The following is a 288,358-nucleotide window of genomic DNA, read 5'->3' on the forward strand; positions in this document are numbered from 1 at the left end:
CAGTCACTGTTGGACAGCAACCTTAAAATCTTATTTCTGCTGACCTCTACTGGGTTAAGTTCTCACTTCAATGCAATGATTTTAAAGGATTCTTCTCCTTTATTTTTTATCTTTTAATGCACCACTTTTCAACGACTTTCCCTCACTGCATATATAATCTCCTAAAAGTCCTGTTATTTATTTTGGTTTAGACAAGAGCAGCAATGTTCTTCACACCTAGCTGAAAACTTTCTGAACCGCTCTTTGATGGTAATGTCAAGAGCAAAAGAATAAAGAATTTATTATAAAATTAAACCGTGAAAACAAAATGCAGAGAAATGTCTAAATGCCATTTAATTGGGATGATTAATGGAACATCCATTTGTTTCAAAATTACTAATTTATGATTCACTGTGTTCTCATTCCCAATAATGAATGACTCATCATACCTGGTTTCAATTAACAAAAAAACATTGTGCATGCAAATGATGTCTGAGGAACAATAGAAATAGAAAGTTTTCTTTCCGCTCCTCTAATTGCATGCAGAAACATAAAAAAAAATCAGGAATTGATCCAGGACAGAAGATTAGCTAAAGCATTTTTCAGTCACATTTTATCACTTCTCGCCACATGTGATGCTGTTTCTTATAAATCGACAGAATGAAAACAGAACATGTTGCCACGTGACAGCCACAAACCTTCATGCTTTTTGTCGTTTTGTGTTAGAGCAGCTCAAAGGAAACCATAGTTGTGAAATAGAAGCACAACTTTGTTGAAAATAGATAAATAACCTAAAGATTCTGAATCTCTATTCTGATTCTTGTGAAGCCATTTCCCATCAGAAGTCACCTAATTAATATTTATTTATTTATTTTTTACCAGATTCTTCTTAGAGATCGTCAGTAAACAAACTGCATCATAAAAGCTATGAAACATTCAAAAAAAGAGCTGGCTCATAAAACGGTGTACCATGTTTTGGAAAATTCGGACAGTGCAGAGATCTACAGCTCAACTGGGTGGATCTGTTGAAAGGATCAGTCATCCACCCACTGAATCTGGCATTTTGAGCCATTAGAAATCCCATCGGGAGTTTGCCACGAGTCATGTAAGGAACAGAGCAAATGTGTGGTAAAAGATCTTCTGATTGGATGAAACCAAAATTGAACTTTTAGCCGATAGCTGCAAAATGTGTGTTGCGGAAAACTGAAAACTTGCATGCCGGTGAGAGAATCATGATTCTTTATATTCAGCAACACTGATGGGACGATAAGTAGGACTAAATACAGGACAACCCTGGAATAAAACCCTTTTAGAGGTTGCTATTGACTGGGGTGGGACACCATCCATTGGCATAGTCAGATCCAGACCTCAAGTCAATTGGCAAGGCTAGAACATGTATGAAGATGTATTTTCAAAGCGGTTCTTCATCTGGCTAACTGAGCTGTAGATATTTTGCAAAAAGAAAAAAGAAATAAAATATCCAGCAAAGCCGGTGGAGATGTGGACCAGAAGACTTGCAGTTGGATCTGTAGTTTCCACAAAGTATTGTCTCAGGAGGAATGAATTTAATTGCCATGCTTTTCAAATTGTGGTTTGGGAAAAGAACAAATTGAAAGCAATGTGTCATATTCATTCCACTTCACAATTATAAGCTTTGTTGTGTTGGTCTATCATAAAATTTTCCCATAAGCTAAACTGAAGCTTGTGACTGTAACATGACAACATTTGAAAAAACTCCAAGTGCAGAAACACATGTTAGTTTCGTATTGGTTTAATTAAAATAATGTGCAGCTTTTCCGTCACTCTGAGAGGGAATCTCTTCTCTCATGCTGCCCGATTTTCCGATTTGGCCTGTAATTAGTGCAAATTAGCAGTTTTAAAAAAATATAACATATGTTTGCTAATATTTATTTAGAGATTAAAAATCAACACGTTAGTGTACTTGTAAGAAGAAACAAAGATATATTTAAGTAATAAACAAATTCTGGTCCAGATGTTCTGATCAATACAGTATATGTACAACATACAGAACAGTAAATAACACTTATTTCAAATGTGAGCACCCATGGACAAATATATGTAGGTTTAGCTTAGTACAATATAATGATGCTGAATATAGTTACTTCAAGCAAACACATTTTGTAGAAAAAAAAAAATAAATCTTTGCTTTAGATTTTTTTCTCGGTATGTTTCCCAAAAGAGGATGTCCCAGATTTTTCCGAAGCTCTCTGGATAAAATCCTCCTGCAGAGTGTCTGTCTCTTCTCCATAACATCCTTCATCACTTCTCTCAGGACTCAGAAATGTGTTTCTTTCAACTCCTGCGAAGCAAGAAGGACACAGAAAAAAATTGGGAGCTGAGAAAGTAAAAGTCCTTGCACGGAAAAGGAAACTTGACTTTCTAAAATATGTTCTCAGTCGGCTTGATCTCAGAGTTTAATGAGGAGGAAAACCGAAGCTGCTGCTTGAAATTGTGACTCAGCATGAAACTGTCTCTGAAGTAATGGGTTGGAGTTAAGTTTTAAATCATCATCTGACACTCTTGGGTTGTTTTGAACTTTTTAAACTGCATTTCTAATAGCGAGCCCTTGAAGTAAATGTAACTATTTGCGAGTTGTTTTTTTTTTTATATGTCTGGATGTGTATATGTCTGATTTTATTGCACAAAACACCATATGTGTGTCTCTTTCATATTGCCTTTGAAAGAAACACAGGCATGGTTTGCATGTGAAGTTGAGCAATGATCTTCCCATTTGAATCTGCCTATTTCTTCTCATTGTTGTCATGTGCACGCACATATAATTATTTCAGTGCTGTTCTAGGTGTAAATCAAATCGATTGTCATTTATTTTATTAATTTATCTATTTTCTTGCATAATTCCTCTGTCATAACAGACACATGAGGCCACATGCATAACATAAACACAAGACAGAGCATGGACAAACAAAAGCGTTTGCATTCAAAGAGGATCACAGACATGCAGGGGAGAATTCACAGGTGTTGAAATGTGAGGAGATCAGCACAAATGCAAACCCAGCCAACGTGAGCCTTTAACTAGGCTATTTGTGTGTTTGTGCTGAACTCAGGGAGGATATTTGCAATCCTGGTCTGAGGTGGAATGAAGAGCAATCTTCCAGCAAACAGCAAAGGTTGTCTGCTAAATTGTGCACGGGGAAGCATGAGTAATTTAACATCAAACCCCATTTAAATACAATTATGCACATTGGTTGTGTGTGTTTAAATTGCAGTCTCGGTCAAGCCACTTGGACATGGCATGAGTAAAAGGGCCGAGCAAATGGGCCGTATTTTTATCACTGTTTATGGGGAGAAACCTAATGCATCAGTTTTGTAACACAAACTGCTAAGAGGAACTGAGTCACAGTCCCTCGCTTTAGTCTTGTGTTAGCTGGGGATTAAAGTCAACAAACCTTCAAGTTCTACAAGAACAAAAAAATCTGTCCTGTAAACAAAAATGGTGAATTTAGCAAACAAACTGAGACAGTAATAATACATCAACAACTTTGGAAGAATTACATAAAGTAATATTTTGACATGATTCTTAGTATTGAAATGTAATGAAAAATGGTAACACTTTATTTGATGGGGTGTGCGTAAGACTGACATGTGACTGTCATAAACATGATATAACACCTGTTATGAACATGAAGGAGTCTTTATGAAAGTTTAGAACTGTGGTCATAAAGTGTTTTTAGTTAAATAATGACACTTTTAATGCAAATATGCATTCAAAAGTATCAACTTAGCATTATTTGGTAAATTTTATGCAAATATACATTAAAACTTACATTAAAAGTCAATTAAAAGAGGCAACTTTGCATTAAAAGGGACACTATTTACCAAATGACACTTCATGACAATTGTCATAAACATTCATGTTTATGACAGGTATTATCTTTATGACAGTGTCATGTCCGTCTTATGCACAACCCTTAAAACAGTCGTACTTGAAATATTTTAGGTAATATGTATATTAGAAGGAAAGTAGATAATTTATGAGAGAAAATATTCTATTTAAATTACAAAAATCCTTCCTATACATAGTTTCAATTTTCTTTCTTAACCCATTTTGCCTCAGGATGGACACAATGTCGGTCGATGTGAACGCCTGCTCTTACGTCTTGTTCATGTACTTCATCATACTGATTCTCTGTTTTTGCAGACTGACAGTACAGGACCGCATCGTGGATGGAGTTGAAGAGGCAGGACTTTGTCACGTTGCTGCTGAAGAATCCCCCAGCCTGGAGGCTCTCCACCACACCGCCTAGGCACAACGATAACATTCAGAGCTCAAACGTTGCACTAAGAAGCGAGAGAAGCTGAAAAAGCACAGAGCAACTAGAAGGACGCAGCAGAAAGAAAATCTGCAGAGTTAAGACGAGAACAAACAACGGGAGGCTTTTTCTTGTCTTCAGTGAAATGCACTATATTTTATGAATGCAAGAATATTTTTGGCAGCTTTATTGTAGGGCTAAACACTTTAAATAAGCCGTTTTTCTTATCAAGTGCTATCAGCTCGGTGCAGGCTAATTAGTGCTGCTGATCCTTTGAAGTAATCTGGATGGCTCCCAGCTTTCTGCACCAGCAGATTGTTTGTCCCCCAGAGATCCGTGGGCTTTTTTCTCTGTATAACAAATTAGGTCTGAATTTGTCAACCATTATCGAAATATAAACTAGGAGTAAATTTGCGAGAATCACACTGACACACCAGATTTCACTAAGGAAATGCTTATTTTATAATGATACAGCAAAAAAAAATGCTCCTATAGTTTAACAAAAGAGAAACCCAAATATAAACCCTGCATGCTGACAAAGTCTCCTATAGAAACCACACCAATGCAATTTATGTAAAAAAAAAAAAAAAAAAGTTTTTTTCACTTTCAATTTGACCAAAATTACTACAGATATTTAGGTCCTGATTGTGATAGCACTGGTTTGTATTCTGGTAACAGACAGTACAAAACCCGAAGGCTGGACTTACTTTGGCAGCAAGCTAAAATAACCTCAATGTCGATCTCTCCGTAGTCTCGCTGAATCTGAAACCGAAGCACAGATGTCTGAATCATTTATTTAACCCAGTTCACAGTAACTGGAAGACTTAAAGTATAAATGGCAGGAAAATACTGAAGGAATTGATAAAGTATACTTCACAAAAGGTATGAAAAATGCTGGTTTAAAGTTAGAGAATATATGACATGTTGGTGTGTTTCCATCATGCTGCCCTGAGCATTTATCCCCGGGAACCTCTTCACGCTGAACCTTTATGCTCCCCTAGGCTGCTTGCTCCGATGTTCGGCTGTTTATGTTAATTACGTCTTCTAGTACTAGGAGGGTTGATCCTGCTTAGGCTACTGCCTGCAGTGAAGCTGCTGAGTGTGTAGGAGAGAGTTGAAAAAAAATTAAGAGCTGGGATTTTCAGCAAGAGACTGGTGCCATGGGAATATTTCACATTGGCTTTACTCCAAAATTTAAATCAAATCCCAAGATACTTCATGCAAAGGTGTGACTAGCAAGCTTTATGAAGTTCATACAGATAGAAACCTCTGGATTTGTTCTGATTTCTGATTGGTTTTCAATAGTGATTACAAGGGGTGCACTGATTGCAGTTTTTTGGCCAATCACTGATGACCAATTTTTAAAAACCCTGAGCTGCCAATTGCAATTTTGGATGATGGTGATTTTCTTTTTTTGTCTAAAATAACACTAAATATGGCAAGAAAGTCGTTGAGTTGGCAACAGTGTAGACAAGACCTGGTGGGTGGTCAGTCAGTCAGTCTGTCTGTCACAACATAACAAAATACAACAGTGGTTAATTTTTACATCTTTCAATTCTGTCAATCAGAAATTCCTACCAGCTTTCTACAAAGGATTCATTTTTATTTATGTGGTCAAATTCAACCTTATTTTTCTGATCTTACATGGACGTCTACTGTGGAGATATAAGAGGATAAATACAGGCAAGAAAACTTCTAAAAAAGTTTCTAAAGAGTAAAGACAGAACTTGGCCAATAGAGGACTAGACTTTCTAGTTTTTCTAACTTGAACTTTATGGATCCAAGAAATTCTAGGCTAAATAAACTGAAGTTGTAGATTTTCTTAAGAATTCAACAGGAGGTGACGATCTTATGTGCTGCTTAATTTTTAAAAATATATCTTAATAATCAATATTTTGCCTTTGTGCAGTCATTCGGGTCTTATTTTCTTACGCTTTTAATTGTCTTGACCCCGACTGTATCCAGGAAGTTCACAGGGCTCAGGTCAAGGATAATGACCCTTGGCAGTGAGGGGTCAGGATCGTTGTCCACGTCAATGATGGCGATGCCCTTCTGGTGCTCTGAATTTGGCTCCTCCTGCTGGATGGAAGGAGACACAACACTGCTAAGGTGAAAAATAAAAAATAAAATTATTGATAAATTATCAATTATCTCCCACAAAAAAATTTCAAACTGGGGAAACTCCAAGAGTTGCTCTTGAGCTTTTGCTCACCTTGTCGGCTTTATTCTTCTTGAGCTCTTTCTTCGCTTTCTTGGCCAGTTTCTTTTCGTGCCTCTTTCGTTTGGCTTCCAGTTTCTTCTTTATCGACAGGATTTTAGTGATGTCCATGCCACTCTAAAAGAAACAGCAAAGAAAATTATCCTAAGTTTATTTCAAAAGCTCCGTTGATAGGCAAGATCTATTATAAGTCAACAGAACACAGGTTTTAATATATCAGTCCAGAGAAATCCAACAAGCCGACTTCAACACCAGAATAAACAGACACACACACCAGGTTTGTTTGTATGACAGGAAGAAACCTCCTTTAAAGCAGCCCTCAGAATTTGAAGTGGCACAAATAAAAACTTGAACCAACAGCACAAAGTAGAGCTGAAAATAAATGCGAGGATTAAATATGCATAACATTAACTCCTTGTTTTATTCATGTAAGAAACTGAAGTATTCTCCACACTAGTCCAGCACAACAGTTTCATTCATTTTTATTTCCTGAAATACAAGTTTAACCAAGTCTTTTCTGTTGCTCCTGCTGGTTCAAGCGTTCAACTCAAACGACTTTATCAACAAAACTTTGCAAAACTACCAACTACATTCGCACAGGAAATGTAGTTGGCGGATTTCAACACCCATCACTTGAATCAGTTCAGGAGAGGTGCCGGAGGAATTATTGCAACATGCAAGGTAAAAGTAATAATGGATAAACATAAATTTGAAGCTACACTTTAGAACAAATAAAAACTGGGAGAAGAATTAGAACAAAACAATAAGGAAAACGCCTGCTGATATTTTGTATTTTGTGTCCTGCAGGAATGTGAGCGTTTTAAGTATGCATGAGGTTGTTGAGTTTATAACCAAATTCAGGCAGACAGATGGGAGGCAGAATAAATGCAAACATTAAAGGTTTTATGCCCAAAAGAAGCCCAAACACAGCAATCAGTCATATACAAGTAGGAATAGTTATACCTTTTCTCATCAAAATGAAAGCTTATTATTAATTAGATTTTTAAACATAGACGCTAATTATGCTTCATTAGCTTTCAAGTGCTCTTTGTGCAGACCATCATCTCTCTTCTCGCATTTTTCATTCATTATGGAAAAGACGATGAAATTGTCATTTTCAGATATTAATCATGCTAAAGCAATCACTTCTCCTCTGCAGGTCATGCCCCTGAAAGCAGATTGTGAACAACACTAAATTCCTCCATTATCTCCAATCCACTGAGTTGTCCAGAACCAAAGCCGGACCAGGATTTGTCTGGTGGTGATTTCTCACCCTGTAAACAATCCCTGCAGCCTGTGCATGACGGCTCAATGAGAGCTCATATTAGTGCCTCCGAGATAAGAAAGCAAAAGAGAAATACTTTGGCTTTGACATGCTGACATTTTAATGAATGAGACGTTCCATTATCTCCTTCCCTGATTCAGTCTCTGCACCCCTCTCCGCTCCCGTCTGCTGGCATCTATTGTCCACGTTCCCTCGATTTGTCTTCCCATGTGCAACAAGGAGACGTGAAAGAAGGAGGAGGAGGAAGAGGATGAAGATGAGGAGGGAGAAGAAGAAGAAGAAGAGGGGGAGGCAGAGGATGGGGTGTTGGAGGAAAAACTTAAAAAGAGGAGAAATTAGAGGGATGGCGTTTTTAACAATGTCTGTCACCGCTGTGATGTGTGAAAACGGTAACGTGCCTCATCTGTTGTTAGTGTGTCAGAAGTGATGTTTGTAAAAGAGAAGCTGATTGCACAGAAAAATGTGACAAGATGGTTTGTAGCTGCTGCTAGTTCTTCTATTTTGCTTGCATGTTGCATGTGTGTGTGTGTATGTGTGTGTGTGCATACGAGTCTGCTTGGTTCATTAAATCAGGGCTTAGTGTCCGTCATGGTGCACTCGTGACTCTGATACTGCTTTTGGGTGCAGACACATTAATATATCAGCATGCATGATTATGCGTTTTCCTTCAGGGAAAAAATTTAAAAAAGAGAGCATATTTTGTCGTCACTTTTTAAAATATTAGGGTTTGAAGCCAAGTTTTGAATTAGGAGCGGAGTGTCGCTTTAATGTTGTGTTTGTGTTGTTGCTGTCACCTTTTCTCCCAGAGCTTCTTGGTACATCTCAGCATTGGCAAAGTAGAGGGTGGCAGAGGAACGGAAGATTAATATTCCTGGCACTTGCTTCGCCTAAAATCAATTAATGAGGTAAACACAGAGAAACATTTAGTAAATGCTCCAACTAATGTCAGACTAAACATTAAAGCTAATATTGCAGCAAATATCTAATATTTGCACAATATTTTGTGCAAATGCAATCTGGTTGTTGTCCCACTGAGCTTGAAGTGATAGCTTGTAACTTGAATCTGGTGGTGAAGCTGAATGCGTATGAGGTGCTAAAGTGTATTAAAAAAGTATTAACACCAATCAGGATCTTCACATTTTGTCAGTTTATAGATTTATTTATTTATCTTTTTATTATAAATACAAATAGGGCTGCACAGTGGCGCAGTTGGTAGAGCTGTTGCCTTGCAGCAAGAAGGTCCTGGGTTCGATTCCCGGCCCGGGGTCTTTCTGCATGGAGTTTGCATGTTCTCCCTGTGCATGGTGGGTTCTCTGGTTTCCTCCCACAGTCCAAAAACATGACTGTCAGGTTAATTGGTCTCTCTAAATTCTCCCTAGGTGTGAGTGTGTGTGTGAATGGTTGTGTGTCTTTGTGTTGCCCTGCGACAGACTGGCGACCTGTCCAGGATGAACCCGCCTCTAAACCAGAACGTAACTGGAGATTGGCACCAGCAACCCTCCTGACCCCACTAGGGACAAGGGTAAACAAAAAATAGATGGATGGATGGATAAATAAAAATAGAATAGTGTGAAAATTTTGTATACAGTCCAACAGAATAATGCTTAAAAACAATAAAACCCGATCTTTCCCAACTTTGCTGAGCTCTGGACTTTGACAGGGCCATTCGAACATCCCTCTCTCTGTCCTTTCTTCACTACTAGCTGGAAGACCTGTCATTCTTCTTCTCAATTATAACAAGTCGGAGGGGTTTTGTTGTGTGAGACACATGAAGCAACATTTAAGTACAAAACTACTTGCATCCACTGGCTATGTAATGCATCACAGAAGCAGCAACTCATTGCATTTAGGCATCAAAATCCTGAATTGGTTGGTGAGTGTATTGTAAAAGAGTAAGCAGATTAAACTGATCAGGTTGGCCTATATCTCCTTCCACAGACAAATATCAGCACGAAAATGAAACTGGAAAGAAAATTAAAACATTTTTACATGGATAAATAAAGATGTAAAATAAAATCATTAAAAATATATCCTCGTTTCTTAAAATATCTTAGCTGGATGTCTTGTGCCAAATAGACTCACAAGATACAAACAGGCCAAATACATAGAAGTTACAGTACTGACTTTTTCCATGCATAAATGTTAGTTTTGCACTGACTTGTTTTTTATATATATTCTAAATTTATGAACCAAATCTCAATATGTCAATTATGTCAAAAGGTTTTTATAATTTACCTTATCATAGTCTTCCACCGGCTTATAAATATCAGTGTTTGCCACCTGTCCTAACAGAGAGTACTTGGGTCTGAAACACACACAAAACAAAGAAGTGATTGCCAAACTGCACTTCATGTTGATAAAGTATTGAATCATGTTGTGAATGTAAATAAAGTGCCTGGTAAATTTTAGATCTATATTATCATGTGGCTTACAAGGAGAAAAAAACATTCAGTGTTTCCTCTACTACCTCTTAGCTAAGACCCTCTCAGTAAGTGTCACATTTCTACTCCTTCGTGTATTTAGACTCTGTACTTCTTCATGTAGACGAATGCAACAAGATCTCCTTACAGCTGTGTCCTGAAGATGACAGTGAGCATGGAGAAAGCGATGGCAGCAGCCAGTCCCAGGTCAGGGTTCAACAACACGGTCAAGATGAAGGTGGCCACCCAGACCAGCTGGAGAAACAGAGAATTACATGTGAGGACCCAAAACAAAACAATGGCTGTATAGTAAAGTATGAGGTTTTAGTAGCAAAAACTATCAAGAAAAATTTGATTCCCTTATTGTGTACAGAAATGAAGTGTTATACGTGTAACAAGAAAGAGCTTCGGCAAAGATGGCCCCCATAAGAAAGTTTTTGGTAATCAAAAAAAAAAAAAAACAACAGCACAAAGACATGTCTCATGTTTTCCCTTAAAACTCCTTTGTAGTCGCTGAAATGCTATGAATTGACAAGACTAAACTGGAACATTGCACCATTACTTGTGGCATAAAACTAACACATTGTTTTACAAACGTCAAACATCTACATGTTCATTGTAGAGTCAGGGTTCTGGGCTGCTTTCCTGCTTGAGGATCTGAATGATTTATCATAATTCACTGAATCATGAATTCTGTTCACAAGCAGAAAGTCCTGAACGAAAAATATCCATCCATCAGTGTGAGATGTTAAACTCAAGAAGCACACCTGCAGATCTTCTGGTTGGCTCAAAAACTGCAAAATTAAGATTTTGACTAGACTTTGACTAGACTCGTTTAAAAAAATAACATTATGATTTGAAAACTTTGATGTTAATATTCTTGATAATAAAACATTTTACATGTATCAAAAAATATGTAAGAAATTCCCGAAGGGGATTTTTTTCAGCATGGTTCAGTGAACAAGCATTAAACGCCGATGTTTGGGGATTTACATTAAACTAGCAGAAAAGCAGGAGAGATGTTTTGAGTGAGAATATATTGCTAATGGAGACTAAATAACAAAAAATGCAAACATTTCGTCAAAATGAAAAGAGAAAGAAGAAAAAAGAATCTGTCTTTCCTAATAAACATCTTCCTTGCCAACATTTTGGCACACTCACCATGTCGACTTTATTGCTTCTCCACAGAGCGCGGATGTCCAAGAACTGCTTCATCATGCCATGGAGATTAACGAAGATGATGGCAGCCAGCACTGCCTGAAAAAAAATTTAAAATTAATCAAACAGAGCAATTTGTGTGGTGTGCTAAACTGGGTTTGATGAGATCAACACTGGAGTTAAAGAGCCACTAAAAGGTAACTTGGACATAAACTCAGACATTAAAGTTTATTTTCAGGATTTTAAAGGACCGACAGGCTTTATGAACGTGAACTGGTGACCTAACTGGATATTAGATGACGTAGTGAAAAGCATTTGGGCAGGATAAAAGCATCCCAAACCTTTAAACCTGAGCAATCTGGTTGCATTTTAGAGCACAATCCCCAGCTGTGAGGTAAATCTCTTCTGAGCCGGGCTCGGAGCGGGCCTTGTAATTCTGAACACATTCCTACATGGCTTTGGGTGTGTGTTCACCACAGTGTGTGTGGGGGTGTGTGTGTGTGTGGGGGTGTATGCGTGTGTGTGTGTGGGTGTGTGTGTGTGCGAACACACATGCGAATACCTTGGGTAGATCTTCAAAGAGAGATCCAATCCAGAGAGTGATGAAAAGGATGACCACTGCCGATATAACCCCAGCAACCTGCGGCGAACGGAAAGGGAACACAGGCACATGATGAATGGATGGATGTCAAGTGAAAAAGATCAGAGGAAAAACAGTAGAGAGTGACTTTAAAGAGATTAATGGGGCAGCAATTAGCAGTGTGAGCTGAAAGAGGGAGAAGAATTAGTGAAGCATCGGTAAATGTTCATGTTTTTTCGTTCAAAGGGGCTGGTTGGTTAATAATGACATGAATCTGGTATAAGGTGAAGTGTAGACAGTAGTAGGACTGATGGAGCTCTTTAGACGTTTTTAAATCTGTCAAGGAGACAAACTGTAAATACTGGATGACATTTCTGGGAATTTTTTTTCTTCAATGTGTTTCAAGTTTAATTTAAGAAGCTAATACTTTCCATAACGGTATTGAACTTCAGGTGAATAAGGCGGTGACGTATTGTGTTGTATCCACTGATAAAATCAGTAAAAATCAATTGAATAAATGTATCTTAACATATTTTTTGACCTCACTCTACGTGGTGGAAAGATAAACTCAGACCCTCATCTAACTTTGGTTGCCACCATTTCGAGTGTTTTAGTCGTTTAAATGAAACACCGACCGACATTTTGATGTATATTGATGGCATTAACAAATTACAACGCGTGTTCAATGACTTTTAATTTTTGTGTTTTTGTGATGTAAAGCACTTTGAACTGTCTTCTTGCTGAAATGAACAAACTTGATTGATTTATTTTAACTACTAGTCTGAATGTGCGTATGGGAAGGATAGGCATGTAGCTGTTTTCTTGTAGCCATTTACAAATGTCTCATCAGCACATCTGCCTTCTTTTAAAAAGCATGTTTTCTTCTATTTCCCATTTTGAATTGTGGCTACAGGACGTCAGATTCTGTCATTTTCTAACCACAGGGAAACGGGAAGACATAGATAACTTATTGAACTTTCCTAAGCACTTAGATCAACTCGAAACTGTAAATCAAAAGATGTTTCGGAAACATTTACTGGTGCTACTGGTTTAAGATCTATAGAAAGTGGTATTTTTCTTTTAGAAACGTATAGAAATTAAAGAATGCATCATTTAGTGCTCCATTCATTTAGTGCTCCATGCAATGGAGCACTTCACCTCTCTTCAAGAGGTGAAGAGAGGCCAGAGGTCAAAGGTCAAAGTAGAATTTCAATGGCCTGAAATGGAAGAGGGAATGAATAACATATCTGGAGCTATCATGCGACACTGTTTAACTAGTGCTGTCTGTAATGAACACTGTTCACAGGCTCTAATAGGCAACATATTGTGTGCTGCAAACCAGGCACAGACTTTTTTTTTCTTCTGTCAGGGAAGGTATTGCTTCTGTTTATAGCAGCAGAATGTCAGATCCCTTTCTAAACACGTTACAACAGCCTGCAAGAAGTAAATATTTAAACATTTCTCTTCTAGATCTAGAGTGTTTCCTCTCTTCATGTGACTCATGCATTTTTCTGTTTTGGCAAGTTATTGATGTTAAAGTTAAATCTATCATATTGTTTTATAAAACAAACTTGTCCATTTGACTGTTCATTACTAGCTTTGTTCTTCTGTTACTCGTTGCTAGAGACAAGCACATTTTGTCTCTAGATCTTAGCTTCATTTCTGAAGGAGCTGAATGGAACATCAGTAAAATCTCACAACATTATGACCACCTCTATAATAATGCTTGGTCGCCCCTCCCTGCCCTTTTGCTGCAAGAGCAATTCTGATATATTCCAACAGACTGCCGAATGAGTTCTGTGTCTGGTACTAACAGCAGATCCTTTAAGTCCTGCAAGCCACAAGGAGAGGCCTCTATGGCTCAAACCTGTCTGCTGGTTACTTTTACTAGAGACTGGTGTCTGGAAACTGCGAGTATTTTTGGATGTTGGTTGGGGAAAAGTTCCGCGTTTACACGGCACCGCCAAGACGCCTTGAATCCACTGTAGTTGTCATGCCAGGCCACTATACGGCGCTGTGGTTCAAGAATGTCACTGAACATGCACGCTCTATCGACCCTTAGTTTCCACTTCATTTAGAAAATAGCAAAACAGTAACTAGTCTCTCATGAACCAATGCTAATGTAACATTTATATCTTCTGTTTCAGAAGTTGTGTAGAATTCGAGGCATGCATTCCAACCTGGGTTTTTCCTCCGGTGCTTTCCTGAACCAAAGAGCGAGACATTGAGCAGCTGATGGCGAAACACTGGAAAACTCCTCCAATTGAATTGCTTAAGCCAAGGGCGATTAGCTCCTAAAACAAAAAAACCTGGCTTATACACTGTGGTCAACAGCGAAACACATCAGACGTTATTGATCGATCCTTCATCACGTTACCTGGTTGCTGTCCACTTTGTAGCCATATTTGAGTGCAAATATTCGTCCCAGGGAAATAGCGATGCCATAGCCTACAACAGCGAGAGCAAAGGCATCCCCAGCCACCTGGCCAAACAGGGACATAGCAGGTAGAGCAGGTGGCTGGAGACTGCCAAACAAAGTCGGCGGAGAGAAGAAGAGACATTACACACTCCTCTTACAGAGATGCCATGTAGTGTATGTGTTTTCCTCACCCAGAGGGAATGTCTCCCACTACATCCACTCCATATCTCTCCTCCAGGTTAACTTGCCAAGAGATAACTGTTGCTATGATTACCTAGAAAGACCATAACGGATCAATTAAATGGCCTAATGAGTGTTTTAAGTGATACAAACCTTCCTTTGTACTTACAGCAAGTAGCTCCATGGGCAGGGGGACAGGGAGCTTTTTACTCAAGTATGCATTGAGCTCCTTGGCAAGAATGAGGGCGACAATGGACACGATACTGACCACCAATGTGCCAATATTTGTCTCTGGAAGGAGATAGCAGATCTCCAGCACCGTCTGAGAAGGAAAAACAAAGGATTGTCATATAATCTTAGGTTATGACATTACATATAGAAATAAAAGTGGTTTTTCTTACATAAATCAAGGAAATGGGTCCACTGTGTCTATCTGGGTGGATACCAAAGGAATATTTCAGCTGGGAAACAATGACGTGTATGGCAGCTGCCGTTGTGTAGCCTCGGACGAGGGGTTCGGACAGGTAAGTTACCACGAAACCAAACTGGACCAAACCAAGCAGAATCTGCACACATGGCAAACAGAAATCTGAATGTCTGCAATCAGGACGTTTTGCAAATGTTTTTTCACGTTTACACAGATTTGCTTGCACCTGGGTTAGAAGACTTTAAGTTGAAATCCTGTTCTAATGTTTATTGGAACTGTTTAAATAAAAAAATTTGATTCAGGATCCTTATAGGGTATTCGTGTTTTTCTATTTTCTGCCCTTGAATCAACCAAGATGTGGCAATTTGGTGATTTTCAACCCCATTTGTCTTCCAATTGGTGAGATATTTAGTAGTACAAGGGCAAAAGACATTCAAAGCACTAAATTTTCCTGAAATTGCACAGCTTTCTCCTAAAGATAATGTTCTTCTAGAAAGGAGTTGTTCTGTGATCTTCATCCATCCATCCATTTTCTTTACACCCTTCTTCCCTAAATGGGGTCGGGAGGGTTGCTGGTTCCTCTCCAGCTGCGTCCCGGGCGAGAGGTGGGGTTCACCCTGGACAGGTCGCCAGTCTGTCACAGGGCAACACAGAGACATACAAGACAAACAACCATGCACACACACACTCACACCTAGGGAGAATTTAGAGAGACCAATCAACCTGACAGTCATGTTTTTGGACTGTGGGAGGAAGCCGGAGAACCCGGAGAGAACCCACCATGCACAGGGAGAACATGCAAACTCCATGCAGAAAGATTCCCGGCCGGGAATCGAACCCAGGACCTTCTTGCTGCAAGGCAACAGCTCTACCAACTGCGCCACTGTGCAGCCCCTGTGATCTTCACCTTTCATCCAAAACAAGAACATATAATTGCTCATGTATAATTTTTAAACTCTCAATAATTTGGGGCATTTCTACTTTTACACATCAAATTTCTAAGCATGCGCAGAGATTGGATATTTTACTTGTTAATTACAAAAATCTACTGGTTCAGTTCACATGTTGCATTCATGCTGACTCTGATTGTCAGATTGGAAATCTCTCCTAGACGATCAAGTCCCGTTGTGGATAAATACTCTTACCTCTGTAGACTCAGTATAAGTACTCATTTTTAGAGTCTATGAAGTGTTTTAAACTGTGTTGTTTAAAACATGTGTCTTACAGGGAGCATTTCATCAGCTGATGGCGCTGGTAGATAATTATGGTCCAGCATTCACTGATATGTAAATGTATGCTTTACAACGCACCTGAAACAAGCCCGATATAAAAGTGACTGCAACAGCTACTCGGACCCGCTCTTGATCCCGGGAAACGCTGTCGATGACACTGGAGTTGGTCACATTGTCCCAGATCTCAAAGTTAGAATCTGGTGCCAGGCGGTCGACCACCCCTCCTATCATTACGCTCATCACTGCGTATGTTCCTGAGGAAGGATGAAACAATTACAAAACATTGATCTTAACGATTTAATTGCAGCTCTGGCTCTTTTTATCAGTGGCTGTTGTCCTGTTGGAAGATCAATCTTAACCTCATTCTCTAGTGTTTTGTAGCCTCTGACAGGTTTTCTTCCAGGACTGTCTTGAATTTAGCTCCATCCATCTTCCCCACCCACTCTGACCAGCTCAGTCCGACCCCAGTGGTGTCGTTTTCCACCAACTGGGAATGATTAAAAGCAAACTTGAGGGATTAGATTATTTCATTCTCTTCTAAAAAGAAAGAAAGAAAGCCTCAGTCCCCTATAATTTTTTAACATAACAGATATTGAAGTTATTCAAGCTTTATTGTCATCTCCCCCAAAGCTGATTTAATCAAGAAACATGTGTCCCTACAGACAGAGTTTAAGATTTTATCCACCTTCAGTGTCAAATATCTTGTTTTCAAATGAACATTTCAATATTATGAATACGAAGAGAAGGCAGCTTGTTTATTTGTTCAACATTTAAAGCAAAATAAACCTGCCAAATAATTAACAAGGACTAACACATATCAATAGCTTAGGTTTGAACTCCTGCTTTAATAACTTTTACCAATCACTGCATTCTTCCAGTCCAACTTTGGATGCGTCAGATGTTTTTTAAGTCCCTAAATATTCCTTTTATCAACCTTGTTTTTTTGCTGCAATAGAATAGAAAGTGGTAAATCTTCAAGATATGATCGGTTTCAAAATAGATTTGGTTAATCACAACTTTCTCGCTATTATTGTCAAGTTCGAAGAGAAGTGATAATTTTTTTCTGGGAATTGGATCAGTTGCCAGTTATAAAAGTAAATTAACGGGTCAGTACAACAAACCCACCAATCGAGATGTGCTTCGACGTGCCAAAAATGAAGTAGATGAGGACGGGGTAGAAGGAGGAGTAAAGACCAAATACAGGAGGAACAGACGCCAGCAGTGCATAGGCCATACCTACAGGGATGCAAAGACAAAGAGAAATAATCGTTTCTGTCATCCTAAGACTTGAAGAAAAATACTTTTTATGGTTCTAGAAACTAATTGAGCTCTAACCCAATTCATCTCAAGAACGTGAATGCAGCACAAAATGAGTTAAAAGATCAGGGCTCACTTAGGAAAGGTTGTGCTGAAAACTGACTGTTTTAAGGTCAAACCAAAAGAAAGTCAAAGAAAGCTTGATTTGTTTATTAAAAGATTTACTGCCTTGCTACTAATTAACTTACCATCATAAACAAATCATTTATGGCTCAGTCTCTCCCTTCTGATTCTGCAACCAGCCCCACCTCCACCCACACCCACTGGCGCTCCGTCTCACCCTGTGGGAGCTGCATGATGCCCACACTGATTCCTGACACCAAGTCACCCAAAGCGTCTTCTTTGAAAGCGTAGCGAGGCAGCCATTTTGCAACAGGAAACGTCCCCAGCATACAGTTCTTCACCCTGGGTCCTGTACACCTGAGCGTGTTGAAGTGACAGAAAGAAAAAAAGAAAAAAAGCAAACAAGAAATTTAGAACATAACATTGATATCGGCCATGAAGTATTTTCCAGTACCTAATTTTAAAATTTGCTCCCAAGTTAACTGCACTGTAAAAAGTAATAAGTTCACTTTACTTAAAAAAAGTTAGGAAACCGATTGCCTCAAAATCTTCAAGTAAAGTAGCTAAAAATAACTATGTTTAGACCACTCAGATAAAGGCAGTAAACCTGAGTACCGTTAACTCAAAATCATTAATTGGGTTAACTGTAAAATATTCATTCAGACAACTCATGCAATGGCAGTAAACTTGAGTGCCGTTAACTCAAAATCATTAGTAAAGTTGACTATAAAATGTCAATTATGACTACTTCAAATTGTGAGTTATGTCAATTAAGCAGTACTCATAATTTGAATGGAAAAAAATGTTTAATAATTAAACAAGTTTACCTTAAATACAAGGTTCTCAAGTGTGGTTACATACACACTAACCTGGAAACAAAGTTTTCCATAGACTTTTTAGGGAAAAATGACATGACTTTTTTCTAGCGTAGCCTTCAATATAATATTGAATCCTTCAAATGGCCCTCAGTCTTTAAAACTTTGAGAATCCCTGCTTAAATGTCTTTGTTGACTGGTGTAACAAAAACTCAATTCTCAATACTAGAGCCCAACATTTATCATAACATTGATAAAGTAAATAATGAAGTAGTGAAGTGAAGTAATGTTTCTCCTCATTAACATAAAACCATTTAGTAGTCTGCAAGTGCAATGATGCTCTCTCCAACAAAAAAGAATCAAACAAGAAATAAAAATCACTTTTCCAATAAGGGTAAAGGTATCAACGTTGATCCATAATGTCACATCACATTCACTCATTGCATCAGAAGATTTTTGAGTGATTGTATTTTTGGTTTTAGGGATTTATGTCCAAGTGAGAGAAGCACCCTTTGGATGAAGTCAAAGGTGTACTTCAGTTGTTGAGGGTACTCCAAATTCAGAGAATAAATAAGTCCAAAGAGCAAGCACATGGCATGTGGAAGATTTCCAAGATCATTCATGACAAGACTTCCTTCCAAAATGATGGCAGTACTTGAAGACTGGAGGTGCAGTGAGTCAGTGGAGGCCTGCCTGTCCTCAGGAATGATGGTCAGGATCCCAATGGGGTGTGAGACACCTCTGGGTCTTGTGAGTCCTAACAACAATAGAAGCAACACCACAATTACATATCAACATAACACTTCTTTAGGGTGACCAGACGTCCTCTTTCCCGGACATGTCCTACTTTTCAGACCTAAAAAATGTCCGGGGAATTTAAAATCGGGATTTTGGTCAACTGCCTCAAAACACATTACATAGCTTACAGTGCATTGTGATTACATTGCCACTCCGTTCCACTACTCCATTCCAGGTTTCTTTGTATGGCAAAATCGGCAGCACATGTACACACATGTGCTACGATTCTTGTGCTACCTAGTTCTACCCCCACCCCCGTTTGCGCATGTGTGTCCGCCGATTCTACCCCCGCCAACAAAAAAGTGTCCTCCTTTTCAGAAACCCAAATCTGGTGACCCTACACTTCTTCATCACGGCTGCTTCTCCTACAGTTTACAGCTGTCCCACCTATGGCAGTCTACTCATCATAAGCCTTCTATAACAGTACAGCGGCTTTTTAACCCGCCAACATCTTTATCCTTATCCCTTTTCCTTTGGAGAGCTTTTTTGCTCTGCCGCTCCATCTTGTTGCCACTAAATAAACATGATATTTTCGACTAACGTTAGTCCCAGGCATCGCTAAATCATTACACATAAAGTTAACCTCAAAACCTGGACTTACGATTATCTTATACGAGATAATTGAATATAAGTTTGCTAAAAACAGTGGGACTTACCGTGACCAAGCGTAGCTGCAGCAACCGCCCGTATTGTTGACAGTTTGGCGTTTCTTTCAAACACGCCCACCGTCAGTGTCCAATGCGCATGCGTTCAACGAGAGCTGCCGAGCGATGCGAGTTTTTGCTGGTTATGCAGATGCGTTTTGCTCACTCATAACTCCAAGTTCGGGTTACTTGCTGCTGATGAGTTTGATTACTTGCCTCAGTAGAAAGTTGTCTTTGCTAAGTTTAAGTTAGTATAGTCAACAGAGTAAGCTGGAATGAGTTCAGGTCACTTTTCTTTTTGAGTACACTTTACTTTTACATTTTACAGTGTGGAAACGTCTTTGTGTTCAAGCTCATTTGGGATGTTGACTCGTCATGTTTCCCTCTTTTAGAAGGACTCGACGCCTTTAGTTTTAAGTAAACCGCATATATTCCACCAAACTTGGGGAATTTGATTCAAATGTAACTTTCCACATCCTCACTTGGCAGGATTTGTGATTCCGGGAACATGTGACTTTGCAGCTGCATTTATTTTTAGAGACCCACCATGTGATATGTTTTCCACAAGCACGTGTGTTTATTGCTGCTTTCTGTATTTATTACTGCAGAAAGTAGTTCTCTGAGTGTTAAAGAGTCAAAGTACTTTTATGATGTGAACAAATGAGTTCACTTCATAAAATGTTTTCATAATGAATGGCAAAAAAAATCTTTTTTAGGTATTTCACAATTTATTTAAGCATCATAAAAATAATTTTTAAAAGATAAACAAGGGTGTTTAGCTTTTCTTCTGCTCTTGTTCCTCTTGAGAACACGGGACACTGTAACTTTGAGAGGCCAAAGCTAATTGGAGCAAGTTTACCTTGAAAACACCAAAACATATTTGGAAGGTGAAACCTTGAACTGACTGAAAGCTGTACATAGTGACAGAATCACAGAACTTCACATGCAGAATAAATCTACGTTTTTTCTATTTAACCCTTTCACACATTATGCTGACAGCAGCTCATTCCTAATTAAAAGCTCTTTTCTTGCACGTGTGTGAATGTTGACTTGCATAAAGGCTTCGACATTAGGCTCTAATAAGGGATTTCATATTTTAGTAAGGTTCAGTGAAACCTTTTCTCCAACCCGGTGGCAGACAGTCCAATTGGACCAGCGGCCCCAAACAACTACTGGTGAAATGCATCATGAAATAATTCAGTAAACAGACCCCAGCATTTGATTGGTTAACCGGCACTGCAGCTCCACTTCAGACCTATTCAAATGAACAGAGTAGTAAACCACGTCCACTAAATTTGACGAATGCAGCTCGCAAAATAAAACTAATTCATGTGACCATGAAATAATTACCTTTAGTATTTCCATATGTGTTTTGTAAAATAAAATACAGACGGTTATTAGTGAGAATAAGATGTACATATTCTACATAAGTAATATTTAATAATTTGTTTCCAGTTTTATTTAATTATTGGTCGAAATGAGTTATGAATTTATTAAAACCCTGACCCACAGTCAGATGAGGCTGAAGTAACTAAAGAAGCTGAGGATGTACCACTTGATAAGTATGACGGGCAAAAGAAAGCAATTTGTTAAGAATTTGAAAAGTGCCTGCTTTTTAAAACTTTGTATTTTTCACTCAATTTGTTTGTCACACATTTATTTTAAAGTTCTTCTAAGTGGACATGTGCTTTTTGACGTGGGAGGGAAATAAGCAATGGCCTGGATTTACCTCACTGAGTCTTTTATTTTGTCACGCAGCGACGGTTTGGTGTCGCTCTTGTCTCCCATCTCATCCAGATCGCCTTCGTCCAGGACGTCCCTGTTGACTCTGTAGGTTGCTCGTCTTCTTTCCTCCATGGCTCCAATGAGCTGCCAGCAAATTCTCAATTAGTATTGGAAAACATTAGAGGCGGTCCCGTACGTATTGAGGCATATGTCATTGTTAATGCTGTCAAAGGATCAAAGCTCCTCGTCATTTTTTATAAATACAGTTGAGAGGCTTTTCTGTGACTGATTGACTTTTTATGAGTGAGTTATTGTTTCTGACTGATTCACTGTTTTGAATTTGAAGTTATGTAACTTGGTGAAAAAATTTTCTTCTGAAGGTGATCAGAACAGCTGATAAAGCAGTTTTTTTTTTTTTTTTTTTTTTTTTTAAAGGTTTATCTGACTGGTTTGCATCAAAATATGAGAAAATATTTTTCGAGACCCCAGCATGTGATTGGTTAGTTTAAAATGCAGGTTTTTATTTCAAACTTGTGATAAAAAAATACAACTAATAATTACCTTGGTGTATTTCAGTAAAAAAACAAAAATAAAATTCCAATCTTCAGCTCCCACGCTTAGACACAAATCCTGGTTTTCTTTGAAACTGATGACAACCATGCAGGTTTGTTGCTACTTAATATAAATATTTCTATCTGATGCTTAGTCTGGCTTTCTGTTCAGAAGCTCCAAATCCAAAAATAATCAGGAGTTTAATAAAAGGTTTTTAAATGTGTATTTTCCCCCAGTGAAGGCTCCCTCATAAGTCATACATTTGCACTTCTCTCTTCGTGGTGAATAAATCCAGCCTGAGCGCAGAGATGGTTCCTGGAGGACAAACTCAGTCTGCTGCAGAGTTGTCCATCAGCTCCAAGAGTCTCAAAGCTAAATGTCCTCGAGGCTGTCACTTGTACACCTGTGGACTAGCTGCTCTCCTGTTGTGGCTTAAGTGCCTCAGCAGAGAACTGATACGACACCAGACTTGGTTAAGGAGAGTCGGAGCAAAGTTCTTTGAATGCAAAGAACAAATGGAAACAGAGGAGGCAGAGGTAACTGTTGTCCATGCACGTTGTGTGTATGTGCGCGTGCGTGTGCGTGTGTGTGTGTGTGTGTTTGTTTGTTTGTAATATGTTGCGGGGACGATTTTTCTGACACATACAACATTGTGGGGACCAAAGCCTGGTCCTCACAAGGGCTGTTTTTGGGTCAGGGGTTGATTTATGACTAATGTGTGAATTGAGTTTTGGTTAGGATTAAGGTTAGGTATGTAAGGGTTAGGATAAAGATATGGTTTAGGTTGCAGAAGTGAATGGAAGTCAATGGAAAGTTCCCACAAAGATAGCCACGCAAATGTGTGTGTGTGTGTGCGTGGGTGTGGGTGTGTGTTTAAGTGTGAGTGTGTTTTATTACTAACTAAATGAGTCAGCACACTGCTTGTTTAAAACGACAATCCCAGTTTTCAAAATTTCAATAACTCACATGATGCAAAGACTTTGTTTGAAAAAATTTGCAAAAGTAAACCAAATAGATGTGAATTTCAGGACACGGATCTGTAGAATTTATCAAGCACTCTTTCAACTATGCAAAAGCTCTTAGAAGTGTTTTATCTGTTCGTCATTATTTATGATATGATTAGCGTGTAATTTCCCTCCTGTCAATGATGTCCTTGCTCATTTGTTTCTACGATTGCGCCGAAGGAATGTGGACAAGCCTTTTAAATAACTGACACCGCTTGTCTAAACAGGATTTAGACTTATCCACTCCAAGAGAGAAGGATTAATATCACTAAATTCTACTTGCAAACTGAATATGCAGAAAGCCGACTGCCATTTGGAACAATGTTCACTGTAAACTCTTTTATCGGCCAGACACGTTTCAAAGGTCACGTTGTATTTTCTTCAAAATTAGCCAGAGATTTTTACTCCAAGTTTCCACATCAGTTTCATGACGAGTTTCACCAGTGCCCCGACGCTGCCACGGAGGCCGCATGAATGCACAAGCACACAATGTTTACTGAGTAATTTATGATTAGCCTTAATGATTGAAAGGTTTAATGGACACATGGTTAATGATCAACGTCTTCAAGGGGTTCATCTCAACCATTGAGACATCTTGTTCAGTTCAGGTCCACTCATGATCAGTCACAGAGCAAGCATGTGTGAAAACATCTAAAGGGTTATTTACAATTCAGTAGTGATGTATTTCTTTTTAATTGTGTGTTGTTGTTTTTTTTTCAAATAAAGAAACAGATGTGCATCAGGATTAAAAATATAGTTGGGTAATGAGGCATGGATTTTAATAGTAGTATAATTCTTAAAAAGCTAACTGAGAACTAGTTAGCTTTGTAACCGAACTAGCTTAAAAAGCTTACCTGCCAGCAAGTAAGCTCATCGATTGATATTTGTAAAAAACTGTAGTGTATGTCTGTCCTGTATGTGGTGGACAAAATTAGCTTATTCTTTTTTTAATCATTATTAAAAACTCCTAATCTCTCTCTGCATTCACTATACTCTCTCACCTTCAGGTTACAAAACCAAACTCTGCACCGGTGGCTGCATAGTTCTGTTGCATCCTCATGAGGAGGAGACGGTTCTGGAGTTTTCTCAGCACTCCTGGTCAGTTTAAATTCTTCTTTTGGATAGTAAATGTGGCCCTATGACTTTTTGAATTTGGCTCGTGCTGATTTGATTTAGAACTGGATTTGTTTCTGTAGAGTAAAAAAAATTAAAAAATATCCCCCACGTTAGCGTCCCATAATTGCATGAGTCGACTTCCAGCACTTGTAATTTTCCCACTCGTAGCTCTGCCTAACATTGACACTGGTGTGTTGGCAGTTTCCAGTCCTGGGAAGATTTCAGTTTGTGTCACAGGTGACAGTTCAAGTTAAATGAGGGAAACTTTGACACCACGAGGTTTCCCAATAGGATAATGGTCCCAAACACAAACAAAAACTGTTTTTGGACTGAATAAACGTTAACCTTCCAGAACTGACTAGACCTTCAACCTTGTTGAAGATTTAACATCCCTGCTTAAAAAGCAGCACCTCACCAAACTACCAAGCACTCTCAGTGACCTCTACCAGCTCCCATAAGAGTGGACAAATATCCACCCGGAGCTGTGCAAGAAGCCAGATGATGGCTGCAAGGAATGTGCCTTATTAAAAATATTTAACTACATATCCATGAGGGTGTACATATATTTTTACGTTTGAGCATGATTACAACAGCACTTATTTAAAAACTATTTTGTACTTATTTTTACTGTGTATTAAATATAGCATCTGTTTTTATGTTATACTGTGTAAGGTGGCCTTGGGAGTCAGAAAAGGCACCTACAAATAAAATTTATTATTATTATTATTATTATTATTATTATTATTATTATTATTATTATTATTAAGAATGATTTTTTTTCTTGAGCGATAAATACATAACATATCTATCTATCTATCTATCTATCTATCTATCTATCTATCTATCTATCTATCTATCTATCTATCTATCTATCTATCTATCTATCTATCTATCTATCTATCTATCTATCTATCTATCTATCTATCTATCTATCTATCTATCTATCTATCTATCTATCTATCTATCATTAGAGAAATTGCACATAAATTCAAATGTGATCACCAAATTATTATTCCAACCTCTTTGTTAAAGTTTGTTACATAATCATTTCACCTCCAGTTAATATGTATCATTTAAAACTTTTAAAGGATTGTCAAGTGAAAGTCCATCTTGTATTGCCAAAGATTTTTACTCTAATGTAAAACACAGCCAGTGGAAAAGGGAGAACAGTTGGACCCTGACTAAACTGGCTGTTTTAAAATCCCAGATAGAGGTGCAAAGATAAACTGAGAAGCATAAACTTGTTTCTATGTCCTGTCCTACTTGTGAGCGGTGGTAAGACTTTGCACAGACAAAACTTTGGTTTGACCTGGTTTCCTTCCCCGACATAGTGAGACATTCAAATTAAAAAGGCATTAAAGTCTAACCTTTACCTTTATTCCCTTGGTTTTCGAGTCGTGTTTTGCTCGTTCAGCTACTCATTGACAGACAGCGCCAATGTGATACCGTTTCGTCTTGTTGATTTGTGAGGGAAGTTTCACTCAGCCTAAAATGTTCAATGAAAACAAAAAGGCCATTTCGCACATTGTGTAAATATTTTTTTCTGCAAACATGTTTTTTACAGCTTCCAGCTGGAACAGCTTGTTCCGTGTGTAAAAGGTGAACTTTGCCTAGACTTAAAAATCTGTTCTGATATGTACTGGTTTATAGAAACCAATGAGAAAAGAGATGTGTCATCATTGTAAAAATAACCGTAATAATATTTGTTTTAATCATTTATGGAAAGCAGAAGCAACCAATGAATTAGGATCTAAAAGTAGACCTTTACATCAACTTTATCTTTTATCTACTGTTTGATCTTGTTGTATCATCCAATGTCTTGGATAAACAGAAGCAAAATTAAAGTGTAATTTTTGACTAACATTTTGGAAAACATTACAAGAAAGATTAAAACTCTTAATGTCTTTAAAAAGAACCCGAGAGACAACAAACGTAATCCACACTACTCTGTTTTTAAAACTTTTTGTCAAATACTTTTTTTTGGTTCTATTTTGATGAGACAAAATGTAAATAATAAAAAAAAAAACCCAAGGTGCTCAAAAACTTTAGCAAGGCGATGTAGGTGTGTGAGTGAGCGATTGGAAACTGGACTTGGAAAAGACATCAAGAATCACAGCTGGATGTGGAAAGCTGACCTAAAAATGCCGCCACATCTACACGGACACCAAGCATGGCCCGTCCTTCCCTGAGCAGGTCCGTATGCGAACGCACAATAAGGAGAAAAAAATCACTGAGCACATCATAAATCTTCACGCACGTGTTTACACAGGAAGGCAAACAGGAAGAGGTAAAAGGTCTATCAGCATCTCTTATCTGCAAACTGAAGAGTGTGTTCAGTAGTGATGGTGAGATGAAGCCTCATGAGGCATTGAACCACTTGAGCCAACTGGTTTGAGAAAGGGTTCATTTCTTGAGGCTTCATGTGCACACGAAACCACCTACTGGCCAGGTGTATAATCACAACCAGCTGTATCTTAACACGTGTGATGAATTGAATTTTTGTCTATTATGGCTCTTGGGAATGACTTCACAAAAGGTGAAGAAAAAAAGAGACAAAGAGAGAGAAAGAGATATATAGAGATAGAGAAAGAGATATATAGAGATAGAGAGAAATATATATACAAAACAATCCTTTCCTGTCCCACAGCTATCTTAAAAATCCTAATATAAAAATTAAGAACTTTAAAACTAACTAACCAATCCTATTTATAATAGTGAGATTATTAGTAAAAAGCTCAAATTAAATAAATAACCCAATTATAAGTCCTGAAATAATAAAGTCTAAAAACATTAAATATTAATCCCAGAAAAATAAATAAAGGGGGAAGGGGGGAAAAATTCATTTAGATCAATACCTTGCTTATTCCAGAGCAAATCTGCTTATGATGTGTGTGATGATGGTATTGGAGTTCAAGGTAACTCAAGTTAAATCAAGTGGTGAAAACTCACGTATCCTTAATATTAGAATAAAAATTAAAATTAAAAATAGGATAGCTGTGGGACAGGATAGGATTTTCTCTTTTTTCCTTTCTCTGTCTCCCTCTCTCTCTGTATATATATATTTTTTTCTCTCTATCTCTATATATCTTTCTCTCTCTCTTTTTCTGTCTGTATGTATCTATCTCTTTCTCTCTGTAAATATCTATTTTTTATTTTTCTGTTTCTCTCTATCTCTAGATCTATATATTCTCTCTCTTTGCCTGTGTCTTTTTCTCTCCCTTTCTGTAGTCTCTGTTTCTGTCTCTCTCTATCTCTCTCTCAGAGGACGCCCGTGCTTTCCTATGACTTCCTAGTGAAACTGCCCTATTGGGTGGGGGAAGTTGTAGTGTTTATTTATTTATTCTCCCTACCTGTCTCAAACTAAATAACCACAATCCAAACTATCAAAACTCTATCCACTCTCTCAACTGACCGCAACTCGACTACAACAACCCACATTTTGAATGGAGCCTGTGGGGTTTATAAACCCAAAATCTGAGCCACTTCCCGAAGCAGTCACGTGGTACAGCCGGGCAGCGAGGCTTCGGACGTCATCGTTTTCGGCTCCTCCCCTAAATGAAGCAAGCCTCGATACGCGCTTTACGGAAACGCCCCCTCCATTACTCGACACACGCCTCGAAGCCTCGGCTCATCACGTAACATCACTAGTGTTCAGCCATGTGAGGATGTTTATCACACTTTGAGTTTACAGCATGAAGTCTAGTTTTGTCCTGTGTCATAAAAAGACGCAGAGGTGTTTGATGAATGGAGAGGAGCTACAGGGAGCAATCACGCTTACTTAGAATACCAACTTCTGGTTTGGACGACTGACAAAAGAGAACCGGAGGGTTTTGTTGGGGTAAAATCCTTGGCAAAAACTTAATCAAAAGGTCAGAAGGTATCATAAATAAAACCTTTTCTCTATTCTCTCATTTTACAAAGTGAAAGAACCAAAGAGACAGTTTGGCAAAGAGTGCCACTGAAAACAAAGCAGTGAGCATCTGTGTGACAAAAGTAACAAAGGCTGTGTTGCAAACACCACCTGGATTGTCTGTTCAGCAAGTTGTGGTTTGGATCAGCAAATAATAGAGAACACTCCAGGGAATCCAGAGGGGGGACATTAAGTTATTTTCTGATTTGGTCCCAAGGTTGCTGACGATCATACAAACTTTACTTGATGTTGTTATCTATTGACCTTACGTATATGCAACTCTGGAAAAAAAACATACTTCCTTTATATTAAAGAAATCCGATCTTAAACAGCTGTAAATTAAAAACATTTCTTACAGATTAATCTCTTTTTTCTTACGAACAATAGCAGATACAAAGAGAGCTCAATCAGCCATCTCTTTTGTGCCATCATTATTTAAACATTTAAAATAAAACATTCCAGAAAAAGATGTAAATGTGTTATTAATGTCAGGTTTAGATCATAAAAGAACAATATTTAATCAGTGCACAGTTAAATAAGTGGTTATTTCATCGCCTTTTGAGGTCTTTAGTAGTTAACTAGTTAGCTCTGGGATCAATCAAATAAAACAAATCCATGCCAAGTTTATCCATGGAAGGGCTTCCTCTAAGAAACCAGCAGTATGCAATGCAATTAATGCATAATGGACCAGCACCAGTGTGCAGCAGGGAGGATGGGAGTGAAAGAGAGAGCAGAACAGCAGCCACAAGTTAAACAGACTGAGGAGAAAATGAAATGCAGAGAACAGAGAGGACTGACAGAAACTCAGGGATCCTCTGAGCCCAGACAGACTGCCTGTGGTGACAGTTTGGTGTTTTGATGTGTGCCAGATGGAGGATTTAATCAGCTATACACTTGAAATCAGGTTGAACATTTGTTTCCAGAAATGAGCTGTAGAATAATCATTAGTGACCTTTTTCACACCAATGACATTTTATATAGCAGTCCACAGGAGATCAGGAGCTCCTGACAGTCTCAAGGCCTCTCAGCATATTAACTGTCTGAGTCCAATTAAGAGTTGTTATGTTATTAACTTCCTTCACTCCATAGCTAAATTTGCCACGCAGTATTTGCTCAGCTTTTTCTGCCTTAATTTTCTGCAGCAGGAGGAGAAGTGTTTTCTCCCCGTAAATATGCGGGTGCGTTGCCAAATACTTCATCTGACGAGAACAAGCTTGTGAGGCTTGAAAAATACCTAAAATTATTAGAAAACATGGGAAAATCTTTTTTTTTTTTCAAAGCTGCAAATAAAAGTTTCAGTTTGGTGTTTTTCAACATCCAGCGTCTTGAAAAGTGCTCTACCTGAATTATCTGGGAAAATTTTTTCTTGTCAGACGATAGATAACTTATACCCTATGTTTTTTGAACAAACAGAAGTGATGAAATGAAAGCAGACAAGCCAATTTGTCTTACTTCCTCGGTTTGCATTAGTACAAGTTCAGCTACATGCTGTCAGACTCCAAGCAGTTTTAAGATGTGAAAACGTATCTCACACAGACAGACTCCTGCTGGGAGTGAGTGGGAGCAGAGGAAGTTTGGATCTGATTTCTCTGACATTCTTCTCAAATGAAGACAGCATGGGTCTGGGCCCGCAGAAAAATCCCTGGAATTACATCTGATCTAATGTCTACTCCTTTCTTGTTTTTTATTGGATACGCCAGGAAGAGGAAATGATGCATGAACACCTGATACCAAGATTATTTCTCTCCGTTGTCTCACATATTCCAAACACAGCTCTAACCCGTCAGAGAGGGCGCCACCTGACAGGAATAATGAAAGATCTGCAGGAAATTAGTACCTCGTGTTTTCAGAGTGACCGTGGCTAACTGTGTAGATTTATTGAAATCTAAAAGTTGCTGATTCAGTTTCAGCTCTCTCCTGCCGCTTGGGCAAGGTACTTTTCTCTACTGAAGGTTGCCTAGTGATCTACGTGTCAGTGTATGGATGTGTGCGTGTTTGTGAGAGTGTATTCAAATATAGCTGCAATGTTCAGCTTCAAAACAGAGCGATGGACAACTTGAAGGAGGAAAAGGAAGGCATTCAGAACAATTCGCAAGTCACCAATCAATAAATGAATCCATCCAGTCAGAAGAAAACCCAGCAAACATGATGCTTTACTGATTTATTAGAATGATAAGAGTACATCAATAAAAACGTCATAAATAAAACACAACTTCACCTTGATCTCCTCACATAAGATCAGATAACGTTTAACTGAGTTATAGAAAAAACTTGCTTTAAAACAGCAGGTGGGACACATCTGATTAGTTCGTCATCATTTGTTTAATCACAGAGGAAACCAAACACAAACGTCTCCCGGAATGTCATTTAGTTTCAGTATAAATATACCTGTTGTGTGGAGACCTCAGAAGTTCATTATCATCATGTAAAATATAAACTAATAATTATTTTGCTCTTACGCAGCTCCTACATTATGTAGAGAGTATCACTTTGAATATAGCACACAGTATACCCACAGAAATCAAACTGTACTTATACATTCAAGTATGATGCAAATTAGCAACTTTAGGTATAATTTGTCATTATAACATTTAGTGTCAGGTATAAATATTATTGCTGCTATTTCCAAACAGTATTAGGAGACTCAATAACATCCAACAGTTTCCTGGTTTCTGGTCCATCATATTATTATCTTATATGCACCTCAGTACTTTAGAACTCCAGCCAGATGTTGTTCACCCTTTGACCGGTAGGTGGCAGCAAAAATATTTCTAATACAATCCTTGCTATGTGTCCAATATGCATCAATAGGCATCTTGGCTGCATTAAAATCAAAAGGTTTGATTGACATGCCACAGCAAAACCAGGAACAGAAATAGAGAAAAAATTAAAATAAGAACCATCAATTCCTGCTAAAATAATGATTTACTTCTTTTTTTTTTTAACAAAATATTCTAGTTGAAGTGGTGACGAAATCACCTCATGATTTAAATTGCAGTTAAGGATGTTTCCAATGGCAAATATTGTGTTTGAATTCAGCTTGTTTACAAAGAACATCAGGGGGAAACTCATAGCTGATTAACGTATCCAAGCCAATAACACACTTTGTTATTGGCTTTGTTCAATAAGCTGCACATTTGAAAGAAAAACATGCCAGTGTAGTGTTAAGTTAAGCTGCACTTCTCAAATCTGGTCTTCTTTGTATTGATCCAAAACATTAAAATAATGTGAGGTTAATGGTATATTAAAACTTTTGCAAGGATCTTTGGTCCAGGAACTGGACTTTGAGTGAAGAAAGTCAGACACACTGACTCAATGTCACAAATAGAAAAAATGTAAGCAGGGATAATATGATGTCTACTCCATGGTATTTAACAAATAAAGAGAAAGGAGCTACATTAACACGTTGATTGATATATTATTTAAACCATCCATCCGTCACCTGACACGTTTATCCCTAGAGGAGTCGCAAGCGGTTCTGGTGCCTTTCTCTAGAGGGCAACGGGTTACACTCTGGACAGGTCACCAGTCCATCGTAGGGCAACACAGTAAATATAAATAAAAACATTGACTTTACATGTATGTGTGTGTTCAAAATACAGCAAGTCAAAATCCAATAAAATATGACCAGAATGATAAAATCTTGTTGTGGAATGACAAAGCCAAACATAAAAAAATAACCCAGTTCTACTGACCCACTCGGTTTGCATCCCACCACCTGGACCGTCCATCTGCACTGACAAGATGGCACCCAGGATGAAACCAATGACTGTGACTATTTCTGACTTAAAAACAGAATATCAACTAGGCTGTCAGAAACATTAAATAAATCTGTCTGCGCACACTCGATGTGCCAACAAAATCCTTCTATTCGTCTGTCCATTCACTTAGGTACGTAACAGATCTACAGACAGTATGTTCTGTTTTCTCCATATTTAAGTTACAAGCCTCGAATCTAACCAAATTCTCCGCCCTGACTAAAACAAAGGCCACGCAGATTTAATTATCACCGGCCCCATCAGAGGAGATAATGATGACTAATAGGCGGCCAGGTGCAGATATCTATCGTATCTGCCCATTGGTGGTTATGGAGATAAAAACAGATTATTATATAATAATGAGTCACTCGTCAGTTTAACAGTGTGGCATCTGTCCATCTGGGTGCGTCTTGTGGACACGAGTCTCCTCGGTGTTTTTGAGAGTGTGTGTCTTTAGTAAAAGTTCCCAAGATATGGTGAAAGGCAGCTTCTTTTCAAAGCACTCATTCAGTACCTTGCATCAAATGAGGATAGAAGTAAATCTATCTTTCCACCATGTTCCTGATAAGGAACATGGCAGCATTGAGGATGCTTTATCAACTGGAGCATGAACCTGATAAGAGTAGCGGTAAACATGGAAGGAGCTAAATCCAAGGTAATCTTTAAAGAAAGTCTGTTCAAAGAAGCATGAATTCATAAAAGGTCATGGTCCTTCTGACAGGACCATGACCTAAACATTTTCAACACTACAATAGTTGTTTTGGTGGAAAAATATTCATAACTCAAGTTACAAGTTATGAATCAAAGTGCAGACCTCATGTGAGAATTTGTGGCAATCCTTGAAAATTGCTCCTACTTGTTGCAGTAACTTCATCTACAGCCAGCTGGATGATGATGAACACTGACTTCTGTTGTCAGATTGTCGCCACTGTTTTACCTTAACGAGCGTAAGGCAGCAATGACAGGATCAAAACAGACTCAAAGCCAGCAGAGCTTGGAATGTATGAAATGGTCTAGTTCAAAAGAAAAGGTTAGTCTGACCAGGAAGAACCTGCCAAGCAGCAAAGTTTTTGAGGTCCTTCATCTTCTACAAAAAGCTCCTGACCTGAGACATGCACCTGCTCATCATCGCAAATTACTGCCAGATTCTGCTGTTCACTATAAGAACTTCAGATTTCTATTTGGAACCCCTGGTCATTTTAAATGCAAACATTTTCTTTGCTTTACTAACAGTGAGGATTTCTTTCACAACACAAAAGGTAACTTTGAAAGAACTGAAGCGAAAAAACGGAGCCTGTGAGCAATATAGAGAAATATCCAACATAGAGAAACCGAATCAGTGCTGTGGGTTCACACATGTGACTGTGATAGTGCATAGTTCTGTTGCGTAGTTCACACACTGAACTACACAAGCTGTTACACGTGAATCAGGGAATGAGGAAGACAGCCTTGAACTCTGCACACTAATGCCATTTTACCGTCTCTTTCGTTCCCCTTCAGCAGTCTTTCAGAGCCAATGAATGGCTGCATTATCCCAACTCAGCTTTCAGGGATGTTTGTGCAAGAGTTGCAGAGGCAGACAAAACGAGTGAGGGGCTAAATGAGAAATAAGTTAATAAGTTTTAAGGTATTCCATAGGAGGGATTCATGAATCCACTCAATAGGTTTGTTAATGGGTATTTTACTGACACCAAAACCGAGTAAAGCATGCAAGGCTCAACACAATGTGCCCATATGATGGGAGTTAAGAGTTACGAGTTCAGAGTATTCATTGTTTTCTTAAGACATCACTTCACTGCCATTAATTTGACAATTCAGACATTTAGATTTGTTTCACAATCCTTTAATACAAGAGTCCTCAGTAGTGTATTTGCTTCAGCAGCTGAAAGAGGTTTCTGGCACGTTCTGCCCGACAGTGAGGGGAATGATGCAGCGGCAGCTCGAAGAAGGAAAACGTGAAGCTTCGAGAGAAGCTGAGCTCGGTGATTGGATTCAGCGGTGGCAGGCGTGGAAGGCGAGGAACCTGGCACTGAGGTATGACCCTGCTTCTCGCCTGCAGCCTTCTGCCCACTCCACCTACACACAAAATACCAGACAACTTAAAAAAAAAACTGTTACATTGATCACATCCTTCTGTTAACATGTCCGAGACACGTCATATTGACCAAAGTACTGAAACCTTTCGTGCTTTCTGGTGAGGCTACAAACGGTTCACCAGAAAGCTGTCCACAAAGTTTTAATTCATCTTAGTCCAAACATACTTTATTGATCCCAAAGGGAAATTAGGGCCTTTGGGGACTCTGTGGAAATATTTGATCAATATTCTTACATGGATCACAGTTTTGTTTTTAAATCCTCCCTAAGGTTCTCCGACAGGCTGATGTAAAGGGTCTTGGGATTTCCTCCATAGTTAACGCACTCATTATGTCCTTAAAGACCTTGCATTGCAAACTGGTGTGCAGTCATGTTGGAATGGGTAGGAAGCATTCCCAAGGTGTTTCCACAGAATCAAGAAAATTCAATCTAACAAAATGTCTCGGTTAGAGGAAGAATCAAGAGCTCCTTTCCTTGGAGCAAAGTCATCGACTTCAACCAGCCCCACCTTTTAAAAAAAACGAAACCTCCACACTCGGCAGAGTGGTAAAAGAAAATGTGGTTCTCCAGGCAACCACCCAACCCAGACCCTGTCCATTGGACATGTGTTGTCCAATGGACATATATTCACTCTTAGAAGTGTTCTTGAGCTAATCTGAAAGCCACATCAAGATTCGAAAGATCTGAGATGCATGTGAGCCACATTGTCCAGACAGCCAATGCAAAATCTGGATTCTACAATTTGTTTCTACTGGATTCTTAAGGACCTCAGATACTCTGATGCATTTCGCTCTCCAGAGGTCAGAGGAAATTGACTCAAAGTAGAAAGATATGTTTTTACAACCTCTTGCAAATACTTGGTGACAGAGTAAACTGCTTGGTGGGAAACTGAGTTTACATCAGACTGTTTCAAAAGTGACATCAAGCTGAAAAGTTTGAGAATCGGTGCAACCCGTCGCAAGGTCACACATTGATTAGACTGTCACTTTGTGCCACAATGTAATGGCTGCCCTAGTGGAGAATAAATGGGGCCAGGTGCCCAACTCACTTATCAAACTTGCCACCATCCATTTGGACTGTGGCAAATGAAGGAATTTGTCACAAGAAATGTATGCAATTAGTACACTTGTCCATGAAATCTCAACTGTCTGCGAACCTCATGGAATAAGCACAGTATCCCAAGTAGTTTAGCAAGATACCAAGAAGTTAAATAAAATATCTTTGAAGATAGGTTTAGCTGGGAATACATCTCACAAATGTTCTTATTATTGTACTTGAGGTTTCCTATCAACCTCTGGTCTTCGCTGAGCTCCGTTGTTTCACAAATGTTTGTAGAGGAAGTCTACAATCCCAGGTGATGGATACAAGTTGCAACGTTTTGGATTGTCTGAATTTAATGAGTCGGCTGTGTCACAAAATACTTTTGGGAATGTGACGTAGACACTTTAATGCTTAAAGGCATATTTTTCTTATCCTTTGCATCAATGAAAAGAAAGGAAATCAGTCATTCTTTAGTAACAGTCTGATATCACACCTGTGTTGTTCCGAGGGACCAACAGGCATGGAGAGGAGATTTCGGAGCTGAAACCTGAACATGAACATTCATCGTTTTCCTCCTCCTCCTCATGAGGAGTGGCAACTGTCGGCTGAGGACCAGGTGGGAGGGATGGGGGTCTTGTTGGTGGAATTGCTGGGGGGGTTATGGTAAAGGAGGATTCGGAGTGAGCAAGGCCACCCCACGGTGTTACGTTGTCTGAGAGGAGGATGCAGGAAGGTCCTGGGTGATGCTGAGAGGAGGATGAAGTCTGGGACTGCCTGTTAGGTTTCTTGCGATTCGTGAGGTGTGGTTGCTGGAGAGCAGTGGAATTGAAGGGAGGTGGACCTGAATACATTTGCAAAAAACACAGAAAAGAATGACATACTTTTAAGATACATCCTTGAAGAAGTTACATGCAAAATGTGCCTTGGTGAGTTATTGTGAGCTATTTCTCTGCATTTCATTTCTGCCAGAGTTTCAGAAGGAATCACAAGAATGTTACATTTAAAATCCATCTCACCACTTTCAAGAAATTACTGTAAAATCAACATCACGCAGTAATTTGTAAATAACAGATGTTGGTGCTGAATATATGATGAGTTATGATCTAAACCCCTAATTAGGTCTGAAATTAAACTTTTCCTTAAAAGAAAGAGTAGACATACTGTATTCACTTTTATGAGACTGTTGTTGTGAGCCTCATATTAGACTGTTAGATTCACAGACTATTCTTGAGCTGAAGATCCTGCTCTGTGTGGAAATCTCAGTATATAAAGCGTTACCTGTTCTGCTCCCAGATGAACCAATGACTGGCACTTCATCACTACAGATGGTGATGATTTCTCAGGCTCTATTCCATAAGTTATTTCTTCTCTCCACACATGTTAGAAGGCTGTAAAAGGACTACACAACACAGCCTTCTCCTAAGCCACAAAACGAAAAACAAACACAAATCCAGGCCTGGGCAAGCATCTTCCTCTGCATCTAGTCCCAAAATGTCTTGTTGATTTTTTTCCCTTTTCCTCTATTTTGATGCGGTTTCCAGAAAAACAACTGGGACTTTCAGCGCAGCAGGAAACTTCTCTACATCGACCTCTCTCTTCTTAACGTCACGTTTATGTTTTCAGGACCTCACCTCCTCACTCTTCTCCCATCCTTTATGTATGATAGAGCAGAGAACAAAGGCCACTGAAGGAAACCGGATCCAAGGAGCTTTCATCAACTTTCTGTTCATGTCCCTCCTCCAGAACCACTTGGCCCCATTTTCTCCGTCACTCAAGCTTCTCCTCGCGTTCTTTCTCCTCTTTCATTCCAAGTGCAGGTTAGTGAGATGGGCACGAGACAAAAAGTAATTTGAGATCAGAATAAAATATTCATATATTCATGAATACCTGCAGCCTGTCTGCTCTAACCTCCATAAAGCCCTCCATGCAGGCATGATAAAGTGGCATGGAAATTGGCACGTAACAGGGCTCCAGTGGTTAAAACTTGTCTTATCAAGAGCAGCCAAATGGATTAAAGGGCATGTACTGTACTGTCACCTTGGTAACTTTTCCTTTTCAATTGTGCTCTGCTTTATAGCTCGCTACATTTCTTTCATTTCAATGTCTAAAACTGAGTAAGAGGTACGGAAAGAAAGTTTAAATGGCAAATAAAAAAAAAGACAGATCACAAAACAGTTGCAAAAACATCCAAAAGATGAAGTGACAGGATGCCAAACCAATACAAAAGAAGCAAAGCAATTTCTCCAGTTTCGGTTTTAGTTCACAAAGTGATAATGTACTTAATGTCCCAAGTGAGGAAGAGGAAGTCAGGAGAAATGTTGTCTGAGGGCAGAGGTCTGGAGACCTAACGAACCAACACCTTTAAAAAAGATTTAAAAGCATTCTGGCCCAGACCCAGTCTGTTGATAATTCAACACACTGTGACAAGAACTGTAGCTTGAAACGCGGCATTCAGATTGGTGTAGTTTCTGCTCCAGTTCTGACTAGCATTGTCGTTCCAGTGTAAAACAGGCATGTGCCAACACAATCCTCCTGACTCTCTATAATAGCCTAACCATAGAATGGTTGTCTACGTTTTGCACATGGTTTAACAACGCTTACAGAAACGAAAACAACATAAACTATATAAATCTGCTTGAGGCAGGTTTTGTCACCATCAGCTCACGCTACACTTGTAACAGATGGAAGAAAAGTAAAAATACTGACATATTGTCAATCTACAACTACAGTCAGACAATCTCTAATTGTTTTCCATGTTCAACCACATAAACTGTAATTCAAAGGAATGAATTAGGATGATCTAATTCATTCCTTTGAAGCGATGGCTGTTTAGGATTTTCATCCTGGTGAATCTTCACAGAGATCGTTGTTGCAGCGTTGTGACTGTTAGAACACTTGTGACTTTTTTATTTGGAAAATTCAGTGGTGCAAAACAAATATATGACAAATTAGTATATTGATGTGTGTAACTAAATTTAGAAGTTAGCAATGCTGTTTTTCATTGGATTTAGTGATTTAGTTAATGATTAACAGAGGGGGACTTTCTCCATGTACTGCCTATTTAGTAGAGCCTGCAAAACCAGTTATGACACCACAAAATATCCACTGTAAAACTGCACTCACACAGAGGTGACGGTTTGAAATTCCTAGCAGATGACTTTAAGTTACCATATGCCTATGTTCACCCTCTTATCGGCGTTTGGCATGGCGCACACGAACAAGGTTCAAGCTGTGTGACGCAGCTACATTTGCATTCTGAGACGCACAGAGACAAGATATATGCAAAAGTCTGATTTTAACAACACAAATTAGAAGAAGGCGATGTTTTGAACTCACACAAACACAGTTTATCTCCTAGTTTGTGTTTTAACTCCTAAAACAAAGAGTTTTCTCTAGAGACTAAGAAACAAACATTATTTTTTGTGTTTGCAGAAATTGTGCAGGACGCTCTTATAAATGACGCCTGCATTAGTTGTGGCCTTGAGCTGGACATGTCACTGGTTAGTTTTGATATCTAATATCAGGAATGGATGGATGATTAATTTCTGTGTGGAATTCCAAGTGAACTGCATGTTTTCTGTCTAGCATTTAAGTAGATTAGATTAGCTATACACAGAATGCATCTGTCATACTTCATCATACTAAACACTTTGGGTACTCACTACAAGCAGTCCTGGATTTGTTTTAACTAGGACTAAACAGAACAGCCATAAATGAACAATCTGGCATCATTCCCTGTTGCACACCACAGATGGGCCAAGATAAATTTTAATAGGAATTTAAAAACGGCCAGAAAATGTTGGAGCAGCTCTTGATGAGAAATGTTTGTTGTGCTGATTACTGAAAGCAAAGGGATCATTTGGAGCACAAACCACATTTTACAAATTAGACCTACTGGCAAAAATCCAAACCGTTCAGGCTTTTGCAATAAAACCAGTTATGTAAAACTAAAACTAGGATTATATTGAAATTCAAAGCTAAATCCTACTTTCAAAGACAACTAGTCTCAGAATCTATTGAAGGGCCTGATTAGAGCCAACATTTAGCATAATCATTTAATAACAGCTTTATTATTTACAGGTGAGCCTCATATTAATCGAATGCTTAATGCTTCATTTCAAACATTTGTGAACTTTTCACATGAAAATAGGGTTAAAATTTTTCAAGAAAATCCTCCCACAAGCTGATGTCTGGCTGTAATGTTTGCAGCAGAGCAAGACAACAAAAGAGGGTCTTGAAGGAGTTTAATAATTTTAGGAACAAATTGTCTTTCATTTGATAAAACCTTGTAATATTAGTTGTGCTGGGTCATTTAATTCATCTACTAGTTTGTTTAATTTGCCAGTAAATCTAATTTGTAGTTGGGGTCGGATCATTCTTGGCTGAGCTGTACGTACGGTAATGTATTTGCATTAATTCTGTTAAAACTGTTTCTAAAACATATTCCCATCATCTTCATTCATCCACAAGCAACACATTGCTTTTGTAGCAAAAAACTAACGCACAAGAAATCAGGAAAATTTGTGACCTTTAATTAAAAATGGTTTGATTTATAAAACACCAGTCAAGATAAATATATCAACAAAAGTCTTTTAAAAATAAATTATGGACTGCTGTGATCCTCTCACTGTATTTTTGGCTTCTAATTCCGAAGTTACTTTTTCTTTTTCCACGTCTCTGTATCCATCCCAGCGTTCCTGAGTCGCAGAAGCTGGAGGCCCTGGCCGCAGACCAGGATCCATCCCACCTTCGCCGTCTTCTTCCTGCCCTCACAGGAAGCTGTGCTGGTGTCTCCGTTCTCTGCTGGATTCCTCGGATCATCGGTTGTCTTTTCCTCTTCGCTGGTCTTACAAACTGGGTCAACTATTTCCTTCAAAACTGCATTCGCCCGCTCTGTCTCAGAGCCCATCATTTCATCCACTTCTTCCTCCTCCTCCCACACTGCGAGCCCCGTGGCATCTGCAACGTGGGAGCACAGCGCCCCGTTGTGGCTGATGCCGGTACCGCTGACTCTCCACAGACAAACCCTCTGATCAGAGGAGGTGGAAACCAGGAGGCTGGGGCTCAGGAGCTTCAGGGCGGTGAGGGAGGCAGCGTGGGCCAGCGGGATGCTGAACTGGGAGTGCAGACGAAGCTGAAACTGGTTGGAAGGATTATCCTGCGCGGTATGATCATCACTTATCTGAGAAAACCCCTGGCTCCCCACCAGCTCCCCGTCTTCTGGGTGCTGCGCCCTCACTGTGGACACCGTCAGCTGCCCGTCATCTCCCCCGCTCGCAACTGTTACCAGGCAACCGTCCTCTTTTCGTCCCAGTTTCTCCACCCAAACAGCCAATGAGTTGATGCCGCTCTGGTGGGCGGGGATGACGAGGCAGGGGATTGGCGGGGCAGTGGCGCCACCTGAATTCTGGGCCGGTACGGACAGCCTTTCAGTCAAACGCCACACTGCGATGTTTCCGTCTGTGGCTGCGCTGAACAGGAGCCTGGACCTGTGGGAGGGAAACACATTCCTACGTCACGGCTAAAAAAACATCTGAAAAAGGCTTTTTTTTTTTTTTATTTTAATCAAGGTGGAATAATTATGCAAGACATTTATATATTTACACTTTCGGGGGGATTACTGTTGGAAAACTCATGCATGGAGAGAGAGAGAGAACATGCAAACTTCAAATAGAATGGGCTCGGCTGCGATTTGGATCAAAGAAATTTAGGTAACATTTTTTTGATGGGGTTTGCATAAGATTGATAAGACACTGTCATAAACATGTCATAACACCAGTTATGACCAAGAAGAAGTCTTTACGAATGTTTCTGACTGTTGTCATGAAGTGTCATTCGGTAAATAATGACAGTTTTAATAGAAAGGTGCTTTAAAAGCTGCATCTAAAGTCCATTAAAAGTGCCAATTTTGCATTATTTGGTAAATATGTATTTCTTTAGATCCCATGGAATTATGGCAATTCACAAACTTCTGGACCCAGTTCTTGTTTCAAAAATTTATTGAAATTGTTTTGTCATCATTCCAGACTGAAGAAAACTACTGTTGACGTAAATCATCACAAATACAATATGCATGGCAGTGCTGAATGTATGCAAGCATCTTAAAAATGTAGCTGTCCAGGAAGCAAAGACTTGATCACCTGTTGCCTTTGTCGTCCTGCAGGCTGCAAGTGGCGACACAGAGAACACAGCGCTGGTGGTAAAACGTCTCCCACAGCAGGTCGATCTGATTTTCACCTTCATTGACAGAAAACAATCTGGAGAAATAGCAACAAAATAAAAGCAAAAAGTGTGTAAAACACAAGAACAGCTAAAGCTCATGCAGATAGTTGATTGGTTTTATTCTAATTCACTGATCCTAATTGTGTGCGATTGTTCTGCAAAAGCAGAATAACCTGCAGGGTTCCCATTTCCAAAAAATTACAACATTCAAAACTTTTCCAGGTTCAAATGATCACATCCAAAATGTTTGTTTCTCGTGTTTTCCTGGCAAAATTATTCAAACTACAAGTCCAAACACTGCAAGGCACTACTCACTCTCTTGATTAAGTAAAGACACCATACCGACTCGTCTGACAGTCATCAACACGTTCAGATACATTACAGCACTTAAAAAGTCTTCAGCAACCAGACTGACCTGAGCGCCCCGTCGCTGCAGGACAGAGCCACCAGGATGCAGCCCGTCTCTTCCTGCAGAACCTCTATGGACATGTACCTGGAGAAGGCCAAACCCAAGAGGACAAACTTTATCCAGAACAACAACTCTGAAGAACAAATCCATTCATTTTCATTTGCTTGAACACATTTCAGCCCCACATCTTCTGAGAAAATCTTTCTGTTCTGGAAGCGCCTTGTTGTCCTTCCAGAGTGAGTAAAGTAATGAAGTCAGATGGGCTAAATGCTCAGTTAATTGTCTGACCAATCAGAGGGCTAATCTTAACACGCTAAGATGAGAGTGGAACTGAAACGATTAATCAGATTGTGACGAATCAATTATCAAAATGACAATTAACCAATTTATTAATTGATTAATCAATAATGGAGATTCAAAAAAGACTATTTTTGCTTAGAACAGTAATTAAATCAAGACTGTACAAAAAATCTATACATTTTGAATTTTGAGATACAGGAATAGTTGCATTGTTTAATTATGAGTCATGATGCAGACATGTCAAGATTTTGCTCACTTTTATTATTCTGTTCAAATTCTTGTTAATAAGTTCATTGAGAAAAAGAAACAGAAAAACATCCCTTTGGTCCATTTTAACTGGCGCCATCTGGTGGCCACAACTCAATCCATTCATTTTCTGTTCACCCTTGTCCCTAATGGGACAAGGGCCTCTCTGGTGCCTCTCTCCAGCTACGTTCTGGGTGAGAGGCGAGGTTCACCCTGGACAGGTCGCCAGTCTGTCGCAGGGCGACACAGAGATATACAGGACACACAACCATTCACACACACATACACACACCTAGGGAGAATTTAGAGAGACCAATTAACCTGACAGTCATGTTTTTGGACTGTGGGAGGAAACCGGAGAACCCGGAGAAAACCCACACATGCACAGGGAGAACATGTAAACTCCATACAGAAAGATCCCGGGCCGGGAATCAAACCCAAGGCAACAGTGCAACCAAGTGCACCACTGTGCAGCCCCACAACTGCATAAAATAAAACTGAACCTGGCTAGAATAGCAACATGACTCTGCTACCAGCACATTAAAAACATAAATAAATGGATTACCAAGAATCAACTCAATCTAAATCATCCTATCCAAACTTGCCTTGACTCTGGGTCCATTTTCACAGTTTTGTGTCGGTTCCGCTTCTTCTCCCACTGCGCGTCCAATCGGTGGCTCGCTACCTGGATCACCTGACAGGAAGGAGCCAGCCTCTGCCTGTCCCAGGCGACCAGCAGCCGATTACACTGAATCTGAGCCCGGCCTCCGGCGGACAGTACCAGGGCGGAGAGAGTCTCTCCCTGCGGCCGAGTTATCGCCGTCGCTGTTCGCACGCCTGAGATGTGGTCGGTAAGAACCGAGAGAACCTTGATGACCCCAGAAACTGGGTTTATAGCCAGGACCGCTAAGCTAGTGTCTTCCCCTCCTGTCACCACTACCTCCCAACATGATTTACTGCTTCCTGTACGTGCTTGAGAGTCAATTCCAGTCTCTTCTATCCTTCCCAGCCTGCACACACACCAGATCCCCCTGCCATGTATGCCCTCTCTCAAGCTCCATCCTCCAGTTCTCCCTGTATCCCCAGCATAGCCGAGCATCTCCCCTGGGGGCTGCGAAGTCAGGACGGCCCCCTGCTTGATGAAGACCAAAGCTCCCCGTCCGGGCCAAACCCCTGTGTGCGACGGCCAGAGACTCCAGGAGCGATGCCCGCCACCACAGGCCACTGCCATCAGCCTCTCCTGTCTCACAGGGTCCCACACCACAAAGTGGACAGCGTGGAAGCCGGCGATGACGAATCTGGCCTCCCTCGGCTCCTCTCCTATTGCATTTTCCGGTTCCTCTCCAATCTTAATTTCAGACTCCAGAATGAAGACTCTCTCCAGCCACTCCAAGCCCCGGCAGGCCCGTTGGACTCTGAGCACCTCCAGCCGAAACTCGCCGTCTTCATGCTGAGTCCTGAAGATCCTCACACAGCCATCCTTCCCGGTGCTGTAAAGCAACCCCTGGTATTCGCACACCGAGGTCACGCCGTGTTTCCCGTGCACGCCGAACAGACAGCTCAGAGGCTGAAGTGTAGAGTCACGCTCTTCTTCCTCTTTCCTCTGCAAGCCTTGACCGAGTTTTTCTTGATCGGTTTGGTTCAGCTCAACGTTTTTCTCTTCCTGGAACAACAGCAGTGACCCTCTCCTGTCTCCACACACCCACAGCACCTTGTTGGAGTGAAGCCGGAGGCGAACGGCGGCTGTGAGCCAGCGCTTGGAGCAGAGAGGGAGGAGGAAAGGTGGAAGCGGTTCCACACTTATGACTAATGAGCAGTTTTCAATCATTTTTACCTCCACACACCAGCGACAGACAAATCCTTCGGCACCTGATGCGAGTAAATACAGATTATCCGTTTCCTTTTTCCAAATGATACTATGGATCTTGCCTGGTCTGCCTGTAAGACGAACACCAGACAGAGGATGGGAAGTGGGAAACACCTGGATGGAGCCGCTGATGTTCCCAACAGCACACAATGTAACCAAGGGAGCTGCATTTCTCACCAACACAGTTGCTGTCTCCATCACACAATATGATGAAAACTCAGCTGGGCCTTCCCATATCGTCTCCCAGCTCCCACTGCTGTACTGGCAAACTGTCCCTCTGTCAGTACAAACCAAAATCCGACTCCAGTAAGTCTTTTCCTCCTCTCCTCCCACTAGACAAACCACTTTCGGAAGAGCAGGACCTGGAAACTTCAGGTCTGTTAGTTTCTCTTCTAGGCTCTCTTTCTCTTCGCTATCTCCTACTTTCCACAGCCTAACCCCTCCATCTGCTCCTCCTGTGGCCACCCATCTCTCACCATCTTCTGTTCCCCCACTGACAGCTAGGGAACGCACACCACCTGCGCGGTGTCCCTTCAGAGTGCGAATCACCTTCCCCCCTCCTAACAAGTCCCAGACTAAACAGGCGCCGTCCTCCCCTGCGCTGAACGCGTACCTGCCTGAGAGACGGACCGAGAACACTCTGGCCTGGTGGCCGTACAGGACCCTTAAACACGGCGGGTTAGATTCTCCACATTTCCCTCCAGGGCCGCCCAAGGCACCGACACCCCAAACCCGAACGCTGCGGTCATCTGACGCCGATGCGAGGAACCCGTTCTCCTGGAGGTAAGAGATGCTGAAGATGACCCCGCTGTGACCCAACAGTCGGCACTCAATTGGAGCCTTGCGACCAGAATTGATCATTTCATCACCTCGACCAGGCTTCCAGATGATGATCTGGTTGAAAACAGTCCCACCAACCAAGACGGTATCAGCCCAAGAGTCATGCACCAGAAGAAGGGCAGAGTACAGCAGACAGCCCTCCAGGCAGGAGCACTGAACCAGGGCGTTTCCTGTGGTAGAGTCCAGGAGAAGAGCAGCGTTGTGAGCAATAGCAGCACAGAGCAGAGGCTGCTTGTCTGAGGAGAGCCAGCGGACATCTAGGGCCCAGTCCCTGAGCTCCAACAAGGGCCCCAGGGCCTCCAAGCGAAGTGTCTCCACATCCTGGCACTCTAAATGAAGCCTAACGAGCCTCACTGCCTTTCCTCCAAATATGGCGAGGTCGTAGAAGCTGCTTGTAGAGGCAGAATTCTTCTCTAGAGATCAGAAATAGACAAACAGATCAAGGCAGCTGTGAGCTAGAAGGGAGTTAACTGTTTTTACAAGCAATGAACAAACATATTACAAATAACCCCTCCCACAGATAAAGATTAGGGATGCAACAACATCAGCCAGAATTTCCTTAATCGGCAAGTAAAACTTTTTTTTTTAATTTAAAAAAAAAAATCTGACAGGACAGATGCTTCAATGGCTAAAGAGGGATAATCTGACACACTTATATATTAGTTTTTTATTCCTTAGAGGACAAAATAAAACAAAAAACAATACATATGTGTCAGAACTGGCACTGCATCTCTAATAAAGATAGCATCACTTTCACCATTTATTTTTTTCAACAAGGGGAAAAAACTGATTTGTTTTAGGCTCAAAACAACATTTTAAGCCAAAAGAATTTGTAAATGTTGTAAGTGCAACTTTTACACTTACAACATTTAAGAACAACATTCCTCATTAGATTCAGAGGAAATTTGTTAGTGGCAAACCAATTTCCTGCTGTGTGAAAATGAATGCATAGCACCTGAGGCGGTGGAGCTCTGTGCTGGCACTGTGTCCCGACTCCTCACTCTGATCCCGTGGATTCTGTAATGTTGCAGGACACTCAGCGAGGCACAAACATTCGGGCGGGGCAGGAGACTATACACGGACAAGACTGGTCCTTCACCTGCCATGAAGAACAACGAGAAAACAGGCGTAGGCGTGTGCATGAGTCCATTAAACAAAAAATTATACAAACATATATATGTGTGTTATTTTTATTACCTTGAGTTTTTGCAAATCATTTCCCTTTTGCAAAAAATAGTAGTTAAAAGTTTGACCAAGCTAGTCATCAAAATCAATATTGACATTATTAAGATTGCAGCATCAAGTCATTACATTAAGTTTTGCTCTAATCTCTTTGCTCATCAGCTTCTCAGGTTTATTTGTTAATTACCTGATCCACTTTGTGTGGTAGTAAAAGAAGAATCCTGCCAACTGATGATATATGGTTTCCAAAATTATAAGTAAAAGTCTAAAAAGAAATGTGGAATGCATTTTCATTCAACACTGATGAGTCAATATTCAAACCACCTTTTTGCAACAGATATAGCTGCAGGTCTTCTGGGGTTTGTCTCTACCAGCTGTGCACACACAGAAACAGAATATTTTGACAATTATTCTTTGAAAAACTCAAGCTAAGCCAGTCTGGACAGAAAGCATGCAGGTGTGAAGAGCAATTTCATGTCTCGTCACTTGGTCTCATTTTGGTCTGGACTTTGACTAGGCCATTCCTTTGTAGATATGACTGGATGTTTAGTTTTGTCCCATTAGAAGGTGAACATTCAATCCAGTATCAAGTCTTTTGCAGCTTTTAAACTGGGTTTCTTGGCCTGTATTTAGCTTTATCCATCTGCTTATCAACTCTGACCAACATCCCTATCCCCACTGAAGAAAAGCATCAGCACAGCATGCGGCTACTACCACTCTTGACAGTGAGGATAGTGTGTTCACAGTGATGACCAGTGTTTATAATTTTGTCTTTTTTTTATTTTATTTAATCATACCCAAAACCATGTATCATTAATTGAAGTGTGTGGTTCTGACGTGGCAGAATAAGACTTACCTGTCAGCAGAAACCGATCCTGAAACAACTCCAAACCTGTGATAGGAGCCACCAGGGTAGCAGTCTCCATCTTTGCAAGTTACTGTTTAGTTTCTACTAGAAAAAACATTCTGTATGCTTCCTGAAAGACACAAAGCTACTACTTAGAATTTGTATTGTTGACGATAAAGTGGGTTTGGTGAACGCTGAAAGGGAACATTGTGTTTAGCTCATCTTAGCAATGAAAACAACCCAACACGAAAAAGCTTTCAGTTAGCAAAACATGCTAACAGTAGGAGCATTTATATTTAATAAACAGAGGAATAAAATGCTCCCTTTTCGTATGGAATGATAATCAATGCGTACCTCTTTAAAGCTTTAAATACAGCTGAAACATGTCTCTGACTTGTATTTTTACATTGCTATTCAGTTCTGAGAACAGTAATTTTGTCCACATGTGTTTCTGTACTAATTCCGGTCTAATTTAACCAATAAAACTACAGAATCCGATTTCTAGAGACTGATTGGCTGCAGAAATACTGAACTATGCTTATTGGCCAAAAAAACACACGTGATAAAAGGTGAAAAGTTGTGTTGCGTTGAGGTGTTTTCAGAAAAAAATACGTTAGTTGAAAAAGTGAGTTTTGTTCACTGTAATCAATACCGTTAAGCTCACATTATTTCAAACCTCTTGTGATTTAAAAAAAAATTGGTCTCAGATTGAAAATTAAGTGGTTTGAACTCTCAAAACAGTAAGAGACATGTCTTTTTAAAATTAAACTTTACACTTTAATGAAATAGATGCAGTTGCTATTTCTAGTAGTATTTATTAATATTTATAGTTTTCTCAATAATTAATAGGAAAATATTAATTACATTTTTTATATTTCCCATTAGATCAAGCAAAGTCTTATCATTGTTGAGTTTCTGTGGTTGGATTGGCTTTTTTGTCATCACCCAAATTTCTGGCTTCTTTCACAGATTGTTTTTTTATATGAATAATTATGAGTGATTGTGTGTAATAACAAGGTGTTTAATGTATGTGGTTTTATTTATCTTTTTAAAAATAATGACACATATGGAATAGTTGAAATAGGTATTATGTTTTATGAATCAATCGATTGTGCATTTATCTATTACATTACCTAAGTGTCATTTATATAATATTTTACGTGATATTATTATTATTATTATTATTATTATTATTATTATTATTATTATTATTATTATTATTATTATTATTATTATTATTAAATATCTGATTGAATACTACTTTGACCACACTTTCACAGAGGACCTAAACGCATCACATGGCAAAATACTGTAAATAGGATTCTTGTCCGCGTTAGGTAGCGGTCCAGCTAACTTTGAAGCTAACAATGCCTGGGAAATGTAAATTCCAGGACTCCTGGCTGACAAAGGACGCTTTTAAGGACTGGCTGGTCAAAGACGCCGATGACATTCATTTCGCTCGGTGCAGGGCCTGCTGTAAATCAATCAAACTTCAGACCATGGGCGAGGCTGCTCTCACCAGCCACGCAGGCGGAGCTGGCCACAAAGCTGCGGTCCGAAAGCTGCTGGAAGGTTAGTACGCCTCCCTCTGTGTTTTTGACAGAAAAATTACTTGTAATAACGTATGTTGAATGGGACGCGTTGTGTGTGTTTGTTTAACTCTTATCAGAAGTATTTGGTCGTCAATCACAACCAGAGTCTCTGCAGTGTTCAGTTGAGACGATGCACCAGCACCTTTGTCAGCACACATGCATACTAGGATGTGGAGGACTTGAGTTTTTGACCAAGTGGCATAACTCACGGCATGAACAAAGTCAGCGTGAATGCTGCGGCTTGCCTGTTTTCAAACTCATAATGATTTATGTTAAAACAGTTTTAGAAAAACAAATGCCAGCTGCTTTTTGCAATATTACCAATTCCCCTTAAATATGATTTAATAAAATATGATTTATAATTGGATTGAAGTCTAAAAAGATAGAGCGCTATGGATATGATGAGCAGGTGTGTCTATGGACACCAGCAGCCAGTAGATCAGAGATGGTTACACAGAATAAAGCTTGTAAAATAAACGTGATCATCAACAGAGAGAGACACCTGAGCAGCGGCTAGTAACAATCCCCCTTTGCCTAAGTCTTTCTGGGTTAAACTATTATGTTTATAAATAATAACTTGTAAAAACTATTATTTCTTAATATCTGATATTTTTTTCAGTAGGTTGTAGTTTTGTGAATTTTGACTGCAATTGTTTTTTATTGTAGTAAGCAATTGAATTGTTTACTGCAACAATTGTTTAAACCTAAGTATAATGTTATGCCTGCGTCCACCAGATGGAGGCGCTCTTTGCAAACTGTTCTGAGATACATTTTCCTTCAGACCTTCTCCATCTGTCTCTGTCCTTTTTGTCTATTATTGCAGGTGGTTTAATAGGCGATGCAAGACAGATGAACGGCAACACAAATCTGGTAAACATATAAGTTATTTTTTTCTGGTTTAAATTCATTTAAGTGATATTAATAAATTCTAAGTTGCTCATAAATCATAACTATTGGATTCGTAAGAGGGAATTTTATTGCCCGCTGCCTCCCTATTAGGTAGAGAAGAGCAAGGAGCAAATGGCCCTTGCCCTCCAGCGTGAAGCTTTGGACAGAATCACAGGCAGCGACTGGTCAGACCTGCATCAGAGTCCCTCTACGAACTCCAGCTCCCACAATGCAGAGCTGCAGGATGCAGCCTTCCCTGTTGCGTACTTCACAGTCCCAGGTACTGGCTGATAAAGACCTACAATAAAGATCAAGTATTTTAACCTTACTGTTGAGACATTTGTTTTTGTCTCACTAGCCAATCATTTACTAACCTGATTAGAAATGTTTATTTTATGTGAGAAATAATAAAAAACAAAAAAAAAAACTATGTTTGAATTTATTTAATGGATAGATTTCAGAATGAAAGAAAGCTGACTTTCACCAAAATGAATGCACTGAAGCTCTGCATGATATACAGCTCTACTAAATCAGACTTTGTTAAAGAATCTGTGTACAAAGGTTACTATTTCAGCTTAAGTCTGGAGAGTTTGAAGATCTGAATCACCCTGAACAGTGAACCACCAGTGAAATAGCCCCCCAGTTGTTTTGGCTTACACAACTTTATACCTGAGTTTCCTTTGTCACCTCCATCCACACAGGAACCTCGAGAACCATCAACCATCAGCTTCATGCGTCCGACATCAAGGAGGAGGAGGTCAGCCGCCGCCTGACCCCTCATGACTCTGTGGACTTTTCAAGACTGGAGCTTCAGCAGCGGACAGAAGCTTTGGAGCAGCTGGATCAGATGAAGATCCTGGAGTGGGAAAACCGGATGAAGGTACTTGCCTGGGAACAGGAGCTGGTCAGGGAGAAAAGGAAAGCAGCTCGACAGAAGGAGAAGGCCTTCAGGATGAAGAAGGCCTATTACAAGGCCAAACTAAAGAGGCTGGGTGAAGACGTGCCACCGTCCTCGTCCAGCAGTGGTGAAGAAGAGGAAAAAATTTCTGAGCTCAACGGTTGATCTGATCTGTTTCATACTTGTTTCATTCTCGTGGTGTTTGTCTATAATCTTTGGGACTATTTTTGATAGATTTCTATATCGGAGGTTCTGGTGTGGGTTAGTGAAAATAGACTGTGGGCATCAAAAGTCATTGATTGGACATTCACAATATGGAACACCACCTATGGGTTCCTAGCTGGTCTGGAAAAATCTGGAATTTGATTCAGTTTGTTTTTCCAAGAATGGAGACAACTAAAAAAAAAATCTAAATATTTGTCTTTCCTTCCCTCCCTCATGTCCTACCTTCCTTCATTCATCCTTCCTTCTGTCCTCGTGTCCTACCTCCTTCCTGTCTTTCCTGCGTCCTTGCATCCTTTATTCGGTTGTTTTTTTTTTTATCATCTCTTGTAGAATAATCTGCCATACAGTCTTAGCGAATGTTAGCATTTTATATTTTAAAGTGAAAGTAAAGGCTGAGTCTGGAAGTTTTACATGAATAACTTGTTGCAACAATGATGCCATATGCACTGTGACATACGGCAGTGACAGTTGTCGGTTTGAATCCTCACTCCGTCTGTCTCGGTCGTTGTGTTCTTGGCCAAAACGCTTCGCCTGCCCGGTGGCGGTCAGAGCTCCCGGTGGCGCTGAAGCACGTGAATGGGTGAATGATTGTAGTGTTTTGGAGTTCTCTGGACTTGATGAAGCTCTACACAAGTACAGAAATGCATGTGCACGTGCAGGAATGCATAGATTTGTGTGTGACGGCTGGTTGTGTGACTGCTTTCCTTTAAAAAAAAAAACAACACAACTCTTATTTGGAACCAAGCAGTTCTAAAGTGAATGTGGTACTAATGTTTAAACACAAAAAGGCACAATAATGTTGTGAAGTAGAAACAAATATATATTTGATTACTTTGTGAAATGCACATTAACCACAACAAAATGCTGCATCTGCATTTTTTTCTTTTTTTTTTACATAATGGCATTGTTTTGTTTTGTTGCATTTTTCTTTTAAGGTAATGTGTTCTTTATAGTTGCTTCAACTGATGCATTCGATTTATTCTGAATTCATCGATCGTCTCTAAATGCAGTTTTTAACACTCTTATTGAGCATGTTATTAGATTTTGCTGTTAAAATCAACATGTGTCGGTTCAAAAAGTGTAATCTTGATAAACAAAGGAATGAATAGTAAAATTTCCTTCAGAGACTTGACCATTTTTTTTGTGGGTCTGTTGCATCATTCTATTACTAAACTGACTTTAGTTACTTATTAGTGAAAACATGAATAACTTGGTGCAACCATGAAATTACTGAGATTGTGCGCTAGTATTTGCTGTTCCCACTTCAGTCGTTTTACTGACTTTAGGTCAAGAACCTGATAATGAAAGGAGTTATTTGCAGACATGAAAAGCGGCTGAATTTATTTGCACTTTGCAATTATGCACTACTTTTAGTGCATCTGCTGCACAAAATGGAACTGAATGTCAAAAAGTCCAAGTGATGTGAATCATTTTGCAAAGAGCTGCATTAAAAGTTTGCCTCACATGTTAATCTACTTTTTATCTGAGAAACGATGATATTGTAACAGAGCTGACTGTATTAAGTTGGCATCTGAGCACTTTGAGAACCAAAACAAGTCTACAAGAAGCACCTGCACGAGAAAAGGAAGAAAACAAACAAACAAAAAACCGCTCTGTCAGAATGTGTCCTCTCCTCACTCCCTAAAATGTCCTCATGAATATGAAACAATTACAGACAGAATATAAACACACACAGTCTGGTAGGAATAAGTCTTTTTTTTTTAATGTCCAACATTTCTCTTGTTTTTCTGCGAAAACAGGGGAACAGCTGTTTCTGTCCCGACGGCGGGACAGAAGGCATCTCATAATGAACACACAAGCCAACAAATACAATCTCTCATCATTCTGCCACCTTTCCCCTGCCGTTCTCCCCCCTCCCCTTTGTTTTCCTTTTCAGTCTCCAGAACAGATGACAACATTTTCGACTCAAATCTGCCCTCTCTGGCTCTTCTTCTATGGCTTCTGTTGGTTTAAAACAAATTATCTGGGAGTTGTAGTTTTGTTTTTCTGGTTCTCTCCCCTTTACTGATAAGTCGACAGAGTGTCTAAGCAGACAAATGATCAGTTTTGTGCAGGTTTGCGATGAGGCGTCGCTGCAATAGTAAATCACACATTCATCATACCCAAGTGAGCCATTTAAAGAAGATAAATATAACCTTAACTGACTGCAGTCTGTTGGTTTTGGCAGGTCCTTGCAGGTCCTGTACTTGTGCCTGGCATTAGATTTTATTTTTGCTGTTTACACATAAACATTTATCTTAACACATTCCCCCATTGTTCGTCAAACTGGGAACTTGTGGCCTTGAGAAACATAGTTAACATCATAATTAACAATAAATAAAAGTCACGTGTGTAAGAAAAAAAAGGGAACATTTGGGTTTAAAAAGGAAAGACATTAGTGATTAAAAATAAAAACAATTTAAAAGAAATTGTAAAAAAAAAAAAACCAACTCTTTCATAAAATGTCAATAAATTATCTCTAAATAAAATTGATCTCAGGAAAATGGTGAAAATGAAAAAAAAAATCATTATTACTTTTAGGTGGACTGTTTCTTTAACTAGCTGATAGGTGGCATTCCCCCAGCAGGAACATTTTTGGCAATAATCCTGTCAGGAACAGATTTGGTGTCACGTTCTGAGGAGACGGGGCTGACAGAGATACAGTCAGAGCGGGAAGATACGCGTTTGCTTGTGATGCGCGTCTTTATCTCCCCTGTCTGCATTTCCCTCCTCTTTTCTGTATTTCTGTCTCCGTGACGAGCGGTGTCCACGCCTTCCTCCCTGCAGCTACACGTTTTACAACACAGACATGATTTCTGACCCAGTTTATCCTCCTACTGATTATGTCTAGCTTTGTAACATCCATTGTCTTACGTGTCCATTCTGTTGGACTTGTATTTTGTGTCTATTCTTTGTTAAACTAAGATCTTGCTCATTCAGACAAACTTTGGCCAAATTGTTTTAACAAACACCTCTTTTTCATTCATACATCTGAAGATGTGTTTTTTGCTTTAAGGGTTCAAGATTGAGAGCATATTGGCAGTAACCATTTTACCTGATGCCCATAACCCTCTTATCATCATTTAGTGTAAATTAGATGAGCTGGTTCTGTAGGCCGAAGCTAACTTATAGTCTAAGAGGAATCAAGATCCAAATTTACCATCTTAAACATTTCAGATCTCAAAAATGTCAAAGCAGTGCATGCAAACAATACATCAGATTTATAATTCCACGTGTTTAAATTCCTGCTTTTTTTGTCATAAAGAATGGAGGCACTGTTGCCAGTGATCTTCCTATAAGAAGCATGAGTGCTACATCTAAAGTGTTTCAGATCAGATTAGCTGCCCAACACAAGAGTAAAGCGGAGTACACAGCAAACATTTTTATTTCCAACTGTATTTTTATTTTTGCACTGGTTTAACTTTTATTTCTCCAGTACTCTGAAAGAATTTTCATGTTTCACACAGGAAGATTAATGGCGGCGCACCACCTCCTGTTCATTTCATATCCTTCAGTCATTGGGTCACTGGTATCCACCTAATTGGAAAAAAAATGGCAGCAGTTGAGTGATTCAACATTTAAGAGTAATTGTTAGCTTGAGCCATTAGGACCAACTCATGTGAATTCATACTAAAAGAAGAAACCGAGACTGATATAACACAATGTGACTTTTCAAAAGAACCTCACTTAAGAATCCTGAACTCGTTGCTTTTGCAGACATCAGTGTGAAAGAATCAGCAGCTGATTCAAATACCTACATCTGAAAAAAAAAGATAGCTTTTAGCGCCGACACTGCTGACGCCTCTTCTTTCCTTTTGTTAGCCAACGCACGGCAGCAGATGCTTCGACTGACCTCAAATGATACCTCCTCTCCATTAGTCCTCCAAATGGAAGGAAAAGACAATCGGTCTGCAAGAGAAGGAAACACTTTATCTGAGCTCCCGGTGAACATTTTGAAGCCTGATTAGATTTGAAAATAAGTGCTTCCTGTATGGAATATTTCCTTTAGGGAGCGTCTGGGAGTGAAAAGATGCTAAAGACGTGAGCTGACATATTCAGGTAGAATGCTTTCATGTCTTCAATAAATATTTGAGCACCCCGGGATTCAACAGCATTGTTCTCGTTATTTGTTGTCTTTTCTTCCGTCATTCATAACCAAAATCAGTTTGCACAGTGAGATAAAACCCCAAACAGTTGTTCATATTCTAGTGAAGAACTAAGGCCTCCGTAACAAAAGATTTTTCATTTTGGTTCATATTTGTGTAAAAAATAAAAAAATAAAAAATCATAGCTATAACAAAAGCAGTTTACTTCTACAGCCATCACACCATGTAGAAAGCATTTTCTAAACGAAGAGCAACACACTGGTTTATGTCCCTTTGGCTTTAGATTTAGACGAGAGGCTTCTGCATGAGAAGCTTTAGAAATGAGTTTCCTGGTTGCTGCTGGAGAGACTCGGCTGCTCCTGTGCTACCCCTGGAGGCAGGTTGAGTCATGATGCATCAAAGTGTAAAAGGATACCTTGAGGGGTTCTTAAAAGTGGTTGTTACTCGATCCTGCCTCATGGAGAGAGGCAGACGGCGAGATCAACTTTCACCCAGCAGGTTTTCAAAACTGCGCTGATATGTTCCCGTTACGTCAGTGGATTGATACGGTCCGCTTCAGAGAGCACCGGGTCGTGATTAAATGCGCCAGCTCCAAAAAAAAAAAAAAAGACACATGTCACTGAGTTTTAGTAGTTAGGCAACCATCTTTGAATCTAATGTGTTGTTAGCAATCTTTCTTTGCACAATCATCTTGCTCCATCAGCTCTCCTCTCCTATAATAATTCCTTCCTCTGTTTACAATCACTTTTCGATACTTTGATATTACCCTATCAACCGAGTCTTTCCATAATCTCGTCACTCTATTGCCGGACCCCTGCCGCTTTACATGAACTTCAAAGGTTTGAGGACAACATTCTGAGGAAAATGTATTTCTGGGGAGAAATTTTTTTTCATTTTTTTATTTTTTCATTTTTTATTTTTTACTTTGTAGAGGAAATTTCTTCCATTGGCAACACACAAGACAGCACTCGCTTCACCCTTTTTCACAACCTCACACACGGACACGATTGCGTAAAAAAAAAAGAAAAAGAAACTTCACAAGATATTTTTTTCACCTTCAATGAAAAAGATAAAAAATGTATAAAAAGGCTATTTACAGACACTTTTCTTCTTCTGTTTTGACAGGTCTGGGTGGACTTAGGTCGTGTGTATGTGTGTGTAACATCTGAAGATTTTTTTTTGTCTGTAATTTTATTTTTTGTCTAACTGTTCTTAGGTAGTAGAATTAGGTGGTTTATTCAACGTCCGTGGAACAATAGATCGAGAGCAGTGGGACTTAAAAACTCGATATACACAAAATGACCCACTCACAAACTTCTTTTGCCACAGACTCTCTCTTTTGTCTGTAAAGTTTCTTTTTGCCTTCTCATCTTTTCCGTCTCCTTTGAGTCAATTCTGTTTCTTCTTCCCAGGGTGTCCATTTAGTTCAGGCCCATACTTGACCTCTGAGCTTTGTTCCAGCGCTGTTGCAATGCATTAATGGGTGTGGAGGCTGTCATCAAGACTGTCCCTCGCTCCTGTGGGCTCTGAGGCGAAGGGGAAAGGAAAGGAACATCAAAATGCTCATACGCCAATGCTCCCAATTTCAATTCACTAAAACAGAATGAAAAAAATACTAACTTACATTTTTTTCAGGTTTAAGAAAGGTGGCGTGTCCTTGTATCATGAACATTACCTGGAGCATATACTACAGCAATGCGAACAATTTCCGTTTGAAGAATCAAGCTAGCAAGAATTTAGTGTCAAGCTAAAAGCTACTAAGATTCAAGCTAAAAATGATTTGGACTCAAGCTAACAGCTAATTAGAGTCAAACTAAGAGCCACTGAGACTGAAATGATTATGAAGAGAATTTTCACACCTGTAGTTCATTTACTTTGGTTCAAATCAGTTGAAGAGTTTGTTAATTTGTAACTTTTTCTGATGAAGATTTGCCAACGTTGTTGATTAATTTCTTTAATTGCACCGCACCACGGGGTGAGACGAACCAAAGTTTGTTTTAAAAGGACTAAATACCACAGGTGTGAAACCACCTTCAGAGTTAATTGTTACTCAGAGTCAAGCTAACAGCTACTCATGTTATTGGTCACTGAAGTCGGGGTTAGACTGACTTCCCACCTGAGTTGAAAGCATTCTAGTTCTAAGTTGAAAAACAGCTGAATTTGTTTTGGTGCTAACTATTTGTACTATGTGTACAAAGCAGCTACATTCTCAAACAGGTATCCATACAACTATGTATAATTCCAGTTTAATGAGCAACAAACTTTCAAGACTGCACACTTTGTAAATTGCATTAGTTACTTAGAAACAAGTTGACAGTTCTTCAGAGGCGAGCTAAAGCCTGTAAGCCGAAAATTTAAAAAACTATTTCAGGACCACAAAATGCAGAGGAAAATGAAAACATAAGGAAGTCGGCCCTCAAGGGCCACTATCCTGCATGTTTTAGTTCTTTCCCTGGTTCAACACACCAGCAACGGTTCATTAGGAGAACCTCTGCAAAACATTGACATACTGAGAAGGTACTTCCTACCACCAGGGAGAGAATGAAAACATGGCAGATACCGAACCTTGAGGACTGACGTTGGTCACCTCTGGCTTGGAATGATGCACACAGACAAACTTACTCTGAATCGGGAGAGACTTCGGATATGCTGTGAGTGGTAGACTGGGGTGGGGAGGGGGAGGGTCCGTGGACAGAGCCATTAGGGCCGGGGTTAGAGGCAGCAGGAGGAGTAAGGACAGAGGAACTGAAGGATGCCAGGATGGAGGATAAAATGTCCAGCTGTTCACTGGACGGCTGTCGGACCAGAGGGTTTGGATTTGAACCTGCAAGCTGGGGGACAGTCTGACCAGGGTACCTACATGAAGGTGCAGAGTCCAGGCGTCCTCTGACATGAGCTGGAGGAGGTAGCTGTTCTTGTTGTGGCTCCTCTGAGATTGGCGGAGGAGGAGAGGCGGACAGAGGCTGGTCGGGGTGTGAGGGCTGCCGGGGGGGTAGACTGCGGAGCCACTCCCGACAAGGCTGAGCCTGAGCTCCCACCCCATTGGCCTCCAACTGCTCCCTCGACCTACTGCTCATCAGAGCTCCTCCGAGGTGCTCTCGCGACGAGGCCTGCCGCCGAGTTAATGTGTTCAACTGGGACCTGGAACCACTGAGGTATCCCTCCATCCCAGCTCCTACAGCTCCTCCATTCCCACTCAAGTCCTCCCTTGACGCATGGAAGCTGGCGGTGTGATGGTTGTCCAGTCGGTCCCTGGATCCTGACAAGTTTTCCCTGGACAATGAGACTCGTTGGTGATCCAAGCCCCCGAGCCCCACCCCTAGTCCCAATCCTAGTTCCCTCCTCCTGGGAAGAAGATCCAGGTTATCCCTGGAGCCGCGGGAGTCCAGACGCTCTCTCGACCCCCCGACTGTCTGTCTTCCGAGGGGATCTCTGGACAGCTGCCTCCTGGCAAGCGAGTCTAGGTGCTCCCTTGAGGAGTAGCGGGAAGCCGGCTGGGAGAGAGAGCCAGAGCCTCCTGTAGCACCGGCGGTGGCGGAGTACATGCGACCGTAGGAGGCTGCTGGAACACCTCTGTGGCCGAGTGTGGAGGTACGGTACCAGTTGAGCTCACTAGGGACCCGGCCCATGGTGGAGAGACCCTGCAGTGCTGGTTGGCAACCAAGGCGATTCTTCAGGATACCTGCCAAAGAAAAATAGGAAACTGGGAATAAACAATATGAGCTGAGGAGAATGTAAGAGAAGATTTAAAAGAGAAATGGGATGTTAGGTTTGTGCAGAAAATTACAGAATGAAAAGAAGAAGACAACAGTGACACTTTGAATATTTTAAGTGTGCCTTCAGTCGTTGTTAAAAGGCTATGAATCCTGATACCAGGATACCCTAACCCTGGTTTTGGTTGTGAAAAATGAACAGCCAGAGGCAGACATGAAAAGCAGTCGTTTCTTCTGCAAAGAGTTATACTTCCTAAGCTTACTTATGCGTCTGACTTTCAGACGTCCTATTGATGTCTTCAGTAGGAATTGAAGTTTTCATATTGACATTTTTGGGACAATACATTGAAGACATTAATATATGAATGAAAATCAAGCCAGACACAGATTGTGGAGGAAAATCTTGCAATGACGCAAATCAGATGCAACAAAAAAATCTAATTCTTTCTTCTGCATCTGATTAAACTATATGGCAGAAGACAAAACAGGGGAAGGAGTAGCTTCATGTCTCTCTCACCCTTGCGGTGCCTGTGTGGCTGGTGAGCGCTGCGTCAAGCTGGTTGTTGTTGGCGGCGTCTTTGTTGTAATCCCCCCCCAGGGGGCGCTCTGAGCCCCACTTCTGCAAGGTGTCACATTCATCCAAAGCAGGCCAGTAGGATAGAAGGTCATTGCCATCCAAATCTGTCGCATGAAAAACAGGAGCGACTTCGTTTAGGTTACAGTTGACCACTAGTCACTTACGGTAGGATGAGTTTTTGGTTTTCTGTTCTGGATCATGCATTATTGCTTTCAGGATTAGACTTTTACTAATTCATTCTCCTGGTTGACATTAAGCCGTCAACATATTTTACCAATAAAATCTGAAAAGCTTGACAAGCATTTGTGTTCAGTCTCCCTTACTCTACTTTTCTATCCACAAATAAAGCTCAGTGTCTTCAGAAGTTGTTTATCAATACATAGAGCCCATTTGTTTGTGATTAAATAAAACAGCATTGTGGAAAGCAGCAAACACGGCACACTGGTCAAAAAGAAAGTGATAAACATGTAAAATCGTCAGGAGATTTAATTGCGATTTGAAGGTGCCTCTACAGAGCACTATGTGGGGAACCGAATAAAAATACATGCCACACTTTTCAGATTTGTACTCGTAAAAAACAAAACAAAAACAAAAAATTATCTCTTTCTTAGGTCCCTTCAATTTTCAATTTGTCCTACTTTATGTTGCTCTGTCAAAATAGATTCAGAAAAGTGAAGAAGTTTGAAGGAATAAATAATTTTGCAAAGCACTGAAGCAGTTCTCGGCAAACTCAGTGTAAAATAGTAATTACAAGTCAGATTACGGCAAATAATCTATGAGTAGACACGTTTGTAATGCAGAAAATCAAATCAAACGAGACGCACTGTGCTTTTCATTAAAGTTCAAATACATTCAGTGTCAATAAGCTGTGTCATGAGAACGAGTCTGCAAACACAAGGTGAGAACTGAACTGTGGATTTGAAGGTTTGCTTTACATTCTGGTTTTCAACTCTCTGTTCACAGATCAAGGTTTAAAGAGCCTATTTTGATTTGTTGATGTGGTCATTTTTATTGATCTGATTTGCCTGGCCTGGGACATTTTCCCCGTCATTGTCTGAATGATGGAAGGTTAACTGCTGCCCAGCTGACAGCCTCCAACATATTATGTTCCTTCAGGGGTTAATGCTTTGTCGTAGTCAATGGATCCCTTCACACTGTGACCTTTCGGCCATCTCAGCGTTGCTCTTAGATTTGACTGCAGTGATGTATTGATTGGACCCGGCTGGCCATCTGGATCTCGCAACATACTGCTGCGTTCTGGTTAAAACCCAAATGACGTTCAACTGATCCAAACAGCTTATTAAGCTAAAAAAAATTATTACTTATATGGATTTATTGATTTAAACATATCTGGCCTTTCAGAAGAACAATTCAAGCATGGCATTTATTTCACCAATTGTCAAGAGGATGAGAAAATGATATAAGTTAACAAGCTTCGGAAAGAGAAGGGTATTCAATAGTGACAACTTGTGCTGACATTTTTCTTGCTTTGGGTGTTTGACGTTGTGCCAATCTCTGCTACGTGTTTTCATCATATGGCTTTTAGCTCAGTGAGGCGAGAGAATCGACTGACCAGGGAAGTTGCCAGAACGATTTCCATGGACTTTGCTGTTTTTAAATATCTGTCTTGAGTCTGCATGGACCCCAAAATAACAGCAAAAATGTACATCTGAATTTTATCAAGTTATATTCACAAACTTTATGTGAAAGTCCAACACGAGAAGGAAAATTATGTTTGCTGAGTTCATCATCAAACGTTATCATCAAATCCCACTTTTCATGAGGAAGTTTGCTCAGAAATTCAAAACAGGAACGGTGCTCGTCTACCTTTGGTGCCATTGTTGGTGGGTTCGGTGAGCAGGCGCTCGCTGTGATTGGAGCGCTTGAATCGCCGCTGGATGCGCCCCCGCAGACGCACATTGTCGTCGCTCTCAGAGGAAGGGATGGAGAGACTTCGCTCCTCATCCATGGAGAGGTCCGAGTCTGAATCTGAATCCCCGCCTGCACAGGGCCGGGTTGAAAAATGAGGAATAGACATAAACGTAAGACAGTGCACTGAAAACATTCTCCGTGGATGCACTGAAGGTGGTTTAACTTTTATAAAGAAATGGAGAGAGTTTGTCATAGAAACCAGAGTGTTGAATTCCAGCCCTCAGGGAGGTTCTGCATGTTTCCCTGCATCGCCACACCTGATTTAAACGAACAGCCCATTAGCAGGCACCTGCACAGCTTGGTGACATGCTGAGCAGGCAGTTTACCCACCCAATCAGGTGTGTTGTGGCAGGGACGCATCTAAAACATGCAACACACTTTCCTGAGGACTGGAATTAGACACTGCTGATGTGAACCCTTCCCTATTGGTGTGTGTGGGTGTGTGTGTGTGCGTGTGTGTGCGTGTGCGTGTGTGTGTGTCTGCACCCTAACCTCCATCTCTGTGGAACATGGCTACATCCAGGTCAGTCGCGCCGGTGTGGACGATGTTTTGCTCCAGATTCTGACGCGCCAACAGATTTTCTCTAACAGGCGGAGGAGACAAGCGAGGACAAATGAGTACATACACAACTCACAGCAGACCTACATATATTTAAAGCACATCCGACAATCTTGTGTGTGTGTGTGTGTGTGTGTTGTATACAAACTCTGAGACAATCATTGAGCCATAAAGACATCAACTACCATTTTAAAAGTCCATTAGTGTCGCTCTACATATAGTACAGTGCATTGTTCAATCCAATCTTCTTCATCTTTACTCCACTGACCCAAAAAAAGGACACAGTGGGGATTTTACTAACCAGGGAATTTCCTCTCTGAAGCAATCTAATCCTAAGTCAGACAGCAGCAGAGATGTGACAAACCCCCAATGCAGTCCCTTTTGAACGATGATCTCTTTGTCATTCAGAGTCGACATCGGTTTATCTTTTTAATGTTCTGTCTGCTATAGCTGATGCGGTAGACTTCTTGCAGCAATATCCCAAAGAGACAATTTGTTGTCACCACTGCTGAAGATGTATAAAAAAGCCTGAAAGCCATTTAATCTTTTAAAGAAGTCATATAATTTCCAAATGTTTACATCCATTCAGTGGAGGATCTCCCCTCCCACCATAAAAATATATATGTATGCAGTTAGAGTTGTTTTAAAATCCCAGATGGTAGAATTATTGGTTTCTGCTTTTTTCTTTCTATATCCACTCTTTCATTTAAACAGTATTTAAATGAAAGAGTTTCATGTACATCTGAACTGATTGTTCAGAAACTGAAGGTTTAAAAAGAATTTAAAACACATATACTATAAACACAGCTTTTATAAGGTGATATAAAGAAATGAAATAAACCAGAAATAAAATAGGACCAAGAACATAACCCTGTGGCACACAATGGTTAAGAATAACAAACTTACCTGAACTGTAAATTGAACATGGCAACAAAGATATTTCTGAATAATTGTACTCACATTACAGGACTTAATTTTAGAAAAATAATGCTACAGGAATAAAAATAAAACAAATAATTAATCTTGAGGCTTTGTGAACACCTTTATCAGGGTTATAATTAAACTACTCAAAGTCTGTAAGTGTTTCAAAGCAGACTGATTTCTAGTATGTTGGTAAAAGTGTGTAAACGGTTTGATGAATACCTGGCAGAGCTGACAGAGGAGACGGTGGAGGTTCCCAGGGTGATGCGGTGCAACCCACTCTGCTCCAACAGAGATGCATTATGGTAGGGATTCTGAGTCTGAACACACACAAAACATGACTGATTCACACTGGAGGACGTCAAGATTTCAAAAATGTCTTTAGTTGAATGAATAAAAGGATAAGCAAAATGCCAGTGTCAATGTGCTAAATAGTATTTTTTTCTTCCTGACTTTTCTTGCCATATATTAACATCTGGATATTATCTAGGAGTTTCATAAGATCTTGTGAAATTAACTCTTTGTAGCATGAAAGGAAGCCGTTCTTAAAATGCTCTGTTGTGTTAATGTGTCTGACAACATTTGTTTACATAAAGAAACCCTGCATAGCTTTTCATTTTTTTCCCCATATTTGTTTTGAAGCCATCATGTGCATAATTGGTTTATAAGCACATAAGTAAAGCATTACATTCCACATTAGATCTGGCCAACCTCCCTATATACTCTAAGCATCTGCGATGTTACTTCAGCACTAAAGTAAAATCCTTTCAGATAGTTTTAAAGGGATATCGACTTCATTTGATCCTCACTAAATATCAATATTGAGATAGGTAATTTTGCATGAACTGAGATTTATTTGCCTCTCAAAATCAAAAAGGGAGCCTTCAATTACTTGTTTTGCATTAGGGTCACCTCAGATTGAGACAGAACATAATAGACCTTTCAAACCTGGAGTTATTATTCTGCCTTGAGATTTTACAAATCACAGTGGATTTCAGTCAATCCAAATTTTTCTCAAAGCTTTTGTTAAGCTTTGTTAGCCCTACAGAACGCCACAGATGTATTTTTCCGTTACCTTCAGAACGTGTAGTTAGCCATTGTAACTAAAGTGGAGCATGAGCTCCAGCATTTAACTGACACAGCCCTTCCTACTCTGCACACTATAAGTAACTACTCATAAATAACATGCAGCAGGACATGAGTCAGGCAGGAAAAAAAGCACACTAATAAGCAGCCATTAATATATGTTGCCCATCAAAGATAAAAACCCCAAAGTATTCTTCTAATAATAGCTCCAGGCGTCTTCCCCAGATGACTCAGTGATGGAGAGGAAAAGCAAAAAGGGGAGTAAAACACACACACACACGCATGCACACAATTGCTCATCCAAGCCCATCCTACCATACAAATATCTCACAAATGCATTCATGCCTCTCTTGGGGCCATGTGCATATTGTATTCAAATTGTATACGAGGCATACAAAGCACATGAATGTGCTCACACACACACAAGAGAGAAAATCAAGAGTCCTTAGCTGAGAATAGCAGTGGCTAATGTGCACTGAGCTGAACTAATAAACACGCGAGGCAGAAGAGAGTAGAGAGGTTAAAGTAGGATAGGATTTTACTGACATGCACACACACTCACGCACACACACACACACACACACGCAGTCATGAAATAAGTACAGAGCAGAGCTTTCGCAGAAGAGGCTAAAGAACAGGCAGCGTCCCAGTGGCTGGTGCATTGTTTAATGTGGGTCAGCAGCAAATCCTGAGGGCAGCTGAAGAGGAGCAAAGGGAGGGCAGGAAAGATTGATGGATGGATTGAGGAAACTAGAAACGAAGGGCAGGAGAGTTTTTGTGTCGTCAAGTAATGGGACGTGGTGAAAATGTGTCTCAGAGAGACCGCGTTGGGATAAACCACAGACAAAAGCTCTGGGATCATGCAGAGAGATGATTTATGGCTTCACTTCAGGATTTTAGAGTCACTCTATGAGTCATTAAGATTCAATAATGGCCATCCTATTGGGACACTAAAGATTATTTCAGTGGTGCTTACAATGCTCCATCCTTATTTTCAGACTAATGCACATGAAAGTCCCTCTAATACCGACCAAGGATAAAACCTGTGTATGGTTTAGGAAAACCAAACGTGTGGGACTCACTGTGCTCTGCGTCGGCCTCGGCGGCTCTTCTCCAGGGCTCTTCTTACCCAAACAGGCAACTCTCCAGGCCTCCTGAACCTCAGAGTTGAACACAGTGAAGACCAGCATCACAGACAGGCCCTGAGAAAGAGAAAGCGATACGGTGAGGTGTAAGACTTGAGCTGTATCCGTGCAGATTTCATTCTGCGCTTTGTTCATACCTGCAGTAGGCAGAGAACGTCGAAGATGTAGTAGAAGGCGAGGATGCTGTTATTTACAGCCATCAGACCACACAGACAGGTGGACGTGGCAACCAGCAGCAGCAGAAAGGCATTTCGGATAGTGGCACTGAAACAGTGAAAGGCAGCACAGAGAAGAAGGAAATTTACATTAAACAGGAGGAAAGCTCTATTAAAGATATTCACAATCATTTATACAACTTGTCAGATTTTATAAATACAAACAAATCATTCATGTTTTATACAGGAATTTGTTTTTATTATAGAAAACCTGAATATTTAAGTAAGGCAGAGTGAATCAGGGACAGGCTATGTTCTGGTTCTGGTTCTGCCAGAGGTTTCTTTCTCAAGAATGGATCCACAGTCGTCACTTTCTTGATCCGGATGAGGGATTACAGCTCTATGAAGTCATCTCAGCTTTTTTAGATAAATAATTTATTTTTATTTTTTTTACCGAATATGATTATTTGATCAACCGGATTGGACTCTAAATTCTTCCAGTTGGGATTGTATTGGGTCATATGTACTTAGATCTGAATCTGGATCACACTGAAACATTTTCACATGCGTTCCACATTATATTCTGCAGCAACATGTGAAACAAGAGACCATGTTATGTTGGTTAAGAGATTGCCTCTTAACCTGTTTACCAGCTAGATAATTTAATTTCATTTCATTTAGTTTAGAGCACTCAATATATTGCATTGTGTCTGTAAATTGAAACCAGATTTGAGAAGGAAACTTACATGACAGGAAGTTTCTTCGTCTCCTTTTGCGATGGGTTACAGGACATCTTGGCTACAACTGTGAAAATCCCTCCATTCATCTGGATAAAGGGAGATCAATGGTAAGGTAACACACCGAATGCGTTTCAACAAATCCAATTGTGCTCCTGGGAACATCTGGGATCAGGGTAAACAGTTGACACGAAATCAATAGGGGATAAAACAGTTGCCCATCGGCAACCAATTCGGCTTCAGACAAATTTATCCACACCTCAAAGAGCAATCGTTCAGTAAAACTATTCATACCATGAAGAGATTTTATACTGAAGTGGAAGATTTATTTGAAGACTGGTAAAAGTGGACTTTTGTTTTCAAATTGAAAGGTGTTAGCACAATGAGAAAAGCAATTAAAACTGCGCTCCAGTAAAGTTCAAGTAGGCTCTCATCCTGAAATCAAGCGTAGCGCTGCCTCTTGTGGTGGAGGACAGAAACCTGCTTAGGAGTTAAGCTAGAGATTAAAAGCCAGGACAGTATGAAGCAAGTTTTCACCCAATGTTCAATGAACTAGACCTTATTTTTCTTAGGTGGTATTATTTTCACATCATTAGAGGCTGTTATTCTTTGAGACGAAGCCAAAAAAAAAAAGAAAAAGAAAAATAGAATTACTGGTAAGACTTTTTTTCTTTGCTGAACAATGATTATCAGCATCCTTTGCTTCACTGCTTTGATAATATTTCATTTAGATTTGGGTGCTTTCAGAGTTGAGTGCAGCATATGTGATGTGATGTGCAGGGAGATGGTTACCAGTAAGACGATTGCAACAGGGCCAGCGAAGCTCCAGATGAGTTTGTCATATAAGGAGATCCAACAGAAATCTGGGTTGCCGTAACCTTCAGGATCCAAACCGACAGCCAGGCCTGCAGGACAGAGACAGATAGATAAGACATCAAGGTTATGTCTGTGGTCGATCACAAAGATCTAAATGAAGCGCTGTCTGTGACATGCAGTTCATTTTTTACACTTCACTTCCCACGCTCAAAGTATTAAAGCATCTATTCAGGTGGCTTGAAAACAAATGGCACAATTTTTAGATTTTTAATTCTAAGAAAAGAACAAAAGGAAAACATGTATCCTTTTCTTTTTGACTCACAACTATGTACAAACTGGTGTTGGTCTGCCACATAAAATTCCAAAATATGCATTGAGGATTAAGGTTATAATATGACACAATGGGAGTAATACTCACTGTGATGCAGTATGGCTCAGTCTAGACTGACATTTTATTTTGTGATAAAACAATCATTACTTTAAGGGCTGTCAGCTCAAATTAAATATTATTTTGACTTTAATTACAATGGCATTTAATAAGGAAAAGTCCAAAGGCTCTTAAAAAACGGTTAAAGTGTGGTGTTACAATTAAAAAATAAAAAATTATCTGAAACACAACTTGCAGGTATTCATTTGACATTTTCCTCGTGTGCTAGACGGGGTTGCCAGGACATTGACAATGTTTTCAGTCCAGTCGTGTCCTTAGAGATCACTGTCAAGGTTCTGACATTCACGGATGTGTATATTTAAAATTGAATTGCAAAACCACAAGAGATGGGGAAAAGCCTAAACGAAGGCAGACAAGATTAGCGAATCGTTGCCTGAGGCGAACGGCACGCGCGTGTGTGAGTAGGTGTGTGTAAGGTAGTGGGAGACGGATCCATTCTCGAGGCGAAGGGAGACGGCAGCTTGCAGGTCTGACGGTGACAGAAGCAGCAGCAGATAGAGGTGAGCTGACAGCACATTACGGTTTCTGGATGGAAACTGCAAATGTACGTGTGTGAGGGGAGAGGAGAGGAAGTAAAGCCGGCAGATATTACATGTCTCAAAGCGGTAATTGCTTGCTTGTGGATTTCTGCTTCGCTATCGCAATATTAAAATGCCACCAAAATGGTTTTAATAGAAGTGTCAATAGGAAGGCCTTATCTCCACAGCCAAGCTGGCTCTGAACGAACGTGACGCATATGACGGTGCAGATCCTGTGGGAGGCGGCGTTTTGCCCCATGAAAGCGCCTAGCTGAGGCGACACCCGACTGCGTTTCCACACTACCTGTGATGATGGCAGGCACTCCCCAGCCGATGGCATAGTAGAACCTCATGGCTCCGTAGTTGATGTTGCGCTGTTCAGTCTGCATGCGGTAGATATGGAGACCCTCGACGAACATCCAAGCGAACGTTGACATGAAGAAGTAATGCAGCAGGATGGCGACGACCGTGCACAAGAACTGGAAAGAAACAGAGAAAAATGAAAAACCTGGGGGGGTGAATGGAAAATTTAATACAGCGGTAAGAACATGGATTTTTAAAAAGAAGTACAGAAATACTAGACATGGGAGCACAAATAAAAGTAGTGCTAAAAGAATAGAAAAGGGAAAAACTGAGTGCCTTGCTAATGCAAAGCAGGTTTCCCCGCAAATCAACATGATGTCTTCATTAAAGCACAGCGGCGCAGGTGTTAGCTGTGAAAGAGCAGCCGTTCATGATTCGATTACTAATGAACAGAGTTTAGGGCGAGGTGTTGCAGAAGATTTCCTGGAAAAGCACAAAAATGACTGAAAGTCAATATTGTGGAGGCGCTGTGATAAAGAAATTTGACCCAGTAGAGCCTTTTATCTGTGATTATGAGAAAAACAAGAAAGTTTCAGAGGCTGATGATTGTAAAAGCAGCATTTTATTTTACAGAAAAAAATGGTCATCCCAATAGCACAGTTTACAGTGCGTATAACTGGACCAGATAAAAGCTTCACAGTAATTCTTCAAAGTGAAGATCTGTTTGTCGTGGAAAAGTCATGTTGACTTCATATAAATAACGTGGAACACAAGCATTTAATATCTGTGAGAAATTGCTCTCAGACTGCAGGAGTGATGTTGGAACTGGTGGATTTGAGTCTTTTCTATCTTGTTCGTCTGATTTACAGCACCCACAAAGTTCTCTGAGAGAACTGTGGGTCTAAACCCAGAAAGACCATCAAAACAACTCGACAGTTCTCAAGTTTGGAAATTTTGCATAGAGTGATTATCAAGAAAAAGTTAAAAAATAAAGAGCAGTCGTGAGGCTTTGTATTCTTACTTGAAAAAATCTACAAATTTAAAACATTGAGGAGAAAATCCTACTCTGGATTAGGACTAACTCCTTCTGCCAAAATCCCGAGAGCCATTTTAACTTTTTATGTATTTTTTTTTATCAATTGGTGTTTCCTGAGAAAAGACTTTGAGAGGCTACATATATCAAAGTATACCATGTTTTAAATAGTTACATTTTCCAGATATTTCATCACACCATCTCTATGGTTTAACATCTTAAGAAGACAACACTTCTACCAGAGGTTGATTGGCTAGCTATGCAGAAAGCCAGAATAATCATTCTGGATTATTCCAGAATAATCATCAAATATCAACTAATTGTTCCTTTTTAACAAGATGTATGGATCAAATGGATACTATTTTGCCCGGTGATCCCTCAAAAAGCACTGCTAAGTTTAGCGAGTATTCATTTTTTGTCCAAGGCTCTGCATCAAAATCACAAAAATGTCACTGTAACATCATAACATAAAAGGCATTGTATTTATATTTAGGTATGTAAAATTGCAGTAAAAGTGCAATAAAATTACAGTACGGCTACTGTAAAAACTTACAGTAAAGTTACTGTAATTTTGTACTGTAAAACTTACAGTAACTGGCTGGCTGGCAACCCTGCTGCCAGTAAGTTACTGTAACTTCTACAGTGACTTTTTTTAACAGTGCAGATATTATAAACATTTACAAGCTTCACAACCGTTAATCAACCCTGGTGGAGTTTCTTCAGGATAGTTTTCTACCTTAAAATACTCTGCCTTTGTCTCAAAGGAAAGAAACTTGGAATGAGACTTTAGGATCTCTGAGATGTTGTAGATATGCTGAAATGAGTATGTATGGCTCTAAACCTTTGTGGCTGAGCTCTGTGTGTGTTTAGGTTAAAGAACGCAGAATGCTAAATCTCATATTTTGAGGCCAGAGAAGCTTAGCACAAATTGACACTGACAGCCAAGGACGATGCAGAAAAAAAAAGACAGCAGCCTTGGCAACGATACAGCCAGACGATGAATTTCACACTCCCACACACAAACAGGAGCGTGCTAACACAGAAAGAGGCAGAAATAGTAAAAAAAAAATAAAAATGAATATACAGCACAGCTGCGAGCACTAACATGCTTTCCGGAGCGTGATGTTCATGAGTTAGAGAACATATTGTTCAGCTAGAAGTTACCAATCGCTCTGCAAAGAGCCTTGCAGTCCACAGAGTGGTGGGATACAGCTTAATTAATTGGATTTCACGCAGAGTGAGCACATATTTGCACTTTCCTCTTCGCAAGATTCACTGCTCTTCAAACACACTCCAACATGAGAACATGTGTTATGTAACAAAGCAGACATGCTTAGGTTAGAAGAGGCGAGGGGGGGGGGAGAAACAGCAAAGTAGAGGTAACTATAGGAAGACAGGAGCCATGTTTTTCTGATTTCAGTCAGGGTTTGGTTAAAAACCTTCTCAAAACTTCAAGACTGAAACAGCTCAGCAACATAAATTTCAATAAAATTATTGAAAAAAAAGACATAAGCTTTTAAAAAAAAATTAAAATAGATGTAAATAATTGTTAATGTGTCTTGGAAATGACATATTGCACATGGACTGAACTAAAAAACATGCCTGTATTGAATACATTACAAAAAAAAATAAATAACACGACAGGTAAAGTTTTTCCATTGTAGGAGGAAAAAAGCTTGATGGACAGGCTTCAGGAAAATCGTGAAAGCAAGTCCAAAAGCATCTTAGAACAGACCAACATTCAGGAGAAAAAACACACCAAACTTCTCTACCTGTTGTTCAGTCTGATTGACCCCCAGTAAGTACACCAGCTCAGACAGAAACATGGCTGCCGCTGTGTTCGAGTGGATGCTTCTAGTGTTGGACTTCAGGCCCCGGAGGCAAGACAGCACCAGGACAGTGAGGAGGAGGGCCAGCATGGAGACGCACAAGGAGGAGTAAGTCACCATGGCCAGCGTCTCCAGATCCCCCTCCAGCTGCTGCTCACACAGAGAGGAGAGAGGAAAGAAGGGAAGGAACTTTGTCAGACTTTGTATATCAGCCTTGTGTGATCATGAGGCATGACAATATGACCAGATTCTGCACATAAACATCACTGAGTTAAAGTAGTAATGAGGATTCTGTTAATAAAGGGGAAAAACCCAGCCAACCTGGCTTCCATAACCATTTAAGATTTTCAGGTGAAAAGAGGAATGCGGCGCCAGACAGTTTTACACATAAGGGTTAGCGATGGTAGATTGATAGAGCACCATATCATGATTTATGGTGTAAATCAGCATTAAATATAAATGCTTGATGGGTGTGTAACCTCTGCGACAGACTGGCGACCTGTCCAGGGTGAACCCCGCCTCACACCCGGAACGTAGCTGGAGATTGGCACCAGCAACCCTCCTGACCCCATTAGGGACAAGGGTGAACAGAAAATGGATGGATGGATGGATGTCTGACCTCTCTATGGGAGCTGTCCATCAGCACACCGAAGGTGCCCAGTCTCTGGCACTGACAGCGGACGTGAGAGGTGTTCCTGTACACCACTGTACAGTCCCTCACCGTCCAGCAGCCTCCGCTCTCGTGTCTGCAAACAGAAGGGTTTCCATTACAGGAGGACTCCATGGGAAGTGATTCAAATTAAGTATTTTAGAAGTCTGTTAGTAAAGTTTGGACAGTTTCTCACTTCTGCAGTGGTAAAATTACGCTGGTGTGTCGCTACGAAATGTCTCAAACCCACTCAACAGCATCCATCAGCTCCGCTTCTTGCCCTTATACTCAGAATGAACTCTACTGGACTCCTAATAGAGCTCAGCTATCATTATTTTTGTCATATATATATATATATATATATTGATGTCCTCTCTGCTATGATAACTTAGCAGAAATTAAGGAGTACAGGGTTCTTACACAGCCTGGAAAATTGTAGAAATATATTTTCTGACATATGGGAAACACTCACTTTTTCAAATCAGGGTGTAAAATTAGGAAGATCAAATCATTAATGCGGCCTAAGAAAAGTACCGTCCAAAACAATGTTTCTAATACAGAATATTCTTATGAAAAAATGAGAAAATCAGCCCTATGAGCACACTCTGGTGTTGATGGTGCCGCGTTGCTCTGTCCACGCCTTCATGTGTCGATTTGCACTCACGGGCTGCTGTGGTTCCACTGCACACACAGAGGCTTGCTGCGATTGGCCGTCTCCAGCAGTTTAAACTCCAGCAGTATGGGCTGGTCCAAGTGACCGCCCACAAACGTCTGGTTGTTGAAGACGGAGATGGTCACCACCGGGGAGTTCATAACTGGGTGTCTGGGAAGCCTGGGGGTGGGGGGAGAGACAACGCAGCGTTGCCAACCAGTCACTTGGTCGGACTAATAGAGTTTTATATTCGGCGGTGAAGAAGAAAGGCAGCGGGATTTGCATTTTAGATTAGATATGAATGGCTTTTCATTGAAGCCAACTGCAAACTGGACAGCTCGTTACTGTGTAATTAAGCCCAGAGGAGAGGTGAGAGACGGCAGACGGGAGGGAAGGCCCCGAAAGAACGAGATAGAGAAAAAAAGGACAGATGTCAGATAAGGCAATATAGTAATTAGTGCTAAAGCAGTTTCTCTACTAATTTAGAAGCTAGCTGACATCTATGTTCATTCACGTCATCCATGAGGAACCAAATACCAAAATCATTTGCTTTAATTTTGAGAGCTTACGTTTTTGTTAGAAGATTAACAAACAGTAGAAAGAGGTCACAATTTGGTCCTGCTCTTTAGAAAGGCTATTAAAGAAATTGCAGCACATAGCACTTAAAACAATTTTGGGATAAAATTAATGAAAGACGGTTTAGTATTGAATAAAGGTAGTGATTTACTAATTACTTCAGTTATTGAATGGCCTCACTCAGTAAAGTATCCAAACATTTCAGGAGCAACTCATTCCCACCTCACTCCTCTCCGGTCTGCGTGGTACTTTGGAGGCAGCGCGGCCCCGAGGCTTCGATAGATCAACAAGATGACGATGGTGATGGGTGGGTCAGTCAACGAAACGCTGCGTCTAGCTGCTGTGTATTCCTTAGTCTGATTGGCTGAAATGCTGGCAGGGGCCGAGGCGACACTCTGAGGGGACGAGGCTGGAAAAGAGAAGCCAGAGTCAGAATATTTTTGTGGTTCTTGACCTCTGACGTTTCAGTGATTCCATTAGCGTGTCTAACGCTTACGTTCTTTCTCTGAGCGCTCCTTCTCTTTCCAGCTGTGCTGCTGCTGCTGCTGCTGGCGCTGCGGCACCAGGGCAGCAGGGGGCAGTATCACGTGAGTGTAAGGGTCCCACAAAGCTTGACCACGGAACAAGGTATTCTGATAACGTGGGAAGCGCCGCCGCACGTGGGTGTGGTTCTCCACGCGGTCCAGGTTCATGACTGAGTGACAAACAGATCAAATTCTGTAAGTGAAAGTTTTCAAAAACTAATAATGGAATCAAGTAGCATCAATGACAGCATCATAGTCTTCCAGTACTTCAGTTTTTGTATTCATCAGTGGATTTTCATATTGTACTCTCCTGTGAAAATACTACAGCACATACAACAGCAAAATCTGTTACAGGTAAAGTTGACTGAAAGTCTGAACTTGAGATTATTTAACTGAGATTACAGAATTTTAATGTTGAAAACTCAAACCTGTTTCATATGCTTAGCGCTCTCTCTTTACAACACTCTGTCTAAAAACTCCTGTGCAGGAAAGTTGTTTTTTGTTTTTTCTATCGGCCATTTTTGCCCTGGTAATCCATTTTGTCGTTTTGTTTTTGTTACACTGCTGTCTACTCTTTTTCATGCTTTTCTGATAGTTTTTTCCCCAGTAGGGCTGAAACAATTAATTGGATAAATTGTGATGAATTGATTATTAAAATAGTTGTCAACTGATTTAGTAACTGATTAACGTAATCAACTGCAAGTTTATTGACGGCATCTGACTTGATGTTGTGTTTTTATTGTTGATTCTATGTTGCATTGTGTTTTTGTGTTTGATTTGATGTAAAGCACTTTAAAATGCCTTGCTGCTGAAATGTGCTAAACAAATAAAGTTTGATTTGATTTAGTAATTGATTAAATCTCAAGTGGCGTAAACAGACATACAAAAGGCCACCTGATGAAAGAATTACACAGTCAGAGCGTGTTAAAGCAAAACTGTCCAAAAGATGTTGTGATGGTCACACCTGCAGCCACACAGTCGGTAACCACACTCACCAACACCTCTTCACTTTCAGTTTTCATATCTATTTTCATACAAATAACCTTTTGTTTCTATATTCGTTTGTTTGACAATGCTAAAATAGATTACTTCTAATGTTTGTTTTCTTATTAAAATGTTTTTTTATCTGTTTATTTGCATCTTTTAACGCTCAAGTGGGGAAATAAAAAACAGCAAAATGTGCCATTGTGCATCCAATTAATCGATTAATCGTAGTGTAATCGATTACTAAAATAATCAATAGTTGCAGCCCTATTCCCCAGATTGATTAAATATATATAAAAATTTTAAATAAATACAAAAATCCTGCTTTCCTATCAGGATGACCAACTTCCATGCAGGGCTGCCTGCAACATTCTGCATTTAAGTCCTTCTTTCCCACTCAACGTTTGCTATCAAGGACACATAAGATGTCAGAATTATACTGTTATCGACTCTCTGTCAGAAAAAAGATGGCCCCTGCTGCCCTCAGCGGATCTGACCACTGGAGTATTTCAATCGGACTAAAAATCAAACTTGATTTCAAGGACAGAATAAAATTACAAACCCTCTACGTTCCTCAGCTGGCAAACAGAAATGGAACAACCTTCGAAATGAACCGAATCGTTCTTTGTAGAGGATATGTAAAACATGTCTGGAGCTGCTGATGTGTTAAAAATGTTTTTTTGTTCTTTTTTTACCTGATTTTAAAAATCACATGGAGAAATTTGATTTTTTTTTAAAACTATTGCCAAATAAACATGTAAATGAGTGGAAATAACAGAAAAAGAGGGAAATCATTAACAGATATTTTGTCGAGATGGAATCTCATGGCATCTATTCAATCCTAGACAAAAAGACAAAAAGAAATGTTGCGTATGTGTGTGTAGGAGTGAGAAATATAGCATTAGTCATGGGTAGTCATGTCTACTGGTCCCTCTGCTTACACCAGTCATGGTATTTCTATAGTATACCCACCTACTGAGCATCAGGCTTCACTGACACTGCAACTTATATGATTTTCAACGTGAAGAGACACATCCACTTAATTAAGAGAAGAATACTTTGGGGGCAAAATATACTTGAAACCAGCAGAGACAGACAGGATAATTTCAGATGCATCATTTGGCTTGTTAGTAAACCCACTTTGGGAGGTGATGAGGCAGGAGTGGGTGACAGGTAACTCCAGTGTGTTTCATGAACACATTGTGAATGGGATAAAAAAAAAAAAAACAAAGCAAGAAAAAAATAAAAGACGTGCTAAATAAACTGGTTTTATTGTTTGGCAGCTCTATTAATTTCTTGTGTTGCAAATCAGTGTTTTACCCCTAAAAGTGGTTCCCAGCCACGACTGTGCATAAAGGTCTACATATATGAAATAGATTTTTCAGTCGCACATTAATCTGACTAATGTTAAAACTAATATTAGCTCTTACTAGTGTGTGTCTGCAACATGTTTGCACTCTGTCTCGTGTTCCTCAGCGTGTGTGTGTGTACGTTTGGCATCTGTTATTCTGAATGGTGCGTTGGCCAGAGCGTTTGCGCCTCAGGGTTTTTGCGCATGTGCTCATAGAATTAGCTGCTATGTTTGAGTGGGAGTGTGAAATTCAGTCGTTTTGTGCTCCTGCCAAGCACTCCGGCTGTGCCATCATCATTTGCATTAGCGCTCTTCGTCTCCCGCTTCACAATGAGTCATTCTGGTTGATTTCACAGCAGAGATTTTGAGAATTATAAGAAAACCAAATCATATTTTCTGCAAAGATTAGCACTTTAGAAGTGACTCGTTCGTTTTTACTGGTTTTAACGATGCCGTGCGTCAGCCTGCAAGTGCCATCAACCTATTCTCACCTATGTTGGGGGAGACCAAGGCCACAGGGTTGAGGTAGGTAAGCTTCATGTTCTGGGCTAGGTTCTTGGAGTACTGCTCCAGCAGCTCCGTCAGCTCAGCTGGACCACCGCCGAGAAGGTGATTCTGGTTTTGTGCGAGAGCCCGCCAAAGCCCGGAGGTAGTGGGACCCAACAGCACGCTGCAGCCTCGCAGGACGTTCTGAAAGCAGCAGGAACATGAACAATTGGAAAATGCAGATAAGAACATGGTGCAGGAAAATTTGGACCGTTGGAACACGGTCTCAACTGGAACTTTATGTTGCAGACCAACACAAAGCAGAGAAAAATTGTTAAGTGGAAGGAAAAATTAAACAGTCAAAATTTTTTACAAATCAAAATTTGGAAAGTGTGGAGCGGTTTTCTTTCAGGAGTGTCCTTGATTTGAGTCTGCCTGTATTTTAATGAACTATGAGACGATGATGGAAACACCCTTCAACCCCCACAGCCTGATACTGCCACCATTATGCTTCACTGTGGGAACTGTGATATTCCTTCTTGATGTTATTATGATTTGCATGCTGGCCAAAAAGTTTGATTTTGGTCTCCTCTCACCACAGCAACTCTTCCACAAATGTACATTGACCCATATATCAAGGGATGAACAACCAACAGTCTCTTGCACCTGAGCTGTGTACCTCTGCAGCTCTTCCAAAGCTACAATGGGCCTATTGGCTGATTCTCTGACTAACTGCTCCTTATTGGTTTATGTTGACGGCCGTCTCTCGGGTGGAGCTTACTTGTGTCAGACGCTTTACAGTTTCTGATCTTGGAATAAAGAAATATTCCTTCAAAGCTTGGAATTTCGTTTTATGACCAAGTTCTGTTTTAAAGATCTTCACAAGGTTCTCTCTGAGTTCCTTGGTCTTTATGGTGTTGTTTGTTCACTAATGTTCTCCAACAAACCCTCTGAGTCCTTCGCAGAAGAGCTGGATTCACATTAAGACTAAATTACACATAGATGGTCTCTCTTTATTACCCGTGACTTCATGAGTAGAAGCATAACACTTCCTTATTAAACACTTTAAAGTGTCAAACTTTTTCACATCAAATGTAAATGTAGGATGTATGAGCAGAGAAATGAAAAGGAGCCCTTTCTGTTCTTAAACAGCACTGCAAATCCTTTCATCTGTGTTTTACCATGAATTACAAAAATGCAAGCTGAACGTCAAACCAGACAAAATCTTCACTCCAATTAGAGCCGGCTTCACCACCGTCCGTGACGCCTGTAATTTCCTTTCGTGGCAACCCTGGACGGAAGGAAGCCTGTCAGAGGCATCACAGACAAAGGCCACAGCCTTGCAGACTCCTCTGAACAAAGAGTAATATTTGAGGCGCTGAATCTTTGCAGTCAGGCTGCACTAAAGCTAATAAACTACTGCAGTGTCATGCCAGGCTCAAGGGAGGAGGGAAAAAAAAAAATTACACACGGCAACCTCCAGACAAACAAGGGAAATTACAGACAGTGCAGTATGAGAAGAAGGTGATGAAATGCTCAGGGAATTAGGAAGGGTGTAGAAGAATGAAAAAAAATGAAAGAGATGGAAGGCAGACAGTTGGGATGAAATGGAAAAATTCAAACCAGCAAAGGAAATCTTTTGGGGGCAGAGACAAAATGCATGACTACTGAAGGGTTTGTATATTTGATGTTGCTGAAATGCAGTTTTGTAGGCAAGCCATGTGTCTTTTATTATCTTTACTGTTCTAGCTCCCTGGGGTCTGCTCATGTTTGGAAATATGGCTTTCAGAACATGATGAACTTGTTTATTTGTATTCCTACATCAGTCACCATCATTACGCGGTCTGCTAGTTATGATATATTTAGCACTAAAAGCAAATATGTAAGTTTGTGTTTATTGTGTTCATGGGCTGCTATGATAGTTTCAAAGTGAAATTGTTTTAAGAGGCAAAATTTAGGACAGGCAGGCCATGGCTCAAGGTGGGCTCAACTTTCCAGTCAATAGTTTTCATTTTTCAAACTGCAAATATTTAAACCACTATATACTTAAAAACAAGCATTCAAAAGGTTATTTTCAAAGTAAAGTCTCACAAAATCCCTTGGATAAAATACTCAAAATGAATAAAGCACTCTGTAGTGAATAAAGGAGAGAGGATGTGAAGAGTCTCACTAAATATAACAAGAAGTGCTTTTATTTTGACAAGCAGGAAGTGTCTGGATAATTAGCTCTGCCTGTTTAGATTTTATGTAGCTCATAAAAAAATACTTAGACTGATTAAATTTGAACTACATAAATCTACAATCAAAGTTCCTTAAACACAATGTCTAATATCACTGAACCCTGTTTCTATCTACAAAACAAAATAAAAAAACAATCATTTCCATGGTTATTTTGGCATTCGGTCAATCTTAGAATTAGACAAGCATTATAATAGCAACTAGAAAATTTCTGAAGAAATTTAAACGGGGCCTGCCAAAGCGCATGCGTCGGTCTGGACCCGGCGTTTCGACGCTGAAAGTTAGCGTCGACGCCACAGAAAGCTGCAGCGCGATCGACGACATAAGGAGAATCACGAGAACGTAAATATGGCTGGACCTCTTAATTCATTTTTTCTTTTTTTTTTTTTAAAACACAAGGTGCAGAATTCCAGAACACTGTCAAAGATCACCATGGACAATCCTATGATGTCACAAGACATGTTGTGATGTCACTACAGAACTTCACTTGAAGTTCAGTCGATTAGTTCTCTTGGTAGTCAGAAAGCAGAAGGTCAAGTGGAGACAGCTTCTAGAGATATCACTGTTTGGATCATTTGCAGAATATTTTCAAAACGTTTTATGAGAGAAATGGAGACTGAGATGAAGAAATTCTTCGAAGAGGAGGCTCAATGCCAGGACGATGGACGGAAGAACAGTCAAAATCAGGATGCCGGTAATTCTTCTGAGGAGGAAGTCAAAAGACTAAAGACTCTCTTGGATGCAGAAAGAGCCAAATTCATTGAGGAACACCAGAGAGCAAATGATTTGGAAGAGGAGCTGCAAAGAGTAAAACAGAAGCTAGAAAAATGCGACTTTAATGGAAACGACGTTGACTTATGTAGTGAGGCAAACAAAGGAACGAATGAACTTCTTATGGAAAACAAAGCCCTCCAAAAAGTTCTTGCCAAGCTTGAAACCGACATTATTAATCTAGCAGAACAGGTGGAAACGTTACAGGAAGAGCTGGAGGTAGAAAAATCTGCTAACGCTCAAACAAAGACAAACAACAGTTTTTTAAAGATCCTGAAAGGTGAAAATCCAGCTCAGACTACAGAAATAAAGAAGGCCATGACACTGCTGAAGAAGACGTCTGCAGAGAAGGAGAGGCATCTGAAAGAAGAACTGAAAAAGATGACAGATTCTTACCAAGACTTACAATCCAACTATGATACTTCTGTTAAAACCCTTGGACAACAAGTGGAGTCATTACAGATGAAGCTTAGAGACAATGAAGAAGCTCATGCTGAAGTTTTGAAAATGAACCAGATACTTTATTCAGATTTAGAATCAGAAAATGAGGCTCTTCGTGGACAATTGTCATCTCTGCAAAACGCCACCACAGAGAAAGAGACATGTCTCCAGAGAGAACTGGACCAAATGAAAGAGGAAAACCTGGAAATGACCAAAAAATTAGAGACAGATGTTTTAAGCCTTAAAAAACGGGTATGTTCACTGGAGCGGGAGCTGAAGGATGACAAAGAAGCTCATGATGAGATGGCGAAAATTAACAAACTGCTTTATGCACAGTTACAGGCAGAGAATGAAACGCTTCATCAAAAATTGGCTTCAACGCAAGATGCTTCCGAAGAGGCGGAGAGATGCATCCAGAAAGAGCTGGACCAAGTCAAAGATGCGACTCTAGAAATGGTCCAAAAATATGAAGTTGATATTTTAGCCCTTAGGGAGGAAATACAATCAATGGAGCAAGAACATAGAGACGAGAGATATCGTCACGCGGAGGTTGAGATACGGAATGGGAAGAGAGCAAAATTCCTCCATGCTGAGAAGAACCTGCTGCAAAAGGAACTGGACGAAATGAAACGAAAGCTCTTTTTAAACGAGGTAAAGCATAAAGAAGAACTGGATGCATCGACTGCTGAGATTGAACGGCAACTTGCACGCAATCATCAGATCTCAGAGGAGCTAAAACAGAAGGATCAAGAGATTGCAGAAGCAAAGGCTCCCCTCCCAGTGAAGAAGTCATTAATGAAAAAGTTTCGCCATGCTCTGGGTTTGAGAAAACCAGAAAAATGGAAGAGAAAGAAGGCATTTGAAGAAAACGTGTAACACTTCTTCACGTTACAGGTCAAAACCATCAGGCTTCTCACAATAATGGATGGATGAAGGTTTGGACTTCATTACAAATTACCAAGTGCGACCTACTTCCGAGGTTAGAATCAATTGACTTCATTTCAAGATAGACCACAACACAAAGATATAAGCTTAAAGATTTAGAAAAGAAGGCATGATGCACAGTGGCGCAGTTGGTAGAACTGTGGCCTTGCAGAAAGAAGGTTCTGGGTTCAATTCCAGGCCTTTTTTCTGCATGGAGTTTGCAGGTTCTCCCTGTGCAGGTGTGGGTTCTCTCAAGAGATTCAAGGCTCCACAGTCCAAAAACATGAGTGTCAGGTTAATTGGTTTCTCTAAATTCTCTTTAGGTCTCTGTTCGTGTGGATATGATTGTTTGTCTCTGTGATGGACTGGTGACCTGTCCAGGGTGAACACAGACTCTCACCCGTTGACCACTGGAGATGGGCACCAGCACAGATCTCAATGGGATAAGTGTGTAGGAAAATGGATGGATGGGACGAAGGGATGAAATTGGATAAATCCATATAATTAGAGGTGTGGTCTGGATGTGACCCTCCTCCTGAACTTAAGTTAACATATTGACTTCAATTCACAAGCACAGACCACAACACAAAGATATAAGTTTAAAGATTTAGAAAAGAAGGCATGATGCACAGTGGCGCAGTTGGTAGAACTGTTGCCTTGCAGAAAGAAGGTTCTGGGTTCAATTCCAGGACTTTTTTCTGCATGGAGTTTACATGTTCTCCCTGTGCATGGTGGGTTTTCTCCGGGTTCTCCGGCTTCCTCCCACAGTCCAAAAATATGAGTGTCAGGTTAATTGGTTTCTCTAAATTCTCCCTAGGTCGGTGTGTGAGTGTGTGTGCATGATTGTTCGTCATGTTAGAAGGGGATGAAAGGATGAAGGGCTGGAAGGATGAAGGAACGATTTAAACCCTAGTGGTGTTCTGGACTTCTGTGCTCGTCATTAATTATCCGTGAGAAGGTTAGTTTCCTAACCTGAGAGAAGAATAATTATTGCACCGCCTATGCATTAACCTGAGGGGAATATAAAGGCTTTTATTTTGAAAAATAAACATAAGCTTCATTTTAAATGCCCACACTAATCCAATGTCTAACAGTGTTTGGGTTAAATCCCTTATTTACTGGCCTAAACAGCCGGTAGTTCTAAATGGAAGCTCTGTTTTAACTGAGTGTTAGTTAGAACTACAGATATGGCGTTTTTGTAGTCCTTTTTTATTATCATTAGGTCAAAGGCCAATGCATTAGCCATAACCTGAGAGGAAAAGATAATACAGGCTAATATTATTGTCACTAACCTGACAGGAATATTGAGGCTTTTATTTTGAAATTTCCATTAAGCTTCATTTAAAATTGACACACTAATCCTGTGTGTAACAATGGTTGGTTAAAATCAGTTATAAAATGCCCAAAACACAAGTAGTTTTAAAGGCCAGGTCATTCCAGAGAGTTCTCCAATAAAAAGAACTACAGTGATGCGTTTTCGTAGAACAATAGGTGCCTGCTATGCAATGCCTGTATTGCTATGGGCAGGCCCCAATAAATGAAACCAGTAAACCACTCAAAAAGTGTGGAGGGACTGAACAGATTGACACTAATAAGGTGTGGTTTCCCATTCTGCTTCTTAAGTTACATCAAGTCTAACAGGAGGAAGAGGCTGGGAAACAAGGTAAAAGGTAAATCATTTTGCAGAGAAAATAAATGACAGGCTGAAAATGAGGTGGCGTGAACGTAATTGTTGACAAATTGCATGTGCCAGTCAAACAACAAGCTTTAATATTCGTGCTGTTTTGAGCAAAACAGTTTTAATCACATGATTTCTGGTTATACACAATGTATACTAAAACGACAATTAAGACCCCTAATACAACATTATCACATAGTGGCCATAATTATGCTAACATGCAGCTCTATAAACTGACACAAGATGTTTTTATTTTTTTTGCATAATGTGTATTGTAAAAATTATACAGTTTCAAATGTCTAACATTCAAATTTTAACAGCATGCGTACAGTAAGGACTCATTCACAGATTCAATTTTTAGCACAGCTTGATCATGAAATGTTTTACGTCTTCCTTTATTCGGAGTCTTATTCCTGATGTGAAAACTCTACTGTCAACCGAGCCTTTATTCGTTTTTCTTGCAGCTACAAATCTCTGCTGCCTCCACCGTGTTACTATAGAAACTGTCCTCTGCATCACCTGCTCTTGTGGCCTAATAGATGCTTTCTAAAGCGGGGTGTCACCTGTTAACAGATGTATATTCTTGGCCTTTTTTGAGAAAATAAAACAAACAAACACTAGGCTGTCTGTGATTATGCTTCAGAAATAATCATTAACTTTAAAGAGACAACAGGACTGATTCACACAGGGTGAGCTTCAGATTACAGAGCCAGAGATTTCAGGTTTTTGTTCAAGAATGAGCAAATATATATATAAACTACTATTCTATTACTGTGGGAATGCACAGCGGGTTTATGGCACTATAAAGCAGCTGAAGGTGTAATTGTGATTTATTGGCAGGTTAAACTAGATGTCAGATAGGAGGTTCTTTTTTGGTTCCTTTTGATTTCCCTCTGTATAGGATATAATTTATGCTGCTGCTGGGTTGGCATAGAAACTGCCTTTTGTCAGACAATCACATATTTGGCAACAGGGAGAATTTGATCTACATTTGGCATCAGCCTGGGCATCACACTGTAATTAACTGCACATTTACTCTTTAAAATGTAACAAAATTAAGTTTACCGACGTCTCTCGGTTTTAATAGGATAAATTTCTTTAACAAAAAATATACAGCACACAAATAATTGAACAATCCTGCCAGATTTAAAACAGAAATGTGAATTAGGTTTGAAATTAGGCACCCAAACTTGAAAATATAGGATGGATTCTTTTGCTTCATTGGATTAGAATCTCTTTGGGTTTTCAGCCTTTGTTTACCTCCACAGGGGTTTGGCTAAATCTATCAGGAGATGGATGAAATCTTGAGTTTTAGCAAAAACTAATTATTTTTACCAGATTTGTAAATCAGAGAAAATTATTTCCTTTTTTTTTTTCAAGCGCTATGAACCTTATTAAAATGAATAAACGACTCCCTGGAAACTGAACGGCTAAAGATTACAGAGTGAAAAATATGAGGTAGTGTTGGATCACTGCTAACGTGCATAAAATCTTAAATGTGTTAAGAAAAGCTGGATTAAACTGTAATAAGCTTCGTCACCACTGACATTGCTAGAAATAGATGGTGTGAACTGCTGTGATGTGTAAGAATGTTTTTGAGTGACAGTGATAAAGCAGAAAATGAAAATATCCTTTTGCATTTCATGAAAGAAGGCTAAATGTTTATATCTTTGCTACAGCAAACAATTTGGAACTACCTGGAGCATCAACTGATACCTTTCAAATGGGAAAAGTTACTTTAAAAAAAAAATTATGTTTAATTGACTTTTTCTGCTAAATTTGAGAAGCACATTAAATATTTCAAGAACCCAAAAGAAGTGTTCGTCAAACGGCTGTGATCGCCTCAGCTGGTGCGTCCTCAGCTGTCAGGGTTGCAGCAGGAGAAACGAGATTCTGATGTGGTTAGTTGACATGTTGCAATCTCTCATGGGTTATGTCAAAGCAGCAGCATTTCCCATTTCAGAGAGCTAGACATCTTATTTTAACATTGAGTCACCTACACTGTCCCTTACAATGGTGCAGCCTATCAATCATGTGCAGGCAGTGCTTAAAAAAAGCAGCTTTTTCAAACTCAAGGTAAAATATAAAGCAGGAAGATCGAGACGGGGTTTCAAAGTGAGAAATCTTAAAGCTAGCTAACATCAAAAACTAGCTTATTGTGACTGAAAGGTCTCATTAGCCTACTTGTTCAAATAAATTATTAACTATTGTTTTAAGCTGTGCTTAACTGGTATTTCAAAAATACCAGTTGTGCCAACTTTCAAGTTAAGTCTTGAACCTCAGTGTTGCAAAATTGCAACACTTAGCAAATAACAGAAATTACCTGTGCATATTGATGATTAGTTTTCACATTGCTTGAAGATTTGTGCAATTTCTTTTTATCATTTAGTAATTTATTAGTCTGAAGATTAAAGCATTATGATCAGTACGTTTCACACAGGAAAATAATTAATTGCGCACCAACTCCAACCTGCATTTCCTCTGTAAGTAACCATCAGCCACTTAACTCAACATAGCAACCTAGCTTTACATATCTAGAATTAAACAAGAATATACTTTCAATTTTATATAAATAGATGCTGATAAAACATTTTTTATAGAGAATGACAGAAGAACCTGTAACCAGGTTGCTGTGTATGGCAAACTTCTGCCCAGGTCCCTCTTGAAAATGAGATCCAGATGTCAACAGGGTTTACCTGGTTAAATAAAGGAAATAAAAAAAACAAACAAACGAACAAAAACCTCATCTTGCTATTTCTGTGAATGCACAAACTAGGGGTTGAACCAATTAGTCGACTAGTTGACTAGTCGACTCTAGGACGTCTCGCGAGTTTTTACATTTCATGTCGACTAGTCGCAGTCATGTGATTGCCGGTGGTGACAGCCTGTGCTGATCTGACAGCACAGTATACGTCACAAGACACAAGAAAAATAAGTTAATACATTAGTTTAAATGATATGTAGATGGATGCATATTTGTGGTTTTACAGTGTTTTTAAAAGGAGATGGAGTTGCAGCTGCAGTCGACTACAAAACACGAGCCGTCTAAAACTCGCCCCCTTCCCGCTAAGGATGTCACTTAGCCGGCTCGCGAGTGTCGCGAGTGCTCTGTACTGTGCTAATGACAGTGAACTTTATTTACCCCCCCGCCCCCGTGCCCCCTCTTTTTATTGTTTTTACATGCCATCTAAAAGATGTGCGTTTCCTTTTGAATGTTGGTTTCCCAGCAACTTATTATTTATCATAAACTATCCCGATGTTTTGTTGTTTCACTTGTTGCTGTTCTGTGTAAATGCCGTATTTTCCGTGAAAGCGGGTAATAGGCTAAAGCCTGTACGTTACTCAAAGCTTTGCGTCTTGCGTTGCTATGACGTCATTAACGGCTAGTCAACTCGACATCGACTCGACTTTTATCATGTTGGCGTTGACTAGAAAATATCTTAAATCGTTCAATCTGCTGAGTCAGCAGAGCTTCCTGCGCGCATAGGAGAAGTAGGTGGTTTCGTTGAATTCAGCTGTAACCAAACGGGATCCGTTCATAACAAGTTTGGCTTGTGATGTTCCAAAAGTACCATGTAGTCAGTGTGATAATTTGCTCCTATAGTAACTATCCAGAGATCATCAGCATCAGCCGGTGTTTAGAAAAAAAAAGTCAGACCCGACTTTGTGCAACAAACTTTTCCCCGCTGCTCACGAAGAATGATCTGTTTATTGCTCTTTTAATTCTCCATAATAGACTTAGTAAAAGCGCGTGTGTGTGTGTGTGTGTGTGTGTGAGGCGTCAATATGTGCCGTGAAAATAGCTAATGAAGCCTCCAAGTTGTGAAGGTTTTTTGCGCTTACGTCACTATGACGTCACCGCGACTAGTCGACATCGACTCGACTATTATCATGACGTAGTCGACCTTAAAAAATATGTAGTCGTTCAACCCCTAGCACAAACTAGCATCAGCACCTCAGTAAAGCAGCCTATGACAGAAAGTCCTAAAAGTAGCAGCTTAAAACTAGAACTAATAAAGGTAATAGCAATCTGCGTTCAACGTGTGCACATCACATGCACAGGAAATGCTGGAACCAAGCAGACAACAACAACGTGACTGTCCGTTACCTCATTGAAGTGAGCATCCTGAGTGGCGGTGAGGCCGAAACCACTCTGTTGGGTCTCAAATGTCAAGAGGCGGGAGAGGAGACGTTCGGCAATCTGCAGGTCATTGCCATAGAGCCGGCCGGTAGCCTCGGTAACATCCCTGAGCTGGTGAGCAAGCTTCTTCTCCATGATGGTGTTGAGCTCTGTCTCATTACGTTCCAGGGAATCAAGCTATACAAAACAACAACAATAACAATAAAAAAAGAAATACATCATTTACATCCTCGGAAATGTTAATAGGATTTCACACTCAAAAGATATTAGCACGGAAATCTTAAGGTACTGAAAGGATAAGTTACAACCCCTATCCTTGATCCTGAGAGAATTTAATTTGGTTCACCCAAAGTTATATTTCTGTTTCCTTCCCTTACTTTCAACACAGTAATAAAGTCACAGATTAGCATGTTGAGGTCTGAATGAGTTGGTGACCTTACAAAACAACTTTGAGCTTTAAAAGAGACACCCAAAGTTATATTTCTGTTTCCTTCCCAACACAGTAATAAAGTCACAGATTAGCATGTTGAGGTCTGAATGAGTTGGTGACCTTACAAAACAACTTTGAGCTTTAAAAAGAGACAAACTGAATCAGAATTATCAGACGCAAATTAATCTTTTTAGGTATCCCCCCATCCCCCGTTTTAAATGAATAATCTTGTACGATCGAATGAAACCTATAAACACAAGTATCTCATTGTATACGTCTGTAAAGTCGTCTACGTACAGCAATGTTGAGCTCTACAAACGGAGGCGAGGTGCAGTTGTAAAGGTCGGGTTCCAGCCACCCTCTCTCCACATCACAGTGTCTGATTGCTGCGCCTGACGGAGGCAGAAAAGGAAGCTTTAAAGACACTGTTTAAAACGGACAAGGATTATAATGGGACGGCATTAATATGAGTGTGCTAACCAACAGAGCCTTTGGGGCAGGGGACGGCAGCGGGAAGGTTAAACTTGGTTCGGGGCCACCAGATCCCCTGAGTGATGGTCTTTGGACAGCCATCGTAGATAACTGCAAGGAGAGCACAGTGAAAACGTTTTACGTATCAGGATAAAAAGCCAAGCCACTGAAATTCTACGATTCTTCTTTGACATGCTGAAAAAAAGATTTGGAGCTATTTAAAATTTGAAAATAAACCAACAAACACAGACACATTCAGAGACTTCCAAGCTTATGTTCACGGACAAGCAAACAAATCAGAAATAACAGATGCTCAGAGAAAAAGAAGGCAAAATGAAACAGATTTGAAAGGATTAGTTTCTTCCTTCTCACCTTCGCATCCTGAATTAGTGACTTCAGCGAAAGGGTTGTCGCACATGTTGCACTGGCGGCCAATCACGCCAGGCCTGCACTGGCACTGGCCCGTCTCGGGATCACACGATCGTGAAAAGGAGCCCACCGGGTAGCAGTCGCACGGGAGGCAGGTGTCAGAGGTTCGAGGTCGATAGTGAAACTCCTGAACAGAGAAGACGAGCTCCTGCAGTGACTGCACTCACCACACTCAGCCTGACTTTTGTCAAAAATGTTCTGCAGCTCAGTTTTGGAAACGGTTTCAACACATCAGGTATGTACATGTATGTGATGTGGGAAAATATCTGGAAATTTGGACAAATTTGCTGTGATGCAACATGATAAAGGTGAGACATTTTGATGTAATTATCTAATTCCCCTTTGCGAATAACAATAAGTATAATTGAAATTACAATACAGTTAAAAAAAATATTTTTTTTCCCACCATTTTTCTTTTTCCAGCTGCTGCTCCAGATCTCCACCTTCACATCTTTCCGTGTCAGCAGAAGCTTAACAATCGCCAGAAGTGCATTGACTATTGCTTTTTTTTTTTTCTGTGCACTCAAAAACAAAAGCAGCAATAACATGAATTACCAATTCAATGTCAAATTAGCTGTAAGAGCTGTATGAGCTGGATTTATTGGACATACAAGTGCCACTTTGTGGCAGGAATGGGGGGTGGGGGGCGTAATTATTATGGAAACAGTGGCCAGAAGAAACAGAGGAGAACCAAAGCAATGCTTAGACATTGATCTGGATCATCGTACAAAATCTGGAGAATCTCCAAGTCTCCAGGAACCATAATTAAGTCAACAAAATGTCTTCCTCTGGGATGGGGATGTGTGAGTGTGTAATGTGTGTGTCAGGGTCAGAGCCGAGGTCGATATCAGAGATTAAACATTGTGGTCAAAACATCAGATTAAGTGCAGGGTATATCTGGGTTAAGCATCCTGGCTGCACACAAACATTTTACGGCACAAATAAATGAACAGAAGGTAGATGTGTTGAAACAAAGGACTCATCTTAGAGTAGTGTGTCTTGATCAGTCTGTAATACTCTGTGAGGTCTGGCCTTTTCCCCTCTTTTCAGGTGAATTTTGAACCAAAGAGCTTGCAATTATTTAATACGTTTTTTGTTTTTTTTCCAGTCCATTTTTAATTCAAAAGGGTTCAAAGCTCTGTGTCTGATGTTGCCTGAGCTGCCGTGTAAATAATAAATTACTTTTGTTTCCTTCAACCGTCCTCTCGTATTTCTGCAATCAATACACACACTTTTCCACTCAATTTTTGATACTTTTCTTTTTCTTTTTGGAAATGCTGTAGATGCACAGGTTGCCCACCTCACGCTGTGAAACCAAGCTGTTGCGTTTGCGTTGATTACCTTGCAGTGACAGTGTCCACTGGTCTTGTTACAGTCGGGGTCAAAACCTTTGTTCATATCACAGTGACATGGTCCACAGGTGGGGGAGCCCCACCAGCCCCTGGGGCACTGGTGGTCAATCCTACGTGTTGAAAACACAGACACAGCAGACGAATGAAGCAGAACAACAATATGTATCAGTAGTAGTGTCAGTCTGGCAATTTTTTTATTCTGAAATGACTCGAAAAGAAGGAAATTTAAAGTAGCAGCTGAGTCTCTTACAAATAAATCTCAAGGCTTTACAATCAAATGCCACGTATGAAGTTTGAGAAGTCATTGGAAAACAGATTTTCATTGCTTGTCTGCATCTCTTTATTGCATCTGGCAGGAAGTTACTGTGAATTCCTTCAATATAACAAACACAAGATGTAGTTGATCTGGGAAGAAAAGCATTTATTGACTCATCCAATAGTGCATATTTGTTTTATAAAAGACAAACTGCTTTGTTTGACGATAATCCTTGAAGGGAGAACAGAGGCGAGGAAGAAAAGACTTTCCTCACAATCAAAACATTCGTACAAATTACAAGCCTTCCCTCGGGGAGAAATTTGATTCACCTGCCAACTTATTTAACGTTATTTATTATGTCAAGTTTAGAGAAATTGCATAACATAAAAAGAAATATAAGATCAGAAAATCTTCAAGCTGCATTTCTGATTTTTTATTTTTTTTTTACATTTCTTGTTCTCTCCACTTTATAGCTGATGCGATTAACGGGGCTTTGAAAGTGGCAGTACATGCATATATTTATGAACACTGATTATATGAAGTGTGTATTTTATTAGTATCTGCCAAAGAGCATCTTAAAGGAAAACACACACATTAGTTGAACTGCGAACGGTTGAAACTCCTGAACTCAAACAAAGAGCAGATCATGGGGAAAAGCTGAAGCTGGGTGGATTTCCCGGAGAGGCCGAGTGCTCGGTGTCAGGTCAGAGTCACTCTCGCTGTGAATAAAACTGAGCGCACGCGTGAAACCTTAACGCGCGAGAGTGTCTTCTGACTCCTGCCTGAACCTGTCCCGCAGTGAATTACAAGCAGTGTTGGAGATGTGGGGCAACAAGTCAGAGAGGGAGCTAACAAGACACACCGACGCTCACAGAGCTTAAATGGTTTTAGACTTCAAAGTACTTCAGACGCTGTTGACATCTCACAGGTAAATTGGGGTTCACTTGCTGAATCAATTAAGCTTGTTTGCGTGTCTCCGTGTGTGTGTGTGCGTGTACCTGTGCTGGCAGTACTGCCCGTAGTGATTGTCTCCACAGTCACAAATGTATCCGTGGGAAGAACTCGGCTTCCGGTGGCACTGAGCCTCGTTCTCACACGGGTTCAGGTGGCAGGCGTCGGTGCAGCTCTTCCCGTAGTACCCTGTGAAGCACAGAGGGAAACCGTTCTCAAGCAAAACATACAACTTTGTGAAGTAAACGGGTTCAATTACAAGTTATTTATATTAACAATGAAACCAAAATATTCACATTTTACAGATCAGTGAATATATTTCAGCGCTTGACGACAACACTTTTTAGTGTCGAAGATGCGACAGACCAAAGAAATCACAATTATTAGTCAGAAGAAGTGCAGAAGATGTGAGAGGTTCTTGCAGAAAAAAAATAGGTTTCATGATGGAATGAGACACATAGAGACTTGTTGAAACGTGTCTGCAGGCGTATTCAAACAGCTGCAACAATGAGACTTTCAGCAGAGTGTTGCAAACTTTTCATTCATATTTTACAGGTTTTCAGAGCCGTCTTTTAAAACGTTGGTCCAGTCGGAGTTGCTCTCTCCACTTCCAGACTGCTAATGATCTGAGCTTGCACGAAGCAATCGAGGGCTGATTGCTTTTGTCAAGGTGAGACATAAATACACATTTTTCTTTTTTATTGTGTTTTTATGATCAGCTTAGATTTCATTAAAAGTTATCCCTACACAAAAAGTGGTTTTGCTCCTTTACTTTCACTCACACATTAGACAGCTCTATATAACACCGTTCACACACAAGACAATCCACAGGGCTTTGCAGGAGATGAAAGGAAAGAGAAACAGAAATAGCAAAGCATAAGCATAAAAGCTATTCTTAAAAGAAATATAAGCTGCAATGCAGATATCAAAGATACACTTTGATATTTATTCATTAGTCTGATCGTTTGTGATCAAAAGCTGCAGTAAACAGTCCGGATTTGAAGGAACAAACCGTTTCTGTACATCTCAGGTTTTAAGGCGGTTTGTCCCACAGCTGATGGTCACAGAAACTAAAAACTGCCTCATCTTGATCAGCTCTGGTCCGAAGAACGCTGAGTAAGCAAGTCCCAGAAAGACCAAAACGGTCCACATGGTTCACACTTGAGAAAATTACAATTTACTGTTTTATACAACAATAGAAGAATTACTGTGCAAGCTCTTGAAATCAGAAGGAAGAAATAGTTTTGACATCCTAACTAACTATCAAACTTAAATTAAAAACACTTTCAGTTAATCAGACGTTAAATATTAAATTTGTTTAAAAAAAAAATAACATTGACTAAATATTACCTAAAAAAAAAAATCTTTATTTTATTGGGTCATTTCACTTATTAAATCCTTAAATTTTAAAATGACCCCCAACTACAAGCTTACATAGTAAAGCAGTGAGCTTGAGACAAAAACCAGCGGGAAGGAATAATTAATAAACATGAATTTATCTAAGCAACACAAACTTCTCTCTTTGGTAAGAGCCCCCAGATCTCCAGGGGCACAAGCAGCATATATACTTTAAAACACTCCAAGGTAGTTGAAAACACTTCTGCAACACACCAACTGCGCTCCCTTCAGAGCTGCACCTGTGCGCAGTGATGAATGAAGCCGTCACTCACTTCAGTGCGATCCACAGACACTCCACACAAAACACACTGCAGCCTCTCAGAGGCCCACACATGAAGCCCCTTTTTAATCTAATGACCAAAACAGAGTGCTTCATCAACACTTTGGGGTGTGTTCAGAACAAATGCAATCAGCTTCTCACCGAGGGCTTATTTTAATATGAAAACAACATAATTGGGCAATTTAGTCTTTAAGGAACGGTTATTTACAGAAGCAATAAATCAACTTTGAGGGAATAAACGGTAAAACACCTTTAATTTCCAACGGTGAATAAAAGTTCCTAGTATATTGAACAGTGAATAAAAAGACAATTTGAATCATTTTCCCTAAATGGAAAATAGGTGTTTAGAATAAAATATCCCAGGGATTTTACTTATGCTTAGGATAAAGCATTTCATTTTCTACTGATTCCAGAGCAAAAACAAATTCATATCATTGCATTATGCTCTGTGTTTATATGCTTATAAAGGCATCCACTTTTAGGAAAATCTTAAAGCATGACTTATTTGTTGATCTGCTATAATAAGCATATTTTGCTACAGGGCTCATTTTCCTGTTAAGAACATTTCCACCACTTACAGCGGTTCAGATGTGGAGGAATCTGGGACACAAATTATAATTGGCTGGTTTTAAAAGAAGTGATGGATTAATATGTGGTATTGCTGAGTTGTACTTGAACAAACTGAGATTAAACCAAAAGAAAATATTAAACTCACACCATCAGATTGTAACCATGCTAACACAACCATCAAGTGGAGGTTATTCTTCACACTTTTACAAAGTAGACTTGCCAATTACTTTAAAACTTACCGTAAATTTAGATACAATTTTTTCATATTTTCATTTATTTATGCTGAAACATCTAACTAATTATTTCCTTTCCTCAGAAAAGAAATACTAATCTTAGATCTATGGTATGTGTTAAAATTTATGAATTTACAAAAGGCCATTTGATGGTTTGGAGCCGCTACAAATAAGTTTAGTTTGGGCCGGCTCTTCATTTCACTGTTGAAGAATATAATATAAATGTGAACATCCAAGGAAACATACTTGTACAAAGAGAAGAAAGCAGCACAGTTGAACTCTTTGTTCTGTTCATAGACAATGTGAGAGAATCAAAATGCAGGTATGTACATATCGGGTTAAAAAGTGATGCGAGAAGATATCGCACTGTAGCCAAAGTGATATCTTAATCAATAAAACTCTCTGCTTTCACCTGCTTAAAGCAAACAACCACAACCTCCAGGCTCCCTTTTTAATTTCACAGCAATGAACTGAGGGATTTTCGTTATGGATTGAAGAGGCACTGACTGATGTGAGCAGCTCAGCCAGAGCTTCTCCCCTCCCTCTGGACCCGACAATGATGTGTGAGGTGGGCTTTTGTGTGTTTGTCTGTAGAAACTGCAGCAGAGAGTCTCCATTAAGCCTTTGGCCTTGGACTGCAGCTGCAGACCCACACAGCTTTTCAGCGACTTCTGCTTATTATCTCCTACCTTCATTCTTCATGAAATTTAAAAAGAATTTACATATATAAATTAAAAGAAGAGAAACCGAGCAGCATTGATTTTATATTACGGTCTGTGTGACATTTCTTTTAAGTTCTCCTGTCTAAAGGTGGTGAGTTATGCAAAGAAAAAACTGAGGCGTTTATACTTTTGGTTTTCACTTCTGGATTTTTTCCCCACCAAATATAAACAGGAGTTCAAGCAAAATAACGGCTAAAGAAACGTAACGTAATTATCTTCCTTTTTCCCTTTCATCTCCTCCTGTGGGCTCATCATGTACACACTCAGTTATTGTGTCAAACGTATACATATTCACACTCTCACCATGGAAACCGGCTAAGGGAGGAACCGGCGGCCTTGGCCGTTTTCAGATTCTCATAATGACAGTGGCCTTGTCAGTAGACAACAGACGATATAGACACAGATAGGAAGAGTTAGAGTTTGGAAAAACAAAGAGGCGTACATCATTTGAAGTTAAATATGTTTCTGACTTCCCAAGTCAAGGTCCATAAGTTTGTTTCAAAAGTTATGCCCACCGAGCTTTGCTTGCATCCGGTGTGACTCACCGTTTCTCATCTGACTTTGTTGAACCACAACAGCAGGTTGACTTTCCCCAAAAGACTTTAATCAGGATAGATCAATAGGCCATCTGTTCGCTGAACCAGCCTTTCTTCTCATGTGTTTCCAGCAGCATCTTTGACTCTACAAAGATTGCGAATGTCACACTGATTTCACTACTTGAATCAAAATCTCTAATCTTAAAACACATCTAGCTCACACGTGAAGAAGAGACCACACGTGAAATGGGCTTAAGAGAACAAGACGTGAGAAGACTTTAGCTACATTACTTGGGAACATTACCCTAATTTTTTTGGTTCACAGAGGTTTCATGAAGTGCGAACTGTGTGTTAAAGACTCTGCAGTCAGTGCCTGTTGATCCAGTCCAGGGTTTGACCGGTTCATAAAGCTTCTGTGTTGGTCTGAAGTCTGAAGTCGTCCTAAAGCGAGTTCACAGCAGCACTAGCTGCTCACTCAGCAGTTACTGCAGAGCGATTGGTGCTTTCACATGTTTTCACTGAGGTTTCCATCAACACAGAAAATAATTGCTAAATTTGTTGCTGAAAAGTTGCTAGATATAGCGACAAATTTGCTAAGTTGGCAACGTTGCTTACCCTCGTCCTGATGCTCCGCTCATCCCCACACTTGGCCAGGACCCTCGGTGTCTCTTGGCTCGTTCCACTTAACCTCTCCCCCTTTATGAATGAGGAGTAATGCTTTCACTTTGGAAAATAAGGAAAAAATCCACCAAAGTCTTGACAGGGCCGGAGAGATGCCTCATAACTGTATGTTGAGGGCTTGAGTTGAGAGCTTACTTTAAATTACCTTGTTGCTTTTGAAATATTATTTGCCTTCTTTTCACCTTCATCAAATGATTTTATCTTTGGAAATTTTAAAGGATTCAAGAAAAAAATGCAAGCAAATTGTGTGTCTACAGTAAACAAACTGTAAGAACCAATCTTAAATGACACAAAGCTGCTTCAGGTTTTACAGAAGCATAATTCATATATAACTGGATAACAATTGCCGGCTGATAAATTTCTAATCTTCATAATCAATTCTGGTCAATAAATGCCATTCTCAGGTGTGGAGTCGTTTGTCACAAAGTACAACGTTATCCTGATTCAGCACCTCCTGCAGGTTCCAACACAGAAAATGTAGCTCGAAACTCATAAATCATTTCTCCATCCCATTTTCTCCCTGAGGAATGGAGCCAAACAAACTGCAGCTGCACACCACACACAAAAAAATAATAACATTCATTCAGTTCTTCCCAGGAAAAAGAATATATCCTCAGGTACAAATAGGCATATACGTTTTGATTTTTAGTTGTTTTCAATCACCGACATTGTAACAAATAGTCCCACTTCCACTAAATGACTCGTCCCTCCACAGAAGGACTCAAGAGATTGTAACCGAGTTGGTTTTTAACCAACTCTGGGAACTCAATTCAGTGAATTACATGGCTGTAATTTATTATTTTAGGCCAAATTTTCCTACAGCGGAAAATTAGCCAGTGGCAACTGTCTGTCCCTGTCATGCCAAGTAAGCAAACGCCAGTGTGAATAAACTTCCAGACACACAAAGCGAGGAGGTCTGAAAAGCTCACATCTTCGTGCTTCCTCGCGCAGAGGCTCGTCTCGGTGTGAGAGTGCGTTACACAGAAGGCGTCTGTTCTCCACGTAGGAGGCCGTATTGCTCAAATCTGAATAACTGTCAGCAGTGTGAAACTTATTAAGCTTGGCCCAGCACCAGGCTAAAAACACACACACCTAAATGAAAGGGAATTATTCACACGGCACCTCTTCTCTCTCAACCCATCTACACTTATTAAAGTCTGATTTGTCTCCAAGCAGCATTCATCGTATAACACTTTTAAATTTTAATCCTTATTGTGCTGATGAAACGTAATGATAATGAGAACGACACCCTGAGCGAGATTACAGTAAATAGGTGCGCACATCCAGCTTGCAGATCTGTGTGTGTGTTCATGTATCTGTAATCCCATCTAGGTGTGGAAACATCCGTGTGCGTTCCCATCTTAATGAGTCACGGTGTTAGCATTTGCTTGCAGGCTAGCAGAGGATGCTACAGGGATTCAGCGCCTCTCTGCTTCCTCCCCACGCTCCCAGACCCGGGGCTCTACTACAATTACACTCTTGTTCATTTTTCCTTCACGCCATCCTCTCTTACTTTCATCTTTTACTTCCTTTTGATCAACTTCTCCTCTGTTGCTAACTTTGTTTTAAGTTTCCTCTCCATCCACTAAACTTAGGTGCCGCTGTAGCAGCAGCAACTTTTGCTAGAGCTGTTGAGGATGGGCCTTCAGTCGCAGCAGAATATTTTCTTAAATGATATCTACCAATAGGAAGTTACTGACAGTGGGGGTTTTTTGTGTGATCTGGGCTCCAAATGTTTATTGGAGTTGCACAATCGCAGTTCTTTGTAATAGAATATCCGCAGAAAAGGACATTTGAAATCCAAAAACAAATTCTGTTTGAAATGTTTTAGACTCACATTGGTGAGACTCAAACCACCAATGTAAGCAAGCCAGCTCCTAACCACCTTCAAATCCAAAACAATGGTCATGAACCGGACAAAGGTGGGGTGCCGTCTCTGTGTCAGTGACGGTTCTGCCCCAGATGGAGGCTGCTCGGGGAAGAAGACTGATAGATTGATAAGTGGATTGATGCAGCGTCTGCAGTGATGCAAGAGCTGCACCGGTGTGTCACAGTAAAGAGAGAGTCAAAAGGCGTTCCTATCCTCATCTATGCTCACTAACTCTGTGTAGTGACTGAAAGCAGACAATTGCAGACCAACAACATGTTAGCTTAGCTGCTTACTGCTCCAGCTGGAGGAAAAAAAAGAGTCGATTTTATTCAAAACTGGATGGGAAAACATTTGATTTTAACTAATAAAGACATGATTCAAGGTAATAAATGGTTCATCCAATACGTTTGCTATTGGATCCAGTGAAAATGTTGCCAGCACAAGGTTGATGTTTATCTGTGGCTGTTTCTTTTATAAGTGGCAGCTGAACAGTTTGGTTGGTTAACTCTACTTATTTTTTCATTTAAATAAAAATAGTTTTAAGATAACTTAGGAAGACAAATACTGAGAATATGAAGAGAGGCAACTAAAAAGAGAACCAGCTTTCTGATTGAATAATGGAGACATCTTTTCTTCCTGTTCTCCTTTTTTCATTAATATCCCATCAGACCTTTGGTTCCCCGTTCTCCTTTAATCATAAGTATGAATAACATGCCTTAATCATCTCTGCTCAGTTGGTCTTGCATGTTTAATCAATACCTGCAGAACTGAACTGCAGCTGTCGTTAATAAATCTCTGAATTATTACCAGATGTCTGTTCATCAGCTTTCACATTCACCTTTTATTTTTCCTGTTCGGTGTGAAGCTGTCATCTTAATTTTTCTGCACTTTTGTGTGGGCTTTTAATGCATCTATTCACAAATGTGTCACAAGAGTTTTCAGGCTATTTGATGTGATTTTATGTGCCCTTGCGTTGCCTCAAAACTTTCTTTTTTGCACCATTTCTGCCATGTGCTTTTTTCCCCCCCCAACTCATTAATCATTAAAATATTTGGGCGCCTTTGTTCTTCCTTTGCATTTTTAATCCTTTCTATTGTTTCTCTCCATCTCTCTACAAATACCATATTTTCAATTTTCCATCCTCTGTTTCCTCTTTTAATCATATTTTTCTCCAGTGTGGTATTTCCGCCTCATTATATTTCACCTAACCAAGGGGACTTGGAAGTTAGCCTGGCCTCAACCTCTTTTTCTGGCTTCAAGTGAGAGCTCATTATGTTTACCTAAATATCAGTTTAACCCAGTCAGAGTGCTGGCAGGCACCGACAGAGAGATGGATATGTAATAATTTAATTTCTCCTTCCATTTCAGAAAGTCTACGTAACCTTTGTTAATAATTTAATAAAAAGGACACATTGACATGCCTTTAGGCATGAATGGGTGCTGCATCATCATGCAGCACCCATTCACATTTATTAGCTATGGCAAAGATACCATTAAAAAGGCTGCACTTCCAGCCATTAAATAGTCTCACACTGAAAATGTTGGGAAATGTCAAACTTTAATTGAAATGTTTTTATTCAGTAAGGAACCAAATCTCCTGTTAAGAACTAATTGCAAAATCCTTGGTGCAATAATTAGCAACTCTCATAACTCCTGCAAGTATAAAATACATTTTTGAACTTTTTTTCAGTTTATCACAAGATAAAAATGATATGATGTCCTATGTTCTTGATGATACTTCTTAAAAAAGGAAATCAGAATGAATATGCAATGTAAGTTAGGAAAGATTTGTTGAACTTTATAAATCAGAAAAGGGAAACGAGGCAAAAGTCACTCTGACAAAAAGAGGAACAATATTTCAACTTTCCTGCAGAAAAGTGAGAAGGACAGTAAGGAAAGAAAACAGTTTCTGTAGGTTTCAGTAAGTTAGCCTCTAAAAGATCATTTGATGTTCTTTTTGTGACGCTATGTTGCCTCAGCACTAAAATCCAGTAAATAGAAAACCTTATAACCTCAATGTCAATGTGAAATTTATGAAAATAGCACTTTAAAAACAGGTGTAAAACTGCACCAATGTGCTGCACAAGAACTAAATGATGAGAAGAAAAATAAGGCTAAATCATAAACTTTAAACATAATGGGTAATGTTTAAAGATTATGATCAACTACTGGAAACCTTTATTTCAATCAAATCCAAACTTTGTAAATTATGAGCCTTTTTCACAACAAAGGAGTCTCAATTAAACATTTTGACTTCATTTATATGAGGAAATGATAAAGAGCTAGATTTAACAAAATAAATCGTTTTTCAGGGGGTTATTATGAATCTGAATGGTCGTGTTTAAATTATTTCCATTAGGTCTGTTTCCTGCTCCTTATTAAAGACTCTTTGGTTTTGTCAAAGTACAATAAAGCTTAAATCCTGCAGTAAGAACTATGTAAGTTAATAAAACAAAACGAGAAACAAATTAAATGACAAATTTGAAACCTAACTAAAACCCTCATGAAATAGTTTTAATACATTAAGCCTTTTGATTTGTTTATTGTGAGTAATAATTTTGTAAACACATTAGAACATAAGACTTCAAACTAAAAATGGCACATAGAAAAAAAACCCATCAGATTTTAAATAACCATCTCTGTTATAGATTGAAATCCATGTTTCAAAGTGTAAGATTAAACTTGATGTGAAAGAGGAAGCGCTCGTTTTCGCTGCACATTCGCTTTGTGATGATGGTGGAAGAAAAACATCTCCAAGCAAAATGAAACCAGCAAGATTTCTATGAAAAAGATATAAATGTGGCGACCAGGAGATGTCAGGATAGTCGGCTCAGGACGAAAAGAGAATCTCATCAGAATAGATTAATGTAAGGACCCCAATTTCCAGCTTCTGCATCTTTAGACAAAGAAAAAAAAAGCCAAAACAAAAAAACAATATCTAAACTGTCCTGTCTTAATATAATAAAGTTTCAACCAAAGTACTAAACATTTCATAGCAAAGAAGTCTTACCAAATACCCAAAGGAAAGCATCTAAGTCTTCACTATGAAAACCTTCTGCTGCCTTTTCTACAAACTGTTCACACGTCGAGGTCATAAAATATTCAAAGCAGATATTATTGAAGATATCAACATCTTTAATAATATATTCTTAAAGATATTACATGTCTTTAATAAGATATTTTTATATCTTATTAAAAATATCAGTGTTAGTTCACACTTACGCTTGACCAGTAAAATCTTGAATCAAAACTTAGTAAGCCATAAATCAGAAGGCACAGCAATGCAATAATAATATTCTTCCTATTAACAAATGAAATTAAGCAGATGGTTTAGTTAGAGTTCATTGAGCCTACACCCGCCAAGGAGCAAACGTTTCATTATCATCACATTATCACAGCAGACTAACACGTACAGCCACTTGAAGCAAAACTTCATGCGGAAAACCATTTCCAACTGTGTGTGTCCTGACCTGGTTCACAGATACAGGTGTGGCGCTCCCAGACGTCGGTGCAGCGGCTGTGAGCTGGACAAGGAGACGAGACGCAGGGGTTTCCGACATTACAGCCAGTCTCCACCTTGACAACTCTGGAAGGGCGCGGGAGGGCAGGGGCATCTGGCCTCACGCCCAGACGAACTCCCTGCAGGTGAAGCGAGGATCGTGTCGAAGTGAGGTAAGAAATAGCTGAGAAATTACTGATTTCCTCTGACACTGAAAGCTTCCATCTACCCATCCGCCAAAACATTAAAAATTCAGTGCATTAATCTTCACCTGTATGCATCCTTTTATCCCGTTCTGGACTTCGCCAGAGCCCAGCACTCCTCCGACATGCAGGTGTTTCACTTTCAAGCCATGAATGTCATTTCCCACAATCACTGTTCCCTAACAGGGGGAAGCAAAGACACACAGCTGAAAGGGCTAGTTTGATAAGACCGTTGCTGCCTTTATAAATTATATAAAAATGTCCAAAAAAAATCTAATAATCTGCATAAGTCTCAAAGTAAGAATTTAAGGATTTAAATGTTGAAATGAAATGAAATGAAATTTATTCGAACATGATACAAATATAAAAATAAAATAGTGCACAGTAACAAGAAGTGCATAAGAAAGAAGAGAAAATACAGATTTTTAGTTTCAGTTAACATATCATGCTCAAAATGGGGTAGGAAGAAGTGAGAACTTATAAACTCCTACCCCTAAACACTTGAGACTTTAGAGTCCTACTGTCATTAAAAAAAAATCAAAATCAAATGTTCATATCACTTTGACTATTTAACTTTTTTCACACTAGAACCACAATCTTTTTTTTTTAAGTAGTGCATAATTGTAGAGCTGGGGAAAGTTTAAACACACTATGACATTTTTTCGCAAATAAAAAAAAATCACAAAAGCTTCAATTTATATTAAGTCAGACTCTGTCACTTCATAAAACCTACAGTAGTTACAGCTTTAAGTCCATTGGGGTACGTCTTGACAAGCTCTGCACATAAGGAGACATTTTTTTCGTCATTCTGCTTTCAACATAGTATAAGTCAGACTGGATTAAGAGTGCCTGTGAGCAGTCTTTGATCTAAACCATCTTATTGTAGCTCTGGCTTAATGTTTCGGCTGGTTGTCATTCTTCCATAAAGGCCAGATTAGCGGAGCGTTTGACTAATATTCATCCTGTTAACAGTGTCTGGCATCTGATCTTTGGATTTCTGTAGTTCTTCCAGATTTACCATGGGCCTCTTGACTGCTTCACTGAACAAACTGAAGTTTTAACACAGCAGCTGTCTGTATTTATACGTAAATTAAATTAAACAAAGGTGGATTTATTTACTACTTGGGTAACTTCTTGAAGGGGCAGTATTTTGTGTTTTGCCACTTTATAGCTCAACCAAGTAACTACGTATATTACTTTGAGTTGTTATAAAAATGCTATATATGTCAAGTATGACTTAAAAGAAATTTTACTTCTTGTTAAGCACCTTGAAATTGGGCCTCTGTCTTCTTAAAACCTCCTGCTCTTTCGGAAACCCAGGAAGTCATCACAACAAAACTGCAATATTAACCCTTGAACAACATTTTTATCAGTGTTTCACTCAGAAGTAGCTCTTAAATTGAGCTCAGCCTGCGCACAGTTCCACCAGGCGTTTGCTAATTGCTGCTGGCTAGTCTGCAGGAGCTGAGTGAGGGGAGGGATGCTCTATGTGGCCAAAACTCGGAAGCCTCAGCTCTGAGGAGGAGCTATGTCCACCCAGGGATGTGTGAGAGATTAAAGAATTTCTTAGATATGTATGAAACAAACAGGGTCGCACTCCAGGTAAATTTTTGATGAGGGCATTACATTAGAACATGATGTACAGCTCAAAAAATGTTGATAATACAAGACACGGCCCCTTTGAGACAATTAGATGAACTGTAGTTCATTTAAGGGTATCAGAGTAAAGAAGATGAAAACCAAATGCACAACACACATTTCAGGCACGCTATTAAAAATGTATGTACAATTTAAATTAAACATATCAACGTTTGAAGTTCTAACTGCAAAAAAATTGACAACACTTCAGTGTAGCAATACTCTTGTAAGAAGGGACAATAACCTTCCTCTGAAAACATGACCGACTCTCTTTCCACAAATTTCAGTAACATACTGAAGAGAGGTCAGTACTCAGATGACAACCCGGAGGCAAAGCTGACGAGGTGAGTAACTCTCAGGAAGAATGAACATTAAATCAATGAGCTCCATTCATTACTGTTTCAGCAGCAAGGGAAGACGCTCGCATGCATCTCGTAATCCCTGCAAGAATGAAACAACCTTTCAGAAATATTCAGCGTTTAATTTTCTCCCGAAATGTTTCAAATCCACAAATGCTTTCTGCAACGTCTAACCTGCGTGTTTTTTTTCATGCACTTTAAGGAACAGCTGAAATAACAGCAAAGATGAAAGGCATTATGTAACCAAGGATCATTTCTGAATCCCAGCAACATGAAACAAGTGTTTATTCGACTTCAGACAAGCCAAAAATGATGAAGCGTCTCTGCTTCTCTCTGTACTTATGGGCTGCCCCACGTTTCACACAAAGCCATGCAGACACACACATCGAATAGACATCATCCATCATAATCTGACACAGTAATCCAGCAGAGATTAGGCAAACTGGGATTAGTGTCCCACATCTTGGGGACTCTGATTCTGTGCAGGGATGTAGAAAATCTGTGCATGCTGCAAACATTTCTATTTAACTATGATTTATACCCCAGAATGACAAAAATTACCGTTGAACCACAGATTTTGAAACACTACTGAATATTTTTTATTTATTTTGAAAAGCCACAGATAAAAATTTATAGTATGTAAAAAAAAAAAAAAAAAAAAAAACATTTAAAATATTGTTGGTCTCCATCTTGATGCCATTCAATTATGTGTCTGCATTGACGATTTACCTGATAGAGTCCAAAGTCGAGCCGCAGCGTGGCGACGTAGCGCGTCTCTCGGCCGCTGCGGACGTCTCGCAGTTCCAGCTGGACGTCGTGCCATCGGCCATCTGCCACTTGGACCTGATCCAATCGCAAGCGCACAGGTCTGGTGGCGCCGCGGGTTACTGAGAACACCAGTTGCCCATTTATCACCTGTGAGGTAAGAGAGAACGGTACAACAGAATAGTAAAACACAAGAACGGGTGAGGAAAAAACTAAGAAACGGACTCCAATGTGAATGTAGAGTTTGTTCTTGTGTGTGAAAACAAGAGCATGAAATTTAAAGACACTCCTCCCAAGATTCAGAAAATGTACAACTTTTTATTTATTTATTTATTTATTTATTTTTGGCTTTGCAAGAAGGAAAAATCTCTCATTAGAGCACATTTCACAGAAGTATATAATCTAGATTTAAACATTAAATAAATCACCATTCAATAATTCTGACAGTGAAGTGTTATCACTTTCAGTGCAACAACACATTTAACCGCCTGCAGCATCATGGCATTTTAGTCTAAAATAGCTTCAAGACAAACTGCTGAAGAGACAAACAAGGAAATTAGGATATTATTTATCTTATAGCATTCATGAGAGAAGACAAAAAAAAATTGCTTACTAGCCACAGAAATTTTCACAAAAGTTCTCAATACATAAATGTTCACACCAATTGTTCAGTACAGTAAAGATGTTTAATTGGGATGTAAACAACTAGCTTGCAATATTAAAATGCACCATTATTGTATCTTTATTTTATATATTATGTTCCATGTCAAGGTGAAGTGAGTCTATTGAAGTATTTTGGGCAGAACACATGACAACGCATGACTCTTATTTTGCAGTGAAGGAAGTAGTTCTTGAGTAGCCTTGTTCTGCTAGGGGAAATGCTTCCTGTTGCCTTGGCTAAGAGTTCTTGGCTACATAAACACAGATGAAGCCTCCGTGTTTATTACACAAAATGCTGTGTAATACTTTGTGTATTCAGTAGAAAAATAACTTTGTGACAGTTTCACAGACCGCAATAAATTTACCACACTTGGCTAGCCATTAGCTAAAAGCGCTAAAGATACCGTCTTCTTCCTTGCTTTTGCTAAAAGGTTCATTCACCTTTTTTATTTTGCCTGGACTAGGGTTGCAAAGATCCAGAACGTTTCCATAGGTTGTTGATCTGGAGTGCTTTGGAAATATTCCAGATTTTGAACTTTTAATTTTTGTTCTTTGATACTTTAACGTCTGTCCAGCAATATGAACGGCATTTAAAAGGTTGCACAAAATCAAACAATCATGCTAGTAATTACACAAACATACATGAGATTACCATTTAGATGTCGGATAAATCGAAATTGATTTAATATAAAATAATCTAAAATGTGCATGTGGGTCAAAATTTTAATGATAGCTGAATCAGCATTGATATAATGTCAGTTATAGTTGAATGTTGAGTCAACAAGTAAGTCATCAAACACTTTCAGTGTAATTTAAATGCCAACCTGCAGCATGGACTTAACATTTCTGCCTAACCATATTTCAACCTTGAGTCACTCATATTTTGCAATAGCTGCATCATGAACCGAAGAAAAAACAACTCAAACCGTAAAGCTTTTTGGTAGTTTAGAGGGAATGACTGTGCGGCTTTAAGATCCACTGAGGGAGGTTGTCACAGAGGCAAAATGCTGAGTAGGTGTGCAGTGGGGAATCAACCAACTTTCACTCCCTGTGGCTGTGATGCTTAGGCAAATACAGATATTCACTGTCAATGTGAGTGTTTGGCTTATGGAAATGGCTCAAAGTGACATAAACAGAGGCTCGTCTTTGTGGCCATAATAACTGTTACTGATACAACCTCAAACATGTTCTCATACTAGTCATGCTGTTTCTCAATGTCAATGTCAAATTTATTTATATAGCACTTTAAAAACAGGTGTAAAACTGCAGCAAAGTGCTGTATAAGAATGACAATAACACAAATTAATAAAAACAGAGTATCAAAACACCACTTCAAATAAATGCCAAAGAATAAAAATTAGTTTTGAGAAGTGATTTAAAATGATCCAGATCTAATCTGGAAAGGTAAATTGTTCCATAGAATAGGAGCAACAACAGAAAAAGCCCAATCTCCTTTCCCCTTAAGTCGAGTCCGAGGAACTGTCAGTAATTATTTGATCGAAGGGTTCTGGACACAGACTGAAATTTTAAAAGGTCCCGAACCTAAAATTGAGCCTCGGGGAACGCCGTACTTTTCTGGTAAACTTTGGCTTTTAAAACATCAATAGAAACAAACCATGAACATGTGTGCATCTGTACCCACCTGGAACAGCAGACTGGTGTACTGACCGGCCTGGGCCTGCAGCAGCGTCCCGTCTCTTGCTCTGGTTCTGAACACCAAGCCCAGGTACCAAGGCGTGGAGATGGTCACGTCATTCTTCAGGTCCCACCAGAGGGCGCTGTTCCCGAGGAAGCGATGTGGGTGTGGCATGACTGCAACGGGGATTGAGACGAAAAGTGGGAATATAAACTGCTAAATTTTACACCATCAAATGATCTTCATGAACATGTCGCAAATTATTAAATAGATGTAATGTAGGGTAATGAAACATAATAGCGATGGTAAAAGAAGATTTTATTCATCTTTAAGCAATAAAAAAAAACAGCTTTACTAAGTGAATTCCCTTTAGGGTTGGATGTTTTAGCTCACAATCAAGAAGCGTCAGTAAAAATAACTGATTAATACCCAGTTGGCATCCATCTGAGCAAAAGATTGTCCAACTATTGAGGAAATCAGCCTGTGTTTATCTTTGTCCAATTATAGCCCAATAAATAACGCCAAACATTTAGAGTGCATATTCCAAAGGAAAATACTCAGCAGTTTTTGATTGTCCTTTTTTTCCCTTAATTACATCTACCGTATATGATTAAACTTCACCAGCCCTAACTCTACTGATGAATATGGTTCTTCTCATACAATCGGAATCCTTACATTTTCTGAAAGCCCTCAGCTGTGAATGTGAAATAACAGCTCTGCAGGAAAAAATGAGCAAGAACAAAGGAAAACACCAATGAACGAATGTTGTAGCAGTCCTGATCCGATGTGCAGCTGAGGAAGAAATGTCACTGCATTCACACCTCAACTTAAACATGGCCAAGTAATTGGAGCCATTACTTGATTTACTCAAAATGGGTAAGATTCCATGAAATAATGGCCCTTTATTATGTCACTATTTAATATTTTATATCAGACTAACATAACTGTAGATTAACGATAGAGCAGCTATTAACACAACATGTGCTACTATACTTAAGTGGTTATGAACAGATGAAGGCTCTTACTGTAGCTGCAGTCCTTCCCTCCGTAACCTAGAGGACAATCACAGGAGAAGGTCTCCCAGCTCACCCGGCAGGTTCCCCCATTCTGACACGGGTTGGACTTGCAGAACGGGTGTTTGGCACTGCAACCTGTAAACAACAACACAAATAAAAAAGGTTGCCTTAAATACTGCCTGCAGAGAAATGCGACACATGCAGCAGAGCGGATTAATAAGGATTAGTATGTTTTGTTTTAGTTGTTCAAAGAAGTCTTGATAACTAATCTGCAGACGGCATTAAGATTAAGAAAATGAGGTTACTGTTCTTTTTTGTAATTATGCTTAAATTATTACATCAATATGTTGATGAATGCATTTGCTGAATAAGTGTTCGCTAAAAAGTGTTTGAAATTAAGAAAAAAAACATTCTTGTAGCTTTCTAGTTAGCTATGATTGAACTTTTAGATGTTCTGTTAAACTTTTCTTTGGACTTTATTTTTTCAATCTGTTTAAATGTTACTGCAATGCAGCAGCACTTTTGATAAATGTTCTTAAAATTGGTTATTTTTGGGATAAAAAAGAACCAAGCATTTTGATATATATATTCACATTAACTAGCTAGCATGTAGCTTTCTCAGTTTTTCAAGAGTCTAATAATTGGCCTTGTTTACCACATTTGTTTTTGTCTTTTGATACAATTAGGACATTTCTATGCGATTCCTGCTTAAACTCTTGGTGGGGATTTTATTAGAAGGCTTTTGGTCTTTATCAAGGGTAAAGACCAAAACATGCTGACCTTAGCCATGACCTTAGCCATAGTGCCAAATATTGGCAATATTGAAGGGATTATTTATGTATCTAAGCAGCGGTTTATGTGCTGTGCTAAAGCTTTAAAATTATACTCATACACATATGGACAATTCTTGACTTTGGAGTTTAAAAAGACAAAAGAGAAAGACGTAGCAAACCACAATTCTATATTTACAAAATTATTATTTTTTTCTTAATGACACAAATGACAAAGTCTCTCTCTTATGCTCTGCATCTTGAATGCATAAATACTATGAGTCATTGTATGCATAACACAAAACAAAATAAGGGATATGAAGCCTTATCCTTTAATGTAATTAAATTCTGTATTTTCTTCAGGGCTTTAAGATTGTTACTCATGCTATATTTGAATTTATAGTGATGTCATAGAATGCAAATCTGGAGGTTAGTAAACTAGATAGGATTATTCTATGTGCTGTTTTCTTCAAAAGAAGATTACAACAAATCAACTACTATAATAACCTACATCTGTCATTTGTTTATTAAAAACATCTAAGAATCAATTACATTTTTTTAACATTGACTCATGTATTAAGACAATATATTTCAATAGCAGCGCTGACCTGGAAGTGTCCCGTTGTTAGCGATAAATCCAGCCAGATCCAGCGCCTTGCTGTCAATGTGCAGGTCTTTCATGCAACCGATAAACTCCCTGCTGCCAAAGGGAAAGTTGTCAGGTACATTGGGGACTCCACCCAGAAATAAAGGGCCAGTGAGATCCAGAGACCTAAGAAACAAGAGGGAGATTAAAAGAGAGAAAATATGAGTAAAAGGGAAAAAAAGCAGAATTAAAGAGAGAGGGGAGGCGAATAAAAAAAACCCCTCAAGAACCTGATAAGTGCAAAGGTGCAGATGTTAGGAAAGGATTTACATACTCAACAGATTAAATGAGACATCAAAGGTGAACATTAAAAGGAACCAGATTTAGAGTTCAGGAGAGATGAATGTAAAAGGCTGGGATGCTTTTTGGAGAAAAGTTCAGATCGCCGAGGAGGAGACGTGTTGGAAAAGTTGAGGCAGAACAGAAAACAGATGGTGAACACACAAAAGATTAAACATGAGTTACAGCAAATCTCTGGAGAGCTGCAGGAAACAGGAAGAAGTAAAACATGAAGTACTGTAGCTGTTAGTGGACATCAAAACATAGCAAGATAAAAGAACATGAATCCCTATGGATGGGACTGGAAAGAGAGAGAGAGAGAGAAACAAATAAAAGATGAAATAATTAAATAATGACAGAGGGACGGCGTAAAGACGAGATGAAGATGTTGATGGCAGCTCTGAGAAAATGCTGTCTGTTCAACAGTTTAGCTTTCATCCTTCTTCAGAAGTGCTGAATGCCAGGAAACAGACAGTGGAGAATGTTTTATAAAGGCATGAAGACAGACAATACCACAGAGTCAAACACAAGCGCTTAAGTAAGAACTGAAGCAAATATCAGCAAAACGAGCCATTAGCAAAGGATGTGGTGTCTGCATCAGAGGAGGCTGAGCTGGTAATGGATAAATGGAAAGGAAAAGAAAAAACACGTTGAAGTGAAATGAGTCCTTGGCCTTCGTCTTTGATCAGTCTCCTCTTCATTCTGCGTTCAGCCAGAACCGACAGGACACAGTGAGCTTGATTAGAGGACAGAGATTCACACTGTGGCACGATGCCTTTCGAGCCAAACTGTCTGCTGAAAATGTCTGGGTTTTATGCACCTGTTGGTGCATCTTATTACATCTGAGGACAAATGTTATACTCAGTATATGCAGTTCCTTAAAAATGTATTTATTCCCCTTGAATGTTTTCACATTTTGGAAATGTTGTTTGTTTTTTACTAAAGATGGAAGTTTATATCTTCAAATGTTCTCACACCTGAGCTGTGGATCTCTGTGGCTCCTCCAGAGTTATTATGGACCTCTTGGCTGCTTCTTGTTTTGCAGTCTGTCATTTTAAGTGAACAGCAATGTGTTGGTAATTTGCACTGGTGCCAAACTTTCCTATTTGTTCTGTGAGATGTATAGTTTTTGGGTTTAAAAAAAAAAAATCAATTTAAAAACTCCTCTACAGTCTTCATGAAGCTGTTTGTTCAACAATGTTCTCCAACAGCTTTTGCTGAAATGTTTGATAGTATTTACCAAATTAGATTGCATTTGACAGATAATTAATAAGGAAATCTCTTTGCTTCAGTATCGCTTTTATTGCTTCAGTTGTCCCCCAAATTCCCTCAGTCATATCTTTGCAAAGATTAGACCTGGGAATCTTCTCTGACTGACTTCAGAGCAGGATTTTAACAGATTAGACAGCGTAAATCGGAGCTGGATTATTTCACTTCTCCAGTTTTTGTTTGCTACAAAAGAGAGTAATGTGCTCGCTAACCTGAATGCTTTAGTAGGTTTTTAGGTGAAACTAAATAATACCAGGCAACTGCTGTAATTGGCACCAGTGATGAGAAGCTTTTCCACTTTTGTGAAATTCACGATTGAGATTTTTTTTTTTTTGAAGTTGCTAGGAAATATTGTTTTTCAGCACAAAATAAAACAGTAATTTGATAAAAAGTCCAACATTTGCCTGAAAACAAATACGAGAATAAATTCAGTAGCTGAGTCGTTTTAAAACTAATCTAGTGGCCGACTGCCAGCTGGGCTGTATGCTGACACCGACACCAATCAACTTTATTGGATTTTTACTTTGTGGAAATTACCTCTGAATAAACACTGATCAGTCCCAGATTATATTTAATGAAAGCTATCTGTGCGACGACGCTGGCACCTCTTGTGCAAACACCACCGACAGTGCAGGGTTGGCGGCAATTAAGTGGTTTTCAGTCAGTGCACTAGAAATAAAATCCGTTACGAAACAGCTGAGGTGTAAATCAGGGTAGTATAGAGGAGAGCACGTCCTTTTAAAACAGATACATAAAGGTTTCGAACTGTGACCAGTTCTCAGTTACTTCAGACTATTAGTTTTTATTTCTTAGTCTTAAAACCAATGAGTTTATTGAGGTACCAGTTCAGATCAATTTAACCTGCCTGGAGCATCAGTTGACTCCTGAATATTTTCACAAGTAAAAACTTTGTATCTATGGTTATTGTTTTCTGGTGGAAATCCTCACTATTGATCACAGTTTACATCTGCCAGTGGTTCCAATTAAAAAAAAAACAAAAAAACAGTGAATTTATCAAGAATAGCATAAAACTAAACATAACCAAAGATGAGAAATTTAGTTTCAAAATCTGCTACTGAATGTAGCAAATTTACTCCTAGCAGATTATTAACTAAGATTATTTCATTCAAATAAAATGTCTGTAAAATAAAATGAGACAAACATCATGCAAAAGATTGTAAAACAATTTGAAAAGTTATTGTTCTTTTGTATTGATATTTCAGAAAAAAATCTAAAATTATGTGTACCCTTCTCAATAATTAACAGAAATATCTATACTTGGTTTACAGAAATTAAATCCTTCCAACAGGCGCTGAGGAACTTTTTGCATGTTTCCACTGGGAGTTTTACAATTTACCAAAAGAGAGGAGATGTGATTGTGGCATTACAACCAGGTGAGTAAAATCAATATATACAGAACAGCTGGGAGAGAATCAGAGCTGGGAGAAGACAGAATATGGAGAGAAAGAAACTAAGAAACTGAATGTCTGGGCTGCACAGTGGCGCAGTTGGTAGAGCTGTTGCCTTGGAGCAAGAAGGTCCTGGGTTCGATTCCCAGCCCGGGGTCTTTCTGCATGGAGTTTGCATGTTCTCCCTGTGCATGTGTGGGTTCTCTCCAGGTTCTCCGGCTTCCTCCCACAGTCCAAATGACTGTCAGGTTAATTGGTTTCTCTAAATTCTCCCTAGGTGTGTGTGTGAGTGTGTTGTTTGTCTTGTATGTCTTTGTGTTGCCCTGCGACAGACTGGCGATCTGTCCAGGGTGAACCCCGCCTCTCGCCCGGGACGCAGCTGGAGATGGGCACCAGCAACCCTCCCGACCCCATTAGGGAAGATGGGTGTTCAGATAATGGATGGATGAAGAAACTGAATGGAAACCGAGAATCTAAATACTAACACAAGTTAACCCAAACAACCGCGGCAGGAGGAAAGTAGGGAAACAGAGAGAGAATAAAGAGAGCTGAACTAAGACTCAAAGATCTATAAACCAAGGGTGAAAAACACTAACATAGATCTAAATATCCAAATGCAGACAAGAACAAATTAAGAAACTTGGTACAAATGAAGGAAATAATTTGGAGGGACACTGGTAAAACTAAATGACCTAAATAGAAACACAAGAAAAACCACAGATATTGATAACGTGTTGTTTTTACTTCAGCTCCCCTCCAAAAAAAAAAAAAAAAAGCATGCCTGCTTTCTGTAATTAGAGAAGAGAAGATTAAATAAAGAGAGAAAAAAACTCACTTCTTGCTGCTGGTCTGTTTGCCCTGTGCAGCACAGCTATAATTTCCAAGCTGCGTACCGAAGCGAAGCGAGAGAGCCGTGTCGCAGTCGTCGATGCTCACCACGGCCACCTTCTCGTCAGACGGACCCTGGGCTTCTCCGATCAAACTGCGTCTGGGCTGAACACATACATTCACATACGCAGGATTAAAAACCAGCCCAAAGAGCTAGAAGAGAATGAAACAAGTTGAGTTAAGATGGCATGCAGGAAAGAGAACAGCTTTTGCCTATTAGATCTAAGAACCACGGTTGAGAAACACTGTGCTACAGTCTTAAATGTTAATAAAAAAGGTGGGGGGAATCACAGTTAGTGTGACAAGAAGTAAAAGCAGAAATTTAGCAAAAACAAAAAACAGCAGGCAGAAGATATTCCTAATCTTTCCATCAGGGTTTTAGTTTTAAAAAGGGAAAGCATGGCAGGATAAAAGGAAGAGGGATATTTTTGTGCATCACGACACACATTCATACTCACATAGCGTGTAGCCGGCTGAAGAAAATGAAATGAACAAAGCAAAAAAAAAAAAAAAACAATGTAGAAAATTAAAAGAGATGTGCAGAAAATATGCATGAGAATAATGGGGACAAGCAAACGCCCACAAAAAAAAAATAAGCGCACGCAGAAACGAATCGTCTCAAATCAAAGTGCTCCGTCAGCACAAAAAACTTTTCTGCCAGCACATCAGAAGCACAAACAACAAGCGAAACGTGAACTGAGGGATTATGCCATCCGACAGGAATCTGAGATCAAAGTCGAGGGATGAAAATTGTGGAGGTTCGCAAACCGCAAACCCACCTTGTTGTAGTAATGGACGTGAACCGTGTGCCAGTTTCCGTCGCTCACGCCTCCGAGTAGGAAGGGGCTCACCTGAGTGGACGACTCACCTGGAGGTGGATGGAGGAAGACGTGTTAAACCTGAGCAGGTGGCATCATGGTTGTGCTTGTTCGTCATAGAGACACTTTACTTTTGAGAGCGACGCAGGAATACGGCCTGTTTTAATCCTGATTAAAATAAATGTGCTCATTTACAGCGATCTTTGCGACTCCATGTGCAAAATAAATGAATTTACATTCAACAACATTACTCTCTTTATTTTGACTCAAAGCATTTCCTCCCTGGAGGCACAAGGAGACAGATAATTAGATATTATCATCCCTGAGGGAAAATTCCTTTCCACAGCCTGCACATGTTCATGAGGCATGAACAAAATTTACAGCTTTATGAGAAAAACACAGTAGACGTATGCGCTATAGTTACACTCCCACAAAGCTTTCTTCTGGGAATACAAACAGTGTTAAGCAGAGCCTCACTCTTCTGCTGATTAAGTACCTGTGGAATATTTGAAGACCACTTGTCCTTCTTGGATCTCCAGTGCGATGAAATCATGTTTCTCATTGAAGCGTCCGTTGTAGAAAAGAAGACCGCTCTTCTCCAGAGTGGCAAAACTAGACAAGACACACACACACACACACACACACACACACGAATCACCCAATAAGTATTAGCGAACAGGCATCATCATAGTTTTACGAACTACCAGGAAGGTTAAATGGATACAACTCAATCATCCCATGAGATTATATTTTTAACTCCACCAATGATAAAGGTCAGGTTCAGCTTTGTTCAAGCTAAGAGATAATTAATGTGTGATACGGCTGAATAAATCATAAAGCCTAGAAGGTTAAACTTTATACAGTTACGAATCCTTGTTAATATGTTCTTACAATACAGAACAGATGCAATGTGTAGAAATTTACAGAGAAGAAAAGATTTCTATGAAACTTAAGATAATCCGTCGTAAAACCTTGTCTGGGGATAATTTCTCGTCTACGCAAACTCTAGTCTCCTCCTTGTGCATCCGACGTGTCATTATGTCATCTTTTAATGCATGCAGATCAAATCTCTACATGCCTCCAGAAACAGGAGACGAAGAGGAACATCCTGACCTTTGCAGAGTTAATGTGTCAGAGATGCACACATCAAGAGGGATCAAACATATGCAAAGAAGCTTGCTGTACATCTTCTAGATAGCGTAATTACTGTTTCATTATTTGAACTTCTCATCAAAATAAAGTGACTTATTCCCAGTAGCAATAAAACTGCATGTATAAATATTATGTCGTCGTTATGGTTCCTTTTCCTAAAACTGGTTCAACTCGTCAGTCGGCTTTGACTTCAAGCAGAGTAGAAGAAATTAAAAATGTCTGAAAAAACAAAACAAAACAAAACAAAAACAGCTTTTAACAAAAACACACTTTTCCCCAACTGGGCTGTAAACATGTTTCTACCTCAGGGTAAAACATTGTGTTTTCATATCTCAATTCGGTAGCGCAATAATTACCAATACTTTAACACAGTGGGTTACAAATACAAGAACCTTTACAAACATTTTTTGTAGCTGTAAACAAAGATCTAAACTGTGTCACAAAACCCCGAAAGTTGAAGAAATTTAGAAACTAGGACTGTGGCATCCGTTTCTCAGCTCTCAATGAGACGTTTCAGGGTACCTGGGTGTAGGTGAGGAGGACAAAAAACTATTTCATAACTAATAATAAACCATATTACTAACCTTCTAACCTCATGTGTATAATTGTTTCACCGAGTAGGCCTGTTATGACTATTTATTTCTATGAACACTGTTCTGTGAAGAAGCTGTGCTGCAGTGTGAATGCAAGCATGTTTGTAAAAACAAAAACCCTAAGTGAAAATTTAGTGCTACCTATGCACAGTGCTTATCTGTGACGATTTTATTTAACGCCTCCTATAAAAAGATTATGCCCTTTTGTAAAATTAGGTTGGTATATTGTGTAGCTTTGTTAATATCTTAAATTTTAATGAGCATTTAACACAGGAACTGGAGGACGTTTTAAATGTCCAACATAAATAAACAAAACAATCAAAAATAAAATTGTCCTTCAGTTAAGTCCAACGTGCCAGACTGAAGACTTTTGTCATCCAGTTTTTGGTAGAGAGAGAAAAGAGAAAAACGATAAATCGTGGAAGTGGAAGTTATTGAGCCTGTTTTAATTTATTATGCGATTAATTGATTTATTGCTTATTGTAACAGGGCTTGGCGCATCCAGCATCAATCGGTCTATCTTCTATAAAGGAGTAACGTTAACAGATTTGTTAAAAGCTCATAAATTAAGGCTCTCCTTAAGAAAGACTCCCTGTTAACCCTAAACTTCATTCCTCCACTTATCATCGCTACACAAATGGACGCCACAAATCAATAGAACAAATGAGACGCAGCGCTTTAAGGCCCCAACGACTGACGTCTCCCAGAAACCACTAATGGTGGCCATATCAGGCCAGCAACAACCCCACAGGCAACATCACCTTAGCAACTATCATTAGATGACTTCACCCATGGCAACCATCCCATAATCCTGCACGGCCACTCCTTGAGATCTCCCTTGGAGAACCAATCGGCATGTTAAGAGGCTGCAGACAAATGAGTGTGGGGGTCGTAGCTTACTATTTGAATTAATCAAAAGCAGACAAAGCAAGACTGGAAACTATAGTTAATTGGTAGCTTATTAGTAAACAATGTTCTGACAAGCTCATAAGACTTTATATATGCATTCATTTACTTAACAGAAGTAAAAACAAATCCTTTAATTAGCCTTTCTTAATTAAATAAGCTGAATATTTATGTCCAACTTATAAAAAAAAACAAAAAAACACACAACTTATCAGCTCTGAAAACCAAGCTGTTTATTTTCCTGATTTGACATGAAAAGAATGAGGTCACCTATGTGTAAGCCTAAAGGGTAGGAGACAAAAACGGGAATTAGATGTAAGATAGGAACATAAATTTTAAGGGCAGTAGATCTCGGAGATGCTACTGAAACCAGCAAATAAGCAGATGAAAGAGAAGTGTGTGGGGAAACGTCTCTCCTCATTGGAGGAAGTCGGCAACGGGAGAAAAGATGAGTTGCAGGGTTGACCTCACATAGAGATGAAATAAATAGATTAAAGAGAAGATGCTCTGTGAGGGAAGCCAGAATCAAAGATGAATACTTATGGATGATGAGGAACGGGAGCAGACAGAAGACAAGCTACAAAGAAAGACTTTCTAATTGTGTGCTTTAAACTCTACTAACCTCAATGAAATGGAGAGGTGAAATCTCTGCCTGAGGCCCCGGAACATCGCAAAGGATTTGGGTGGGAAGGACCTGGCGGTGACGGTGCAGTACGGCCGCTCGTAGCCTCCCGGCGGACACTCGCAGCGGAAACCTCCACCGGAAAGCTCCCGACATGTCCCTCCGTTACGACACACGCCGGGCACGCACCGACCCTGCCTCCGGTCCAACTCACATCGGTCACCTGAAATAAGGAAAATAAATCATCAGTTTACATGTTAACGAATGAAGCAGATGAAACTAAACCTTTAGAAAATACACATTTGCTGCAAAACAGTTCTTGTTTCACCCCAGAGCTACTACACTGTGGGATGATATACTGAGTTATCAGACGCTTCAAAAAAGAAGAAACAAACACCCTTTTCAGGACGGATTTCTTTAAAGAGGGATAAAAACAAGTCAGTGAAAAAAGCAGATGCTTTAGGCGAGCATCGTTCAAACGGGCAGATCTTCACCTCTGTGACAAACATTGTGGTTAATACTTGTGGCTCAGATTAAATACTCTTTAAAAGGAGGCTGCATGAGGCACTAAGTGAGTACTCAGGGAAAATGCATCAGAAAGGGTCAGAATAGTAGTTTAAATCTATTCTAATCCTGAAAATGTGCAGCTGGATTATTATATACTACCTGTCAGTAGTTTAGTCACTCTCTTCAGTGAAATAGTTAATGGATTCTACATTTTTTATGGGCTCCCATTGATTTATTTTTTCATTTAGGGCAAAGAAACTTTAATATGCTTCTTTTTGAAAAACACAAACAGTAAACACAGTAAAGTAAAGTCAGGGCTTGACTCTTCAAAAACTAGTTCTGACCAGTCATACAGAAATCCTTAATGAAAAGCACTGAGTGCCATAAAAAGGGTTTATGGTAAGGAGAGGAAAGACAGACTTTTAAAAAAGTTCTTAATTCAAGCAGTGAGAAACCAGTTTGGTCTTTTCTCCGCACCAAACAGTGAACATCTGTTTTACTAATTGGGGGAAAATGAATGTAAAGCTATTTGCAAGAGTTCACCCCCTGGTTTTGCCGTGTGGATGAAGCACTAATTGGAGAAAAGAAGTGCCCACTTGGTTAATATGTGTTTCTGTTATCGAACAGAAGGATGAGCTACTAACCGATGATAGAAAAATTTGGTCAAAGATTTATTCAGTCGCAATGTCTTATGGGGAAACATAACTAGCATAATCAATGCATCCTGGTGAGATTTTGCCCAAGCTATCTCAACTTACTTCTTTCAATGTGGAACAGCAGCTCTGCACAGATGATAGAGCATCTCAACATACCTCTTCTGCTGTATTCATGATCTCTTTTCTTCAGTCGTGACCCAGAAAAGATAAAGGTCAGTCAGAGTGAAGACAGACCAGAAAATCTAGAGAGACCTTCTCGGTGTCTGCAATACTGCAAACGTTGCACCAACCTTCTCCAAAGCCACCCACATGAAAAAACACACCAAGACACATGAAGCCCTCCGCCTGAAGTAGAGACCGACCCCCACAACCCAACAAGAGCAGGTTGAGAACCATTGGCTCAGACCTAACAAAGCTGACTCTCACTCTGTGGACCCGCTCCACTTCACGGCGAAGGTCACGGCTTGATGGCGCCAAGAGATCGTCATCTTCTGCAGAAAGCAAGGATGATCCCCAAATTACACCTTCCTCTCAATGACTATGTCATGAGATCCTGTTATTGATCACGTTACTCCAACTACATGGTTGTGCATGTTGAACATTTTACCGTTCATAAGGTTCTAAAAACCAGGGAAATTGATCATGTCTTTTGGTTTTGAAAACATAGAAATTCAGATATTGAATCAGCTAATCAGTCTCTCTGCTGCTCTGTGGATCAACAAATACTGTGTGGGACTCTGACGAGTTAAAGGAGGTTTTCCAACATGGGAGTTTTTATAATTATTTAACATGTACGGCAGTGGTTTATCAGAATGCTAAAAAAAAATTCAATTCCTCCTCGATTAGAGAATGGATGAAGCTATGCTAATTTCTAGCCGGGGTTTGCATCAGGCTATTTTCCATCCTTTAAAAAAAAAAAAAAATCAAAATTACATTTTAAAGTTTCCTCTTTAAAGCCATGAGATATTCTGAGGCTGTTTGAAGCTGAGGGTGCATCTCTGCAGGATAAAAAGAAAAAGAAATATCTTCCTGTTGACTCAATTCTGATGCTTCAGAACTGGGTGGCAAAACAAAAACAGCATGAACAAATCTGCAGACGGGAATAAATACAAATTTGGCTGCGAGTCAAGAAAACGCTATTGTGGGGTGTTTTAGTGAGTTTGAAACCCTCTTGGTCCCCTCCACCCCCTCTCTCTCTCACACACACACACACACACACACACACACACGCACGCAAACAGAAGCACTGCAGAAATAGGTACATAAGGAAGCACATTGACTTTCTCTTTTCACCTTTCCTTGAGCGCATTTGGACACACACACTGTCTGACATTTAGCAGCTGCACACAAAGAACACCCACACACACTGCCCCCTCGCATCGGCAGAGCAGACGGGTTTGAAAGTAGCCTAAAGACAGATGGCTCCTTGAGGACCCACTTTAGATCGTGCTGACGGCCCCAAAATACACACAGACAGTGAGATGCCAGACAAAACAAAACCGAATAGCTAACACATCAATAATTAACACAATGCAGATATATTTTATATCCCAAAACGGACATAAACACTTCATCTACCTTTCTTTCTACCTCGTACACACACACATCAACACATACATGGATCATTGCCCCTGCCCTCGAGGCTGTCGGGTTTGATCATGTAACTGTCTCTGCTGGCACTTTGTTTTCGCTGCTTTTAGATGCCAGAGAAGCCGCTGGCAGCGACCTCACATCTTTACAGGGACACGCACACACACACACACACACACACCACACGCCTGCATACAACACTGCAGCTGTGAGTCAATAAAAGTCCTCACCTTTCCTCGTGATCAATTAGATGTAAATTGGACACGACACACGCAAGACACAGCCACTTCCAGACCGCCATCCCACATACAGTAGAAAAACACATAAAGATTCTGCAGGGCGAGTCAAAGAAACACACTGAGAGGAAGGCTGCAAAAACTCACATGTCTGATTCACATGTTTATACGGAGTCTATCTGACACAGGACAATTCGAATGGCACACTGTTATATCTGAAGCTTTTGGAGCTTGTACAAGGACAGTCAGCTGCTTCATGGCATTTCCCTCGCAGATAATCTGATCTCAGCAGTCAAAGATTATTCTCTGGACTCTTGATCATTTCCTGTTTATTGGAACCATGATTTCTCCTCACAAATGTCTTCATAACCATTTCACTTTTCAAGAAATCCAGTCTGTTGACGGGACAACTGTTAGTGGTGCGTTCACAAACCTCGCATTTTTGAAAGAGTGTCAAGAGAGAGAGAGAGAAACAGCTTCTGAAAATCCTGTTTGTAGTTTGCAACGAGTCACCTTTGGACTCGTTGCAAACAAGCAGAAACACAGCTTAGACCAAAAGCATAACACCAGACCACCCTGGAAACACACTGCCCACTTTGAAACACGGTGGTGGTGGTATGATGTTGTGGGGATTCTTTTTTTACTGACAGAGAGAATATAACAGACCAACAACAAATAATCTGAGCTACAAAGTAATGATTCAGATCAAACGTGTAAATCCCAGTAAATCATTGAAGTTTGTGTTTTTTAACAAGATAAAATGTGAAAATGTTTATCAGGGTGTAAATATTTGGCAGTCTATGTATGAAGAATCAAATCCTTGTAAAAAAATATAATAAATCCGCTGCATTTGTTAGCACAAACCGGATCTCATCAATTAATAAGAGGTCTCTGTTTCTTGGCCCGACTCTCGATGGCTGTGGCCGTTTGTTTTCTTCCATATATCACTCTCTCGCAGTTTGTCCACTCTGCTTTTAATCACCCTCTTTCTCCGCCTCACTTAATTTGCCATGGCTCCGGGCGGGCCCGTATCTTCCCGATTTTGGCTGACAAGCACTCTCTCTTTCACACCGCGGCTGCGTCAACCCCCCGGGGGGACGCGAACAATCTCACCCATACAGAGAAACACCCAGACACAATCCCGCCTCAGCTTACAACGACTTGGGGACGTTTCAAAATAATCACATCTGCCTGTCGGTGTTTTGCCTTCCCTCATAACGTCGGCCATCGCAGGTTAAGTCTACACTCGCCTGTGAGTGCACACAACAGGGAAGCAATTATATTGGAAAAAAACCCCTGAAGTTTATAGACTGGGAGAACCACCACTACATATTCCGGCCTTTGTTTGCGGCACCCGCTCATCCGTAGAGACCCTCTCATTAATATTAAAATAAATAAATACGCATTAATACTCATGAATTATGCGTGAGGTGAGACCTTAACACAGACAACTACAAACGCATCCACACACACGCAGATACACACTGTTTGTTATGCACACAGAGTTGAGCTCAAGTTGACAGACAGAAAATAAATTGGCTAAAGAAAAAATAAAACATATGTGCATGCAGATGCACAATATCAAAAAGAGAACAAACAAAAATCTGCATCCACAGGAATGTATACATTGTAATTATAGTTAGAAAACCAGCAGACACAGTTTCTCAGACTGAATCAAAGATGGGTTTATTTCTTGTCTCGTAAGGTGTGAACTCCATCGAGGCTCCCATTGATCAACAGCAGCGCGACACACACAACACGAGTAGGGAAACGGTGTGCGGTTCCTCATGCAGACACAAAGGTCAAGCGATTACAAAACAGTGGGAGTCCTATTGCAAGAAAGCACTTAGAAATTCATGCAAAAAAAAAAAAAAAAAAAGCATGCATAAGCTGCATGCACAGATGGTTTTTAATGAGCATACCATAATGGAAGCGAACACGCCCACACAGCCACACAGGCGAGATGGCATTTAATAGAAACATGCAGCCAAACAAAGAGGAGCATATAGAGTGAGACGCGTCATGCAGACAGCCCTACTGAGGGCAAACTGAGAAAATTACAGCAACATGTCAGGTGGGATCATTAAACTTTTTACTCCACTTCACTGCCACTAATAACTGCTTTTGCAGTCCCATGTTTTAACAAACATAAAGCAGTTTGACAGCTCCATTGACGATAATTGGATCGCTTAAAATGTTCAGCAGCACAAAGAAGAAGAGAGAAGACTAGTGTGTGTGTGTGTGTGTGTGTGGGCGTGTGCGTGTGTGTGTGTGTGTGTGCTTAGATATAGATAAGCGCTACATTATACCGGCTATGAGCAAGTTCATAGACACGGCGTCGGACCGTTTTGATGGTTTAAGTCACTTGATGTGACTTCAGAGACAGTGACTGTTTGCTATGGAACAAAGAGTGATACAGCACTCCCCCGTCCTCAGGCTGTTGCTGTACACTGCTGGTCAGCTGGCTGAAAAAGACAGCTACTATGGTCTTTCCTAAATTTCAAGCTGATAAATTTGGCAGTTTGGAAAAAATATTCAAGCCGTAAACAACACAAGTACTTCTGATCTGCCAACTTAAGGAGCACATTGTTAAAACTGTCAATATGTAATATGGTTTTTGTGGTAAAATGAATTCTTTTTTGTTGTTGTTTTAAGCTAAAACAGAGAACACAAAGCATATTTTTTGTTATAGCAATAAAAAGAAAATTATGTTTATTTTTTTTTTTTTACATGATATTAATTTATACAGGTGTTTAGCACCAAAGAATACCAAGATTTAAAAAAGTTATGGTTTTATTTTTTTGTTTGTTCATTGTTATGGTTTAAAGTCTTCTAATACTAAAATAAGTAAATAAAATAATAAAGTAATAAAATAAGCTGGCGTGATTGGCTTTTTCTCCAGTTTTGTGAACCAGTGAGTAATGCTCTTCTGTAATAGAAATGCTTTTTGGAAACAAAATCAAAGCTTTTTTGTGCTTTTGGCTCCAAAATCCTTTATTGGAACCAAAATGCTTTTCTACATGCTCAAAAATACATATATAAAAACATAAACAGTTACACCAAAGCTAAATGTGCACCAGCAATTACCCTGATTTAAATAACGGTTAAAAAGCAGCTCAGTGCACGCTAGCTACCTTTGCAGACAGCCTAACTAACTAACCAGCTACCTCAACATGTTCAGCATGAGAATCTCATTCCAGCCCATGCCCAGAGTTAATATTTTCATGTATCCCATCTACGTTTTCACTTGGACACACCTACTAGCACATTCTCACAGCTTGTCCAGAATTCAAGAAGCATATCAAGACATATCTTTCTGCTCTCAGTTTGGATTTATTACTTCATTAATGTAACGTTATGTTCTCGTTTTCCCTCCCTGCATCCTCATGTTTCTTCCTTGCTTACGTCCTTCTACAATTCCCTCCGTTCCCGCTCTCTCTTTCTCCCTCCAAATCTCACCCTTTCTTTTCTTTCTTTTTTTCCCCTTTTCTTCCTCTGCGCCTGCCTTAATGCATTCACACCGCCCCTTCATTCACGCAGATGTTTTATTCATCAAAGCGGGTATTCTTCAACCACCCCCTCGGCATCTTGCTTCGCTCCGCCCCATGGCCCTCCTCCTCCTCCTCTTCCTCCAGCCCAGCACATGGTCCTTCCCCAGAGACCAGCATGCTCCCACTTGCTTCCCCCTACTCCTTCCTATTGCACTTGCTTTTCCATACTTGTGGCTCTTTATGAAGCTTAGACCACATGCAGTGTTTTAACTACTCATTTGAAACAAAGTTATGCAAAGACTCACAGTTCTCAACCGATGCGCTGCAAGCAAGCAGAAAAAACAAAAGCATGCCATACAAAACTGGAACAAATGTTTCGGCTAGAAGTAAAAGACAGGCACTGTTTGAAGAGACTCTGACTTTGATGTATAAAATCAATAACCATAAACACAGTCTGCTGCGCTCTTTCGACGAGAATCAGAGCCGAAAGGCATAAATAGAGATGATGTCATGAAACGACACTGGCCAGCCGACAGCCTGAGGACGGATCATTTCAGGGATGTGTCATCCAAAGGAAAGCTGCAGTCAAACAGCTTCGTAGTGTACTTCATTATTTATTAGTGAGTCGGTGATCTCACTACTACAGTGAGTCTTTGTGCGGTGCCAATTTATTCCTTTCAAATCTCTGGCTTTGTTTGTAAAATCTGAAGTTCTTCTTGGGAACGCCTCATCAGACTTGAAGAAACAAAAGCACAGAGGAAGAAGCATCTGGTCCAGGTTAAGTTAACATTACTGGTCAAAATCAATTTCAGTAAAAGTATCATCCGGTACAACGCCTTGGAAAAATAACCTCAACCTTCCCACATTTTTGCCACAAGGAGGCATTTCAAGGTGCTTTATGTGATCGAAGAACACAGAGAGCAAAACTGTAAAGTGAAAGGTAAGAGTTATGTGTCGTGCAAAAACTTATCAGCACTTTGCAGAACTTTGTTTTATTTCAACGACAGCAACAGGTATTTTCTGATGTGTCTCAAACGAGCGTTACACTTTCAGAAACTGAACAGAGCCTGCTTGTAGGACAAAAAGTTTGGTTTTGGTCTCGTCTGATCACCGAACCTTCTTGCACATGCTTGCTGACTCAGCTTATTGTGGAAACCTGGAAACAATGGCTTCCTTGATGCTAGTCTGTCAAAAAAAAAAAAAAGAAAAAAAAGAAAAGGAAAAGCTAGAAAATGTTAGAAAAACAAGCAACTGGAACATTATTGTTTAAATATGACATTCATATTTTGTGATTCTTCTTCTTCTCTTCCTTCATTATCGTGTCTCTTCTGATACGCCTTTTCTGTGGCGTATCAGGTGGCGACAGCAAAAGCAACGATTGTTCATACCTGGAACATGAATGTATAACATTTAAAGCCCACAAAATATTCTTTGCAGATCAACATGGTCCTCATATTGTGATTTGGGTTGGTAACTTTATTTAGAAGTATTAGTAGAAAAAAAATGCCAAAAGCTTACACAATTTTCCTGTTACTCTGCATTTTGGCACATAAAAGCCCAACAAAAGACATTGGCAGCTTTTGGATGTGCCAGGACAAAAAATGTGAAACGTGAAAGATAGACTGTGCAGTACATATTTGTGTTTTTTTTATGATAATACAGGAAATTATGTTTTTCTGTCTTTTTTCTTTTTACATAACATTAATTTACACAGGTGTTTAGCACCAAAGTATACCAAGATCTTTTAAAAAGTCTGTCCTTCATCCTTTGGAAAACAGGAACATTGAAGATAACTACTTTCTAATTTATTGGTACAGGGATGCCAAGGTCATGTGAATATTCACTGACTATAAAGTTTGATCTGATCTGAATTTTTCACTTTTAAAAGAAACCAGAAATGCCCTCGAGGAGCCTGAGCCTAAAACAAACCCTGCTTCCTTTTCCTGTCCTCTCCAAACTCTTCTATCCATTTCTCCCACTTAGTTCAGCAAATTATGCCCACTGCAGTAAGATTTTTTTTCAACATGCATATTTTAACTAGTGCCTATTGTGTATTTAGACGCCCCTGTTTCCTCCGACTACTTGAAAAACGGATCATTTTAGGAACTGATGGCACTCACTTAATTCTCTGTTGCCCGGTCTCAACGCACGAGAGACACAATCAGTCACTCGATTAATGACCTTTATAATGAATGTCACTCGCTGAATCCATTCTGTACCATTATCTCTTTTCGTCCCTGGCTCTTCTGTCTTCGAATGGTTTTTATCTACCCAACAACCCGCTGCCCTCATCTTCCTCTTCAGCCATCTTCTCAAATGGTTTGTTTCCACTTCTAACTCATCTCCCACTTTATTCAAGCTGCTTCTCTTCAATTTTTTTTTCACAATTATCTTTTTTTTCCCTTCAACATGTAATCTTAACTCCGATTCTTGAAGCGTCAGTCGTTTCCTCAGCGTCAAGCAGTGATTTCTTTCGCCATCACTTTCACTGCATTTTCTCCCAGCTGTCAGACTCGTTTTACCGCTAATTGAGTTTGTTTTACTTCCTCTCCACGAATGACTCTAAAACGTCAAACTGCTGTGCCCTCCCAATGTCTAATAAGGTATTTGTACACTGAAAAACAGCACAAATACTGTGTAATAAACAAGGATCAACTAGTTATTCTACTATTTAAACCACACCAGAATTTCAATAACTAATTATTGTTTCTCAAATATTTTTCTTTAGAAGTTTAAAATCTTTGCTCAAATTCACAGAATAAAATGACAAAAGAAAACGAATGAATTGAACATGAAAATACATTTCTTAAAAATAAACTAGAAAATACTTGCCTCATCAAAATAATTGATGTAAAACATTGATTTTTTTTGCAGTCCGAAGAGAGTTTCAGTGTCCTGCATAATTAGCTCCATAACCTTTATACCTGGGTCTGTGCTCACGCTCATTGCTGCCTCTGGCTACTTTACATTCGCATGTCCTCCAAAAATAATTTCAGAAATACATGAGGTAAAATATTAGACATGTTTCCAAAATTTGCACACCATACTTCCATATTTCTGTGTCAACTTACACTTTATGATTTTTTTTTTTTTTTGTAATTGTTGACTGGCCAATAAAGGTATCAGTTTTTTGTTTCATTCATAGCCATTTTAGAGTTGGCAAAAGTGTAAATTAAAGCAGATGCTTTTTTTCAAAACCTACACTCCTTTTACGTCATGTTATTGTTTGTGAGCTGCTTGGCTCACTTCCAGGAAGAAAACGTTTGACTGAAGCTATTGCGTCTAACTGTGACAGGGGTATGAATAATGTTTTGCTTAAATATACAAAAAATATTCAAGTTTTTGTTATTCAAAGTAAAATACTAAAGAAAATGTTCTTGTGCTACAAAGAGCTCAGGTGTGCACTCTGCTGTTGTGATGTGTTATTTTAAAGAAACTATAAAAAAATTTATTTTGTGTCCATCTTTGATTTAATTCCATTTCCTGTTTCTTGTCATTTCATCCAGTCTGGCTAAAGATCACAGCCTATCCTTTTGTCTTATTCTCCGTTTATAAATCCTTCTGTTCCCAACTGTCTCCTCTTCCCACGTTGCTTCCTGTCTTGACTTTTCAACCCGGCCCATTTTCGTGATAAAAAGTAGCATTTGCTTATATCGAGCATTTTTCTTCTCAAGCTTCATCCGGTTAATGTGCTCTCTGTGTGGGATCTGTCTCCTCTCCCTATCGGCAGGATTAGATTTCTCAGTCTAACATGCATATCTACTTTATCACACCCAAAACTAATCTGATCTCTGCCTGCCGCATTTCTTCTCCAGCTTGTTCTGTGTTACCAACTCCTATGCTGTGCTTCTACCTCCCCTGGTGTAAAAACATAAATTACTTCTGCAGAACCAACAGATTTAATTTCTGTCTCTGTCCTCTCTTCTTGCCGTTCACCAGTTTATCCTTTCACAAACTAATTTAGTGCGGATCCTCGCTTCCGTCTCTCTGACTTGCATCTCCGTTGCATCTCATGAATCTTTTCTTTGTATCGATCAGCTCTGCGAGGCGTTGCCCCGGTGTTACAGCGGGTGTAATCACATACCTGCCCTTTCTGTCGGCTTTTATCTCCACCTGTGAGGTTGACTGTCTGCTGGGAACTTCCTGAAACCACTGACTACTTTCAGAGCTAATAAATGGTGTGCTGCTGTTGATGTCAGAGATGCAGAATATGCATTTTTATTTCTAGGGAATCATTTCTATGTAGGTAAAAGCTACTTCTGTTATAAATAAAACCAAAAGATTCTTGTTTTCTACGTTTTCATAAGTTAACCTCATATATCACAAGGTATGATAAGTGTTTGGTGCTTTGAGCCAGAACGATCCCTCAAGACAAAAATCAATAAATCAGTTAAATATAGAAACTTGTCACATATTTGCAGGATGTCCTAAAAAGCCACCAGAAGGATTTTCCCATAAGACGGAACAGTTTATGGAAAGATTGATGGATGGAAAAGTAACAAGAGGAAATTTTTAAAGCACAAATATCATTAGAGGCACGTCTCTAAAACAAAAAGGTACTGCGTGCCATCTGGACCACCAGAGCACAACGCTGACACTAAAAAGAAGCCCTTGTTGTTAACAAGACATATCTTTACACTTTCTAACACTTTCTAATGGAAATATAACTCAAATCGATGTTACTTATTGGCAACACAGAAAATGATGGAGTGAGCACTTTTACTTTCACTGTAGATTCTCTGTGCAGAAAATGTGAGTGAGTAAAGAGGGAGGACTTCTCCTCATCCAGCTTTTCTATTAAGAATACGTTAAAATTTTTTTGTGCCTCTGGTGAATATGAAGCAATCGTAAAGCTGGTTTGCAGGGAAGAAACAACCCAAAGCTGAAGGACAAGAACATAACACAGTTCATGCCAAATTGAAAACAAAAAGCTCCACTGTGGGGGTTATTCGGGAAATACACTCTGTTTTAGTGATGTTTGGGCTTTTTTATTGTACAAAACATATTGACTGATCTCAGCAGATAGTCCCATTATAAATTAAATCAAAACAGTTTTCTACAAATGGTCCTCCTATATATTTACCTGTTATGATAAGTGGCCGCCACCAATTGTTATCTGAAGATAGTGCTTGATTGCAGCTGCTTTTTGAATTTTACGTCAGTCCTTTAGCTTCCCTTGTGTAGGATTAGCTTGAAGTGGATTTTTTGAGAGTTACAATGTTTGAGTGGTGTGGCATAGGCTGTCAAAATAAAATAAGAAAATAAAAAACACCCTGCTCTGACAGCCACATCATTACAGGGTTTACAGGTTACAATTTTACAAAACTGAGATTTTCAGCTGCTTCTCTTCACTGCTGTTCTTACATGGTACTTACTAGAAGTTATGGGATCTGGCAAACATCCTGCATGTCAGAGCAGCTACACTGAGCAGAACCTGAACAGATGATATGTCTGCCCGGCAGCAGCCAGGACTTTAGTTTTATTCAGACATAGTTTATCACGAGCAGCTCCTGTACATGCACACTAGACTCCCAACAGAGAGTGTGCATTTTTTATTGAATCTAACATTTTTGTAATTCAAACCAAACTTATGCTCCAACACCAAACCCTAAACCTGTATCAACATCAACAGTGGCCTTAATGTTTGACATCTTTATATTTGACAAGCACATTTTGATTGTACAGCAAACGTATCTGATGGTCATGAATGTGCATTTGACTAAGTGGAAGGTTAGAAACCAACTTTTCAACCAGTTCTGCTCTTTGTCCAGCAGACATTCTCTGAGGTTTGGTCTCACTAATATAAAACAGCACAGCAGCTGTTTCATTCCCAGTTTAGATTAATTATTTAAGACGGCAGATGTCAGGTCACGAGAAATTTGCAGGCGCTTAAGAGCTGATTTATTTTTCTTTTCCAAAGCCTCAGTCAGTGAGTGTATTTCTCATTTGTTTCCTTATAACATCAGACATTTCTGCAAAATCAGTTGAGCTCATTTTGACCTAGTTTGGCATAACGTAGGACATGATTTTGTCAGGTTTTATCTTTATTTTGATATTTAAAACCAAAACAAAATTGATTTCAAAACCATGTTTTCTGTGTTGCTGAGTTGCTTAGACGAGCTGAAGTAGAATGAGTTTAGGGTGCATGCATTGCCACTGCCATTGGTAAATCACATAACACAGAATTAAGTCATTTTATCAGTGAGAACCCTAAATATTAACCAAACAGATGGGAACGCAAACAGGAAATGAAACAGATTTTCCGCTACTGACAGGTCTGAAGACAATCATCATTCTCACCGTTTGCCTCCAAATCCTCATTAAAGACTCGGTTTAACACACTTGTAATTCAAATGTAACTTGTTTCAGAATGTCAAAATCTATTAAAAGTCACTCATCCTGTATTCTTCTACTAATCCCCGATGAACAGTTTAATGCTTGTGTCTCAGAAAAGCAAAACCTTGCATTATGTGAAATCCCACATTGGAAAACTACATTTTATTACCCATTTGAGTTTTTGTTGCCTTCATAGAAATGGTGGTATCTTTAAGCTTGACACAAATAGCTGAAGAAGAAGAAAGAAGAAAATTTAAAATACTTGAAAAAGGATGCATTATCCCCCAACAATATGCATGTTTAAGGGACCACAGAGAAAAGACCTGAAAGCAGTTAAAAGCTCTGACACCAAGACATCGATGGGCTTTTCACAGCAGTAGGAAAGTAGGAAAACTCTCTTTTAAAGAGTTAAATTCTGACTAAGTTAAGGATGAATGTGTTTTGTTGTCACCCTGATTATTTGTCACCCTGTATTTTGTGCATTATGTTTTTGAGTTATTTTTGTGTGAAAGTTGATTATCACAGTTATTCTATATCTCTACGCTGTCACTAATCTAATCTCCTCAGTTCCTTAGAGTTGTTCCCTGCTGTTTCCAGTCCCTTGGTCCCTGCATTTGGGTCCTCTTGAAATTTAAAATGTCACAGCCACGACAGGCTGATGAGGAAAAACAACTATTTAGATTTTCTTTATAGGCGTTGGCACTACACTAATCTCTTTTCAGAGCTTGTGTGCTTGCAAAGGGACATCAGCGCAGATGTTCACGCATCAAACCTGACTCAGATCTGATGCAGACTTCTGTTTCTGACTGAAAAAATAAAAATAAAGATATGACTCCCTCTGTGGGAAACCAAGGTTTCCAGTGTTGATGAAAACCCCGGGCAAGCTCAGCTCCTGCCTGTGAGAGCGATCCACAGAGTTTCAGGGAAAAACCGAATCAAAGCCACAAAGAAAGGATAAGGGGGAAAGGGTAACGGCGGGGCCGGACGGAAAAACCGACAGAAATACAAAGCAAACAAGGTTAGTAGATGTCTGGAGATTTCTAGGAGTTGCAGAATCAATTCGTCCCTCACTATTCCTCGTCATCCCTCTTTTTTTTCCTTCTGTTTGCCCCGGGGCGGTGAGGAGACGCTACAACACCCGACACCTACGCAGGAAGAGCTCAACAACAACAGACCGGGCTGATTTCCCTTGTTCTCGCTCACCTCTCTTCATCCATTTTCCCCGGAAGCTTTGCCTCTTTATTATTCTCACTCAGTTCATCTGTCTCCCTCCATCCACAGCTAAAGCCGGTGTCATACTCAACCCTCTCCTTTCAAGCTGACTCCATTATTTCTCAATTTTTCTTGTTAAGTTTTTGTAAAACATTTTCTTTGTGACACCCTGAATTTGTTCTTTTAATATTTATCTATTTATTTTGCAATTATTTTTATCCCCTTGGTCTTCATTTATTAGAATTAAATATTTATATTAAAATAATTATCAAATCATAGTTTATGATTTTGGAAACATCCAAAAGTTAAAAGGATTTCTACTCACAGTAGGAAGTTACATGTTGTGTCACTTCCTTCTCCAATAAGCCACAGTAAAAAAAAAAAATAATTGTGACCTTGGTCTTGTAGCGTTTCAATGCATTGAATAGACACAAAAGTTAAACGTGAATTGTATTGCTAATTGGATTTAGCTTGCTTTCTGAGCATTAACTAGAAAATCCCACCGGTTCTCCGACTAATTACTCAACCATGACGTTAATCCCAGCTCCGAGCTCCAACGTACATCAAATTATTTTCATTCACTGCCATAAAATCTACTACTTTAAAACATTTCCACATCTCCTCGTGACACATCGTTTTTAAGTCGCTGCCCATCTCATTTCCTATTTTAACTGAACTCACATCACCGGTCCAGGTCTGGAAATCTGAGTCCTCTCTGGTAATGTTTTGGTGGGATCCGCCCACACAGCTGGGAGTTCACAGACCAAACTTTTCACCGCATTTCTTACCCACCAAATAACTTTTCTCTCCTAAATCTGATTATCTAAAATGATCTCTGCCGCGTTTCTATTTCTCCCTAATAAAGATTTTATTACTTCTTCTCCCTCATATTCCCGTCAGCTCTACTTCTCAGATTTCTCTCCATTCTGTAAGCTTTCCTGGGCTCCTTCATCTCTCTTTCACTTTGTCACAACGCTTCTCTTTCTGCTCTCCTCATTTCTTATCTCTCCGCTCATCTCTTCCCCTCCGTCTCAGTGGGAGGCTGAAAAACGTTGTGTCTCGCTCATGAAAGAGAAGTGCCACTTCCGTCTTCCAGCTCTCTTTTGACGCAAAATAAAAAGAAATGTAAAATATCCCCCAGACTCGCATAAAGTCGCACACAACCTAGCCTCCATACTCTTTTATATCAAGTCAATGGCTGAGGCAATATAAAGGGACAAGAGAAGAGGGATGATGTCTGAAAAGAGTTTGGTGTATTGGGCAAGGTAAGAAAGATGCAGCAGCTTTTGTGTCTGGGTTATAGCAGGCGAGAAGACGACGAATTAAAAAATAGCAACTGCCTCTCTGCGTGTGTGTCTGCGTGTGAATACCTGTGTGTCACAGACGAAGTAACAGGTAGTTCGGGAGGAGGAATGGCTCCCGTGAGGCTGAGTGAGTGTGTGTGTGTGTGTTTTTATGTTGTTCGTCTCAACATGACAAAAGAGAGAAAACGGAGTCGATCAAAAAGAAAGTCAGTGTGGGACGAGAACAAAGAATCGCTGACTGTCTGCGTTACTTTACCAGAGCACACTAAATCAATAATGTGGAAGCAAACATTGGTTTGTTCCTACGTCTAATGTCTGTGAACAAATTCATCATGATATATTTTCTGTATTTGTAATAAAACATGTCTTTTATTATTATTAAATTAAGTAATTCAAATGCCTTCAAGTTTTCATACATTTATGTCAGGGTTAGCATATTGAGAAAGAATAAATTGTAAATATGTCTTGGGTTTTGGGTTAAAAAAATAACAGTTAAAATAATTAAAGAAACAATATATAAAATTAGTTGCAAAAGTTTGAATGTGATTTTTTGTTTTCATTCACACTGTGCTGAAACACCCACAAACAACCAAAATGATTTTTGAGCTAAATGCTCGTTGCAAAGAAGCAACAAAGTTGTTGCCATTACAGAGATCCTGCTAATATCCTTGGAGTGCAAAACAGCCCCTCAGAATGCTGCTGCCACTCCCATGCTTCACAGTTGAGCTGAATCTTTGACTCTTTGACTGACAGCTGCAAATTTGTTATGCTTTAACGTATTCATTACTTTAACAGTGGCTTCCTTCTTACTCTGCATTCTTAGTCCATACTGATTGTGCCTTTCATCTGAGCGATGCAGTTTGGGAAAAACTTGAACAGAACTGTGTGCTCCAACAGAACAATAAATCCAATTTGTAATTGAGTTGGAAGATATTTTCCCTGAAAAGTCTGGTTTCCGAGACACCAACCTATTCATTGAAGCTTTACCTTTTCTGACAAGGAGATTGGTCAAATATGCAGCTGAAATGATAATATGGACAATCAGTTTTTGTTTTTATTGTTTATGGGATTAGGTGTAGTTGAAAGTTGTAGGCCACGCTCAATAAATAAATGATTAAAATAAATCACTAAAAGGCCAAAATTATATTATGACATTCACACACGCGATGGTCTGTAGAAAACGTTCACTGGAACTAAACATGCTAAATATGGCAACACAGCTAAAGTGCAATGATTAATAATGATCCCATTATTAATTAAAAGTCTAATGGTTCTGATTACAATGACTTTCAATGTTTATATGCAATGAGTCATGTTTTTCACTACAGCTGCTACCCAACGAAGGACCAGTTTATAGTTAAAGTTCACACATTCGTTATAGAGTCTGATGATTCATTGAAGCAGTTGCACAGGGAAGAGCAACCAGTTAATATAAACCATGTATGTTGGGAGTGCATGGAAAATCTGAGGCTGTAAAGCATATTCTACCAACCGGAGCAGTCAGAACCAACACATGGACATTATAATGGTTCCGTTTCAGAAGAGAAATCTGAAATTGCTCACATTTGAGTTTTCTATTCCACAGATCAAACTGTGTCTGCATCTCTTTCTTTGCCTTCATCCAGGACTCTCTCCACCCCACTCACCGGTGTAGTCTTCACGGCAGATGCAGGTGTAGCCTCCTTCTCTGCGGGCACACACTCCTCCGTTCAGGCAGGGGTTGGAGTAGCACAGGTTGATCTCCGTCTCGCAGTAATCGCCCGTGAAGCCCACAGGGCACCGGCACCGCAAGCCGGCAATGGGATGGATCGGCCGGAACAAGATGGAAGGCGACGAGATGAAGGGCGCAGAACTATTGAAGCGCAGCACTGAGATGCACTTCATGTAGTTCTGGCAGGGCTCTCGCAAACACACGTTGTCATCGAATGGGAGAACCTTGAACAATGGAAGAGGAGAGAGGAAAGAGAAAGGTACATGTGGAGAACAATCCCAAACACAGACCATCATTGCTTAGTATTTAAGTTGTTTTTCTTTTCATAACAGCTGAAGATAATGTAGTTACGTCACAGAGCCATTTTATATCACAATGTGGCTGGAAAATACATAGTACCACTCTTAAAAGAATTAAGCTACTTCTTTGCACTTAACCAAAAATTACTGGCTTAGTTTTTCAATATAATTTGAGTCATTTTGATGTTTTTTTATTTAATTAAACTATAAAATTCCCTTTGTCTTTGTTCTGCTGGCTTTCACTTCTCTTCCATTTCTAATCACCCACCTCTGCTCTATATGCTCCCTGGTTTTCACGCCAACTTGTCAGATCCCTCAGTTAACTACGTCGCTGTAGATATTCACCGCCTCTGGGAGTCGGCCTCTGCACAGGTCATGTTCTCTCTTTCAACTTTTCAGCTGTTATCTTAACTTTACAATTAAACCAGAACCAGCCCGCCTCCATCTAGCTCAGACTTCAGCCAGCTTTGCATAAACGGGAGCTGAGTTTGATGGAAACTTTAATGGCTCTTTTAATGGATATTCCTATGAGTCATAAAAAGCAGTGATGGAAAAATTAAAACTCCTTCCTTGTGAAGACGAATCAATAAAATAAAGCATGTTCCATTACAAACCAAAACCTTCAGCCAGAACCCCCAGTCACCACTCAGTACTTTCTGTAAGCAACAATATACATGATATATCAATGGAAAGGTAAAAAGACTCTCTGCTCGATGGATGGATGGAGGGATGAATGGATGGATGGATGGATGGATGGATGGATCTCAGTCTGGCTCATCAACTTTCCATGTATTTCTAATGTTTTCTAAAGGTTTATCAATTAAACCCATTTTATCCTGCTAAAATAAATCTTGTAATTAATTTGATTACTCTTAATCTGCCACAGCTACTTAGTGCATTAGCCATACTCTGGATCCTCAGCTGGAACTGTACCTGCTCCTGTGTTATAACTGGTGAGGATGAGTGTTTGCAATTCTTCATCATCACTGTGTTTGTATGAAATAACGCGCCACATGTCATTGAGAAATTTTCACTTCCACTTGGTCTTTTGTCCTGATGTTGGCCATTTAAAAACCTCTGTTTATTTCCTCAAAATGTCTCTCTATCCTGAGATACTTTTGATAGTGTCCTCTGCCTGTCCTGTTTTCTGCAAATCTGTGATCACTTCCTGTCCTTCATGTGCAAATATCTTCAGTATCTAAGGACAGATTTGCTCTCCCTGTTACTCTTTGATGTTGGGTTTGGATCTGAATCTCCACTTATGCTCTTTAAATTGCCATATGCTTTGTTTTTGATGTACACTTTTAAATTGTAAAAATTATTTATTGTTTTTTAAATTATTTTCTAAAAACATAGTATTAGATTAAGATGGATGGCATCAGTACTACTCCATAAAATTCCCTCACTACATATTAGAAATATTATGCCTGTGTCAGGGTTTGCGGTGTTTGAGGTGGTGAGGTAGACGCTAGAGACCCAGCTTAGGTGAGTGATGATGAAGTTTAATAAAGAAATTATTCATAATCGTCCAACAACAAGGCAGCACTGCTGAGCTGAATCCAGGGCTCGACACAGGTAGCACAAGTGATAAGAATGGACAGAGACTGTAGTGACATCAGACGTAAACTAGACGTACACAGACTGAGGACCCGACGACGACAGACACACACAGGTGACACTAAATACACAAGAGGAAATCAGGGAACGAGATACACCTGGGGACTAATCACGGGGAGACAGGACAACACAGAGACTCAGACACACAGGAAACTAGAAATAAACATACAGAAAAACACAGAACACAACAGTACCCCCCCCTTAACGGGCGGCTCCCAGACGCCCAAAAACCGACACAACAAGGGTGGGTGGAGGGGAGCTGGACGGGGGGCCAGAGTCTATGGAAAAACGAAAAACAACCTATCAAATAGGCGGAGACACTAGGGTCCAAAGTCCAAAAAACAAAAACAAAACAAACCCAACTGGGTGGGCGGAAACACAGGAAGGCGGGAACCACGGAGGAGGTCAGGGGGCCGACCTCGGCGCAGGAAGCGGGAGCCACGGAGGCTGTCCGGCGGCCGTCCGCGGCGCAGGAGGCGGGAACCACGGAGGCTGTCCGGGCGGCCGTCCCGCGGGCGCAGGAGGCGGGAACCACGGAGGCTGTCCGCGGCCGTCCGCGCGCAGGAGGCGGAACCACGGAGGCTGTCCGGGCGGCCGCCCGCGGGCGCAGGAGGCGGGAACCACGGAGGCTGTCCGGCGGCCGTCCGCGGCGCCGAGGAGTCTCTAGGGCCGCACAGGGGCGGCAACGAGGAGCACAGGGAAGGGGCTCGGGACTGGCACAGGGAAGGGGCTCGGGACTGGCACAGGGAAGGGGCTCGGGACTGGCACAGGGAAGGGGCTCGGGACTGGCACAGGGAAGGGGCTCGGGACTGGCACAGGAAGGGGCCTGGACTGGCACAGGAAGGGGCTCGGGACTGGCACAGGGAAGGGGCCTGGACTGGCACAGGGAAGGGGCCTGGACTGGCACAGGGAAGGGGCCTGGACTGGCACAGGGAAGGGGCCTGGACTGGCACAGGGAAGGGGCCTCGGACTGGCACAGGGAAGGGGCCTGGACTGGCACAGGAAGGGGCCTGGACTGGCACAGGGAAGGGGCTCGGGACTGGCACAGGAAGGGGCCTGGACTGGCACAGGGAAGGGGCTCGGGACTGAGCACTGGGAGTCTCGGGGGGAGCACTGGGAGTCTCGGGGGGAGCACTGGGAGTCTCGGGGGGAGCACTGGGAGTCTCGGGGGGAGCACTGGGAGTCTCGGGGGGAGCACTGGGAGTCTCGGGGGGAGCACTGGGAGTCTCGGGGATAGCACTGGGAGTCTCGGGGAGTATTTTCAGAAGCTGCTGGAGCGGGCGGGAGGAACGGGAGCCTGGGTGCGCTGCTGGAGCGGGCGGCAGGAACGGGAGCCTGCGCTGCTGGAGCGGGCGGCAGGAACGGGCTCGCGCCGCTGGAGCGGGCGGCAGGAACGGGAGCCTGGTGCGCTGCTGGAGCGGCGGCAGGAACGGGCTCGGGTGGCGGAAGCGCTGCTGGCGGCTCCGGCCGCGGAAGCGCTGCTGGCGGCTCCGGCCGCGGAAGCGCTGCTGGCGGCTCCGGCCGCGGAAGCGCTGCTGGCGGCTCCGGCCGCGGAAGCGCTGCTGGCGGCTCCGGCCGCGGAAGCGCTGCTGGCGGCTCCGGCCGCTGAAGCGCTGCTGGCGGCTCCGCCGCGAAGCGCTGCTGGCGGCTCCGCCGCCGAAGCGCTGCTGGCGGCTCCGGCCGCGGAAGCGCTGCTGGCGGCTGGGCTGACGGAGAGATAGTCCGGCTTGGGAGGCAGAGGGTTACCATTCAGAACGGCTATGGCTGTCAGGCGTTGCCACTCTGCCTCCTGTTGCAACTCCACCAGCCCCAGATGCGGAAGTCTAGGGATCCAGTGGTCCAGCATGAGGACCATGCGCGTGGCTATATTTAAGCGTTTACGGGCAGAGTATGGGCTAGCCACAACTGCCACATAGTCCTCAACCGTATCCCACAATACTTCTGGGTCCATGATGGTTGCGTACCTCACCTCGGTGTGGTCGGGTCCTTCTGTCAGGGTTTGCGGTGTTTGAGGTGGTGAGGTAGACGCTAGAGACCCAGCTTAGGTGAGTGATGATGAAGTTTAATAAAGAAATTATTCATAATCGTCCAACAACAAGGCAGCACTGCTGAGCTGAATCCAGGGCTCGACACAGGTAGCACAAGTGATAAGAATGGACAGAGACTGTAGTGACATCAGACGTAAACTAGACGTACACAGACTGAGGACCCGACGACGACAGACACACACAGGTGACACTAAATACACAAGAGGAAATCAGGGAACGAGATACACCTGGGGACTAATCACGGGGAGACAGGACAACACAGAGACTCAGACACACAGGAAACTAGAAATAAACATACAGAAAAACACAGAACACAACAGCCTGGAAGTCAACAGTCTGAGGAGACCTTTAAGCAGTAGATCAGTTAATTTCCAAAATCTGCCAATTTTTCCCCCATCAGATCCGTTAAATGAAATAAAAACTCAACTTGTATTCTTAAAATCAAAGTTCTTCAGTGTTGCCTTCATACCCATGAAATGGCAGCCATACACAATACACAAAGCATCTCTGGGCTTCATTTTAGAAATGTTCTACCCTGCAGATTTCACATGTTCACATGTTCAGATCTGTGTGGTTTTTGTTTTTTCTGGTTCTGTGTGCACAGAATTGCTCAGGGCTGTGTGCACATGTAGATAACTGATGCCCAGTGTTGTGTGCAGGTATGTGGATTTCATGCATGGTAACATATGGTGGTGATATTTGTGTAGTCTTGCGTGAAGCCATATGGCTGCGGTGTGATTAGCATCTGGCTCGTGTTACTGTCAGTTCATGTCAGATATTCCTGAGATCACTTTTGGTAAGTCAAGAGAAATCTGAACTATTTGAGTTAGGTGATTCAACAAACATACATTCATCTTGATAAATGAGAAGATCATCTCCATTAACGCGTGTCAGCACATGAAAGCATTAAGTGCTCTACGACTTCCTGGTAGAGATTTGTGCTAATTTTGGACTGGATGAACAAGAAACTTGGATCATGAGTCTCTCCATTCTACCTCCAGGTTCTTGACCCTTTACTTTCAAATGAAATGTACTCTTCACCTTCTCCTGAAAACATTACTTTTGTCTCCCTGGACCAGGTAAGATGATCCCTCTAAATGAGCTTTTTCAGTAATGAATGTTTGTGGCATTCCCTCCTTGTGGATAATGGCGATGGCTGTCTGCTGGGCAGCTATTAGATCAACAGTTTCCTTGCATTTCTGTACTGAAAATATTTTTTATTGGTGTAATATAAAATTCAGGATTTTTGTCAGCCATAATCAACATAATGAACAGAAATAAACAAATAAATGTGCAATTCTACATCTAACAGGTTTATGAGGTTCAAATTTTGAACTGAATTACTGAAGTCCCTTAACTTTTCGGTTCTTTTTTTATATTGAGGTGGAGCTGGGTATTTTATCCATATTTGTATTGTTTTGATTGGTAAAGTTTCTGCTAATAAGGCTCTATGTATTTTGAAAGTCAAAGACATTTAGCTAGTATCTAAAGAAAGAATGTCAACCTTTACAAAAGTACATAATTGTCTCCTTTAAATATATATTTGGAATCTAAAAATAGCTACAAAATTGGTAAAGAATATATGGTTAGTAATAAACTTTTATCAACCTTTTTCTTTTTGAAATAAGCTTTATTTTGTTGTAAATTTTTTTTAAATCATGCTCAAGTAAGACACTAAGCATTGTTCAAAATAAAAATATAAATTTGTTGTTCAGTAAAATGTACAAATGGCTACACCATGGCATTTCGAGTTGAATAAGGACACAGGACTAAGTGAAGCAGCTACTTGCCTGTTGGCTATGCACGAGCATCTCTGTGTTGTGTCTTAATGTAAACAAACCTCCATCTGCGTCAGCGACGTCAGCCTGGGCCTGTTCAAATACAGCTGCTCCTCCAGCGTCTCGGACGGGAAGAAATGGCCGCCCGGCAACGCTGCGGAGAAGCTGACGTTCAGGATGCGTCCCGGTGTCGCGTCCAAGTCCGGCTGGATGTTGAAGATGAAAACGTCCTCGACGGGCACAGAGAGGACGGCGGACACACCCTCCAGGAAGTTGCCCAGCAGCGGGGAGAGGAAGTGCTCCTGGGACATGTTTAAAAGCACAGTTCAGCCTGGAAATGGTTACTAAACTCAGGTTTTACATCATATGATTGAGTTCCTACGAGAGGTGCATCACTTTTATTCAGGTAATGCCATTTTAAAACCGGAGCTAACAAGCTATGACGGCTCATCTGTAAAGCAGCTGAATGCAGGCTTGTTACCACACAGATCTCTTGATTAAATGATGAAAGCTGATATCATGTTGTTAGACTCCCAATGTTATACCATAAAAAGCAGACAGGCAAAACTGTATAATATTCTTTGCAGCAAGCACTCAAAAACATTACCAGATTTAGTTTATTTTATGTTTTTGCTTCAGTTTATGACTCAAAATAAAAACTTGGTTTTCGATTTCAACAAAAATGTGATATTTTCAGTGAAGCTTTTCACAAAAAAACAAAAAAATATTCTTTCCACAGACTCTCCAGGAGCTTGATGTTTTTTTGTTTATTTTTATTTTGCCAAGCTGTTTTATGCACAGTAAGCATGATAGCCTCCTGTAGTCCCTGTGCTTGTTTTCAGACAAACATAAAAAGCAATCCCACTGCCAGACAAGGAGGAAATGTTCATCTGAGTCACAGCCTCACAGGAATCCTCTTTCAGAGGCTCGCAGCAGAAACGTGAGGCGTTCAAGCAGCAAATTTTGACAAATCAACAAATCATACAAATGGATCAAAACGTAAAACGCCCTTTAAAGGAATCAGCATCAGGTCTCCTTGTGGGTTCCAGGACGGTATTGTGATGCAGTTGTTATCACTGTTCCCAAGCAGCAATGCAGTCCAATCCCAACATGGTTTCTTTCTAAAAGAGCTAGGGTATTCTCCTATTTTCTCATGTTAGTTGATCTCTTGAAATTGCTCTATTGCGTCAGTGCGTGTCTGCACAGTTGGTTGCTCTGTGTTGTCGATGGACTGTTCATTTGTCCAGGGTGTACCCTGCCTCCGGCCCAATGGACCAGCTCCCCTCATCACCGCCGCGACTCTGCAAGGATAAACGGGTTCAGACGACGGACGACTGGATGGTGGCTTCTAAATTCAGGGAGATTTTATCAGACTTCAGAGCATTTTATGCCCTCAAGCTACAACTCTAGCCTCTGACTGTAAACCAGATGTCCATCTGTTTCACGCAAAATCTCAGTAAGAGTCTCATCTTTGGATTTTTTTTTAATTTTGTTTATTGGATTGATTTTAGTTTTGCTAACCCTTTTTCAGCCTGTCAGAACCATTACTGTGTGAAGTTTGTTCTTTGCTTTACTTCCACGTCTCACCTAGTCATGATTAGTAATTAATTAGTGATTACCAGAGCCATCTGGTAACTATAACATGAGATGTTATAGTTAGGTGCTCTTCACTCTACCAGATATTGAGCAAAACAGACATTTTCTTCAACATTTCCAGCTGCTGTAAACATGCAAATTGAGTTTTCCCTGTGAGGAAAACATTTTTTTTAATCATTTTTTTTGTGGTGCACAAGTGACATCAGGATCTAAGGAGACAATTCAAAACTTTGACCTGGAGGCCTATTTTGCACCATTTTAATGTTTCTCCCTCCAACCTGACATCCATCTCACTTTGTACAGACTCGATTTCTAATGAATGCTAAATGCGTATGAGCTGTAAGAAGTGAAAAACAGGCCAAACAGGGTGAGGGAGAATATTTAGCTTTGGATTGCCTGACCCTGCTGAGGTTATTGTGGTTTTTACAGTTTTGGTGTTGTTAGTGTAGAATTGATCGCCACCTGCTGGCATGGCATACGTACCACGTTTGACTGCGTTTATTCACCAAGGACACAAAATATCAGCTCAAAAAAGACGGGAGCATTGTCGGCCGAATCTATCTATTCCATTCTTCAATTTCCTGTGATCAAATAAAAATCTGTTTGAAAACTCATGTTGTGTGATTACATTTTTTTGAGCTTTTAGACATTTGTTGAGTACAGTTCCTGTCTTTCTGTCTGCTTTTAAGTTATTTTCACAGCTTTCTTTTTAGCTGCAGTAAAGCTAATCTGAGCAGCTGACATTAGCACAGGAACTTTCACACAAACCAGTTTGGAGGTCTGAGAATGAGGAGTAAAACCACCACAGGGCTGTTACAAGGTTTTGTGCTACGAGATCTTATGATATTCGTTGCCAAAGGGGAATTTGTCTCGCATAACCCTAAAAGGTTTTCCTCAGCACTTTATGCTTCACACTTTGTGCCTAAGGTCCTTTCAGTCCGTTATCTACATGTTTTCTTTACTTCTATGATAGCATAAAAGTTCCCAGCATGGATGAGGGTTAAAGTGGACCACCAATTATCAAGCTTCTGTTTAAACATGTAATGACTGTGCACTGTAAAGGTAAAGGTAGTAAATATTTAGTTACCCAAATAGTCCACATGTCTATTATATTATTAATATTAACTTTTCATCCAAACTCACCCAGTGGATAAAAATATTAAAAGTTTAGTTTTGCTTCCTGCACCTTCAGGGTATTTATTTCCACCCTGTAGCATGAATTTTTATTGTATGTATTGTTGTGAAATCGTAATAATGAATAAAGTATGACTTGTTTTTAAGGAATATGGAGCATCACCGACTTTAATTTGCTTTCTTTGTACATTTGTTTTGCTGGGGGCTTTGATTAGGCAGCACATAATGTGAATGTTTTACTGCTACATGTTAAAACCTCTTTTTTAATATTCTCCTGTGTGAAAGGGCTTCACGTAAACACTGTTTTTGTATTCAGGATTGTTGCAGGAGAATAGATGGATAACGTTCCACTGAAAAAAGACACTTGCTTTGACAATGCAGATCAGCTCAGGTTTAGTAAGGCTGTGTGTACAAATGTTGATCAGCAGAAGACTTTACAAAAACCTTTGCTTTACTTAAAGCACTGAATACATTTGGACAGGCTGCGTGAGGACTCTGACACAGCTGAGCTGGACATGTGAGAAATTCCCCATAAGTACATTAAGAAAGCCGCTCAAGAAAATGATGTGGTAAGATTCGCTTGTTTAGCACAGTCATCCTACTTACATGCTCTGAAAGCACACATGGTCTATCATCACGTTGCTGCGACTTGAATGTTGTCAATTATAGCATCATATTTCCTATTATCATCAGTTTCCAACACCATATGTAAAAAGTCATATTTTTCTGCTATTGTCCAGAAAAGATACATCCCAATCCAGATTTTACAAAACTGTTGCACATTTTCATTCACAATTTAAAGGAAGGTCATTTTAGTATTTTGCAGCTGCACATATATATCCAACCTCTGAGTTGGTGACAAATTGAATCTAAAGGATCAATACTGAAACTGACTAAAAAGACATAAAAGCAAATATGCATTTTTCATTTTTCATCAGTTCCTAACATGTCTCTTTAAATTGCCAACTCTTCCTTTAATATTCGCCCACACTCTCTCAGATCTACCTCAGAGTAAAATAAAGACTGTGTGAAATGTGGATTGCTTTAGGTGAGAGGTGAGGAGACGTAATCCTCCCCTGAAGCCAGAAAGTTATAACTAATGCATCCGACAGCCTCCATACCTATTCACTTCAGTGTGCATAAAAACAATGAAACATTAATAACCCCCAAATTGAAAACCGAACAAATGGAAGGTTACTCTGACATCTTTTGCACCGAGGGGAAAACAAAGCTTTTCGCCAATAACAACTTTGAGACACTTTTGGAAGCTTTTACTGCTCCTATGGGTTTCCTTCTGGCGTTTTCCCCGGCATGTGTCCACACTTCAAAGGAGGAGAAGAGTCGGGGGGTTGGCATGCATAGAAACTCTAAGAATAACCACACTGATTTAGAACCAACGCAGAGGTTCAGCCGATGCACGAGCCATGAAAGTGAGGCTGACCTCCGATCGGCGCTTCGGCTCCCTGAGACGCTTTGTGGGGAGAGCAGTCCCACCGTTTCAAAGGGTTGAGGGAGTTCAGTGCTATCTCTCTGCGGCAGGTAGCCTGACTAATAACACACTCAAAGCTTCTTGAATGTCAGAACATCCTGAGCCTGCTGCCAGGAAATCTGAACGGAAATAGTATATTAAGAAGCATTCAGCAGAAAGGCAGGAAACAGCCTCAGAAATATTTCAAAAATGGTCAACATACGTCAGAGCGAGGGGTCATTAACAAGAGCCCTGGCATTTTCCCCTACGGCAGGAAGAGGGACAAATTCAGATATGCCAGTTAGCTGATTTGTGATTTCAAAAGGCTTTCAATATTTAAATCAGATATTTTACGGTTTGAAGACAACTTAAAGCTTATGCTCTGAACTTGACCTTGCAGTAGGGTCAAAAATATGAACTTTTTCACATTTTGTTCTGTGGCACCCACAAATTTCACGACCAAAAAGAAGAAGAACATTACTGTGAAGCGGACGCAAAATGACAAAGGATTTTCATATTTAACCTACTAACAGAAATCAGAAACATGTGGCAGACATTTGCATTCAGCTCCCTGGCAGCTCTAGATAAAACAAAGTGCAAACATTTGCCTTCAAATATCACATAATTAGTAACAAGATGTAATTTCATCTATGGGTGATGATGTTCTGTGAAGGCGTCAGAAGATTTCTTAGAGAACATCTGAGAGCAAGGAACACAGCAGACTGGTGAGAGATAAATTCACGGAGTAGACTGAAGCATGCATGGTTACTTTACGAAACATCCTGCCAGGCTTTGAAAAGCTCTGAAAGCACTGTTCAAACCATCAAACTTTAGAAAACTGTGGCAACGCAGAAAACCGACCTACTCTGGAGCAGCTGCTGGGAGCCACAACTCAGGTGGGAGAATCTGTTAACAAGACCATCTGTTTCAATCGTTCGTCTCACAAATCTGGTCTTTACGGAGGAATGGCAAGAAGAAAATCAGTGTTCAAAAAAAGCAAAACAAATTCCAGTTTGCACATTTCCACAAGTCACACAGCAAAGAAGAACATGCTCTCATCAGAGGAGACCAAAATGTAACTATTTGGCTGCAAAATGCAACCGTGACAGATTTTAAATATCCCCTATTTTCAAACTGCAGGTCAAAAAACCTTTTTTGAGGTCATGTTGGATACTTAATCTCTGGACTCAAATGATGTAAAGGAACTGTTGTGCCTACAGTGTCATTAATCCGTTTCTTCTTTATCAGTCATGGTGAAGACTCACACTGCCAGGGTTAGAAGTTCAAATCCCTCCATGCTTCAGCAACGCTTCACTCATGACATTAACACTGCTGAAAAGCAAAGGATCTGACTGGAGCGGTTTGTGCTCCTAAAACGATAATGAGGGCGGATTAAAAGGAAATAAACCAAACGGGAAGATAGTGCAGCTTGCATGCAGAACCCAGGAATTAAATAAATAAATAAAAAGAGAACAATCGGATTTACAGTGAACAAAAGCTACGCTGGTTTACCCTCAGACGTTCCAGACTCTGTCTGAGCGCCCTCAACCCGTTACTTCACAGGCTGTGAACTCACAATCACATGGTTTTAAATCCCATTTCACACTGTGTTATCACTTTTGCTTTTGTTGGGTCTTCCCGAGAAGTCCCAACAAAAGGCAGCGCAGGGGAGAATTTTCAAAACTCTGTGTAACAAATCCGCCGGTGTTCCCAGCTGCCCTCGGCTCTGTCAAATAAATGGCTGCTGCTGCTGCTGCTGAACAAATGCAGCCACTTCTGAACGAGGCTGTTAATGGAGCTCAGAGACGGCTGCTTGAAGCGCACACGCCCCAAAGGGGGGGAAAATGACTTCCCTCCTAAAGACAGTGTGAAAGTGTGAAGAGTCAAAATAAAGAAGCACTTCAGTTAAGGCAAGTCTGAAGAGAAAGAGAGAGAAACCATGTATTAAAGCCTGCAGAAAAACACAGGAATCAAAAGTGCATTATGCATCATTACAACAACACCCAGGCATTGGCCTGGCAGCGGATTTCTGTTTGTTTGCGGATTCTGTTTGATTTGCCAAAGTCTTTCCACCCATGGGATCTATGGAGTCTAATTTATGCATTCTTATGAAAATGAAAATGAGAAAAGCTACAAACAACAGCAGCCTGATTTATGGTTTATAATTCAATTTAAGTCTACACTAAATTGTGGGTCAACTGTCCAATGAGTTACACTCAAAAGTCACTGAATCTTCTCAGGTTTCCAGTTTGAGTCACTTTCAGACAAATCCCGATGTTTATTGTTCTGCAGTGACCTGCAGTGACCTGCAGTGACCTCTCCACTGAGCGTGTGCAGCAGCTGCAGCCGTCCTCCTCACACCTGCACCTGCCTCTGTCTGCATGCCATTCTCTGAGATGTGCAGCTTCAACAACAACTTTTTAGGTGGAATACAAGTTTCCATTACTCTTATTATCACCGTGTTAAATATTCAGTGCCTTCAGTGCAAATGTTTTGGTAAACTTTTAATTTTAATTGCAGTTCCGACTCTCTTGCAGTACTCCACTATTAGCTGTGTATACCAAAACAGAAATATTTGCAAAATTTATCAAGTGCAGCTGGATTAATCAGAGTCTATCTATTAACCTCAATTTTCAAGTCCTGCAACTAATTTTTAACTGGATTTAGGCTTGGCCTTTGACTAGGCCATTGTTAAACTTGAAAATCTAAGTCATTAGATTGCAGCTATGGTCGCTTATTTGTGAACAAGTTTATTGCTGTATTTTTCTTTCCTGCTGAACAAAAGCAGACCCAAAGAATAATGCTGCCACCACCATGCTTCACCTTGGGAATTGAGGATGAATTACAGTTTTGGTTTTCCACATATGGTGTTTTTAGTGTAAGCTATGACGTTTCATTTTGATCTGACCTGAACATCTTATTCAGCATGTTTCATGTGTCCAACATGGTTTTTGTATGTTCTCAAAAACTCTCTTTTGCCGTCACAGAGCAGCTGTAAACACTGAGTTTTTACTACACACAGACTGACTGTGTTTACTGGCTAGAGACTTCCTGAAAACATTTGGTTGCATTTGTTTTTTTTCTTTAGTATCGTCCGAATGAAGGGGGACAAACTGTTCAAAACTTTACAATTATAATTAATAATGGAAAATAACGGCAAATAATTTTTAGCTTTACAAGAAAACACAGAAAAGGAAAACAAAATCTTCAATGCCACTGAAGCGGTAAACATAGGGGGCATGAGTGTTTTCTTTCCCACTGCTGCAGTCTTGCTTTTATACAATAAAATACTAAAATTATAAGGCTAATGTGATAGTTTTTCATTAATAACAGTGCCAGTTTTGTGACAGTGCTTCATCGTTTCAGTAGCATGATAATTTCTGCACTCGCTGATACAGAATCGTCTTAAATGTGGACAGACACAACTGTTGCTAATAAACTCATGGATTACTTTTCTCCACTCCACAATTTACTCTTTGGTCTCTAAAAGCCTCTGACTGTAAGCATCTATTTTCATTTTTTGACACTTTCCTTATCTAAACTCAATCTTCTGTGGTATTTTAAAAACTCACCCGACCATGTATTTGAAAAGCTGCTAATGAGAAACAAACGGGAGATAAATGTCAAGATAAAGTACCGGAGCACAGAAACAATTTTGCCTCCCCGACTATATGGTAATGATTTATGAGAAACATTTGAGTTCACTTCATTGTTATAAAAGCCTACTCCTTTTCTCTAATGATTTAAGTATGTCTCCAGAATGAACAACAACAAAAAAAAAAGGTAGTAATTTTCCTGTTATGTGTGGACGCTTTTTCATGTGAGTTGGACCTAAAAGGTGTGAGGAGCAGCTTTCAGCAGCAGAGCTTCCCCAGCCTGGCTGCAAAGCTCTCAGCGGGGAGCGTGAATTTGTTACGCTTGAACTGTATGGAAACTATTCCTGTCAGAATGTTCATCCGTTCGCCGCCACAGCATGCCCCCTGCTGTATAAAGCTGCTACATTTATCTCAACTTCCCAGGAATTATTCTGTCACTCAAATCACTTTGGAAAGAAAGACGCTCATCAAGGAAACCTCTTTTTTTTTTTTGTGCAGGGCAGCTCCCTGAAGATAACGATTAAAGCCTCCTGATGACAACGTAGGGGGAAAATCCTACAAGTTGGGGAAACAAACATTTTTTACCATATTTGTCGACTAGACAGACAGCCCACTTTACTTTCAGTGCCAGTGTAATGTCAAGCAATTACACACGTGACGGGGTAACATACATGACCCAAAACAACAGCATCTTTGGCCTGCAGCTGGTTAAACGACATAGCATGAAATTAGATTAGCGGTGCTACAGGCTAATCCTATATTCTGTGTCAGAAACGGTCCTACACATTTCTAAAACATTCTGAAGCGGAGGTCTGTGTGTCAGCTGTTGGGGAAATGCAATGAAAGCAACAAGCTTAAAAGATATGAAGATATAAAAAAATAAAATAAAGCTGCAAATTTAGGTCAATGTGAAAACTCGCCTGTGTCGCAGGTTTTCTCATGATACAAAGATATCTAGTCTTTGTGTCACAGTTGCACAACGACTAGCTGGTCTCACACACAAGGATATCTACAAATGAGTGCAGAAATTGTGCAGGTTTTATTGTAATTATTTTTTTTTTAGTCTATTCCATCAGAGGATAAAGTTGAAATTTTATTTCCAGAATATAGTCGAAGTAATGATACGAGTCCATGTTCTGTTTTGTGATTTTGTGACTATGACTAAAAGACTGTTGCTCAGTATTTGAAAAGTATTTATGCTTCAGATGTTTAGTTTGGTTTCTGTTTGCGATGACGGTGAAGAGCTCACAATTCTGAACTTTTCTAGTAAAATCTGTGCTGCTTTTACTTCGGAGGATGAAGAACCTTTCCGTGAGTCAAAACATTAAAATGTTTTCACCCAAATGCAACTTTGAGAGTCTTGTCTTCTCTATTTGTTGTGTTTTTAAACGACACCACTGTTGCAGCAGAACACTGAAATATAATAGATCACTAAAAGTCTTGGATGGCCAGGAGAAAAGGAATTACGGTTCTTATCCATAGCATCAACTGCAGGAGGCAAAAAGGAGAGTGATGTAAATTGAGGTTATCGTGTTATTGGCCACTAAAAGGTCTTTACATTGAAAGCTTCATCCATCCAGCTGGACATTTTTATCCGATGTACAACACTCCTTTTCCTCACTGATCCATCAGAGGCCGGTGGACTCAGTGTTCTCGAACAAGGCACTTGGATTGGAGAAGTTGGAGATCAAACCGTTGACATATTGATGAGAGAACAACCTGCTCCGCCTCGGGAGCCACTGCAACTTTAATCTCTCCTTGTTTTGCTTGTCTTGTTTTAAAAGAGAAAGACAGCAAAAACCCATTGCCTTCTCAGATGGACTTAATCAAGAATAAAAGCATATTCACTTGGGACCTGACCTCTCTCAACTGACCCACATTAGACAAGAACCGTCAGCGTGCTCACCCAGAAGACAGTGGTTAACTTCAGAGCGTTGACCTATATGTATTGTAAGTGAATTTCCTGTGCACTGATCTGTGTCCAGGCTTGAAAATACTACATAATGTGCTCACCATCTGAGCTCTTGGACTACCTGGCAAATAGCAGGAGGGAAAAAAAAAGCACCTTTAAACTTGAGCTGAGTAGAAAAATAGTTGCATAATCCATTTTTCCAGTAAGTGCCGGATGGTTGACAGAATGCCAACTCTTCAACACACGCCTTCAAGCTCAGGCAACGTTTGTGCTGCAAATTTGGACAGAGAAGTCAACGTCAAAAAACTAAAAAAAAGTACAAAAATACAGCATCAGTACATCAGAAGTGTGCATGTGATTCACATGCATACTTCCTAGGAGTGTGAAGGCTTTGATGGAAATAATGTGAAGAAAATGGAAGCATATGGCTCTGTGCACTGGTTTGTCTTTTATACGTCAAAGTGAGTGTGACTAAAACACATAAACTATGCAGCTTATTTAGCCAGTTAATGTGATGACAGACATTAACAGGCGAATCTGGTCACATCTAAAATTAAATTTATTTCTTAGCTCATGGTTCATGGCTGAATGTTTCACAATTACATTTATATTTATATTAGCATCAAGTGAGTCTAACCAAATCACTAATATGTATTTATTAACTTGTAATCATTACAGAAAATGGCTTATAACTCAACCGTTTTTTTTGTTGTTGTTGTTGTTTGATTTTTTTATGCAGGCACATACACCATTAATGGCTTTGGTTACATCATCTGTTTTTTTTTTTTTTTTTGCTAATTCCCGGCATGGAAATGGATGCAATATTAATTTTCCTGCGTATGTTACATAAAACTTGCCAGCAGCAAACTTCAGCGTACATTATTTTATATGCTTGTTAAGACGATTGAGATTGACAGGGATGTAAACATAATGAAATTCATCAAAGCAAATATTACAAGTACAAGTATTTGCACCTCTTGCACTTTGATTTAATTTCATTTGTCATTTTGTCACGTCACAACAGGCACTGCTGAGTATTTAACTGGCTGTGGAGATCTGTAGCTCAGGTAGGAAGATCTGCTGACAGTGAACTCCACAAATCTGATTTTTACCAAAAAGTCTCCAGAGGAGCAATGTTGTTGCAGAAGGTATTCTCAACAGATGAAGCCAAAATTGAATGTTTTGCGCTACATACATACTACTGTTGCAAACCAACATTAGACAGCCACCTGAACACATCCTCTCAACTATAAAGTAGGGAGGTTGCAGATGAAAGGAGTTTTATTCTTATGTGGGACCATAATGGGCATAATTTATATTCTATTCTTCCACTTTGCACTCACTTCGTGTTAGTCAATCGAATAAAATTCATTGAGGTTTGTAGATGTAATGTGGCAAAGAGTGGAAATGTTCACAGATGGTGAATAATTTTTTAGCTGCTGGTTTAAAGCGTTCCCCTAAGACATTCCCATTCCTCTTCGCCTTCACTTTGTGTTACCAAAAGTATTGGAAAACCCTGACTGCTTAACGTAAATGTGTGAAAAGTCGGAGTAAAGCTCCAGAGAATCAGCCTGTTTGTCGGTGGGGTTTTTTCCCTCCATCTGGCCCTCAAACGCATCACTCCCATGAAAATTAAACCAGACAAATTGCTGCACGTACTTATTTTAAGCATTTAATTGAGCAACTTGCCTGTCAAACTGAAGAAGAAAATGTGTCTGGACAGACACTGACGTTTGTCTCTTGTCTAAATGTCTTCTCAGACAAATGCTGACTGAAAACGTCTTCCAGACATGTTTACGCCACACCGACTTTGCCTTAACCTTCCTTCACCCAGAGACGTCTTCTTAGGCACAAGTTTCTTCTCCCAGCAAAGCTCTGCTCTACATTCGGATGGCTAACTACAGCCACTACTGGGAGTTTGCCAGTACAACCAGCTACAGACTCTGCTGCTGGCCACTGGAGTTGGTGAGGGTTACTTTGCTCAAGGACACCTTGAGCAGCTGTTCTTTGGGGTGCCAAGTGATCTCATTATGGCCTCAACCCTAAAGCCAGCTTCACATGTGTGTTTTTGTGGGCATAAACCATGGCTCTTTGCACAACAAATACAAGGAATCCCCTCAGAATCAATAGTCAGACACCAACGGTCACAAAGAGAACAAAAAAGAGATTTAGAGAAAGAAAGTGGACAGACAACACGGGCAAAGAGAGAAACAGAGGGAGGAAAGAGCAAAGGGAAGCACTTGAGAAAAGCACGAAGGGCAAAAATGGGAGGAAAGCAGTCCCAGCACTCTGGCGTGTGCAGATATTATTCATAGAAAAGATATGAATGCACCCTCAAGTGCGATCCAGAGCCACCTGAGAATACACAAACGCAAGTGATGCACAAAAACCTATACACACACACACACACAGAAAAAAAAATCTATCTGCTACAGGAAAACACTGCTCAGAAACACAAATAAATAAAGCATCCCCATGTCTGCAAATAACACGGAAAGCACTACACAGTACACAACGCAGACACACGCAGGGAGGAAGTGTTGTAAGGAATAAAATAGAAGAAAAAGAAGCAGAGAAATGTTGTGAGGAGATAGAGTGGAAGGAGCAGGGGTTTCGAAAGACAATGTAGTTTAAGAAAACAGCCAGCGAGAGTTACTGTATGAGAGGATTACAGGCAGAGGCTGAGGGAGAGGGGGATAATCAGAGGAGAGAGGGATTAAACAGGCAAAAACTCAGAGAGAAAGAGAAAATAGGTGAGTTTTTTGTTGCCCTTAGTAATGCTCATAAAATTGCAGTAATGCAATTCTCTACATTTTCCAAATTTTCCAAATCTTATTACACGAACCAGCAGACATGGATTAAGCCTGTGTGAGTTTAAAAAACTAAAATAACTGATGTCTGTCAAACAGCAGGAGGAGTGTGTTATAAAGTAGCTGCTAATCTAATTAATACTGTGATCAGAGAAATAGGCATTTAATTTAAGATTATAGTGAAAACAGATGAATTAGAAGTTTGATTAAAAGAAGGAAGATTAAACCTTGTTCCACTGAAAAACAAATCTTTGATGGCATTCAGCAGACACTAGGATGGTGATGTGGACACAAAAAATTATAACTTTTCAGAATCTTATCCAATTTTACAATTAAATTACAAGTTTGAAAATGTAAAGAAATATAAAGTCAGTGTAAAACAAGCCATGCAAATTGATAAAAGACAACTCTGGTATTTTGGGGGGCAGGTGGTGGGAGAGAAGAACTGTGTTAAATGAAGAGTAAAATGCTGGTGTATTTTGATTCTGTGCAGGGAATTTATCACAGACAGAACAATTAAGCATTGATATTGGGCAAGAATGAATGATGAAGAGGATGAAGCACCTCTGGCTTTCCACCACGGTTTTTCTATTAGGTCCAAAATGTGTTATTCAGTGGAACGAGCAAAATCTGACAGGAACATGCTTTACAAACACTCACATGTGCAGTGATCACTAACTTTGCTTCAAGTACATTTTCCTTTTCTGCTCTTGAAATAACAAAATTGCTCAAAACGTGTTCCATTTTCACATTTCTGCATCATTCTCTTGCAGTGTTGTTCACAGAAGTAAGCTGCAGCCAGGGGCCCTTCTTCTGCGCTCCAGTGTAAAAAGTATCCTAAGTGGGATGAAAATAAGACTAAAACGTAGGGAGCACAATGCCGAAAGTCAAGGCACATGACCAAAAAAAAGACAGGAAAGAGGGACTAATAGAAAAGATAAAACAGAAAAACTTAGCTCTTCAAATGCAATGAAAGACAGAAAAAGGCAAGAGGAAGTGAGTCGTGAGCTGGGAGCCGACATGGCGACACAGATAACACACAGCAAACAATGAAAGTGACAGCTTTGCTCTGACTGTTGTTTCATTATAATCTCATAACTGTCACATCCTGCAGCGGCGGAGAAGGAGAGGAGGAATAGGAAAGGACGAGGGAGGGTGTAATTGCTTCATAGAGGAGGAGAAACAGGCCAAAAATGGAAATGGATCGACATGTGGCTCATCTGACCTGAACGCAAACCGGGAGAGGCAGATGGAAGCAACGGTTGACAAATGTAAGTAAAGGTAAATGATGGAGACATACTAAAGCATCTTGATCGAGACCCATCTCTATCTTACCAAAAGCTCAGAGAGCAAGATGGTAAGCCCTACCATGGAGGAGCTGCAGTAGATGTTAGCTAAGGTCTACTAAAACTATATGTTTTGCATGGATGAGATCTTTTTGGAAACATGTGTTTGTTGTGAAGCAAAGGAGGAGTAAGCCCCTCATGACTGCTGATAGGCAAAGGGAAGGATATCTGCTGCCCTGAGGAATATTTAATTTTGTGCCCAGAAATCTTCTTAGAGTGAAATTAGAAACTGTTTAAGAAGGTTTTTTCTTAATTCTCACTTTCTGACTACAGTAGAAGAGACGTGTGACCCTGACTATCAGCTGAGTCGACCACAGAGACAAAGATAGAACCAACATCGTCTAATTGGAAGAATTGTTTTTCATTTCTCCTCATATTTCTATGATGGAAGTGCTATGCCATCCTCTTCTTCATCAGTTTAATTTAAGTGGATTTTAAAACTCCAAGTTTGTTGACATTTTGTCCTCTGGTTTGAAGTGCCAGGAAATTTTAAATAGAAATCCAGTAAAATCCTTATGAAGTCTTTCTGAAACAACAGCAGCAGGCTGAGTGCTGTTCAATTGCCAAACTGGGATGTATAAACTATTGCTTTTAAAAAATATCTTAATACTGACTTTTTTTTTTCTTTTCTTCTGACTGAAATAGATTAACACAAATGAAGTTTTGTTTTGTTTTATATGCAGTGTGAGATTGCTGGTCCTAAAAAGAATGAATTCATTTTAAGGCTTATAACACATTTTAGAGTTAATCGTCGCTCTGCTTCATAATCATTACAATTTATGTATAAACTCATATGCTTTCACAAAGTCAGTCCATCTTCAACTTTTCTCACTCTCACTTTGTTACTTGAATGATTAGTGAAGTAACTCGTCTACTAAACCTATTTACACACTCACTTATCTACTAAGACTATCTACTCTCTCTCTCAAGCTCGTTCACCGTCACTCACCCCAATGTAACGATCCCAAAAAACTCATATTTCATTCTCTCTCATTCTTTTCACTCTCTCATTCACTTTCATTATGCTTTCCACCACTTTCTCATCCTCTCACATAGTATTTTCCTTGTTTAGTCATGCAAAATGACACCAAAGTAAATATTAATCAACTGACATCTAAGCAAATGAAGCTCTTTTTTAAAATAATAATAATAAAAAACTAAACTGTGTTAGTAGGATAGCAGGTCACACACAATCCCATGCAACCTCTCCTCCGCTGAGCAGAACGCAAACAGAAAACAATCACATCCTCAAAGCATGAATGTTGCTCTCCTTTTAATTTTCTGGAGCTTATTTGGTCTCCAAGGCTTTGATCACTGACAGCAGAGGATCTGTGAAGCCTTAGAGCTAAACCCAATAAGTGCAAAGGAAAGCTTTACATTAATAAAAACCATATTTGAATATAAAAAAAGTCCTGTGTGGTGGTGGTACATTTAAGCAGCCTGAAACATGAATTATATTTGTTCTCTGATAAGACTGATTTACAAGTAAGTGAAGTCATAAAGTTTGTTGCCCTCACAACGTTTTCTGAACTGTATCATTCAAGCAGCAAACACATACAATACTAAATCCAATGATAGTCAATTACAGATATCTGACCAAAAAAAGCACTTTACTCTGCCAGGTAGAACTGTATCATTTTCTGCTACTATTTTAGCTTTTACAGTTCCTTTATTCAAATGAAATAGTTAAGGCAATTTGGGCCATACTTTTCTCAGACCTAATCAATTAATTGTGTTTGCAGAGCTGTGAAATTGATCACTGCTTATAAACACACAGCTCCATCCATTTCTCCATAAAAATTGGACATCCAAGAACAAATTAAACAGCATTCATATCATATGCAACAATGGAAACAAATTCGGAAACCTGTTAAAATTTTCAACACATCGTTGTAACCTGGGATCACATATTGAAGATTTGCAATATTTTCTAAAGAAATAAGCTTTGCTCACAGAAAATAAAATCCTCACTTGCCTCACAAAGAGAGATTAACTGTGTTTCCAGTTAGAATAACCATCAGTCTTTATTAATTTGCATGATTTTATGCAAATCCTGCTAAAACAACACCTTCTTCACTCTCTATATTGCATCTAAAGTTACTGTTAGAGAATCTACAAACACGACACAAAAGCTACTCTGGTCAGAACAAAAACCATTTTAACACCCATGTAAAAAAAAGTTTAAAATAAACTATTACTATTGGTGAAGAGAATTTGTTGGAGAATGGCAATTGTTGCTTTTACTGTCTGCCACAGTTTCAGTTGTTTTAAACGTTTGTGTACTTCTGCAACTTTAGTGAGGTAGCTATTTTATAATAAACCACTGCAGATTTTGGAAGATTAAAACCAAATTAATCTAAATGTCCTACTGTTTTTACAAAAAACCTGTAAAAAATAAATAAATAAATAAAGTAATATAAACAAAAAGATTTGAGACATTGGCCAGCTTTTGATGTATTTTTGGTAAAACCAGTATTTATTCAAATTAATTTCTTAAAGTTGCTTCAGTGTCAGATTATTCTATTCCAAAAAATAAAATAAAATAAAATAAAATCCAAAAGTAAATAAAATAAATTTCCTTTACTGTCTGAATTGTGGATGGAGTTGCAATATTTTTTCGGTTGGTTTATCATTCAAGAGGCCTTTAGAAATGCCAGCTCATGCTTTTAATAAAAACATTTTCTTCAAGAGAAACTCAAAACTCAAAAAGCAACCCTCTCATTCTCCAGCTTTTACTCCCAACCTTGTAGAGCTTAAGTTCTTATCTTCACACTATTTTCCTTGCCAAATAAAGCTCTAGGAGCATCAAAATGAGCTTAACACACAGACACACACAAACCCACCCGCACACACACACACACACTCTCCAGTCCACATTTGCCCCACATTTTCCCTTCACGGTCTCTTACCTGTGACAGTGATCAGCATGGGAGCTACCAGGGGCCTGTTGTTATCCAGTTTTCGGCTCAGTCGAATCTCTCCGCTGGTGTGATTCAGGAGCAGAAGGTGAAGCTCATTGCCCCTGTCGATGGTGTAGTACAGCCTGTCAGACACATCAGGGTCATGGGCTGGTACCCTGCCAATCACCCCACTGGGGAAACTGTTGGACCGATTGGAAACAAAGTTGTTGAAAATGATTTGAAAGTCTTGCAGGGTCGGCCGATTGTCGTTCTGGTCCACCAAACGGATTCTGATGGTAGCCCTGCTCACTAGAGGTGCTGATGTGGCCTGGACTACAATAACGTATTCATTGCGAGCCTCATAGTCAAGATCAATGAGTGAGGTGAGCTCTCCTGAAAAGATGTCCATCTGAAAGATCTCAGGGATATTGCCCTCAACAATTTGGTACATGATCTGAGCATTAGCACCCTCATCAGGGTCAGTGGCAGTAATCTGGGCTACCACAGACCCCACAGCGCTATTTTCCTTAACCAATACCTCAAAATCGTCAGCAGGGAAGACAGGAGCGTTGTCATTTACATCAAGAACTGTCACCTGGATGTGGACAGGTGTTCTTTGAGGGGGCACCCCACGATCCACGGCATAGGCTGTGAGCTCGTAAAATGGCACACTCTCCCGATCCAGACGGCGAACAGTTCGTACAATGCCAGAAGTGGGTTCAATGGTAAAATCTCCATCTCCATCCTCACCATTTTGAAAAGTGTACTGAACCCGGCCATTGGCATGTGCGTCACGGTCAGTGGCGGAGATCTGCAGGACACTAGTGAAGGGGGGAGCATCTTCACTCACTGTCCCCTGATATCTGGGACTGAGGAACTGAGGTGCATTGTCATTCACGTCATTCACGTTCACCTCAACATATGTTGTGTCAGATTTCTGTGGTATGCCATTGTCTTTCGCTGTGATAGCTAAAGTGTAGGTCATTTGGTCCTCATAGTCAAGCTCTGCCTGGAGTGTGATTGCTCCTGTTGCCGGATCAATGCGGAACTGGGGGATGTTGTCTTCAAGAAAGTACGTGATCCGAGCATTTTCTCCTACATCGTCATCTGTAGCGCTAATCACAACCACTGTACTTCCTGGTGGCCTGTCCTCGTTCACGCTGACAGAGTAATGGGCACTCTGGAAAACAGGTCGGTGCGTGTTGGCATCAGTAATGTTTATGTGCACCTGGCAAGTGTCATGGAGTGTTCGATCTGAGGCAGTGACAGTTAGAACATAACGGCGCTCCTGTTTATAGTCCAGTGGTAGAGCTAAGGAGAGAAGCCCCGCTCCTCCTGCTGTGCTGATAGCAAAACGGTTTCTGGTGTTTCCGCCTGTGATCTGATAAGTCACTGCACTGTTTACATCTCTATCCACAGCCGTGACAGTCACTACACTGGTGCCAACGGCTGCATCCTCATTCAGGCGGGAATAATACTCCTTTTGGAGGAACTCGGGGCGATTGTCATTAACATCCATGACTGTAATGGTGACACTCGCTGTAGCAGAGAGAGGTGGCATGCCATAATCTCTGGCCTCCACACCGAAGAAATAGTGTTCCACAGACTCCCTGTCGAGAATCGAGCTGACAGTGACCCAGCCTGTTGCGGAGTTGATGACAAAGGGTGTGTCTGAGCCAGTCCCAGTCAGCCTGTACTCCAGCCGAGCATTATCAGCTGAATCTGTATCTATAGCCTGGATGTGGAGGATTGAACTACCAACTGGGGCACTCTCAAGTACAGATGCTTGGAATGGTGTGGATACAAAGATAGGAGGGTTATCATTGACATCGGTCACTTGCACACTCACAATTCCAGTATTGTTGGAGAGAGGTGGCCGGCCATTGTCCTGAGCACGAACACGGAGTGTATACTCCCGCTCAGATTCATAGTCCAGTGGTGCCACCACCTGAATTTCACCTGTTACACTATCAATGGAAAACTGTCCACGACTATTACCACTGATGATATTATAGTGAACAGCAGCATTGCTGTCCTTGTCCCTGTCTGTAGCACTCACACGTAGGATCTCAGAGTGAGGTCGAACATCCTCCTTCACTGCCACCACGTAGCGCTTTTCGCTGAACTGTGGTACATTGTCATTTTCATCCAGAACGGTTATATAAACTTTGACAGTGGCAGAGCGTGGACCTGGATCCTTCCCCTGGTCACTGGCCTCCACCTGAAGAGTGTAATGTTCATTTGTTTCTCTATCCACAGATCCTCTGGTTGTAATTAGTCCTGAACGTGGGTCAATCTCGAAAGCAGCTCGTGCTATTGCAGCAGAATCGCCGATAAAACGGTAACGGATATTGGCATTGGATGGAGAGTCTGAATCCGTTGCTCTCAACTGTAAAATTGGATAACCTTCTTCCACGTTCTCCCTAATTGTCTCTCTGTACTCTGACTGTTCAAATATAGGTGAATGATCGTTACGGTCTGAAACAGTAATGGCTAACATTGTGGTCCCAGAGAGCCGAGGGGATCCGTGATCTGTTGCTGTGACCCGGAAGTAATGTAGATCCATGTGTTCTCTGTCCAGAATCTGAGTGCTAGTGATGAGGCCTGTGTCTGGATGGATGTGAAAATAGTCAGATGATCGACTATTCATCAGTGGGGCCATTGTGTAGCTCACCCGGCCTGCATCACCTCCATCAGGGTCTGTGGCTGACATTATAATGACAGAGGTGCCTGGTGGCTGGTTCTCTGCCACCTGGACTTGGTAGTTATACAGCGAGAAATGAGGGTGTCTATTGGCTGCACGTCTGGAACGAGACCATGGCATCAAAATCCTCCTTGCCTTTTCTCCCTGAGAGCTATCATCATCTGCCACTATTATCAGGCGTTCCAGGCTCCTCTCTCCCCTTGAAGTGTGTCTTTTCTCCCACTCGACCTCATCCCCCTCAGCTCCCTGGTGGCTTTCATCTGCTTGGGTTTCTCTCTTCCCCCTATTGCGATCAAATTGTGTGATGGTTGAGGTGCTGCTGCCCCTATACCGACCCAATCCTCTCTTTTCTTCACTTTCTTTCTGGCCAGTCTTTGTTACTCCCTTTACCCTTTCCTTCTCCCACACCTCCTCTTCCTCTTCTGCACGTGGTTCCTTGCCTCCCATCAGCCTCGTCTCGCCCTCCCCCACCTGTAATTTTCCTCCCCAAACAGCATCAGCAACAGCAGCGGACCCCTCCGAGCTCTCTCCCTCCCTTTCAGCACTCCTCTCTCTTTCTTCTCCAGTCCCCATCTGCTGCCTATCTGACTGTCTGACACCTTTGGGCTCTAATGGCTCTTGATCACCGGATTTTAATTGCATATGTGTGCTTTCACCTTGCTCAGTAGCTGAGCAGTCGTTGGAAATACTTTCAGTGCACCCAAGATCCCCTTGTTGCATCTCGCTATGCCACGAGGATTTTCCAATATCAGATTCCTGACCATTACTCTCATTTTTTTCTTTCTTTTCGTTGTTGTTATTGCTGTTAGTGTTGAATTTGCTCCACAAAAGCACATGTAGAGCTTCTTTTGGTGCTGAAACTACCTCCTCTGCAGAGGATGAGTGAAGCAAGGTTTTATCCTGCTGAGTTGTCACATTAACTTGCGAGAAAAACAAGACGTTCTTTACTAATGGGTGATTAGGCTGCATAGGGAGAAAGGGATTATCTTCAGCAGCAGAGTGAGATGTGGCAGACACAGCACAAGGAGATGTAACGGGAAACTTAGCAGGCAAGAAAAGGCCTGAGTCACCGGTAGACTCAGCCTCTGAAGTTTCCTTCACTCTTCGAGCACACATATGGAGCTTTTCAGCTTGTTTAACTCTCACTGAAAAATGATCTACATCTGTCTGAACGAGTGGCGTAATGGCTCTTTTGTTGGGTAAAACCTGTCTGCCTCGCATCTCTGCAATGCTGTTGAGTGCAAATTGGATGAGGAGATTCATCTGAGCCATGCCTCCCATGGGGGTCATAAAGAGAGCCGCCCCCATTTCTTTTCGGCCCAAACAGCTAAAGCAACCACCGGTAACCTCCCTCCTTCCTCCCAGGGTTTGACTGCTCTGCTGCCTGGATGCAGGCACTGATTTCCCCCGTGTCGGAGACGGAAAAACTAAATCATTATCCGGGTAATTAGACAAGTTAACGTGTTTGTTGACGTGGTCAACCCCCCTTCCTCCTCTGAGATCATTTCCATCCATGCCATCACCCCTCCCTTCAGTTGTAATTCTGGCAGGCTTGGGTTTTGCAAACCCACAACAAAAAAGGAAACTATCTAAGAAAGCCCCTCCTCTTGTCATTGACCAAGCCATTCCATCCTCACCCCTCTCTCTGCTCCTGTTTAGATTGATAACATTGTGCCTCCTTAAATAAGAACAATCACCAGCCCTCCTCCCCACACTAGCTGAGTTCCCATTGGCATCCCAAGCCATCTTGCTGCTGCTTTTCCTGCAAACTGGTTGCTGATTGGTTTTATAAATGCAGCCATTGTTGCAGAGATTAAAAGTTGGAAACTGACAGATGCAGTCCAGTTTTGTTGCTCTGACACAGTCTGAAATGATGCAAACTGTGTAACATCTGAAGATGTCATCTGAAGCGTCAGTATGAGGTAAACTGCATCCAGAAATAGGATGATTGCACCAGGAGGGAGCGGCTGTAAAGGAGCCAAGTGAAGGCTTGTTGGCTGAAAGGATGTGTTGCTTGTTAGGGATTAGACAGCGGACACGCCGTGGTGCTGAGAGTCTCTTCACCTCAGGAGCCCCTCTGCACACCTTTCCCCCTCTCCTCTCGCAACTTCCGGGTGAGCTGCGCGGTCCGGAGGCGTGCACAAAGGCTCTGTCAGCACCACGTTGGACGAGGTGTGGCCTCGGCGCCGACCACCGTTGCGCGCACGTTTTAGTCCTTTGTACTGCCCTTTTCTTGCCGTTTTGAGCCGGCAAAGAGGTAAAGGCAGGTGAAGCGGGAGGTGAAACAACGCCCTTTCTCCCCATCTCGCCTCTCTCCACACCCTCTGCAGCGCCGAAGCCATCAGAGGTAGAGATGCTCCTGATGCTGGGGAGGCGAAGAGTAAAAGCTGGTAGTAAATGAGCCCGAGAGCGTTGTAATCCTCTCAGTCTCTCTTTCCGTGCCCCATCCAGTTGATCTCCTCCCAGGGTCCCTCCTGCGCGCTGCGCTCCGGTGCATTCCTCTCTCTGTATCCGCACTACAGTCCACCTGCTCCAGCGGAGATCCCAGCTGCCCCTCGGTAATCCGCCTGCTTCCCCACACCGATGCTGCTGCTGCTGCTGGTGGTGGTGGTTTACTTCACCGGCGACTCGGTAGCTGAGGGCAGGGGTCCTTCTGCTTGAAGCCTCTCCTGTGTTCACCGTCCCCGGGGTGAGGGCTAACAAAGGACCGAGGAGAAGCAGGTGGAGCGCCAGAGACGAGAGCAGGAGCGGGGTGAAGCCCGTTATAGGTGCAGCCATTTAGTCTCTTCCTTTCTCCGTATCCCTCCCCTCCTTTCTCCCTTCTCCACTTCAGACTATCCTCTACCTTTCTCTCCAGAGTGCGCGCTTCCACTTCCACTTCTCCACGTCTCCACCTTACTTATCTCCACCCTCGTTCCGCTCCGGCTAGGTGGCCACTTCCAGGACCGCCAGCACCGCCCGACACCTTCCCCCAGGCTCCCCCGTCTCTCTGCCGGCCTGGAGAGTTGGCATCTACCCACTGTGCTCCGTGGAGCTGGAGGCGTGAGCGTTAGGATCGGCGCGACGGCGGCAGCATCTCTCCTCTTGTTCATTCACATCCAACATGGCTCACACACTCACACTGACTGGCGGGCTGGCTCACACACTGTCTCTCAGCGTGTGTGTGTGTGTGTGTGAGAGAGAGAGAGAGAGAGAGAGAGAGAGAGAGAGAGAAAGAGAGAGAGAGAAAGTGAGCGAGAGAGAGGCGGTATGAATGTGTAGCATCCATCCATAGGCACACACAAACACACACACACCATCACGCTCTCCTCCATCTCTCCTCCCCTCCCCCTTTCGCTTGCATCTCCACCGCCTCTCCCTCTCTCCTTTTTCTTTTTAAATGCGCGGCTCCGGTAAGCAGGGCTGTTACACAGCACCCGCGGCGTCGCCATCCCCACAGCTGGAAAAGGAGGGGGAAGCAGTCCATATCTTACACAGTCACACCGTCATCACCTTACATGAAGCATGACCATCCTTACAGACAGTGCCCGCAGGATGGGCACTATTAACAAGAGCACAAACCTGTGATGTGATGAAAGGGAATCCTCTGAAACTTAAATAAATGCATGTAAGCTAAAGAAAGACTGAGGTTGCCGTTTCAAATTTTTCTGATTTTCTTGCTTTGCGCACCCTCACTGTGAGGTCAGCTCCAGTTATATCAGATTAAATCATGTAAAAGTGACGTAATCTGCTTGTTGTGCCCATTACTACATCTCCCTTACATGCAGACATAGGTTTCTCCAATTTCAGCTGCAACTTATATATTTTCTGTAAGGTTGGGAATCCGAAGATGCCTCATGTAATAAATAAAACACCATATTTTGCATCTTTATATATGTTTAAAGTAATTGAATTTTAAAAAAAGTGAAATTCATTTATTACAGTGCGGTGAAAAAGCATCTCGTCCCTTATAATTAGCTTCTGTTTTTTTTTGTTTGTTTTTTTTTTTTTGCACATGTTCCACATGTTTTAGGTTACCAATCACATATCCTAAAAAGCATAAACAGGTCATTTGCTGCTGTTGGTCTGTTCTGTTTTATCAGAGCCAACCGGGACCAAAGTTTTAGATCACTTCATATTTCCATCCACCTTCAAGCATTTAGCAGTATTAGCACCGCCCACCAACAATTATGACTCAAGTAGGCAGCTAATTTTTTTTTTAGTGAAACAGTGAAATAGTTCTTTTTTGAGGATAAAAACAATTTTTGAATGTAAATACGTAGCTATGTTCAATAAGCTGTGTGCTTACTTCCATTTTAATTAATTAGTGAAACATGATACTGATTTTCTTATTTATTTAAAATATTTTGGCAATTTTGGATCTCCTTTACAGCGTCTCCCCAAAACGTAACATATGGGATTAGTGATGTGAATAATTACAGGCACATCCGCGCAATCATCCCAGTTTAACACTAATTTGCACACGGCTAAATGGGCAGATCCATTTCCTGATACTTAGTTTTGGGGGCTGAAAAAAAAAATCGCATTATGCAAATTTTTAAGCTTCAAATTTCCTCCAACGTTGACTCACAATCTTCCCATTCAGTACCAATTTTTAATGCTGTCTGGGTGGTACACAGTTTTAATGACACGGCTCAAATTCAATATCAGTTTTTTTTTTCCCCCATCACGGCTGATAGAAGGCGATACACAAGGCGGGGACGAGAAGCCCAGAGGAAGCTACAGACAGCTATCTGAGCTCACGGCTGGAGAGCTGCGTGACCGTGCGTCTGCACGTGCACGCGCCCGTCCACTCTGTGCCCTTGGTTTACTCTGGCCTATGTCTTGAAGATATGACTCAGTCCCGTGGCATCTTCGAGTAATAAATGTCGTAGCAGAGATACAATAACGAAGGGAATTGTCTCAGACTGTGAACGTGTTAAGTCACAAAGATTTACGCCAACAATAGATAGATCAGGCGTTCACATTATTGCATTAGCTGCAAAATGACTCTGTTCAAAAGAATAAGCTGAAGTGATCTGGATAAACTTTGCTGACACTTTTAAAATATCTACTGGAACTAGCTGTTAAATAATAAAAGTAAGTTTACATCAAACGGGTGATGATAGATTAGACACATTTTGCCATTTTTACATTTTACCACATAACACAGTTTCAATGTATTTTGCTGGAAATGTAGCTGATAGATGACCACCATCTCCTTCTGTGCCAACCAAGTTCATGCTTAGGTCGGTTTAAATCATCTCAAAACTCAACCTTTGACTCTTTCCAACCCTTATTTGATATTTTCAAATGTCGGTATGTAAGAACACATTGACGTAAACTGCAAGTTTATCAGTTTTCATGTGAATGAAATGAATGTAACAATTTTTTTTTCTTTCAGGCAGTTTATCTGGTTCCAGCAGATATGGACCAGAGTGTTTCTTTGCCAAGTTAGTAAAACAGAAAAAGCTGGCAGAGCCAAACAGACATTTGAAAAGAGAGAAAGAAAGAAAAAAAGAATTAAAATGTTAGACTATCTAAACTCTTTTTAAATCTCGTGGTCCCAATCTTTGTATTGACCCTACTTTTCTGTGTTTATACTAAGTGGGTAGGGTGTCTTTCTAGCCCTAAGAAAGTGATGTTTGATGAGAAGGGTGTGGTACAACGGCTTCAAATGAAAAAATATTTTTTTAAGTTAACATATTGGTAACAGCATAGTAATCATTGTAAAAGTTGTATTGTAATAAACTGAATTCAATTCAATAAAATAATAAGAATAAAATCTAAATATACACATTGAATACTTGGCCCTTTGATTTACTCTCATAAGTCCAAATTGCTCCTTTAAGCAAAATCAGCAATTTAATTCTTTGCTGAATAAAATAGCCAATGGAGGACTTGTATCACATTGTGTTAACATGGCTGTGGGTGTGTGGGTGTGCGTGTGTGCGTGGGTGTGCGTGTGTGTGTGTGTGTGTGTGTGTGTCCCAGTCAGGCTGGATCCCTGCCTCCTGTGTTTTTCCTTCCTGGCTTGAATGGTTGGAACGCTGCCATGTCAATATGGTGATCCAAATCACACACACCCTCCTTTCCCCAACACAGATTTAGAAACACAAAAGAAGAAAAAAAAGCTTCATCTCCCTCTTTCCGGGTGTCCGCAGCCTCCCTTCATGCTCACGCTCTGTCACCAGGATTTGCAGCTTTTTTTTTCCCTTCTAATTTTCCTTTATCCTTGCGCCTCCTCACACACCCGCCTCAGCCAGCGGGAGCGACTGCAGCAGAATGTAGGTTATTGTGGCGCGAGCCGCGGATGTTAACAGGATTTGGAGTGGGTCCGTGTCAGGAGAGCACGAGGACGTCTAGACAAGTTGTAAGCGGGATAATGGCTACTGGGCAACGACAGCTCCAGAGCAATGATAGCTGTACCGGAAATGTAGAGGAAGTCTTTGGTTTGAGGCCGATCATCCAGAGGTCAGAGGTCGCAGAAATCCAGGCTTTAACGAGGCAGGTGGCCGCTGAAGTGGCTGTCACAGCTTCGTATTTAATCAGCAGCATGAAGTAAAGGCACTGCCTGGAAGAATTATCTGATCACACATCTGGGTCACACATTTTGGCACACAACAACCAAAGACTTCAGTGTATTTTCTTAGGACTTTATGTGACAGACCAACACAAAGTAGGATAGAGAATCGCTCAAGGTTCTCACATTTTTTGACAAATAAAAATATGAAAAGTGTTGTGTGCCTTTGATTTATCCCTATTTTACTCCAATAAACCTAAATCAAAATTCACTGCAAATATGTACTTTCACAGGTCACATGATTGGGACCTGAGTTAAGAGCTGACATCATAAAGACAAAGTTATGAATCAGCTGCTCTTTCACACATCTTCAGTCCAGCCCTTCACTGCACATTATGCAAAATATGCTTAAAAATGTTTGGCATATGTGAAACAACAACAAATAAATAAATTTAACTCATGGACTCCTTAAAGACTAAAATCAAATACATACTGCACTTTTCAAGTTTTTAAAAATATATATATTTTAATGTATATTTTTCCTTCAAATTGACATTTGTGCTCTACTCCGAGTTGTTATTGCACAAAACCCCAAATGAAACACAAAGAAGTAACGTGACAACATAATAAAGGGGTCTGACTACCTTCAAACACACACAGGAATTTTTATTGTAACAGGGGATCTAGAGGAAATGAACACATTCAGGCTTTTTGAGATCTGATCTGCTCTATTGTAACACAATACCAGTAATTAAACCCCATTGTTACTATTTGTGTTGTCAGTGATTCTTTTTCCATTCATTTCCAAATGGATTAAAGTCAAGTGATAGACCTGTTCTAGCCTGTTGCTGAAAAATCCTCCTCATTTCATTTTAAGAATTTCATCCCTGAAATGTACAGTATTTCAAAGCCAAATGTTTGGCCATGTAGCAGACGACAAACCTGGTCAACCTGCCAATCCAATTTGTTACACATGACTTGAATTATGAGATAATTGTTCTAATTTCTTTGTATGTTTGGAGTACGTTTGTTGTTAGCGACAATGAGAGTGAATTTCACATCAGTAGCCCAATTATATATAAATATACTGAGAATAACATTGGCATAGTTGATCACTATAGTCGTTACAGAACAAATATTGCAGCAGTATATTATTTCAGAGTGGAGTTACTGTCTGTCACACAACATTCATTAGACAAAAAAAAAAAAAAGAAATAGGCATTATTAAACATGAGGATGGACGGGATTACACATTTCATATTAAAAGTCTCTCCCCACATTGCAGAATAGGAAAGCTAGTCTAATCCTTGTTTGCCCTTGAAGGCCTTTGAGGTATTAAAAGCCCCGCCGCTCCATCAGGGAGCATATAATCGAGACCGCAGAGAATCCACCGGGGGAAAATTTTCTGCCGTGAAATAATTTTGCTTCTTCTGCTGTGGAAGAGAGGCAGTTAATTACAGCGAACAGGAAGTCTAATAACACCGGGACGTGAAAACGTGCGCGGGCTCTGGGTCCGTTTTGGAAACGTGCTGAGATGTAAACCGACCCACGCTGTTCACCGACGAAGCCTACCGTGTTTTCAAGTCTTGCTGTTGTCAAAGCAAACATCACGGTAAACTGAAAAAAAAATAAATAAATAAATAAATAAATAAATAATAATAATAATAATAATAATAATAATAATAATAATAATAATAATAATAATAATAATAATTCTACAATCAGAGCAGATTAGGAAATTCCAACCTTTGTAGTGTAAACAAAAGGACACAAAATCCGAATTAACATTTTAAAAGTGCTAAGATTTCCAGGGAGAACTTAAGTTGTATTCAAACATTAGTAGATTGGTTCTATTTGACAGACGACGCAGCAAGAATGTGAATCTTGAAGAGTCATCAATGCATCCTTTAAAAAAACCAAACTTAAATTATGAATGCCCGTGCAAGTCAATACACATGAATACCAACATAACCCAACCGCGCCTGATCCCTGATTCTGCGCAGCTCTAATTAAGTAAACAAACGGATTCAACATGCCTCAGTAAATAAACTTTAGAGTTGATCTTTTGGTAAGTTACTAATCTGTAGGCTAATAGGATTATACATCGGGGATGCTGCTGTTTCGTGTCCACCTTTATTTTAATTCCGAGCATCTAGTCAGATTAATTAAGCCGAGCAGGGAGTCTAATAGACGGGGCGTTTGGAGGCAGCGAGGAGTGTGCCGTGCCACTTAGAGCTATTTATTATGGATCAGAGAGGCTGGATGGACTATAAACGCTAAACGAAACTGACTGACAGACAGTTACTACGGCACCCTGTGGGGCTCTGACATCAGAGGGAGAGAGAGACGGAGCATGATGGGAAGAGACTGCGAAGGGCTGGGAAGGAAAGGAAAGTTGAGCAGCTGAAAGACATGAAAAAGTAACTTGACATATATATATTTTTTTCCCCCAGATGTAGCAGAAGCTTATTTCTGATCACATAGGTTGTCGTCTATAGCAGAAAATAAGTGAACATTTTTGTTTCCTCTGCATGTCAGGGAGCTGTCCGTGGTCCTGAATGTAACAGCCTGATCCGCTTGTGTATGGAAACACTGCCTGCAACAAATTCTCTGTGTGAGATAAGAAAGGATAAACTCTTAAGACAAAAAGCATAAGATGTGATAATGTGGGAAAAGTATTGACACCCCTTCATATTTGATCTTTTTAACGGTTTGTTCTCTGTGGGATTTTTGTGAGAGACTAACAAAAAACAGTAGATGATTGAAAAGTGGAAAGCAAATGACACTTGACTTTCTTTATTTTTCCCAGAAATATGTATGAAATGACTAATGTCATTATTTTTTGCTGAGCCACATTCTTCAGCAATTGCAGCTCACCACTGTTTTTACTGTTCTTGCTAGCATTGCCTTGTATTCAGCTCCATTCATGATAACTCCCTGCCCCTGCTTAGCAACACACTGCAGGGCGTCTTATGGCTTTCTTCCATAAAGAACAGATTTACGGACGTTTCTGGTTGTAATTTGATGAAACACGAAAAGGTTTAAGGAAGTGTGAATACTTTCCCAAAACATTTAATAAAGACAGAAACTGTAGTGCAGCTATATACAAAAAAGAGGGTAATAATAAAAGTTGAAAATCAGATTGTTTGTAAAACGCAAATGTCCAAACAAGTGTTTTTATTGCATCCGGCTCCCTGACAACTGGCAGCAACCAGCCGCGTTGAAGTCTAAGTAATTACATTAAGGTATATAATCATCCAATCCAAAGCTATTAACCTCCATTTGTAGAATGAACCCTCGTGTCTAACTAACGAGAGCGCGGAACCAAACAAATGTTACAAGCCTTTCATTGGAGAACTGACATGGAGGTTTCTTCTGTTTTATTGCAGAACTTTCATAATAAGAAATACTGAGAAGATTGCCAACCCTTTCAAGGAAAATGATAAATTTCACTCCACGAGTTCTTCAACCTATAAAATGTTGCTTTTCAATTGACATTGCTGTGTCGTTTCGTGAATCTGCAGCATACGGACGCAGCATGCCGACGAATGTTTTTGAGCTGAAAAGACACTGTAGCTGTCTTTTGACCATTTCTTCAGTCTTTTTCCCGTAAGTGGAGAAAATGTGTTTGCTTTTTTCAGTTTTGGTCCTGCAGAATTTTGTTTTTCTTTTTTCGTCCACCAACTCTGCAGCTTTAAGTCTGAATTGACCTGCAGGTAGTTGAGAAATAACTTCCACCACTGCTGTTCATTTTAGCTTTAAATGAACACATCCCAGAGAGAGAGAGAAAGAGAGAGAGAGAGAGAACATTTTACTCCTCAAGAGGCAATTATCCAGGAAAACAGAACCAAGCTCTCCTACCTGCCTGTTAATAGGATGAAATGACTTCCTGGAAGAATTTCTCCTAAAAGTAGGAAGATTTGCTTCATTAAGGACCACAGTGTACTTCCTGCTGTGTGGTCTTGCTGTAACTAACACAACGAAGACAAAAAACTGAACCCTCTGACTTTTTCTGGGTAGCATCAGGAGCCTGAGAGCAGCTTCTAATAGCCAACAGCTTGCAGCGAAATCAGAAATGTGCAGACATCATTCATATGAAAAAAAAATTCCTAAAGTTGAGGTAATGTGGGTCAGAACAGCTGGATCAGAGCACTGATCCACTCTGCTGCCATCCACTCTGCAGCTTATTAATATCTATCTGCCATCTAATATGAACGGAGTATTAAAATGGAAAAAAAAAATGCTGCTTGCAAACAGCTCCGTGCGACTGTTTAATTGGTTTAATATAAGAAAAGTAATTCTAGTGACTTTTGCCACAAAAAAGGCACAATTACAAACTACTATGAAACATTTCAATACCATGGTGTCAGGTGTTGAACAGGATTTCATTTCGTTTTGCTTGCAGGGTTTGGGGAGGAGCTCTTACAACAATTACAAAGCAACCCAAAGGTCATGTTGGAATCCTATGAATTTAATTATTACTCGCCTCGAGGGAATGATTGTTTTAGTGTGTTCTGTTCTGAAATTTCCCTCAAAAAACATTGAGGAAACGTGGGTTTACTCTGTTATCCTGAAATTCATCTCTACGTTCTGTGTGTCAGTTTTGAAGTGGAGGTGTCACCCTAAAGTAGTTTAACGGAGCCAAAGGTTGTAATAATATTTACACATAACTCTAACAATGAAAGCAACATTAAACAGAATTGAAATGAAGCACTTGTAGAATATTTTGAATGAAGAAAGGAAAAATAAACAATGGAAATCATGTTAAGAGGAGAGACATTCCACAATTAAAAGGTGTAAGAAAATACAAGCAAGAATCACATAGACAGATAGGGATAGATGCATGTAGATAATGCTAAATTAAGTATTCATAATCCTTCAACCATATGTTGAGACACTGAGACAGCATGGTGAAGTGGAAAGAAAAAGATAAATTTTTACACATAAAAATCTGTCTATTTTCCACACCCTCTACTCTGAAACCCCTAAATAAAATCTACTGAAACCAACTGCCTTCAGAAGCATAAATCCAGTTGTTATGTGAAAGCAGTAGGGGTTGGCTGGAGAGGTCACGTAATAATTAGCTTTGAGGATTTCACTCTAGCACGGTTCAATCCATCGTCTGAAATCCACAGACCAGAACGGAGGATCAGCAGGCAGGACAACTATCATTCATACACCTCGGAAATCTGGAGCTGGTGGTAAAATGGCAGGAAAATTTGATCAATTGTTAAAAAAAGAAACCCACAAGAAATTCCTGTAAAAAAAAAAGCGTCTCTGTGAATTAAATGGTAAATGGCCTGAACTTGTTCAGTGTTTTATCTAGTCCAGAGGACTCCAAACTGACAGAGGTGGTGCTGCCATGCAGTGGTGCCACCAGCAGGCAAGGTAGGTGAAGTGTCTTGCCCAAGGATACAACGACTAAAACACATGGAGCGGGGGTTTTCAAACCAGCAACCCACCAATTACAGGACAAAAATTCTGCCAACGTCACCAAATAAATAACATAACTTAGGATTGGTAGCAGAGCCACTCCTCAATCTCTGGTCTCGTTCTACTCAATTCAGCTATCACATTTTTCAACCCCACTCTCCCTCACCCTCGACTAGGTCTCTCCTCATCTCTGGTTCTGCTTTTCATTCCATCACCCTTATTCTTATTCTTCATCTCAAACTAATAAAAATCACATAAATATTTTTGCTGAGTGCCTTAAAAATGACTAGAGGTCATTGTTTGACCTGTTTTACAGTTCAGTTTCTCTCTCATCAAAGCAAAATCAAAAACCAGCATTGGGTTCAGTTTCAGTTTCTTGTTTGTCTACGGTAACCAGAGAATAAGTGTGTGTGCGTGTGTGGGCATGTGCGTGTGTGTGTGTGTTTGGGCAGTCAGCTGGCCTCCATGTGCTGATGGATCAATAACCGGCTGACTCTTCGCAGGAAGTCTCCGCACTGCTTCGAGCTTCCAGGCAAAGGCCAGTATGCTTTCTGTCGATGTGAGTTTCCATGGGAACAGTCCACTGGTCTGTGTGCGTGTGTGTGTGTGTGTGTTTGTTGTGTGGTGGGGGGTGCTTACCCACCACACAACAGTGAGACTGAGCGAAACAAAGTGAGACAGAAAAACAAGGGAGACGTAAAGGTGACCACCGAGGTCGAGGCGAGACGACCGAAAGGGAAAAAAGCTGAAAAAAAATAAAAAGAAATAAATAAGTGGAACCTTAAGCGCGCACATACAGGCAAACACAACAAACACAAAGAGCAAGATGGAGAAATATCAAAAGAGAAGTGATGACAGTAAAGGTAACCTCTGCAGATAAGGTCGTTTTGTGTCCTCATTGCCTTTCCCCTCTCGTATAACATTCCCCTCTAATTGCCTCCTGCCCTCAGCCTTTCTCTGTTGATCCATCCCACAGGGAGAATATGAAGGGGGGGGGCTGAAGAAGTAGTGGGGTAGGCCACAGGCTGTCTGTATCCTGGGTCTCCCCCTCGTAGCAACCCCCTCAAATAAAACCAGGGAGCTCCTGTGCGGGGCCAGCAGGTGGCCACTCGCCTTCTGCCTGGAAGTGATGCAGCACTGATGCATATTTAATGAAAGGCCAAGGGTGACTGAGCCGGGACTGATTTTATGTACGTGTGTGGCTAAACGCGGGTGCCCACCACTCAAAGAGGCGAAACAGACACTTGCTGGGGAAAAAAAAAAGCCCCATCTCTTCATATTCACACACACAGAGAGAGAGAGAGAGAGGAAGGCATATGGCGGCAGCTGCCCAGAGCGTGCCATGATTGTGCGCGCATGAATAATGAGCCTCGCCTCTCCACGGGGACGCGCATCTCTTGATGAAAAAGATGAAAGAATTGTGGGGTGGGGAGAATAAAAAAAAGAGGTGACAGAAAAAAAATAATAAAATAAAGGAAACCTCCTGTAGAGCTGCTCCTTCTCCGGTGAACCATAGATGTAAATTTAACAGCTGGCTCCTCGTTTCATCATTAAAGTCCCTGTTCTCGGCTCCTCTTCGCTCACCCTCTGTCTTGTTCGCGTTAAAATGACATTTGGTCTCTTTTGGCTTTTTTCATTCCTTCTCATTTTTGAACACGTTTCCCAGGTGTTCCCCACCGCCACAGGAAAGAAACCTTCAGAGCTCTCAGAGGAGGCACAAAAACGAAAATGCATATCAAACTCTTGACCCTATAAATTTTGTGATCATGTATGAACTAATGAGCTACATGGAAGCTCCAGGTTCCAGCAGGCGTACGATTGATTTTGACTCTAGATCAAGTATAGTTTTTAATGTCTCTATATGACTTATTCATTTTACTTATTTTTCTATTTTTCCATGGCTGTTTAATAAATCTAACTCTTTTCAGTGCCATTGTGAGAAAGTTTTGCATCGCAGTCATTTGGACTGTGATGCCTTCCACTTTTGACCTTCAAAGTCACTTGAAGGTCAACTTTTAATTGTTGAAATCCAAATTTAAAAATTGTCTGCATGTCATTGACTTGAAGCAGTCCGCTGGGTTTCCTTAGAAACTTTTTAAACTACTTTGAATAATTAATTGAGCATTATGTACAGCTGGATAATAAGATCAGTGAGAATGTATGTAGCTGAACTGAAAAAGAAAATATTTTTTTTGTTGAATTCAGTTTCAACATTTGGAACTGAATTGAATTGCTGGTTTAATAAATATTTTATTTTTGTCTGGTGAAGCAATCTAAGTTGACATTTTAAAGATCATGTCTAAAGGTCTTACGACAAACTTGAAGCAAACATCTGTCAATTCATCCATCCATCCATCCATCCATCCATCCATCCATCCATCCATCCATCCATCCATCCATCCATCATCTATACTCATTTGTCAATAAATGATAATGATAAGGCTGTCAGGTAACAACAAATATAAGAAGGAACTATTAAATAAAAGCCTCTTAAGGTTAAGAAACACTAACAATCAGGGTCAATTTATAAATAGCCAATCAAAACCGTGAAACTTTTTTTTATACAGTATATATAGTTTGAAATAACTTTCAACTCTCAGAATCCGATCACGATACAGCCATGTAAAAACACTGCAGCACTACAACAAATAAACAGTCAAATGAAATCTCTGTTCTGTGTCTCAAAGCATTCCAGTTTTTGGCTTTACCTGTGAGTCTTCCTTTGGACAAATTTAATGTTTAATTTAGATTATCTTAGACTCAAAAGTACTAGTTAGTGTAAAAGCCTGTACTGAAATGCCAAAACCTCCATAACAAACACCCAACATTTCTGTTCCTGTAACATTGCTGTCTTTATTCCTTCCTTCAACCCGTTTTCTCTGTTCTCTGCCATTTTTAAGACTGTCTTTGTTCCCTGTTCCTCTATTCTGCCTCTGCTTTATTACCTCCGGCGCCCAATTGCCCAGCGTCTCGTTGCACCATCCAAAAATGATGCCATTAATTATTTGCCCAGAGATTATGTGATTAAGCGTGTGTGTGCGTGTGTGCGTGTGTGTGTGTGTGTGGGTGGGGGGGTGTGTGCGTGGGCTGAGGGTGTGTCACTGTCTTGATCTGAATGCATCGCTGAGTGTGTATGCCTGGATGTTGGATTGTGTGCTGCGTCTGGTGGCCATGTTATTAGATGACAAAATTAGAGAGGGTGAGCCTGCATGCATGGACAGTTTGGTCATTAAATTGTTGACCTATTGCTGTTCTGTTTATCCAAAGAAAACAAACAACATAATAACAAACAAATAATATCCTCATCTGAGTTATTATGCCAGCAAAAACCATTTCCTTATGTAGCAATTAAGAATATATATTATGAATATATTTTAAAAGATCTTCTGATGTTTTATTTCTCTTTTACTACCAGACTATGTTTTCTCTGAAGGTAAAAAAAAAATGATTTACAAACTCTGATCAATTGTTCTTTTTTTATTTATTTAGTTTCAACTATATTATTCTTCCTTTTAAAAAAGAAGCTAAAAAATATTTCCTCCTGTTCGGTCCAGAAAGTCAAGTTTGAGTCTTGTGTTTGTTGCTGTAATACTAGGATTAAGCAAAACTTCTTAATCCTAGTCTTTTGTGCAGTAAAACCCAAATTTGCCTTTTTGTTTTTTAAATAGAAAACTCACCTTTGGATGTGAAACATTATTATAAAACTGGGCAGTATTTTTAGGATGCTCCATCTTTTAATTAAATGATCTCCGAGCAAGTTTTTGATTTGATCTGAATAGTTTTTTGCTTTTTTTTAATTTGGTGGTTCTGATCAAAATAAATAAATAAACAAATAAATAAATAAAACAAAAATTAACCACAAGATGCTGGCTCTCCATTGGTCTTGGCATTACACTTTATCAAATCCTGTTTCACACACAAACAAAATAAAACGTTTTTTTTAAATAGCCCATCATAAATATTATAAACTGCTCAACACACATGATGTGTTCACTGACATAACCTTGTTTTACGTCTGATAAATGAAAAGAGCTCTAAAGATCTGATAATAGGTCGTTAAAACTTCCCAGCGTTCTCCACAGGCCAGAAACATGTGCTCTATGAACACAAATTATATTTTGAATGCCAGGGATTTGCATATGAAAGAGCGTAGGAATAACTCAAAAATTGTGCAAACATTTCAGAAGAAGGGAAAGTCGATTGCAGATCAAGTTAAAGGGAAGAAAATAGATATTTACAGATGCACATAAAAAAAAGAAGCTCTTTGGGACACTGTGGGCGATATTCAGGGAAAAAGACTGATTCATCATGCTCCGTGTGATACAGCGGGGAGGGGACTGCAAAGGAAGGTTTATAGGCCAGCTGTGTGTAGTCTTTTAGTCAGTCAGTGACCTAAATCACAGAATAAAAAAGAGAGAGAGAGAATAACCATAGAGAGTGTTTGTGGGGGAAGATGGCTGTTCGTGGGTTTAAGCAATGTGAAGCAATGATAACTTGAGAAGAAGTGAGTAAAAGAAGTGGAGAGGAGAAGGGAAAGGAAAAGGTTCTGATGGGTGGCGGGGAAGTGTTGTTGAAGAGAATAATAGAGAAAGAGGAAAGGGAGCGAAAACAGTGACATTTATGGAGTTGAAATTATGCGTCGCAGTTATAAATATCTGAGCTTGTTATTCCTGTGTTGCCTGTTTTACATTTCCAGAGCAAAAACTTTGCGACTGCAACGATGGTTCACTACACAGTACACACACACACACACACACACACACACACACGCACGCACGCACACGCACACACACACACACACTTACACACAGCATCTCCCTGCAGCCATGGCAAAGCACCACAACATGCATGAGGGAACAGGAAACATCTGAAGCATGCCAAGCAGTGAATTGAACATACACAGGGATCATTAGCCGTATTTGGACAGCAAAGTGCCGCTGAATCCACAGCATTAAAAGTTTCGATTAAATTGGAAATGAAAGGAGTAATTCATCTTCACAAAACAAACCATCATTTGCAGAGATTTGGTCTAGAAAAATAGGGGGAGGATCTGGTTTTTTCCTTGTTTTGAATATCAATTTGGACAGATAAGTGTGTTTCTAGTGCTGAGAATGTGATCAGAAACAAGGGCAGAATCCATTAGCATCACTCAGAGGATTCATGGCCGCTCGTGGCAACCTCAGCTCAAAACAGCGGCACTCACAGCGCCGTGGCACGAGCAGCTCAGTGTGCCGTCAGGAGGATTCAGGAACAGCTTGGTATTTTTCTCATCATACCTTTGAAAGCAGCTAATGTTTCTGGGTGAACAGAGGGTTCACAGCTCTGATTCACACACCAGTTTTCATTATTGATCCAGAATATCAAAGATTTATTGTGAGCCGGTACCTTCAGCTCTGATCTGCTTCTAAAGTTACTGCGACATTACGAGACTTAGGATGAGCTCAAAATGTTTGGTGCAACAGTGAAGAGACTTCACTACATAGCTACACTCGCTGGCCATTTTATTAGGTACTTCAACAGAGTTAATCCTTACAAAAAAATCCCATGAAAATCCCATGTTCCACATGTGACTTTCATGGGATTTTCATGTGATTCCCATGTTCCACATGTGATTTTCATGGGATTTTTTTGGACCACATTTTGAGAACAGCCTTAATTCTTTGGGCCATGGATTCAACAAGGAGTCAGGAACATTCTTCACTCGTTTTGGTCCATTTCGATATGAGCAGGAAGTCTGCGGCAACTGAGGAAGGCTGGCTATCATAAATGACTGAACACATGTAGCACTACAAAGAAACACAGAGACTGTGGAAAACTTAATCTGCATAAACCAACATTGGAATGGCATAAGTACAACACCAAACATCTGAATAAACAAAACACCAATGTCGTCTAGACATGAAAAATGCCACCACAGCTCATTATCCAACATGGCTGTCACGCGTTCAGAAACGTTTGTTGCACTTTTGATGCTTAGTGTCACCTTAATAAAAGCCACACATAGCACTGTGCATGCACTATTACCAAAACTGCTTAATCTTCAAAGGCACAAGTTTGCTTTAACGTGTAAGTGCATAAAATGGAGATAACTCTATTATTGATAGCATTGCCAGTAACTGTTAACTTTGGGCATTATTTACTACTACTAGAGAATCCTGTTAATTTTCCAGGCGGACAGACGGACGGTTTAAATTCAAATATCAGAGGAAAGCAAGTGAGATAGATTTTGGAAAGCTTTTTCCATGGTTTCCACTCTGCTGTAGGTCCACAGCAGGTGTGACATCAAACCGAGCTGGAACAGCATCCCAGACCCAAGACAAGCCACACATTATTTCAACATGGTTACAGGGACAGAGGACAGTCAGAGAGCCAACACAGCTCTGAAAATACAATATTTCAAATAAACAGAGGCCGTGTTTATTTGTCTAAAAGTATCCAGATATTTTTTTTAAAAATAGCAGAAATAAGTTGCCTTCTTTGTAGTTACTATATTGTGCATTGAAATAAAAATGCAGATTAAACATAAAACATTTCCAAAAAAACAACAACAAAAAAACAAACAAAAACAAGCTGGGATATTTCTTTGATCTGCCAAAAATGACAGGGAAAAAAAAAGATAAAAAAACAAAAACAAAGTGGCAACTGAACCAAAAATAAAGTGATTCTATGCATGTGATTTCATGCACCAGGAAGCTTTTTGAACTGTGTATTCAAACACTCTCCATTGCTCCTCTTGCAAACTCCTAGTTTTTTTTTTCTTAAAGTCTAAACTCATCTTTTTCTCCCAATCTTATTTTTTAAAAGACCATTATACCAGTTGCTCGTATCGTTTCTCGTCTCTCGTAACTTGGCACGTGCCGCATTAACGAGACACTTGGCCCAATCAGATGACCAAACCGGTCATCAGCCTGTGAAGCACATCTGCAATCTGAGCCTGTTAAGTGCCACTCATCTCTGCATCCCTCTCGGAGTGGAGCGGCTTCTGTCTGGATTTGAGTCAAACTGTGTTCACATTCAGATCAGTGGAGCTTTGTGCGGGCTTGGCTCTGGCTCCTGCATCACCCAGTCAGTCTGTCTGTTTGCTTGGCACCCTGCAAGTCAGCCTGCTGCCAAAGCTCAGACGGGAATCACAAATTGGATCAATAGTGAAGCCAGGAGCGAGCGATATGTCTTATTGCATCACTGTGTTGTCTCCAGATTACCTGTGAGGGGAGCAACGCTAATGCATGATGAAAAAGGAAGACTGCACTTTAATGCCGTGATTGCATTACACTTGAACGGTTTGAGTGAAAATAACTGATGGTAAAAATTTCTCTAATCGATCACATGCCGCGCCTTACAGAAGTGTTCCCCCTCCTTGAAACATTTTGTATTTTGTCATGCTACATCCACAAGTTTTAACATGCTCTTTTGTTGTTTTTTTCTGCTGCAAAAACAAAAAATCTTAAGTATTTTTGGTCTACTAGTTTCTAGTATATATCAGTGTTACAACCCTTCCCCAAAACCACTAATGATAAAGTAACTGTTCAAGGCAGTTCTTTAAAATACATAATAAGTTGGGAATCTTTAAAATGATCTGTCTTATTTGCTGTTTACTTAAAGACTTGCAATGAATCCATGTTAACCTTATTTATTCTTAAATTCGGCAAATCGACAGCCTCTAGAAAAGATGGAAAAAGCATTAGATTGCATCTGTCATTTAACTTTCCCTACCTTGTACCTGTCTAGAAACGCAAGGGGAGCTCTTCAAATGTAAAATATAAAAAGACGAGATGAAAAAGTCTTTGTCTCACAGATCTTTCGGGGTCGACAGCCGTCTAGAGACCATGGCAGCAAAGTGGCAAGTATCTGTCACTCAGGATTTAAAAGACATGCTGCCATACTGCAAGGCAATAAATGGCAGTAACAACCCCCTTTAACCTGTATTATCTGAACCCATGATTTTCCTGCCGCAATGCAAATAGAAGGCAGAATAATTTGCAACCCGCTACACCTTTTCAAAGTGGAGCATTTCCATATACATTTCATACGGTTGACAGGATAATTGAGACCAGTACAAGTGTTCTCATTTTGGCAGAATACCAAGGAGCAGTAAAACTCGAGGGGTTTCTTTTTTTTTTTCTTTTACATAATTACTGAATCAGTGGACATGAAAAAGCCTTGAGACATGCATTAGGGTGGAGAAGAAGCAGATTCAGCAGAACAAAATGGCTACGTTTTCCCATATTCTTTTGAACCGCATCAAAAACGTCAAGGCATTTGCATTTCCTTTTTGTTTAATTTATCACTGCATGTAGACACTCATCATAAGTGTACAGAGCGAGACTTGAATCTGGAATTCTGCTATTTTTACACCCTCGGGATCTACAGGCTTATTTATCAAATATTTCATCCATCCATCCATCCATCCATTTTCTGTTCACCCTTTGTCCCTAATGGGGTCAGGAGGGTTGCTGGTGTCTATCTCCAGCTACGTTCTGGTCGAGAGGCGGGGTTCACCCTGGACAGGTCGCCAGTCTGTTGCAGGGCAACACAGAGACATACAAGACACACAACCATTCACACAGACACTCACACCTAGGGAGAATTTAGAGAAACCAATTAACCTGACAGTCATGTTTTTGGACTGTGGGAGGAAGCCGGAGAACCCGGACAGAACCCACCATGCACAGGGAGAACATGCAAACTCCATGCAGAAAGACCCCGGGCCGGGAATCGAACCCAGGACCTTCTTGCTGCAAGGCAACAGCTCTACCAACTGCACCACTGTGCAGCCCGCTTAATAAATATTTAGCACCTTTTATTACACTAAAAGACTCCTCTGGCCGTCGCTAATAATGAACAAAGCAAATAATTTGAGGTTGCAGGTTTTTCTACAGCAACTACTCTACTTTTCTAATCCAGTCAGAATAACAGAGTGATATCAGCTGATTCGAATTAACAATAAAATGGCTAGCAAGTCGCCAGCAGCATTTGAGATCTTGTTGTTTGATTGACTTTCATTAGCTTTGTTAGCTTTGTTAGCTGCCAGCTCTTTGCAGCCACACAGACTTTATGCAAACTCTTGAATTTCTACTGAGACAGAAATTCGGAAAGATCAATAGCTGCTCAGAGGCTAATTCCAAGTTAGCTTAGAGCTGTTCACTTTTAACTAAGCCCTAAGCAAACATATGCAGTCGTATTTAAACTTTGCCTCCACTTTCTTTTTTAAGCTTAACTTTTAAAGGTCCCTTACTCCCTCTTAATGTCATTCACCCAAATTTTTCTGAACCATCTAGATTGCTTTAGCATATTTTTGTCTCTTTATACATGTGTTCAGTTGTTTTCCTTTCTCTTATAGACCTATTCCAAAACAGACAATTTTTATTAACACATGCCAATTAACGTGTGCTTGATGAATAACCGCAGAAAGCATGCAAAAGCAGAAGTTCTTCCACAGCCGAATAAATAAATCACATTACATTATCCCCCTTCATTTAAAATACAGCAACATGGTGTTCCTGTAGGCTAACTTGTCAGTTCATTACTAAAAGAAATCCATCACTGAGGCAGTTTAGTTGAATAAATATTAATGCGTGTTGCCTTTAATTATCAAGTTGACAACTAAGTGTCGTCTGTGATTATGCTTGACTCTACGGATGTTATTTTTTGGGGTCGAATGTTCTTTTGAGCATTTAAATATGACTCATAAATGTTGATCAAATGTCATCAAAGATCTCAGAGAAAAAACAGTTTGAATGGAAAAACAGTTTGAATGGAATCTTCTTGTCATTTTTCAGACCATCTTGCTGATTAGTGTTAAAGTGTAAGGAGTGTCTCTGCTCCTTTATTGTTTTGGTCTTGCTTTTAAATAGATTCCAACATTGTTTGATGTTAAAAGATTGAGACCCATTGGTAGATGGTGTCATTATTGGTGGTCTTATCCAAATAAAAGCATCAAATCAGGAACCAGAAGTCAAGCATTTATCATGCTCCCAATAAACCAATAAAGTCAAAACCCTTCATTTGAGGGGGGGTCTGCTACAACACGCACCTGTTTTTCTAAATTTTTCCCTGGACTAATTGCATCATTTGTTTGTAGAATGTGGCAATATTCAGAGCAATCATGAAATAGGATGAAATATTTCATAAAGCATAAAGACTTAAACCGTGACTCTTACAGGAACATCCATCCATCCATTTTCTTTACACCCTTCTTCCCTAAATGGGGTCAGGAGGGTTGCTGGTGCCTATCTCCAGCTGCGTCCCAGGCGAGAGGTGGGGTTCACCCTGGACAGGTCGCCAGTCTGTCGCAGGGCAACACAAAGACATACAAGACAAACAACCATGCACACACACACTCACACCTAGGGAGAATTTAGAGAAACCAATTAACCTGACAGTCATGTTTTTGGACTGTGGGAGGAAGCCGGAGAACCCGGAGAGAACCCACCATGCACAGGGAGAACATGCAAACTCCATGCAGAAAGATCCCCGGCCGGGAATCGAACCCAGGACCTTCTTGCTGCAAGGCAACAGCTCCACCAACTGCGCCACTGTGCAGCCCTCTTACAGGAACAGTTGAGTAAAATTAAAATATTGGCCAATATAAAACAGAAATTCGCTTAGTTCTTTCTTGTATCTTTACAGAACTGACAGAAACCAAACTATTTCTTGATAGTGTGGATAGCCCCAACCAGGCCCAAAAAGGTTTTTGCATCTTTAATATTTTCTATATTAAAGACACATCATATCTCATCTGCTATGTGTAATTCAACAGGACAAAGGTTTTTCCAACCAGCTGAGGGACAGCTGTGGAGTCAGAATCACATCATTGAAAAATACAAAGTTTGTACTGACAATGATACATTTGTCACAGAAGTTACTTATTCTGCTTTTGAAATGTTTAATAACATTTTGATTGTTGCAGAATCTCATGTTGTATATGTTTCTAGCACTTGGCAAAATGAATTCCATCACCAATTGAAAGACATTATATAGATTAATTAGATTACTTCCGTTTTAACATATTTATATGTTGTAGCATGTTTATACCTGCTAAAATGATTTTTTTTTTAAAGGTACTATCAATCTGACAAGCCTGATCAGGACATACTGTATGACTTAATTCATTGAATAAGACTGTCTGGCATTCACATGTAAATTTTGGCTTTATTCTTGGCATTCAAAAAGAAAAGGCCTTCCAGTGACTGTGGGTGCATCACCTCTCCCCCCTGGTCTCTTCCTCATCCCCACCAACTTTCAGCACAAAGTTAAAACCTTGGATGAACGTTTGAACTACATTTCAAAGTGAACATCAGAAGTAATCCAAAAATGTGTTGCTCTCATTAAACACTCCTGATGCACAACCAGTGTTGGCATAGTTACTTTGAAAAAGTAACTTTAATCGGACTACTGATTACTCCTTGAAAAAGGAACTTAGTTATATTACTGACTACTTGACTTGGAAAGTAACTAAGTTACATTAAAAGTAACTTTTTAGTTACTTTCAGCAGGTGCTAACAACAACGCTCTGCCTCCTGTGAAAATCACATTGAGCTTTGTCAATACTTAATTGTCAGCTATTTTATAATGGTAACATCAACAATGTGTCTCCACTGATAAGGTTGAACTGAAGAGGAGATTGTAGAAAAAACAGTACAAAAAAATAAAAAACGTGAGTAATTTGTGTGGTCCACTGTTGTCTGGAAAACTCTAAGAAGGATTTTAAAGTCCCCCCCTAAATCCCCCCAGCCTCCAGGTTCTGCGTTACGGCCCTGCGTTTGGTCTCAAAGCTCAGCGCCCAGAGCTCCTCCTGCAGCTCCACAACTCAGATGGCTGCACGGATTTGTGACACTTATCTTAATATTAATAATTATAATGGCGTTAAGTTCCCATTATAATCATTGCCAACTACGGACACGTTTATTCGTGGCTGTTTTCACGTTTATTGCGCTGTTCATATTGGTCTCGTTGTTTGCCGTTTTCTGGAGCGCAACGCGAAGCTCGACGTCATTCCTTAACTTGACATTAACAAAGACACAGCGGGACGGATCATCGGGGAAATGATGGACAGGGAGAGACTGAGTAAAACTACCTTAATGACGGACAAATTCTGGGATTTATTATGAGTCTCTGCTTATTTCCAAGCCCAAATGAGCAACTTCACGTTCAAAAACGAGCCCAAAAAGGCGCAACCCGCCACTCATTAAATTTGCAAGCGACTTAAAAAAACTGAAGCCCAAAGCCGCTTGTAATAATCGGACTTGGCGACAGAAACTGAAAATAGTTCCAGTTTTTCCACCAACAAAATCTTCCTCCATTGTTTACATTTCTGTCGCATAGAGACGTCGGTCACTCGACAAGACGAGTAGAGGAAATACGATTACGGTAAATAACAAAAGAAGATAGTAACGGACAGTGATTTTGATAAGTAACTGTAGTCTGACTACTCGATTTGAAATAGCAACGCGTTAGATTACTCGTTACTGAAAAAAGTGGTCCGTCAGTAACGCGTTACAAATTAACGCGTTACTGACATCACTGTGCAAAACCAAGTGTTGCATTAAATTTAAAGTCTGAAAAATCAATATTTAGCATTAGCTGATTTTTGTCTCACAATGCTTGACATGAACTTAACTAATTGAAGAGCATGTCATTCTGGGAAAAAGGGACATGTATGCACTGTTAGCCTTTGCTGTATTTTCTACAGCTAAATACCGCAAAATGCCCAGTAAAACTAACATAAAACATCTTTACAATTAGTTACTGTAATTTGCATTGCATTATGGGTAAAGGACATAGTATTACAGTAACTTACTGTATGTTTTGAAGTTGCAGTAATTTACTGTTTACACATTGCAGTAGTGGTACTGTATTTATAATATCTTGCACTGTTAGCCTTTACTGTATTTTTTACAGCTAAATACCGCAAAATGCCCAGTAAACTAACATAAAACATCTTTACAATTAGTTACTGTAATTTGCATTGCATTATGGGTATAGTACATAGCATTACAGTAACTTACTGTATGTTTTGAAGTTGTAATTTACTGTTTACACATTGCAGTAGTGGTACTGTACTAATAATGTCTTTGCGCTGGCCATGTAAGAATTCTATTTGATTTCCAACGGTCATCATAGATGTTTCATCGTGGTTCTCTGTTTCTGTATTTTTACTCCTTTAGTGGTTAACATATTTTAAGGCAGAAAGAGAGCATGTATTTTTGTTTTTTTCACATCCTAGCTAACATTAATATGCAGTTTATCTAGCTACGTCATCAAGGGTGGCTTCGCTTCCAACGTTTTTCTGATGACGTTTGTTTTAAACTCAAGCTTTTTCCGTCCAAGTGCAAGTGCAGCTCTGTCGCTGCTGTGGGCTCACACTGCTTCAGCTCTTCGCAATACAGTTAAAAAAACACTTAGAAAACTGTTTGAAGCCAATGTATATTTTAGATGGAGCTAACGTAACTTATAGCATCATGCTATAATGCTATAACTTAGCATGAGGTGAAAGATAGAAAAATATGATGGTGTTATTTTTTGAGCTGGTTCGGAATTAACGTTAGCTAAGGTGCTAATTTTACCGAAGGTTTTAGCTTGACTTTTGCCGCTAAATCTTCCTCGAGACTAGCTTTGGGTTGAGATAAGCTCAGTGCTGAGTGTCTGTTAGCATTGTTGTTACATCCTTTGTCGAACAATATAACGTTAACTGATAATTGATCCCCTTTTTTAAAAATACATCTAACTGTTCATTTGTTTAAACCATGACCTTGCAAATGTTAAGAGTGCAGATTAGCTAGGTCAACAAGGATGAATTCTAACGTTGTTCTTTTTTTTTCTTTTTGTCAGATGACTTTTTTAACTCCCAAGCTTTTTCCTCCAAGTGGCTGTGCAGTTCTGTCCTGCTGAGTGCTAACATAGTTTCAACTCTTGAAAAGACAAGACAACAGGTAAAAAGACAGCTCTTCAAACATATTTGAAGCCACAAAATAATCTGGAAATGTAGAGGAGCAGCTAACCTAATCTATAACTTTGAGCTTGCTACAGCTAGTTAGCCTGCTAAAGTATCATTACATCTCCAACATAGTGTATAAGAGTCTGTAAATGAGGACAAAGGTGGAAAACATTCAAGTGGTTTCTGTTATTTTTGAGTTGGTTCAGCCACAGTGGCAGGTGGACAAAAAAGTTAATTTCCAACCCTGGTTACATATAAGGACTGTTCACCTGTTTAAACCATGCTCTTGCAAATTTAAAGTTAAGTCAGTACTAACAGGTGCAACTATGTACAGGTGTAAATTCTGCAGCATTTGTACTTCAGAATTTAGAGAATTTTGTACTCATGTGAAGAAACATCAACACACAGCTAATTATCGGTTTGTGGAATAGAGCAATGTCCTACTTCCGTCAGAGAAAAATAAAACATTTAGAAGAAAAGAGGACTCAATCTACATCTTGGTTGATGTAATTTTATATCGACTCTTAACTTAAAACACACATCTTAAATCAGAATTGTTCAATTAATTTGTTAAAGGGATCAATTCACCCAAATTACAAACATTTTGTTAACCCATATTGTACTTAGCCATTCAGATACTGTATTTGTGGAATGTAATGCTTTAAAAATTCATTTAGCCTCACAAACTGTCATTCACATCCGTTTCAGAGTGGTAGCAGGATGTAGGGGTAAAGTCTAGTCTAGTCTGGGGTGAGGTTCTCAAAAACCTGTTGTAATCTGGGTGAACCCTTTAAATATAAATTACTACCAGTAATTCATATTTAAGAGTTTTCCTTTTCTGTTTCAATGGTATCTTCCACCATGATGTCTGTTGAGATGGCACTGACCTTACCTACAACACCAAGGGTAATCATGCTTGGTAAGAGGAATATTTTCTATCACTATAATTTTTTTGTAGCAATGTATGTAATAGTTATGGTAGTCTGTACTTTTACTCACTAGCATTAGCTTGACAAGGGTTTGTCTATTTTAGGAAATAGCTTGATGTCTGCAACCTGGTGGATGGTCAGTATGGAGGAGAAGGTATTTTCGAACCTGAGCAACTACATGACTTTGCCAGCGTCCTTGCTGTCTTTTTTGGGTCATATTATGACTTCAATCTGGAGTATCAGGAGTCAGCATCCACCACGCTGGAGATGATACAACGGTAAGTACTCTACACCAAGCCATTTATGAATTAAATTTAATGACAGTTTGACTGATGATGAAGAACCATAGCTGATTGCTGTATTGTATGTCTTCATTTTAAAAAATACAATTAATATATTTTATTTCTGTTAAAAGATTCTTTGTGAGGATCAATCCAGATGTTGATACCAAATGCACAGCCAAAGTCAGTACAAGCCGCAAGACGGGAAGTCAAGAGGAAAGTAGTCAGTGTCAACTCCCGGATCACCACCTTCCTCAAACGACTCGCTGAATTTGAATAGAGGACTTCCAACTAGGTAAGCATTTTACCAAATGTTTATTATTTTATTGTCTTTTCCTCCTATCTTGCATGTTCTGACTTTACTTTAGCCTTTTTAATATGATTTTAATGATTATTTATAAATGGCATGTGATTCCTACACAATAGCCCTTTAGAGTAGCCTGCATCTTTTCTGTGTCCGTGGTAAAAAGTGGATGTCGCTGCATCTCTTACTAAATCACAGAAATGTTTAAGTGTGTAGTCGTTTAATTGAGGTGTTTTTTTTATACTATGCAGTTTTCAGTTTATTAGGCACACCTTTGCAGTAATCCATCAGCACCAACAAAATGACTAAAAAGATTGTTATGACATGTTGTATTTCATCGTCTCCTTGGGGACATTTGCAGGGTCTCAATACAGTACGCAATCGTTTGAATTAGTGAAGACTGACTGACTGCTTTTGCCATAAACAATCCAAAAACCTGAAGTGAAGCCAGTCCTGCTCATTCTTTATGCAGCTTCTATTATCACTTCAGTGTAATTGATTTTTTTTTTTTAAACAAATTATCAACTTAATGCTGCTTTATGCCAATGGTTTTATGCATTTGGACATTGTCACTTCAGCTTAATTTGTCAGCCTTCCTGTCGATTTGAAAATGTAGATAACTTCCTGACCATCTCATGACCTCCCACATCGTCTGTCTTATTCTTTACAGTTCAGCTTCCACAAGATGGATCTCACTGATTTTGTTTGACAAATGGAATAAAAGTTCTTCTAATGTAGGAAATGCATCTGATATAACAATATTTATTGATATGAATGCCTACCATATAGTACATTATCGCACTTGCACTGTTACTGTGATGTATTGTGTAACAGAGCACATTTAAGCTACTGTTAACTGTTTTCTGACAATGCAGCCTCTGCTGGTTTTTTAAATGAAGTATATTCTATATATTTTTTAAAAGTCAGTCTTTAATAGTTTATGGCTGGTACTTGATGCACACATGTTCATGTTGCTACATACATGTGCCATAAAAATATTGACATGACCTGTAGTGTGTTCTATGGTTTTGTTGTTTTATAGCACATTATATTGTATTGTGACATTGTTCTTTATGACATTGTGAATATATAAATGGATTTTATTTCAACAAATCTGCTGAAAATAAATACCTGTTTTTATTCACAGTACTTGGACTAAAATTTCTTTTGTGAAACTTTTCGGTTTATGGTAAAATATTCTTGTATTAAAAAATGTAAACTTTAATTTACAGTAAAACTGACATTATGTTGTGAAACAAGTTTACAGTAGACCAGCTTTACTATAAAATACATTTACAGTTTTATGCTATAAACTACATTTACAGTAAAGCAGTCATAACTGTAAATCACACTCACAGTAAAAATTAACTGTGAAATATCATGACAGTAAAGGTACTGTAGAATGGTGATTACAGTAACTTACTGGCAACACTGTTGCCAGTAAGTTACCGTAGAATGGTGATTACAGTAACTTACTGGCAACACTGTTGCCAGTAAGTCGCCAGTAAGTTACTGTAGAATGGTGATTACAGTACCTTACTGGCAACACTGTTGCCAGTAAGGTACTGTAGAATGGTAATTACAGTACCTTGCTGGCAACTTACTGGCAACACTGTTGCCAGTAAGTTACTGTAATTACCATTCTACAGTAACTTACTGGCAACAGTGTTGCCAGTAAGTTACTGTAAAATTACAATAAAAAGTCTAACAGTGTGGAAAGACAATACATTCCCTCACATTGGAAAGAAATGTGTTAATGAGAGGTCTGATTTTGAATACGATTGCAACATTTTAAGGAAACCTGCACAAGCGCAACCTACTTTTGGTGCAAAACTAAAAGTAGCACAGCGAGCGTTGCATGGCAAGTAGACCCTGAGGTATGTAAGGAAAAGGTCTAAGACCACAGCAACACGCACATGCAGTGTCCTGTTTTCACTATCCCTCATTCAGATGGGTTAGGGTTGTCTTAGTCCCTAAATAAATAAATAAAAAAATAAATAAATAATATATGCTCAGGTTTGTTTTCTTCCAAAGAGAAGTTTTATTGCACCAGATCCTCAGATGCTTGGATTACGGATGGATATGCAAGCTACCCTCTGACCTCATCGTGCTTGCATTGTTTTGTGAGAGCAACGTCTCGCTCTGGAGAATATGCTCTAGAATATGGTGCGTGCGTGTGTTTTCAAGGCGTACTTTATACACAGATGTAGTTAAAGAGGATCAGATTCAGAGCGAACATAGAGGAATTAAAAGGAGGAGCAGGAGAGTGGGAGGAAGGGGAGGCGGGGACACTGGGTCATGGAGGCTGGGGCTGGTCCGACAGCTGCTGCACCGAGAGTTTATCTGATTAAATCTGACCATCTCCGCTGTGGGAGGGTGGGACCCAGTTAAATTATGCCGCAAACAGAGACTCACTCACCCACACACGCGTTAGAAAACACACAGCTCACCTTGAGCTACGTTAACAAAATGAGCTGGGGAAAAACAAAAAGTTAAAACATGAATAAACTGCATTTGTTCAGAAAGCCTCGTTACTTGCAAGCAATTTATACTTTTGATATATAAATACACTGAGACATTTTAATGCAGTCTTTAAAGAGACAATTCCTTTTTTTTTACTGTTTCGGGTTAAATCACATTGTACCTTTTCTAGGATTTCCTGAATTCTTTGTGGTGTTTCTTGAAATCCACAGTGGGTAGGAAATGTGTTGAGAGGAGAGAAGGGATGAAGACGTGCAGGAAAAGACACTAGATTGGTATTAGAACCATGGAGAGCCACGTATTTACCACACCATGTTCCACACCACACCAAGCCGAATGTACAGCATGTCTTTATATGTTTACTTGTTTTTTCTCACTTTCTTCTTACTTAAATGTTTGTCGCCATGTACTTTTAAACTGCATCACTTGACTTAAACATTTATGTTTTCTTCTTTTTGCTGATTCCTCCTGAACGAACCGGTGTGACTGAATCAGATTTGTAGATCAACAAAACCTTCCACAGGTTTTCAGTGAGTTCAGGATTTTGTGATGGACGCCCCAGAGCATTAACTGTATTATCATTAAGCCACTTTGCAACTAATTTGTCCATTTGGAAAGTCAATTTGTGTCCAAACTTTAACTTCCTGACTGACTGATGACCACATATTACTGTTTCCTCTTACTGCCATATATTTTGTTAAGTGCACCAGGCTGCCACCACTGTGTTTAAATCTGGAAGTGTGTTCTCCATCTTGTAAGCTTCCCCCTTCTTCTCACTAATGTAAAAAGGATTATTATGTCCAAACACGTTCATTTTAGTTTTATCAGACAACAGAAGATAAAGGGACTTTGTAAGCTTCAGTCAACATTTCTCTTGCTTTTGAAATAATCACTGATTCCATCCTTTCTGGCCATGAGGGTACAGAACGACAGTCTCCTACCAGCTTTAGCCGACGTCTTCACAAGGTCTCTGCTTTTGTTCCGGTGTTGATATGTCATTCCAAAACATGTTCACCTTTGGGAAGCACAACTTGTGTAATTCCTGAAGAAGATACTGGTTGGATATTTGCACATAATTATTGGTACAGATGGCAGTTTCAGGCTTCTTAAACATCTGCAACCAGACTTGTTTACTTCCTGTTCCCATGTTTGACTTAACAATTTGACTCAAACGTTGTGAGTTAACCTTCCAGAAACATACAAAGTCATCGTCTCATCACCTTGATTTTTTGGGAATTGTGCAAAGCCATGATGGACTTTTTAAATGTAAACATATGCATTTGAAGAAAACTAATTACAAATTCTACCCCTCATCGTTCAGGTACCTATCAAATAGAAATCCTTTTGGTAACTCTAGCTGAACTAAAACAGAAAAGTTGAATCAGATTTATGCAAAAGGTGAGGTTATGGGGTTTTTTTTTTGTTTGTTTGTTTGTTTTTGTCAGGTTTTTTTTTTTCTTTTTTGCACAGTGTATTTAAATACTGCAACAGGCTGGCGACCTGTCCAGGGTGAACCCGCCTCTCGCCCGGGATGCAGCTGGAGATAGGCACCAGCAACCCTCCCGACCCCGTTAGAGACAAAGGGTGTAAGAAAATGGATGGATGGATGTATTTAAATATCTAGTTTCATGGTCAGGACACATTTCAAGATAGCTGCTTCATACCATTTGTCTCCATATTAAAAGTGCGTGCTGCTTTCTTCCAGTGTGGTTGTTATAAGTACTGATGTTTGGAGTAGCAGTAATACCTCGGCTTGCCAGTTTCCTCCTCTTCAGGGAACCTTTAACAAATGGAGTCAGACAGATGAAAATCTAACCTATTTAATACCGTGTAACATACCGCAGCCCTTTAAACACCAACATTCATAAAAGTAACACACTGACATAATTTTAATGCAGCCTCCTCTCATGAATTGTCAAGACACAGACAGGGGACAGAGTTGAGTGTTTGATGTCGGCATTGGATCCTTCAGCTGCTGCAGTGAGCAAAGTCAAATCCTTTTTGTGGACTGTGCTGGTGCTGCTTGGGGGATGCTTGATCACAGACGTATCTGGGGAGTTTAAGTCCTTCTCAGGACCTTGGGCTCCCTGTTATGTTCCATGACCTGTTTTTTGCCATGTGAGTTGAGGACTTTACCCGGCTCTGGCAGGAGGTTTCTGTCTGACGCGGAGGTTGCTCTGCAGCAATTTTGAGAGTTTCTCATTTTCAGTGTTTTTAGCCTCTCTTTAAGTGGTTTTATTCCTGCAGCTGTTTGGTGTTTCTTGTGTTTTTACGCCTATGGGCAGAGTTAGGGACAGAAGTTTGTTACATATATAATAATGCATTCAGACAGACTGGGGTTTTTCTTCCAATGGATGGAGTAGCACTATGATAAAACATCCAACTTTACTGATTAAAAAAAACAGATGTGTTAATCATTATGATCAAAGTTACACTGTCAGGGTCAAATATCTACAGACATCCCCAATAGTGTCTGGATATCCCTACCAGATTATGGTTTTTGTAAACTGTCAAAAAGCTTTTGTCGTGATTTTAGCCGAATATTTAACCGCAAACTTTCAGTGTTGTTCAGGATGGGGTTTGGAAACTTTCATGACGCTCAATTTTCCCTGCATTGTCTATTATAAAACAAGTTGTTTGGGGAATTTAAATGGAGGTGCACGGTTCAGGAAACACCCCACGTGTTGGAACCAGCCAGAGTGCTGAGTCTCTGCTGTGAGGAGATTTTTCCACTCTGTCAGCCACAGTGATATCAGCAGCTCCTCCATCCTCCTTCCCGAATCAGTGCGAGTGCACCCATGTTTCCGCTGACGCCATGTGTGCACTACTTCATAAAAATATTTGGGATGCCAGCTAAACAGGGAGGTTTGTGCCTGACTTCAAATGCTTCGGTAAGTAATCGTGATGTTCAGAGTTCACAGTGTAAATCAGGGTCGGTTCAAACCCGGGTAAAAAAAATATTTTCAGAATCCTTCGCCGCAAAATGTAAGCAACGAAATTTCTCTGTTACTGAAAATGCTGGCCTTGGGCAAATACACATAGAAGCGACAAGCAACCTCATGTTGAGCTGTTGGACATTTTTGGGTTGCAAAGATATTCACTGTTAGAAAATTGAACACATTTACTCGTGTTCCCATCAAGACCTTCATTGTGTGGTTTCATTTATGTTTAGTCCTACTCCAACCCTCTTAAATAAAATGCCTTGCAACAAGTCACTTCGTCAAACTATAAAGTCCATGTGTGTATAGTTAAATCTTAGTATAGATAAGAACAAATGTGAACCTTTTTGGCCTCCAAGCAAAATATTGCATGTAGTAGAAAGCCAACACTACGCATCACACTGAACACATCACCACAGGAAAAGATGGTGTTGGCAGCGTCATGGAGGCTTTCTGTAACATGTAAACTAGTCAGAGTTGATGGGACAATACAAGGAGCTAACTACAGGAGAGTGCTGAAAGAAATCATTTTCAAGGCTACACAAGGCTTTTTACTTGATTTAGAGTTTACCTTTCCGCAGGTCAGCAACGTTTAAAATGCACCCTTCGAATGAGATCGAAAGGTTTACAACACAATCTCAACAGGAGATCGTGTTGTAAAAATAGAAATTCATGGTCATAAACTCCGACTCCGAGTTATTTTGAGGAGAATGAACAAAGATTCCCGTCTCTGATTGTCCAAAAAGTGGTTTGATGAAGTTCTGACGCAGGAGGTGAGTGCAAATGTTTGCCACACATTTCAGATTCTTATTGGTAAGAAACTTTGAAAACCATTTGTCATTTTACAACTGTCCCCTATACGAAATAACAATTTGATTGACATTTGTGGTTGTAATATGACAAAATTAGAAAAAAAAGAACTTAGGTGTGATGTTATTTTCATGCAATTTTGTCAAAAAACCCCCCAGATATATAGTGGAAGTGGTTCCATTGTCAGATCGCTCTGACTTCTCTCATCAGAACATCCTGTGTTTTTGAGCAGCCACCAATTTTTGTTCTTATTTTTGGAGCTCAGTGAGAGAAAACCAGAACTGCGAAGCAGCATGTTTTTTTTTTGTTTGTTTGTATTTTTTTCCCCCCTTAAGATGAAGTGACATTTACGCTGAGTTTAATTCATTTTGCCCTCAGCCACAATTGCTCTAGGTGTGAATCGGGAAAATTACAAGTCATCTGTTTTTGATGCTAAGTGAGCGGGCCAACCAAACCAGCGGCGGCTCACCTCCTTCCTGCCTGCTTTGGTCTTCCTCCCACCCTCCTCCTCTTCCTCCTTCAGCCTTCCTGCTGAGTCAAGAAGGAACTCACCGCCTGGTGGAAGATGAATCCAGCTCAAAATAGAGTCTTAGCTCCTTTCATATCCTCTGTTTTTTGCTGCCACGTTGAGTGAGCGTATGTGGTTGGAAACGCTCACACAAAATGTATCTGCGTAGTCACGGGAACAGAGTTACACTGAGCTCCTGTCACACATTTCTTCCTCCCAGCCTGTGTCTAGCGAGTCATCTTTTATTTATGTCAGGATCTTTACAGGATACAAAAATAATAGAGATCGTATCTGGATAACTTTCCTGACATGGAAAGAAACTTTGCTTCTAAATTCAATTCTTGAAATCTTATTATCAACAAACCAGGCCTTTGATAGGATGAGCAGCAATTATTTTCTATACTCTAAATAAAGAGAAAAAAAAACATTTGATGTGCAAATCTTTTGGGTAGAAACCCAAGGCACCCATAAAACCCATATGAACATATATAGTTTGGTTTTCCTGTAGCTGATTTCACAGTTGTTTTTTGCACTGAACAAAATCATAAGACATATCTGAAATTTTTGTTAAATATATATATATATATATATATATATATATATATATATATATATATATATATACAGATCCCAGGAACAACATCAGACATCTCAGTCCAGAAATGTGCAGTCCTAGGCACAGCCAAGATACTGCGCAGAACCCTCAAGCTCCCAGGCCTCTGGTAGAGGACCAGAGCTAAGAGGAAGAAGAATCACCACCATGTGGGTGGGTGATATATATATATATATATATATATATATATATATATATATATATATATATATATATATATATATATATATATATATATATATATATATATATATATATATATATATATATATATATATATATATATATTTGGAGTTGCCTCCTTAACTCGTATTAAGTGTCAAATTCCAAATCTGTCTGGAGTTATTCATTTAACACTAACACTAACTAGGTGTTAGAGCTTAAATATTAACTCTGCTAATGTATTTTTTAAACTTCATAAGAGTTATTTGTTGCAAATATTAAATAAATATTTTATACCAGTTATCTGCTTCTCTTGTCTATAGTGGGAAGTAAATCAGTTCCTGAATTTTGATGATTTAAATCTGTTCCTGAATTTTGATGATTTAAATCTGTTCCTGAATTTTGATGGCTTCCCTTTTTGTCTTCTTCTTTTCCTCTGGTGTCTCTCTTTTTCCCAGCACTCCACAGGGTTTTCTCCATCTTATTTAGCTCTGATTTATTTCCTCTCTTCTCCCACCTTCTGCCCATATCCAGCTCACAATATTTCTCCATCCATACCTTCCTCCCTTCATCCACACCCCCTTTTCTTCCTCTCCCTCTTAATTCTCTGGAGCGTCCCTGACCCCATTCATTCATCTCTCTTCAAGATGGTGACTCTGCTTTCAGCAATTACTCTACATGCTCCGCTCTTTCCAACATCCCATCCCTGTGTTTTCATCCGTTTTCACCCACCTTCCCACCCCCAGGACTACATACTTTTTTTTCTTTCCATCACTCTCCTCCCTCTTTTGTCTTGATCCAACCTATCACCCAGGGGAAGTGATTGACAAGCAAGTAGGGCTCTTCCAAGGGGAGATTGTGATTGGTGAGGGAGATGAAAAGGATAAAGCCTTCTGGACTGCGCTGCAAAACCGTTCTTTGAAATTTATCACATCCTTTTTTGGGAAGGTTTCTGCACGTTAGCCATGCCTGTAGTGGCTACTTTGAACTGCTTTTGTTCTCCGATTTTGCTCTGGTGGCCAAAAAGACTTTGAGGAATTTGGAGAACCAAACTGAGCAGTGAAATGAGTGAAGAAAAACTATCAAAAAACAAAGAACAGGAAGTGGTTAATTAAACTAAAAATAGCTTCACAATGTTCAAGTTTGTACTTTTTTCTCTCCACAACTTCATCCCCCTCCCCCGTTGACTGCAGTAAATGTTAATGTGAAGCAACTACAAGACCTAAAATTAATTTCAAGGACAAAACCTCTTCTTTACAAATGATTAAAAACAGCATCAATGTCCCTTTTTAAGTTTTCTTTTTCTTTCAAAATAGGTAGACACTAAAAACCTGGCAGGCTGGTTTTGATCTGTAACACAGATGAAATACGACAGACGCTGAGAAAACTCAGGATAATGTGCGTCCCTGCAGCATTTTCTCAATCACATGAGTTGCACAGATGATTATATATTGTAGACTCAATAGTGCACAAAACACCAGGGGGGGGGGGGATTTGGGGGGGCGGGGGGGGTCCTCCATGTTAGCATAAAACATTTCTACTTCTAACCAGGTTGTCAGGAAACTAGATTTCTGTCATATTTAAATGTCCATTTTCAATTTATCCAGTAGGTCCAAATGGAATAAAGAAATAAATAATAAAGGAAAAAGCTACTTTCCCCTAATTATCTATCACTCTTAGATTTTCACTCAGGTAGCACTTTATTAATTCTTGCAAGACGGAGAACAGCAAGCAGATGTGTGACAAGCTCGGTGTCTGTTCAGTCTGACCTGCTCTGACTAGACAGAGAGTCACTACCTACTTATTCAAGTCTTATCACAGAGGTTTCCCATAGGATGTCTGGGAAGCAATGTTTCTGTCAGGCAGCTTTGCAACTCTTAATTGGGATGATGACCCAACCGTGAGCGCAGAGGAGCGCTCCATCCTCATCTTATGTGTTTCTCTTGGATCTGTGAATCTTTCTTAAGTTTCAGCAGGGTGAAAATGCAAAGAACCTCACAAAAAAAAGAAAGAAAACATCTGGTCATTCAAGCAATTATAGAGAAGATATTTTCTAAAATTTCTCTCCCAGTAGGTTAAAAAGATCTCTGTCTGGACCTAAAGTGTTTGATTTATGATACAGTTTGCTTTTTACACACCAAGCTCAATGACTAGTTGTGGGAAATTATAGATTATAATGACTGCAAGGTATCTAATAAAAATGTGGATTAGTAAAAATTGTTTACCAATCTCTCTGTGATTGTAGCTAAAAAGAAAAAAAATCCGCAGTCCATTCTGTTTGGCCTTCAGCTTTTTCTTCCTTTACTTTTTGTTTTGTTTGTTTTGCAGTGTATCCAGCTGGGATCAGTGTTTGAGGGTCATGCATTTAAAAACTACTGTCTCAATACCGCCACCGTGTGGTGGGAACCGCTCATGGCTTACAAAATTACATCATGTCTTTACAAGGTTCTCGTTCAGACTGACCTGTGCTTCCTGTCTGCCCCCGACTTATCACGTTCTCGGTGAGGTAAATTCACTGTGGAAACTGTGCAAATGCATGAGATTTAAATACACTAATGTAAAAGTATATATATGTTATACAGAGTAGGTGCTTTATTTTCTGACCCGTAACTTATAGCTAACAAATCTGCTCTTTTGAATCGCTACTGCTCCTAAAAATATCCAGACACTCTGACTGAAACATATACTTACTCCCAGATAATTCTACAAATGGAAAAAGTCTAACACGCACACACACACACACGCACACACGCATCCACACACACACACACACACACACACACACACACACAATGCTCCTGAACACACTCCCTCTGGGACTTAGACCCACCTGTTCCCAGCTTCTTCAGCCAGAGAAGAAGCTGGGAACAGCTTCCCGGGTTATAGTTGCTGAGGACGCGAGTAGCTGCTTCTATATTTGGATGCGCATTTATCGAATGCATGCGTAGTAATGTATGCTGCACATAATCACATGAGAGATTAATGTTCAGGTCTCAGGTCTGTAATTCTGATAACGACTGGCCGCTCAGTGGGCAATAACTCCAGCCTGGTTTGGTGCTTCTCGAGGCTTTTTGTTAACCATTTGGAGTTGAAAGCAGGCTGCATCGTGTGTTTGATTTGCTGAACCTTGTCACCTGCAGCAGAGACGGATGCAGCTGGCAGCTCATTACTGGAGGTCAGGTTGAAGCAGGCATCATTAAGCTGCTCTGTGGAGAGCTGTCCACATTGACCGTTTGGCTCTGCTTGGACTTTGAATATCTGCGCGTCGCCTTCAAATCTCAGAGGTGGCTCGTTATCACATCCCTGGGAAAACCTCAGAGGAGCACAGCATGCGAGAATAACGTCAAAATGGGCTCGGCTCTTTGCATAATGCTCACCCAGTTGTTAGTCCTGGTAAAGGCCAGTGATCGGTTAAAACATTTTAACTTTCTCAGTAAAGAAAGAGTTTTGTCTGTTTTGTTTTTCTACTCATGACCTCAAGCCAATATGTAGAAACAGGTGATTATTTATAAGTTAACACTTTTTTTTTTTGATTCTGGCGTGTCGCTCCATATACTGCCACCTTCTGGACATAAATAGAAATTTCCACAGCTACACAAATTTTAGAGAAAAAAAAAGACTAATTGTTAAAAAGATTTTAGATTCATTTTATGTTGGGATGAAATTATAATGATTGATAATATGCCCATTTTTGTGGAAGTCTTGCGTCACTGGCTATGTTTTATCAAGCACTTTGACTATATTGTTCTTGGAATCATTTAAACAGACTTTTGTTTTCATATTTATTAACTTTTGCTTCAAGATATGGTTGTTCTGACATTCTACTGTGTGAGTTACAGTGAAATCCTTTAAATGTAATTAAACTGAAACATATTACATTGCAGGAACAGTAGTGGACGTTTGTGATAGGCATTGTCTATACATATCACATCCATGTAGATATACTGGATCTGGGGTGTGCAATGTGAGGGCCATTTAAAGTCATGTTACCCACCTGAGTAGACCTGAAAGAAGCCTGTTTAAATTTTTAAATTATTTTTCTATCCTAAAGTTTTAACAATTAGGACATAAATCCAGAGTAAGCTCAGAATTCACGCATGGAGGATCCAAAATAACACACTACCCCCACTCTGCCCTCTGATTCAGTCCTCTTAAATGCTCAGGATTAATGATTCCACCACATATTTGCTCTACAGCATTTTCATGATGATTATTATTCATGTTAAATGCCACATCTGGTGACTAAAAAACACATTTCATGTATTATTGACCTGAGCTAATTTAAAACACTCTGTGCCCAAGGATCATCACAGATATAAACCTATGGTGTTCAATTACCTTCTTCATTTCGTGAAAATGTCCGGTAATTGACTGAATGCTCGATCTAAGCACACGCTAATTGTAGCCTGCGACCCTAAACGTGGTAAAACTCATATTCCCATTATTATTAGTGAAGAGTCAACTGATATTGCTTGAGCTTTAATTAAACAAAGTCAATTATTCTTGTAATTACTTTTAGTGTGACTGTTGCGTCTGCAAAACAAAGTCTGTGATTTTTTTTTTTTTTCTGGTTTATCAAATGTTGTCTTCACAAATTTTTAGTCTAAGCAAAGGAAATTCAAACACATTATGGCTTCAAGTAACAAAGGACATGGAAATCTACTCTAAAGTCAATTTCAAATCCAAAGAGAGAAAAAAAAAAGACATTCAGGAAGACTGGAGATCCGCTAATCAGGATAGAAATTGTAAGAAAGACCGGCTCCTTGGACTTAGAGATAAAAAGATGATGGAGGATTAGTAAGCTCTTCCTCACAGGATGTAGATCTGTGGTGTTTGTTGACATTTGTTGGATCTGCTTGTTTGCATGCGGGGATTTATCAGTCAAAGCATCAACAGTGTGTCCATCTGTCTCCCCGAGCCTGAGGGAGGCAACCGCTCTGAGAACGTCTGCTTCTGCTGTTTTACTCTGCAAAGTGGGGGGGGGGGAAATAAATAGAGAGAAAACAGGCCAGACAGATGTGTATAGGCAGATGTTGGGTAGTATTATCCATAATCATATAGATAAATATACTAACAAGTTTGAGAGATTTTCAAGGTGGCGGATGGTTTGAAGCGAACGGTTTGTTGTTCTTCGCAGAGTGTAGCATAAGAGTGTAGAGTGTGAAATAAAAACAGGACAAATCTTCACTTATGCATTGTCCTCTGCTTTAATGTTGCAATTACAGTGGCAAACAAAATCATCTCACCGTTTCTTGGCAAACAAAAGTCTGTAAAACAGACGTCCCACACATCTGCATGGGTCAAAATAAAGAAATCATCTTTGAAATGTGAGTTTTTTTGTGTTTGACGTTTGTTCACAAAACACCAATTCAGTTTCAGTTTGAAATGTATGCTAGATGTAAAATAACAAAAAGAAACTGATGAAATAATCAGTTTAATACAAAATGAAAAAAGCTCAGCCATTAAGTCTCCCCTTCCCAAATCAATAAATAAGACTTTTATGTATAAATTTCATGCTATGTCTTATATTTTCTCACTTTGTGGCACGACTAGGGTTTTTGTCAATAACTTACTCTACAATATAATACTAACGGCTGTGATTTGTCCAGCAGGATGGATGGGATTTAATGGGGATTTACATGATACCTTCAGGAACACATCTAGATTAAGACTTGTGTGCATAACATACACAATGTACAGATATCTATTTTATTTTTTAATAATCGACAATAAATACATCTATGGCATGAACAAATACACAGACGAACTGGAATCAGTAAACCTTAGTTAGGCATAGAGAAGTGGAGGTGATTTAAAGAGGCGAGACATGAAAGCGATTTGGACCAACAGGAAGAAAAAAAAAAAAGTTTAGTTTTACAGAAACCAGTTTACCTTAACAAGCTTCTTTAACCTCAATGAAAGAGTTACCAACTTCTGCCACAAAGTTGCATTTTTATTTTCTTAGTTTTTTAGATTGAGGGGAAAAAAAATAGCTGCAATTCTTCTAAAACTGAGCTTTGAAAGTATTTTTTTTCTACCTCCCTTATTGTCGTCCTCCCCGGGTTTTGGCAGGGAGATAAACTTGGTCCTTGTGCATTATAGCGCCAATTGCTTTATTAACTTCTTGAATCAGTGACTGTAAATTGTAAACAGTTTTGTTCTCGCAGGAGCAGCTTGCTTTACTGGCGTACATCATGCTACCACTGGCTGCGGGACCTCATGGCTCACAAAACGTTTTTCCTCAACTAAACAATTTTAATGAAAGGTTGGATTTCTGTCAACTTTCCAGTTTGATCTTACATTAGTATGCTATAGGTGAACTCTTCTTACAGCTTTCTAAGCCAGTGGTGCTAATAAATAAATACATGCACTGTGTAAATGCAGAGTGCGCTATATACTCACCACTTTCAAGAATGGCATCAACCTAAATTTAGAATCAGTTTGACTCGGCATTTCTTTAAAGCTACAGTTTTAACAACCAGTTTCATTGGCATCAACTTCAAGCGTAAGACTTTAAATACATGGTACAAAATGAAACGGGTGAGCTTTTTTTGTGACTAAACTCAGGCTGTTTATTCTGATTTAGACTTTTATTCCACAGTAAATTAGAACAATGTAAAATCATCCACCAATATCAAGGTTCAGGTTCAAAATTGATCAAATTAATCCTAAAATACACTAAATTAATCTGATTCGAGTTAATGTTGGTCAAAACGCAAACACGGAAACTCTAAGGCAGGTTTTAGAGCTAAATCTGTCGATTGGTAGATTCTTAATACTCAGTTTTTGGCACAAATATCAAACTACATCTGTTTGGTTAAATGTGTTTTTGAGTCATATCACACAGTAGAGCTGTTCTGAGAACAAGTTCAGAAATCAAAAGCCCGACTCTGGTGTCACGGTTCTGGTCCTAGATGTGCTGATGGAAAAAGGTAAAGGAACACTTTGATATTTTTGATTGATCTCCAGACGGACGGAGAGAAAAAAATAATAATCAAGTTTTCCTAATACGCACGAGAATCGACTGAGTCAGAATGAAATGGATGAGTCATATTGGCATCCATATCCATCATCAGAGTCAAAACGCTAAATTATTCCTGTCAAAACTCTGCAACTGAGCAACTGTCTTTTGCTCAGTGACATTTATAAAATAATCACTTCCAGTAAGTCCAACAACACTGACGGGCAGAAATCCTACAAGCATCTGTAACACTGAGTCTCTCAGCTGGGTACACGACATACAGGCAAGAGTTTTGGAAAGAAGGCGGACTGGGTGAAGCAAAGTGTGAAGGATGATGGTGTAATGTTGAGGCTATAGCTGCCTGATGGGGGGGAGGTTAAGGGTCTCCAGAGCTCTGTGGTACAGCTCCCTCAGGGCTCTTAGCAGATGGAGACGACAAAACATCTGGTTGAACAGGTGAGGCAATGGTTCCTGGAAACAACGGAGAACAATTACAGAGAGCCACGTGTTTGTGGTAAATACGTATATAAATAGCAATGCATATGTCTAATTGAGCAAATAAGTCATAAACACATGAGAACCACATTGGATAAACATAGATGGTTTGCAAAATGACGCTTTTGTCCCATTTTGTCACATCACAACCACAAACGTCCATTTTTTGTGTACAAAGTTGTTAAGTTGGAGGACAAAAAAAATGGCATTTTTAATATCTTCCATGAAACTCTGAGGATAATTACTAAATCACATTGACGTTTCTGGTTGCAATTAGGCCTTTCACAATAACAATATTTTGCTGGACCATAAATTGTCCCAGAACTTATTGTGATAAATGATGATACCGTTGTTTTGAGACCATTTTCAAGTGATATAATAGTAATAATGGCATAATAATGCAAGAACATATTCTCAAAATCAATAAACGTTAAATTCTAATGATCATTTAAACAACGGAACTGGGAGACATTTGAAATCCAAAATATATAAACAACAAATGAATTATGAAGTCTGTAAACAAATTTGTCTTTCAAAAAAAGGGATGGTTGAGACCAAAGCACTTGACTGAAGATCAGTTTTTTCGATAAATCGATAAATCAAGCAAATGAAAGTCATTTTCTTTTCATTTATCGTGTGATTAACTGATTTATTGTTTATTGTGAGAGGCCTAGACGCAAATGTGGAGCGAGCGACTCTGAAAAGGACAAAGACGGTCGGCAATTTGAACCGATTTTAGAATAAGCTGCAGTTTCATCCACTCAAAACACAGAAAATCACATGAGCACATCCTCACCCCCAGCACATGGACTCTATTGTAGTACGAGCTGAAGTCTTTACTGAGCGAGACAAGAAATTTACAGATCTGGAAGGACACAAGCAAGGAAGTTACATTAAAATCTTCAACAGTCCTGAGTTATCGGACAACACCGACGGCTCATCAATCGGGCGTACCTGTTCGGTTTTAATGTTCACTCTGGCTCCGCCTCCTTCACAATCTAATGATTGTCCTGATTGGTCGAGCAGCTCCGAGAAAGGAATAAGGTAATTGAAGAGCAACAGCCACTCACCCTGTCCGGGGAAAAAAGAAAGAAAGTAAAAGCAGAGTTTGGGGTTGTATTGCTTTTGCTGTGGTAGGCAGACTTCAAACACCAACAAAAACAACAATGAAATGTAAATAAATTAGGGAAAAACATGGAGTGGTACCTCTTCTTTGAGAGCAGAGAAGTCCAACTGGGACCCATCAGGGATTTCTGGGTACAGACCTGCAGACAGATGGTGGAAAAAGCCTCTAAGAGCCTTTATGTTGCACTAATGTCTTTCAGTCTTAACACTTAAACCTGACCAGGAATGCATACATACACACACGAGTGTGTGTTAAGCCATGCAACAACAATGACCCCCACATAAAAGTTGATGATTCTTCTTTTATTTTGTAGTTGTCTTCATTATTTTCCTTTAACATACAACTGGAAGCAACACAGTAATCTATGCCTAATAATCAATCATTTCGGCTCCCAGTTTTGGCAAACGCTAAATCTAATTTCCAAATCTCAATTAACATTGATTTCTACCAAAACCAGAATTTTTATTCCTTTATTCAGAAATTCAAGGGCTCAGTTTTTTCTTAATATATTTTTATTACAAAATGTTTACATTACAAATGCCAGTTATTGGGTTAAACTAAAAAAAAACACAACAGGGTGAGATCTCCCAATTGGTAAAGTACTGCACAGATTAGAGGCGGTTATTAGGAAATAAAAATCAAAATGCACTTAAGATAAATTTGGAAGTAATACTTTAATAATGATCCCTTCCTAATGTTATAAAACAACAACAACAAAAAAATTGGCATCAAGATATTGTCTAGTTAAGGATGCTAACATCACTTTTAGCATTCACTTGTTCATCAAACAGTGAACACTGAGGTACATCAGAGGGTTAGAAAGGTTTGAGACTGACTGAAAACAAGTAAAAAGGAAGTGAATGTTACTACCATTACCAAAATGTCTACTTAGAAATTCCTTTATAAAACACAATCCCTGACATGTTGTCACTTAACTGTAAATGTCTGTTCTGTATTGGCATCTAAAAGCTCTCAAGGTTCAATAAATACAATAAATCAATGTTACTAATGTTATATTCTGAGAAAACTAGAGGGTCAGCTGGCTGCTCGTTTGCAAGCCGTTCATCAGAACTGAAAGGTGTCAGCGGGTCTCACCCTTCTCCACTCCTCTCTCGTAGCTGTCGAACAGAGTGTGCAATCTGGCGCAGTTATACATCACAAACACGCCTCCTCTTGGCCCTTTGGTAGACACACCGCCTTCCCTCTGGACGTCCAGCGTCACCTGGACACACGGACCTCGATCATACTCAATCAGTTCCTTCAACCCGAAGGAACTGATTCAAGTTAAGAGATGTGTTTGACACCATGAAGCAGTGGAAAAGTGGGTTTATTTAAGCGACGTAGGCATCTTTACGAACATACAATCTTTGCTCGTGTGCGTAGAGAACCACCTGCATGACAAGTTCAGGCGTAGAGAGAGTTTTAACTCACAGGGCTTGTGTGAACTGTTGACAGCAGCTCAAATCTGATCGTGGCAGAGGTCATAACTTTGATGATGTCATCCCAGGTCTGGCCTGCAACAGGGGGTCATCTCACTCATTTACACTTAACATACTGTATAGAACATCACTCAGGTTGTCCTTCAATACATTTACACACACAGAGCACATACAGGGAGTGGCACAAGTAGTCATATTCCGAAAAACTTTTAAAAAATGTTTATGGTTGTACTGTCACTGAACGTTAAAAGCACAGACCTTTGCAAAAGCAATTTGTTTAAGGAGCCAAAAATCAATACTCACCCTCTACTTTATCTCCATACTTCATCTCTGAAGCCTCCTTCATCTGACCTTTTCTCAGCCTGGATGAGAGGAAAAATGAAGCAACATTTACACCAAAGTCTGGGTTTAAAACATATAGCTACAACACTAACAGAAGAAAAACAATCACTAGTCTTTCATTCAGTTATTGTAGAAATGTAATTTAGTAATTAATATTAGTAGTGAAGATAAAAAGCACATCTCTTCTTTTTCTAGTCTAAAATACAAAGACAACAAATATCTCCTGGTACATTTGTTTTATAAATTTACCAGAAGAAAGTCTGGTAAATTCATAAAACAAGTGATGAGATAAAAAGACTTAATAAATAAAAACAGTAATGAATCTTACTGTAGGTACTGTGCAGCAGTGAGGTGAGAACCGGCAGTCTTCACAGGCCCACACACAAGATGTCTCTGCAGCCAGAAAGAGTAAAAGCAGGTTAAAAAAATATGAATACAATAAACTGCACTGTTGTGCGTGTGTGTGTGTGTGTGTGCGTGTGTAAGTGTGTGTGTGTGTGTGAGAGCGAAAGACGGTGGTATGGAAGTAAATATGTGCCATCAGAATTTGAATAAAAAATACCTCTGAAATTTGAATGTTGTATATTAGTGCTTACTTTTTCAGTATTAAAATAAATTCAGAATATATTTTTAACCTAAAAAAAAATTCAATGTCATTATTTTTGCAGTAAAAAAAATTCGGTGTAATTTTTTTTACATGGTTGCAATTTTCAGTTATTAAAAAAATTCACATTCCTATTTCAAAGTCATCAAATTTTCAATATACATATTTTTCACAGTTTAAATTTTCAGTGTTAAAAAATTCAGCATATAAAAAATTCAACTTTTCAAAATTCAAATGCAAAATAAAAGTTGTCCTCCAATACAACTTTATCAAATTCGCCGTCTCAAATTCAGCGTCTAAAAATTCGCTGTCTCAAATTCAGCGTCTAAAATTCGCTGTAAAATGGCTAAGGTTACTTCAGGTCACAGACATTAGCAATGGATGTCCGATTCCAACATCCACCTAATCACGTGACACAACCGTCATATTGAAGAAATACCAGCATCACCCAGGCTGGCGACCATGGAGGCGAACGCAAACCCAACGGTGAGTTTAATGCTTTCATATTTCTATAGTATATTTTATTTTGTGCATGAAGTTTGATACATTATCTTAAAGCCTGATTTAAAACACGGGTTGGGCCGTTGTTAATCTTACAAATAGAAGATATATTTGTGTTTTATATAGTTTCTATAAATTTAATGAGAGAAGAGCACAGTAGGATTGCCATCCCTTTCAGTAAAATACGGAATCGCCTGTAACGAGACGCGATTTGTTCGGTATTTCTGTATGTCCGACAGTAACGCCTATCACATATAAACATTTAGTGTAACAATAATTACAAAAATAAAACACAAGACATGTTAAGCTCAGCTAATGTGGCGGGAGCTAGTAAGGACCCCAGAACGCTTTGGACCATTGATGATGTCACGGTTGCCTAGAAACACTAGGGTGCAAAAGAGGGTTAGCAGTCGTGGTGAGCCGCTCTCAACCTGCGTCTTTTTAAAACGTCCTCAACCGATACTCTACCATGTCCTAGCAAAGATACAGGAGAGGGACGACACACAGGCTGAACAGTGTCAGTGGGGATGAATGCTAGCAATTGTAAAAAAAAAATTAAGAGGGAAACTGAAGAAATTATACTGTCTCTTTATTCTTTAAAACTTATGGTACTGCAGTTTTAGTTTCTCTAGTGAAATAGAATGACACTTTCCATCTGCTAGATCCTTATTTTAATTTCTGAAAGGTGGGAACCCTACAGCACAGAGCTTTCCTGAGTAAAAGTGATCATTCTCATGAAGTGTAAATTTCTTAACTAATCCTTTTTCAACTGCTACTTTGTCTTTTATATATTTTGTGACTACAGGGTAGTCAGGATGCTATTGTTGAATCTGCAAGCCACTTACTTAATTTACTAACTGAAAGACCAGGAGTGGAGGAAGAGGAGACATGATGAAATTCTGGACTGGATGGGAAAATCTGCCAGCAAGTCTGTCTGTGGAGATTGTTCGTGGAAACTACAAAACACTAAGAATTCCTTGTCACTACTGGAATTACAACTCTTTCAGTGAGGATTTTGTAGCATGCATTTCCTCTACGCAGTCTGGCTTTGGCTTGCTTTGAGTGATTGACCTGTTAAAAAAATAAATAAAAAACAATCTACATTTAAGCTGTAGCAGTTCTTTGTTTGTGAATCAGTTTGTTAAAACAAAACAGTTTTGTTGAAATGTAGAATCAATTCAATTTTCTGATTTTGTCAGATCACAAGTTCGATACATATGTTTAAATGTGATCATATGTATTACTCATTAGAGCGACAACATTGCTGTTACTCTAATTTCTCTAGTTTTGTCAAATTCAAAACTAGAGGAACTAGAATAACACAATGTTCAGAGTAGATATTTCATTTCTCTGAGTCAGTACTGTTTGTACAGGCAGTTTTAAATATGAAACTGAAATTGTTTTTTTATGCAAAATTTTATTGAATGTACTTAGATGAGTTCATATATGCTTTAGGTATTAGAAAATAAACAACATAAGACAAAACTTTTTCTGATTCTTATAATTCAAGTAATGTAAAGCAATACAACAATGTACAAATGTACCTAATGGGTTCCTTTTGAGTAAAGAAAAAAAAAAAAAATTACAAATTTAGAACATTTTTGTTCTCTAACATGTCTACCATAAAAGCACTAAAAGTCACCTCTGTGGTAACATGATCAGCATTTTGCTTTACATTTCATAAATGGTGAATTTTTAAACTGGCACGGAAGCGTATTGCTGTCACGTTATAACATCATATGTATCTTATTAAAATGTGATAGTTATCTTGTTAAAACATGATTGCCTTCTGGTGATTTTGGTTGCTTGGTTACAAACAGCCGTTTGCCGTTATTCAGCTATTGTTATTAATAAAATCTGAACATAAAATGTTCAGCAAATACATCTGAGCCTCCGTTATAATCTTTATAACCTCTGTCAAGGCACCGTGGGGTTCAGGAATTGGATGATGTGTACGACCAAGAACCCAGAGCAGGTTAGGAGTCATGTTGCTTCAGTTCGAAGTGGGTGATTGTCCCAGCCACTGCAGAAAGTATCCAGATCATCCTGCAGACATGGCAGGAAGACATGGCAACAGAAGAGGAGTGCTTCATTTGAAATGTCCAGGTATCCCTCTTCTTTAAGGTAGTGTAGCACGTCATAATAGATGCATGTTACAGCCGTCCACAGATCTCTCCACAGTCGCTCAGTCCTTCAATTATGGAGTAATAAACGATTAAAAACTGCCCTTCAAATCTCGTCATATTGAAGACCACACAAAGCTAATGTTACTATAGACATTCAAAAGCATCACATATTGAAACTTGTCATTTGTACAAACCTTTGATTGTGCACACTCTTCCCAGATATAAAACTGCTTCTTCCTGCTCCAAACGATCACGGAGTCTATCAAAAATATGATTCAGCAAAAGTTCCTTGAAAAGAGAAAAAGGAAAAACATTTAAAAATTGTCAGTAAAATAAAAAGTATTTTGACATCAGTAGGTCAGCATTGAGAAGTCACAGTAATCTAAATTAAATTATGATATTTAATCTAAAATAAGTTAACAGATGTACTTACAAGCATATATTTTATTGAAAATGAGTTAAAATCAACTGAAAAACAAAGGCGGTTGTTTATAGTGTTGCTCGGTAACAGAACGAGGTTTTAGGCAAAGTAAAAAGAATGTAAATTAATATTGTATATCAACAATTGTCAGATAAGAGAAGCAGTATTTTGGATGATGTTGTAATGAAGTCACCTGAACAATACGGTAGCTGATCAGAATGGGATTGTGGTTATAATTAATCGGAAAGTGTTCACAGCCCCTCTTTGAAGCACACAAGGCAGCGATATTAGCGGTAGCATCTCCTGAAAAATTACGACTTTACTAAGACTGCCTGTCTCAGTCTCACCTAAGACAACATACAAACAACCCAGAATGTCGCCACCCATCAGTTCTCTTTAAAGATTCTAGACTTGACCCAAGTGGTATTTCTTTTGAAATAAAACTGGGGAAATTGGACGTGGGACAGCGGGAGGGGCTGGGGTGCTAGGAGGTAGCAAGATGTAATATGCCGGCACTACACGGTGTAAGATTAACAACGGCCCAACCGTGTTTTAAATCAGGCTTTAAGATAATGTATCAAACTTCATGCACAAAATAAAATATACTATAGAAATATGAAAGCATTAAACTCACCGTTGGGTTTATGTCGCCTCCATGGTCGCCAGCCTGGGTGATGCTGGTATTTCTTCAATATGACGGTTGTGTCACGTGATTAGGTGGATGTTGGAATCGGACATCCATTGCTAATGTCTGTGACCTGAAGTAACCTTGGCCATTTTTACAGCGAATTTTAGACGCTGAATTTGAGACAGCTAATTTTAGACGCTGAATTTGAGACGCTAATTTGAGCAAGTTGAATTGGAGGACAACGAAAATATTGCATTTGAATTTTGAAAAGTTGAATTTTTATATGCTGAATTTTTAACACTGAAAATTTAAAGAAGAAAGTCTGGTAAATTCATAAAACAAGTGATGAGATAAAAAGACTTAATAAATAAAAACAGTAATGAATCTTACTGTAGGTACTGTGCAGCAGTGAGGTGAGAACCGGCAGTCTTCACAGGCCCACACACAAGATGTCTCTGCAGCCAGAAAGAGTAAAAGCAGGTTAAAAAAATATGAATACAATAAACTGCACTGTTGTGCGTGTGTGTGTGTGTATGCGTGTGTGCGCGTGTGTGTGTGTGTGAGAGCGAATGACGGTGGTTACCTGAGAGTGTGTCGCTCCGCTGGCTCTCCACAGCACCGCTATCTGCTGCTGGCGAAACTCATCCTGACAAGAAGTCACATGTAGCACTGTTACCATGGTTTTCTGGGGAAAAAAAGAAGCCAGGGAGGACATTTTTTGTGAGAACAAAGAGGATTCTGCAACATGTGGTATTTGTGTGCTTCGAAGTGTGTGTTTGTTTGTCTCACGGAGATGTCAGCCGTGGACAGATCCAGTTGTGCCAGGTGGGAAACACTGTCTCTGTGAACTAGAAATAATAATAATAAAAAAAAGAATCAAGTTGCTGTTCAGCATCCATCTTCTCATCTTTTCTTATATTTGACTTCCAAAACCTGGGTGAAAACATCCAGCAGATTTTGTAGCAAAAATTTATTTTTGAAGGTACTAAACCTGGCTTCATTACAGGTACGGTGACTGAACTGTCACATGATAAAACATAAAATATTTAACTTATTTAATAAGTTAAATATTACTCTAAAATAAATATTTTCCGTGTGCAGCTGGACTCTAAAGTTGACCATAAGCACTTTGCTCTATTACTCCAATACATGGCACGGTGCTTTATGGTAGACATCTCTACTTGTCATTTGTCTGTTCAACTGAGACTGAAGTATTGGGAGTTTGTTCGGGTGGAATTTTACATATTTGAGTTATGCCGCCAGACTATTTTTAGGGACAAGAGACTTTATGTTTTCTACCAACACTTTAAAACTAAACATATTTGTTCAGATTTTTTGACCATCAGGAAGCTTAGCATTTTCCATGCTAACTAGTCCTGAAAATCTTAAAAGGTTTTGACTGTTTTTGTCATTTCTTGGAGTATTGCAAGGTTTGACATTGGTGATCAGTCGCTGGGGCGCTCCCTCTTGGGAAGATTGGCAACAATCTTATCTTTTTTTTTTTTTTTTTACTTCTCACAGTAAAATTGTGTGCTTATTTCCAGTTGAAAATATAAATTTTGGTAAATGTGTGTGCTAGTGAAACAACAAACAGCTGAACAATTCCTAACCCCAAATAAACATACCAAGCAACACCCCATCTACTGGGGAAATACAAGCAGAAAAGGGCCACTCATATTCAAAACACAAGTCATCTAACCAGTTAGTATTCAAAATTCACATTTACATCTTCATTGCTTACAACAAATCAAGATTTGAAGCTTCATTATAAAACCAGGATTTTGAGAAGTCTCTGAGTCAACTAAGAAACACATTTAACAAAGAAAATGTTCATAAATAATCTTTGTGCATGGGAGGAGGGGTACAACATAGAAACTTAATGAGGAGTTTTTTAATAAATTCAAAAATCTAAGACTCAGGCCTTACCTTTGCAGGTGCCAAGGGTGGGGTCATACCCTAGCAGGCCCTCCTCTTGGAAAACCCGCTTCAAATTAATTCGGAGCCCTCCTTCGTTCTCCTCCTCCTCCGCAGCTTTTCTACCTCCTCCCCCGCTGGTCCTCCTGCCTCTCTCTGTTCCCCTTTCTCTGTACTGAGAGTTCTCTAGCGCTTTCTGGATCTTCTCCTCCCGCTCATCATTCGCGCAGTTAGCAGGAGCTGTCGGCCAGTCAATGCCCAGAGCTTGGAAGAAGGCGGCGACGTCGCTGTCTTCCGGAAGAGTTGGGCAGAAGTACACGTCAAATCTGTGGGGAGGAAGAATTATCACATCATTAAAAAATGCATTAATTAATGACAAATTAAAATAGTCTGATCTTGTAATAAAACACCCTGTTATTCTTCTCTGTTTTCTTAAAATTCCCTCCCGGACTCACCCTTGTCTCCTCAACAGTGCCCCCATGTGGTCAGCCAGCAGAACAGTTCTCAGCTGGCCCAGGCTCAGCGTGTCAGGACTGGGTGTGTTTGGTTTAGGGTGCAGCGCAGGACAGTTGAGCACCACACAGCCCTCCCTCTGGCTCGAGGGCTTTAGATACTCGGTGGTTCCGCCTGCCAGGACGGCCCTGAAAGCTGCAACCCGGTCCACTCGCAGCCTCAAGCCCTCACCCATCACCTCCCCACCCGCCACAGGAAGCACCCCACCGCCTCGAAGAGACAGGACTCGGGACATGACTGCCTGAGGAACCTGAGAGGAGACACACATAAAAGGGAACAGACTAGAAATAAACAAATAGATGATACAACTACAACAGGCACATGGAAACAGCTCAACAGCTTGTGATGATTTGTGCCGCTCTCATTTTAAACAAATTAAGAAATGTTTGCAGAGGTCACTAAAGGGCATCCCCCTTCGCCCTCATTGACAAAAATCAAACAAATTTGGTGCCAATCAACTGTGAAGCAAACATGTTGGCTGCACAAACACATCACAGTTAATTTATATGAATTTCACTTGATGTTGTTAGTATGGGGCTGGCATGGGACAGGTTGATCTCTTCTGACCTCTGGGGGGAAAAAAAGAGTAATCTAAAACATATAACTGCACAAATGAGATTTGTGCTAACACAGCACAGGTGATTGACACCATACTTTGTAAATGTGAGCGGGTGGCTGAGCTTTGATGATGTCTGGAAGCATTTAATAATATCTTTCTGATGGCAGCACAAGCTAAAACATTTTCTACACAAACGTGTAAAAATGTCAATTAATAGAGAGAGAACTTTAAGAGACATGTTTCCACCTAAAAAGGTAAAGGTTGCTGTAATTTAGTAGCGCTCATGTGAAGTTCTAGCCTGAGAAATGTGTGGGCAGCCTCTGTTTCAGCACAGCCAGCTGACCCACATTAGATTTGCAACTCATGGGTAAATAATTACAGCTACAGGCTGGTAGTGTCTGCTCTCACACAACGGAGGAAAATCAGTGGCTTATAATCAATATATGGGCTCTGGCAGTGTCATACATATTTAAAATGTAGTTTATGGTTTGCCTTATGCCTTTACATAAGTTACAAGTGAGCAAATTTAACTTTTTGGTAGCTTTTAACTACAGCCAGTTTTCTGGAGTCAGCCTACGTTTTCAGGTAGGTAGTTCCGTCCTCTTTTTTTATTGGCTGACGTTCAAGTTGTCGAACACCTGAGTAGAAGCATTGATACGAACGAGAACTATATTGCTCAGCGGAAGAATAAGATGAGGAGTTTTGGCGCATGAACTTTTACGTGGTAATTATCAGCAGATAAAGTGATGGTACGTCATAAGTGCTGTTGGCTTTCCAAATTTAGTTAGTACGCCTTCAGACAAGAACCTTAAAGTTTCTATGTGCACAGCGAACGAAAATTTGAAGTGAGACACGATTACATTAACATTTTATTTTATTTTTATTTTAATGGGTATAAGACTGACAGACCTGTCCGTCCGCATACAGCGTGTTGAGCATCGTGCTCGGGGACAAGAAGTCCCTGTTCCGCAGGTTTTTCGCGCTGCTCTCCTTGAACCAGAGCTTCTCCGGTTCGGGGAACATCCTGTCGCTTTTCCCACGGCTGGAGCCATGGACGTGTTCACGCTTCCCTCGCAGTGCGGAGCTGAGCGCTCGCACTGTGGAGGTGATCCGCAGAGGCGAGAGCTCGTCGATGTTCTCCATCCTCACCGCGGCTCTGACAGGTGAGCTAAACTCGCTATCTGCTCATTCACTCTCCGTTCATGTCCGTTTCGGTACGGCTTAAGTGTTGGTGCCGCTGATGGGAGTAGCGGTGGATGTACGGTGTTCTGGCCCGCTACTTGCTGGTCGATGTCAGATATAGGCTGTGTGTGGTTGGGAGGACTGCATTGGTTGTTTACTGTCAGCGGAACTACATGAAAAGCATGTTTCTCCCGAGATACATTTTTTGGTTGTACCTGTGTGGTGCCATCTAGTGGATTGCAGGAGTAAATACATCTTGTACTTCAAAATGTGACTTTCACAGTGCAGGTGTTGCCAGCCTATTTTCTCTAACATTTGACATCAAATATTAACCCTTATCGCTAATACGCAATTGGATCAGTTTCATAAAACGTCACGCTATTAATAAACAATGACCCAAATAAAATAATTATGACATTGCTGTTTATATATTTGTTATTTTTACCATTTTTCTGTAGTTTCTTACTCAATGATGAGATATTTATCTTAATTAAAATAGCTGTGAATGGTGCTTCTAATAAAAAATGTATGCAGTCCACAACAGAACTTGGTGTGGGTAGCGGGGGTCACCGTGCATAAGCAACAGGATTCTAACCTGAAAAAAACATTGTAGACACCTGTTTGTGAACAGGTTCAACCACCTGGCTTGAGATGAAGATGTCTTTAAAAAAAGACATGAAGATGTCTTGATAGTTGTTAATTTGGCAGAATGTTGAACATCTCTCACAACATTGGGTCTTTTTCTGGCCAAGGCAACAGGAGAACTCCAAGAAAGTTAATATTATATATTTTTAGATTCTTCAGATACAGGTAGGTTTCCTAAAACTACAGTATAATTGAAAGTTTATTTCAAGTTCAGTGTGATATAGATTCACCACAGATAAGACGACGCATTTCAGACATTTATGTGCAAGTTCGGTAATAGCTTGCATAGGGAAAACCCCAAAAGTATTTTTATAGAAAATGTGAGTATCCCCTATGACACCTCTTAAAAACCAAAAATGTTTCATGAGTAACCTGCAACAACTCCTGCTTACACACATATTTCAGGCCTTGCAAGCAGTGGGGTGACAGCACTGCTGGTTGTGCACTTTTTTTTTCTTGCACTCCTCCATCTTCACACCCACTCCTCGTTTCAGCTCTGTCACTATCCCCCCTTGACGGCTTTAAAGTACAGCATCAGTGCATCGCTGCTGCACATCCGACCGAGGTGAGAAAAGGAGGCCTGGGTCCAGATTTGTAGCTCCTGAACATGGTAATAGTAGACAGCTGAGGTTGAAAGTGGAAGATAGCTTTCATTTTGAGTAGCTACTGTCCTGTTACGTTTTCAGTTCCATTAAAGCAAAGGACAACATAAGTGATGCAGCAAGTTTCTAAGTAAGTGGCTGCAACTGAGGCACAGTTCGGAGAGATAGACGCTGGCATGCAGGCACAGGAAGATGCTCGACCGCAGCGGTTAATGAACCATGAGAACAATCTCATTAGTCAACTGACATCTATGAGTTAAAAGATAAGTTGAGAAAACCAAGAAAGGAACCTCAAACTCATTCAAAGAATACTCTCCAGGTTTCCTTCACCTTCATCCTCCACAGACCTTTGATGGATTCTTTCTGTGTGAGTAACTTCGGCTCCGTAGGATTTATTGGGGGTATTTAAATCCTCTGACTCTTTTCCCTGCCAACTGACAGCGGCCTAAGAACCTCACCAGTCTTATTTTACAAAAAGCAATTTAAAAAAGTTATGGCTACTGATACCTAGAAACTGTAAGAGGTACTCATTCTGGTTCAAAATGGATCATGTTCGCACTATGGCTGATATTTTTTATTTTTTTTAATGCTGCTCTATAAATGTGGTTTCCATGACTGCAAAAGATGCTAGAGCAAAACTACTCACATTTTCTATAAAAATACATTTGGGGATTTCCCTTCAACCTTTTCTCTTCAAATCCATGTTGTATTAAAAATAATTAGACAACTGATAGGGCCTGCTGCTTGAAGAAGCCAAAGTAGGCTTTCTATTAATTTAATGCTAAAAATGCCTCATAACCATGGAAAACCTCAAATGGTCACAGAGGAAACATGGATGGTTTCAATGGGTAGGAGGAAATCAGAATCCTATTTCAAGAGACTGAGATATGATACTGGTAGAAAAATATGTATTGCAGTAAAAATTTGTTTCACCTAGAGGTTTATGTTGAAATAATTTTTTTGTGTGTGTCAGTGTTGCATCTCCTAAAATGTCACATTTATAAGATACGTTGTGCTGATCAGAGTTTTATGGGCACATGCTGATTTCTGTTTTTAGTTCAGACTACTATGTAATAGCTAGAGTTCACTCTTTTAGATTAAGAATTTAAATGTCCATCAGCATGAATAACATGCAACATAAGAACACCCAGGATCTCTATAGATCGATTTTTAAGTGGCGAGAAGAGAGATCTGCTTGCTGAATGAGTGGCTAAGAAGATGTTGCAGCATTTCAAAAGCCAGCCTTTACGTCTTTTGAGGCCCGCCACACACGTCAAAATTAGTGTTTTAAGTTTTGTTAAGGTTTGTATATATTTAGGTAATGCATTAAAACTGAAAGCTGACAACCAGTTTTATATCTCAGAAAGTAAACCCCGTCTAGCAAGTTTGGCTACTGCTTTTAAATGGCGAAGGACGGAGTAATAATTTTAGAGACGATGGATCAAAGTAGAAAATAAACTATTTGATAATTTTTAGGCCTACTGCATTTCTCTAGCTGCTGTTTTAACGTGACCATCTGCTCTGATACAGATCAGGATGAATAGATAAATATGAAATATTTATTACATCAAGAGCTCCTGAGCTGCCTGTACGCACGCTGCTCTTTTCAGAGACCAGACTCTGGTCTTGGTTTGTGTGGAAGGAAATTTATTATTCACTTCTTACTCGCATTAATGTGAAAGTTTAGAAATTCAGGTGGAGAAACTCAATTTGTTCTAAAGCTAAATTAAAGTGACTTATTAAACAAAAATACACACATCCATATATTAAAAACACAACGTTTATTAGGACTTTTAACACATTTTAACACATGGACTCCTTCTACAAATGGCTACTATTTTTTGTTGTTTTTTTTAAGTGTTGACACAGATGTCATTCTTGGCTGACACGAAATTCCCGGTTGCATTCAGGCTTACCAGCAATCCGGGAGAAAACGTGTCATTGAGGAACAACATCATCATCGGACCATGAAGGCAAACCAAGAAACCTTTATGCCCAGGCAGCCCTGGTGGTTTTAGTTTCACTTCGTTCCGTATCAAGGCCAAACTGAAGTTAAACATAAAATGGAGGCGGCAGGGAGTAGTTGCCTGTCGTTTTAACACTGTTCTGTTCTGACCTCATTTGTTTTAGACTTGTTTTCACTGCTCACTATTGAGCAATAAAGACTCTCAGTGTGACAAATTGTGTTTCCGATTCTGTCACTGCACCTTACAGTGGATGTAAAAGGAGGACGCAGTCGAATCGCTCATCTCGCTGCAGAGGTTCTCCTCATAGGTGTGTCTCCTCGGGGTGTATTGTGCACTGTGGGATGGAAACGGACCCCATAACCAGCTGGGCCTCAGAATCACAGCTGCATTATGGGTTCCGTTACAATCCCACCCACAAAAGGAAGAAAAACAGGTTGCAAGGGTGGACTTGTGTCCGGTCAGCTAAAAAGACAAAACTCTGTTAGAAACAGAGAAAAAAAGAAAAAAATGCTTTTTTTTTTCTTGGGTTCATTTTGTAGCACTGTAGAGAAAAAAAACAAGATGTAATTAAAAATCTTCCCCTAAATCAGTTTTGAACTCCAAACAAAACTTTTTTTTTTTCATTTTAAATTGTTGTAGAAACTGCTTTGAAAATAGGAACTGACTCTTCTTTCTACTCTGACAAAAAACTACTGTGAAATAATGTGGCAGCAATGGTAAAGTAACTTCTGCTCACCATTTTTATTATGCAGATGTGACTCAGTCACACGTGATCAGGAAGGAATTGTCTTTTTTACAGTAATCAGTTGGGAACTTGATGCATTAATGGGTATGAAAAGTATTCAACCTATTGTTAAGCTGTATTTAGCAGAGCACATGACGCTGTAGATGGTTGTAAAACTTTATTGGCACCTTAAAGAGTTTCAGTTTTGATAAAGCTCAAATTTTGTGTATGAGAGAGTGATCGCTCTAATTCAGCCTGAAGTCAAATATTTGAGTTAAACTACAAAGTTGGAATCTGATCAGAATTGTTAAATTTCTAAACGATAATAAATATTAATAATCTGGTTTCCTTATGACTGAAGCTAAAATGCTCTTCAAGATCAAACCTGCTGTGAAATTGTCTACATTTCTTCATAATGTTGATTTCTTTTTCTATTTACAAGAAAAAGTGATAACATATTTTTGCGATTCTTGTGGTTCGGACTTGTTTTTTTTTTTTTCCCACATTTTATTTCCAAGAAACGACCTGCAGATTTAGCAGCCAGATTAGATCAATCTAAAGAAAATACCAAAGCTGTGACTCCTCCTTGACGTTTGCGTCGTGTACTTGAAGGAGCGGCACCAAGATGCCTCTGATGCATCTGTCGCAGCCTAACAGAGTCTCTGACGGCAGAGTCAAAGAATGAAAACAACTTTTATCGCAATAAGAAAGAAGAAGAAAGAAGGGGGAAAAAACCCTTCATATTTAAAGTCTGGAAGTCCAGCAGGGAAGTTGTATATTTTTCATTTTGTGTTGCATGATGGCTTAGCTCTCTCGGTATCACTGTGCTGTTATTTAGTGCACTGTCTTGAAAAACCTGTTGTGTATTATCTTTTGTAAGACAAATGGGGGGCGGGGGGGCGAAATACAGGAAAGGAGTTGTACAAGAGGTCAGTCTGACGAGGAAGGTCTGATGAGGTGATAAAGGAAGAAAGAAATTTAAACGTCTGATTTACCCTGACTTGAAACTTCCTGTAGCCTAAATGCACAAGACAACTTAAATAAAGCTGAAAACTGACTGACAGAAAATGAACCTAAACACACCTAAGAGAAGAACCGTCCTAAACATACTTTCAGTTTGACAGCTGTACTGCAAACCTTCGCAGCCTGAAACATTTTCACTTTTGTGCCTGTGAAACATTCCTTTTAACCGCCTGTTAAAGCACCGACGTGAGTCAATATTAGAAAAGTGAGGTGAAATATTAAATGAGTGACAAATGGAAGAATAAAAGAAGAGGGCGGACTGACTTTGAGAGAGCCTGATGAATAAAATCAAAGTGAAAGCAAACAAGCAGCCGCTGCCTGGGCTTGTATGTGGATAAATGAGCGGTGGAGTGTTAAGAATAGGAAATGTTGTTGAGCTCACCATCGTCTCGGAGCAGCAGGTCGTCCTCCGCAGCGCTGCCTGCCAACAGCTCTGTTAGTCCAAACTTCCTCTTTAAATACTCCAGAGATTCATTTCACTTTCACTTCTCCTGAGCGGACCAAACTCCTCCTTTCCTTCCTTTGTCCACTAACTCCCTGCCTCCTCTCCCTTCTGCCTTCTGGGCAGACAGTTGTTTTTTTTTCTTTTCCTCACCTCTATTATTCTCTATTTTCTTATTATTCTTTATTGATTGTTGGTAATACTCCATATGAAATGTTTTGTTTTAAACAGAAGGATGTGCATTTTCAGATAGCAGTTTTAGCATAAGTATTCAACCCCTTTGAACTTTTTAACTTTGTGCAAACTAATCACAACCTTCAATGTGTTTTAATGGGATTTTATGTGACCGATCATACAAAATAACGCAGAGTTGTGAAATCGAATGAATAATAAAAATCCGGTGTAAATAACAGAGTTCAGCTTTTCTGTGAAAGCCTCTACTGTATTAGAGGAAAAAGAGCATTATGAAGACCAAACAATGTGGCAGACAGGCCAGAGAGAAAGTTTTGGAGAAGTTTGAACAAAACAGGTTTTAGGCTGCAGAATATTGCAACATTTGAACATCTGACAAAGCACTGTTCAACCAATCATCCTAACATAACCTCTGTGGCAGGTAGACCTTATTTTATCACGTGCAGTTTAAGGAGACAGAAAACATTTTGGCTTGCAAATGAAACCAGATATTTACATAAATTGAATAAAAAGACAAAAAATTTTCTCGCCGTCTGAAGTTGAATCAAACCAAACTTTTATTGTGTCCAGCTTCTTTAAAACTAACCAAATTTATATTTGCTAAAGTCAATAGAACTTAAAAGATTTTTAGACTTTTTTTTAAAATTATTATTATTATTATTATAGCTTTCAAAGATTCCAAAGTTTATGTGCATTTAATTAGTATCAGAGATAACTGCATTTTTAGCTCACTTTCGGGCTTCCTTCCACAAACTCCTCTCAATAGTTTGCTGGAGTTCTGGCTCTTCCTCCAGATGGAGCAGGTGGACCTGGGTCCATTTCGATAGCCGCTTCACTCACACGCCGTTTCAGATCTTCCCACAAAACTTCTCCATAAAACTGAGATTGGGGTTTTGTAGTAAAACATCGACTTTGTTGTCCTTAACCCACGTTATAACCACTCTGTCTCTCTGCTTAGGGTCATTGTCCATTTGGGTTTGACCCAAATCGTGCATTTTAAAATACAGTTATAACTGATACTGACCGAATGTATGTAACCACTTGAATTTATGGAAAGTAAAAAATAAAAATAAAAACTTATAAAAAAACAGTTCACTCTAAGTTTCCTGGCATTTAGCAAATAGAAATAATTAGCTGCATTTGGTAGATGAAAGACAGTCTGTAAAAGTTGTAAATACTAAATGTTTCATTTTAAAAGCTAAAGAAATTAAAATATATTTCCATTTTTCAGATTTTAGAACCACAGGGTGTAACTTTTACTAAGAGGGAGAAAAAAAAAACATGTTTAGTCCAGCAGAGTGAGTTGTTTCCAAAAAACAAACAAAAAAACATGGAAGATGCACAAGACATTTAAAAATATAATGCAAATAGTTTGAAGCTAAATATGCCCCTTCTGTTTTAGATATTCTATGCAGATATTTCATAAAACGCGCAGAAGATCGCTTCAGCTACCCTTTCTTGCCCAAAATTCAATAAAATACTCTGACCTGTCAAAATATAAAAAACACCCATTGAGTGTTAAGTCTCTCCTATCAAATAATTCAGTAATTTCATGCATTTCGCTTATTTCTTCTACTGGTTTGGATTGGATTCATCATGGCTTCGTTACAGTTGAGCACAAAATTATTCGTAGCCCTGGTTGAATGCATTCATGTAAGAAGCTTGAACTATGTTGAGTGAGTGATGTCCAACATTACAACAGTTTAATACAGCTTGTGTTTTATAGGCAATAGAAATTTGTATTTTAAGCAAGAAAAAATGAACATATTCTATAATTTCGTTGAAGGGACAAAAGCAATGATGTTTTGTCAGTATTAATGAAACTCTGGTTGTGACCGTAAACCCAGGTGAATGTAGTACAGTTGGCATCTGGCTGTGGTAAACGTTCATGAGCTGCTGGGTTTTTTTTTTTTTAGTTCTCATGGGAAAAGCTCATCTTTCTGCCAGGCTAATGGAGGTCTGTGGATCTACTCTTCTCTGTCTAATTAGAAACATCTGAGCGCCTCATGATGGATGATGTGAGACAGGTGTGACCAACAGAGCGTGACGGGGACGACTCCCATCAGGTCCGTCTGGGTTTCAGCCTGGAAAGTCCGGAGGATTCAGAGGAGCACCTGATTCTCTCTGGAGACCTGGAGGAGGAAGGTGGAGGTGAGATGGGAGGAGACGAGCTGTTTGCTTGTTCTTTGGTTCAGTGCAAATCATTAATGATGTGCTTTGGACCAGATATTCGTTAAAGGTTTAGCAGTGTGCATTATTTATTTCCTTTTTTTTTTTTTTTTTGACTTGAATAAATATGAAATAGTTTTCCCATGTGGTTGTTTCAACCGATCCACATTTTGTCATGTTACAAACAGACACCATTTTTGTGTGTGGATTTTCTGATTAAAACATTTTCATTTAAGGCCAAATCAAGATCATGAATGTCCTCAGTGGTTGTGGTAGAGTGTAAAATTAACAAACTGCCAAAATGTTAATTCAATTCACGAGCACCTAATAAAATTCTATAATGTGTAAAGTCTTTACATAAATGTATTTTGGGACTACACAAATAAAAGCTGATCTGACTGATTGTCGATGTGTTTTAAGTCTGGTCTCCAGATTTTCCAACACATGATAATGCTTTGTTCTAAACCACCGCATTGTGCCGCTGGTTGTACGCTTAGAGTTCCTGAACCTCCACCCAACTTTCTACAGCATCTAGCGGAACCTCCACCCATTCTGACCATGCAGCTTCACTGTCCATGCTGGAGAAATGAACAGATCTCAAAGTTTGGAGTACAGTTTTCTTACCCAACCATGAAGTAACCTTCTCCACTGTCCTTGTTCTGTCTGCCATGTTCCTTGGTCTTCATGATGCTGTATATGAACATACATGAGGCCTTTACAGAACAGCTAAATCAGAGAGGAGACATTAAAACGCACACAGTCAGACCTTATTTAGGTGACCCCAGAAGGCAATTTGTTCCACTGGAGGTTATTTAGACACATCCGAGTAAAGGATCGACATGAAGGGAACTTCGTGTTGATCCCATGAAAACCACGATGGATAATAAATGACATCTTTACTTCTCTGCAAGGCACTGTAGGTTTACTCTCCATGTAGTTTGGAGGATTTGCAGTAAAGGGCATCTGTAGTCTGAGGCTAAGATCACTTTTAAAAAACTGTTTTTAAATATAGATACAAAAATAAGATGGAGGTTTTGCATTTGCTAAAACATTGTTCTCGTCGTTAAGTTGGAAACTTTTTCCTTTACATTTTCCACAAGTGACTTTCTTTAGGAAAACAATTTATCAATTTTCTTCCAAATGTGTTATGTTTTTTATTTTATTAAAACTTATGTTAATTAAAATGTTGGCTCTTTAAAAAAATGACAAATTTCCTACAGTAGGTATTTAAAATAAATATCTTAATGTATGCCTCTAAATGAGGATTTTTGGCTGCATTGAGGATAAAAATGGCTCTTTGGACTGTAAAGGTTGCAGAGTTCTGGTTTAGGTGATGTTAAGTTGTTTCTTCTTAAGATTAAAATATACCTTCACTGCCTGTCTGACTTTATCATAAACTGGTAGCAAAAACCTCTCATTACAAGCAATGTTAAGCCCAACAGTTCACCACATGCCCTCAGCTGAATCCTTTTGTCCCTCGCAGACTCAGTTTCTCACTACAAGCTGTAGCAAGTCCTCATGGGATACGAGCCCCCCTTCAGGTAATGAGACCCTGGTAACCCTAACCTGCTGATAAACTGCCTCTTCACCCTTAAATACTGCAAAGGCAGGTTAGGTATATTCTTAAATGCAAACTGCTTCTTCTTAAGCATATTTAGTTTTTTAATTATATGCAGACTGACCTGCATATAAGTTGCTACTAGTTAAGGAATAAAAGTACTTCTTTGAATTTTGACTTTAATCTTCTAGACAAGAAAAACAGACAAGTGTGAAAAACAATGAGGCCTTTAATCAGTTTGGTTTTTGTTTTAAAATGGACAAACATGGAGATATCTCATCACAATAGGAGTGAACTTCCCTCCTCATTCAACTCATGCATGCACCTATTAATAAAAGCTAATTTCTCAACATTCTCCATTATACACACACACACACACACACACACACACACACACACCCCTACAATGCATAGATGACACTGAAAGGAAGACTAATGGATCTCTGGAAGAGTAGTGATTTAGTGTAATCTGAAGTCGGCTGCAGGATTCTAAGCAGGTCTTGGACGCGGTTGTAGTGTCATCCGCTGGACTCATTCTCCAACACTCCACTCCTCTCAAAACAGACGTTTTTCGTAACTGTGGGAAAGTCAGAAGGAGAGATCACACGACTCGCTAAGGGTCCAAACTGAGGCACCAAGAGGAAGTCGAACCAAAGGCTTGTGTGATTGTGGTGAAGACATGAAACTAGCAGATTATTAGGACAATGGAATGTGAAACCGAGTAAAAGCAGAGTGGAAAGTACCAGTTTGTGTGTGTTTTATATACCTGTGCAGACTGTGGACTCCGCCCTCTATCTGAGCTGATGATGTTCTCTTTTCAAATTTCAGCTCTCCACAGTACATCAGGGCTCTAAAAGGACAAAAACGAACCGTTACGCCACCAGATGTTGACGGGACTGTAACGGCTCAACAAACTGCCTCTAAGCTCATCTGGTACCTCTTGCATCACTGAACTGGGGAGTGCGACACTTTGATGGTGTCGGCGCAGCCTTACCTGAGCTGGGTGAGGCTTTTGGCGCCAATGTCTTGACAGGAGTGCTGAGTGCCAGCCAGTAGGTAGGGGACAAACTTGTGGATGGAGCCTTTGTCCTGCACAGCTCCAGAAACGCCTTGAGCAACTTTAATCTTGTCACTCTCGCTGTGGAGGAAGAGATGGAAAAGTGGAGTGTTGGTTAGGTGAGTCTGGTGAGGTCAGACCTGCTAAACTTTGGTAAACATCAGTAAACTTCATTCATTTCTTAAATCTGATTTCAGATTAGTCAGGATACACCGGACTAACCGGAAGTACTGATAAGACAGTACATCCACTTACAGGGCTTAACACGACGAGAACAATAAAACGGACCTGACCTCCAGTGGCACATGTCACCATATCATGTTCACAACATAAAACATGTTTGAGCCAATAAATTATGAGCCACATTGAACAGCAACAACACAAAGTTGCGCCAATAGGAGTTTTGCTTTCATTTCTTTCTACACAGCTTTACGTTGCCGCATCAGCATTTAAAGTCAGGTTGAAGTTTGGACTTTAACTAGGCCATTGCAACACCTTGACTCCTTTCTTTTTCAGCCATTCTGTTGGACAAATGGTGTCATATTTGTGTTTTGGTTGTGTTCATGGTTGATTCAACCATGAATCAACCATACCGGGTCCTTCGGATACAACACAAGCCCAAATCATCAACACTCCACCACCATGCATACAGCTGGTAGAGTGAATTCTGATATGTGTTAAACTCTTCGTTGGTCTTAAATTCCAAATTTATCAAGGCTTTTTGTTTTGGTTCTGTACATTTGAGATGCTAAAGCTTTTTAGACTCTAGAACAGCTTTTTTTTCTCATCTGTAAAACCTCCTAATTGAAAGAGGATGTGCTTTCAAGTAGTCATGACTGTATTAAGATCAAGTGCAAAACCCCTCCTTGCTATACACTTTGGTTTTTAAGCAGTTCCTGTGGGAAAAGAAAATATTGCATGAAGACATTTCAGACATTTCCTGAAATATCTGCCACTCTTTTCTAGCAGGCTCATCAGTCTGTGCCACAAGATGCTGTCTAGATACCACTGAGAATGAAATGAGGAAGATGATGAAAGCTGGGTGGGGGAAAAAAAAGCAGAAGACTGTGGCAGCAGGACGTTGTGTGGATTCCGTACCTGAAATATCTGTTTTGGGAGCCGAGGTTTTTGTCCATGGCGTCCAGGGAGCCCATGCCGCGGTATTTCTTCAACCGGATCCCGTCAGAAAAAAAATATTCACCAGGAGCTTCGCTGGTGGCAGCCAGCAGAGAACCCATCATCACTGCGCACACGCACACACACATATAAAAATGTTTTACACAAAGCAGTTTCTAATGCAAATCTATTTAGAAGCTACAATATGGTCAGTCAAGATACAATTGTGTGTTGAGTGACCATGGTTCACCATTTGAAAACTACTACGTAACTCTATGAACCAAATAAAAATAAATTACACTTCTAAAAAATCTTGAAACATAAGGTGCACACCTTCTGACTGCAAATTTTTTACATTTCCGTCTATTGCTACAGGTGCATACACGCACTTAAATTGCATATATCACATCATAAAACTTATTTCTAAGCTTATTTCCTCTGCCATCCTCACCTGTTGATGCTCCCAGAGCCAGGGCTTTGGCGATGTGCCCAACAGTCTGGATGCCACCGTCAGCAATGACGGGCACACTGAAACGTCTGGCGTACTCAGAAACTTTATAAACGGCTGTGGCCTGGGGTCTGCCGCACGCCAGCACTGAGAAAACAGAGTCAAAGGAGTAACCATGGACGGCCAAGGAAGATTACCAGTTTAATTCTAGTTTGATGGCTGGCTTTAGACCTGCGTTCTTCACATGATCTGTTTAAAGTCTGATTTTTGTTCTTTTCTGCTTTTACAGATCCACCAAAGAAAAAAAATACAGAATTCACGTAAGCTAATTTGATTTAAAAAAAAAAAAAAAGTGCATGTCGCATTCTAAATACAGGAAATGATAAAAGAATACATAAGTAAAAACACAAGCTGATAATGTGCCTCTTCGTGTTTGCTACATGTTAAAATGAGGAAGTTAAAGTTGCCGCATCAGCACAAAAAATATCAAACCATGTCCAAAACTCTCCATATTACTCATCTGCCAACATTAAGCTCAGTACAGCCGGCTGATAGGTTTCTGAAACCGACCAATCAGTGTTAAGAAAGAGGAACACGGACAATCGGTAGTAAAGTTATTCACGTTCTAACCTGATTTCATGGTGCGTAATGTCGGGATGACAGAATTTTCACTCATTGAAACTTCCTCCATTGTGTATAAAAGGCATTAGCAAAAAATGCTAAAAAGGGCTCCTCCTTTTATTTATTCACCATAAAATATTTGACTGAAAAAGTCCAGCAAATCATTGTTAAGAGGAACATCTTTGCTCTCCCTATCTGCATTCATGAAAGTGATCAAACTGCTGCTCAAAAGTTTAGTAAAAATGTCTTTATTTACATGTTTAGAAAACAAAAAAATCTGAAATGAAAGGATGAAGCTTTAGTTTGAGCTGCCCTGAACATTTTTTCAACTTTTGGTATCCTACTGCATGTATAGAGAGCAAAAGGTCAGAAAAGTAGGTGGAGGAAGACCACAGATGGTTAATAGACCAATGGACGCACGAACAAGCAAACCCCAAAACTAACAGAGGCAAAGCTGTTACCAGAAATGCTTAAATCAGAGATCGACATTTTAAATAAAAGATGCGACTGTAGAGGAGCTTTGAACTGGTCCTGACCAATCACTTTATTTTATGTCACACCTGGTTTGAGGAACTATTTTACAGCTCATGTTGGAAACATTCAAAAACATAAAGATTGACATTTTTAACTGCCTTTATCATATAATACTATCAATTACCACAATTTGAGTGCTTTATTTGTATTAACTCTGCATATGAAAATGAGGAATAAGGCATCAATACGACACTTTCAGAATCCAAACTGATGTCAAATGGATGCAACTTGTATTACAAACAATAAGAACCACATCTCAGAAAAATGAAAAGAAGGGAATTTTACATCCATCTGGGCTGTAGCATTATTGTTCTTGTTACAAACTTGCAGATTCTAACAAACACTATTTTTCCAAACAAACTGAACTGAAACATCAGGATCAAACAGAAAGATGAGAGCAGAAGGAGTGGAGCTGTGTATTTCCTGAGTTTGGCCATGTTTCTGTGTGTTCCTCACCTTCCTGTGTGATGCAGATGGAGCCGCTGCCCATCCCCACCCTCAGGGCATCCGCGCCTGCATCAATTAGGTTCTTGGCCTGAGCCGCAGTCACCACTGCCACAGACAGGGGGAGACAGAGGACCAGTTAGAACTCAACCAGAACCTCAGAACTCTGAGAATTTGAAAGATTTTTCACTTAAATTTTACATTTTTGATACATTCCCTGTCAAAGATAATGACAAAAATACAATATATGCTTCTTCTATCATAAAGATCTGCTTTTAGAGAATAAATGGCCTCCAGAACAATATTTCCTAACTTTAATTTGAGAAGCAGAGATCAGTAGAATTAGTCAAGCACACTTTTACATTTCAGACGTAGAAATTAATCTGTGTGGTTACCATTGCCTCCAATAACTTGTAAGCTGGGGTACTTTTCTTTAATGTATTTGATCATGTTGATCTGGAAGACAGAGTTGCCCTGAGACGAGTCCTGTTGACAGAAACATCATCATCATCATCATCATCATCGTCACTGCGACGTTATTGCAGATATCTGTGTACAGATGTAATAGATAAATGGTAGAACACGACGAAAGAAGGAGGAAAGTCGGGGGAACACAAAGAAGAAGAAGGAAGCAAGAGAGGGAGGATAAAAAAAGAGGAAGAAGGGAACGGATGACAAAGAAGGAAGAAGAAAAGGAAAGACAGAAAAGAGGTAGGAGGCACAACGATTTACACAATGAATAAGTTGAAGTATGAGAAACTAGAGAGGGACAGAAAAAAGAAGAAAAGATGCAAGTTGAGAACAAATGAAAGCAAAGTAGAAAACATGGAAGAAAGAGGACAGAGGGAATAAAGGTAGAATACAACAAAGAAAGCCAGGAAAGTTGGACACAAGGAAGAAAAGGAAGTAGCAAATGGGAAATGAGGAAGAAAGGTAGGACAGCTCAAGAAATAATCAACAGATGGAGATTTGCCACGATGAAGAAAGGACATCAGAAAGGGAAGGCAGGACGACAGACAAACAGAAGGACTGTCGGATGCTGAACTCAAACTCCATAGCTCTCCAGGCTGGTCCAACAATGACTCTGGAGTCTCTAAACACAGTTGTCCTCCTCGTCCCAGCAGACGACCAGTAGAAGCAGAAGTGCTCACCAGTACGACCACATCCACGCCGCTCTGCACCAGCAGGTCCAGTCTGTACTTGTCGTCATCGTGGGTTCCGATGGCAGCGCCACACAGCAGCTGCTTCCGGGAGTCTTTGGAGGCCAGAGGGAAGTCCCGGTTCTTCTTCAAGTCTGTTCGCGCGATGATGGCCACCAGGGAGCCCTCCTTATTCACGATGGGAAGTTTACCTGCCGGAGGAACCAGGTAAACACACCGAGTTTGCATAGTTTCACTTTGGCTACATTTAAAAGAGGCAACTTGTGCAAAATGTGCAATTTTTTCTCCACCTTTCTTGCTCCTCTGGAGGATTTCATTGGCTTCTTTCAACGTCACTCCAGCTGGAGCAACTACTAAATCCTCCTCCCTAGTCATCACCTGCCATATTGGTAAGAACAGCACACTCATTATTATTCATTCAACTCATAATAATCTTTTACTTCACAAACTCAAAGTATTTTTTCTTGTGATATTAAGTACATAAGCAAGTCAGAGAGACAAATCAGAAACAACGTGTTCAACATTTATATTCAGATGGATTTTTGTAGAACTCATCTCTACCTTTTATACACATATAGAGACTGAAATATTTTCCCAAATCTTCACAAAGAAGTACAAATCTTGTCAGATTAGAACATTTCTGTAAGCAACAATTTATAAGTCTGGCCAAAGATTTTGATTGAATATAAAAAACGGCAAATCTTATTTCAATGAATTTCTTCTTGCCAGTCTTCCATTTAAAAAAATGAAAGAAAAAAAAAAACAGCTTGTGGAGTGAGACGCTAATTGTTGTCAATATATTCTGAGATACTGATCTGATGTAGCAGAGACAAACCTTTTTTATTTCTCACAAATTGAAGCTACATTTGTCACTTTTAGAAAACTGAATTGTTTCCCTGCCACATCTCAACTGTGGTAGAAAGTGTTTGTCACATAGAGGGGCTGAACTGCTAAATCAGATTAATCGATTACTGAAATAATCCTCAACTAATTTAGGAATCGATTAATCATTAACTGGAGAATATGAACTCAAAACAAAGCAATTTGCTGAAAGAAAACAACATATTCGGAGGAGTAATTAAGCCAAAATTGTACAAAATTATATACATTTTGCATTTCAGATAAAAATACCTTAGTCTGTAAATAGCTTCTAGCCAAAATTTCATCCGTTTCAGATTTACTAAAGGAATTCTATGCTACTGCATTTTAGGCAATAAAATGTTACTTTTTTCTATTTAAAAATTTAGCTAAATTATTTGTCTATTTGCAAATTTAATGTTTTTCTAATATAGTCCCAAACAGAACTAAGTGGTTAAATTAAAAAATCTGTAGAATGTGACATATCTTTTCTCGATTTAAACACAAATCATCAGAATAATCTGTAGATTAACCAGTTACTAAAATGATCATTAGCTATAACCCTAATCACATCCATTTCAATAAAATTTTTGTAAGGGGTCAAAAGCACACTGAATACCTTAGCAAGGCGCTGTAACAAACAAGTCACATTTAAATGATTAAACCCAAAAGTACCTAAATAGCTACTGAGCCCAACAGAAGGTAAAAAAACAACAACTCACTTCATCTTGAGTACTTGATTAAACCCACAAAAGCTACTCAACCTTGTTGAAACCTGACACCTGTTTAAAGTTTATGAATATTCCTCACCTCACTCAGTGGCAGGTTGTGGTCCTCCTCTTTCAGGAAATCGATATCTCTGGACGAGATGATCCCCACCAGCTTGCCGCCCATCTTGCCGTTGTCTGTAATGGGGATGCCACAGAAGCCGTGGCGCGCCTTGGCTTGGAAGACGTCTCGCACTCGCTCATGGGGGCTCATCACCACAGGGTCTGTGATGAAGCCCTGCTCGTACCGCTGGAGGGAGGGAGGAAGCATGGGAAGACCGGGAATTGGGATGTGGAAGGATTGGGGGTTGGAAGGGGAGCGCAGCGGAGAGAGCAACACAGGGAACATAAAGCAATCACCGACTACGTTCTACAGCCGGGAGATGAGCAACACGGAGGAAAAAAAAAACTGCTCTAAACGGATCAACAGACAACATTACTGCCACCCCCCAGGAAGTGGGACAAACATGCAAAATCAAGACATTGAAATGATGAAAATGGGGTTGGTTGGATGAATAAAAACAAAGAAAATATCTTCGATCAAACAAAGTCGTTACATCGTAAGAAGACGTGTAACCGAAACAGCAGAAGAAGAAAGAGCACAGTGAAGCTATCAATCAGTACCTTGACTTTGCGAACTTCATTAGCCTGGAACTCTGGAGTACAGTTGTGGTGGATGAAGCCGATGCCCCCTGTTAACTGAGACAAAAATAACACACGATTGAGTGAGTGAGTGAGCATCACTGTGTCCTAAAGAAACCCTGGGTCTCTGCGATCGCTCACCGCCATGGCGATGGCCATGTTGGCCTCTGTTACTGTGTCCATTGGGGACGAGACGAACGGTGTCTTCATGGTGATCCGTTTGGTGAGCGCTGATGTCAAGTCCTGAATGAGAGACGCACGTCAAAATACTTCAGCTTAGCCTGCAAATCTGTGTCAGATAACAGGGCTAAACTTAGTCCCTTCAGTTTAACCCTCACTGCGCTGAAACATGGCTCACACACCTGTTCATTCTTTTAATGTCACACTTTGAAAAACCACCAAGAATTCATCTGAGATTATACAGACTTTATGCAATTCAATCATTTCCAGTCAGAGCATAATGGAGAGGCTACGGCATGTTTGTCCATATTGACTTACCACTTGTTCAGCCGTAAAGTCGATGTAGCCAGGTAAAATCAGGAAGTCACTGAAGAAGAGAAAGAATAGCTGGTTACACATTTATCCATCCTAGAAGATTCATAAACTCATCCTCATAAACTGGAGAAAACAGATTTAGAAACTAAGCATCTACACACTGAGGTTAGTTAAAAATGTCCAAAAGCTTATGTTACCCATCTTAAACATACCCATCTTCTTTACACAAATAGGGGATACAAATTGAATAGAATTAAAACTAAAGATCCATATGACACTGATCTGTTTGTGTTGTTCCAAGTTCACAGAGCTCAAATACATTTTTCACATCAAAATCTCTATATTTTCAGACGTACATTAGTTTATTCTGAATTTATGCCTTTGTTGTTGGTTGTTTTGTTTTTTTCGCTTCAATGATCAGGCTTTCAAATATGAATTTAAACCAGATGGCTGGAAGAATGGATGACAAGAAAGAATAGTTTGCAGACTGGCAAGATTGAGGAATAATGGGAAAGAGAATAAAGTTTAGAAATAGTAGTATTATGAGTGCATGTGTGTATTTATAGTCACACATAATTTTCCAGTATTTTTTCTGTGTCCTCTGGAAACCAAGCAACAATATTTTGTTGCCAAATTCTTGTGTCTTTGTGCAATGACAATAAAGTAAATTTGAGTTTATTTTTCCATATAATCCAGACCTGGAAAACATTTCCACAGAGCTTTACAACTTCCAGAAACCTTCAGTTCAAAGACGAAGCCAATCTATTTGACTGGCAAACATAATAAAACGAACTTCCTTGAGCAAGTTCAAGTTATAACATGAATTATTTAAGTGCCTCAGAGTATGATATTTCAGAAGAAGACAGGTTAAACAAGAAATATGGCTAAAAACAGAGTGAGTGTGTAAGCCGGTGAGGCAAGCAGTGGTGGTTTTTCACATGGGCAATATGGCTCTGCACCCAGGGGATCTTTACATCACAGGGTGGTCTGAGCAACAACAAATTGCTATAGTAGCAGAGAAACAATGAGATTAAATATTCGCTCTAGTTGTAAAAACACTAAAAGAATCGCCTTTCAAAACGTTGTTAGAATCACCCTGACATCGTTTAATGTCTTTCTAATAATAATTTTCAAGGGGTGACATTCATACATGACCCAACAGTAAATACTACTGTAACACAGGAGGCATAAATCATTTTTTAAAAAGTAATCCTTCTTTAATATTAAACAATGACGTTTTGTTAAGGAATCCCCATGTTTCAAATACGAGCAACGTCAAATTTAAACCCAAGTTATTGGTGTTTATCTAGTGTTTACTTGTATGTGAGTCCGTCTCCACAGTTGAACAGCTGCTGTCCCGTCAACCCGTCCTCCGGTACATAACCGGTCTCTCCGCTGATCAGGTAGTCCGCCATGGTCAAACTCTCCAAACAGAACCGAACTATGAAACCACCTTTACAAAAAACCCAGATATTGAGGGGCCGCAGAATCTGAAACCGGACGGACACACCGGCTGGTCAACAACACGGATCCAGAACTTTCCTCCCTCTTGCCGTGAGTTGAGCTCCGTCCGTTAAGCTAACGGTCGAACCTTCCTCCACCTGCCGTTATGTGTCCTCCTGTCTGGGTGTGCTTAACTGTTAAAACCAAGCAAAAAGGTGGAGTGTGTAAAAATGATTTTGTCCTTCATCAGGCCTCTCTGTCTCCGCTGGCCTGCTGCTCATGTTCAGTCCGCACGTGCAACCTGCTTCTGACAGTTTCCGACACCGACATTCACATCCGGGTAATTCGCCGGATTTTTTTTCCCTTAAGAATCACCAAAAATATTTTCATTATTTCAAACATTTATGACCTTTGGACATGAATGTTAACCTTTTTTGGCTGTTTTTTTATTATTACTTTTATTATTTCGGAATTAACCTTTTTGCACCACACCTTGAGGTTCTACGTCCCGCTTAATGACTCTAGGGGGCTCTGTTGTTTCTGCACACATTAATTTGTCCTGTCCTGACATTTGAGGTTGTAAATTTATTTACATGGTCTTTTAGCTGTTCTCAGAAAATATTACTGTACCGCCACAGAGGGCCGAACATAATAAATTTAGTTCATCTTACCATGTCAATAAAAATTTTTGTATAGGTTCAAATGGGTTCAATAGAGTTAAAGGCAGGACAGTAGATAACCAAGCACGTTTTTGGACTGTAAGGCAACAGAGACATCAACTGCACCACTGTGCATTGAATCATTTTAATACATGGGGCAGTGAACAAAAAAGCCAATCTGATAGCAGGTTGACTTTTCATGGAATAAAACATTCTAAATTCTAGAAAAGCAAAAATACAAATTAGCCTTTGTCTGAGTTTAAGTTATTTACCAAACCAGTTTTTTTTTCTTCTGATGCACAAAACATTTCTCACCACCAACAAAATGGGCCAAGGGCTCCAACAAGGGCTATCAGATTGGCCCGTGGTGGACATGGAGCTGGTATAGAATAGAGGTGGGTTTTTTTGACGCAACCACTGAAGGGAGTAATCATTCACACACTCATCTGTGAACGCCCGAGTCACACACACTCACACACACACACACACACACACACACGGCCAAAAAGTGGCAACATTTTAAATACAACTTGGCACACAGTAACATTCAACTAGAAAACTGTGGAAGACTGATCCTGGTCATGAGGGGCCAGCATGGTTACATTAGAAGAGGAGTCTTTTTGTTGTTTTTTTTGTTTTTTACTACAAGTAAAAAAAAATAATAATAAAAATGGATCTCGCAAAAAAAAAAAAGAAACTGGTTTTTTTTCTTATTTTACAGTGAACTTCCACCTATGAAGAATTTTCTCAAACCTAAGATTTTTTTCTGAAATGTGTGTAATTTGTGTGATGCATGCTTATTCAGTGTTTGCAGGTGCAATGAACACACAAGACACATAGTCCGGTTTTAAAAACTCTCAGTAACTCTATTTCTGTATTAATGTACAACCGTTGAAAATTACAGCAAATTTTTTTGGTGTATTTTTTTTCCCCCCCATTTTTTTTTTTTTTAAATGATCTAACTATCAACAGCCATTTTTCAGAGGTGAGCAACATGAGCTGAAGGAAAACAAAGAAACGGCAAAATAAAACGTTGGGATGACAAAGTAAGAAGAGAGAGCATGAGACAGAGTGGTGGGGTGGGGGGAGGAGAGGGGGAACAAATTAACAACTAATGTTTCTTTAGTGGAGTGTTTGCACATGGGAGCGTTGCCGTGTGTGTGCGCTGTCTGAATGTTGGTGGGAGGTGCTGCAGCGCTTGTGAATGACAAATGCGATTACATTTAAATGTTGGACGTTAAGGAAGGAGGTCAAATCTCGGTTTCACCTCGTGTGTTGCAGTCAGGTCATGGTGCAACACCTAACAAAGGTAAACATCGGTGGCAAAAACTCAGAGTAGCTTCCATCTAAATCCCTACATTTTATTCAACTCTTTTGGACCTTAATCTTACTGCTTTTAAATTTGGTTTGAAGTTTTCCATATTAAGTAGGGTGTTGAGAACAGTAAAAAAAAAAGAAAAAAAAAAGAAAGACAAAAGTAGAAAGCATCTTTCTTATACAACTTAGCAGTTGTATGAGTTGATGCAAACCAGGAAAATACATCTTTAGGAATTATTTTAATCATTTCCATGACTTATTTTGAAGCATATCCATTCTTAAAATCTCCAAATCAAATTACTATCACAGGTGCAAGACTTAACAGGTGCCTGTATATCAGTCAGGTTTATATATATATATATATATATATATATATATATATATATAAAAACAAAAACACAAAATGCAGATCGACTGGTTGCACTGCTGCCTTAAAGAAAACAATGTGATCATTCTGCCACCTATTCCTCCTCTACTCAATAGCCCAAGCTTCTACTTCAGTTGCTCTTCTCAAATGATAATCCCACCATACAGGCAACACTACTCGGGAAGATTCCTAATCTCCAGCAGGCAACACTTTGCTTGCAGTTGCCTAAGTCGAAGCAATTTTACTCTGTTTTCAGACACGAAGCCTCAAACGGTGACCCACGAGATCAGACCGGATGTGTTGAAACGAGTGTGACCACAACAGACGTTGTGTCAAATATATCCAAGGAGATGGGAATGAAATGAGAAAGAAGGGAGTGAAACAAGTGTGACATTCTGACCCTGCAGCGTTATGGCGGTGAGAGGAGGGAAAGGTGGAGCGAAGAATGAATCAGTGTGGGGAGGCAGAGTGAGGGAGGAAGAAAGGGAAAGTGTGACTGCAACAACGGCTGATCGGGGAAGGAAGCAAAGGCAGGAGGGCGAGGAACAAAGGAAAGGAGGGAGGATGCTGGTGCTTTGCAGTCGCGAATGGAGCTTCAGGTTTTATGGAAATCCTTCAGCAGCGTGCGTCGCCTCTGCTCAGCAATGTGCATCTGATTCTCCAGATCCTGAAAAATAAAGAAAAAAAATGCTGAGCAACACTGGCATACACCATCCATGGTGGAGTTTTGGTTTAGCCGGTGGCCGGGTCAAAATTATTTGGAGAGTTTAATAAGTCCACTAAATATCCAGCAAAGAGAAGAACAATCGTAAATACACAATAAAAAAGTTGTGTTAATCAACTTATCAGACACAATGTCTGTAGACTCAAACCAGACGGTAATCGCTTATCCACAACTATGCATGTGTCATCAGCATCCTATAATGACCAGTTTCCGGCAAATTTTTTGCGTGCCCTTAAATTTTAACATTTTTACACATGAGAACTACAAAAATGGTGCGTTTGTATGAAATGTCAGCTTTTTAGGTGCATTGTGAAAGTGAATATTTGCACTTGAATATTTAGAGGCATCAGAGAGAAGGGGTCTGAATGTACGGGGTTCCTACAAAATTTCTTCCAACAAAACTCCATACAGACTCAACGTTCTCCATTTCTCTGATGGTTTCTTCCAACATTCTGGACGTCTGAGTAGAAACCCTTTACTCAGGAGAGTTTTTTTTTTTAATCTGCATGTTACATAAATATACAACACAATGCCGGAGCTGGATTCTGTGTCAATGTCCAAACAGAACAAACCAGAGGAGATTTTTCAATAAGAGTGGATTTATCAGTGAGTTTTATCAGTACTTCCAACCAACGCTGGACAAACACTTCATCACCAACATGAGGAGTCTAAGGTAGAATATTAAACTGCTATTTCTTAGATAAGAAAATATGGAAATTCAAACATTTCAATGCTTTTTCAGATTAAGAAAGTTAGACCATGATAGGTGAAATGGTGGATTTCATGAATGGAGGGGGGTTATGATGCAACATAAACATAGATTTCTAACATGCTCACCCCTCTGTCGCTGGCGCTGAGCTCCACCTCTCCTCCCACCACTCCTCTCTCGTAGCTGTCAGCCCGCTCCACCTTCCATGACAGGTTTTCTATCTCTGCTTCCAGCTGCGCCTGCTGGTATTCAAACTGCAGAGGAAAGAAACAGATCTCCGCTTCAAAGAAGGGCTCCATTTCTAACCGATACAAAGTTCACGTAAGATAAGACTGAGCCAAAGCGGTAACAAAGATGAATCACAGCTGATACAAAGTAAAGTAAAAAGGGAAATACAATTTTTATCATTTCTAGATCTTCATTTGATCCGTACAGATTCCCATTTTGGCTTCATCAGCAACACGGTGTAATCTGGTGTGTTTTTGTGCACGTAAAGGTCAGCTCACACAATTTAAAAAACCAAAACAATTCAACAATGAAAACCTGTAAAATTGACTGTGTAGAAGTTGGTTTCTCACCAGTTTCTTGCGCGGCCCAGACTCCATGTAATAGGCGTAAGGGTAGGTGTACTGCAGCGTGTAGCGACACTGAAAACAAAGGAAGACTCATCCTAGTCATTTCAACAAAAGCTAAAAATGAGCCAATACAGTTAAATTTACTGACATAAGCTTTGATAGTGCGAATACTTTGTTCTAAATAAAGCCTCCAGTAGAAACAGAATGGCAAATGAAGGAACAAAGTGTAGCAACCTGAAGAACATTCTCTTCTCTGCTGATTGTTATGTGGGAGTTCATATACAGAGCAGCAGAATAAAACAACTGAGTTTAATTCAAATAAAGGTGTCAGCTGTTTAAACACATTTATGATTGAAATAAATGCTTAATAAATGCTAGACGAAGGAAGGGGGAAAAAAGCAGGGAAGAAAAGGACATGAAGCAGAAAGAAAGAAATAATGAAGAGGAGGAGAAAGAAGAAAACAAAAACAAATATTTTTCCACCCCTTATTTTCATTTGTTCATACTTATCCAGGCATGGAAAACACTCAAATTAAATTCCAGACTAAAAGTCTTTGTATCTGATTGGATGGTTATCCAACCATCCAATCAGATAATTTCTTTCATCCATACCTTAGCCAGTAGCTTTGCAGCATTATGCAGGTACTGCCAGTCGATCCAAGTTCCCAGATTGTTCATTACTCTCTCCTGGATTTTCTCCTGGATCCTCTGGTACGTCTGAGCCTCTAACTGCAGGGACTTATTGTGGTTCTCCCACTTGTTACACAAAAAACAGCAAACATAAATAAACGGGAATATAAAACAAGGCATCTCTCACTTATGAAATATATCTGTAGTTAAGATTAAAACACTAAACAGTGGATCGGACCCTCGAAGCTTTTCCAGTGTGCTTTTCCTTCCACCTTATTTTATTGAGGAGAATTGTCGTTTTGAATCAAAATGGTTCTATAAAAAGCTAAAAGTGCTCCAGGACTGTAAGTTGCTGAAGCATCACAGGCTTCGGAGAGGCAGAACCAGAAGTGGGCATGAACAAAGCAGCGTCAAAAAAGTTAAAGATGATTCTCTTTAATCTGAATACTCCTGAATCCAACAAGGCTGCACCATTCCCTGCAACTCTCTAAAATCTTTTATTCGTCTCCATGAAAATGACTAAATGAATCATAAACCTATTTGAGGAGCTAAATTTTAAAAAAATAAATAAAAAATCTAAATTATACATTAAAAAAATGTAGGAAGATTTGAATCTAGAATTCTTTTAAGCCCCTGTATTTAGCTGAGATGGTCGTCCAGAGCAATAAAAGATCAAATAGAAAAAAGAAAAGCATCTTACCCTCTCAAAATAGAAGAGGTATTTCTTGAGTGCCTCCCTGGCCTGAGCTTGCTGGCTCTGGTTGACTATATCAGGGTTTTCTTTGTATCGGCTGCACTCGTAGTATTCACTGCCATGAGTCTTCCAGTCTCCGAGACACATCCAGCAGAAATCTTTGAGCAGAACAATAACCCTTAACGGACTCCAAATGCATTCAAAATGATTGGAGAGAGACTTCCGGTTGAGACTTCCGGAGATGGCGGCTTGAGCGCACTACTCCTCCAGTAAATCTTAATTTGACCCCCATTATTTGCCAAATATAACGAAAAATGAGTAAAATTGAGTCTGTAAGGGGGTCTAGAATGGGGAAAAGGGACGGGAATAGGAAAACCACGAACGAAGACTTGGCACAAGAAAGAAAGACGGCAGGTAGCTCATCAATACATCAGCTCCCTGACGAAGCTAATGCTAATCCGCTTTCCACTGATGCGACAGGACTAACGCAAATTCTGGGGGAGTTACGGGATTTCCGAAAAGATATGAAACGACAGTTTGATGACATTAAGTCAGAACTTTTCAACGTACACCGGAAAATTAAGGAGACGGAAGACCGAGTTGATTTGGTGGAGGAGCGGGCAGAGAACATGGAGCAGATATTGAGCAAGATGGCCGAACTAATTAGCCAACAACAAGAAAAACTGCTCGACCAGGAAGGGAGATCACGAAGAGAAAACATACGGATATACAACGTGCCAGAGGGAGCAGAAGGATCATCGATGAGAGATTTTGTGGTCAAATTACTTAAGGACACCCTGGAGATTGAACCAACTATGGAATTGGACATAGAGAGGGCCCACCGAGCGCTGGCTCCGCCACCCGCCGGGGACAGAAACAACAGGCCGAGATCCATTGTCGTTAAGTTTCTCCGCAGCAGAACCAAGGAAGAGATTTTACGGAAAGCGTGGGGGAAGAAAGGCGTGCTTCTACACGGCAAACCGATATATTTTGATCATGATTATCCTCCCACAGTGCTGCAGAAACGTAAAGAATACTCGGAGGCCAAACGGATCTTGAAGCAGAAAAAGATCCGATTCCAATCCCCTTTCCCCGCTAAACTACGAGTCTTTTACGAGGGGGAAACACGGCTTTACCAGACAGCGGCAGAGGCGACGAAGGACATGAAGGAGCGCGGTTTGCCTGTCCCCCTAATCAAGCCAAAGGAGAGCCTGGCTGAGCAGCTATCCCGCACCGCTTGGAAGAAGATCGGCTCGAAACAAGCGTCAGGAGAGGAGCGAGAGATGAGTATCAGAGAAAGACTGAGTGAGTTCAGAAGAGAAACTAGTTCTCTCCAAGAGGAGCTCTGAAGAGATGCATTAATAATCGGTAAGCTAAATAATCACTAAGTAATCAATAAGATATAAACTGTGAGGACAATGTATCTCAGATAGTTCGACTGCTCTGTATTACGGACATTTTCGTTGTGATATTGAATATATTCCTAGCCCCAACCTAGACGAGAAATAATAAATGTACCGAGGAGGAATGGACACAAAATGGACAGAAACAGCTTTAGCGTAGTTGGGGCCCTCCCCTCTTTTCTAAGGGAGGTCTTCCCCCAGGGCTAGATGGTTTTCCTAGCCAAGTTCAGGGTCATTTGTTCAGGACCCCAACCTTGGAATCTCAAGTTTGTTTTCTTTTCTTTACGGTTAAGTTATTGTTTACATTTGCTCAGAGAGTGGATTGGTTAAGCTTTGCTATCAGACATCTAAAAATGATCAACAAGACAACCAGACATGGCTAACAGTAAGATAAATATAATTACTTTTAATGTTAATGGTCTACTTAATCCAATTAAAAGAAGCAAAATCCTGTCAAAAATGAAAAAGGAACAGGCCCACATAGTGTACTTACAAGAAACCCACCTGAACAAAAGTGAACATGAAAAACTAAGAAGAATGGGTTTCAACCAATTGTTCTTCTCCTCATACAGATCTGGACATAGAAGGGGAGTGGCTACTCTCATCTCAAATAAGATACATTTTGAAAAATTATATGAACTGGCGGATAAAGAAGGCAGGTTTGTGCTTGTGAGAGGCAATGTGGGGGGAAACCTGGTTACATTATTCAATATATATGCTCCTCCAGGGAGCGATATTGATTTTTTCAAGAAATTAACTAATATACTGGTAAAAGAAACACAGGGTGTTCTGATTTGTGGAGGAGACTTAAACATTCGTTTTGCAACCAAAGTTGGATTCTTCCAGGGAGAAAGCCTACCAGAAAGAACAGCAATACAAAAAAATAAATATACTATTTAAGGAAGTTGGCCTGATAGACATATGGAGAGACTTTTACCCCAGTAAAAAGGACTATACACATTATTCAGCCACTCATTCAGTATACACTAGAATTGATTATTTTTTGACATTTACAAAAGACAGAGACAAAATAGACAGATGTGAGATTGGAACAATAGACGTGAGTGACCACTCACCTGTATACCTAACAGTGGACCTAAGCCTACAAAAAAGAAATAATATATGGAAACTAAATTCAGGTTTGCTTAATAACCAGTGGTTCAAACAGGAAATACGGAAGGAAATTGGTTCTTTCTTAGATCTCAATGACAATGGAGAAGTATCTCCTCCGATATTATGGGACACTCTTAAAGCGGTTCTGAGGGGAAAAATTATAGCAATGTCATCGCACCTAAAAAAACTAAGAAATAAAAGATCAGAGGAATTACATAAAAAATTGGAAGATCTAGAACAAAAACATAAACAAAATTGTACACCAGATATACTGGAAGATTTAAAGAGAATTAGAAATGAAATAAATGATATGGCAACACAGGAAACTATGAAAAACCTTATGTTTCTTAAACAAAGACACTATGAAGGCGGATCAAAATCTATGAGGGTCCTAGCATGGAAACTAAAAAAGAAAACAGCAGAGAATACAATCCATAGAATCAGAAACCCCAAATCAAAATTATTACAGAACAAATTAAATGACATTCAGGAAGCATTTGAAATATTTTACAAGACCTTATATTCAAAAATCTCTGGAGGAACTATAGAAGAAATTGATGAATATTTGAATTCACTAGAGCTGCCTATTATGAACGAGGAACAGAATGAAATAATGACATCAGACATTACAGAAAAAGAATTACGAAACACAATAAGTAGATTAAGACCATGTAAATCACCTGGGTCGGATGGATACACGGCAGAATTTTATAAGGAATTTCAGAAAGAGTTGATTCCAATCCTCCTACCTTCACTAAATTGGATTCTGAAAAAAGCTCAAACACCTCCGAGCTGGAAGGAGGCAATTATCTCAGTAATACATAAAGAGGGCAAAGACAAACTGGATTGTGGCTCATACCGACCGATATCTGTTTTAAATATTGATTACCGACTTTTTACTTGTATAATGGCCAGACGATTAGAAGAATTTCTCCCTTCCGTAATACATAACGATCAAACTGGTTTCATACGACAACGCCAAACACAGGACAATATAAGAAGGACGCTACATGTTATAGATCACATACAAAAAAATAAACTGGAAGCTATTATTCTCAGCATAGATGCGGAAAAAGCATTCGATTCAGTGGATTGGAATTTTCTCTTCAGGGTTTTACATAGATTTGGACTACATAGTACAATAATAAAAACAATACAAGCATTATACAATAACCCCACAGCGAGGATTAAAGTTAATGGATATTTATCAGACAGAATTAACTTAGAAAGAGGGTCAAGACAAGGGTGTGCGTGGTCACCATTACTTTTTGCATTATATTTAGAGCCATTAGCCCAATCGATAAGACAAAATAAGGACATCAAAGGAATAATTATCAAAGGGATAGAACATAAATTGGCTTGTTATGCAGATGATATATTGATTTATATGGAACAACCCACCCACACCCACCCAGCCTTGCTGCAATTATTCGAACAATTTGGTCAACTATCAGGATACAAAATTAATATTAACAAAACTCAGTTACTGTCTTATAATTATACTCCAACTCAGGAAATCCAGAACAAGTACCCTTTAACCTGGCACACTGACCACTTCAAATATCTAGGCATTACTATACCAAAGGACCTTGGAAAACTATTTGAATATAATTATGTCCCCATACAAAAAAGAATTAAAGAAGATATCACAAGATGGAATCTTACTCCTTTTCTAAGTTTTAGCTCAAGAATTAACTCGATTAAGATGAACATACTGCCCAGATTGTTATATTTATTCCAAACTTTGCCAATTGAAATAAATCCAAAAGTTTTTCATGAATGGGACAAACTACTATCAAGATATATTTGGCAAGGTAAAAGACCTAGAATTGGATATAAGGTATTGCAACTGGAAAAGAAAATGGGAGGTTGGGGTTTGCCTTCCCTTAGAGATTATTATTTAGCAGCACAAGCAAGAACATTGATATACTGTTGCGACCCAACATATAATGCTCAATGGAAAACTATTGAAACAAAGGCGACACCCATTCCTGTGCAGGCAATTCTAGCTGATGCAAATCTACAGGGTTTCATAAATAATATAGATAACCAATGGATGAAAACAACCCTTAGAGCATGGAAGACTATTGTTAAAGAAAATGCACTTGAGAACGACTTGACAATCATAAAATGGATCGCATATGATTCAGACTTCACACCAAACAAACTGGATGCCAGATTTAAGGAATGGACAGCCAAGGGAATCACTGCTTTGTGCACAATAATGAACAACAACATCTTAAATGATTTCGAAACACTCAAAAGAAAATATTCTTTGGACAAACAGGACTTTTATCGATATTTGCAAATAAGGAATTTTGTTAACTTAAAAATTAAACTAATCACTGACAAGAAGATGAACTTAATGGAAACTTTTATTAATGCCTATAAATCAAAAATTAAAGGGAAAATTATCTCGCTTATTTATAAAAACCTTATAGACCTAAAAAACAATTCAACCCTACATATCAAAACAAGATGGGAGAGAGAGGGCAATTTGACAATAACAGAGGAGGAATGGACAATAATATGGAGATATCAATGGACATATAATAAATCACTACAATGGCAAGAATTTGGATGGAAAAATTTGGTAAGATTCTTTATCACACCTGCTCAGAAATGTCACTATGATGGAAATCCTCCTGCATGTTGGAGAAAATGTAGAAATCAAAATGCAAACCATTATCATGTCTTCTGGGACTGCCCAATTATAAAACATTACTGGAAAGAGATAAAAAGTGCTCTACAAGACATTTTTAAGCAAAACATTCCTTTGGAGTTCAAGCTTATGTATTTAGGTATAATTCCTCAAGACGCCATAAAAAGAAACAAATATCTGATGACTATTTTATTAACAGCAAGTAAGAAAAACATTACAAGAAAATGGTTATCACATGACAAACCAACATTAGACGACTGGATTAACATAACATTCAACATCTATGAAATGGAAAAAATAACAGCCTCTCTCAATCACAGGACTGAACAATTTGATCAGTGTTGGAAGATTTGGGTAGACTATGTAAGACCTAAAAGACCTGATTTCATTTTTAAAGACCAAACTTGTTAAACTTCCTCAGCAATCCACTCTCCTAGAATAGCCACGCTTTATAATTATTTTATATTATAATGTTTTGTTACTGTATTCCCCTTTTTTTTCTTTCTTCTTCCTTAGTTTTTTTTTTTCTTTCACACTTTTTTTTTTCTTTATAATCACTTTAAAATCTTTCTCAGAGAAGTGTAGTTACATTTTTGATTTGACTGTTATAAGGCAATGGTCTATATGTTAATCTTATTTCAAATGTTGAAGTTAGTTTGGTGATGCCTATTGTCATGTAAATGATACTTTCTCGAGAATCAATAAAGATATAATAAAAAAAAAAAACAAAATGATTGGAGATATAGGTGATTTATAATGGCTTCTTAATGATGTGAAAGTCTGAGAAGCAAAACTTACCGTGTTTGCACTTGGAGCATTGCTAAAAAACATTAAAAAAAAAAAAAAAAAAAGGAAGAAATTAACCAAAAAGCAGTTACTGCTATTAGTCAGACTCAACAGAGGTGACAGCAAATATAGTGTTTGATAAAGTGTTTAGCTGGAGTCAGAAGTATTTTCTGTACTCTGACAAAGTGGGATTCTCACCATGTGATTGCACCCTCCATTCTTTTCGATGCAGATATTGCACTTCGGACACTGGAAGAAAAAAAAAAAAAAAAGGCTCTATCGCAAATCTGAACCGACGATAACAGAGAAACACCTAAGTCCTCTGTGATTATTCTAAACTCCCAGAGCACAGTAAGTATCTGCTGCATGTCAAAGTAAACAGCGGTCACAGAGCTTTGTGTGTGGCGACCGTACATCTTTAGTGTGTGCGCTGATGTAGTTTGCCGTCTCTGAGTCGTCTGCGCATTTAGTCAGCCATTTCCGAATCGTTGCGCAGTCTGTCGGCGCGTGGTACATCTGGCGGCATTTGAAACTGGAAGAAAGTTGCATTTTAGCTGAAATGTGTCAACAAGCAACTTAGATTACAGGATTTTTTTTTTTAAATAAAAAATTTTAAATAAAAAATTCACAAATTTCAATCGACACATTGGATCTCTGCGTCATACCAGAAGACTTCACTGCAGCGGCTGCACTGCACTCTGCGCGGCCTGGGCTCCTGCACCTTGATGACGATGGGACAGTCTGCACCTGGACACAACTGCAACTGGAAGTGACTCTGAAAAAAATTAAACACAAAGAATGTATGCAAGTCGAGAGAAACACTTTAAAATGTTTTAATGAAACTGATTTCACGGTTTATCCAGGTCTAAGAAGGGAACATTCCTAGCAGGACGATTTTAAAATTTAGGCTACCTTTACACATCAGGTCTTAATGTTTAATTAGGATTTTTTTTTTTTTCGGCCAAAACTCTGATTTTTTTATTTTTATGGGTGATCGTTCTTACTACTAATTAAACTACAGTGAGTCTTCTGTGTGAACAGTTTATGACCACAAAGTGCCTCGCATGCACAGAAGAAGAACGCTGATGTCACAGCAACACTTTTATTATTTACGGAATTAATAGTATATGGAGATATTTATGGAGGAAGTTTAACGTTTTTTGAGAATTGGGAGTTGACAGTATCGTCAAAATCATAAGAAGCAAGATGATAAAAAAAAAGAACAGAACTAATAATAGCCTGTTCTAGAGCATTGACTGCAGCTCCTGTAAAGAAGTCTGTCTGGATGTGTAGGCAGAGGGAAGAGTGGTGGGATTGTGATCTTTCGCTTCAGTGGAACAAACTCCTTACATAAGTTCAGAATTATAATTTTCAGCCAGTGTTTACTTCTGGATTTACCACGTCTGGCTTTTTCTGGAGCAGAATTTTACCGCATGTCTCTCAACCTGAATGGGCTTCTTTATTTGGTAAAAAAGCCAAATATGGGTCACATTTGCCTGCTACGTGAACATAGCTTTAGATGTTCATCTGATTGTTTGAAGCAATGCAATCAATAATTGTTGTTGGCATCAAATAGTAAGTGATTTCACCGTGAGTGAACATTTTACTCTACTCAATTCTCTTGTGAGATGCCATCATTTGTGTGAATGTTGAAGCCCACTGAATTTCGACATTTGCACAAATGTTGCTAAACTGATGTGTTTGGTTGATGCTTCGTCAGACGGTGCACGAACTCACCTCAACATAGTCTCTGAAGAGGTAGCGTATGTATTTGTCCTTTAGCTCCTCTCCTGGCAGCAACGGGAGGACAAAGTCTTCTGGCATCCGCAGGGAACAGTCCTGAGCCATACATGAGATTCCTGAAAGCACAAACGTGTTTTGATGAAATGTCGAGGCTCTAGGTGACAAAACATGGAGCAGCGCTTCCCACAGACCCTCAGTCTTTTTGAAGCTTTTAGGGAAAGAATAAAAAACAGGACAGGCAATTTTTTTCTGGCTAATAACAGGAAAACTGAAGGTTTACAAGTCCTCTCCTACAGAAAAAGTCAGGGTATTTTTAAGCTAAAAATAAACAGGTGAAGCAAAAACCAATGCAGTGTATTTTACTAGGATTTTTAAATGACAGGCCAACACAAAGTCATCCATAATTACGAAGTAGTAGAGAAATTCAAACCGAGCTAAATAGCATTATGTGATATGCATTTCTAATCAGCTCATTTTATTCCATTACTCTTGGTAAAATAGAGTATCAGTTGTCTTCAGAAAAAAAAAAAACTATGTCAACTTTTCTATTGTTATAAATACAGATTTACACAAATCACTTAGTGTTTCACATCACCCTTAAAAGGTTGAAACTGGGAGCTGAGGTTCACCTTCAAACCGAGGAGCAACCCCAAACCTGCAGCCTGAGCTGCAATAGAATGGTGCAGATCACAGCGTATCATGAGTTAGAATGGCCCAGTCAAAGTACAGACCCAATTCAATTCAATTCAAAAATACTTTATTGTTCCCAAAGGAAAATAAAATGTTGTTGTAACTCATCAATTCAAATTTTTCAAAGAGTTATTGTAGAAAGTGATGACTGTTCGCAAGAAAGATCTCCTGTAGCAGTCTGTTTCACAGCGAATCTGAATAGCCCTCTGACTGAAGACCCTCTGTTTTCCCATGACAGTGTCATGAAGGGATGGTGAATTGAGAGGTGTTACAAAATGTAAAAATTGATGCTCACAAATGGTCTCAATCCAACCAGACAGAGCTTGAGAGTTTGCAGTTGCAACGTCATAAAATATGAAAAGGTTGCAAGGTGCTTACTGTGTATGTAAAACAGACCCGACCGAGTAAGCTCCAAGACAAAAACAATGAACCAGCAAAGTGAATTGCTACTGTAGAGAGCACTGATTGGACACAATGCCGTGTAAAAGCAACACCAAATAGAACTGATTAATAACTTGGAAAATCCCTGCTGTTGTGTTTGGTTTGAAAACAAACTGGTTTCTACTGTTACACTGGACTGGGGTTGGAGGTCATTTTGAATATGTCCTTGTTGCAGCCAACACAGAGTCATCTGACCTTTGCAGGCTGAATTTATCACAGAGGTCATTAAAAAGAAACACAGGAACATTTTTCATACAAACAGGATCATAAACAGAACCAGTGGAGTCACAACTTCAGGAAAGTGACTCTGATAAATTCTATGACTTTTTTTTTTTTCCATTACACACAGAAACACAGAGCAACTTTAAACCAATCCATACACACGCCTACACACTAATTTGCTTCATTGCTGACACAAGCACACTTTCACACACTTGCTGATTTTCAGGAGCTTGCTGCAACCTTCAATCCAGATTGTAAACTTCAATCCAGATGGGCCTCATCAAATCTCCTCTAAAAGCTCAAAATCTTTAAGATATTTTGACTCCATATTTATGAAGAAGCCTGTAGAGAAATATCTAGAACCTGCAAAACCTTCAGGCAGTAAGAGAAAAAAAAAAGAAAAAGAAAAAAACTACTGCTGGATAGATATTAAAACTGTGTGTGCTCTGAATAACCTAATCTCTGACCCGGGAACACAACCAGAAAGACTCGGCCACTGTAACACCAGATGAGATGACTGCAGAGACACACACACGCACACACACACACACGCTCAGAGCACAGCACTCACCCACTCCCATGCCGTCTTTGACTAGCACGGTGCAGTGCTGCTCCCAGCATGCTTTGCAGAAGGAGTGCTGACAGGGCAGAGCCAGCAGGGAGTCTCTCCGTACAACCTGTAGACACACACCGCACTGGAGGGACTGGGCGGCCTGACACACACACAGGAAGATAAGGGAAGATAAGTAATAGCTTTAAAGTATATAAGTAATAGCCTAATATAATTTAGGCCACTAATTTAGGCTTTATATATAAAGTATATTATACTTTTTTTTTTTTTGTAATTATTTCATGAATGTCAAATTAATCCGCTTCATTTAGCCTTCCTGTTACCCGTTGAAAGTATTGCTCTCACTCTCGTCCTCTCACAGCCACAATGGACCTCTGACATTTATGGACATATCAATGAAAATAGATGCTCTTTTTATATCAACTATTGGATTATTAAACACCTAGAGATTCTGAAAACCTCTAATCTAGAGTCGTCTTCTTGTCGTCACGGCTTTATAACCTTGCAGCTCTCAGCTACTTTACAACTACTATTACTTCTACAACCAAGACAGGGTCAATCTAACTGAAGTTGACAAATATGAGTAACTGTTACAATAAATTGTAAATTTGATGATACAAGAAAGGGAGTGTAATGATGACCCCAAATTGGGCATTTATTGCATCATTTATTGAGAAAAAGTTAAGAATTTTAATTCATTTTTGTCTTGATAAATTTCAATTAATGACAACTTTAAAAAAAAATCCTTATTGTATTATTGGAAATGTCATTTTTACCATTTTCTCCACTGTTTGCTTCATGACAGCATCAATAAAGCACATTAAGTGGTATCCTAAACAAACCCATTTTAAATGGATTTTTTTTTTTCAATAGTATTTGTGTTTGTGGCATTATAAATGCTGTGCCATGCAATCACAACCATACAGTTAACCTAATGTTTAATCGTTATCACAATAGTACCAACAATATAGCAATAAAAATTCTACCAACCCTACAGTCAATCACTGGCCAAGAGAAAGAAGTTGTACTCACAGTGGCTAATCTGCAGGCGCTGCTGGGCTGGGCCAGAGCATCTGACAAAAGCTGAGAAGAGCTGGACTTACATCTGTCAGAAAGATGGGCAGAAAAAAAAAAGGTTGGAAGGCAAATTTAACAGAGGAAAAAACATAAATGAAACAGAACAGAGCTTTCTGTTCACAGATTAGTTTATGAAACATCTCAATATTAAAGAACAAATGCTTGAAAAGCAGCGTCACCACTATAAAGTCGATCTCTCAGTGTAGAGCTGGGATTGGGAAATATAATTTTCGTGATAGCTTTAAATGTCAAAATTATTGTGAAGGGATTTATCAGCATTATATATTAATACAGATATCATCTTAGAAAGTCCTTAAGAGCTGGACTTTGGCACTAGCTGCAGCAAAACTAATAAAATCAACATAACAGAGTCATAAGAGACAATATGTAAATCAAAATGATAGTCTAGAGAAATCAGAGGGACCTAAGATTTAAAAAAAAACAAAAAGGTTTGAGAGAACCTTGTGACTAAGGAAGATGAGCCAGTCAACAACCAGTTATTATCAAAAAAAACAAAATCTATGAATTGTGACACATAAGAAGAGACATACCTGTCCAGTATTTGTGAAACCTGCCAGTGAAAGTGCACCAGGATCAGTTTTGCTACTGATGGTGAAACCTGCAAGGGAAAAAAAACAAGACATGGTTTAAAGTTATTTTTAATTTAAAGTCACGTGATTTTGATTAAGAATAAAGGACTGTGAGGATTTTCTTGTAATAGTAGTCTGTGTAAAATGACAAAAATAAAAGCTGGATATATTGATATATAGGATTAGAAAACATATTCTACAACTTCCATGATAAGAGCAGAAGTTTAAAATAAAAGAACTTGCCTTTCATTGAAATAAAGGATCCATCCTAACCTTTATACGACTTCTACTAAACTCCAAACAAAATGCATCACTAAAGATGTAGTTTGCTGACGTCTTTATGAACAGAGTAAAGTGTTCAGTGTTAATGCATTTAATGTTCCAACGCATAATGAAAACAAAACATCATTTTCATTTTCTAGTCTGCCGATCAGTGATTTGAGTCAATCAACAGTCAAGAGAACTGTCTGATTTTTGATCAATGCTGATTAATAATCCTAAACTACATGGCGCTGCACAATTAACAGAAATTGCAAAGGTCACTGCAATACCAGGATGTGCAACACTGCAATCACAGAAGACTGCTTGGATGCAACATTTAGAGGGCAACCATATATCAAGGGGCCATGCAGTCACACATTAAAATGCCACAATTAAATTTGAACCCGCTGGAAGGAGTTTAACTCTCTTCGATGTGTGCAGTTCAATTTAGTGACTGAGATGCTAACGCTAAAGGAGAGAGGCTGGAACATTATGAGAACAGAAAAGAAAGACGAGTGTGAAAAGCTGGGGTTTAATCTCAGTAGGTCTCATTCCTGCAGTGTAAAAACAATATTACACTCGCATGTCCAAGTAAACTATTTATTCTTAATAATATAAAACAATAGAAATCAAAACATTTGCTTAATTACGTTTTACATACATCCAGAGAGACAAACTGCCAACTCCATCACCAAAACTAAACATGTGGCCGATACTCTGTAACTGAGTAAAGATTCAGTTAGTTTGACTTCAGAATCAGCGAGGTGCCATAAAATGAATTCAAAGACAGAGCAGAGATTAAACCATTTTCAAGGACATTGTTGCAAGAGAGCAACACTTTAAATGGTAAACAGGAAGGCTGAGTGGACTGGAGTACAGCAAGGTTGATATTTTGTCCTTTTGTGCTTTCAACCTCGCTCTGATATGGAACATTCTGGATTTGGAAACGTCGGCAGCCTTTAGGAAGTTTCTGATTTAAGATCTACAGACTGTTTTTTTTATTTTTTTTTATTAAAGAAGTAGATAGAAAACCTGTTGTTTTAGAAACCTAGCAACCCGCTAACAAGATTGTTTCAAATGTCAATTTAAAACATCTGCTTTCTGGCACTGGTCACCTCAACTACTACAATCAATAACTGCTCACAGAGGAAATGCTGGAAAACATTTTATGTCGCAGAACTACTTTATGTTCTCTCTCTGGTGCAGAAAGTCAGATTTTCCCAACGATTTAGTCCAGTTATGGGATAAACGTACCTTCAGAGCAGCAGCCACGGTGTTCACTTCCTCCGTCAACACTCGCTGGCTCTCCTTGTAGGTCAGACAGGTGAACTGGTACTCCTCTGGGTCGGAGGAATCCGCCCCCTGCTGCTCAACGTCACTTGCCACCCCATCGTAATAGTCTGCGATATCGCCCGGATCCTCCTCCTCTCCTCCGTCGTCTTCCTCCTGCTCTTCCTCAGAGTTCACCCCAAAGTCTTCCTCATTGCTGTCCGATGCCTGGCTGTTCATGTCCACAGACATTCAGTCGATTGTGCCAATCACCCGGACAGGTAGACGAGCCGCCTACCTGTCGGATTTCAGAGGTCCAGCTCTAGCTGAAATGGTTTGACTGAAGCTCCGCCCCCTCCTCTTTTCCACTTGGAGTCAGTGTGTAGAGAGAGAGAGAGAGAAACCCTCCCCTCCTTTCTGACTGAGGCGCAACGAAGCGCACTCAGCAGCAGCGGAAAAAGCAGAAGAAGTCACACTCCCCGTCACTCATTTGGAAAACTGGTTCCAGACGCAATCTGGAGGAGGAGGAACAGAACAGTTAGACAAAGGAAGAGTAAAAACAGTAACAAAAATAATGGAAAAGTGACCTGTCAATGAGTTCCATGGAGTTTAATTCCATATTCAAACATCTTGTTACTAGTTTGGAGGTTATATAAGACACAGATGGTGCACAAACACATTTCAGGAGTACTGTGATATTCTTTCAAGTTAAAAATGGCTGTAAACTGATGTCATGGAGTTTCTGTGCTGCCAAAAATGCAACATTTTTAAACAAATTTACTGATTTTTTTCTTTTTTTAATGGCAAACTGATTACATGAAAAAAGTACATTTGTGAAAATATGGTTTAAACAATATTCCATGTGGTTGGACAGTGCTTTCGGTCAGACTCAGATGTTTTAGATGAAACTAATTGCTATACAAGTCTTTGACAAGGACACTCCAAATCCTTCAGTTGTTTTTGAGCTGTTTGCAAGTGGATTTGCTGCTGGTGTCCTTCAGATCATTTTAATGCAGACACTCCATTTCAGGAGTTTTTTGGTAGAAAACTGAGTTTATGGATCCGTCAATTATAGCAAGTTATCGTGGTCCTGAAGCTCCAAAGCAGCCGCAATCACATTAAACCCCAACCTCTTCTTTCCACTGATAAATTTCATTGAATTTCATATTCACTCAGGTATATCCTGAGTAAATTTCCATTACTGAAATTTAATTTAGATCTGAAATATTGAACTATGACAAAAACACAGAAACATATAAGGCAGCAAATACTTTTTCACAGCAACGCGCAGGATGTATGAGAGCCAAATTTATTATCGGTTTCCTTAACTAGCCAAAAATATGACCACATGATTTAAAGTCGAAACCAAAATCCATTGAGGAAAAAACTAAATGGCGCCAAACAACAAAAGTAGAAATAAAGTATTTTTAAAAAAACTAAGCAAAACTTGTGAGTGTTAGACACAGTCCATAATTGTTTTGGCTCTTTCACAAATATGAACACTATCCTCTGTAGACTAAAGATATGCTGTGGTGGATAAAATAAGTAAAAAATAAAAATAAAAAATCACTTTTGCTCTGCATGACAACTGATCCCCCTAAGCTGGTCATAGAAGACGAGGTTAGACCTGAACTGCATTGAATCAAACAAGTCAAACCAGATCGTGCTAAAATCCAAAGTGTCCTTAAATCAACCATTTCTCCACTACACAGTTGATCTTTCAGATATTACATCCATAAAACTATCTAGAATAGGTCCCAATTTTAACTACCGCTTTGTAAATTTGAGTTATTAGTTTTTATGGATTCCAAATGACTAGATGGTCTTAATTCAAAGAGAAGTTTGACCCTGTCGATGCACTCTAACTAGGCTTTAAACAGCCTGGACTAGATCATACTAAACTAAAAAGAGATCCTCAAAGAGTCTACTCAGTAGTGTATTTCTACAGCACAAACTTTACACCAACAATAACTTGCAGCGGAATAATAAAATATTGATTTTCACTACAGGATTTCACTCATTTTTATTTTTAAGCACACAAAAGTTGCAGACTGAAAAATTTGCTCTATGTGTATTTTGGTGGGTGACATCACAAAAGGGACAAGAATAAATGATCTGGAAAACGGCAAACGCAAAGCAATTAATTTTTTTACTTTTGACACGACTTCTCCGACTCTCTTCTCAAGAAAAGCCTCATGCGTTTTGTTATCAAATTTTCCATCTCAAGTAGGGTAAATTTGTTGGAGAAATACAAGTAACGACCCTTAAAGAGGAATTTTACTAAGTAAAACAGAAAAAACAAGAAATACAAATGGACATACTTAAAAATGATTAGCTGTTTTGTAACATCATTAGAGGCATGTGGGATAGCTGCTTGTTTTGATATACATGTATAATTATTATTTTACCCCAGAAATATCGATCTAAATAGAAAACTTGACCAATAGATTTTTTTATCTACCATAAATTATCTTATATGAGTTTAGAGAAAAGTATGACTACCACCTTTAATACTGAATTCTTTATAAGCATACCCAATAAAAACTATGGGAATTATAAGGCACCACAAGGCCCAGGTGGCCTGGTTAAATTCGAAACACGATTATTTATTACAGTTTAAAAAAAAACACATTAAAGAGGTCAACTGGTAACGGCCTTCAGATGTGACTTTGCAAATGTTAATCTGGAAAGAAAACACGGGAGAAGCCAGCCAGCGGGTCCCGGTGCCAGCCTAGCTTTGGACCAGTGTTCACATTCCGTCCGATCCAAGTTAAAAATAGTCAGCAAAGTGGGTGACACACATCACGCTAGGCTAATGTAACACAGCGACCGTACAGGTTAGATAACAGGTTTAACTGAACTCTGCTGGTGTGTTCGGAAAGGGAACTGAAAGTGTGGAAACTGGTCAATAAAGTGTGGGCACTGGCATTTTAGTCCGACCAGAGAGCCAGATGAACGGCTGAAGTTAAATCCCCAGAGTGGCTGCCTCTGTCGTTAGCAGGGTTAGCTTCCAGGCTAGCGTGCTGTAGTTGTGTTCAGCAGTTTAAGTAGCGATATGCGTAAATCCCCAAAATACGACGAGTTACACCAATGAGCGCTACGAGAGGGAGGTTGCAAAAGTTTTACACGACAAGTTATGTTTACTCAGTTAAGAATTTAAAAAAGCACATCAAGAAGTAGCTATCCTTCCTTATCATTCCCCTCAGCCTCCGCCTTTCACCTACTCTACTCCGGGGACTGAGATGTAAACAAGGCCCGCTGCAGCTCCGGAGTAAACACGTCCATTTAAACAACTGCTGCGTTCATTTCCAGAGCAAAAACCAGGCGACAGTTACCTGTCAGAGTAGAGCTGGCTTGACCTGCTGTAACAGCGGACAAGGGCATCTGTGTGGGGGAAAGCTAAAGAACGATTTTCACTCTTTTGCTTGGCGGAAGGTGGAGAGGTGCTTATCGGCGACGTAACGTCCGCTTTTCTCTGCGCTGTAGGATCTCCTCTGTGGTTCGCACTAAAGCGCCTCATCAGCACTAAAACGCCCTTTAGAACGAGTATTTGTTTTTTTCATTAATAATATCGTCCCAAAAATAACCCAATAATAAATTCCAACCAAAACATTAATTCCTCAATGTTTTGAGAAATTAAAACACACTGATTTTACTTTTTAAAAATCTGTAGTATTTAGCAAAATAACTATCTGAATTCATTGTAATAGAAGCGACATAACATTATCAAATCGATAAAAACAACAACAAAAACTTACATAGAATTTGCGTAAGAAAAGTGAAAGTGTTATTCCCTACTTGGAGAAGAAAAATCATTATTAGAACTATTTTTATATTACTTGTAAATGTTGCTTACGTCGTGTGTGAGACTATCACTTTCTCAATACTGACCTTAAAATTTGATTGGTTGACCTGGACAGCAACCCAATTAGATCAATTAGCAGTTAGCTCCTCCCACTGTCCTCTTTAGGGACTGTAATAAAACAGTAAATGGTTTGTTAAAAAATTTCAGTAATAAACATATTCAGAAATAATTAGTCAAATATGTACATTTAAATCTGCCTTGGTAAAAATAAGTCCTTTGTTCGCTTCCCATTACTTAGAATTATTTATTGGCAATTTCACACGCTGGACAGAAAATGGAGTGTGCAGATGCAAAGAGGAGCCATTTCAATTTAACACAGTAATAATAACCACTCTAGTCCGTATAAGCATTCTTTCTCCTGCTTTAAGTGCATCCCACACTTGGGTCAGCAACAAAAACAAGTGTAACATCAGAAAACTTCGGAGTACATGAGATGCTCTTGAGTGAACATGGACGGTGTCCTCAATGTCTAATGTCCTGATGTCATACCATAAAGAACATCCCTGTCCACTAATGGCCCATAAATCAGTCATCTGACAGACCCAGAACATGCCCACTGCGTTTTTCACAATTTTCAAGTGACACTGTGAAACATTAATGCATCTCTTCTGTTAGATGAGATAATGCACTTGTGGCAATAAAGGCATCGGAGCAAGGTCTACATTTTTTATGCATTATCCTCTAATGTGCTTCTGTGTTGCAAATGAAAACGAGGGGGTTGAGGAGCAGGTGTAAATGCAGAGATAATAGGTCCGGAACTGCTGAGGAGGTAGGTTTAGAGTGCTTAATGCTGCAACTGTTTATATTTTACACTCTAAAAGAGTGGTACATTTCCTTTGTATTCAGGTTTCAAAGCAGCCAGGGTTTTAAAGGAAAGTTCAATAAAAGAAAAGTGTGTGCAGTGCCTTTTATGTCTCTAGAGCTTTTGCTTACATTAGCCAGAGTTCAGTTTTATTGTTCAAGCAGTAGAAAGCAAATCTTCTGGTCCCGAATTTTTCAAGATACTGATTGTGTTTATAGTTGTTCTTCTACTGTCCTATTCTCAAGCCTGGTAGGACATCTAACTTATTTTCTTTCTGTATTTTTGCTTCATCTGTCCTCAGGGAAGGTGGTCATCATCTCTGACCGCCTTCCCTGTCCCTGTGGTCGTATGACGATGATGCCCCCACCATATTTTACGGTTACTATGTGTTGTATCCAATTTTAGTTTTGCACATAGGCCAAAAAGATCTTCAATTCTGAATGCAGCTAGTTGCACTACTATTTAGATGTATTGGAATAAAAGTGTCTGCAAACAAATGTACACCACACTTTTCAGTTTTTAGATAATATACAACGAACAAGAATAGTTTTCCTTCCACTTTTCAATGCTACTAAAATACATTGTGTTTTGGTTGTAACTTGATAAAATGGGTAGAAAAAAAAATAAAAAATAATGCCAGACATTGAAGATTCAAATTTGAGTTTAAAGTGTAAATTTAAAGTTTCTCATATTCACATCCAGTAGACGAGTAATTAATTAATTACATTTATTTTAATAAATGAATCAGCTGCAAAATTCACCAGAAAGAACTGGAACTGTCAGTTCACTGTAGACAAATGCCTCCAAATCAGCCTCCCCTGATAAAGAAACTTTGGAAAAGCTGGTCACACAGATAAAACCACAACATATGGACATCGAGAAAAGTGTGAGAATCAATAAGCAATAACAGATTTCAGGATACTATTTTCAGATTATTATTTGTAATCCTATTTCTGTTTATCTTAAGGTCATAAAAATGACTCAAAGTTAGTCAAATAGCATTTATCCAGGAGAATTTTAATGTTAATGTATTAATTACAACTAGGCAACTATTATATCAATGCATTAAGAATAAAGTAATACAATAAAAAAGGACTTTGTGTTGAGTGAAAAGATGTAAAGAGTGAAAATGTTCCAACAACTATGATGCCTAATCTAATCAAGGTGTTGTACAGTTTGCACAAGAGGATTTTGCTTCAAGTCAAATTATCTCAGATATGCCCTCTGCTTAGTGGTTTAAAACTTGATAACTCTGTTTGTCTTGTAAATGCTTGAAAACAAAAAAATAGACAGACTTCATCAATTCTTTTGGTTATTTTGCTTTTTACTCATAACATTTCTTACAAAAATACTTTTCATAGAAAAACACATGACTAGTTTTATTACAACTACCGTCACCTCGTGTACAAAAATATTGCGGAAATTAAAGTTGAGAAAGAGTGACAAAAGATACAAAGACAAATGTGGAAAGTTGTACAACAGAATCTGTATGAAAATAAAAAATACTTTTGAAAGAAGGGCGCACATAAGGAAGTGAACATTTTCAAAGGGGAAGGGCACCCTGAACTTTAGGACTCAGCCTGCTCTTTAATCATCAAGTGCTTTCCACCTCACAAACCAAAACAGATTCACATCAATGCTAAATGTCATTGTGATTGCGTTAAAATGGACAAATCTGTACAATCGGAGGTTAAACAAACACAGCAGGACTTTTTGTCCGTCCTGAATTTCTATTGTCATGTTTTTGTTGCAAATTCTTTTTTATAGAGCGTGAAAAAAAACAACTGGAGGATCAGCAGACAGCCAATTCAACCAACCTCTGTAATTACCTTCAACACATTATCACAGGCTGCAAATTCTACAATTATTGGGAGAATTGCCTTAAAAAGCCATGAAATAAATTCCTTTATTGCCACAGCAGTATAATCTCACACTGAAAAATGAAAGAAATACAACCTTTTAGCTGATTCAATGTGGGCATACAATCCAACATTTATTAACGTCTAACAATTCATTTAAAATAACATTATTCAAAAGCATAAGCAATCCATGACAACCTGTTTCCCTGGAGTATAAATATGATGCGACACAGAGGGCCGTTTCTCTTTTCTTCCATCCATTTTCTCCGTTTCTCTTTTCTTCTCTTTCAAGTAAGGTAGATATGTGTAGATCAACAAGTCAGAAAATTATTGGAATGCTTATTGGAACTTTTCAATATCTACAGAGATGTGATTAAAAAGTTTAAAACAACACTTGGTGGAGGACACAGGTTTATCTTGATGTTGTGCACAGCGCAAAAAAAAAACGATGTGGGAGGTAAAAAGGATCTCTATAAATGCTGAAAATATTGTGAGATTATACTGCTGCAATAAAATGTAATGCAATAAAATATAATTGCACACATCTTCACCAATGGAGGCAGTAAATGACAAACCTACTGGACAGCAGCCACCTCTAACCAGCAGCAGTGTGATGATTTCTACACCTTAACCTGAAGGACTCTTTTTTTTAACATTCATACTGTGTTTGTTTTCTCTACAGAAAGGTTCTTAACTAGAGCATTCCTGCTGGCTCCAAACGTAAGACCATTGTAAAGTGAACATGCAAATACAAAAAGCATCACAGCCGGAAGAAACATTCCTCACCTCCTCTTTTTGTTTAGCATTGCTAAAAGTTGTGGCATCAGCTCCTGGGAAGCATTCCATCCTGCTACCCAAGCAAGAAAATGTTAGAAGTATTCAGTTTAGTGCTTTGTTGATTCACATTTTGAATCACATTTTTTTTTTTTTCACCAAAAAGGAAAACCGTTGATGTTTGGTTCCTTTAAACTTTCTCAAAAGGAAATAAATGTTTCTCTTGACCCTTCTTCTCTCGCTTTGCCGTCTTCTTCTTCTTCTTCTGTTTGCCTGGATCTGCGTCCTCCTCTGCTTGTCTGTTTTGGGGCCAGGACAGCGCCAGAGTCTCGGATGCCGTTTTGGCTCCGGGAAGATCAACTTCGACCCCGTCCTCATCGGAGGAGAAACCTCCAGCTCCCTCTCCAGGAGCGAGGCTCCCCAGGCCCTGGCTCTTCTGGCTGTAACGCTGCTTTAACCTCTCTCTGATCAGGAGACCCTTCACCAGCAGAGTCCAGCTGGCGATCGCTCTCTTCTCTTTTTTCTGCGAGGCAGAAAGAAAGAAAGAAGAAAACAAGCTCAAACTGAATTTTCCAGGTAATTGGAGTTTAAATGGCTGGTTTGTGTTTAACTTGGATAAAAAATTTAATCACTTTTAGCTAAGATCCCAACATGGATGGTCAGAACTGTTTACTTTTTTATATTTAACTCCTTAGTTATCAGTGGATGGATGGATGAATGAATGAATAGAGGGATGGATGGATAGACAGATGGACGTATAAATGTAATGATGGATGGAGGGATGTTTAAATGGATGGATGTACAAACGGACAGTCGGATCAAACATTTACATAGAGGAATAACGAACATCCAGACTTTTCCAGACTCGTTCTGACCTCATGGGAAACCTGAAGTTCAAAACGTCCACTCAGTAAAAACGAACCACAGAAAGATCCTCACCTCTTTTTCCTTCTGTTTCTGAATCTCCTGCTCTTCCACCCAGGCAGCTCGGAGGACCTCCTCGTCCTCTTCACACACGATGTAACCATCAGTCCTAAAACACAGAGGAATCAGTTATTAACTCACTAATTGATCAAATACACGACGAGGAAATTCAAAAAGGGAAAGCTGGAGCTTGTAGGTGCGGGTAAAGTATCTGCTGCTGTTGTGGCAGTGTGTGTAAGCCCGCCGTCAGGTCTTACACAGCGTGGGAGTATCCTCCGTGGTAGTCGAATCCTGTGACTGCAGGCGCAGCATCCAGGTCCAGCTTCCTAGCCACGCGGTGCAGGTTGGGCAGCCTCAGGTGAACGCAGCCCACCGGGATCATACAGGCTTTAAACAGGTAGACGTTACCGTAATCATTACGGGGGACCTGAACAGAGGGAGTAAATAACAAAAGAATTATGCCAAAAATGTTGCATGTTTCTCTTTTAATTTGCCCTTTTAAAATGGGGTAGGACACACTATTGATGGGACTTTACAGATTTACAGAATAGCACTTTAATTATATTGGCTGGAACGTTGCTGGGGCGATGGTATTTTTTGCTTTGAGAGAGAACAGAAAAGAATTCACAAGCGAGCAGAGAGGTTTGCGAGCGGAGAGTTAATCTGTGTGGAGAGAAGTTTTGCGCGTGAGGAGAAAGTCTGAGCGCGAGTACAAAGATTTGAGAGCACAGAGAACACCTGAAAGAGAGCAGAAGTTTTCAGTGCAAGCATTACACATTTTGAGAACAAAGACTTGTGCTCTTGACTTATGGCAGTAAAATTCCCCCGTAAACGTCTCTGTGAATTATAGAGTAGTATTGGCTGTCTTCTGCCAACTGGGCCACAGAGATCAAATTTCTTCAAGAGCCTCTTTATTGTGCGCATTGCAAACAGGTGGCCAACTTTTAGGGGTTTTTCTTTGCATCTTGAATAATCATCTTTGCAGTTATGATGGAAATTTCGTTGCTTCCAATAATTTCTCACTTGTTGCAATTTCATGTTCTATAAAAGATTGCCAAAAAAAAATAAAAAAATATCTGAAATTCTATCAGGGTTTGCAAACGCATGAGCACAACTGTGTGTTTCTTCTTAAGGCAGCTACCTTCCCATCCACAGCTATGGGTGGCTGGTATTCTTCAGTCTGCCATTCTCCAAACAGAGGAAGATCATTCTCGTCCTTCATCTCGGACATCATCCTGGCCTTTCTGGAACGGTTGGAGAAGCCTTTCACCATCTGATAAGGATAGAATAATTAACAGGAGTATATAAAAGAGGTTGTATCGGACATATCTAAAACGTAAGAGTAGAACCGTGTTTTCATTTAAATGCTTCCTCGAACTTCAGAGACTAACAGGATCCAGCTAGGGTGTCACCTTGTACGGCTCCTCTCCAAGTCGAACAGTTCTAGCTTCCTTCAGCCAGGTTTCTCTGGAGTGGAGGGTGTGCACACAATCTCTAACAAAAGTGAAGACAGAAATATATTTTTTTTTCCGCCCCATTTTTAAAATTCTTTTCTTTTCATGCTGGCAAAGTGAAACCACCAGTGACTACAGTCACTCATGACTGACGATGACAGAAAATGAAAAGGCATTGCATTATTTCGGTTTGAAATTTTATTATTGGTACTAACATGAGAAAAATGTTGTGTTGGAGGAAGGAAACACAAATTGCATTTAGGCTGTTCATTTTATTGTCTACTTATGTGGGTTTTAGTTAACACCAAGATATCTCTGTAAAAGAAAGGGGAAAGAATTGCTTCAGTCAAACATGGCTTGTCAGGCTTCTTTCTGTTCACTGGTTACCATTCAGGTTCTAAGACTGACTGTCAATTTATAGCATTTAAAATGGGAGAGCACCACAATATCTAAGAAGACATTTGAGTCCCTGGACTCTTTGTGGTCTGGCCTTCTATTCAGAATAAGAAAGATAAAGGAGAAATACATGTAATCGTGTTTTATCAGACTTTAGATATGCACATAAAATGAGCATTTCTAAAACAAATCTAAGATGCTTTTATTTTTATCTTTTACCCTAATTTGTCTTTAAAAGTATATCCTACTGTTTTCTTTTAAAAATATACTACATCTGAATACAATCATATCCTCTTTATCACTATTTGCTCTATAAAGCACTTTACTGAAAACTTTTAGGTGTATTTCTAAGAAAGGTGTAATATTAAAATGACATTAACTGTGGACTGAGAATTGGAGAAGAACAGCTTTAAGGAAAACACAGCACGATCAGGTGGAAACAGAAAAACATGGACTCAACAGTTTCCATCTTTAGGGCAATATTTACAGTAGAACCCTAGTGGACCAGCTTGTGTCTGTTTAGAAATGATCTAGTTTTTAGGTTTTACGCAAAAAAGGAAGCTGAAATAAACTCCAAACTGCTAACAACTGCATAAAACTCAGACTCTGCAGGCTACCGAACATTTCAAATACTGATATTCATCTCCTGGCTCAGTACAGCTGATCATTAAAGCATTAATGTTGTAGATGGATAAGTATGTGCAACATCGGCGTACTATGTCAATAAGAACAGGGGTAGAACTGACCTGAAGTACACCGGTTCTCCTCTGCAGTACCCGAGCACAGCGGCTGTTGGAGGATAGAGGGCTTCGTACTTCAGCAGGTGTCTCTTTAAGGCGTACAGAGGATGGTTCTTATACTCTGCTATGGAGGTCGGCATAGGTTTGTTCAGCAGCTTGCTCTGCAGCTGGGAGGGGAGGTGAAATGATCAAAAATACATACAGTTTATATACGAGTAAACACATAAACTGTGCATTTTCTTTTCCTTGACACCACCTTTCAGATCATTCATAACTTGACCTGATTCGTCACATTGTACGTACTTTAGCCAAATGTTTGCAGTAACACCATTACTTCTTGAAGTGTTGGTCTTTAAAGAACAGCTGGATTTAAACTTGGATTATATGACACGTTAGCAGACTCCATTTACTAATAAGGTGACTTCTGGCGATTGGTTGCACTGGAGTTTAGAACTTAGAAAAATCAACAAAATCAAAAGGGTTAAGAAAATAATTCATGAAGCATTTGGAGTCGATTGTTTGGACTTACCTCTTTCTCCTCCCTTTTGTCCCGCTCATCCTCTGGGCCCATGAATGGCTCCAGGGTGTCCTCCCACCACTCGTCGTCCACCCGCCTCTTCCGGGACGCCGTCATCCAGGTAGGGTCGTACTTCCTCCCCAGGTCCTTCAGGAAGCCGTCTCCATCCACCGCCACCACGTAGGTCAGCGGCGCGGTGGCGTTCTGCGAGCAGAGGTGTGGAACTCCGACTCCATGCTCCACGTCCACACACACCCACGAAGACGATTTGACTAGGTAGACCTCTATCCACTCGTCTGCTCCGGGTCCGTCTTTCCTCTGTCTGCTCCGTCTCTTCGCTCTGTTGCTCGTCATGCCTTCGTCTTCATCATCCTCCTCCCACTCACTGTCCTCGTTTTTCTCCTGCTGTTTCCCACCAGGGCTTCTTCTCTTTAGAGCACTTTGGGTACTTGAATTTTTCTCAGATCTCTTTCCGTTCCCCGTCCTCTTTCTTGCAGGTTTGGTGCTGGTTTCAAAATCGTCCTCGCTGGATTCCTGATATTTCTCAGCATCACTAGCTTCCTCTTCTTCTTCCTCGTCTGCCTCACTGTTGCTCTCTTCTTTGTAATTGACCTTTGAGGCGACGCTGCGGCGTTTGGAGTTTTTTGGTCTCTGCCCTCCAGATGACACGGGCTTCTCCTCTCCCTCCTCCTTCATTTCTTTCCTCTTTGCTTTCTTGCCTCCGCTGCTCCCTTTGACTTTTTCACCTTGAGCTTGTCTCTTGGTGCCTGGAGAAACTTTTGTCTCAGGAGAGTTGCTCTTGGAGCGTTCCTGGCCTGTCTGGCAACGCTCTGCAGCACCAGTTGATGTTTTAGCCCCTTTGGACTGGAAAAAATAGCTATTTATGGTTATTACAGTTGTGCCTCTAAAGCTTTCTCCAGGCTTTTGTCATTTTGTCACACCTAAATGTTTCATATCAAGCTAATGTTGACATTAAAGGAGCAGTATTATGTGTTTTCAAGCCACACAGAATAAATCAATCGCACAATCAACTGTTTTGATTTCAGCATTTCTTATAAAAATGCTCTATCAAATATGACAGATTTCATAATTTAGCACCTTGAAGTTGGGGCTCTGTCTCTTAAAAAACTCCTGCTTTTTCTGAAACCTTGCCTTCAGAAAGTCATCACCACATGGCTCCTCTTTTAACCCTTTAACTAAGTTTTTACCAGCGTTTCACTGAGAAGTAGCTCCTCTAATGAACCTATTATAAAACAATTATTTAAGCATTCTTTTGGAAGATGGAGGTCAATCTGAGTGGCTACACTCAAGTCTGATCACTGCCTGACCTGCAGAATCAAAAAGTCATCTAAACAGAATATGTCCATCAACATGAAGTTAGTGAAAGGCCATCACCTTTGAGGACGGAGGCTTGAAAGAAACTGGGTGCAGAGAGAGAACCAGTCGGCAGAAGAGCTGCAGAGACCTCAGGAACAAGAGAAAAAGCTGCAGAAAAAAACAAAATACATGGAATTATACTAAAACTATTATTTATTATCAATGGATTGCATTAGGAGAGGAGAGGTAAAAAAACCCAACATGAGTCATCTCCTGGTGGTCTCTGGCTGAGAGGCTTCCCAGTCGCCTGTGCAGGAGAGCCTGAGCGTTCGGACGCTCCTCAATGGGAAGGCTGGGGTCGAGGGTGAAGGTCGCTGTAAACCTAAAAGGGGCAAAAAGGTAGAATAATATATTTTTTTTTTATTCAATCCTCAACCCTACATTAGTGCCAAGTTCTGCTCAAATCAATATTGTTGCTTTTCCATCTTTAATGGACAGATGTACTTTATTGTTACACTGAAAGTCTGATAAATGTCCCACAATATCCCTCTGGGTTAAAAACATGATGGTTTTTTCTAAACTTGAGAAAATCAAATACACCATATGAGGGTTTACACAAAAGTTTTACCAAAAATGCCAATGTTTTCTTTCCTATTTTTCAAACGTGGAGGTTTTGCCCAACTGAAGGTGCCTGTCACTGAAATTTTTAGGTTTGGTCATTAATACGGGTGTACATATCCGATGAATGATTTTCTTTTCTTTTTTTTATTTCCATTGGGTTGACTTTGAAAGGGCAGTTGGGTTTGTTTTCTAGTTTTATTGTTTAATTTTTCTTTTTTTCTGTTGGAAAAAAAAGGGCTGAAACTGGTGCCTTGTAATTTTTACTTTTTTTTTTGCCCAATGTTTTGTCAGTATTGTATTTTTGAGTGTATTGATTACTATGTGTGTATAGTGAGATGTGTATGTGTTGTTGTTTTTTTGGCTCTCATAGAAAAATATATATATATAAAAAATACACAACGTGCTTCTACTCTAATTGAAAGGTATAAAGAGGAATCCAATATCCATATTCACATGATTGGCAGAGTTTGAGGACATTTAAGGTTTTTTTCTCAAACAAAAAACAAAGTTCAAAGTTCAGCACACTGCAGACATTCACACACACACCACTTGAGGAGTCCAGAGAGGTAGTTCTGGTCAATGCGTTCCCTGGCCACTGTGCAGAAGTGCGGCGGCAGCAGAGACAGAGCGACCGCCAGCAGGTCCGGTTCGCTGCACAGCCCGTTGCGGAACATCCCGTTAGCTAGAAGGCACAGGAGGTGGACCTGAAACACCAGAGGTCAGAGAAGATCGGAAACCCCGCTGCGCCGACAAATGAGGCCAAAGGAGAGGAGGTGTGCACGGTGTTTTCACCTTGTGTGTGTTTATCAGCAGGTCCTTCTTGTACCGCTTCATCATTCGCCTGAGGTACGTCTCAAACTCCGCTTGCCTCTTCTTCCTGGCAGAACGTCAGAAACAAATCCTTGCCTTTAACTCCTAGTCATATAAAATGGAGATACTGCAGTTTGTATATCTGTCATAAAGGTTAAAAACCCTAGAACTATGAGCACCTGTGTTTAAATTAAAAATGTATGAGACTCCACAATGTTTAGAGTAGGGCCGTACAAAGTGCAGCCCAGAGGACATTTGTCGAATCAAGCCAAGTTTACTGGTACCTCAAGGCAGTTCAAAGTCTGTTACATCATAAAAAGAAATCAGTGTCACCATTTATGAAACAAGCATTTCATTTTGTCAAATACCATCATCAAAATCATCAAGTCAATGCATATCAAACATATTGATCCGTGTTCCGTTCACTACTCTAAACAGGTGGGTTTTTAGCCTAGATTTAAAGAAACTCAGTGCTTCAAATGTTTTGCAGTTTTCTGGATGTTTTGTTCCATTTGTGAGCCCTGGACTGATTAGGTTGTGCATGTTCACCTTTCAGCAGGAAAAGGCGTCAACACATACAGTCAAGAGATATGCCTATGCTTTAAAGTTTCACATCAAAGCTCATTTATGTCCTATAATGTCCTAGTCAAAGTCAAGACTCAAATCCAACTGGTTCAGCAAATTGTTGATTTGGAGGTGGTGAGTTAAATACACCACCACACCTTTCAGACCTTTGTTTAAGAAAGCTTCAGAAAACCATGAATCATTTTCCATAAACATTTAATTTCACTAATTTGGTCTATTACAGGCCATATTTTAACATGATAAAATGTGAAAAAGATCAAGGGGGTGAGAATATTTTTGCAATTATGTGTATGTCTGCTATAAAACCCAAAGTTCATGAAATCATCAATCTTTAAAGCCCCTTAACTGGCACAGGAGGTTTGAAGTGTTTATGGGGTTAGAGGTAAGGGGTGTAAACTACTATTACATCAACACTGTAATCATTTTTTATTCTAATTAAAAATAACACTAAAGCTAAAATATTTGGAGTATTTCTAATTGTTCCTGCACACATCTACTCACTGCTTTCTGACTTCTGCGGTCTCAATCTCGATCTCTACAGGCTGTGAAGGCAGGATGGGTTCTGGTGTTTCAGCCGGACCCAGCGGCTCAGCCAGCTCTGATCCACACATACACACACACACACGCACGCACACCCACACACACACACACATACACACAAACAAACTCAGTGTTTTTAGATTAACTTTCCACCCATCAGCTCACACCATAAAATCTCAGATTTTTCAGGCTTACCTTCCACTTCTTCCCAGTCATCCTCATCCTCACTATCATCCTCTTCCTCCTCTTTTTCTTCCTCCTCTGGTTTCTTGGTGCTCTTCTTAACTGCGGCTGGCGCAGCAGTCAGCATCTCAAAGTCGTCTTCACTGTTAACCTCCTCCTTGGGCAGAGACTGGAAGTACTTACTTGTTTTACTGTCAGCAGTGCTGTTTGTGGCTGGAGAGGATTTATTCTGTGCTGCACGTTTTAAAGACAAACGTGGTTTGGGGTTGACCTTCCTCTCGAGCCTCTCCTCTTTTTCTGCGGGATCATTTTCTAGCCCCCCAAAAAATTGACAATAAAAAATAAAGTACAGTGTCAATCAGAATAAACACATTTGAATTTATTGTCAAATAAGCTCATTAAATTTGATTGTTTTCTTTGGATTAATCCATTTTTAAGGCCCTAATTCACAAGTTTTTGGGATTTTAAAGGATCTTAATGCCAGCCTAACTGATCTAATTTAAAACCAGTTTTGATGTGTGTTTGGGATCATTGTCCTGCTGTGTCCAAGTTTTAACAATTTGACCAAAACTGATCCCTTGCAGAGAACTATTTTATAGAGGAGACAAAGCTTATGCAGACACGGTAACAAAAGATATGATTCAGGAGTGAGGAAGTTAATGCTGAACTTTAACCAAAATGCTATGAGATATTTAACCCAATAAGAGTGGCTGTATGTATTTATGATATTGAACCTCTGTGGCTTTAAAAAATATTGCAACAGATCAAAACTTGTATTCCAAATGTATCACAATTATTTGTTGTATGGAATTGAGTTTAACCTAAAATGAATACAAAATCCATGTGTACGATGAGTGTGTGTGAACATCTGATCAACATAGTTGTTGTGAAACTATAAAACCAGGGAGAAAATCAAAAAATCAAACTAATGGACAGACCAGCCAGACTATAAAACTGAAATCTTTCATGTTTCGTACTTAAGTAAAGTATCGTGCATCGTGTTTTGATGAAGTGGAGCACAGATGTGCATGTAGGACAGCAGATCCACTCCAGTAACCATGCACACCATTCATCCATGCACCTGCACTGGAAGCTCAAACTGTCTGCTTATGCCAGCATGAAAATGTATACACATGTGCACAATAAAGAAGAGTTCAATAATAATTTTCATTCAAGTACGGGGCTTGATTTAAAACAAGCAAACAAAAAACAATCAAATCGCAATAACAAACTCAATGTTTTCTTTAGGTCCTGCAAAAATTTAAGTGAAAGTTACAATGTTCTGCACAACTGGAAATATATTTGGATGTCAATTAGAGGTACCTATAATATTCACTCACTCTGCTGCTGAAACAATGATCTCAGATACAGATTTACATACCTATGACAGTTTTCTGGTTGCCAGCAGCAACACTTGCAAAGCTACAGCTACTGCTGATAAAAAGCACGTCAGATTTGCATCCCTGACTTTTAATACCTGGAGCTTTCTTCCTGCTTCTCGTCTTTGCTCCTCTGCCTTCTGCGTTCAGCACCTGCTTCGGCTTCTTTGTATCGGCCTCCGTCTCTGCACACTTTCTCCGCTTGGCCATGCCGCCTGCCTGGTGTCTTCTCTCAGTCCAGACTACTTCCTGGAGTTTTTACTTGGTCAACTACTGGAGTAGCTGATATTAACCTCTCCACATGGTCTTGTGTAACGCCGAACAAGCAGGCAGTTACTCAACATTTCTTTGAGGAGTTTTCATAACATCAGAGACCCCGGTTGCAGTTTTGGGGGCCGGACCGTGACATCACTTCCGCTGGAATCGTCATTTTGTTCCGCTGGAAATAAATTCCAGAAAGAGATGAATTTGCTTCTTCTAAACCACAGTAGTTCTATGTGAACCAGCCTATATTGACCCTTAAATTCTAGCAGAAATGTGTGCCAAGTACCTTAAATACAGTCAAGCTTCGGTAATCTATTGTAATGCCTCATTTAAACACCAAGCGGCAGTGTTGTACCTCATTTTGCATAAAACTATCACGAAAAACTTCTTCCTTATGGAAGGCTGTTGTTAAATATAATCAGCATACTATAGAAAAGTCTCGCACTTAAAATGGGATTCTTACTAATAATAACTGAAATGAAAAGATGTCTAAAATTCAGTTTTAGACATCTTATTTTTTTCAAAGTCTGCAACAGAGATTAATTTGTTACTTTATTATTGAAATGCATGCTTTCTTTAATTGTCCTTCATTTTGTGAATCTTTCTCTCTCTCACTCACTCACTCACTCACTCACTCACTCACTCACTCACTCACTCACTCACTCACTCACTCACTCACTCACTCACTCACTCACTCACTCACTCCAGAGCATGAGCGATTTTACAGTATTCACAAAATCATTAAAATTTAATCAGAAAAACTTTGTACTGTACTATAAAATTGGCTAATTCTTAGTATACTGATGCTTGGAAACAGGAACTAAATTTTATGTTTTCCACAGAGGCTTAACATCTGCAATTACATCTGCACAATCCTAACATTCTGTTTACTCCCCTTGTCCTATGGGTCAGAAATGACCCGCTCTCACAAAAAGCCCTAAAAAAAAGCTAATTCATTGAATTTTAAATCTAAAATCTATTTTGCATGATGAAACAATCTGTTATTTATCAATTGAACTCAATTTAATTAATTTTTTTTATCATTTATTTTTGTTATACATTACAAAATGACAATCAACAGTATTGCACTCTTTTTTTTTTTTTTACCACAGTTTTCTTTTACTCAGTAAAGGTTTCTTATTGTAATTATATAAATGTGAAGTAATTGCATCTGAATTAATTATACTGGAAGGGAACAAAAAATCAACAATTTGGAACTTTTTTGTCAAAGGTTCATTCCTTTATACTTTTTTAGGGATTGAATTATAAAAATACCTTCCATAACACACACACACACACACACACGCACGCACACACGCACACACACACACACACACACACACACACACACACACACACACACAAAAACATAGCTTGAGTTTGTGAACAATTTAACATCAGCTCTTATGTTGTATCCCATAATTATATGAAATTTACAACACAAGCTTCTGTTCATCATAAGGTGTTGAACTTATAAGATGTTCTTATGTTGAACATCTTCAACATAAGCCGAAGATCATCCTACCCTTCCCACCCCACGTTGAACACAAAATGTTCAACAAAAGATGATCAAGAAAATCCTAGCGTGAGGATGTTCTTCTTCACTGTATGAAGATGCTGCTATGTTGACCATGTTCAGCACAAGAATTTGTTCAACATAAGATGTTCAACTTCTTATGCTGAAGATCCCATGTAGGACAGTGTGTGCAAACATACAACGTAGCATCTATTGGGCAGTGAAACATCTACTCATTGCATTGCCTCAACAAGGAACCAACTAGTGGTACTCAGATTCAGCATACCTTCATGTCCTCGAGGGATGGTTTAGGGTAAATAAAAAGATAGTTTAGCGTATTTTTTCTAAACGTGGTAATGGGTCACTTTTGACCCGCAAGAAAACACAAGGGTTAATGTGTGAAATCCCAACTTCAATAGCAGCCACACTCTATCTCTGCCTGGAGGCAACATGCTTTTAAATGTTTAACCAACCGGTTTTACTCTAAAAGACTAGCCCGGATATGCATTGCAGAATGGTACATTTCCTCCAATTGTACCAATCATCAATCCTCCATTGATCGACGATTCCAGGTTCTAGGAAGTATTTTGATTCCACCTAGAATCGAAATTGTCAATATTCCCATTGATATTTACCAAACTTCAAGCTCCATTTATTCACGGTCTTTATACATGGAATTAAAATAATTTCAGACATCCATAACAATACATTAAATGGTTTTCACACATCTGTTTTATGTTTTTAAAAAGTTTAATTGAAACTTATACGTATATATTTCTAAAGGAAATGTCACAATTAAACTTAATCGTTGCTGCACAAATGAGTGATTTAAAAAATAAAGAATAAAGCTACCAAATTCTTTTGACAAGTTAATTCATCTGATCATTGCACAAACAAAGTTTGCCTCTCTATATATTTTTACTAAATCAAATAGAGACTTAAAATAACGGATTTACAAAATCTGCAGCAGCTATTTCCCTTATTGTGGATACAAATAGTAAAACTTATCACTATGGTAACAATGTGAGTTTTCTCTGGAGATCTTTCCCAAACATCCTTAATGTTCATTCTGATAGAAATGCTATTTCCCTACATGGAAAACAGCATTCCAACACACAATGAAATCTGAAACGATTGTTGACAACACATTTCACTTTCGGTTTATCTGAAATATTCATTTTGACAAGAAGAAACTAAATTATATATATCTGCTCAGAGGATCCTGTCTAATACATAATAAATCAGCTTGCCATGCATGAAGACCTTTGGAGCGCTTAAACTGAGTCCTCCTACTCTTGATATTTAAGTGTTATCTTCAATTTATTTCCCTCAGTGACATATTGAGAGCAGTCATTGAATTCTATAAAAAGCGAGCCTCATGATAGGATTCTGCGAGGGGCAAGGAGTTCATTTTTACATTTATGGCATTTAACTATAAAGAAGTGAATCATGAGCACAGCTGCAGAAAAGCTTCCCTGCTGATAGACAAATTAAAGCCAATTAAAATCAGCTGTCAGCTATGAAATTTAGCTATTACCTATTGAGCTGAACGCTATCACAGTTTTTTAAAAACTAGATTACATTATAATAACATGAATCTGGTACAAAGTGGCATCTATAAAAACTGTTAGTATAATCTTAGCCCAAACCTTTATTATGTTGAAATAAAAACCAGTTGATAACTTTTATAGAGGTGCTCATGATTCCTTCGGTTGGCCTGTTTTTTTTTTTTTTTTATTTATCACTGATTTGCAATTCAAATACTGAAAATTTGAAGTGTTTCTTTTCTTTTTACATTATCCATAAAATACATGCAAACAGAAAACACCACAGACAGCACACACTTCTGTGCAATTATTTTGAGCTGAACAAAAATCACATAGCAGAACATGCTACATGCTACTTTGATATTCCTCCATTTTTTTTTATCTGATTCAAAACTACTATCTCTATCAACCCACTTGTAGCACGTTTTGCTTTACGTATCATATTTTTAAGATAAAAAAATGGAATCGAGATGGTTTCTGGCTAGTTGGAGATTTAGCATTTGATATCAGAGATCTGAGCTGATCTCTAGTCTATTAATCAGTGCGTCTCTAATAAGAGATCAAGCGCACTCTTTCCAACAAGAATTGATGTCCTTCATTCAGTTTAATAAAGTTTAAAAACATTTGTGTTGGGAACATATGCCCTTATGCTAAAACGTAGACTAAATTTGGACAGCCTTTTAAATTTGGTCATTTTCTATTGGATCCAAAACCACTTTTTACTCTTTCTTTTAAAAACTATTTTTTTATTTTTATTTTTTTGCTATGTGTTGTTGGTTTTTGAGAAAAAAAAAGAAGCTCAACTGATGAAAACCAAAATCATTAAAACTGACCCCAACTGAGCTCAAAATCAATATTGGCCCCATAAAAGCTGGATCGGTGCATTTCTGTCTGTAACTTTTCCCCAATAACTTTATTTTTTGTGACATTGAAAAATACTACATGCTCTTAATTTCATATGTTCTTGGATGGGAAAGTGATTTCAGACTTTAGTTTTCGATGGAGGCGATCCTGGATCAAAGCTGATCAAGGAAAAAAATTGCTCATCATGATTTCTGGCCAAATAATCAGTGCATTTTCCCCCCCTTTGCTTTATGTGTTATCCTTCCCCAAAATAATCATGATAAAAACATCTAAATCAGGAGTTCAAACTTCAAGTAAAACCAGAATAAAATCTATAAATAAAATATTGAAACAATTCTTTGTGAAGTGCTCAGTCAAACTTTAGCACAATGGTGTGAATTTAGGAGAAATCTCTCTTTTAATGTTAATCTTGTCCTAAACGTTTCGCACAAAACAATCATTACGACTGCGCAAACGTTTGAGATGAAACAGACACATCAAAAAGGACTAATACGTCACATTTACTGAAGATTTAACTTTAATATGGACAAGTGTCAATTAGAATCACCTGTCAGGTGAAGACATGCTAATCAAGCCAGTGTTCACAGTAAGCAGATGAGCCAGATTTCATATTGTTTCTGTTTCTTGTCAGAAAACGAATCATCTTCATCAGTTGTTCTTTGATATATTCATCTCAGTTTCCGAGTATGCATCTGTTTGACACCTAACTGTATTATGAATATATTATAAACTTGTCTTCAATTTCTTTGCTTGGCATGAATCATTGTTACTATGCCTGTTTCTGTCAGGAAGACATCTGGCTGTAACACAGCTGCAAAAAAAAAAATAAATAAAAAATCATCTCCACACCAAAAACCTCCTGAAGTTCTCCCACCTGAAACATTGTTTCATCCCCAAGAGACCTCCAAATACAAAAAGAAAACAAACAAAACAAGGAGAATCGGTTTGAACTGGAAAAGAGCATGACAGAATGAATTCTTTGGTGACAAGCCTGCGTCGTTTCCCTGAAAGCGAGTCTCTCCCTCTCTGTTCTGAATCAATCCAGTCCGCTTCCTCTCAGGATCATTTCCATCCGTCTCTGTTGTGATCTGGATCGAACATGTTGGGATGCTGTGGCAGATGTGCGTGCATCACTTCAGAGAACCGTCTGTCAGCCGATACAGTTGACAGCTTCAGACTGACTCACTGCAGCAGGGGCCTGATGGGACGAGGAGGGAGGAAGGGACCGGGAGGGCAGGGGGGATATTTCCATTCGGAGTGTTTGTGATGGCGCTCAGCATATATATGCATAACTAGGCATAAACAAATGCATAAATGTTTATTTGTGAAGTGCACGTGCAAGGATATTTTTCTTCTGAGACAGGCGTCTGAACGTGTCTGTGCATTTGTTGCCATCAGTGTGTAGAAGTGTGTGAATGTCGTAAGGAGGGGGGCGTGTGTGTGTGTGTGTGTGGTGTCAGAGATGAGTTTGTGGCCCAGTGTGCTTTGCTCCCAGCGCAGTGCATGGCTTCCATCCCTATATGAGCCATTAGCACAGTCAGATAGGAATAAAAAGCCATACAGTGAACTGGGAATAGGGAAGTCTGCCCTTTTTTCAAACAAAATGACAGAAATTGTGATGATAGAAGGAAACAGCTTCAAACAAAAAACAACTCAGGATAACAGAAGTCCAGGCTAACCGGGACAGCTGTCCTTCACCAGACAGCAGGTGAAGGACATGAATACCTCCAGAGGAAGACAGGCTGATGCTCTGCCCTCTAATAGATGAACGGAAAATACAGAATAACCCCGGGGCTGATGAGAAGATAATGTTATTTTTGTTTTTTTTAAATGTGCAGGTTAAATGAGAAACACATGACGAATCATCAAACAGGAAAGATGTTAGGGAGTCAGAGGATTAGGCAACAGGTAAAAATCCCCAGTAGAGGCACATTTCCTTAGGATGACACTGTTCGACGTCTTGTGATCTCTGCTGTGAACAGGAACATTAGTCATCTGCTAACCATCACAGACAGTCATATTACAGGTGACAGAGTTGCACAAAGTACACTTTTGGACACTAAGCTAGTTTATTTCAGAATATTACTTCAGGTTTTAAATTTCAAGATGATCCTCAAGTCCTCAAATGATGTGCAAGAACATAGAACAGAAAACAAAACTTCCTTAAATATTTCTAAACTGGGGCAGTCATGCAAAACTGTTTACCAGTAAACATTTCCAGCCGGTAAAATCATCGGCATTAGTCTTATTCTGACACTAAAGACTTGAGTTATTAAAAGTCGATTTCTTTTTGCACTTGGAGATTTTGTGGCAGCCAATGCAGCTAAAAGCACAAAATGTAAATACTTTTCCCGCCAGTGCAGAACAGTGGCACCTGTTGTCCTCTTCCACAGGAGCAATCTGCTGCAAAGAAATCCACATTAGCAAGTCTGAGGACTTAGACAACAGAAAATTAGATTACTATTGATAGTGTTTAATGCAAATTAGCAGAGAGTTTATTGCATTGCAAGTTTACGAATCAAAGTACACTACGTTTATTTGGCGATGTCCTTATATGTGGAAGTTGTGTGGAGATCCGTCTCTCTCAGATATTTTGCAGATTCTTAACATAAGCGAGATTTAAAAGTGAATAAGACTCAAATCGTAAATCAAGGTTCTGTAGTTTAGTGCTTCAGCTGCTGGACTGAAACAGCATCTTCTGCCTGTAGCAAAATGTTCTTTTTTGACCTCTCTGGCCTTTGAAATTCCAGCACTATTTGAAAAAAACCCCAACAAAACAAAACAAACAAACAAAAAAAAAAACGAGTCAAGAAGCTGCAATAAAACGAGAGCAAAACGTTTAAAACACAAACCTCTGAGAGTCAAGAGCAGGTAAGTTGGGGATTTTTTTCCCCCTCCCTCCTTCTAATGAAACAAAGGTTGAAAACCCCTCTCTCTTTCTTGTCTCGCCTTAAGAGGTTTCACAACTTCAAGGAGCGGATATGAAATAAATCCAATTACCGAGCTGTCAATCAGGCCCTTAATTAGTGCGACCCCAAGCAGACTGAGCGGCATCAAAGCTGGAAGCTCAAAATAGAGGCGACGAGGGAGATCTAGTAAATAAATAAGCAAAAACAAAAACAACAACACAAAAACTGGCGGATTATTCCGCGAATAAAACCTCGTCATTACAGACGCTTCCTCACACCACCTCCTGACGAGCTGCAGCTATTTCTGGATCGAGCAGCAGCAGCAGCTGGAGCAGGAGGGAGACGTGCATCCATGCTTCCTCTGACTCATTTACCGGTGTCTCTCCTCCTCCTCCTCCTCCTCTTCAGTTCCATCTGCGTCCTCCGTCCGGTTCTTCTGGGACCTCTGAGGCTGATCCGAACAAACGGAGGTCCGGTTGGTCTCAGTTAGAAATACATCCCCCCCCTTTTTTTTTGTTTCAAAACGTTGTAGCTTCCCCTCCCACCTTCCCCTTATGCGTGGTGATCTTGTCCGGGGGGTGGGGGGTGGGGGAGTGGGGGGTACAAACACACACAAAAAAACAAACAAAAAAAAAAAACAAAAAAAAAAAACGAGCGGGATCAGACAGGTGGATGGTCGCCGCTGCCACCGGTGGTTGTGCTGGAGAGTCTGACCGCCCCTTTACGCATCTGTGCGTATTCCCATTCAGCGGCGCGGAGGCAAACAGTCATAGAGGGAGAAGCGGAGAAAGTGAGAGCAGGGAGGGAGGTGTGGTGGAAAAGGACAGGAGGGGGATAAAAGAGGAGGAGGGATAGTATGTGAGGCAACAGCAGCCCACAAATGAGGAGGAATCAACTTAGAAATGAAAAAAAAAATGGTAAAAGCAGGAACATACCTGAACAGGAGAACTCCATCTGTGTATATGCGTGTGATGCAATGTGAAAAGTGTGTGTATGCAGGGGAGGGGGGAGAGAGAGGGGATTTGAGTGGAGGGGTTGGAGGTGGGGGGGAAGCTTATGTCGCTGCCTCAGTGACGCTCAGTGTTAATAAAAGCTGGGCACAGGGGCTGAATAGGACTCTTTTCTGTCTCATTCAAATACCGCCAGAAAGCACTTTCATTCTGCTGATAAAGTAGAGGCAGAGTGTGTGTGGTGGCACGCTGGAGCGGCAAAACCTCTCCCTCTCTCTCTGCGTGTGTGTGGGGTGGTGTGTGTGTGTATGGCGTGAGCATTTCCATGTGTTTGTCCTCCACCTCCCCGTGTGTCTCCCACTCTGTCTCTTTCACTGGCATTTACACCCTGAACGAGCAGACAAGCAGAGGAGAGGCTGCGCAGCCCAGACTACCAGAACACACAGGGTTGCCAAAGTATAACTCTTCAGTCTTGTTCATTTTACGTCAAAATTCAGTTTATTTCTTTGGGAGCTTATGACAGACCACCACTACCCCTCTGACGCCCCCCTCAGTTTCAACAGAAGCCTTTCTTTACGAAAGCATCGCCACCACATGATGCCATGTTTTACTGAGAGATTGATGTGACGTGTTACTTGTATTGCATGGAAGGGAAAACATAACCATTTGGTGTCATCATGCCACTTCCACGAAGTTCAGATATGTGAGAAATGTACAGTCAACAGATTCTCCCACCTGAGCTGTAGATCTGGTCAGCTCCTCCAGAGTCACCGACTCCCCTTTCAGCTCACGTGGACGGCCATGTTTTTTTAGGTTCACAGTTTGGCCACGCCACACACGCCACAGTTTGATCAGGGCGCTGAGTCAAATCTGCTCAACTCTTAGGACTTCTGAAGAATTGCACTTTGGAAAATCAGAGTAAAGTGGACTGAATACAAATACTTACCACACTTTTTCAGATTTCAACTTGTAAAAAACTTTGAAAACAGTCATACTACTCTTTACAATTCATAGTTATTTAAAACCTTTCACACCCAATAGTCTCATGGAATTGATTTGATTCGGGGACCAAAATTTCAACATTTGCTCTATTTTCAGTTGCTGCGGTTCGCCTTCACACTGCACTGCGTCAAACAAACCAAACTAATTGTTCACCTCCCTCGCCTGTGGTGGCGCTGCTCCAAGAACTACTGAAGTTCTAGGAAATCTAGGAAGAAGACAAGGAGCACAACTCCTCTGTTCATGAAAGGTAATTAAAAATGGAGTAGTGTCAGATTTGAGCATTGGAGGATTACTCTTTTGTAAAAGACCAAGAGCATTTGACTCTCATTTGTTTTGGTTATATTTACCCAGAATGCCCTGCTAAATTGTCAGTTCCCTGCTTCTGGAGCAGCCCCGGGTTCGCTTGGATCCATATTTGAATTCAAACTGCGCCAGAGTTCACTTGGCAACAGTAGGTTGCCTGAGACCTACTGTAGGTTTTAGGCAACCAGAGTTTGATCAGAATATAGCTGCACATTCACACATCCCCACAAGAACCAGACTTTAGACAAACAAACTAGAATTTGGTTAAAGCAGACTAAACAGTGAAGGGACCCTCACTTACACGGACGGCTGTAACGTGACAAAATAGAAGAAAAAGTTCAACAGAGTATTTTTGTACGGCACAGGATTAATTCTCCCATGGTTTGCTTTGCATGATTACTGCTGATAAATAACTTAAATGCAGTCAGTGTATCGCATTTGTAAAGCAGGAGTTGACCATTCTTGTGCTCTTCTGGGCCTCCCATCGGTCTAAGTAGCTGCTCCTTCGCTTCTGCCTTGGGCCAACTCTGAAAGGATCAGAAAAGAAGGAAAATAACAAAATCAAGCTTGGAAAAAAAAAGAGATGAGAGACAGGTGAACAAGGGGAGACAGGGCAGAGGAAGAGAGGAACAACAGGAAAAATGTTTTCAGAAGCCGAAAAACAGACATCAAAACGTCTGCAGACAAGACAGACAAGGTGAGAGAAAATAAAAAGTAGGAGAAAAGGACAAGATAAAGAGAAAAAAGAGAGAAAAGCGCTGCAAGTGAATAAAATGGTTCTTGGTTCAAACCGCCCCTTCCTCCACCTCCTCTTCCTCTTGTTGTCAGGGGCTCGGCTGGAGTTGCATTCCAGCACGTCGCTCTCAATCCCCGTTACTCCAGGCAACACAGTTCCTTGATCTGGTCCCGCGTCATGCCGGGCAGAGAAGGAGGAGGTGAAAGTGAAGGAGGAGAAGGAGGAGGTGAAAGTGAAGGAGGAGAAGGAGGAGGTGAAAGTGAAGGAGGAGAAGGAGGAGGAGGAGGAGGAGAGAGTTGAACAGGGGATGGTTGAGAAAATGAGAGAAGGAGGTGAGGGGCGTGACAGAGACGAAATGGAGGGAAAGAGAGAGAGGAAATGAAGGAATTGTCAGCAGTGAAAGCGGAAAAGAAAAGAGGTGTGAAGGAGGAAGTTAAAGAGGTGAGGAGAAGGGAGGCAGAAGGAACGAGACATCCAAAGGGGGAAAGCTATGAGATAGGAAGGCGAATAAAAAGCGAGAAGGGAATAATGTATTAAGTGAGGCAAAAGAACGAGAAGAAACTAATAAAAAAAGAATTGGAGTTTTAATACAGGCACACTCCCACCAGTCCTCCTTCTCGATTAAAAGAAAATCACTGTTAAGGATCATTTACTTTTCTTAAGGCCATTAGAGTCAGAAGGGTTTGTTCTGAAACGCCTGGTATAATAAAGTTTAATTAAGTGGAGTAAAAGACAGCGACAGTGGAAGGCGGCGCGGATGGTTTGCTTTCAAATCACAGATGGTCTAAGTCATATTTTGACAGCTCATGGCAATTGCTTCATAAATGCCTGAGCTCACAGACAGGTGGGATTCAGACCGAACGAAAAAGTTTGAACAGTTCTTCAACTGAATTATTTTTAGACATAAATTGCATAAACCTGCCGAGCTGCATCACCGAGATCTGTTTAATGTTTAAGGATGAGAGGACATTTTAATTAATGTGGCTGTCTCAATAAAAAAAAATGGCTTACCTTTACGAAACCGGGATTCATTCTGCTCAAATGTCTCACAAACAACAAGAAATGTTCATTTTTGAGCTTTACTATTTCTGCGCTGACAGAGCTGCTGACGTGAAACTGTGTGAAGAGACGGATCCTGGCCACCATCCTTGAATCTCTAATGTCCAACCGTCTTATGGGTGTAAACATGGACCTAAGTACAAACATGTTTGGGAAGTTGCAATAATATCAAGATTCAAATAAAATACTTGGATTTTTTTTTTTTTTTTTTTTGTGAACACAGAAATCGTTCAGAAATAATCAAATATTTGTTACAGATCCAGAAGGGTCAATCAGGTGTATTTTTTTAAAAGTAACTTGTTGCCACTTTGGAGGACCACAGAATATCAATGTACTGCAGAGAAACATTAGGGAGGTTCCAGCAGTCTAAAATAAGTTGTGCGCTAAGCTTCCGTGAATCTGTTTCGTATCCAGCCCATTTCTCTTGTGGATTTCCTCATGGTTCTGTGTTAGCGCCCCTATTATTCTCTCTAGAAATGCTCCACTTTGGCAGCATTTTAACATAACATAACATTCCCTTTCATTGCAGCTCACGGTTTAGATCTACATACTACAATTTTCTAAGTACTGTTTTGTGTTTCGGATGCGTCACACACTGCTCAGGTGCATGCTGGTTGGAAGTCAGAAAACCACAGAGACTTCCTTTTGTCAGTACAAGTCAAAAATGTTGTTTTTTTCCTCCATGTTCACAGACATAAGGGGTTTTATTTGTGCTACTTTGCTTATATATCCGGATAGCCGCCATCGGAAGTGCAGCTAAATAATCACCTGTCGATACCTTTTAAATGTGCAGTGCAACAGCCAAATTGGATATTGAACAGAAAGCTGCTGACCTCTCACTTTTCGAGTCAGAATTCTTCCTTCTTCCTGTGTTTGTAATCAGGATCTCCGACAATCCAGCTTACTAGCACAAACACAAGGCAGAACACATCTTGAATGTCTCTAAACCCCTTATTTGTTTTTGAGAGGAAGACAATGATTTTAGAATCCGACTTTAAGTTGTAGCATTTTGTAATACTATCTCAAGTATTTGAAAATCTATGTCAGTCAGAAAAACCAATATGATTAGCTTGCTTTGGTGTCACTGACTGCGTTGCTTAACCAACATTAGCAGAACAAGCTAATAAGATAACCGGATAGCTAACATGTTAACAACTAATAAAATGTTTATGCTGAAACTTTCACAGCCTAATTCACAAATGAGCTTTATTTTTTAATGTAAAGAACTTTAATGTTAGCCTCCAAGTTCACATGTAGGCCTAAAACACGGTGAGATAAATGGAAGTGGTTCAACAGAAAACATAAAATACCAGAAAGTGTAACGTCTTTTCATCAGAACGCTAGAAAACACCTTCAATGTATTAAGGTGTTTTATATGCAGAATAAAACAATGCTTATCTAAATAAATTAATCCATTTGCAATGAAAACATTGCAAAAACCTACACAACAATGGGTGGGAAGGCTAACCATGTGGCACTTTCCAGCTGATGGCTGCAGCACTGTATTGAGCGGAGGTAAAGAACTAGACTGTAGTAATTTTCTGGGGAAGATCCTGCATCATCTAGTCAGAGGAGGCATTTTGTACTGGATTGTGTTTGTCAGATTACAAAACAAAAACACAAAACAAAACAAAAAAAACACACGCTTACCTCAGATCTTTTTATACCCTGGAAAACAAGCTGACAGCAGAGATAAAAAGTCCAAAATGTTTACAGGGATAGTGTTGTATTGTGAATCTGGATGATGCATTAGGAAGCAATGAAGCGGAGCTGGGATTTTACAGCTGTAATCAAACATGTCGCAGTCAGTCTGAGGAGGCGAATATGAATTTCTCTGCATCTGTGAAGATGGATGCCCCTTTAGAAAGCAACGTAGAGCTTTCTCCTAAAGTAAGAAGCATCATTTTGCTTTCCTGGACAGGTTTGCTTTGGATAAGCTGACTAATGTTTTAAACATTTCAATTGAAGAAGAGGGTAAAAAGAAAATATATCAATGCTTAGGACTATTTTCTCAAAGATAACTTCTCCAAAAGAGAATAAAATAACTTAACTTCTGATCATTGCTTGTGGTATTTGATCCTTTGAAAAGAGCAAAACAAAAACCCCAAAACAAAACAAAACAAAAAAGTAGGGAGAATAAACTCCTTCCGCCTGACTGGATGTGATTATATAAAAACATTAGTCGGGTAAGAGGTGAGTGAGGAAGAAAGCAGAAGTCAAAAAAGTGAGAGACGAAAATACTTCAGAAAATGAAACGTTTGAGGCGGAATTGAACATAACAGAGGAGAACAGCCTGCAATAGAAAAACATGAAATATGAATAGGCCCTTGATGATATTCCCACTCTATCTGCCTGTCAGTAGGACTTCATTGATATTCAGCGGAGAGCTCCTCTTCCAGCAGCACATATCAAAAGGCTACATTATGATCAATAAACATGCCATGGGAATCAAAGCCTTTTTCTTTGATGGCATTGGTCATTTGCCCAGAAACTGTTTGGAAGCAGGAGCCGGGCTTTGAAGGCGGCCTGGTATGAGTCACTGGTTACATTTACAAGAGAGCAGGAGAGAGAGAGAAAGAGAGAAAAATATCTGATTTTTAACCTTTTGTGGGTCAGCTGAGCTGCTGATCCTCTTGTTGCCGTCTCAACAGCAGAGAATGAGACGCCGGAGCGTCTCGCCTCTGTTTAGACAGCCTTGAAAAGAGCAGCTGTAAAAAAAAAAATAATAATAAAAAAAAAAAGGCAGAGCTGGGATTGACTGTAAAAAGAAAATCTATATAAACAGCTTGCATCCTTCAACTTTTTGATTGATAACACTGCAGTAACAACAAAGTGTGTGACATTTCTAAGGCATCCTGTGGGTTCAGGGCTGATTGAATGTGCGAAACTGTTTGGAAATGATGCACAAATTAATTTTTAAAAAGTACTTATCTGTTTATTTTTTGTATTTGAATACTTGAGTAAAATTTGTCTTCAAGGTATTTATGAAACCTAATTCAACGTATTCTTGATCTAGTAAAAAAAACAAAAAAACAACATATTTTACATTTGACAACCTTGAGATTCAATCATGTTTTATTTGTCTCAGGTTGAAGCATCGGATCCCTGCATCATGACTGTGCCATTGTGGTGTCACACTTTTAGTTCTCCAGATATCCAGAAAGACTTTCAAAAATGTTTCGAATTTTTTTTGTTCCATTTCTGTTCAGTCGAACACCACAGCATGTTGTGCATGCTGTCTTTAAACCATCAGAGGAAGCGGACAAATGGAGGATCAAAGAGGTGGTCGAGTCTGAAAAAGGTCTATCTGCAGCACAGGATTTGAAACTGCGTTTTTTTCATGGTGAGTCCATAATCAGCTAAAAAAAAAAAACATAAAAAAACCACACACAATTCACACTGGCAGGGCTGAAAACCAATAAAAGCATTGTTCCCCTGAATAGACACGATCAATAACGTTCATGGGCTTGTCTCAGCCACTTTTCTCCAAGCACATCCTTTTGTCTCCCAAACACCAAAGAGAAACGATGCCTTTTCCGTCGCAGCTGCACCCAGTTTAAGATTAGTGGTTGTCAAGTAGATTTTGTACATTTGTTAGGCCAAACACCAATTTGTGATCCTGTATACTAAATTTACAAATAAATATTATGGTCAACCAAATGTATTGATTTATCCATAGCCACCATACCAGCATACAAAAAATAAAACATTATTGAAATAATTTTTATAATTTCTTTTTTTTTTTTTTTATTTTTTTTTTTAGTATTTTAAATAGTTAATTGATTTTAATTTTATCTTTTATCTTATGTACTTTCAACTAAATCTGTGTAACTCAGTTTAATTGTCCATGTGTTTTGAGTAAAACCTGGGAATTGAAAAATTCCTATGCAGGGTCAAAAGATAAAGAAGTACAAATAAATGCTAAAATGTTGAAATTATGCATTTAAAATATTAGTGCAATTTAGGTTAAAATTATTTACAATTATTTCAGTATTCATTTAATCATTTCATATTTCCTGTGCTACACTGGAAATTGTTTAGACTTTCCTGATGTGTTCGTCAAATGAACTTCGGCATCTGATTGGTTAACCTGCACGGCGACTTGGCCACACAGCAGTAACAGCCTCATTAACTGAGTCCATAGATGCATTTAAATTCACGATGCGATGCAGAACAGGACTACAATTAAAACTAAATGACGACTGGCAAAACGCTTTGGAAGAATTTAAATATATTGTTTTATTAGGTAGCTAATGAACTATGAAAAAGTATATTGTTATTGAAACGTTGAAATGAATTAATTTGCAGTATTTTGCTGCAGTTAATTTGAAGTGATCCTCATATAAATATTTATTTAATAACTTCTATGTGTACAAAATTAACCAACCTTTTCCATGTACGAATACAGGTCAGAAATATCTACATTTAATCTAAGGATGACATTTTCCTACACTGTGGCAAACAGGAACGCTTCTGCCTTCTTTCATTGCTTCACACTTAGCTTCAAACAAATAACAAAACAGTGAAAATATATTTTTCTCCTGTTTCTTCTATTTGCCTCTGAATTCCACCGAAGAGCTTCAGATGCCCATTTCAGAAAAGTCGATGAGTCTCAGTGGCCGCCTGCCTGCTCATCCCAATTCTATTAGCACTGAAGCCAAGCGTTGCACCAATTACTATCACTGTCACGCCACAACCCAAACTGCACAATTCTGGTCATAACAGCTAACACACACAAACACACGCCCGCCTACACACAGTTGGTATGTAACTTGGCTAAGTGGGCGCTCCGCCGGCACGCTCCAAACTGCCACCTGCTACCATCGGCCTACCTCGGCTCCAGGCGGCAATATAACAGCGCCTGAGGCTGCAGCATCGGACATTGGTCATTAATTGAGCTTAATCGTCTCATTGCTTAACAGCCTGAGACCGACCTAATGGCTGAGCCAAACCCAAGATCACTAAACACCTGGCTGCAATCAACCCGAAGCCAGGATATTTTCAGTAGAAGAGGAAGGTTTGGAAATGGGTCACTGGTTCTCCTCTGCCGGGTTCATGTGTGATGAGAGATGTCAATTTCTAATGAGCCTGAGACCAGGCCCGAATTAAATTGACTGTTTTAAAACTTCACTAAAGCACCTAATGGGTACTCAGGTAGTGTGTACGTTAAAAGCCCTTACTTGCATTTTAAAATGGAGTTTGTCTTTCTTTGTGTAGCCACATGCATGAGCAGCGTGACGGTTTGATGCAAAATGAGAGAATCAGCTGAGTTCCATAAGACAGAAAACATTTTACTAACCGGCTTAATAAACTAAACATGACTTTAGTGTTTGTAACTAGGAGTGAATTAGAAAATATGTGACTGACTTCCAATATGGTTTTATCGATAGAACGACATTTCATGTTTTGAATCCATGAAAAGGAACTGAATTTAAATTACTGGTCTTGTGTAATATTCTAAGTGACTGAGGATCAGATTTTTTTTGTGTTTTTCACTTGCTGTAAAGCAAAAGCATCAAAAGTAAACAGAGATATGTGACACTGTGTACCAAGCCAAAAGTTTACATACACTGAACATTTTCTTATTTTAGGTCGGATGGAATTACCAAAATTCTTTACAGAAACATTCATGACAACATTTCTGACATTCTTTTTCTCTTTGCTGTCGTAATTAGCAAATAGAAATAGTTTTGGTAATACTAACTGACCTAAAACAGGAGAAGCTTGATCTGACTGAAGTTTAGACAGTGAGAAACAAAGAAGAGGCTCATGGGTCTTCTCCTCCCGTGTATGTACACTTCTAGCTGTATTGGTTTCACTTTTTGTACCAAGTCACAGAAATTCAGAAAAAAAATGTTGACGATATTTCAAGTCACTGTTTGAGCAAAGAAGTGGGCTTTCTGAATGACCTCAGACCCACAGTAATAGATAGATGTGCATACTGTAGCCTGGAGCAAAACTCCAATTAGCACTACTATGAGCCCCGTGTTTGGCAGGAAAGTGATGGTTGGCTGAAATCTCCAGGAATTAATACTTGTTTGCACACACACAAGCACACACACACTGTATTATCACGCCTTCACCATGTCAACTAGCTCGCTGGCGATTCAAGAGGCTGAAGTCAGATTGAGTGGAAAGGCTATTTGGGGATGTACAGTGAGGCTACGCATGCAGTCAGGTGGAGGGGGTCTGCAAGGGTTATCTGGTGGACGGCTGCCCACCCTTTGTGTTTCAAATCCGGGGGAATCTGTTAGCCATTGTGGCTCCCTGCTTGTTCACCAGCCAGAGAGCTGAGAGAGGGGATTTCACTTCCACAGAGCCTTTGACTAGCAGGCTTTTTTCTTTTTCATAATCGTCCTCTCTGGGTTTCTCTCCTGCTCTTTTATCCTCTCTGTCTCTGCCTCCACCCCGCCTGCTTTGTTCAGAATGCATTGCACAGTCAGCCCCGGCCAGCTATAGTATAATCTGTGAGTGACGGAGGGGAGTGATCTAGTTCTGCACTGTGATTTTAGGTTTTAGGGGTATCACGCGTCTTCTGCAGGGCGCAAGCTGCTTGTTGCAGTCTATCCGGGGGGTTTTACTGCCAGAATGTCACGATTTTTTTTCCTATTCAGTGTATTTATTTATTTATTTATTTTCTTGTTGAGACAAAATCCAGTTTTATCTTGTTATTGTTGAAGTGTCTCTCCCCAAAGCGTCAGCATGGAGGAGCTTCTGAAACAGCATGTAGTGTCAGACATCAGACAGGTCTCAGCTGTAACCAGCACTAATGAGCTTCTCTCGGATGAGTTGTGGGTGTTTAAAGGCAGAGTGATGCATGCGAGTCCGGCACTGGTGAAAAGCACTGTAAGACATTGCCACATATGACACTAGATTTTAAGCAGGCTTTCTAATTTTATCTAAACCCGGGATTTCAAGCTACAAACAGTGCTTGACTAAACGTTGCTGCTCGTTGTTGCAGAGACATGCGAGATGCTCCAGGAGTTTCTGAAAATCCAAACCGGTAGATGGATCCTCTTCATAGACGTCGAGCAGCAGGAGAGAATGAGCGTCTGATTTCGTGGAGAGCGGGAACCCGATCACCTTCTGCAGAGAATTGCTTGCTATAAAGAAAAATGTTGTTTTTCAGTGCAAAACATTGCCACCTCATGCATAATTTGCAGAGGCTTTAATCAGGGCTGCGGGGTATTAGGAAAACATGCAATAATATAATTTACATGACTTATATCAGGCATATATACTAAATATCATCATCTGAGATTATAATGACTATGATTCTATGCATTGTACAGCTCTAGCTCTGATGTTTGCTTTTGGTTGGTTTTTCTATCATGATAAGCTGTGTGATGTGGCAGAGCACCCAAACTGCAGGCAGGAGGTATAAACAGCCTGATGGTTGAGGTAAAATAAGCTTGTAATGAGGTCCAAAAGGCTTCTAGAGACAAATGCAAGCTGTGAAATAAAAATAGACATGCCAAGCAGTACAGGGCACACAAAGGAAACAAACTGTGACCAGGAGCAAGAGGTGGATCTGATAATGGCTGATTGGAAATGAAGGTGTTAAATACCGTCAGAGGGAATGATTGCTTGAATTAGGAGTAGGTGAGTGGTTAGTGGATGCAGGTGTGAAAAAGCTACAAAACAAAATAAGAAAAAAAAAACCAGAATAAATGGACATAATCAACACAAAACCACAACAATATGAAAAAAAAAAATCACCAACAGATGTTGATTAAAACAAAAGGCCCTACTGAAACGAAACTAAAGTGGCACAAAATTCAGAACTGAATCAACTTTTCTACTTAATTAGAAGAGTAAGACTTTGTGAAAATCTAAACTGAAGCACAATAATCGGACAAGCAGTCAAGAGGCCAATGATGACACTGAAGGAGACGGAGAGAACCGCAGAGGGATCATCTATCAACAAACAGGAAGAATATAAAGGAGATTGATGCACGCTCTCTAAATATGGCTTTTATTATTGATTGACAGGTGGATTTATTAAACGATAACCATAGAAACTCCAGTTTACTTGCATAGAAAATGTGTGAAAGAAGGAGCTCTGGTCGAAAGAGATCAAAATACGACTTTCTCTTTCTGACTACACACTCGCCTCAACACACAATAGGATGGAAAGACGGTTCTATAAAATCTTGGAGGATGTAAATATTTTATTAGTAAAAAATTTCATAAAATCACGTATGTTTTTTCTTTACACTCTACAACAAAGATATTTATATTTTATTTGACCTTTGTGTTGGTCAAATAAAATACACTCCACTGTGAGTTTCATATATGAGCTAAAAGCAGAAACTGTTCCAGATCTCATGGAAAAAAAATCTTTGACAGGACATTCAAGAACTGCAAACAGGTTTTACGGTAACGTGAAAATCTCTTTTATGAAAGTTAAGAGTCCGAGTGTGGACCGGCTGTTCATTTTCATGGGAGACGCACTCCTTCCCAGTCACATGCTGCTCATCAAAATGTGAAGGCACAACTGCGCTCCGACTGCACACTGGGGTTTGATTGATGCAGACAGGAAGCAGTGAAATCAAATGCTAAAAATATGAGCAGACTTTACCACGGCAGCCTTGTAGGTCGGAGACACGTGTGGAATAATCAGGGGGTGAGTAATGCGGAAAAGCCTCTCAGGGGACGACAGGTTATAAAACAAACGGAGCTTCCTGATGGTTTTGTTGTGTTGCTGCAGAAGCGTGTGTGCTGTACGCGTTTAATACCGGTCACACGCTGCGCTCCGTCATCTCTCTGCTCCACTTCCTGCCGCTATACTCTGTGGTCTGTCACCGGGCCCGGAAGAGGGGATGAGGATGCAAAGGGAGGTGGAATGTCGGGTTCCCTCCTGGAAGCGACAGAGATGTTACATGAATCAGTGCGTGGTGTTAAGGAGAGAAGAAGGTTAAATACAGAAAGACGACTGAAGGGATTCTGGTTCAGTTACAGCTTCAAGGAGTAAATCTACATTTACAGAACTGCACTATTTCCACGGTAAAAGGGAGATCTGTAAATACTTTTTGGACCATCTGGACATTGAGATTTCTGAAGATTAAATAGCTGACTAACAGTAAACCACAGATGGTCAGTAAGCTAAAGGCACAAAACACTCAGCAAAAAAATAAATAAATAAAAATAAAAATGTCTGCTGACTGTCGTAATTGAAAGAAGAAAAAAAGAGAGCAAAAAGCAAGTAATAAAAACATTTTAAAATCAGTCATGCCAAATGTTCAACTTAGTAGCATATCTTCAACTTTTGCTCTCGTTTAGTCTCAGTTATCAAATTTCCACACATGCATTATCATCCGTTCGTTTTCCTTTTGTATTCAAAACCGCTTTGACCCGTAGAGGCACAGACTTCACCAGAACCCTGGAGGTGTGCTCTGGTATCTGGCACCGAGACGATAGCAGCGCATCCTTTAAGTCCGGTCATTTGTGAGGAATGGCCTCCTTGTTTGTCCAGCACATCCCTCAGAAGCTCGATTGGTTTGAGATCTGAAGAATTTGGAGGCCAAGCTAACACCTCAAACTTTCCTTGCTTTGCTCCCCAAACCATAGCTAGGCCATTTTCACTTTTATTGGGAATAATCTGTTTCTTGCTGAATGAAACCATGGAAATCAGTAAGAAGAAAAACAAAAGTTTTTATGATATGGTTCACATGGCCTGCAGTAATGCTGAGATAAGTGATAAATGTCAAAGTTGATGATAAGATCCAACGTTTCCAAGAGAATATTTCTCCATTCACACCACACCCTCCAGCTTTTACTCACCTTGTGTACCAGGGCTGCATGTGAATCTCTCTCTGTTCCCTTCGTAGACTAATCACCTTGATCAATACTGACCGTTGCAGACCAGAAACAACCCACGAGAGCTGCTGCATTGGAGATGCTCCGATCATCAGGATCTGGATGGCTAAAATCCTGACACAGTTTTTCTGCTTCCCCCCACTTCTGAAATCAATTTTGAAGACAAAATGCTCATTTGGAAAGTGCGCACATTCCTCCAGACAGAACTGGTGTGACTGAGGCAGGTTTCTGACAAACATATTTTCAACTCCCAACCACAAACTTTCAATGGGAGATCAGTGTTTTGTGAGAGCAACTCAAATACATGCATATTAAGCCACTTCATTTGATGTATATCTGGTTCTTTCAACGACCCTTTAAATAAAAATCAAATAGTTAAAACAGATGTGTTGTAATTTATGTTTTCAAGAGGGATTCTGGAGGGTTTGAGCAACAAAAGTTTGGGTAAACTCACTTGTTTGGAGTTTAGCGAATATGAATCATTTTGGTCATCGCAACTGACCTAAAACAGGAAATGCTAATCTGATCTAAAGTCAGACAGTAAAAAAAAAAAAAACAACAACAAAAAAAGAGAAACAGATAAAAAGTTTTTAATACAGTGTTTGCAAATGTTTTCATGTGTAAAAAAAAAAAAAAAAAAAAGGTTGGAAGAAAGCTGAATAATTTTTAATAGACAAAGTTTTACTGCAAGAAAAGAAAAGCCACTTCTACTGCAGAGTCACTTGGATTAAAAAGTACATTTTGAGAGACTGACGCTCTGAATGTTGGCAAATACAAAAAGCAAACAGGCTGAACGAAAAGTCTCAGAGTCTAACAACAAACCAAGCGAAGTAGGAATAAATTAAAAGCAAGACTGTGTGTAAGAGGCATCCAGACAAAAAAAAAAACCTACAAAAAACCAGTCAACTGGAGAGGAGAGGAAGGCGAGTGATGATACATTAAAGACAAAGCTCGAGACTGGAGAAGCCGAGACAGCAGACGGATGCTCAGAGTGATGTAAACAAGAAAACCAGAAAATGACAAAAAGCAGAAGAGGAGAGAGCAACGTGCAGTAAAATGTATAGATATATGTGTGTGTGCGTGGGGGTGTGTGTGTGAGGGTTCCTGTATGAGGCGTGGGGAGAGTGGGGGCTGCATGGCTGAGCAATTTCTATCCAGTTGACTGGTTGTATGGTAGGGGGTCCCTGGGAGAGCTTTGATCATTACCGAGTGTGACAGAAGAGTTCTGACAGAGAGGTAGCCCCCAACCCGACCTATCACACACACACACACACACACACACACACACGCATACATGGTGATGCAGCAACATCACCATGACCACTAATGTTACTATCCCACACAGCCAGGACCTCAAATGTTGCAGAGAGGGAACCTAAGGATGGCTAATCGCCTTCTTGACAGATTGAACTTTTCCCATATCAGCCTCGTAATGTCTGATATTTGTCTCTATAGAGAGTGCAACTATGTCAAGGAATCCTTCCATTTGCTATAAATGTGTTTTTTCACCTGAATTGTCAAGATGCAGGTTAAAACTGTTTCCTATCTATTGTCTATTAAAGACAGAAAACTCAGCAAGAGTTCACTTCAGTCATCGTACATTTAATTATTCCATCTGGGTTCAACTGTCCAAATGATGGTGAGATATACTGTCATTAAACCCGGTTGACTAAAAACCATGGAAGAAGGTGGATTTTCTGTTTTCTGAATCCTTATTATGTTGACTTGGCCAGGTGTTTTGAATCATTTTCCAGTCGATGACCCATTTACAGTCTACAAGTAGATTCCACTTTTACTTGATTTTTGTTTAAAATCAACTGGTTTGATTTAAAAACCAGTTGATTTCTAAATCGACTGGTTAAAAACCAGTTAAAAATCATTGAGTCCATGATTCCATGCACTCCAAAGAGGTTCTCAGGTCCGTTTCAGCAGGAACGGGCCCACAGCATCATAAACCCTACACCATGCTCAACATCAAGAAAAAGGGACATTTTGCTCATTTTATTTTTCTCTGTGGCAAAACAAAACTTGATTTTATCTCACCTGATCAAAGCGTGGGATTTCAGTTAGAGACCTGCCTGAGTTCAGAAAACTCCACGTTTATGTGTAA

General features: G+C 39.7%; 8 protein-coding genes and 1 long non-coding RNA gene across 14 annotated transcripts; 1 reads left to right on the forward strand and 8 right to left on the reverse strand.

Moving 5' to 3' along the window:
• Positions 1 to 942: 942 nt before the first annotated feature.
• Positions 943 to 24,400, reverse strand: LOC122831812 (solute carrier family 26 member 6-like). Of its 4 annotated transcripts, none has more exons than XM_044118315.1 (20): positions 24,110 to 24,400; positions 21,557 to 21,696; positions 17,788 to 17,927; positions 17,316 to 17,426; positions 16,269 to 16,444; positions 14,933 to 15,097; positions 14,701 to 14,853; positions 14,543 to 14,625; positions 14,310 to 14,457; positions 14,113 to 14,226; positions 11,915 to 11,992; positions 11,356 to 11,451; positions 10,343 to 10,449; positions 10,010 to 10,079; positions 8,569 to 8,661; positions 6,484 to 6,606; positions 6,204 to 6,350; positions 4,979 to 5,033; positions 4,116 to 4,261; positions 943 to 2,299 (listed from the first exon to the last, which is right to left on the reverse strand). In XM_044118315.1, the coding sequence occupies exons 2-20, from the start codon at positions 21,682 to 21,684 to the stop codon at positions 2,276 to 2,278; spliced, it is 2,157 nt and encodes a 718-aa protein (XP_043974250.1). In that variant the 5' UTR covers positions 21,685 to 21,696; positions 24,110 to 24,400; the 3' UTR covers positions 943 to 2,275. The 4 variants fall into 4 exon arrangements, with proteins under 4 accessions (XP_043974250.1, XP_043974258.1, XP_043974241.1 ...); XM_044118323.1 differs by lacking the exon at positions 24,110 to 24,400 and adding an exon at positions 22,365 to 22,587; XM_044118306.1 differs by lacking the exon at positions 24,110 to 24,400 and adding an exon at positions 22,114 to 22,343.
• A 5,896-nt stretch (positions 24,401 to 30,296) lies between these two features.
• Positions 30,297 to 36,338, reverse strand: LOC122831835. Its single transcript, XR_006370771.1, has 3 exons — positions 36,306 to 36,338; positions 35,521 to 35,868; positions 30,297 to 33,968 (listed from the first exon to the last, which is right to left on the reverse strand). It is a non-coding gene; the product is annotated as an uncharacterized LOC122831835 (long non-coding RNA).
• A 3,200-nt stretch (positions 36,339 to 39,538) lies between these two features.
• wdr6 (WD repeat domain 6) lies at positions 39,539 to 47,420 on the reverse strand. Its single transcript, XM_044118349.1, has 7 exons — positions 47,295 to 47,420; positions 46,950 to 47,070; positions 45,867 to 46,010; positions 42,810 to 45,324; positions 41,665 to 41,742; positions 41,168 to 41,284; positions 39,539 to 40,516 (listed from the first exon to the last, which is right to left on the reverse strand). Exons 2-7 carry the CDS (start codon positions 47,017 to 47,019, stop codon positions 39,682 to 39,684), a joined length of 3,759 nt encoding a protein of 1,252 aa, XP_043974284.1. The 5' UTR covers positions 47,020 to 47,070; positions 47,295 to 47,420; the 3' UTR covers positions 39,539 to 39,681.
• An 811-nt stretch (positions 47,421 to 48,231) lies between these two features.
• LOC122831851 lies at positions 48,232 to 51,806 on the forward strand. Its single transcript, XM_044118362.1, has 4 exons — positions 48,232 to 48,512; positions 49,356 to 49,402; positions 49,532 to 49,700; positions 50,122 to 51,806. The coding sequence occupies exons 1-4, from the start codon at positions 48,308 to 48,310 to the stop codon at positions 50,481 to 50,483; spliced, it is 783 nt and encodes a 260-aa protein (XP_043974297.1). The 5' UTR covers positions 48,232 to 48,307; the 3' UTR covers positions 50,484 to 51,806.
• Positions 51,807 to 55,246: 3,440 nt separating this feature from the next.
• celsr3 (cadherin, EGF LAG seven-pass G-type receptor 3) lies at positions 55,247 to 160,544 on the reverse strand. Its single transcript, XM_044142065.1, is given in 38 exon segments — positions 55,247 to 56,175; positions 57,272 to 58,331; positions 58,880 to 58,903; positions 58,906 to 59,043; positions 60,767 to 60,940; positions 61,364 to 61,455; positions 62,574 to 62,671; positions 64,520 to 64,639; positions 64,720 to 64,846; positions 65,484 to 65,563; positions 66,267 to 66,379; positions 67,561 to 67,735; positions 70,365 to 70,571; positions 71,041 to 71,167; positions 71,735 to 71,902; positions 72,521 to 72,707; positions 72,795 to 72,992; positions 75,649 to 75,847; positions 85,804 to 86,013; positions 86,564 to 86,658; positions 86,747 to 86,848; positions 87,110 to 87,293; positions 88,508 to 88,628; positions 89,773 to 89,914; positions 99,486 to 99,654; positions 99,786 to 99,896; positions 102,444 to 102,629; positions 104,782 to 104,951; positions 105,801 to 105,926; positions 107,170 to 107,333; positions 111,000 to 111,157; positions 111,511 to 111,525; positions 111,832 to 111,920; positions 112,367 to 112,482; positions 115,144 to 115,366; positions 132,122 to 132,410; positions 137,991 to 138,238; positions 154,700 to 160,544. Coding segments are annotated over 38 exon segments (11,706 nt in total). The 5' UTR covers positions 160,173 to 160,544; the 3' UTR covers positions 55,247 to 56,147.
• A 37,451-nt stretch (positions 160,545 to 197,995) lies between these two features.
• dalrd3 (DALR anticodon binding domain containing 3) lies at positions 197,996 to 211,278 on the reverse strand. Of its 2 annotated transcripts, none has more exons than XM_044118382.1 (13): positions 210,831 to 211,278; positions 209,305 to 209,612; positions 208,862 to 209,175; positions 207,725 to 207,783; positions 207,519 to 207,620; positions 202,984 to 203,048; positions 202,617 to 202,675; positions 202,306 to 202,388; positions 201,970 to 202,096; positions 200,955 to 201,013; positions 200,703 to 200,819; positions 200,545 to 200,613; positions 197,996 to 199,724 (listed from the first exon to the last, which is right to left on the reverse strand). In XM_044118382.1, exons 1-13 carry the CDS (start codon positions 211,062 to 211,064, stop codon positions 199,605 to 199,607), a joined length of 1,716 nt encoding a protein of 571 aa, XP_043974317.1. In that variant the 5' UTR covers positions 211,065 to 211,278; the 3' UTR covers positions 197,996 to 199,604. The 2 variants fall into 2 exon arrangements, with proteins under 2 accessions (XP_043974317.1, XP_043974312.1); XM_044118377.1 differs by lacking the exon at positions 202,984 to 203,048 and adding an exon at positions 207,326 to 207,390.
• A 9,358-nt stretch (positions 211,279 to 220,636) lies between these two features.
• impdh2 (IMP (inosine 5'-monophosphate) dehydrogenase 2) lies at positions 220,637 to 230,376 on the reverse strand. Its single transcript, XM_044118394.1, has 14 exons — positions 229,885 to 230,376; positions 228,571 to 228,619; positions 228,214 to 228,315; positions 228,055 to 228,129; positions 227,474 to 227,680; positions 226,096 to 226,183; positions 225,797 to 225,996; positions 225,041 to 225,131; positions 224,658 to 224,753; positions 223,050 to 223,193; positions 222,581 to 222,725; positions 221,420 to 221,563; positions 221,192 to 221,275; positions 220,637 to 221,002 (listed from the first exon to the last, which is right to left on the reverse strand). The coding sequence occupies exons 1-14, from the start codon at positions 229,980 to 229,982 to the stop codon at positions 220,981 to 220,983; spliced, it is 1,545 nt and encodes a 514-aa protein (XP_043974329.1). The 5' UTR covers positions 229,983 to 230,376; the 3' UTR covers positions 220,637 to 220,980.
• Positions 230,377 to 231,509: 1,133 nt separating this feature from the next.
• On the reverse strand, positions 231,510 to 252,006 carry arih2 (ariadne homolog 2 (Drosophila)). 2 transcript variants are annotated; one of them, XM_044118405.1, is made up of 15 exons: positions 251,849 to 252,006; positions 248,499 to 249,028; positions 246,945 to 247,012; positions 246,349 to 246,421; positions 245,317 to 245,458; positions 243,387 to 243,508; positions 242,315 to 242,424; positions 242,064 to 242,181; positions 241,848 to 241,898; positions 241,662 to 241,683; positions 235,692 to 235,843; positions 234,974 to 235,117; positions 234,365 to 234,433; positions 233,915 to 234,040; positions 231,510 to 233,020 (listed from the first exon to the last, which is right to left on the reverse strand). In XM_044118405.1, exons 2-15 carry the CDS (start codon positions 248,763 to 248,765, stop codon positions 232,949 to 232,951), a joined length of 1,536 nt encoding a protein of 511 aa, XP_043974340.1. In that variant the 5' UTR covers positions 248,766 to 249,028; positions 251,849 to 252,006; the 3' UTR covers positions 231,510 to 232,948. The 2 variants fall into 2 exon arrangements, with proteins under 2 accessions (XP_043974340.1, XP_043974347.1); XM_044118412.1 differs by lacking the exon at positions 251,849 to 252,006 and adding an exon at positions 251,734 to 251,830.
• Positions 252,007 to 254,483: 2,477 nt separating this feature from the next.
• xpc (xeroderma pigmentosum, complementation group C) lies at positions 254,484 to 265,678 on the reverse strand. The gene is made up of 14 exons (XM_044119596.1): positions 265,378 to 265,678; positions 263,913 to 264,212; positions 263,679 to 263,775; positions 262,575 to 262,659; positions 262,329 to 262,486; positions 261,423 to 261,543; positions 261,240 to 261,329; positions 259,857 to 260,708; positions 259,334 to 259,494; positions 258,150 to 258,231; positions 257,879 to 258,010; positions 256,995 to 257,164; positions 256,753 to 256,846; positions 254,484 to 256,336 (listed from the first exon to the last, which is right to left on the reverse strand). Exons 1-14 carry the CDS (start codon positions 265,487 to 265,489, stop codon positions 256,004 to 256,006), a joined length of 2,787 nt encoding a protein of 928 aa, XP_043975531.1. The 5' UTR covers positions 265,490 to 265,678; the 3' UTR covers positions 254,484 to 256,003.
• Between the last annotated feature and the right edge of the window lie 22,680 nt (positions 265,679 to 288,358).

The sequence above is a fragment of the Gambusia affinis genome, linkage group LG01, assembly GCF_019740435.1.
Source record: "Gambusia affinis linkage group LG01, SWU_Gaff_1.0, whole genome shotgun sequence".
Classification (NCBI taxonomy): domain Eukaryota; kingdom Metazoa; phylum Chordata; class Actinopteri; order Cyprinodontiformes; family Poeciliidae; genus Gambusia; species Gambusia affinis.

Bases quoted from the DNA above. Each gene is read 5' to 3' on its own strand.
- LOC122831851 (XM_044118362.1), top strand. From the start codon at position 48,308: ATGCCTGGGAAATGTAAATTCCAGGACTCCTGGCTGACAAAGGACGCT. The intron at 49,403-49,531 runs GTAAACATATAA...CCTCCCTATTAG, and splicing joins TGAACGGCAACACAAATCTG to GTAGAGAAGAGCAAGGAGCA. The intron at 49,701-50,121 runs GTACTGGCTGAT...CCATCCACACAG, and splicing joins TGCGTACTTCACAGTCCCAG to GAACCTCGAGAACCATCAAC.
- arih2 (XM_044118405.1), bottom strand. From the start codon at position 248,765: ATGTCTGTGGACATGAACAGCCAGGCATCGGACAGCAATGAGGAAGAC. The intron at 241,899-242,063 runs GTACGGTCGCCA...TTTTTCTTCCAG, and splicing joins TCAGCGCACACACTAAAGAT to TGTCCGAAGTGCAATATCTG. The intron at 233,021-233,914 runs GTGAGCATGTTA...TTTATTTTTCAG, and splicing joins TCAGCGCCAGCGACAGAGGG to GATCTGGAGAATCAGATGCA.
- wdr6 (XM_044118349.1), bottom strand. From the start codon at position 47,019: ATGGAGACTGCTACCCTGGTGGCTCCTATCACAGGTTTGGAGTTGTTT. The intron at 45,325-45,866 runs GTGCTATGCATT...TCTGATCTCTAG, and splicing joins ACAGAGCTCCACCGCCTCAG to AGAAGAATTCTGCCTCTACA. The intron at 41,743-42,809 runs GCAAGTTTGGAT...GGCCTTCTCCAG, and splicing joins AAAATGGACCCAGAGTCAAG to GTACATGTCCATAGAGGTTC.
- LOC122831812 (XM_044118306.1), bottom strand. From the start codon at position 22,212: ATGGTTGTCATCAGTTTCAAAGAAAACCAGGATTTGTGTCTAAGCGTG. The intron at 16,445-17,315 runs GTGGGTTTGTTG...ATCCTTCCTCAG, and splicing joins GTCGAAGCACATCTCGATTG to GAACATACGCAGTGATGAGC. The intron at 4,262-4,978 runs GTAAGTCCAGCC...CGTTGTGCCTAG, and splicing joins TATTTTAGCTTGCTGCCAAA to GCGGTGTGGTGGAGAGCCTC.
- dalrd3 (XM_044118382.1), bottom strand. From the start codon at position 211,064: ATGGAGAACATCGACGAGCTCTCGCCTCTGCGGATCACCTCCACAGTG. The intron at 207,621-207,724 runs GTGAGACAAACA...TTTTTTCCCCAG, and splicing joins TGTCCACGGCTGACATCTCC to AAAACCATGGTAACAGTGCT. The intron at 200,820-200,954 runs GTACCACTCCAT...TTCCCCGGACAG, and splicing joins TCTCTGCTCTCAAAGAAGAG to GGTGAGTGGCTGTTGCTCTT.
- xpc (XM_044119596.1), bottom strand. From the start codon at position 265,489: ATGGCCAAGCGGAGAAAGTGTGCAGAGACGGAGGCCGATACAAAGAAG. The intron at 261,544-262,328 runs GTGTGTGTGTGA...TGCCCCTTTTAG, and splicing joins CTCTCTGGACTCCTCAAGTG to GTTTACAGCGACCTTCACCC. The intron at 258,232-259,333 runs GTCAGTTCTACC...CACTTTTGTTAG, and splicing joins GGAGAACCGGTGTACTTCAG to AGATTGTGTGCACACCCTCC.
- impdh2 (XM_044118394.1), bottom strand. From the start codon at position 229,982: ATGGCGGACTACCTGATCAGCGGAGAGACCGGTTATGTACCGGAGGAC. The intron at 223,194-224,657 runs GTGAGGAACACA...CTGTTTTCTCAG, and splicing joins CATCTGCATCACACAGGAAG to TGCTGGCGTGCGGCAGACCC. The intron at 221,003-221,191 runs GTATATAAAACA...ACTTTCCCACAG, and splicing joins GGAGTCCACAGTCTGCACAG to TTACGAAAAACGTCTGTTTT.